General features: G+C 42.1%; 4 protein-coding genes across 7 annotated transcripts; 3 read left to right on the top strand and 1 right to left on the bottom strand.

Annotated features, from left to right (window-relative positions):
- The first annotated feature begins 7446 nt into the window (after positions 1-7446).
- Positions 7447-7764, top strand: LOC127049986 (histone H4-like). The gene has a single exon (XM_050951445.1). The coding sequence runs from the start codon at positions 7453-7455 to the stop codon at positions 7762-7764; it is 312 nt and encodes a 103-aa protein (XP_050807402.1). The 5' UTR covers positions 7447-7452.
- Positions 7765-19917: 12153 nt separating this feature from the next.
- Positions 19918-46864, top strand: NR2E1 (nuclear receptor subfamily 2 group E member 1). 2 transcript variants are annotated; one of them, XM_050951416.1, is made up of 9 exons: positions 19918-20527; positions 25460-25605; positions 29669-29756; positions 32159-32394; positions 34587-34733; positions 39905-40001; positions 40387-40536; positions 40794-40899; positions 45701-46864. In XM_050951416.1, the coding sequence occupies exons 1-9, from the start codon at positions 20503-20505 to the stop codon at positions 45861-45863; spliced, it is 1158 nt and encodes a 385-aa protein (XP_050807373.1). In that variant the 5' UTR covers positions 19918-20502; the 3' UTR covers positions 45864-46864. The 2 variants fall into 2 exon arrangements, with proteins under 2 accessions (XP_050807373.1, XP_050807372.1); XM_050951415.1 differs by lacking the exon at positions 19918-20527 and adding an exon at positions 20756-20816.
- Positions 46865-52024: 5160 nt separating this feature from the next.
- SNX3 (sorting nexin 3) lies at positions 52025-77502 on the bottom strand. Its single transcript, XM_050951442.1, has 4 exons — positions 77181-77502; positions 56373-56468; positions 55899-56023; positions 52025-52725 (listed from the first exon to the last, which is right to left on the bottom strand). Exons 1-4 carry the CDS (start codon positions 77340-77342, stop codon positions 52620-52622), a joined length of 489 nt encoding a protein of 162 aa, XP_050807399.1. The 5' UTR covers positions 77343-77502; the 3' UTR covers positions 52025-52619.
- An 18195-nt stretch (positions 77503-95697) lies between these two features.
- On the top strand, positions 95698-245775 carry AFG1L (AFG1 like ATPase). Of its 3 annotated transcripts, XM_050951406.1 has the most exons (14): positions 95698-95874; positions 108423-108646; positions 139094-139145; positions 140277-140378; positions 146848-146978; positions 171045-171144; positions 176679-176737; positions 206046-206128; positions 213604-213674; positions 213931-214031; positions 240235-240375; positions 242531-242644; positions 243771-243942; positions 244757-245775. In XM_050951406.1, exons 1-13 carry the CDS (start codon positions 95790-95792, stop codon positions 243897-243899), a joined length of 1392 nt encoding a protein of 463 aa, XP_050807363.1. In that variant the 5' UTR covers positions 95698-95789; the 3' UTR covers positions 243900-243942; positions 244757-245775. The 3 variants fall into 3 exon arrangements, with proteins under 3 accessions (XP_050807363.1, XP_050807362.1, XP_050807364.1); XM_050951405.1 differs by having other exon boundaries at positions 243771-245775; XM_050951407.1 differs by lacking the exons at positions 171045-171144; positions 176679-176737 and having other exon boundaries at positions 243771-245775.
- The last annotated feature ends 42583 nt before the right edge of the window (positions 245776-288358 follow it).

The following is a 288358-nucleotide window of genomic DNA, read 5'->3' as shown; positions in this document are numbered from 1 at the left end:
CAATTACAAATGTAGAAAATGTAGAAAAACATCCAAAATATTTAATGAATTTCAATTGGTAGTCTTTTGTGTAACAGTGCGATTAAAACTGCAATTAATCATGTTTAATTTTTTTAATCGCAATTAATTTTTGAGTTAATTGTGTGAGTTAACTGCAATTAATTGACAGCCTTAAATCTCATTATTAGACCTTAACTGCATGATTTTGCACTTTGCACTACTGAATTTCATCCCATTTCTGTAACTCCAGGCATTAAGACCATACAGATCTTCCTGTATAATATTCCAATCCTTTTCTGTACTGATGATGCCTCAACTTTGTATCAGCAAATTTTACTAGCACGCTCCTACTTTTTGTGCCAAGGTCATTAATAAAAATATGATTTGCTCCAAGACAGATCCTTGAGGGACTCCACTAGAGACCTCCCTCCAGTCCAATAACTCACCTTTCAGCACAATCCATTGCCTTTTCCTCTTTAGCCTCTTTCTTATCCACATCACAATTCTTGTGATTGGCAGTGACCTTGGGAGTTTTTCCACCTTCTTCTCCAGCACAGGGCTGCAGGTCATTGGCCAGGATTATCTCAATATATTTCATTTAATTCTTTCTCTGCCATCTCAGGTCTCTCCTATTCTCTACGTGTGGATCTCATTTACTTTGGTCTTACTTCCATTGCTTGGCTTAGGGTGCACGTGGTGGTCTGTGATATACAGAAAGTCAGACTAGTGATCTATTTGTTCCACTACATTTTTCTCCTCTCATCTCTTCAAGTGACTCATTTACTTCCATACTCTTTTATTTCTCTCTGATACTGTTCAATCTGGTTTTTAGCCACTTCACTCCACTGCAGCTGCTCTTGCTAAAGCCACCAATGACTGCCTTTTAGTCAGATTTAAATGCCCCATCTCCAGTCTTTTTCTCTTTAATTTTTCCACTATCTTTGAAAAAAACTGGTAATTCCTGTTCTTGGAGCTGGCCTGGCCTTCCTTGGTTTAGGTGCTCTCCTGAAAATATTTAGGTTTAGTTATTGGTAGCGAAATAGACAGAATCATGATATTATTGCTAAAGCCACCAATGACTGCCTTTTAGTCAGATTTAAATGCCCAATCTCCAGTCTTTTTCTCTTTAATTTTTCCACCACCTTTGAAAAAAACTGGTAATTCCTGTTCTTGGAGCTGGCCTGGCCTTCCTCGGTTTAGGTGCTCTCCTGAAAATATTTAGGTTTAGTTATTGGTAGCGAAATAGACAGAATCATGATATTAAAGGGGCAGAATGAATAAGACTAATTATTAAATTGCCTTCTGCCCGCTAAATGGGCTCCACATGAAGATTTTAAGAGCAAAATCCAGCTGTCAGGAAGATCCAGGTTGGGGAAGGCCAGGCCTACCAGTGAATAATCTTCTGTGATTATAATCTAATTGTCTACTGCCCCAGACTCATTATTATCTGAGCCTGAGAGTTCAGTTGTCAATAGCTACAACTAAACATGAAGCAATTCAGGACATATATTGGGGCGGGGCGGGGGGGCGCAGAGAATATAAAAGTAAGAGGATCAGACAGTGGGTGCAGTGCAGTCACCGTCACTCTCAGTAAAGGCTTTACTATCGAGTAAAAGCAGATCCTGCTACATAGCTGGGTTTAGAATAGAAGCTTCAAGAGATTTTCATTCCACCCTCTGATTCAGTGATGAAGCTACAGTAGTTACCTGCTCTCATTAGAAGGCTCTTTTCAAGTTGGAAAAGACTTACAGAGCTATTAGCTATACGCAACATTCAGCTCTAATTGTAACCATTTTCAGAACACCTTACTTCTGCTGCAGGAGTGTATGTAATAAAAGCTAGAGTCAATTACGTGGACTTTAAATTACAACTTCATGCCCAGAGCATATAAACACATAATACATGGAAATCATCTTAAGCTTCACATCAACCTGGGAAATCAAAATCACTGCACTTCATATTCTTCAGCCTTATTTCATGTTCTGTTTACCTACTGCATAATCAATTACAAAACTAATAATTTATTAGCATAGCAAATACATATTTTATCTTCAAAGTTAATATTTAGATTACTCATAATTATGTCTATAATATTATTTTAAAGACTCTGAAATGGACTCCTTCTAATTTTGTGCTGTAGTATGCCTATATGCCCCTACATGTCAGAGCAATGCACGCAAATAGGTGGAACATCAGATACTTAGGTCAAAGGGGGAGGAAAAAACCTAATTTCTGATTTTCCCTTAAAAGACAAAACTACATGAAAATGAACTGCAGGTAACTTTTTTGGTATTTGTGTGCATCTATCATGCCATTATACCACCCCAATGAGGAGAGCACCATCTGATAAGAGTCTCTCTTCTTCGTGTGTGGTATTATAAGGATCACCTTTTCTGAAAGAAGGACCAAATATGATGAAATGGTGTATCAAGTGTCATGAGATCATCACAACCATTAAAGTGATTAACTGCCCCCAAACTATGCCCAGATAACCTCAACCACGTAACAACTGCAGGAATCTGAAATGTCTAGTAAGATCTGTATGTAGCTTGATATTTGAAAAGGATACATCACCTCTCTCTCTTTTTATTTCTGACTGCTCCTTTATAAATTGCAAAGTATGGAACTTAACCTGCATTCCTTGTACATCCAAATCTCACCTTGAAGTCAGTGGGAGTTTGGGGTGAGCCAGAGAGACCACTGAAGTCAGACACAAAGTAATCAATGCTTATTGCCCATTTCCACATGGGAAAACCTCCATAATTAAAACAAAGAATGGTAGAAGTAGTAGTAGGCCATGATGTCCTCTATGAACATGTTAAAAGAACAGGAGCACTCGTGGCACCTTATGCTAAAATACATTTGTTATTCTCTAAGGTGCCACAAGTACTCCTGTTCTTTTTGCAGATACAGACTAACATGGCTGCTACTCTGAAACCTATGAGCATGTTATTATTCATGATTATCATACAGTGCCTTGCATCCAAGGAGCACAAAGCATTACAGAAAACTGCAGGAATGGCCTTATAATATATGGAGACGTTTATCACCATTAAACAAGAGCTCACGTTAAATCCCCCATGCACAAGTACACACACCTAGGACCCAGTTGGTTTGCTGGCATGCACACATACACCAGTATGGATGGTTTGTTTGTCCTTTCATTTGTTTTTTTTTCCTCACTCTTGTCTTAGGGGAGAAGCAACTTTAAAGCATGGGAGAGACAGACAGAGAGACCATGACGCCCTATAATCCAACAAGTCAACTTCCCGAGCTCAAACACGAACTGATTTTTTTTTCTTCCCCCGCCTTATAAAAAAGAAATTGACTTTTGTTTGGAGTTTGTGAGAAGTGGGACTCGGGGCCCAGTCAATGGGGCTCCCCGCGGCGCAGGCTGAGTGGAGCCATCTCGAACCAGTCAGCCGCGGCACCAATTAATCCGCTCTTTGTCACAGCCCCAGCCTCAGCAGCAGCAGCGGCAGTGGCGGCAGCAGCAGCAACACATTTGCCCATTGTTCAGCCCTTCATGCAATGGGATTTACCCTTTCAAAGAACCAGTTTTGTCCCAAAGAGTTCGAGCGGAAGTTTCTCACTGACAATTTGCCCCAAATAGATAGATTTGTCAGCAGCAACCTTTAAAAGCAAAAAGCCACACCAGAAAAAAAAAAAAAGGTGCATCCCTCTGTCTGTGGATCTGGCCTGGTGAGGTGAGCTAGGGATGCAGTCTGGCTCTGAGGTAGGGGAGAGCTAAGTGGCCTGGATGGGGCGCTTGTTTGCCTCAAGACAGATCAAGGGAAGGGTAAATGGCATGGATAGGGCTCTAATTCATCTCCTGACAGATATAACAGGGAAGCTAACATGCTCCCAAGGCTGCTGTATGGCTGCTGAGTTCTGAAAGCCTGCAGGGGAGGGTGTTCTTTTATATGCCGTTAGCATGCTTGCTCCATAGCATTGCATTAGGCCAAGCAGGCTTTACTGACTCCAGAAACACCGGTGGCAGGGTTGGAGCAACAGGCCAGGCCCAGTTCTCCACTGCCCAGCCCCTGGGCTCATCATTTACACCAGTGCCAACTGGATGTAAAATGCTACCACATTGGAAAGGGACCACTTCACACATGCAGTGCACTGGTGCGAATGACTGCCCAAGGGGCAGGGCCAGGGCAAAACAGCCTTGCAGTCTTTTTCAGGAGCAGGGCTGCTTCACTGTGCTGGGGCAGGTCTTCAGCTGCCGGTATAAATTGTCATAGCTCCCTTGTACTCAATTAATACCAGATGAGGATCTGCTCCCCCTAAGGCTGCAAAACATAGCTATTTGCACCTGACAAGGTGAGCAAAGGATTATCCTCATGCACACAGCCTAGCCCAGGAGTACAGGCCCACTGGAGGGTAGCCTTTAGGAGCTGTGCCACCCTATCCAGCATACAGAAATGCACATGCTAGAGGAAGTAGGGCTATCATCAAGGATAAAGTTTCAATAATCTCAGTTAAAGCAACAGTTTGAGAGAGAGTGAAACACATGATTGATCTCACCAATGACTCCACCTCCCTTCCCATAACACCCTTTCCTGTGCATAGAGAATCATAGAATATCAGGTTGGAAGGGACCTCAGGAGGTCATCAAGTCCAACCCCCTGCTCAAAGCAGGACCAGTCCCCATAGGACATGGGTGGATGTGACACTTATGTGAGCTTTGTGATGCTGGAAATTAAAGCCCTCTATTTATCCAGAAACTGCTGGGAGGGGTTCAATGACCTGACTCTTAGGATCAGCCTTGTACATGCCAAGGAACCGTATCAAACCCAGGATTTGGCAAATGTACATGGAATTTGCCCAATTCCAGGAGCCCATCCTTGGCAAAGATGCCCAATTCATTGAATAATAAGTAGTTCTTTTATAATAGGGGCTCTTATCCACAGCCCTTAAAGTGGACTGGGTCAGCAGGGCAGGCAAGGTGGGGGAGGGGCTCAGTGTCACAAACCAAGCCAAGAAAACCAGAGATCTCTGAGACAGACCCATGGCAGGCTGCCTACCAAAGAGGGGGCAGTTGAAATGTATCTAACCCAGCTATCCTGGCCCTACACTTTTGCAGGGAGCAAATGAAATTACATCATTGGGAGATAACAAGTCTGGCTCTTCTGCAGGACCACTTCAAATCTACTAGAGATAAGGCAAGACAATCTACTTCACTCAAGACCATCATCACTTGAGCATTGCTTGACTTACAGCTAGCTATTTTATAGCACTCAAAAGTTTACTAGGAACCTCACAGAAGACTGAAAAATATGGAACCAAGTTCAGAGTGACGTGTAAGATGGTGTCAACCCCTTTACACTCATTTAAGATCACGTAGCCCTGCTTTTGCCTGCTTTTTTGGTGATTAATAGAATGTCAGTGGGTGTAACATAAAATGAGGTGTTAAATGATGTTTTGGACGGCTTTAACTAACTCCTTCTTCTGGCTTCATAATGGGCAAGTTCCACTCCTTCAAAGCAGTCGTTCTCAACCAGGGGTACACGTACCCACGGGAGCACACAGAGGTCTTCCTGGGGGTACATCAACTCATCTAGATATTTGCCTAGTTTTACAACAGGCTACATTAAAAAGCACTAGCCAAGTCAGTACAAACTAAAATTTCATACAGACGATGACTTGTTTATACTGCTCTATATACTATACGCTGACATGTAAATACAATATTTATATTCCAATTGATTTATTTTATATTATGTGGTAAAAATGAGAAAGTCAGTAATTTTTCAGTAACAGTGGGCTGTGACACTTCTGTATTTTTATGTCTGGTTTTGTAGCAAGTAGTTTTTAAGTTAAGTGAAACTTAGGGGTACGCAAGACAAATCAGACTCCTGAAAGGGGCACAGTAGTCTGGAAAGGTGAAAAGCCACTGCTTTAAAGCCTCTTGCACCTCAGTAGGGCAGGTTTAAGTGAAAATATGGCTCTCAGAGTAAGCACGGGGGTGTGTCTAACTTAGACCGCCTTACGCCTGTGAATTGGTCACAGCACCTATCCCCAAAAGCGAACAGTCTAAATACTAGAGATGACAAAATGGGAGGATGACAAAAGGTAGGAAGGGGACAGGCTGAGGAAGGGCAAGCGTTACACAGCAGTGCAATCATGTGGTCAATCAATTTAGGCATAGCCACCTTGGGGTGGTGTTTTTCAGTTTCATCAGGGGCGGCTCTAGATATTTTGCCGCCCCAAGCATGGCAGGCAGGCTGCCTTTGGCGGCTTGCCTGTGGGAAGTCCCCGGTCCCGCAAATTGGGCAGCAGCCTGTGGGAGGTCCGCCGAAACTGCGGGAGCAGTGGACCCTCCGCAGGCAAGCCGCCAAAGGCAGCCTGCCTGCCGCCCTCATGGCGACCGACAGAGCACCCCCTGTGGCTTGCCGCCCCAGGCACACGCTTGGCATGCTGGTGCCTGGAGCCGCCCCTGAGTTTCACTGTTATTGTTTGGTTGGCATGGATGGGAGGGTGGATTTTTTTAAACCAGACTGCCCACACTGACCTCACTCGGGCTGAATCCGGTGAGCTGCTGAGCATTTCCTGAAAGGTAAGAAGTGGCCTCAACTCCCAGGGCACCAAGTATCTCCGAGGATCAGGACTTGAAAGTCTTCCCCCTCCCCTGCCCCAAAAATACTCTCTGGCTTCACTGTTAAAAGCAGATACTGACCCTTTTGAATTTAATAGCAAGTCCTGCATTTTCAGATATTGTTTTTGTTAAAATCATCAAGATATGGGGCTGTGTCTCCTGGAGAGACCTGGACTTTGGGCCTCTAGCCATGGAAAATCCACCTAAGGATAGGGTCCAGGGAGGTTGCAGTGGTCCAAAGCATCCGCAAGCTCAGCTGGTTGGCCTGGCACTGGCTAGCACAACTCCAAGTGTGGTCAGAACCCCCAGGAGAGATGCTTATTCCACATCTCTCGTAGGGAAGCTCCACTAGTGGGATTCCTTGGGAAGTCCAAAGATAAATTAAAGCTGCCTTCCTGTGGCAGAGCACTGGAAAACAGCCCCTGCATCCGTGAGGGGAAACCAAGCTCATGAAGTTAACATAAGCGGAGCAGTACATTGCTCATTGGGTGATGGCTTTGCTGATGATCTCTTACAGACCAGAAATACAAACAGTTGGTTTTACAATGTGCAATAATTCCACTGCAGAGCAGCAGTCGATTTCTTATTGTGACACTGGCAAACCAGGTGCCAGCTCATGCCAAGGGCCCCATGTCTCAAGTGAACACTGACAAATACAGAGCTAGAATTAGTCTGGCTCACCTGTGTGTTTGTATGGTCAAAACAGGTATTAGAGTTATAGAAACGTGCTTGGTCTTTAGTCTATATTGAATGCTTGTATGTCGCCACATGCATCAATCTCACTTAACATCTGTATCTCATACTGTAAGGTGAGCGTTTGCATTATCGGTTGTGTGTGACTTGATTTCACCATGTCCGGCCGCGGTAAGGGTGGTAAAGGCTTGGGCAAGGGAGCTGCCAAGCGCAATCGTAAAATGTTTCGGGATAATATCCAAGGTATTACCAAGCCAGCTATTTGTCGCTTGGCTCGACGCAGTGGGGTGAAGTGTATTTCGGGGCTGATCTACAAAGAGACCCGGGGATTGCTGAAGGTGTTCTTGGAGAACGTGATCCGCGATGTTGTCACTTACACTGAACATGCAAAGCGAAAGACTGTAATGGTTACGGATGTGGTTTATGCCCTGAAGAGCCAGGGTCATACTGTCTATGGTTTTGGTGGCTAAACAGGTCACTAAAGTCAACAGGATAAGCCTCTGTAACTGTGTAAATCACCAGACAGGTGACAAGCATGAATTAGTGTGAAACAATAGGCTCCAACAGAAGGTGTTAGGTCTTGCCCGATGAAAAAGGGCCTTCGACACCAGAGAAACTATTTTGGAACATGACAGGACAAAAGACTGTTGATTGCTCTCCCCACTCTCATCCCCCATGAAGAGGCAATGTGCCAGTATCTGCAACTTGGAGCAGAAGTGGGGGAAGGACTAAAAAGTCCTAACAAGGAGGAACTATATATTTATACCGCTTGGACTGTGAGAGGCAAGGATTACTAAATATAAGCAAAAGATCCCCAGTGCTTAGCCTGGGTTAGCCCTAAGGGACATATAGAGCTTGCTTATTATACAAGTTTCTATCATCTTTTGAAAATTAAGACTAATTCATTTGTGTGTACATGTTTACCTGTTTTAACCTTGTAAATAACTCTCATTTCCTTTTCCTAGTTAATAAAGTTTTAGAAAGTTTATTATAGGATTGGCTATACGGATTGTCTTTGGTGTAAGATATAGCATGCAACTGAGCTGGGTTAAGTGACTGGGCTTTTGGGACTGGGAGTAATCTGAATTTATCACAAAGGCAGGTTTACCTGGGTGGTGAGATGGATCAGAGTACCCAAGAGGATGGTCTGTGTCTCACTGTTAAAGTTGTTATAGTGCCTGAGGAGTTTACAGCTGGTAACATCTGAATATAGAACTTGCAACCAATTTGAGGTTTGTGCCTGAGACAGGTATGCAGAATCTTACGCCACTGCAGGATAGCTTGACATTCATGTGTAAGATGTGAAAGGTGAAAGGAAAGAACTTGTCTTTGCTCATCCATCAGGTGATTAGGTCCTTAACCTCAAAAAGGGAAAAACTCTAGGTGGTCTCTAACAAGACTTCAGCAGAACAAGACTTTTAGCCGCTACTTGCTGCAGATGACAATACAACAGTATTTAAACAAATGTACCCGACAACAGAAAACTGGTTAATTACCAAGCAGCGGTTTTGTAGTTAATTCTCCCTGTACATGTGCAGTATTTTGTCCATTATTAAAAGGGTTTTTATAAACCATTATTTAAAATTTAGGACAGTCCCCTCTGAACATCACCAAAGGCTCTTACTCAAAGTAAGCTGCCACGGGGTAAGAGGGAAGGTGCTCTCATGGATTGGTAACTGATTGAAAGATAGGAAACAAAGGATAGGTATAAACGGTCAGTTTTCAGAATGGAGAGACGTAAATAGTGGTGTCCCCCGGGATCTGTACTGGGACTAGTCCTATTCAACATGTTCATAAATGATCTGGAAAAAGGAGTAAACAGTGAGGTGGCAAAATTTGCAGATAATATAAAATTATTAAAGATAGTTAAAACCCAGGCAGACTGCGAAAAGCTACAGAAGGATCTCTCAAAACTGGGTGACTGGACAACAAAATGGCAGATGAAGTTTAATGTTGATAAATGTAAAGCAATGCACATTGGAAAATATAATCCCAACTATATATATAATAAGATTGGGACTTTTCAGCTTGGAAAAGAGACGGCTAAGGGAAGATATGATTGAGGTCTATAAAATCATGACTGGTGTAGAGAAAGTAGATAAGGAAGTGTTGATTATCCTTTCACATAACACAAGAACTAAGAGTCCTCCAATGAAATAATAGGCAACAGGTTTAAAACAAATAAAAGGAAGTATTTCTTCACACAACACACAGTTAACCTGTGGAACTCCTTGCCAGAGGATGTTATGAAGACCAAGAGCAGGAACAGGGTTCAAAAAAGAACTAGATAAATTCATGGAGGATAAGTCCATCAATGGCTATTAGCCAGGATATGCAGAAATGGTGTCCCTAGGCTTTGTTTGCCAGAAGCTGGGAATGAGCGACAGAGGAGGGATCACTTGATGATTACCTGTTCTGTTCATTCTCTCTGGGGCACCTGGCTCTGGCCACTGTCAGAAGACAGGATACTGGGGTAGATGGACCCTTGGTCTGACCCATTAGAGCCATTCTTATGTTAACCATCTTCTTAGTTGGAACAAAAAATATGTGTTAGAACAAAAAACATCATCTCCAATTTTGACTCTTTGTAACTAACTGAAAATTCATAGCTGTATATTATAGTGCCAGGCAACTGTGCTTTCACCCTGCTAGCACTACCCCAAAGCAGAATAAATACAAAAAATGGTTAACACTAAAAATATTAATATTAATATTTATAAAAATACTCTCTACGTGTATGTCACCATATTACATTAAACCATATTTATTGCCATTACACCATCCACACTAACCCTGAGAGAATGTTTAAATATACTGTATATTGCCACACACAGAATCATGACACAAGAGAAAGAACTATCCCATGATTCCCAGCACCGCTTACACTGATCTGTGTTTCACTAGGAGAAAGCTCTCCCCCAACAAAGATGTAAAATATTTGAAGGTTCTCAGCCTTTATCATGTGGGCCACATCTTGCTAAAGAGACTGTTTCATGCACCATCTTCCCATCCCATTCCCAATCTCTTAGAGCTCCTTTGTTTGTATTTGTTAATCACAAAATATCCCTGCAATAGCTACTTTTCCATGTGCACAGTTTTTTGTAATATTGGGAAAGTCTTTAATATATATCTGTAGCTTCTTTTAAAGCAATTTAGCAGGTGAAATCCTAGAACGTTAGCAGCATGCAATCAGTCAACTCTCTGCAGTCCACCAGCAAGTCCCCAGGAACCACAGTTTGAGAGTCCCTGAAACAGACCACAAATACAAAGAAGCAGTGCCCAAGACTTCAAAAGAAAGCAAACCCTGCGTGACCTCATAAAGCACCCAACCAATATGGCAATGCAGTACATGGTGCTATTTTCTCCCAGGCCATGCAGGTGATCACTTTACAGCCTGAAGTATGTGATTTGTGTTCTACGAAGCGAGTGATCACCTGTATTTTAGCCGGCATAGCTATAAACACTGCTAATGATCACACAATTTACACAATTGTAAAACCCTTTCTAAAATCCAGACACAGAAATTGACTTAATCAGTTCAAGCAGCCAAGAATGCCATACGCTGGCTCTGTGCTTCCTAAGGGAATATTTATTTGTGTGAGTTCTAAATTCACTGCCCTAACTAGACACTTTGGGCCATATCCTCAGTTACTGTAAATAGACACAGCTCTGTTGAAATCAATGGAGCTGCACCTATTTACAACAGCTAAGGATCCGGCCCTTTGGAAGGACCTGCTCTGTTGGCATTATACCGTGTATTCTATGATTGCCTAAGAGATCCAATTATTAATATGGTTCTGCAGCCAACTCTGTGAAAACAGTCCACAAGACAGAAGAATCCTAGGCTAACCTATATTAAACAGGGCCATATTTGACACAACCCCCACCCCTACCCATACCAAAAAAAAAAAAGAACTTAGGGCTTAACTATGGTTGTTGCTTTAATGCATTTGTACAATAATTTTTGGAAAGCTGAAGTGTGGTTGCAAACCACATGGACCACTTGTAGTTAGTTGTCTTTTCTTCACAGTCTAAAAGTATAGTATTTTAACTTTTCCCATATCAGAGTGCATTGGGCCTGATCCTGATCTCACACTAGTTTTACACCAGTATAACTCCATTGACTTCAGTTGAGTTATTCCTGATTTAGGTACCCAGTGCCAGATCAACATTAGGCCCATTCTCTCCAAAGTTAACGTAACTATTAGATTACTAAAATACTTGTATTTACTTCTAACACGTAAATCAAGATGCTAATTAGAACAGCTTTACTAGGGATTTTTGCTTCACGTTGTCCTGATGGGGTCAGGTACCAATGTGGGCGTACAAGTCAAGCCTACCATTTCCTTTTATAAAGGCATATGGGATTAATGGAGATTTTTCTTTGATGCAAGTGAATTTGGGCTGAATTGCCTGTACTGCTTCATCTATGAATAAAGAGAATGAGAGAATGTTCAATGACTAGAAAACTATGTTAGTGTGCCCAGTCTTTTCATAGATATCAAACCCCCACCCCCTTTATGCACATTATATTATATATCCTCACTCACTATAAACCTACACTTATAGGATATACATATAGTATATACAATGATCATACTTATATGATCATCTAATATAGTCATCAGTTGATTCAACTGAGCATGCACGGTAAAGAATGTTTAATTTTAATACCTTATCATTGGCACCTGCTGGAAATTGTCTCAAATACATATAACCTTGTGTTTTGTAGCTTATTACTTGATGGCTAACCAGAGTGAATGTGTTCACTGAAAACAAGTGAACGACCAAAAATATTGAAATATAGTCACTGGAACCCCTAAAATGAAAAAAGTCACCATAGAATCATAGAATATCAGGGTTGGAAGGGACCTCAGGAGGTCATCTACTCCAACCCCCTGCTCAAAGCAGGACCAATTCCCAACTAAATCATCACAGCCAGGCCTTTGTCAAGCCTGACCTTAAAAACCTTTAAGGAAGGAGATTCCACCACCTCCCTAGGTAACCCATTCCAGTGCTTCACCACTCTCTGAGTGAAAAAGTTTTTCCTAATATCCAACCCAAACGTCCCCCACTGCAAACTGAGACCATTACTCCTTGTTCTGTCATCAGGTACAACTGAGAACAGTCTAGATCCATCCTCTTTGGAACCCCCTTAACCCCCATCAACCACAGATTGAATCAGAGAGGTATCAACAAGAACTTTGTGCCAATTATACAAATGTAATAATAAATAAGATTAGATTTTGCATATTCCGTGGGCAGGGATAGTATTTATAGGTCAACCTTAAGCAGCATGTCCACTTACCATTTTTTCACTCAGAAACTTTTGTTTTTCCTCAACTGAAGAAAACACTTGGCTTGCATCAAAAGACTTTTGGTCAGATATTCTGAACATGCCCCAGGGGTGATTAACTAAATATGAAAAAATCAAGTTTTATTTAATTCATGATCATCTAATCTGATTTCCCACATAGAACAGATCATAGAATTTGACCTAGCAATTCTTGTTCACATTAATAACAGTTCACTTTAACTTGTTTTGATTTTGCCTAGAAGCATGATTACTGGTCAGCAAGGAATACAGGAAGTGATGGTCACTACCAGGCTCTGCTTGAGAGAATATTTAGTGGGAAGCAGCAGACAGCCAGCTTCCCTGCCCACCAAGAATGGAGAAAGCATGACCATAGTGAGGTGGCTGCTGATGGCCTTTTGTCCCATTAAGACTCACACACCTCCACTTCATGCTACTCCCCTGTGCATTGTCACACAGCAGAGACACCATTCTTCCCACATTAAACATCCCAACCCATAAGTATCCATCCCTCACATGCCTGTTTCTCGGACATACTCCAGCATGCACACTCCAGCATGGCTCCTTCCACTGCAAGGCATACATCCTCCCTGTGAAAAACACATCCTGTTGTACTGTCTAGCTATGTGGGCTTGAGTGGGCCCAAGATTGTAGAAGGAACTCCCACAGGAATTGAGGTCCATCCTTCTGCTCCAAGTGCAATGTTCAGCTCTTTGAATTTGCCTCCTCTAACATAAACATCCTGCAATGTGCGTATAAATTCCAAAACAGATCAGTCCATTGCACACCTTTCTCCCCCTGGAGAGAGGATGAGAGAACTAACACATGACAGATATCAGTTACATTGCTTAATGCATTACTGGAAAGCATACGGATACTATAGCCATAAGAACTGTATAAGAATTTATATAGAAAGGAATAAAATAACACTTTCACATCCCAATAGCTAATCCGTACAACCCACTCCAGCCTCTGCTCCATGAGATATCCAGCCCTCTCTTGCACTCCTCTCCCTCCATGAGACACGTGGACTTCATTTTGCCACCAACGTTCCATAATGCACCTAGTCCAGTGCCAGAGTAAGGCCCTGTCCCCCAGGCTCAGATTTCAGCTACAAAATTTGAGGTACCCTAAAAACTGATAAGAAAACCAGCAAAAATAGAAAGCAGGAAAGTAGGAGGAAGAAGTTTCCCCTGCACAACAGCACAAGCATTTTAAAATAATTTAAGAAATTCTGCAACACAAGGCACTAAGTATTTTGGGTTTTTTTTTAAACAAAAATCTGGCAACTTCAGGGCTCCAAGCTGGCCATTGCCTAAGAGAAGCCAAAGTTTCCTCAGTAACCCACCCATAGGAGAACTTCAAGAAGGCTGAACATGGTCATATAGGCATGTTGCTAGGCAACACCTTGACCTCCCTAGGTGGCAGCCATATTGGGTGAGATAATTTATGCTGAGTGTTAGGAAGATTAAGATAGTTATTGTTCAGTGTGAGTTACAGAGCTAGTGTATTACACTGAACATACAAAGTATAATCCTCCAAAATGAATATCTGTCATCATGGGGCAGGGGCTTTCAAAAAGAAGGGAGCAGAAAGAAGCTTTAAAACTATAACGAGGCTCATGAAAAGCATTGTTGCCACTCCACAACTAAAGCAAAATATGACTAAAGGACAGAAATTGAAGACTAAGAGGGACATCAGATTCAGCCAAGTACAGAACATAGGAAGTGAACTGAGCTACAGATGTTCTGGAGTACAATGAGGAAAAATGTTAAAGAAAGCATGTGCCTCCAAGTTGCAGAAGCTGAAGTTATAACCTCTACCAATACAACAAACAACACTCTGCTGTGTCCTGGAGGATCTGAACTTTGGCCTGCCATGATTGCTGAAGATATAAATGAACAGCCTGCTCACAAAACTCCTTATTCAGTCCAGGGTGACACTTTTGCAATGGTTACCATTCAAATCTCTACCAGCCCTTGCAAGAGCCATTTACTACAATTGGTAAGTGACAGTGTGGAATGTTGTTTCAGGGTTGCTGCATATTTTTCCTTTGGTCCAGACTTATATTGGGGTTTTCTCGTCATCATCCACTCACCTTTGGGAAATGCTTTGAAAGAAATGAATGATCAAATTCCTTTCCCAGGTAGTAAAATGAAAGGGGATTGTTGGTGGAGTAATTTAAGGTTGAGGTGTAAATGGAATGGGGGCTGGTGGGTGGAAGCAGCCACAACCTTCAGAGTGGACGTAGGAATCCAGGAGACCTTAATCTAATCCCTCTAGGTACCAGCTCTCCTTTACAGGCCACTTTCCCCGCATGCACAGATCTCAGTCCTATGGGAGATGTGGGTAGCCCTTTCCATCAGATACCCCCAAGGAAGAAGTGAATTGGGTGTGGCTTCCCATGGGCTAATCCACTGTTAAAGAAGTTTTGGGTTCCCCCAATGCAGAAAATGGCTCAGTCTTTTTCCTCATCACCTCCATAAAAAGGAGAAGGGATAGGTTATGTGTGCCTGATCCTGCCTATCTACCCCAGAAAGAGAAATGAGGGCCCGACTTTCTAGTCAAGTCCACCACATATAAACACAGCCACCCAGGAAGGCAGATTCTCACGGCCTAATCATGCCCTTCCTCAATGGAAATGAAAAGTAGAAAAACTACCTGTTGTAACCTGAACCTCTTTCCTCCATACTCCTCTCCTCAGCAATGGAACTTTTTTCACTCCAGGTGTTTAAAACTCATTTTAAGTTAATAGCTAATAAGGATAAGGTCAAGGGGGCTGGAAGAGAGCATTTGGTTTTAACATGAGTTGCTCTTAGACACCATCAGAGGAAATAATATTGCTGACAAATAACAGAGAGCCCTGTTATAGCTCAGCAGAGTTAGACATCACTTTTATAAGAACTATGTTATGCTGAAGGCCAATAAAAATTTTGATGAAAAGTTTATTAACATCAATTCCATACTATAATAGCTATTTCTTTATATTTCCTAAGCAGGAATTACAATATGGTACATATACATATAGTTCATTATTACCCATTATTAATGCCCATTACTGCAAATCTTTTCTCACAACATAAGACCATAAGAACGGCCATACTGGGTCAGACCAAAGGTCCATCTAGCCCAGTATCCTGTCTTCTGACAGTGGCCAATGCCAGGTGCCCCAGAGGGAATGAACAGAACAGATAATCATCAGGCGATCCATCTCCTGTCGCCCATTCCCAGTCCTATTCATTTCAAAGAGACTTGACCCAAAAGTTTGCAAAATTGGCCCCTCCTACAACAGCTTTTTGTGCCAAATAATATACTATATAATAATTGCACAAGAGGAATAGATTCAAGCAGTGACATGAGCATCCACAAGAATGACAATTTTATCTGATACTCAACTTTTCTTCAAATTTCTTCATGAGTTCCCCACCCCCTCCAAGAATTATGGGAAGTGATCTGAAAATGTACAGAACTTACTTATCAAAAGAGTGGTTTGCTATTAAAATATCATTCATTGTATTAATAATTCTGACCATAGATGGGGGAAAGGAATGTCACATGTTACAGAAAATTGTCTGATTCAATAAGATTTCCAGATTCTTTAATTAGCAAGTCTTTCTTCTGTGATTGCTCACAATTTTAGTGTAAGTGTCCAAGGATGCACAATTCTGCCTGTATGAATAACTAGAATTTTGGCACATTCTTCGTGTGGTTTAAAAGAGCTGTTACTCATTAGATTACATTATTTTAGATCAAGAGATTACACACACAATTTTTAAAATCTTAAATCAAGTATACAAGTTCTCTGCTAATAGAGCAATGTAATCAAATTGAATTTATACATTTTCACATATGCAGTTACAGCCATAAACTTGCTCTAGTGAATGCAGCTGTTTTCTATAGTAGTGACACACACATCTTCCACAGGTAACTTCAGCACTATCATATATAGGAAGGCAATGGAAGGAATGTAGACTATTTGTTGAATATTCCTACCTAGAGGGTTGCGAAGTAATCTCACTGTGGTCAGTTTTGTTTATCTTCCTCCTAAATAAAATATCCAGTTAAGAAGAAGGATGAAATATATTAGTGTTTTAAGGGTTAAAGATTTAAGTGCTTTAATCCATTCTCATCATAGTCAAAAATTCACACTATTGTCTGCAATCTTGGACAAGTCTCTTTGCCTCCTGTTGGTGCAGTCAAACCAACTTTGGAGGTAAACAGAGAAATTTCACCCAGGACTTCTATGAGGATAACTCCAATCCTGCTCTGGCTGAAATAATTGGAGTTTGGCCTAATTTGGAGTCAAAGCCAGCAGAATCACATCCTAAATCTTTCTGAGCACTACTCTGGAATGTAGAAGAGAAATAATAAATAGTCCTCAGAGAAACAATAGAAAAGTTAAATTATTTAATTGATATCAGCTATTGGAATTTCAGGTGACCATGACTGAAAGCATTGAGAAGCGATAGTACTTCACAGTATAACAAGGGGGCTCTCTCACCCGCCCGCAGTTAAGGTACAATGGCTTGTGCATATTTTTTAAAAGGGTTAACACTTTTTCTGCTCTTGTTACCTGAAATGTGTCCTACCTTCTCATGATCACAACACAATGATTAAGACACTGTCAGCCCCAAAAGGCTGGGTGCTGTGAACTTGGCGAAGATGAAAAAGTTGATTTTATTGTACCTGCCAAGCCCTACATAAATTGTAAGAAACCCCATTCCAAAAATGTAAATGTCTGTGAGTATGCATGATTTTGGATAGGCAAAACTAGGCAAAGGCCTTTGCCCATAGTGTCAATGTTTCCAATTTAAACAAACAATGTAAGTCTGCCTGAAATGCCTTGGGCTGCATTCTAAGGAACACGCACAATCAGTAAAGTGAAAATCCTGCTTTAATGTGCTTAACTAGGCAGGCAGAAGTGCTTATGGCCTGCTCATAATAGACCAGTATAGTGTAGGTGCCCTCTGCTATTGATGTCTGAGGGAGGAAGAGTTTTGAGCTATTCCACTTCATTTGTGTCTGACATCTGCAGCTACACCAACCTTTTATATTCCAATCTGTAACTCCTAGATTCTCTATCTACCCTGAACTACATTCTACCCTAGCTTGCAATGAGGTAACCCCCCTGGGGTCAAATGTGGGTAGAAGTGGTGCCCTGCATGTTCAGGCTATTTAGACACAACAGAGTGGCTGAAACGCCTACTGCATGGAATTAATAACTATGTGCAGTTGGAATGTAAGTCTTGCTCTAAATGACTTGATCGATCTATCTGTTGCTTTGGGTCTCTCCTAATACAATATGATTTAATTCACTTAACATTTCCATTTGGGTGTCTCTAAACAGTACAGTATCATTTTCAGTTCATCGCTGCTGGATGCCTCTCCCTGTTATTGACATATCAAGCACAAAAATAGAGAGCAGAAGGTGATGACTATGATTTCAGTATGCAAAACTAGGGAATAATTATTGCTAGACGTGAAGGGAGAAAATACAATGGTGTGTGTGCGTGTCCCATGTCAGGCATGAAAACAGAATACCTCATTAGGCTTTGGGACGATTTATTCAGCTATCACATCCTCAAGATAGTCTGCGGTCAACAAATGAAATATCAATAACGGTAAGAAAACCAGGGAAAGGTACATGAACAAGAAAACAGTGTGCTGCTCAGTAACACTGCATAGATTTCAAAGCTGCTTGGCGATTTCAGAATCTGGTCTTGGATTCTACCGCACATCAAACCTAAAATCAAAAGGATTTCCTATGCCTAAACACACACCGTCCTCCCAACTTTTCCGGCGGATCCTTCTGCCCATTTGGCGCTGTGGCGTATCTGCTTTGACCTTGATCAACAGTTTTCAGACACAGAAGGAAGGGCTATTAAGTCACAATTTGAATCTATATATATAGTTGCTAGGTTTAAACTCTGCTGCCTTGGTTTGCATTTCTCAGCTTCCTCCTTTTGTCCACACTAAATCTAGGTGCCTTTCCAGGTTCCTTATCCAGGGTTGGTGGGGTTTTGTGTGTCTTCCTCCCCCGCCTTCTTTAGTCTCCTTGCTAATCTGACTCGGTTTCACAACAATAAAGCTGTGGTCCCAAGTCAAATGCAAACTATTGACACTTTAACAAAAGTAGGTTTGATCATGCTGCAATCTGGGACTTTAGCTTGTGCTTTTCAGACTGCCCACTCAACCCCACATGTAAAATCGGGCTGCGATCCCCAGAACAGCAGGTTTAGTGACTCTTCTGTATGTGTGACAATGCCAGCAGGTCTCTGCTGGTTCCTTTCTACCCGTTTCTCGTGGGTTTCCCCAGACGGATCGGTACAGAAAGGCGTTGTGACGTGTTTGGTATAATATAGATACCCACCGATGAGGTAATGACCTGGGGTTTACATTCCTGCCACTAGAACCGGCAGAAATGAAGTAACCTGAATCACCTAAGGGGTTGATCACAAACAAAACTTTCCCCTTTCAAGAAAGGGATTTGCTCCAAAGCCTGGGGAATAAATAAGCCATGACCAATTTGATACAGCCAGCGACCCCTCTCGTTCTGTCGTTAGGAAACTGTCGCAGATTTAATTGAATTTGCCGACTGCTTATACACAGCCAGATCTGTGGCGCCCAGGGCTAAGAACATCCCCCTACAAGCATGTAAAACACTGTTAGGAGCCCTTTAAATCTCTCAGCGCCGATGGGATGATAGACCAGGAGAAGTAATAAACTAAACCTCCAAACAAAACCACACACCTGGCAGAGGTTAACAGGATCTTGCGCAACAAACAGCTGCGAAAGCCTCCGATTTTGATTTAAACCAATATTCTCGTAACAGCTCCTCCTTCTCGGGCCTGGCTCTTGCCCATACATAAGGCCCAGTGCATACCTGGCAAAGGATCGTCCGCTTACCTTGTGTTAGAGCCAACTTTTATCCCCAGGGACGGGCCTTCAATTGACACCTGTATATTCAGAACGTGATCACACCTCTGTCATCAGCGCGAGCCCCCCTCACCTGAACACACACTTCACACTCCAGCCACTGGGCGGGGGCAATAAGGGGAAATCGGATTTTGAGAAAAGCCCAATCTCACTTGTAAAAACCCGCTTTTATTACAGGAGAGGCACAATACACACACACCAAAGGGAAAATCAGCTTGGCAAACGCCTGCGTTTTCTATGGAAGCCGCTTGGGGGTTCATTAATATCATTAGCATTTAACCCAGTCCCTGCCCAGCGCAGGGCTGACGTCACAGCCGTCCAGGAGTTGGGAGGGGGAAGCCAAGGAGAAGCTACGTGGGCGAGGGGCGTCCTATTCCCCTCCCTACTGCTGCCTGTCAGAGCTTCTCGGGGGATATTACAGGGGCTTCAGCCTGGAGCTCAAAGCACAAAGTCATCCAGTGTAATGAACTTATGGAAACCTTTCCCTTTTTGTGCCATTCACTTTGTGAGAGCCAGAGACTGCCTCCTCTGACGCTTCTCCCCCCCCCCCTATTATTTTCCAGGCTGTGATCTCTCCTAGCTGCACTGAGGCACTTAGCACAGAATCCAGCTCACAAATCCTATCTTCTCCTTTCATTGCTGCTGGTATTATTTTTCTTCTGGGACAATAATAGCGAGCCTCTGTCTAAACCGTTTGAGTTCTCCTCGGCTCCGGGAAGGATTTTCTTGCAGCACCAACAAACCGCAGCAAACTTGTCTCTGTCTCAAGAAACCTTCCCAAGAAGCTGCCAGAGCTGGGAAGAGACGCGAGGATGTGTCGATTCCCAACGGGCAAGGACTTCTGACTGCTTGGGAAACACCTGTCACTGAGAGAGAAAACCGAGAAAGGGGAGAATAGAGATCTCCCCAAAGCAGCAAGACTTTAGCCAGAGTTAGCGATTTCCAAAGGGATTCAAGCATGAGCAAGCCGGCAGGATCAACAAGTGGGTAATATGTGGTGCAGGTTGCTAACTGCCTTTAGAAGAACTGCCCAGCCTGGGTGTTTTGCAAGAGCATGTTCTATTTCCATCTGTAGCTTCAGTTAATACACAGTCAGGCCCCAGATGGGATTTGGGGAGTTTGGGACAAGTTCTCGCAAAATGCTGGGTTTGTCATTTCCAACAGCTTGTTTTGATCGTACAGCTCTCTAATGAAATCTTGCTCCACTGTTGATGTCGAGCATGTTTGACATGCAGTTATACGTGCAGCGCGTTAGTTATATTCCACTTGGAGGTGAGCATTTGTATGGAGGTCTGCGTGATTTTGTGGGGGGGGGGTGTTTGGTTTTAAAACAGCATTAAAGAGCTGAAACGTGCTGCTTCTCTCATGGGATTCACTCAACCTTTTTCTGCAGGACAATATTTTTATTTTTAAAAAGGGGTTTAAAACTCAGATCATTAAATTACACCGAATCGCATAAGCAACTCTGTTGAAAGAGGATTTAAATGCAATACTTTGCACACCATTTCCAGTCATACCAAATAATCCTGCAAAGAGGAAAGCAGAAACAACTTAAAAGTCACATTTCCCTTAATCCTAAATCCGTGTACCTCATAACTGGGGAATGTAAAGTATGACTAACCGCTCTTGCGAAGAGCGGCTCAATCGGTCTAATCCCAGCTGGCACTTTTGGAGTTTATAATATGGATGAAGTCAGTAACAAAAGAAAAAAAATACGCAATCCAATTTAATGTGTGACAAGTGACTGACTGGACATTTATATGCCTTGCGATTTAATAGCATGTGTCGAGCGGGGTCATGGTGGTATGGTGCAATTTAAATAGGAGTCTGAGAAGTGGGTGTACACGTGAGTTTCTGACAATATGTACATAACTGCTACCTTCATGCTCCTGCGTGTACATCTAACTCACATATGATGCTTATCTTTGCCTCTAGCGTCTATTATTTTGCCCCCTGATTCTCCTTTGTCCCTTGGAGGTTTGAATCCATCCAGGGAGAAGCCGCTGTTTTTGCTAGCTGCCTAGCTATTCTTGTTCGGAGTTTTGCCGTTGTTGCTTCCATTAATACTGTCTTGAATGTAGGGGTTTCTTTTGGAAAAGCGAGCGGGTGAAGTTGATTTCTATGTACAGGGAGTTGCGTTAAGTATTTTCCTACGGATAAATTAAGGCTTTTTTTTTCTCCCTAAGGAACTTGATTTGTCACTAACAAAAGCCGAGCCAAAAAAAAAATGAAGATGTAAGGACTTGATCTTGCATTTCTCCCACACCCAAAACTCCCGCTGAAGTCCACATCCATGGGGAACTGGGTAGCAAAGGATGAGGGAGCGAAAGCAGCAAATTAAATAGTTTCCTGGCATATTTGTTTAAAGATAAGGATAAAATAAAACGGGGAGAGGGGTGCAGGAAGAAAAAGCCCCGTGTCCCTAAATACGTTTGAAGGGACAGAAAACATTTTGGGGGAGAGAAAACCCAACGCATCTAGAAGCTTAGTTCTGGACCGGCTGCCCCAGCGTTCTGTGCTTTTCACATTACTTTTCTCATTTCTGACACTGTGAAATCAATAGCGCTTTGACTTCTGGCTCCGATATTCCCTGGAGCCCATTCAAATAAAGCTTATTACTTACTGAGTTTTCCTCCCGCGAGAGCTGGCGGCACTGATGGCCGTTTGAAATAGATTTGTTCCCAGCTGCGTCCCTCCCCACCAGCTCCTTTCCCAAAATCGGGCCAGATATTCTGTTTCCTCTCTCCGTTTTGGGGAGCAGGGAAGCAAACTACATTTTAGTTAAAATATAGGGCTATTTCTGTGGCCTTGATTCGCTTCGTGAAGCGCGGGACCATTGCATGGGGAACGGGTGGCATGTCCTATATACGCACACGATGGTGGTTGTTGGTAAAGAAGGAAAAGGTGGGGAGAGAGCATCCCATGGTTTCAGGAAACCAACCATAATATTGTAACTGATGTGGTTAAAGGTTTGACAGGCGCCCACGCGGTTTCTTGGCCCTTTTTTTCCAGTTGGTCTAATTTATAAGATTTTATCCAAGGGACAAGTTATAATTTAGAGAGCTCGGGAGAGATAGTGAGACAGCTAAGGAGAAATCTGCTAACTGTCCCCGAAGGGATGGGTGTTACCGTCTGCTGGAGCCACTAAAGGACTACGGTCTGCGGCTGAAGACCTGAGGCAGGCTCAGACCGTGGTGACAGAATAGCCCGGGGAGCTGCAGGCACGAGGTTTGTTTTGGGGTTTTTTTGTTTTGTTTGTTTGTTGTTTTTGTTTTTTTGCCGTGGCTTTTCTTCTTGGCCTGAGTTTGCAGTGTGGATCTTGCTCTACTTCTCCTCCAGTGAGTGTATAGTTATGTCAAACGTGATCTCTGCCTGGGTGGCAACAAGATCCCATCCCGCAGTCCCTCAAACCCAGACTAACTTCTTTCAACAGCCTCTGATGGTAATTACAGTAATCGAAGCTGCCATATATCTTTAAGCAATTATGACACACAAAAAGCTGCAAAGGACCCCCTGTCGAGGGATGTTAAAAAACGGTTTCCCAGATCAACAAAATTCAATTTTCTTAACGCTGGACTTCAGAGACCAAGCTCTGCTTCGTCAAAAGAGGGCTCTTTTAAACAGGAGGAATCAGTTATCTCATGACCCCGTGTCAGGTTAACATTTCTCTCTCGCTCGCTATTTTTTTCTTTCATATTTGTTCTGCCTAAAAAATTTCTCATAACAACAGCCACGTCTACAATAGTCTGAGGGGCTCACACTCGCTAAAGATGCTGATTAGTCGGAGGAGAGTCAGAATAATTGCAAAAGTGATCAGATGAGACGGACACAGCTGGGATTGGGAGAAGAAGAAAGTTTAGTTAGGTCTTGAATGGAGGGTGGGGAAATCGACGGATAGAATTATATTTTACATGAATGACTATACATCTGGCTGCAATTTGCATCACCACACGCCTTTTTTATAATTTAGAGCGGCAAATGCTGAATCTAGCATTATTTTATTAGCTCTAGGTCTAGAGGAGTTAAAATATCATTTTATCTTCTCTAGATCTGGTGAAATAAAATACAAAATAGAAACCGCAACCTAGTAAAACTACCTTTCACACTAAATAAAAGTCCCTTTCTAATGTTATACATATACTGCTACCGATAAGAATTACTTATTTTCAAAAAAGAGAATAACCGCACTCCTTAATTTCACTGGTTCACTGCCTTGCTGTGGTTGAAAACAAAGTTAGGGTTTATTTGGAGCGGGAAGCGACGATTTATCTGCAAGCTCCAGCCGGGGGGAAGAAAGTCTGGGATCTGCATAGCTAAAATCAAACTCCAAAGTGCCTGTGCACTCTGCATTTCGTTTGGCCGTGACATTACATACAAGGAGATGGCACAGATGCATGTATAATTTCACTGTCTTTTCGTGTGTGTGTGTGTGTGTGTGTGTGAGAGAGAGAGAGAGAGAGAGAGAGAGAGTGTCTATCGGTGGATGCTGAAGCTGAAGGCGGTGGGGGTAGTCGAGTCCTCGCCCCTGTTGGCATTGTGTGATATCCGAATTCCCAGGCTACTCTTTTTGACGGGTCACTGGTGACCCAATAGGCAGGTGGCAAGGAGGGCTTGTAATTACACAATTCCAGAAATCATTCCTTGTCCCTAAACCCTCCTCCTACCTGCAGATTCAGAGGCACAATTTACGTTACAGGCTTTAGGGGGAGAGGTGCGGGGGGGGTGGCTTTCCTAGCTGGATTTATTAATTGCGTAAAAGTTTTCTCTTCTTTAACCCCTCTACCCTCCCTCCTTAGCCCCCTCCCTTCCCAGTCCCTAACCTAATCCCCATTCCTCTAGCAGTGTTGTATATAGCAGCTGTCGAGTTTCATTTAGGGGAGAAGCTGGCAGCTTGTGCTGATTGGAGGCAGTCAAACGAGTTTCAATGGGGAAAATCATTAAGTTAACACTTTATCTAATGTCCCTATTGTCTACCAGGAGGCATTGTTTCAGAGCCTCCGGATAAACATGTCTGAAAGCATCCCGGGCTCCTAAATTCTCTAGGGAGCAGAAGAGACTTCTCTGAATCCAGCTCCCAACCCCTTCCCCCATCCCTCTTCCACCCCAACCCCTCCACCATACTAAAGACACTCTTACTGAGCTAATTCAAAGCAAAGCAAATTGCTATAAACCAAATCGACCAGGTTTTTCATACCCAGGTTTTGTGAGAGAGCTGCACCTTTGGCTTGTGTTACTTCGGGGAGTGGGGGGAAGGAGACTGTTTGAACGGATGCTAACAAAAAGAAAAGAAAAGAGCTGCTCGGTTTTGTGGTGTGTTCATTGAAATGGGGTTTAATAAGCTCTATAAATTTTCTATGACTCGGTGCATTTGCAATTACAGTAAAAGTCGCTGAAAAGTAAACATAATTCAGACTGATATATAGATAGAAAGAAACAAACCAGGCATTTCAAATATGTTTGGCAGTACATAAACTGCATTTTCCCACAGTTAATGCAGAAAGTTTTGCTTAAATGTTAGGGTAATGGGAATCACATCCAAGTTAATGGCGGGAACAAACCCAGCTGGAAGCTATTTTTGCGACTTGGTTCTCTCCACTCCCTACCCACAGAACGTAGCTTTCTCCCTGTTTGGAGAACACTACGGATCCAGCAAAAACTTTTTTGCTATTGCTGCTGCTGTAATGTTTCGTTGCAAAAATGGGTCTTGGCCATTATAGAAGATTCAAATAAATGTAGCGGTGCATGAATAATTCTCATTGTAGAAAACTGACACTTGCTCAAGGAAAAGAAGGTTGCCTATAAAATCACTTCATTATTTGCTTTTATCGCAGCTCTGGTGCTAATCCCTTCAGAGGTCAGATTGCTTAGTTCTCTCTCTCCCTCTCCCCCTTCCCCCTCTGCCTCTGCTTTTTCAGGTCGTATATTAGACATCCCTTGTAAAGTGTGTGGGGACCGCAGCTCCGGCAAGCACTATGGGGTTTACGCTTGCGATGGATGCTCAGGATTTTTCAAACGGAGCATCAGGAGGAACAGGACGTACGTCTGCAAATCTGGAAATCAGGTACTAGTAACAGCACCGGCTCATTCCCCTTCCACTTCCAAAGAGTTATGTATTGTACTGTCGCTCTGGACTTCCCCTCTGTCATGCCGAAATATGGATCAAAATCTAATATGCTTCCTGCCAACTGGATGTCATCCCAGCCTAATACATTCTGGAAATGGGGGCGGGGGGAGATACTAGATTTTGTCTGTAATAGATTTAAGCAGCTCGGAACGTTTGCTAAACATTTTAAGGATATTCACATTTTAACAGAACGTTTAATGCAAGCTTCTTCCGGACACGTATTATAATGGAATAGGAGTCAGCTTCCTGGGGGGATTTAAACAGGAAATCAAAAATCAGAGCTCATGCTTCAGGACATGCTGTGGTCAGGAAGAAATGCCTTCCCCTATCGACTGCATTGTGGAGGAGTTTCGCCAGATATACTGGCCACCGAACGGTCTCTGAAGCATTAGGTATTGGATTGAGGTAGGATAACGGATTTCATGGACCAAGAATCTGATTCCACAGGTCAGATCTTTCCTCTCAAAGCAAGAGGATTTCAAAATTAGAGTAAATTGTTATGTGTCAATTAACATAATGTATATAAGCATTAGGTTGGGCAGTTTTCCAGGGCCAATGCCCCAGTCTCCACGTGTTCAGATTACTCTCTGGTTGTGCGCATATGATATGTGGAAGTGTCTAGGTACATAACAACTCCGTTCAGCAGCACAGAGACAAAATAGATTCAAACGATAAACCAATTTACCTTAACGACAGTGACATAAATTGGTGTGGCCTTCTCTTGCTACAGGTTCTGTTTGTCCTCGCTACATCACGGTGCGGGTCAGACCCACTCTGTGTACTCCTACCGAGCTTATTGAAGCAGAAGAGAGGGCAGAGACTGGCAAATATTTTAAGACAATGTTCTGACATAAACTTAGCTATTAAAACATAACCAAGTCGGAGAACACTCAACCCCCCAGCTTTTGATTTCTGTCTCTCCTACCGCTAGCCCCCCTTCATTAAAATAAAAGCGCAGTTATGGAGAGGGAGGGGGGTGAATGGAGGGTTGATGAGTTCAAGCCAAGCCAATACCATAGTTACAGGGAAGATTTCTTGAAAACAAAACTCCCCCTCCCCTGCGCCCACCCATCTCACTAGAAAAGACGTTTGTACAAACTTTTGAACAAGCTTCTCTCGCTAGAGTTTCTTTTCCAGGTCACTATGAAACTTAGGACGGTAACAATTGCAGCTCCCACCGACTATCTAATAAATGCCTATAATAATAAAAGAGACAAGGCGGGTGAAGTAGTATCTTTTACTGGACCGACTTCTGTTAGTGCAAGAGATAGGCTTTCAAGCTCCGCAGAGCTCTTCTTCAGAACAGTGCAGCTCCAAAGCTTGTCTTTTTCACCAACAGAAGTTGGCCTGATAAAAGATATGACCTCACCCACCTTGTGATCTCTAATTTCCTGGGACCAAAAGGCTACACCAACGCTGCAAATATATGATAATAAAGGCAATTAGTAGATTCAAGTAGAGGGTTAATTGCCTGTGTGGTAAATAGAATAAGGAGTGGTGGAAAATAATCTGACGGCATTTACTATCATACTTGAAGGATTAGCGCTAGGAAAATGAATCGAGGTTTCCCCTTTCCGGAGTATTTGAACTCTTCACTCACTGCAGAAAATAATTTTCACTTTACACCGTGCTCCTTGTCTCCTGTGTGTGTTTACAAACACGATCCTGCAGTCCTGTCTCAGGCGACTTCCCACCGATTTCACTGTGGGAAGAACAGCAGTGAATCAACATACAACTATATAGTGCACCCACAAGGGTGCTGTGTAACTTGTGGCACCTCCACTCACCCTCACACATTTAAAGATCGGCTAATATGTAACAGTAAAAAGGGGAAAGGCTGTCAAGTCAAAAGGCGGATGGCAAAGAGAATATTGAAATAAATTGGTCCGACAGTATCAGCTTTCTACTTCTACACAATAGAACCGTGCAGGGAGAGTAAATCGATTTTTCCGAAGCAGCTACAAGTCATCCTTACTCATATCGATATTGCCTTAGGTGTCCTCTGCTTCTGTTCAGTGGATAGTGTCGGAAGGTGTTTTAGGTGGGAAGCTCTTTTGTTTGAGTGCACTTTGAACAGCTAGAGAAGAGAGAGCGTCTATCCGGGGCCGAACCTGAAGTCTGTGGGTATTTCGCACCCTACTGCAGTGGACGCTGGAGACCCCCCATAAGAGTCCGGAATAAGTTTCGCTTTGCAACCTGACTTCTGTGAAAGGTATCAGAGGGGTAGCCGTGTTAGTCTGGATCTGTAAAAGCAGCAAAGAGTCCTGTGGCACCTTGTAGACTAACAGACGTTTTGGAGCATGAGCTTTCGTGGGTGAATACCCACTTCCTCAGATGCAAGGCGAGTTTCCATTGACCGACGAGGAATGTAAATTCTGCAGGGTCTCTGCAGGTGCGAACTGGTTTCCAGCTCATACCGCAAGTCAGAACTGCAGAGTTACAGCCAAATTGTTTCTGAACAATTAACACCAACAATTTATACCAGGCCCCCACCTCTCTGAGAAGGGGGTTTCCTTCATTGTCGTATCTCTCAGGGCACCGGAGGCGTGAGGGTATGGCAGTATAACCACACATGGTGTCTGGAGTTAGTACCACAGGATAAGGGGCAGACTGAAAAAATGACCATTAGCTTTTGCTTGCATAAGTCAAGTTATCTGAGGCTCCGGGGCTAAATGAACATAGCCGATGCTAGAGTATAAACACAGACACAGACAGACAGACAGACAGACACACACACACACACACAGTGTGTCGGGTTCAGGACCTCTTTTTTAGGATTCTGAAATCTGTCACCAGCATTTACATTTATTTACAAAATCCACCCACCCCCGTCTTGTCCCATCTTCTTAAGGTCTCCATGTACGCTACCTCAGTATCGGCTGAATTTTGACTCTGTGGCTGAATATTTCTGGCTTACTGAGCCGAGGGCTGCACGTGACTTTCTGGGACTGTGCTTGTCTCTAAGTCTATACTACTCCTCTTAGGACAGGGGCCTGGGGAGCTCTGTTGTTCCGGGGCGCAGCTGGAGCCTCTGGGGGTGGGGAGCTGTCTAAGGTGCTGAAACAGATTTGTCCATAACCACCTGCCCACTCATTTGTTAGGGGCCAAATCCTGTTCGTCTTACTCCAGTAGCTCCATTGGGTCAGATGCTAATCTTACTTACACCGGTGGAAATCCTTGGTAACTCCATTTGGAGTCACTGTAGAGTGACTCCGGTTTTCCCCTCTAAGTGACTGAGACCAGATTCTGCTTTATTGATTTCACCCGGGCTGCCTCCAGGAATGAGGCCAACAGGATTTGGTCCCTTACACCTCGTTACACCCTACATACACACCAGTATAACCCTCGATATAGTACCCCAGGAAGGAACCGCTCTGTGACTAGATCGGATTCATGGACTCGCACCCGCCAAAAGAGCCCTTTCTTTTGTTCCTCACCGGGACGCTTCGGCACATGTATAGTCTCCCCTTCATTTGTCTGTTTCTGTAGAAGTAACTCCTTTCTGAAGCGAATAAATCCTGCAAACCCAAACGATTCTACCTCCTAGCTAGCCTTGTCCTCTCCAACTACAGACTGCGCTGACCAAGGGTCCAAGTCTGAGCTGCTTGCTCAGGCCAAACTCCTATTTGGCGTAGCTGGGAGTTTCGCCCAAGTAAGGACCGTGCACACAGGTGACCCAGGGAAAGTTACGCAGTGTAAATACACAAGGCCATACGGTGGCATCCGGTTAAAAGCAGAACTCCTCACTGGTTTCGGGCTGCTGTTCCGCTTGGAAAATCGTTGGCACCATACATCCCTCCCTTCACAAATCCTTCCTAGGCGGACCACAGGCAGAAAGGGCACAAGCCACGTGCTAAGGGTGTGTGTGTGTGGGGGGGGGGGTAATCCCTAATGCTGTGATCACTGCAGGTTCTTAGCTGCCCCGCCTTTCGCTCGTCAGTTTCCCACCCCATACCTTGTGCAAGCCCATCTCTTAACGAAAGGAGTTTCTCTGTTTTAGGGAGGTTGCCCCGTGGATAAAACACACAGGAACCAATGCAGGGCGTGTCGACTGAAGAAATGCTTGGAAGTCAACATGAACAAAGACGGTATTTGCACATCCTTTTACCCTTCTCCTTTTGGCTGAGTAGTATGAACCATGCATCGCATGTATGGAAAAAACGCACCGTAATGCAACTACCTGGAACCCACGGCCCGTAATATTTCCTCCCAGCTGCCCTCTACCTGTCGGCAAAATTCCCTCTTTCCTTCCCCCGTGCCAGGCTCAGCTCAATGACCCCTTCCTGCCAATGAGCAATTAACGCCCAGCCCCGGCACCGACGCTTCCCGCCTGACCCAAAACAACACCGCCACTGCCTTTAGCCCTCCTGCCCCCACACCCAAAAGGAGCCGATTCCTTCCCATCGGAACAGTCTGTTATTTAACTATATACAATAGACCCAAAGCCAGTGCCGGGCAAATTGTTTGCTTTGATGACAAAAGCAACTAACACAGTGAAACAAGTGCAATGAAACCACCAATTAATTAATGTATTTCAGCCAAATCCAGCCCTTGGCGTGGATCCATTCGAGTTCGCGGAGCTATGCCAGGGATGGATTTGACCCATAGTGTCCAGATCCAACGTTTGGTAAGGAGCTGCAGGATTTTTGTGCGGGGAACAGAAATGTCATAGAGCTCCGAGTAATACTGACCCAGTTATTCCACACCCCTAAGCTTTGATCAGGTTAGACACAATCCAGTCCCTTGTTTTAATGTCTCAGATAAAATAATAGTAATTACTAATAATTAATAATAATAAAGGTCGTTCTATTGAACAATTGAACGAAGTGTAGGCAATGGGTGAATCCCTCAGCTTATTGAAGGCGAGGGGAGTTTTGCCACTGCCATCATTGGAGACAGGAATCCCTTGCTTTATTCAGAGAATTAAGACCCTTGCTGTTAAAATTAGCCCTTCGCCTTAGCTTTTCTGAAATGCAACTATTAATAATAGAATTAAGAATCACTTAAACTCTCAATTAAAGTCGTCACTTGGAAGCCGCGTGGTCTCGCACAGGTCAGCAAACTGTGAGCTGTAAAATTTCCCTATACAATAAACAATATGATGAGCCACAAACGTCTTTGTGGAGGAAACAGTAGCCAGAAACAATGACGATTTTTTCAAGTGATAATTCACCAGCAGTCAGCCTGGCTTGGCATTCATTCAATATACTCGTGTGCAACCGTCCACTGTCTTCTAGTGCCCAACACATCTTTTAACACATTTCGGTCCGAAACAAGGAAAGTGAAATCCTGGCTCCCGGGATGTCCCGGGCAAAGCTCCGCTTAACCTCGATGGGGTCAGGATTTCATACTTGTTTTATTAGCACGTGGCTGTACGTTGAAGATGCCGAGATAGAGAGATTTCCTGATGCACTTGCCACAGTTACTGACATAAATCTTCTCAACTTGAATCCGATTCCGATCCTATGGAGACCAGCAACAGAGTTTAACCGGGCAAACACTCCAAGTGACTCATTAGGCTGAAACTCTCATCGAGTCTTGACCATTTCCTATTATAATTCTGAATTAAACTTGTTTAATTTTTGGTGGTTTTTTGGTTTGTTTTTGTTTTTTTCTGTTGGACGGGTTCTAATGCCTGCCAGAGTTAGTCTGGAAAGTATTGTGTTGTCACTGCTGACTAGGGTTGCCAACCCTTCAGGATGGCCCTGGAGCCTCCAGGAATTAAAGATTAATCTTTAATTAAATATTATGTCATGTGATGAAACCTCCAGGAACACATCCAACCAAAATTGGCAAACCTATTGCTGATGGGACAGGCAAATATTTCCTTGCAGATTCACTAGAGCTAGCCCATAAAACCCCAGGCAATAAAATTTAGGCAAGGCTAATGCATCGCTGAGTCCAGATTACAAAACTGAACCTGTATTTCAGACACTTCCTGGGGAATAGCACAATCAAAGTTGTGGAATATTGTGACCTAGTAAAACAGGACTTTAGCGTCCTACTGATTTGCTCCTCAACATAATATGACCCAGTAACTACTTACTACGCTACCCCACAAAGAACCCCGCAGCAATCCTAAACTAGACGTCGCAGGAAAAGAAAATCAGGGCTATAAAATGCCTATTGCCACTAAATGAATAATATTGTCATGCTGAAGAGATGGCTACTACTTCTATAAATGAAATCCAGACAAACTTTCAGATAACTATTTTAATTGGTTTTTGGGAAAAAATCTGGATGTTCATGCTGCATTTTAAGGCCAACCATCTAATATTAGGCACTGAAAGTAATGATATGGTATGCAATATCATGCACTTAATTCTGCATGCACCATTAAATAACCGAGGACAATGAAGTATAGTAAGTCAGTGAGGCCCTGTTCCAAAGTCCTTTGCAGTTAATGGGAGTCTTTCCATTGATTTCAATGGGCTTTGGGATCAGACCGCAACCGGGTAATGCATTCACTCAATGAGCCCTTTATTCCTAGCTGTGCAACACGAAAGAGGTCCAAGGACATCCACAATAAGGAAGCAAGTCGCGCTGTATTTCAGAGGACACAAGGAAGAAAATGGAGCTACACCACACTTCCCTTCAGCAGCTTTACCTGCTCCTGCCTTCTTTACTGCTGTCACGCAGCTGGAACCCCACAATCTAGAGCTGGCTGCTGTATCTACGACCCCTGAGCGGCAGACGTTGGTGGGCCTGGCACAACCAACTCCAAAGGTCAGAGCTGCCTTCTGTGTTCTAATCGGGGCACTGTGAGAGTGTTCAGAGATTATGGCCAAAATATTAGAACCTGAAATCAGGGGTTGGCAAGTCTTGTTTTAGAGCTGGGGTTGTTACGTGTCTCCAGAGAGTGTGTTTGTGTGAGATCCAGTCATTTCTATAGCAGAATACAAATCTGGACCCGCTACTATGAAGTGTAAATGCTCCTGTTGATTTTAAGGAGAATTTTGTTTGAATAAGAACTTTATGATTGGCCCCCTCAATACTTAAAAAACTATTTTGGTGGCGAGTAAAAGAATACTTGTCTGTAAGTTAAAATAATTCTTGCTATATGGAGATAAATACACACCAATCCATTTTAGACAGAAGCACACACCATTTGTGAGCTGTTATAGTATATGTATACATGTGCATTCCCTGGAAAGACCTACATACAGGGGAACAGTTCATAGACACTGCCACCTGCAGACTACCCGCCAACCTACACGTTTCAATCATGGACACAGTACTATTAAAATAACCCAAGATTGGAGAATCATTGACTTTCTGAACAATAAAAGGCCCAGCTCCGTAATGATTGAGCCCATAATGCTCTGTAATGTACTAAGCAACTTATCGCAGCCTATTCAAATATCTAGTAATTTATATTTTTATTTCTGGACTTTGACATTTAATAAGCAGCATAGGAAATTGCTGTCATAAACTTGGTGGATGAGGCTTATCTATGAGTTATTTAAATTGATAACTTAAATATTTTCATGCTTTCCTTTCCAAAATATTCATAAGTACATTTGTATTTAGAGTAACAAATGACAGAAAAATTGTTGTAAATCAAACTGGTTTATTGCTTGGTGAAACCCACTTGCTTGTAACAATCATATTTCTATTTTTAAAAATGTAAATACAAAAATATTAAACCAGAAATTATTTAGAAGGAAAATGCATTTTACTCTGTGCTTTCTGGAAACCACTTAAGCAGATGTTTAAATCTAATTGAATTCAATGAGACTTAAGCATCTGACTAAGGCTAAGCATGTGCTTATGTGCTTTGAGGAATAGGAATAAACTGCTGAATCTGGGTGTGAATTAAGGGTAACAATATAAAATATTGATTCAAAAAATTATATTGCTCTAGAAAGCAGAGAACGCTGAATAAAGTAATGAGACAGGGACCTGGAATCAAGCTACATTTTTAATAGCTTTCTTCTATTGTTAGAATTCATGTCTGCCATACTGTGATCTTATGCTTATATGATCCCATTCATCCCCATGGATAGCAAAGCAAATAACCTGCTTTATAAAGGGCCCACAGAAGCCAACAGAAGTTTTGCTCTTAATTTCAGTGGGTGCAGGACGGGATTGCTTCAGTTATCTATATACAGGAATGACTAGTGAAGTGCAGGCATATCTGAGGTGAAGAATAAAGAGGGCAGGGCTTAGCAGCCAGCGGTCTCACTCCTGGTTTTTGTTTTATGTTTATGTCCCTGAAAGCTCATGTTTCAGAGTTTCAGCCAGCCACCTGCAGAGGATTCTCCCTCTTCCTTGCCCCAATGTATACTGTTGTTTGTTTGTTTGGGTGGTTTAGTTTTGTAGTTTATTTTATTTTTTGTTTTCATCTCCTTCCTCTGAAGCATCAGAGATGCTTATGGCTGGAGATGGGATATTGACGGGGTGGATCAGAACTCAGAAGTGGCAAAGAGCATTCTCTCTCTCAGGTTCTTGGCTGACTAGTTCTTGCTCACATGCTCAGGGGGCTGGTTCTTGTTCACATGCTCAGGGTCTAATGGGTCACCATATGCTGGGTTAGGAAGGAATTTTTATAAGTTGAGAAGGTTAGACTGGCAGTGATCTTGGGAGGGGTGGGTTACCTTCCTCTGCAACATGTGCATGTGGGTCACTTGCCAGGATTATCTGGGAATATCTCACTTAATCATTTCCCTACCCTTGCAGGGGCCTCAGGCACTGCTGCATCTCAGTCCCTCCTGTTCTCTGCCCGTGGCGCATAATAGTCTAGTCTTCTGGAGGCTGTGATATTTTGGTCTCATGTTAGTTGCTGGGTTTACTGCATGAGTGATGGCCTGGGATAAACAGGAGGTGAAAAGATGATCTGGTGGTTCCTTCTGACCTTAAACTCTATGGATATCTCAGTCACTTTTTATTATTATTCCTTGTTTTACTTTTTATATTAGTATCCACATGAAGTCAATGGTACACCTATGTACCTCTATGAAGTGGCCACTGAATCTGTTTGTGAATCTGCCGCCAGGCTTCTCTTTATGAGCATCAAATGGGCCAAGAGCGTTCCAGCCTTTTCCACTCTGTCCTTACAAGATCAGGTAAGACTTATATAATGAGTAATTGTCCTTAGCCTCACAACCATATTAAAGATGGTTCACAAAATTCAAATCTAGATCAGATTTTTCACCCCCCAAAGGAATTGGCCCCCGTAGTTTTTGATCTGGCCCATCTCTAAAATAATATATTGTTTTAACAGCAATTTTCATCAGTCTGAAATGGATATTTTATAGTGAAACTCAGATAGGAAATAGATATTGCTATAAGACAAATATTATGAGAGGCAGTATGTTGCAGAACACTGGGCTGGAAGTCAGGAGACCAGGGATGAAATCCTGGCCCCTCTGAAGTCAATGGCAAAGCTCGCACTGACTTAAATAGGGCTAAAAGTTCACCTTTAAGATCTATTCCTGGCTCTTCCCTTAACATTCTGTCTGAGCTTTTGCAACTAATTTAATGGCTGTGTGCCTCAGTTTCTCCAATTGCAAACTGAGTATACTGGTATTTATTCTCCTTTGTAAAGTGCTTTGAACTCTCTGGATGAAAAGTGCACTCTCAGTAAACATTTTTACTATTTAATCTCAACTAGTGTACACTGGCCAGATGGGTCTCTGTGTCACACTGACTTGAATGAAGTTATTCCACATTTACACTGATCTGACTCAGAGCAGAATTCAGCCTACTCTTTTTTTCCCTCCTAATTAAAATCCTCCTTAATTTGTCTTGTTTTCCTCTGTAACAACTTGCCTTTGCCTCAAGTGATTTGTGAGTGAACCATAGTAACTAAAGCAATTTTGTAATGACTTGATTTATTTAATATAATGCATTAATTCTGAAAAGTAATCAGACAATAATAAAAGGAAAAAACTACACAAAGCCCTAACCACAAAAATGTATCTAATATTTTGATATCAGTGTGTTTAATTTTGCAATACAATAACTAGAAAGAAAAAAGTCATATCTTAAATATTACAACTAATCATATTAGTCTGTGGTATGTTAGTGTAAGTACATAAACAAATGCATATTGTGAGCAAAAAAAGATTGTGAGGATGACAGAGTTTTCTACCTAAATACTTATCACATGTAGCACAAAAAGACATTTGCTTAGACAAACGGAACGGTCCTTTTTCTAGAGCTAGTCCCAAATTTTGAGAGCCCTTTTGTGAGGTTAGATATGTGGGGCCTCATTCACCTCCCTCTATGTATTGTCACCAGCAAATCAGGTATCTATAGAGTGACCAGATAGCAAGTGTGAAAAATCAGGACAGGGTGGAGGGTAATAGGCAACTATATAAGATAAAGTCCCAAATATCGGGATTGTCCCTATAAAACCGGGACATCTGGTCATCCTAGGTATATACATTCAGGGCCACTGGATGAGTGGGATCTTAAAGAGGCAGCAGAGCTGGCATAAGCCAAAGGCTTAACAGTCAACAGGAAACAACTGACAGGAAGATAACAGGAGTGGGCCCAGTTCATCAGTTACTCCTGTGGATCGGGAAGCTGGATCAGGCTTATGAAGGAGCTGCAGAATCAGACCTAGAGTGTACTTTATTACACAGACATCATGGGAAATGGCTTTGCTTTGAAAACTACTTTCATTTCAAAGAAAACAATCTCTGTCATAATGCCACAACCACCAAATTCAGCCATGGACTATTCACATCAACAGCAGTTGCATCCACCTAGGCCAGGGCTCAATTTGGTCTAATATGTAAAAATTCCCCAAGAGATCATCCCCCCAGGAGGAATGGGGTGAAGGGAGTGGGAAGGAGGAAACATTTTTCAAGAGAGAGGCCCATCAATACAGTAGAAATGGCTAATGCACATTCCATTTCATTGAACTTTTCCCATTAAACTCCTCACAGAAATCAGTTTATCCGGTCATCTTAAATGAGCCAACGGCGTAGCTTACATTTGAAATGAAAGGCAAGTGTTAGTGAATTGTGACATCAATTGAATCTGTTTTAAAGTTCTAACAACATCAACTTCACCATTCTTCCCTCCAGGTTGTAAAGATGGGTCTGAGCTGTAAAGTTTAGACCTGGATCCAAATTTCAGAGAGGTTCAGATATGGAACTATGGTTTGAACCTCTCTCTCTAGCATGATTCCTCAGCTTCCTCTCACATTCAGGAGAATCTCAAAGGAAATAACTCTTGTTTTAATAGCCTTATTCCATTGTTAGAGAATCAGACAGATGAGCCTTACAATAGTACTACTGTTCAATTTAATTTGATTGTAGTACAGATAAAAATGTCTGCATTTCCTCTGCATGTCTTTTGACATCTAGCTGAAGAGTCTAAATCTTTTCCTAGGATCTGCTTTTGTTTTGGGCACCTCTAGAAAAATTAAAACATTACAATTCTATGACTGTCACTTTTCCGTCTTGAAAAATGTGGAACCCCATCTGCTGACAAAACACAAGTAATCAATAGTAGGTTATCCTTATAGATTGTGCCTGATTCTGAAACAGAAGTAGGTTCTTTAGAAAACCTGGGATTTTCTAATTCTTTTGAAGAATGAAGGCTATTTATAAACCCTCACTAAGGTCAGCACGAGCTATTCCAACTGGAGGCTTTAAAGACGTATTAATAGGAATGAGGAGAGCCTTAGTGGTGTTGGAGGAGAAAGTTCCTTTAATTTCTAAAGTCTTCTGACTTTAACTGCATCTTGTTGATATAAATATAGGAATCATTGTTCATTGCTGTCTGCATAAACAAGTCACAAAAAGTTTTACAAAAGCCAATTAATGCTTAAGAATCAGTTTATTTATACCACACAGAAAGCCGCATATCTAAATGAAATATCAGTTCTCTATAAGGCACAAGGAATGGCTGGTTAGTAGTCTTCAGTGTAATGTAAGTTCTGTTTCTCTCACCAGAAATCTGAGATGGATATGGTACTTCAGATAATTTCATATCACTGAGCAGTTTCTGTTACTATAAAAGCCAATGCAATTAATTAAAACCCATATTATGTGCAGACACACACATTTACATTTCAGTCACAATTTCTTTATTAGAGTTGAATAAAAGTTCTGCAAAGTCTAAGCAGATGTGCAGAAAGGTAACTGTGATGTCATGATGGTCATAGTTCTGGAATGCAGTGGTGGTGTGGCCATGTTGGTCCCAGGATATTAAAGGGACAAAGTGAGTGAGGTAATATATTTTACTTGACCTAAAAAGGTATTACCTCATCTACAGTGCTTAATTTGTGCCAGGGCTGAGCCCTGGTACCTCTAGGCTTGGCAGGTCATAGCCCTGGCACCTCTGGGCTTGCGGCATCAGTTATGAATGTAAAAAAATTGATTGAGCCCCAGCATCTCTTTCAGTACAAATTAAGTACTGCTCACCCACCTTGTCTCTCTAGTAGCGCTGTAATGACTTTTGACTCTGGGAGAGCTCTCTCTGAATCTAATTAAAACAATATGGCTTAAAACACTGGGTATTAAAAATTAGAACTTAGATAAGAAATTTCCAATTGTTGGATGATTTCAGTGCAACTGAAATGCATCTCTTTAAATTCAGAGGTATAAGAATAACAAAATTCTATTGAAAGGATTCTATTTTATAAAGGGACATCATTATACTCAACAGTTCCAAAATGTATTCTTCCCTTGTTCCCAGTATACCCTACATCTCCAGAATCCATGTAGTGTTTTCTCAGCAAAATCTTTGACCAACACTATAAGTCTAAGTGTGTGTTATCCTGAGTCTTGAGAATGGGACCTCTTCTCTTTTCCTGCCAACTGCATAACACCATTAAAACTTCTTTGCAACTGCTACTGAAGTCTTAGGGTGACAGTAGCAGCCACAGGCCCTTGTGTGATGCCTCCCTTCTTTGTAGGGGTTTTGGGTAATGTATCATCATAATCATAAAGCCACCAGCCAATCCTTCCTGAGCCTAGTCCTGCTCTGCTCACAAACTCACCTCCACCTTGTTGTGGACCACAAAGAGGCATCGAGTCCCAACTGTGTGCGCTCTCTGTGGTGTGCCCCTCAAACCATGCCATGGAACTGATGAGATTCAGCTGGGTATAGGGCCCCTCTATGTCCATGCAAAGGAGGTAGGCTAAGCCAAAGCGTCACATGTGCACTTAAATTATTCTTTGCTGGCTTTGCCACTGTAAATCCTAAGGACCCTAATTTTCCTCTCATGCCTACCAGTGTATTTGTCCTTAAATCAATAGGATTGCCTCAGTGAAAACAGAAAAGGGAACTGGGCACAGAGTCCGCTACTCAGCCCTCACAAGGAAAAAAAATCTACAAAAACAAATGAGGGTGGAAAGATTATGGAGAGCAAACAATAGCACTGGTTGCAACATCTGGATCCAAATCAGAGAGGCGCCAACCTCCACAGGTGTTTGGCTGTGGAGTTGGGGTTCGTCCCTTGTTGAAGAGGGACAATCCAAGATGTTTGGACCCTGATTCGAACTTCCCTAAAGTTCAGTGACATTCTAGGGTTTGGATTTGTGACTCACTCTAAAGTAACCAGATTTCTGTGTCCAGCTTTCAAGGGCTCTTTTCAGCAAAAGTAGGAAAACAAATAAGATTTTAATATACCTTGATATTGTCTTTTAACCGACCATAGATTTGTTTAACCAACTGTGGATTCAATGTAAAGGAGAGCATGCCTGTCATTGTGTAGTAGTGCTTTGAATGGACACTCTATCCAAAGGTACCAGTTCAGGCCACCACTTAGTAATCCACTCATTTCACAAATCACATGTTTTCAGGGTAAAAAAGTCTAATAGTACAGAAATTATTAAAAGAACGATCTGGCATCCATTCTGCTCTCAATACACATGTCTATTGACACTGAGGAGGAGAAGAGAGCACTTATTGAGCAAGCCTGCTTTTGAAAAATATGAGTAGATATTTATGAAGAGTGTAAGCTCTTTGGGGCAGGGATTGTCTCTCTCCCTCTTTATGTTTGCACAGCACCTAGCACAATGGGCCGTGAGTGTGGGTGGGGACTTTAGGTTCTCAAGTAATACAAATAATTAATACTAGTAATATTTCTTCCAGGGATATTCTTATCCATATACACCTCATCAAAAAGATAAAGGAAGAGCTAAAATATTCAGAGGGGAAAATACAAAAGCGGACATTTAAAGCAGTTTTTAAAATAACAGAAATTTACATATTGAAAATGTTTATAATCTATAAATTATACACCATGTTATATTGTACATCTATTGTATGGCAGCTGATGCTTTTGGAAGATGCTTGGAGAGAACTGTTTGTTCTAGGAATAGCACAATGGGCCATTCCAGTTGATGCTAACACTCTACTGGCTGTATCTGGTAAGAATTGCACAATTTAATGACTTTGTTATAGAAATTACCATAAAAATACATTACTGAAAAAAGAACAACATGTAAAGAATAACAAATTCCCGCTGAACAATAGAGCGTACCTGTCATTTATAAATCTATATTTAAATGCAAATAATGTTGTTTTGTTGTATTCATGACTGCTTGCATTGTCATTTAAATGCAAATTACTGTGTTTGTTATCATCCAAGAGAAGATTTTATATTAACTTTCATACAATATAGTCAGTTTACATGGAATCGGATATCTAAGAGTGACAATTGAATAGATATTGATAGAGGATTGTGTCAGAAATCGATATACATTAATGCAAATGCCTTAATAAAGAGTATTTTTTCATATGTTTCTATTCTAGGCATGAATGGTGACAATACAGATTCTCAGAAGCTGAATAAAATTATTTCAGAAATACAGGCTTTACAGGAGGTTGTGGCTAGATTTAGACAACTTCGGCTAGATGCTACTGAATTTGCCTGTCTCAAATGCATTGTCACTTTTAAAGCTGGTAAGCAGAAATAATCTCTTGTTTTTCGATAGCTAGCCATTTCGCTGGTTAGCTACTTCAAAGTCTATACTGTCATTTTAAAACAGATGTGATAACATCAGCTAATTGGTTTTCTGCTGTTGAATTCTGATAGGCAGTGTTACACTTTAAATATTAAAAATTAAATGTTTAAAAATGCATTTTTATTTTTACATTAAATCTTAAATATTTTGACCTTCTTAAGAGTCCGCCTGACTAGTTACTGATCTGCTTTCCAGTACCTACACACAGTGGTTCTGAACTGAGAAGTTTTCGAAATGCTGCCGCCATTGCAGCTCTTCAAGATGAAGCTCAGCTCACTCTGAACAGTTACATCCACACCAGGTGATCAATATTTTCTTTGAATACTTTTTTCAAACACTCTGGGTGAAATCCTGACTTCGGTGAAGTCAATGGCAAAACGTCCATTGAGTTCAGTGGAGCCGGGATTTCATACCATCTTCACAGTGACTGTATGCCTATAGTAGAACTTGGGTTATCCAAACGGAATGGGGAACATGGAATGTATTCAAATAAGTGGGAAAATGAAAAAAAGGGAGTTTTTCATGGTATGACACACCTAAAAAGGAACATAATACATTTAGAAAACTGGAGATTTTGCATGTCTTTTACTGTATTTAATAGCAACAACAAACATCACATACAGTGCTTTAAATTTTAGAATCTCAAAATCTTTTATTGTATTATTCCCATTTTTCACATAAGGAAATGGAGGCAGTGACTTGTCCAAGACCATAGAGTGAGTCATGGCAGAGCTGGAAATAGAAAAACTCAGATCTTGTGACTCCTAGCTCAGTGCCATCTTACCCAGGATGATGAAAATAATAGTTTATATGGAAAACCTCATTTCAATCTTGTTCAGTATAAAATATATGAGATACAGAAACCTTTTGCACCAACTATAAAAGCTGTAGTCGCCACCTTGTGAAACTAACAAGGGTGAAACCGGGAATGTGTGAAATGTATTATGCAGAAAACCACTGTTATTCTCATTATGTGAGCAGTTGTCTTAATGTGACCACACTTTAGAGCACCATGCTTTGAATACTTTTTAAAACTATCCTCCAGCCCTGAACCACAAGGGTTAGGAGGACTACTGCCAAAGCAACTCACTAGGCAATTGGGTGGGGAAGAAAGGAGACAGAGAGGAAGGGTGTGCTTTGCATCTCATTCAATAGTGACTCCTCCAGTCATTTCAGGAGCTATGGGTGATGGAGCTCTGAAAGGCATGTTGTCCAGTCCTTAGCTAGAAATAAATTGGCTGTTATGCAAGGCCTGGAGCAGGGGGAACTTGAGTAGAGGCACCAGATTGGGGGAGAAGGGAGAATCCTCAGGGTTCCATCGTGGACATGGAGGTGAACCCAAAAAAAAAAAAAAAAAAAAAAAAGAGGTCTAACCTCCAGTCGGTGCATCTCCATTTACCCATTCTTTTGTCACCTACCCTCATCTGTCCCTTCCAAAATGTCAGCTTGAAATATTAATTGAACTTTTTAGCCAGATTCTATCTAGTGTCATAGATCAGATGTACTTCCCTCAATATCACCAAACTGCCTCTTCTTAAATGAGTATTCTGAAAAGGGACAACACTTAGACTCAATGCTTTCAACCTGGGCCTCCTCCCACTTTTGTAACCTTGAATTTTAAAGGTTGTCAATTAATGTTAAATCACTAAAGCTAAGAATATAATAAACCAAACTTAGTCTTCAGGTTCAAGCCTCAAGGTCACTTAGACAATTTAATTTAGTAGAGGACCCTAGATGACACTTTGAATTATAGAACCAAACTTTTTTAAAAGAGAAAAATGATTAGTTAAGCAAACAGGCATACAATTACCATTTACACAATACTACAATTATACTCACATTCAAAGATGGAATGGTGTATCAATAGACGATCAGTCCACTGACAACCAGATAAAGTACAGCCTTATCTTATAAACTAATAGTACCCTTTTGGTGTTAGCTGGAGCGTCATCCAATTTAAAAGGCTATTACTTACATAACCCATGATAATACTAATTAACATTAAACCTATCCATTACCTTAGTCACATTTCCTTCACCTCTACATTGGCTCTTCACATTACACATTATTTAAATTAACATTTGCACCAATGTTCTTTCCATGCTAATGGTGTTCATAGCATTTTAGTAAAACATTCCTAATTCTCAAAAATGCTAATTAAAAACCATTCCAAAACCAGTTCTAACCAAAACACAGCACAATATAACCCTAGGTCACGTCCTTGCTAACTTCAATTTTCCCATCTTACTGTCTAACTTTTACTCACACTAACAAACTCAATTTCCCATACTCCTCTATACTTAGCCTAATTAAAGCCAAAGCCTAATTTCTCTTTATTTCTTGACCTAACCCATTTTATAGGCTACAACTTCCACCAGCAACTTTTCTCCTATGGCACAATGAAACTCTGTACAATAAGGGTGAAGCCTGCCTGTGTGGGAGACAGGGCTCTCTCACGGGCCAACACAAGACCGTCGTACAAACTTTCCCAAAAACTAAGGACCATCACAAATCTCATCACCTTCCGCTCCATGCACTAGGCACATCTTTGACCTTGCCTTCTCTAACATAAACACATAGCAACATGTCTGTGTGTGTATATGTTATGTATCATTTAAATATAAAATCCAAAACAAAATACTCCATTGCACACACTTCTCCCCAGTGAGAAGATGAGAGAACACACACATACCATGACAAACATTAGTCATATTGCTTAACACACACAAATACTATGGTGATGAGCATGGTATAAGAACCTATATAGAATAAAATAAAATAAAATCTCCAGTAGAGGATGTAATTCAGTGATCTGAGAGTTACATGTGTGAAGCCAGATGACAATGTATTCCTAGGGAAACACCCCCGGCATCAGCACCAAATACTACTATAACTAGCCTTGAAAGGATTAGGTTTTTAATCAATAAATATCAGTAAATATCCATTTCACTGTACACACACAAACCGATGAAAAAATATTTCCATTGATAATAATCAACATTTACACATAGGCAAAAGTAAGAACAATGCTGCTTGAGAACTTATCAAAGTTTGACTTTCGGGATGTTTACTTTGTATGTTGACCCCAGCTCTCAGAATTCCATCCAACTGTGAAAATTTAAGTATATAAAAATAAAAAATGCTTACAAATAAACATTAATATAATCAATTGAAATTGTAGGGGAAAAATGAATCCTGCCAAGCCTAGCTATAACCTAAACTGAAGTTCCACCACCATCTGCATTTATTTTGCAAATCTAAGGACATTTAAAAAATTGCCTTCTCTTAAAAACTATGTTCACTGGCAGAAATCTTTGATGTCCTTTGTTTAGACTATAGATAGAATCCTTCACTGCAGATGTGAGCAAACAAAAATACCAGCCAGTTCTGTCCAGTACATACTAAAAAACGAAAAAGCAGCAGCTGTGTGGCATGCTCTTCCCACTCCCATTGAAGCCCCTTCACATGAATAATGTGCCATTGGAGCTCAATGGGAGATAGGGTTACATGGCCAGCTAGTGGGAGAAGCCAGGAAGCGGCTGCTTTACATGACATGGTCCTCTTTCCAAACTCAGCTTTCCCACTGGTAAACGCTCTGGAAGTCCTCTAACTTACACCAGTTTTACACCAGTATAACTATTTACATTAGTGATTTACACTGATGTGAAAGGAGAATACCGCCTTGTGAGAACCAACAAGTGGGTTGTGAGAACAGGCATGAACTGAGGATCTACAGTCTCATGGTTCCAGAGTGATCCATGTTTCTGAGGTAAACATAAGGCACAGAGCAGTGGAACAATAGAGAGAGGCTGCCTGTCAGCATAGATGCCAAAGCAATATGTACTACAGACTAGATAGATAGTACTTTTCCACTGGTATTTGTACAAAAATGGAATGCTGAGTTCTGCACCACAAGGGTAAAAAGCAGTGAATGACTATGCACTGTAAATAAATCTGGCAGTCTAAATAAAGGCAGCAATTAGGAACAGCATAATTCTCCACCACAAGTTTTAGGCATATCAAAGTCTTTGCTACTTTTCTGGAAAGGTGGACATGCAAAAAATATTGTTGGCCGTGTTTGATGGAGCTAGGACCCATCATATGAGGATATTTTCTTTTGTCTATGCAATAACCTTGGAATGTCTTAGAAGTTTCCATTGTACGTTGATATATTTTCATAAAAATGTTGGAAATTTTGTAGGTGAAAGCCTAGCTCCACTGACGTTAATGAGAAAACTCCATTGACTTGAGTCAGGATTTCATCCTGTATTTTTATTATGTGACATGTGAAGAAAGAGGCCTGATTTTGCTCTCATTCTAGTTTTACCCCAGTGCAAGTCCTTTGATTTCAATGGGGTGACTTCTGATTTACATTAGTGAAAGTGATAGAAGATCAGAGAATCAGGCTCCAAATGTTTCTGATAGTGGTCCTGATTCTCCTTTTACTTACAGCAGTGCAAAATCCAGAGTAATGCCTCCAAAGTCAGCCGAGTTACACTGGTGAAAAATCAGCACCAGCAAGATCAGAATCAGGCCCATATTGTTTTCATCTTTAAAAGCTGGGAAGAATTCTGTGGCTAACAAAGATGGAAGATAGCCTTTTATAGATGTATATTTTCAGGGGGAATGAAATGTTGCTTCTCACTCAGAATTTTGTATTCAAAATGTCAATTATTAAAAGTGACACTGCACTCAAACATCTGCAGCATACTGGGTAGATTGAATTCCCAATCCAATAAACCTGGTTTATTTAACATGGGCCAAATTCTTCTGAGTTACACTCAATTCAAGGTTATTGTTTGAGGTGTTAGTCAGGGCAGAGTTTGGCCTTCTATAAGTTATTCATCTGAGAGATCAAACAAAATGGCCAAACTACAAATGTGGAAACAGTGGCCCAAAGCCTGCTTACCTCACTCATGTCAGCATTCCCATTAAAGTCAACATATCTACTTTTGTGAGAAGGCAAATAGGATTTCACCCAGCCAGAACCAAACCCTACAATTTGCTTAATTTTGGTTTTGTTGCTCATTAAGGTAAGTGATTTTGCTGTTTGGAGAAACATATGACACCTCAGTAACATTCTTTGTCATTTTGTATTCTAGGTACCCCACACAACCCTGCCGTTTTGGAAAACTCTTATTGCTTTTGCCAGCTTTACGTTCAATTAGTCCATCTACAATAGAAGAAGTGTTTTTTAAAAAAACCATTGGGAATGTGCCAATTACAAGACTGCTTTCAGATATGTACAAATCCAGTGATATATAAACCACCTTAAAAATAAACAATCAGGATGGACAGTTTGATAAGAACTTATCTATGGAGAATAAGCCTCAACTAACAAAATCTACAGGAAGTATAAGCCTGGGAATGTTTAACTTTTAAATTCATTGAGAAATTTTTAAAAAGTCCCATTAGATATGATTTTGCTGCCTTGAACAGTGATTTAAAGCATGGAGAGAGTGTTTTGCTCTACAGAAAAAGTGAATTGGATGGAATTTGGCTGCTTCTCTTTGTACAGAGCGGTGGCAATTCATTTGTCAGTCATAGTTAAGAAAGACTACGATTCTATCACTTAGCTGGGAAATCTGAGCTAAAAAGAAAGTACTTTAGTTCTTTCATTTGGAACACTGGGTAACCAAACATTGCATCTGTTATAATGCGTCATGAGGTGGCCTTCAGATCTGTTGTTAAAGTAGCTTATATGGTGAATATGTTCATAATATTATAGACAACGTCTAAAACCAGGTTACCAAAACATTGCTTCTGTTGTAATACATCATAATGTGGCCTTCAGAACTGATTTTAAAAGTAGCTTATGCTGGCAGTTACATTTTGGATTCAACAGGACAGGCCTTCCTGTAAAATGAACTGATAAACTTTGATGCAAATCATCAGAATTTCAGTTTGGTTAACATCTCAAAGACAGAAGAGCTTTACACACAACAAAAAAGGAAAAATGAATACTAGTCAAGTAAGAAAGACTAAAACAGCAAAACCAAATAAAATGGAGATGATTGATTCAGTGAGCTGATCGCTGTCCCATTGGCATAGTGCTGAAACCAAAGGCAATGGTGGCCAAACTCTGTGTCAATGAGATGTGCAGAAAGGTGAAATAACTTACAATAGACAACGGAAAAAAACTTAATTATGAAGAAATAAAGATGGTCAATTGATACAATGCTAATAGTCTCCAAGACTCTCCAATGCCTTTTTAGAAAACTTCGGTTTCTAATTAAAGCTTTGATCTCTCTCTCTCTCACACACACACACACACACACACACACACACACACACGTTATAAGCTGCTTATTTGATATAAGACTATACCTATGAAAAATGTAGAAAAAACATTTAAAGATAGCTGCTGTACTTTTCAAATTTTGATTTGTTATTAGGAACTAGCACTGAGAAAAATCAGCACTTGAACTATCATAGAATGAGTAAAACTTTTCTTGTACAAAGTGGATTAACTGATTTGTGAAGTTAAAAAGTTGTACTCATTGTATTTACAAAGAATAAAAATATATTGAATTTAAATTATCTTTACTTTGTTTCTTTCACTTCTCTCCCTTGGGTCCTGGATTAGTTTTCTCAAAGTAAAACTGTACACTGCTTGCCAGAGAACAGAAACATTCTTCAAATATATATCTGCCTAATGCAAGGTTTCTTTAACCTCTCTCTAAAGCAGTGGCATAGACCTCTTCTGGAGTACTGGACTCAATGGACCATGAGTCTAAGCTAGCTGGACAATTCTTATGTTCCTATGTTAAAGTGATTGTTAATAACTAACCAACCAGACAGCTAAAAGGCACTGTTGATGGGATGGAGGAGAACACCACTTTTCCCCACCCCCACCCCAATTAAAATGACTTTTCTTTTAGGTGTGCAATTATATCAGCAATCCAAAGATCAGAGAATGTAACTCCCAGAGGTAAAGAAAGAAACTGGCAGTGGGAACAGAAAAGGCAACAATGAAGGAAAGGCACTGTGGCCATATGGTGATCAGTGAATGAACAGAATATACATTAGAAATGTGATAGAGGTTTACATAAACTAATATCAAGGAATAAAGACCATGGGTGAAATCCTGGCAAAAACACCCTTTGACTTCAGTAGGGCTAGGATTTTATCTGTTTCCCAGATGTTCAGTCTAAGTTTTTTGCATGGCAGCCTATCCAAGGCAGCTAAATCAAAGTATACAAGACTAATCCCTCTTCTGTTTGGGGATGTTGAGAGACTTTTCATCTCTGTAGTATTAGTTTTCTAGTCATTAGGGAGACACAGAGAAGCCAGTGTTCTTGATAGGATAAAAGGATCCAACATTTTGGAATTGCACTCTATGAATTTACAAAAATATTTTTTAAACATTCATTAAAGTTTCTCTCATCAATAAACTAAACCATAAAAATAGGAAATAAGTTAAGAATTAAAAGATGGCAAAGTCAAGCACTCTCAAATTTGGAAATGCCAGAATTAATGTTGCCCATTGAATTACCCAATGTTACATAGGAACTCCGAAGCAGAGGCAAGGATAGAATCCAAGTTTGTAGGGTGGTATGTAAGTGCCCTAACTTTGAAACCACCCTTTTTCTCCCTGCAGTCCCATCTCCTTCACTACAAATGTCTCAACTTCTACAATAAACTAGACAATCTTATATACACAATACAAAAATCTTGATTCATCCCCAGAGCAGATTGATCCCATGCACTGACTGAACCAGTGTTCCTTTGTAAAGATAATATTGGATCATTTAATTAAAGACTGTATGATAATGAATACAAAGGTGGTAGGGTGAGGGAGGAGAATTAAGGTTGCACATGCAACACTCATTCTGGCATTTCCTAACTTGAGCATGCTTGACTTTGCAAACTTTAAATCCTTGACTTCAAATTTCCTAATTTATGGTATAGTTTTACTGATCAGACCAACAATAACTAATGTTAAATGAAGTTTTGAAAAACTATAAGGAAATTTACAAAGTCTTTATGCGCTATTTAAATAATAAAGCACCCATACATTGGTTTACTGAGTTATGGTTTCATAGTGTTGGAGAAAATAGGTAAGATTTACCACAACTTCTAAATGATATTTTTAAATAGTTGTGCAATAGAAAACTGAGTAGGGTCATGCACACACTTCTTTTTCAAGTATTTAGAAAATTGTGCTCCTAATTTGTAAGCAGCACAAAAAGGAGCTGCAGTTCTATACCTTAATGTTCATTAAGGCTTTTAGAGGAAAGCTGTAAACAATTTCCTTTGAAAGGAAAAACTAACTTCCCCAGAGTCCAAACCCAAAAGGAGCACAGCAGCAGCTTACCCAAACCCAGTCTGCTTTCATTACAACTCCTGAGATTCTTCTCTGTAAAAATGTTATGGTCATCTGAGGAAAATCAGTTGAGATTCTCCCCAAGTATTGTGCATGTTTTAAGATAGCCATGGTCTCACACCTGCTAATTATGTTTATATCTGCACTGCAATATTCAAAAGGTGTTAGATGACAGGATGTTTGCTCTAACTCAGCAACTCACCAGGTTTGGTGTACACAAATATTTAAGGGACTAATTCCATTCTCACATCAATCAGTGCAATACTATTGACAATGCAATTGTAAAGGAGAGCTGAATTTGGTCCTTGCTTATTTTTGTACATAAAACCTGGTTAACTGAAGAGTTCTGGGGCACAGAGTGTCTTTCCTCCCACTCAAGGACTTTCCTTCTTCCTCATCCCCAAATCAGTCAGAGCTTCCCCCTCCTCTGTTGTGGCCCTGATGCTTCTCCTGGGGACCAGGAGGCCCTTGGCCAGGAGACACCCCATGGGAGGGCAGTGGGATCTTCACACACTGGCTTGGAAAAGTGGCAACAGCCCCAGAAGGAAGTGATTGCCTTGGGAATGATGCAGCTTCAGGCAGAGTAGATTGGAAGGTGAAGCAGTATGGGAGGCTGCAGGGGCCACAGCCAATTAAACTCAGCTCTTAGGGCAGCGCTCCTCTAAACAACTCAACTTGCAGGGCAGGTAGTTGCAGAGGCACTGCCTCCAGTCACCTCTAAGTCAGTAGGTTTAGCCAAAACTCAACCTCAGTCACCTTCCTTATTACTCCCTGCACCCTCTCAAGCAGTAGGCAAAGGGATTCAGCTACCATACTCTTAGGCAGAGTAAAGGTGTTTCCTCCACCCCAGAACTCATGTGCCAGGAGATGGGGAGACAAGGACTGGACTTTTCCCCAGGCTATATTTGGGATTATATAGCAGAGGGAAACCCCCATCCTTCTGGACATGAAGCATGGCCAGGCCCCTCATATATAGATAGGCTTTAGACAATAGGCATGGGATGGATAAAGGTCCTTCTGACTAGACCACCACCCCCATCCTTTGGATTGGAGGTCAGTGGCCTTGGCAGATCTCAGATATGACCATGCAGAGAGTTAAAGCACTCGGGGGCTGGGATAGAAAGGGTAGAGGTTCAATTAGCTTTTCAATAAGATCATTGGGTCACTTTTGCCTCTGCTCTTATTTCAGCTCAAGCCTCCAGCCCTTTCTTCTGGACTCAGACAAGCCACATGCATCAATTCCATCCCAGTTTCCTTCCACATGCAAGGCAGCCAGATCCCTAATAAAAGGGAATAAAGAGGCTCTGCTCTAACAGGCTGGCCCCCTAAACCTCTGGGAGAGAGCTGCAAAGCTTTAGGAAGACCTCTGTGCAGCAAGGTGAACAAGAGCTTTCAGCAGCTCCCTAAAGATCCCTTCGGTGGGCACAAGGGTGTGTTGAGGGGCTTTTAGACATTATCCATGAACAGCCCTCTTGGGCTGAGCAACACACACTAACAGTTTAAGGTGAGTAACACTGACATCTTTACTCTGCATCTGTCCTAAAGATGCATGTTATCATTTTACTACACTGAATAGGAGTTGAACTAAACTCCTTTGGGATCTCCCATGACCATACTTGAAAACAAGGTTTGACAGCTGCTAGTAACATGTATCCAATATTAAAGACTACTAGAATAGAATCCAGTGATCTACATGTACAAAACTTAAGCAAGGAGGCAATTGGTTTGAGTGACATTCTATGATTCAGCCTCTGAAGCTCCACAAAGTCTTGTGCAATATTGTAGAATGGTCCCCAGCATCTTGGAACGATGGGGAGGAGAATGTGAGACTAATGCAAACTTACACTATGGAGCCCCCTACTGGAATGATGTAATAGCTACTCAAACTGCTCAACTTATACAATGCTCTATAGACAGATGACTCTGCAGCTAAAAGAATGTCCAATAGCTTCAGAAGGGGAGCATAATGAACAGCAACCATGAAGATTTTAATTAATTTTTTTTTAAATTAAAGCCACCACACAAACCCATTGTGTTCTTAGAACGCTGGTATGTTTGACTCCAGGTGTTAGAATTTGGATTGATACTGAGTATTTTCAACACAGATTGCAATTTGATTGTATGTACACAAGTTGGATCTTTATACTAAAAAACCAACTATGTACAATTGTTTTAGTATTCTCATTCCCTTGCAACTGTCTAGAGAATTACTTGAAGCTCATGGCTGTTCTTGGACTTAATCTTCAGCAAACCAAGATTAATAATTCATTTACATTAAAACAGAAGTTGTGTAACACTAAAAAACAGAATGAGAACCACCAATGCTGTTCTGTCAAATGACTCACTAATAGGCAATTCTTAGTATATAAAATTGATTTATTCCTACATTTTAGGAACCAGCCCCTACTCTAGTCCAAGTTGCCAAGACAGGCAAGATATTTCAGTATTTTTGAGCTTGTCAAAGATTTGCAGGGTTTACAAACCCAAGCTGATACATAAAAAGATTTAACAGCATGTAGGCTGGTGTATCTGCAGTTATCCAGGTTTACAGTTCTGTTCATCTGAAACAGGTTCCTTTTCCACTGCTAAGGGAACTATTTTTTCTGGACAATTCAGTTTTCAGTACAAGGAGTAAGCATGCTAGTTGTATCCAACTATGAACTGGCTTCCATCTAGTTTGGTCACAACTCAGCCTCCTTTTTCAAGGAAAGATCAGTGATAGTGGAAAACCTTGTAGGAACATTGCTCCCTCCCACCTTCTTGTAAAGCAGTAGATGCAATGCAGTTAGCCCAGCTAGAGCCAGTGACCAACTCTGCAATTCAAGTTAACTGTTTTCTAGATGTGACCTTTTACTCACTTTCATGCAGCTGAAGCATTCTGAGCCACCACCTTGTTACAGGTGCACTACTATAAGGCAAGAACTTGTAACCTATTACTGGCTAACTGGATGGGATACTACCAGAAGTGAAGAGTCTCACATTTATACTGTATTAGAGCTGAGCTAATCATTTTGCTTGCTCAGGAGATGAATGAATCAATGTGAGGGAAGAAAACATCTCTCCCTCCTCCACTCAATGTCAGCGTCAACAAGAGACTCACTGGAAGTGCATTTTCATTTTTATTTCAAAACAACTTTTGACAAATGATTTTAGTATATAAATTTGATTTTTCTTTTTACAGAATATAAAGATAATTCCCTCATTTTTCAGTATAAAGTGTCTTACAAGCTTGAAGACAATTGCAGAAGTGTATCTTACACATGGGGATATTTGAAACAGAGTGCCTCAGGTCTCTACACAAAAGTTAGACAGATAATATAGCAGTTATTTTAACAAGTCAAGTGATTTAATCAAATGCAAGTGAACATGTGACACTGGGACAGTGCTAGTTCAAGTAAGGCCAACTCAGTAAACTCTGTGAGGGTCATTCCAGATAAGAGTGGAAAGAACTCCATCAGTAGTGTGGATGGACTCTAAATAGCTTTAATGCCAGTATAATCATGAGATTCACAGAGTGATTTAGCTAAAGCAAGTTAGTTCTTTACTGCCATAAAATTAATGCAAAGACTGAGCAGCGCACTCATGTTAGTATAGTGGAGGCTTATTGTGCCAGTATCTGCAGCATGCTTAACTATAAACTCTTAAACCAAGTGCATTAATCACTAACATTTATTTTGAGGTTGTATTTAGAGCATTCAGGCATGTCTTATTTTGGATGGCGTGTAGCTTTTGTCTATTACTTCATCTTGTAAAAACATGTGAAGACAGCGTTCATTCTGTGCTAGAGGGTGGCCAGCAACTCTAGGAAGAAAAGAAAAAAATTAGTTCCAGAAAAATAGTAAAATAAAAGCTTAATACGTTTTGCTAAAACCCCCTTCAGGTTCTAAATGTGAAGACATTTAAATTCCCAACCCCAGATAAGAAATGCATACACCTAACACACACCACATTATGTAAGAATGAGACTTCAAGTGTTTCCTCAATTTCCCATCCTGACCCCTGGGAGATTTGTGTTTATACCATATATTGGCAGCACATGACAGGATGTTCTCCAGTGAGCCAGGTGTCCTTAAACATGGAGGGAAAGCAGTTAGATTACAGAAGGCATGTTCATGTGTTCCTTTATTAATTATCTCCACAGGACAGTGGCTGCACACAGACTAGTTAGTTAATCTGGTCTAACAAGGCCAAATCCAAAGTTTGTAACAAGGACTGATTCACTGGGTCAGGCAAGTCCTCAGACATACTACAAATCAAAAAACCTTCCTACATCAGGGCAAGATGAAGTAAGTTCCAGCAGTGCATGTAGGTATTCTTCTAGTCCAGTAAGGATTAGAGTCCCTGATATAGCAACCAACACCAGTGTTAGTCTACACTGCAACAAAACACCCATGACTTGTCTGTGCCAGCAGACTTGGGCTTAGGGGCTATAAAGTTGCAGAGTAGACATTTGCGCTCAGGCTGGAGCCTGGGCCCCTGGGAGGGGAGAGGGTTGTAGGCCCTACTCTAGCCTACACCTGAATGATTATATTGCAATTCAATAGTCCCACAGCCCAACTCAGCAGACATGGGCCAGCTGTAGGTGCTTTATTGCAGGGTACACATCCTAAGATTTCAGCACTCTGTACTGGTGGAAGAGATGGATTCTTCAATACCATCCATAGTAGTGTCCTCCATCCCAATCATTCAGGTCAGGGAACTAGGCCACCATTACTGAGCAGCATTGACTCCAGACCAAGATTAGTAGTTCTACTGTACTGAAAACTGGAGAGTCATCCTGTGGTCAGAAGATGCAAGCAGGGATCAGAAGGTTCAGATTCCCCTTTTCTCTTGGAGAGGAATGAGTCCCCAGAATGACCATCTTTAACTTTTCTTTGAATTGATAGAAATTCCCAATATCCAGGATAAGACAGATGACCTATGGCATGACTAGGCTTGGCAGTTATTTCAATGTTTTAAATATTAATCTATTTACATTTTAACCACAACAAAATTATTGTTTTAAGCATCATTGATAAAGTTTTCACTGTGTGAGAAATTATGGGGAGGATCAGACTCTTTAATAAGAGGTTATAAAGCTAACTTTTTGAATCTAACACCACACGTCCAAATATACAAAGTAAATATTCTTATATCAAAGAAATAAGTCAGGCAGCATTTCTTACTTTGCTTATCTGTGAATTTTGATTATAGATGGATTTTTTGATCATTTGAGAGATTATAGAGGACTTAGTCTCACTTCCTGCAAAATGGCCTGTACTTGTTTTTGAACATGTTCTAGAATAAAATTTAGTCAGAGCTTCTTCTGGAACTGAATGGAAGAGAGACACTTGCCACCCCATGCAGCTAGGACGTAATTCTGATAACCAGCACTTTCCACTGCATGCAAGCAACTTGATGTCATGGGAGGTCAATGGCCTCAAGAGGCCTTCCACAGCTCTTGGCTCTGTAAAGATTCTCCACAAGAGCAATCCTTCCGCATTTTGAAGTGACCTTTGGCTATGTAGGTCAGCTAATCTACCAGCAAAAGCTGTTATCTTGGCAGCTTCAGTTTGGCCGCTGACCTTACCAGACAAATCCAAGCATCAAGCCTTACATTTCTGGTGCACAGTGCAAGGAATTTGACAATCCTTTCTTTGGCAATAGCAGTCACCCCGCTCTTATATGGAGGATGAGAAAGCCTTTCCACCAAGTGGGACAAGGAAGAGTTAAAAAGGTTTGACAGACAAACACCAAATCATCCAGAAGATGCAGCAACCTGGACCAGGCACTCTTCTTTCCCTTGAATTTGTGTAGATACTAAATCAGTACAGGCTGCATTATCAATGTTGATGTCTGCACTGTGCACACTGGTGAAACAAGAGACAGCTAATCCAACTGTGAGTACAGTATTGAGGCCCACAAACTTGCTGGAAAAATTAAATTCATCTTGAATAGTTTAAAATTGTAGAACAAGATAAAAGCAGATTTTTAATGCAGGTATTGATGCCTCTTGAGTACAGCTGAACTGACAGACCACATTTGAAAGTTCCTAGCCTGAGCTGTTAATTCTGAAGTGGTGTTCTAATCTACATACACACAGGGGAGAACACATTTTGCCTCTGAGCAAACCAAACCATTTAACCAATCTGCTATAAAGTGTCAGACATTTGTGCTAATCCCAAGCATTGAAAGTTTCATGCAGTTTAGGTCTCAATGACATTAAATGTCAATGTAATTGTTTGTCCTTTATAAATGCTCATCTTTCAGAATGATCACTTCCAGATTACCTTTTTTATTTTAGTCATCACTGGTTCTGAGAACAGATGAGGTACACTTTAATTTTACAGGTGGGAGTGCTGTGGGGCTTTTACACTTTTTTTTTTTTAAACACGGTGCCTTTGAAACTTTGTTTCACAGTAAATGGTATTAGAAAGCTTAGACTTTCTAAAGGCACAAGCCTTTAGGTTATTTTAGCTTTTAGACAACTGATTCAAACTAGTAGCTTCAAATTGATATTTTAAGTAATATAATGTACCAGACTGTTGATTGCAGACGTGAGGTGTTATCAGCTCGTGCCCTAGGGCACATTTTTCTTTTATGTTAAAATGTGGTCTTTTGAAGACGTAAAAACACTACTTGATTAAGACAAAGTGTCTGGAAGTCCATTGCAAGCTTAAATGTTTGTCTGATTGAGCGTACCTTTTTCCAAGAATCATAATACAAGTAGAACTTCTCTGAATGCTGTAGTTTGCATACATTAACTATGCAAAAAACAGAACTCTGGACAGCATACACCTGAATGGTTGAATGAGTAAGAGCTGAATATCTGACATGATACTCAAAAATGGATTTTAACATTTTATGTTTACAAACTTGTGGTTTGAGCTTGTTTATTGTTCTAAAACATGGTGTTGCCACCTTTTAACACTAAGATGAAAACAAGCTAATGAAACTCAGATGTTCATAAGACAAGAAATAAACCTCAAACTTACTTGTTTATAAACTGCTCAAGACCTTGCTTCCTTTCTTCTATAAACGAATCATCAAATATTCCATCATCTCCTCTAAAAGGAAGCTGACGGAAGAGAGCTTTTCCAGGTAAGGGTGGTACTACAACCTGAAACAATATTTCAAAAAGGTAACCATAACCTCAGCCTGCACAGAGATTAAACACACACACCAATCCCCCACCCCCTCAATAAGAAACACTACATTTAGGATGTGAAAAAGGAATGTTTGCCTACATTGAAGCAATGAAGAAAGTTAGCCCATATAGGAAAAGCAATTCTATACCTGAATGTCACACAGTAAGATTACTACATTTAAATTTGGAGTTAAAACCTGAAGACCCTTTACAGCTTTTATATGGTCTTCAGCACCCCAGTAGATAATTTCAAGCTTAATATGTTGTGATAATTAAGCTTTCCAAATAGATTTGTATATTTACTTTTTAGCATTTGACTCACCTTACTTTCTCTTTCGAGTTCACTCCTCAGCCATTCAAAGTCACTGTATCTTCTTCTGACTGTAGACTCTTTCAATTTAAAAATGGGAAGGTTTGTCTGAAATACAAGACAGATCAAGTGACTACACTTTCAAAGTGATTAACTGATCTAGTTGAGGGGAGGGAATGACAAAAATAGGTAGAAGTTTCTTGCTAAGTTCTGAGTCATGACATCCCCAATACCCTTCCTTAAAAACAAGGGGGAAAGGTGTCAATGTTTTCCCTCATCATTGCTCTTAAGTTAAAGAAAAAAGTTACTGATGTGCAATGTCAAAACATTCAAGTTAGAAAATGCCAGTATTAAATTAAATTTGGATGCACTGATACTGTCTATTACATGATCACATACTTTGTCACCTGCCACCCCTCAAAAACACAAAAAAGTTTTGTGCACAGGACAGACTAGCTCTGGGAAACAATCATGGTTGCGTTATTTGTATGACCTCTGCCTCAGAAAGTTGGAAGGTGTGTAGTGAACAAGACAGGGGACTGCAGGAACAGAGCAGAAGCTCTTGGCTACAGCAGCTGAATACCACTGTGGTAAACAGTATTCTATCTGTGCCTCTGAAAAAGAGCTGTAATGCAATACTAGGCAAGTCACCTCAACCAAAAGCCTCACAGGTGGGTTTGGTTTTTTGGGTGTTCAAATAGATACTGTGGACCATGAGACAATTAATAACTTTCTATTCTGCACATGTTGGATGGTGTATGGTAAATAGGACTGGGGCCACACACTGAATGACAATTAAAATATTGAATAGCTACCCATTCAGTGGGCAGTCAATCCTGTGCACTGAATGAGGCAATAGTCTCTGGTCAATTTTTTTCCACAGGACCATCATAATGCATACAAATTAAGATCGCAGAGGGAACCTTATGTCTAGCATGTCCTGAAATTTAAGTGCTTAACTTGGCAACATCAGTAGCATTCCTGAAAAAAAAAAAAAAAAAAAAAAAGGAACAGAAGAGTCTCCCTGCTCTATTCTGGTGTCTGGCAACACAATGGCTCTCAACAGCCAGATGCAGCAATTACAAGGAAAGTCCTGCTCAGCGGGGATAAAGCATTTGCAGACCAGTCACATGTGGGAGCAGTGGGAAGAATAAGCATGTTCAGTAAAGACTGAATCTTCAGAGAATTTAGCCACCAGCTTTTAACAAGCCCACAAGCACTCATTAGCTGATTTTTTAGAGGGTTATACTTTCAGTAAGTTAGAGACTTTACAGCAGGGGTTCAGACTTTTGTACAGGTGATCCCTTTCACACAGCAAGCCTCTGTGCAACCCCCCTTATAAATATATAAAAACATGTTTTTAATGTAATATCTTTATAAATGCTGGTGGCAAAATGGGGTTTTGGGTAGTGGCTGGCAGCTCATACCCCCCATGTAATAACTTTGTGGCCCCTGGAGGGGTCCTGGTCCCCAGTTTGAGAACCCCTGCTTTCCAGGGATGTGAAAAAGGTATCTGACTCCAGGGTGATGCCCCTGCCAAATCTGAAGTCCTTCCAGAGCATGGAGGCACTACAGCCTCCCAATGAAACAGATTTTTAGACATGGGTGTTTCCACCCATGCCATCCCCCAACCTAGTTATGTGACTGACACACACACAAAATCCAGCCTAAGGCAGACATACAACATAGGATGTTTCAGCCTGGTATAGCTTATAAGCTATTGATAAGGTCTTGTGATACTTTAGACAAGCTTGACTATAAGCAAAAACTACAAACTCCTCATGTAATAGGCTACATAATTATTTACTAGTTAGTATTAAAGACTGGTGTTTTACAGCAAATATCACTTAGGTCCCAACAAATTGTCTAGGGACCGAGAGAGAAGGCAGAAGACCATAAATAACCTGTGATTGTTAAGGTCAGTGAAATATGAAAGACCTAGCAATGGGTCCCCATCAGTTCACATTCAGCAATATTTAATCTTGACCCTCAGTGTCATTAGAAGTGCTCACTTCCTAGGTCAAGAACTGCAATATGTCATTAGTGACTAAGGACAGGTTCTCTGATTAGCTGTGGCATGCTCCTGAGAAGGCCTACAGAGCTGACTCATTAAATACTGGAATCCCCACAGATCTTTCAAAACTCAGACCCAATGCAAGATGTATTTGTTCATCAGGATTCCCACAACAGCTCTTAAGCAGAAGGGATAAGGAAGAGGTTTTCCTGTGTGCAGTTATTTTTAACCAGGAGGTGGCACTTGATTCTAAGGTGGCAATTGGACACTTTGCCTCCGGTACACACCACGAAAAAAAAAAGTCTTCACTCTACTTATAACCTTCCCCTTAGAACTTTCCATAGTTGGATCGTTGTAGAGATGTTAGTCCTTGACATTTCTTCAGAGGCAGTATCCATTTTATAGATGAGGAAACAAGACAGAGGTGTGTGACTGACTCATAGCACATAAGTGTCAAAGGATTAGACCTCAGGAAGAATTCTTGACTCCCACCACCACATTAAGGCCACTTGACAGAGTGGACATGGAGGAAAAGTTTGATAGTCACATCATGTACAAGACTAATCAGACAAACTTGCACTGAGCAACTTGCTCACAACTGACAAAGGGAAATATTAATGCTGGAGATCTACCAAGTCAGAGTAATTAACCTACTTTCATAGTTTGAGATTCTGTATGTTTTTATGCCGAGAACTTATAAACAAGAGCAGAGCCAACATTTAGATACACATGTTAAATTAGAGCTCTTTCTACTTCACTGAATCCTACTGGCATCTTATTGTCTAATAATAATCCTGGCTCATCTCATTGCTGAGAACAGCAGTGCCTAGATACTAAAGTTACATACACAATAGTAACAAGGAGTCTGGTGGTACCTTATAGATTAACAGATTTATTTGGGCATAAGCTTTCTGGGTTAAAAACCTCACTTCAGATGCATGGAGTGAAAAGTTACAGATGCAGGAAATACATAATGGCACATGGAGAAGGGAGTACCTCACAAGTGGAGTACCAGTGTTGACAGGGCCAATTCCATCAGGATGCCTGCATCTAACTCTCACTCCATGCATCTGAAGTGAGGTTTTACCCATGAAAGCTCATGCCCAAATAAATCTGTTAATCTTTAAGGTGCCACCAGACTCCTTGTTTTTGTGGATACAGGCCAACATGGCTACCCTCTGATACTTGATATACAATAGCAGATACTGGACAGCTACACTTGAGATTTTGGTCTCCCTTTTGCTGTTTCACATACACCCACCATCCTGGGGGAGTCACTGACTGATGAATGGGTTTAGCCAACCAAAGCTAGGCCCCTACACTCAACTGGATGGCAGCCTCTTTGCCTAACATGATAACTTTTCACTACAGCATTCAATCAATTCCAAAATTTCAAGGAATGGTCTAAGTACCAGTGGGCAGAATTCTGGTGAAAAGCTAGCAAATTGGAACACTCTGATTTTACTGGTGGGGTCCTATTTGGTGCTGTAGACAGAAGAATCTGGCATTCCCTGCTCCTGCCTACACTTAGCTTAATATGCTATTCCCTCATTGGGTATACAGTTCAGCCTACATAAGCAATACAGCATTTTCCATTTCAGAGTGGCAGAGAGGTTTGTACCAAGAGTTCAGAATTGCACTGGGGAAGCTGTTGCAGCACCCAAGTCCCTGCCCCAAGGGCTTTATGATCCATTGCAGATCCAGTCAGCAGGTCAGACCTACAGAGGATACACCACGAGATATGTGCAGGAACCTCAGATGCTCCAGTAGGGAGGAATATGAAGGACGAATTGAAATGTGACATATGGAAAGAGGGAGAGACACTGTTCCACACAGAAGGCAGGGGCATGAAAGGCAGCATAAAGGTGTTGGGTGAAAGAATATGAAGGCATAGTGGGAAGGGAAGCTTGGGCTGAACAAAGTGCAGGGGACCAGAAAGAACTGGGTAGGGCCTTACAGGTGAGAAGTCAGCCCTAGATGCAGAAAGCAAGGGGAGGGCTGTGCAGAGATCTGAAATAGTGAGTGACATGAGTAGAGGGGCAAATGGAGATGGAGCAAAGCCAGAGAGACAGTTACAAGAATCACAGGGAGAGATGACCAAGGCAAGGGACCAGGGTTTAGTGGTGATGGAAAATAGGATTCAATGGCAGTCTGGAGGTAGGGGAGTAAAAGGCAACATGGAGGTTGCAAGCCTGGGTGGTGGGAAGCTTGGGGCAGAGGAAACAGGAGGGGGATCAAGGAAGCAGGAACTGACTAATGAATCTGGTGTCTTTTTGGTCCAGGAGAGTGAAAGGGTAAATTCCCTCAGGCTCTGATATCCTCAGGTGGATAGTGCCCTAGTGGAGACGAGGGCAGGGCATTCCACCTGAGATGCCTTGAACTAAATGTTTGGGTAAGCTAAGGTATGATCTTTGCCTCATTAGCCTGCTGCACTCTAACTGTCCACATGCACCCTGCTAACACACATTAACAGTTTGTTAATGCCCTTCGATCTAGTCTGGCTTCTTTGCAAGCACATGAACTTGGCCTGACGGCTTTTTATGCAACAAGTCTGATCAATTCCCTATTGATGCCTAGAACACTCTGTTAAACTCTGGAAAGCCCTATGGGGGAAGGGAGAGAACACTGCTAGTGGTGGGGGAAGGGGAAGGAAGGAGAATTTAAAAATCAGGCCCAGGCCCATGGAGTGCCTATTCCATGCTGCAGGTAGAAGATCCTCTGGCAATCCCTTCTGCTGCCTACAGACAGCACCTTAATAATTTGCTCCAATTGTATGGTTAGTTCACACTACACAAGCAACTAAGTGTGTGAACCTCAGGTGTACTACACAGGAAGAGCTGTCATACACTGTTGTGAGCAACCTTAAAATTACAGATGAGCGGTGGGCTGATGAAACATTTTGGTTTTGAAATGTGTGTTGACAGTTACCAACTATATAAACTAGTAAGCTATGGTTAAATTTTGGGCCCAACTCAGACAGCTTCCATTTAAAGAGAGGAAGTGGGCAGTTAAGCTTGACGGCTACCCAAGAGATATTGAGGTTGAAGAGTTCAGCCACTCAGGACAAGTTTAATTGCCTATAATTGCACTACCTCTTCTGAAACGGCTTCTATATAGAAGAGAAATAGGCTATTTAGTGGTCACTGCACACACAGGTGTAACTGCCAGTCAAAGTGCTTGTATTATGCCTAATGTAGTAAAGCAATTCTGTTTATTATTAAGCTGAAATATTTGAACTTCTAGACTGCTACTTACAGCCTTGCAGCTTCTACAGATGCTTGTGTGGACAACACTGCACGTTTCATACACTAAATCTGAGCTCACTGACCTTTGAAAGCACTTGAGTTCTTTCCCAGGTAACCACAACATTGTTTATTGTACAAATGACTAAGAGCAAAAATGCAGCTAACAAGACTATTATACCAAAAGTCAGGCTTATATTTAAAGGTGCTGGCTTTCTGTATAGAACAGTATTCTTATCCCCAGCAGGGAATAAATTAGGTCCCCCAGAGTGCAGGATGAGGATTCCCAGAAATAAAGCACTGGATTATTTCTCTCTGATTTCACCTATTGGCTTTTTAACTGAGTTCAACCTTCCGCATTAAAATATTAAGTCTTTGTAAGTGTCTAAAGATAGAAAGGCCTTTACAATATTGAGTGTTTTCTGCAGGTGAGATTTCACATTTTAGATTCCCTCCTCTCAAGTTACTTAACAAAAGGGATTAGCTGCTCTTTTATTCAATGCTAAGATCAAGCCTATGAAAAGAGTTCCCTAAGATTTTTCATACTTCTGGGTACGGAAGTCTATAAAAGTTAATCTCTAAACAACATATCAGGCTTACAGGTACAATGTTGGGGTAAAAAAGGGCCAGTTCAGCTCATTTTACCTTCCACATTTTCCCTTTTGAACTTTTGACACAGCTGTGATTAAATCTGACTCATTAGTTTAATTATTTCAACACTTAGTTTGTTTCCTGTGCCTTCCAACTTCCATCCATTCCTCCAATTTTGAAATAAACTGCATCAATTAGCCACAGGGTCAGTGTTTGTGAAAGTGTCTACTGGTACTAGTTAAATCTACTGCTCAAAGACCTGAGAAACATAATGGGTTAGACATCCAGCAAGTATTTCATAACTGAAAATTGATGAGGATAAGTCATGTGGACTGGACAGACAGTGTACTAGCCAGGTGCACCTTTTACTATTCTTCAATCCATAACCTGAAGGAAGCTATGAAAAGGGACTAGCAATGTATTAACCCCTTTTTCATGTAACATTCCTTCTGAAGTAGAATCACAGCAGCAGCAACAGCCATTTAAATAGTGCTGATACAGCAGTACTCATTTCCCAGAAGTACACCTGTTTGATACATCCAAATGGATCTCCTTTCAAGCAAGTCTGCAGACTGAAAGCACTGTTTTGCATTCTTGTTTCTCACCCACCCAGCTCTCATTTTATGGCCTCTGTTAACCTGGCTTGTATTCCCAGTGGAAGTGGGCTATACATGCCTCTTTACAGGAGCTGCACAGAAGGGCTCGAGTGACCCCAAAGTCCCAAGATGCAAAAGGTATTTTACCCCTTCCAATAAGATGCATCCCTTTCAACCTTTGCTGAAGAAACAAGAGCAGGCATCAGATGATCTAGCCAGGCAGCTGCCTATTTTGTACCACAAGATTCATGTTAAAGTTGTAATTTCCAACAGGTGAGGGCTGGGATCCCAATTCCTCATGAAGAGGGATCCTGCTAAAAAACAGTGCAAGGAGGCATAATCTATGGCACCAGGTAACAATGCCAGCAAGAAAGACTCAAACCAAGTCTACCAGAGTCTCTGGCTAATATGAGCTGCAGCAGGGTTAACCTTTCATTCACTTACTCATTGTAACAGCCACAGGCCATCATGACCCATGAGATTAGGCAGAATTGCCATGGATTCCAGTAGCTATTGTTACAATTAACTGTTTCTGATGTACAGCACAAGTTTGCACTAGTCTTGTAAGAAAAATTCATTAAATTTGATGAAGGCTGGTGAGCCAACCTATCAAATTAAGCTAACCTTAGTCTAATAAAAGGTGAAAACAGAATGATGCAAAAAAGCTGTTCTGTCTAAGATAGTATTGCATAAGTGTGGCTGGCTATGGCTCATGTTAAAAAAGTGGGACCACAAAAGAGCTGAAGTACTTAAATCCCTGAAGTCTTTTTTTAAAAAAAAGACTATTTTATTCCCCCACCCCCCATCTATGACCAAAAGGGTCAACTAAATACTTATTGGGTCCCTTTACTGCTTACAAACTGCTATCCAATGCATAGTCAGATTGCATTCACCAGGCTGCTACAAGTGTGACCCACCTCACCACCCCTCCATCTGTTTTACAACTCCAGAGTCAGAACAAGGTTCATGCACTATGTGACACTGTACCCAAGGGGAATAACCTGCAGCCCCATGTTCATCCTTATATGATTGTGTGGCATCCAACGCAAAGTTTGTCATATATTAAGTGTCTTAGGAAGGCTCATGATGCACTGCGCATCGTTACAGTAATTTCATGTATTTAGTTTGAGGCTGAAAATGTGTACTCATGGCTTAAAACAAGCCCAGACAAAAAACTCTCCAGGAGCAAAGGGGCAGTTCACACCTCATCTGGACACATATGGAACAAAGCCAGCCCAGCCTCACAGGAACAAAGGACACTGGCCTAGGCAGTAAGAAAGGATCTGTTGGAGTCACTCCCCTTCCTTTGGGGGGTTTGGGGCTACCATAAGGTAATACTCACTTGACTCTGAAGTGGGGGGAAAGGGGATGCAAAGCCAAGAGGGAAGAACGATTATGAAAAGGGAGAGATGTTTGCCATGTTCTCTTCCACCTCCTTCTACAAACACCACCAAGAGACTGAAGCACTGATCAAAGGAGAGAGCCTGGCTGAAGAGCAACCAGCCAGCCTGTGGTGAGAAGCATCTAAGTTTGTAAGGGCACTAAAAGTTAAGATCAGCTTGGAATGTGTTTTGCTTTTATTTCATTTGATCAAATCAGACTACTTGTGCTTTGATTTATAATCCCTTAAAAAAATCTCTTTTGTAGTTAATTCATTGGTTTAGTTTACCTGAAGCAATGTGTTTGAAGCATGTCAGAGACTCCCCTTGGGAGAACAAGCCTGGTCCATATCAATTTCTTTGTTAAATTGATGAACTCATATGCCCGCTGGATGCTGCAAGCTTAACTGGACAATGCAAGATGGAGATTCCCAGGGTTGTGCCTGGGACTGGAGATATTGTTTAGCGTCATTTGGTTGCAGAATCCAAGCAGCGGCTGGCCAAAAGTGCTCACCCACATGCTGGGAGCAGCTTACATGCTAGAGGCTGAACATGAACAGCCCAGGAGCAGGGGTTCTCACAGCAGAGCAGGGTAAGGCTGGCTCCCAGAGTCAAGGATTGGTGACCTTGCAGATCACTGGCCCAGATAACACTATGGGAATGTCACACTGCCCTTTGCTTAAGGTCCCTAAGGACATGCTCAGGAGATAAGACTCCCCATCCAGCACTCCATCTTGAGAGTTTAGACCTCAGGGTCTAGTTGCCCAGCCCCTAGAATCAGTACTGACCCCCCAGACTCCTGCATAGCTTAAACATACTATTTCCCAGAACCCATCCACATGGGCATTCAGGGTCTACGGCTAACTTCAGGGAATGTGAGATGTCAGAGACTTTGTACAGGATTCTAGACCATCCTTGCTCTTCACTTAAGTATGAGAAATATATGAAGGGGGTATTTCTGTATAACAGAGTTTATTCACCACTCCGAAAAATTCTTTGGACTGCACTCAGGGCCCTCAATGGACTGTATAGGGTCCTGCTACAGCGCATGGCTTTTCTTAGTTATGGAACCCCTCTCTGCCAGTGTACTTTGACTTTGGTTGATCCCACAGCTAAACCAAGCTTCTACTGCTACAAAAAGCATTCCTGCCTCTGCCCTAAGCTTCCTTTGTGGCTTTGAGAGTCTCAAAAGGACTCAGCTGTTACTGGTGCAACTTTAGTCATGCTTCTGGTAATTTTCCATTCACCAAACTCCAGCCCTTTACAGGCAAGTTGGAGGAAATGGCTTCTCCCAGCTGTACCCAGCCTCCTTAGTATCACTATTAACCCAGAGTAGTCATTAGGGGTAACTCCTCTCCACTGTATCTAGTCTGGGAGAGACATGGTTACAAGCTTGTCAGCAATGGTGGATACATATAGGTATACACAGATATTCCATTATACAGCAATTTTCATACAGAAAAATCACAATATAAACCAGAATTCATGAATTCTACAGATTCCCCAAAGCATCACAGCTCTCTAAAAGAAACTAAATACTAGAAGTGCAATCAGATGCTTCTGAGATGATGATATAGATGCAAAGTGTCAGCCTCACAAACTCAGTTTAGAATCAGAGTCCAAATACATTCTTTCTGGGTCACTCAGATATTCTGCAATCTGGACTTTGAGTCAGTGAGGGAGAGACTAACCACAATCCATCTCACTCTTTTAGAGCAAGATTGGCTCTGCAAGACTAACAAGAACTAAAGGTGTGTCTAACCAGACAGATAAAAAACAAAGGCATCTTTGGACTCCAAGTTACTTCAGAAAGGAATTACATCAAGGAGTTATTCTGCTAAAGATTGTAACCCTCATGATTCCAAAGGAGTCCAGTTTACTTTGGATGGGTCCATCTACCTTGAGAAAGACCATCAGATGTTCATTGTAGTGTACACAGGATATGACTGTTCAAACCAGTGCTTTGTTTCCCCTTCATTAGAAGAGCAGTCTTGGTAAGAATTTATATTTCAACTCATGGAATGAGTTTTGTTAAAGAAACTATCACCAATAGTGTTTCAACTTGCATCCATGTGAATCTGCAGCACTTCTGGCCTCTGGATATCTTTCATAACCAGCTCCTTTGTAATCCATACTCCCTCCTCTAGCCCATGTTGCTCCAAGGGCAGAGTTTGACCTCAGGGCACAAGGACTCCCCACTCTTGGTAGGAGCTGGAAGCTAAGACAGCCATGTGATGGGGCAAAATGTAGAGGCACCTTTGAAACTGAGGAAAAAAGGTCCTGAAATTACCAGAGTATTCTCTTATTTGCTGATCAAATTGGTATGAACATCCAATCTCACAGCCCTGCTGAACTCTAGCTCCCCCTACCCTCTATATCCTTCACTCCTATTGATTCACTCCCTCCCACCTTTGTCTTCCACTAATGTACAAAGGACCAAAAACAAGTTAGATACCTGTATTAATCAAACTGCATTCCTTCCCAAACCCTTCATCTACCTTCTATTTAGGAGTAAACTCTTCAGGTCAAGGATTGTGGTGTGCATCCAAAACACTGGATGCCCAGTCCTGATTGGAGCATTTGGAATACAAATAAATATTTATTCTGCAGTTCTCTGAAGTAATAAGCCACTTACACACAATGGAAGGGCTATAAAATTCAAAGCCAAGCCTAAAAAGGCATAATATGTAGCAAGTCATACCTGCAGTATTTTGTTTCAACTTAAGTATGAAGAGTGCTTACATTTTTGTTGCAAGAAGTTTATGGAGAGCCAGTAAGTTATATTTGCACTACAAACAATCTGATGTTTGATATGGTTGAGCCAGTACACCAGAACTTCAAAGGAAATAAATTATAATCAAGAGTAGCTACCAGCTACCATCATTTAGTTTCATTCACTCAAGGGGTTTGTCAGATTTGCCATTGTTAGCACTTCAGTGGTCTCTTCCATTCCAATCCATTGTGCATCAGCTATAACTCATCTCCTGTTGCATTGCTCTGCTCCATTCTGCTAGCTTACAGTCAAATGGAATTTAGTAAAATCCTATTCTCTACTATATTAACAGATTAATTCTGCTAAGAAACATTTCCTTAGCAGCATATGGGAAGCAGGAGTATAGCTATGAACCTGATTATGTTTGCTTAGGCCAAGGACAGATTTGTGTACTTGAACAATCAATTTCCCCTCTCAAAAAGGCTACATAGTGGCATGTGCACTAATCAGTGACTTATGGGCCAACTCCTACAGAGTTCCAAGCACCTGCAACTTCAAGTTCAATGAGAGTTCCAGGTCTCATGCACATCTCAGAATTGGTTCTTGGTTATGAGGAGACAATACCAGAAGCCTGATTTTTCAAGATGCAATTAGTTTGGTTGTAAAAAGTCACCCAGGTTAACAGCTATGCCCAGCCTAGGATTTAAGCACTTTTTTAAAAAGAGCAGCACTTATGTTATGCAAATGAAAAGCTGAATACTAATTTAGAAAGGCTGATCATTGAACTGAAATTTGGCCAACTGTTGCCATTGAATATGGTCTAATCCCCTTCAGGCTTAAAAAAAGAACCAACCAATATTATACATATGGTAAATCAGGTAGGAGTTGAATTTAGAGGTTTAAAAATTTAGCCTGTAAACAGAAGTTTACATTATGGAAGTAAAAGTAATCAAGCTTTAGATGCTTTTTAGGAAGTGTTTAAGTAAGTACTCAATTGATCTAAAGCCCTTCCACAGCAGCCACCCTTGTTCCTACTACAAGTATGCATTTTGAAAACATTCGTGCAAAAGACATCAAGACAATCTGCATACTGTTTGGATTACTTCAGAGAGGAAGGAAAGCCGAAGTTGACATTCCATCTGTAAGTCATTCTGCATGCTCTGGCAGCTCACCACCACAATTGCATGAGTTAGATACTGAAGGAAATGCAAAATTCCTGTTTAGTCAAAAATAAAAATTATCTGCAAGTAGAATTCAAACATTGCAGTACTTGTCCCCCACCATACACTCTCCTCTTAACAGCCAGGAGCACTGAGCTGCTTTGTTGCCATAGCACCTCTTCGGATGTGGTCTTTTGAAGTAAGCTATGGTAGGTCTTGATAAAAATGGATTTAGTTCACTTTTGATGGCATAAGCTTATATGCCATTAACTTTCAAAGAAGTTTGAGTTTTATGGAAAAAACTGAAATGCTTTGAATTCAGACCCATAAAAAAAACTAACATTTTCTTCATCAACAAAAAGCCTCCCATCATCCCTCAACAAAAGGTGCATCATCCCAGGGGAGCTCTGACACTGTCAAGCAGGAACATTCAGGCCTGGAGTTGTGATCTTCCATTACCTTCTGCCAGCCAACTTCTGGAGAATTGAGGGCTTTAACATATAGCCCATTCATTGTTATGGCAAACATCCAGAGAAGATACTGACATTACCAGAGTTCTGAAGTAGGAAGGCAAAAGCTATCAAGTTATTAAATCAAAGTCAGAAGCTACAGTAAAAGATCTCCTAGGAAAATCTCAAGAATAGATGGATTGTTACTCAAAATCCAGGAGTTTTTCCACTGTCCAAGATGTTTAGACCTGCCTTTACACTTGAGTTACTTTACCAAATATACTCCCCAGAAAAGAGTCTTGCATTTGGATTCCAAAATCCAATTAGATATAAGTCCAGTAAGGTAATGCAAGACTAACTTTTTGGAACACTTGCTTGCTCGGAACATTCTGAACTAGTGTTATATACACCTGCGTCAATCTTCTTCTTCCCCTTGTTGCCACTTAATGGGATATAAAGAGAAGCGATGTCAGACAAGAACTTTACTGCGCTGTAGTCTTACAAAGACATTCCTATATTGAAAGCATTTTGCTTTAAGTTCAAATACAGAGTTCAACTTCATAAGAATATTGCTTGTGGATACACCCACTAATGTTGTTACTATTGAATTTCATACTTCAAGCTATGGCACATTAGACTAAGGCATTGGGTTCCCCCCCCCCCCCCCAAGCCTGCTTGTCAGGATAAGTTTTCAACTTGTCATTGATGAGTTAAGCTACTTACTATCAATTTCTGCAGAACTGAGACTCCCTTAAGATAAGCTTCTAGTCCACCTGGTTGCAGAGTAAGCCTTACAAATGCACTGTTGTCTTTAAGACTGTAGATTATTTCAGTGCTCATGGTGCTGCTCAGAGCTTTAAACACTAACTTCAGGCTAGTCTACACTAGCAACACTACAGTGCTACTGCAACAGCACTTTAACGTGGCTTTTTAGTCGCAGCACAGCACAGAGAGCTCTCCCAGCACTCTAAAGAAGTCCATCTTCACAAGGGGCATGGCTCTCAGCACTGGTGCACTGTCTATACTGATGCTTTACAGCGCTACAACCTTCTTGCCTGAGGTATGAAAAAACATGCCTTAGATCAGAACTTTGTTGAGAGCATATTCTGCTAAGAATTGTCAGTTTCAGTCTGCTGCTCCTAAATAAAGCTATCCGCAATAGCAGAGCCAGGCACTGACATTCATAGAGGTCAAAAAGGAGGCTCAGTGAAGTAGAGTCGAACTCTAGGGTGGCTGGTGCCAAAAGGCAGCAAACTGTTCTCCCAGGTGATTTTATCAAATAGCTTCTCCCCAGAAGCTGAGAGATAGAGCCAGAAGCCCACCTAAAAGGTGGAAGGCATAGTCCCATTAGAGGTCCTAGCACTTCCACTTGCTATAGGCTTGCACAGAATGCTGATCGGTCAGAGGGGTTTAGCTTGTGGAATGGAGTATCAAAAGTGTATAAGCTACATTGCTTCTGTAGCATAGTTCCACATGATACACCAAACCAAGAAGTCTCTCCATATCCAGCACCCACGGATTGCAGTCTCCCATCACAAGCTGCCTCTATTCCACATGAGAGTTAGCAACACTAACTTCAGAAGAGAAGACTTGAGTATCTAAAATATGAACTAGATTGGTATTATGTAGTTTGTCCTTTGCTTACATCAGCTCCCAAGTTTTAAAACAACAAGCTTTTATAGCAGCTACTTGTATATAGTTTGGTATGTTCTGGGAGTACCATTGTGTGCAGTGCTCCCAAAACATACTCTATAAATAGAGTGCTACTCTATTTTTCTGGTGTAAGTCAAACATCTGAGGGCAGAATTTAGTCCATTAACCTCTACATTTGATCTTACTGCCTCAAAGTTTGTTTTCCCACTAAAATACAAGATTGTCACCAATGCAGGATTACACAAGGCAAATATAAATTGAGATAGCAAGAGCTTTCAGGAGAACCAAAGACTGAAAGGACATCACTTATGTCACAAGGGAGCAGCAGTTTTGCATCTTCAGCAGTCTAAATCAAGACATGTTTTATTCTCAATAATGATCAAACAAACAAAGTGATTTTACACAGCTGTCCATTGCTATTAAATATAAAGCTAGAGTACATGGTTGCAGGTTATGAAGTACTACAGTGTTTTATACCAGTCAGACAGGCCAGAAGTTTTCATATGCCTTTACTGCATTCAGGATGAGCCTACAAACATAGGAATCTGAGTGTATGAAATGTTCAGCTAACTGGAGATAGAGAAACTATTAGTGTACAAAAGTTAGTTGGTATTCATAAATTCTTAAAAAACTAAGCAATTCCCTTCACATCTATGTAATTAGAAAAAATCTTAGCCAGCCAACTGACTGACTTGACAAAAATTGATTGCTCTAGAGTAAAGTGATAATCAGTTTGTTATTTCATAACTATCCTGGGATTTTACCTATTTTTGTATCAGCTATGGAATGAATTCTTTGGCACTGATTTGGTATCTTTTCCAGTAGGTTGTTCACTTAGGGCTTAAGTGCTGGGTACAGCTTGAGACCCAAAAAAGGACTTAGTTGTTTCCAATTCCTTGATCCTGGAGCCAGTTTTTCCATTATCTTTGTCACCAACATGGTTTAGAACAGTCTTGGGGCTGCTCTCCACTGTTCTACCTTGTAACTACACATTCCAGGTTATGTTGGACATTCATCTCTACATCAGAGGGTACAGAGATGGAAGTACTAATTATGCCATTTGAATATTCTCCCATGCTAGGCTAATCCTCCATTGTGCAGTTAGGATTGCGTTACAGGCACTCTGGGAGTTCCTCACACAACAGTTTAGGCACAAAGATTGATATCAAGGAGTAGTAATCATTGCAAGTCTTTCAAATGGCTAGACAGCAGAGGCACAAAGTTACTTCTTGCAAGTATAGGGCTTTCTGATGCTACAATGGTCACTTAGTTCAGAGAGAAAGTGCTTCCTTTACAATTAAGTTTTATTTCCCTTAAAATAAAGCAGTTGACAATATCAAGTCAAGTTTTCATAAGGTTGAGTAGGGATTCAGATCTGTCCTGGTATAAAAACCCACAAACATGAAAATCATGGAGCAGTCTAATAAATTTAATAACAGTTATGGGTTTTTGATAAAAGTGACAAATGAGACAGGGATGGGGGGGGGGAAGAGCAGAAAGGGGAAGGAGATGGAGAGTGAGCCTGCCCCCATACTCACTCCTTGGGGCAGCTCTTGTGTCTCCCATCCCATGAGGCAGGCCTGGCTCACTATTCTAGGAATTGTGACCTGGCACAAGTGGTTGCAGCACCACTCACTCAAAGTAGGCCTGGCTGGGGGATGGCCAGGCTGAATTTGTGTTAACAGTGCTGTGAACCCATGTGCCAGGTGACAATGCTCAGTGTGGTGAGCTAGCTCCAACCCCATGGGACGGGAGCTTCCTCTGCAAGTTGTGTTTTAAAATCATAGACACAAAGACAAGACATGGACAAACAGGAAAGTCATGGTATCCATGCCATTTCCCTCCCTGCATCATGACACTGCTGTATCCTAGCTAGGACATCTGATATTACAAGGCTTCTTTATTTTCTATTTGGGTGTTCTGAGTTTGGGGAAAGATAAATATGACAGTATGACATTCAGGCTGACAAGAATTTAGATGGCTTGCCAAAAACAATGTATATGAAATATTCTGGTATCACATGCCTACTCGCCCTAGCAAATGTAACAATGATTAATTTTACTAAGTTCTAATCAGTATAGGACAGAACATGAGTAGAAAACTGCATTTTACATACAAAGTAGAAGTATTTATATGAACACCATTAAGACCTGCATCAATTTGTGTAAACCAAATCGAAGTGTTCAGAATCAATATAATGATGGAGTAGATGAATTGCATTTCTTCAATGCTTCCGCTAACTAAAGATTTGGAGTTCCTGGATTTTATAGGATTCTGAATGTGGAGACAACACCGCAATATCCTGATTGTTAATGCAAGTAATTTTCCTAATGAAAACTTCATACTCAAATCATTCAGAAATGAATGGATGGGCATATTTTGTCCGCTTCCCATTGTCCTGAAATAGGTTACTACTTCATAAGTCTCCTTCCCTTTCAGAAGTTGAAATTCTAATCATTTCTCCTAAGCTAGCATCCTGTAATATATTTTCAATTTTGCACTTGCCTTTCAACAGTATGTTTTTAGCAAATCTAGGAGAGTTGTGAACGCAGTTTTATTGTAAGTAAAGTAGTAAAACTTCCAGCTAAGTAAAAAGCTATAGGAGACAGAAAATAAAAGGAAGTCACATACAATTTAAAAAAGCACCAAATTTGTTCCTCCTCCGATAATCAGTGTTTCTGAAAAGCCTATAAGGGTAAAACACAACACCACTACAGTGGATTGTGTTAATGTTTCTGCTTTCTCTTGTCCCCTCCAACACACACTAAAAGGCAGAACTGAACTAGAATTAAAGCCAACATTCTTATAGCATGGAACTTTTCTTGTACAATAAAACTACAACAGGAAGCATAGCTGAGTTCTTTATTTCTCTAAGACACACAATATCTTGCAAAGAATGTATAAAAGCTAGACAACACTACATGTTCACTGCCTAGTTATGAAAGAATGCAGTAATATTACAATACTATATTTCATACTGCAGAGCCCCACAAGTATTGTTCAAGCTGTTGGCAGATCACATACCCCAACATATTAATCCTCCTGGCATAAAATCTACAATGTAAACTCTTCTTGCCTAAGTCATCTGCAAAAACTGAAGTACTGGAAGCTGAAACATTGTCTCAAGTTTAGACCATGGTCAATTTCCATTAGGTGTATTTTTCTAAAAAAGCCTGTACATTTTTTTGAAGCATAGATTATCCACCTTCAGTGCTTAAGTCAACTGACAATGAGACCTATACCCTTTCAAATATTTCACCCAAAATCAAGTGGTACTGTTCAACAGGAGTCTGAACACACATAGCTTATGAAGAAACATCCTGAGCCATTGGTTAAGCATTCACAAATTCAAAGCTAAAGTGCTCACCTAGCTGTATGCATCATATCAGCACACCCATTAAAGACATGCACTTCAAGTATAGTCACTATTATTTTCCTGTCTGGATTTCAGAGGGGAAAAAAGATTGAAGTGCTGCAAGAATAGAACAAACATGAAATTCTACCACTTATTCACCTCCAATGTCATGGTCAGTGCAATCGAAATGTTAGAAGCGGAAAGACTACTATAGAGTTCTGTTTAGTCACAAAAAAGCATGACTGAGAACTTAGCTAACAGTTTTATTTGTGAGACGTGTTCCCAGAAACAGTTGCCTTTTTAATTTGTAGATGCTGGAAGAATATTCTATGCTTTAAGAAACACAAAGTTAATACTGGCAAGTGGGGTTATTAATGCATAGTGGCTTTTAAGTATCAGAAGTTTATGCTTGCTAGAAATAACTTGATCCTTCCAACTGAAATTCAGCCACCAACTTTTTAGCTGGTTAAGTGATAAGCATTTTAAAACAAGAGGTGGATAGGCTGTGAACTCAAAACTTGATTCTATACAACAGTCATATCAAACACTGCCAACCAAAGCTTCCAAGCTCTCAGATAAAGTGTAGTTTAGGAGTAATTCGAACCTTGGATTCCAAGCTCTAAGAGTGGCCTACTGTAGATAAGCTGTAAAAATTCATAAAAAGCCAACTACTGTATCAGGTCTCCTCTGCTGACTGGCAGCAAGCTCTCTTGTACATGTACAGAGAACTAAGCCAGCAGCTTCTGCATAATTAAAGCTTTCATTTAAAGTTAAAGTTTCTAGTCACTGTTTGTGAAGATAAGTTAGATTGTATCAGCAAAAACAACTATGAGTCCTTGTGGCACCTTAGAGACTAAAGTTCACATGCATTGTCAACTTTGCAAGGTTGACAATGTTATCTTCTTGTGTCTAGAGACTGGCAGCTCCAGTACCATCACTGCTGCTTACCCAGACAGCTGCAGAGTAAAACTGAGAGAAATGGTTAGTTTCATTTCTTCTAATTATAACCCTGTGGGTAGTAGTGAAGCCATCAAGAACAGCTTCAAGAGAGGATTTCTCTCCCACCCCTAGGAGGGGAGAAGAGAGTAGGGAGGAGTACAGTAGCACAGGTTTATTCCTCTACCTCCCCAACAGTAGACAAGAGGCTATGGAGGGGAGAGACTAGACAAGGTTCCTTTTACCATCCAGCATTTAGAAGAGGTAGAGCTTCACATGACACATACTAGCCATTTACTACTCAAAAAGAGTTATGAGCAACTAAGCCTCAAAACAGAGTCTTAGGACAATACTCCAGTAAAAATCCTAGCATTCTCCCTTTCCCTCTCCACCAAACCTGGCAGAAGGCTGGGTTTAGGAGAACACTGCCCCTTGCTGGTGGGACCCATATGGTCCACCCCCACCCCACCCCTCTCCACTTCCTGTAAATTTTAAGCAGCCAGCTAGTACTTTTTTTAAAAAGAAAGTCTTGCACTACATCAATATTGTAGGCAAAAATCCACCTCCCATCAACTTCACTAGGGCCATGATTTTACATGTGTCTGTTAGACAAGACAAGTGAGACCAATGTTTTAAGATAATAGTTCTGAATCAAAGGGAGTGAGGAGGGTATTCCATAGAAGAGTAAGTATATGAGACACATCCAAACTCACAGGCATTTCAGAATTTAGGTTCTAGTAACTTTAAAATCCAATTTAGAGTGTAACAGACATGCAGAATACACATTAGGTAACTGAAAAGTGTCAAATTCTACTTCTCCCCATCCTGTTTTATACATACCATTCATCAGTAAAGATGAATTTGAATTACAATTCAAGCTAAAGATTCAATATTTTGCTCATATGTCAAGGTGGGCACCATTTTCAGTTAGCATATTTGTGACAGTGGTTTATTAAGTAGTAATTCAGACTATTAGGAAGTTTACTTCAGCCCATTGTTTTGATAGTACAAGTATAGACACTTTTAGACATTTGGTTTGGTAAGATATTTCAGTTTGATATTAGCATTACATTGCTACTGTGCAATTCAACTGCCCCATTTACTAGAGCAACAACAAAAAAATTTAGTTAGCACCCACATACATTAACACTTTACAAGACAGCACTTTATTTGTAAGTTGTCTCTTCATTGTCTTAGTCAAGAGCAAAAAGCCAGTTGCAGTTTTATTTACAGCATTTTATTTCCATCAATAAGCCTGTATCCAGCTCAGACTCCCCTCACTCCCCCACCCCCCCAAAAAAATTAGCTCCTTTGCTCTGCATAAGGATGGGATCCATTACCACACAGCTCTCATACACTTCTCAGGAATAGCTTATCTAAAAGAAGTTCCCACGCTTCTTTCTATTAGCTAAGCCCCATTACACCAATAAGATATATTCAGCACTACTATCACCCCTGACAAACACACACCTACCAGACATCAGTAATCTTCCTGGCTAACATATGCCTACAGAAGGCCTGAGCTCCAGTAGCCTGACAAACTATTGACACCCAGACATAGGACAAGCTGCTTTTTTTTTTTAATTATAATTTTATGTTTTACGTATCTTCCTTAAAGTGAACCTGACCTGTCTCACTTAGAGACAAGGTGGGTGAAGTAATACTGTTTATTGGACTAACTTCTGTTGATGAGAAATACAAGCACTGAAGCTACACAGAGCTGAAGAAGAGTTCTAGGTAAGCCCAAGAGCTTGTCTCCCTCATCATCAGAAATTTGTCTAATAAAAGAATTTTTTCACACCTTGCTCATCTTGGCTCCCCCACCAGGTCTCTTGCATATCCCAGGACCACCACAGCTACACCACCACTACGAACTTGTCACTATCACAAATGAGATTCCTGCTAACTGGTGTGCCCTGCAGAGGAGAGTTAGATAACCTAAACCATACAAAGGCTATCATCAAGCTTTCCCCTAGTTCCATAAGGCAGACTGGCTCACACTGGATCCAAGCCCCACTCTGGCCTCTCAGTGCTAACCCCACAAAAGATGGAGTGGGAGGGAAGGAAGATTCAAATTTCCCCTGTTATGACATGTTTGTACTATGAGCGAGGTGGAGGTTTAACACAGAAGTTCTCAAACTGGGGGTCAGGACCCCTCAGGGGGTCACAAGGTTATTACATGGGGGGGGTCACAAGATGTCAACCTCCACCCCAAACTTCACTTTGCCGCCAGCATTAATAATGGTATTAAATATATAATAAATGTTTTTAATTTATGGGGGGGCTCACTCAGAGGCTTGCTGTGTGAAAAGGGCCACCAGGAGACAAGTTTGAGAGCCACTGGTTTAACACCTGGTGCGAACACAGTCTAACAGCGGAGGTTTGGTGCACCAAGCTAGGCAGCAGCACCTCAGCTGCTCACGCAGGGCTCGTAGCCCGGCCTCGGGCCCGCCCACCAGCCAGCACGGGCCCTCCCAGCCGCAAGACGGTGAATGAGACGCGGCGCCACCGCGGGGGATCCGCAGCCCCAGCACGGCGCGGGGGTGAAGTCCGACTTCAGCCCAGCGGCCGTGTCACGGTTACAGCCCCGAGGGGATGGGGACAAGGTCCAACTGGGAGTAGGCAGCGCAGACGTTACCCCACGCACACGGCGGGGGAAGGGAGACGCAACCCTGGGGGTCACTGGGCAGCAGCACAGACCCCCCCACCAGCAGCCCGACCGCCCCCCTCACCTTGACCCTGATCTCGTAGGTGGTGAAGCGGCCCCGGCCGACCCCCACGGTCTGCGGGTTGCTCACGTCGATCTCGAGGAAGTTGCTGGGCGGCCCGTAGGCGTCGTTCAGGTTCTGCGGTTTGCTCATGAGCCGCCTGGTGTCCGCGATTGTTTCAGCCATGTCTCTGCCCGCCCGCGCCGGGTCCCCGCCCCCCCTCACAGACAGCAGGGACGTAGCGAGCCAACCTCACTCCCCTCTCGCCCTTTTATTCTCCGGCAAACAGCTGACTCCCCAGCTACGCGCAGCGACCCGGCCACAGCCCGGCACGAGCGGATGCGCCCACCGCCCGAGCAGGGAATCCCGGGACTTGTAGTCCTTTCGCTGCCGCCGAACTCGCTCAGAGCAAGCACGGAAAGAGATGAGAAAACTACAACGCCCATGCTGCACCGGGAAAGGGCGCAACAGGCAGTACTCTGAAAAAAATTATCTTCATTGGCCCGTCCGCAGAGAGAAATGAAAAGCAACGGGGGCAGGGGTAGGAGGCCCAGATCAGTAGTTGGGGCCCAATAATAGTTATGGGAAAACTGCCAGGAACTTCACTAAGCCTAGGATTGAGTTCATAGTCTCTGCATTTGTGGGGAAGGGGGAGTTGCAGGCCCCTCAATCACTTCTCTTTTTTCATTTATAGGTAGGGTTGCAGGCGTCTGGTTTTGAACTGGAACACTGGGTCGAAAAGGGACCCGGATGGCTTTGGAGAGCACCGTTGACCAGGCTGCTAGAAGTCCAGTTGGCTGCAGGAGCCAGCTCTGTGTGACTCCCAGAAGCAGCCAGCACATCCCACCGGCTCTTAGGTGCAGGGGCCCAACATAAGAACTGCCCTACTAGGTCAGACCAAAGGTCCGTCTGTCCCTGTAGCCTGTTTTCCAACCGTGGCCAATGCCACATGCCCCAGAGGGAATGAACAAAACTGGGAATCATCAAGTGATTCGTCTCCTGCCACTCAGTCCCAGCTTCTGGCAAACAGAGGCTAGGTACACCATACTTGCCCATCCTGGCTAATAGCTATTGATGGACCTATCCTCCATGAATTTATCTAGTTCTTTTTTGAACCCTGTTATAGTCTTGGCCTTCACAACAGACTCTGGCAAGTAGTTCTGCAGGATGACTATGCGTTGTGTGAAGAAATACTTCCTTTTAAACCTGCTGCCTATTAATTTCATTTGGTGACCCCTAGTTCTTGGGTTATGAGAAGAAGTAAATAACACTTCCTTATTTACTTTCTCCACACCAGTCATGATTTTATAGACCTCAATCATATCCCCCCTTAGTCTTCTCTTTTCCAAGCTGAAAAGTCCCAGTTTTATTAATCTCTCCTCATACGAAATCTGTTCCATACCCCTAATAATTGTTGTTGCCCTTTTCTGAATCTTTTCCAATTCCAATATATCTTTTTTGAGATGGGATGACCACATCTGCATACAGTATTCAAGATGTGGGTGTACCATGGATTTATATAGAGGTAATATGATATTTTCTGCATTATTTTCTATCCCTTTCTTAATGATTCCCAACATTCTGTTCGCTTTTTTGACTGCCACTGCACATTGAGTGGATGTTTTCATCCACAATGACTCCAAGATCTCTTTCTTGATGGGTAACAGCTAATTTAGATCCCATCATTTTATGTGTATAGTTGGGATTGTTTTCCAATATGCATTACTTGGCATTTATCAACATTGAATTTCATCTGCCATTGTATTGGCCAGTCACCCAGTTTGGAAAGATCATTTTGTAGCTCTTTGCTATCTTGAATAGTTTTGTATCATCTGCAAATTTTGCCACCTCACTGTTTACCCCTTTTTCCAGATCATTTATGAATATGTTGAATAGGACTGGTCCCAGAACAGACCCCAGGGGCCACAACTATTTACCTTTCTCCAGTCTGAAAACTGACAAAATTTATTCTTATCCTTTGTTTCCTATCCATGAGAGGACCTTCCCTCTGATCCCATGACAGCTTACTTTGCTTAAGAACCTTTGGTGAGGAACCTTGTCAAAGGCTTTCTGAAAATCTAAGTACTCTATATCCACTGGATCCCCCTTGTCCACGTTCTTGTTGACGCCCTCAAAGAATTTGAGCAGATTGGTGAGGCATGATTTCCCTTTACAAAAACCATGTTGACTCTTTCTCAACAAATTATGTTAACCTGTGCATCTGACAATTTTGTTTTCACTATAGTTTCAACCCATTTGCCCAGTACTAAAGTCAAGCTTACCAGCCTGTAATTGCCAGGATCACCTCTGGAGCCCTTTTAAAAAATTGGCATCATATTAGCTATCCTCCAGTCATTTGGAACAGAAGCTGATGTAAATGATAGGTTACAGACTACAATTAGTAGTTCTGCAATTTCACATCTGAGTTCCTTCAGACCTCTTGGGTGAATACCATTTGGTCCCGGTGACTTATTACTTTGTAGTTTATCAGTTTGTTCCAAAACCACCTCAATCTGGGACAGTTCCTCAGATTTGTCACCTGAAAAGAAGGGCTCAGGTTTGGGAATCTCCCTCACATCCTCAGCCATGAAGACTGATGGAAATAATTCATTTAGTTTCTCTGCAATGGCCTTAGCATCCTTGTGTGCTCCTTTAGCATCTTAATCTTCCAATGGCCCCACTTGTTTAGCAGACTTCTTGCTTCCGATGTACTTAAAACATTTTTTGCTATTACTTTTTGAGTCTTTGGCTAGCTGTTCTTCAAATTCTTTTTTGGCCTTCCTAATTATATTTTGACACTTCATTTGCCAGAGGTTATGCTGCTCTCTAGTTTCCTCAGTAGCATTTAACTTCCGCTTTTTAAAGAATGAGTTTTTGCCTCTCACTACTTCTTTTACTTTGTTGTTTAGCCAGGGTGGCACTTTTTTGGTTCTCTTACTATGTTTTTTAATTTGGGGTATACATTTACGTTGAGCCTCTATTATGGTGCCTTTAAAAAGTTTCCATGCAGCTTGCAGGGATTTCTCTTTTGGCGCTGTACCTTTTAATTTCTGTTTAACTAACTTCCTCATTTTTGTGTAGTTCTCCTTTCTGAAATTAAATGCTAAGTGTTGGGATGCTGTGATGTTTTCCCCGCCTCAGGGATGCTAAATTTACCTCTTGGTAAAGCTATATTCACCTCTTGGACCAGATCCTGTGCTCCACTTAGGACTAAATCAAGAATTGCCTCTCCTCTTGTGGGTTCCAGGACTAGCTGCTCCAAGAAGCAGTCATTTAAGATGTCAAGAAATTTTATCTCTGCATCCTGTCCTGAGGTGACATAGGGGATTCTGTGTGCTGCCCCTGCCTGTGGCACAGGCACTGCCCCGAGCACCAGCTCTGCAGTTTCCATTGGCCAGGCCACCATGTCTCCCCTGCAGCAGTAGTGGGGGGCCTAAAACTGGACATAATACTCCAGATGTGGCCTCAACAGTGCCGAATAAAGGGGAATAATCACTTCCCTCAATCTGCTGGCAATGCTCCTACTAATGCAGCCCAAAATGCCATTAGCCTTCTTGGCAACAAGGATACACTGTTGACTCATATCCAGTTTCTTGTCCCCTGTAATCCCCAGGTCCTTTTCTGCAGAGCTGCCGCTTAGCTACTTGGTCTCCAGCCTCTAGCAGTGCATGAGATTCTTCTGTCCTAAGTGCAGGACTCTGCATTCTCCTTGTTGAACCTCATCAGATTTCTTTTGTCCCAATCCTCCAGTTTGTCTAGGTCACTCTGGACCCTATCCCTACCCTCCAGCATATCTACCTCCCCCCTGACCTTAGTGTCATCTATGAACTTGCTGAGGGTGCAATCCATCCCATCATCCAGATCGTTAATGAAGATATTGAACAAAACTGACCGCAGGACCAACCCCTGGGGCACTCCACTTGATACCAGCTGCCAACTAGACATCGAACCATTGATCACTACCCATTGAGCCTGATGATCTAGCCAGGTTTCTATCCATTTTATAGTCCATTCATCCAATCCACGCTAACTTGCTAACAAGAATATTGTGGGAGTCTGTATCAGAAGTTTTGCTAAAGTCAAGGTATATCCCGTCCACCACTTTTCCCATATCCACAAAGCCAGTTATCTCATCATAGAAGGCAATCAGGTTGGTCAGGCATGACTTGTCCTTGATGAATCCATGTTGACTGTTCCTGATCACCTTCCTCTCCTCCTTGAGGACCTGCTCCATAATTTTTCCAGGGACTGAGGTGAGGCTGACTGGTCTGTAGTTCCCTGGATTCTCCTTCTTCCCTTTTTTAAAGATCTGATTTCTCTCTCCATTCAATAAAAAAAAAGAAGTGGCATCTAATATTTTTGTGTATGATAAATCAGGAAAATAAACTGTCCCCTTTTACAACTGAATTCTGATAACAGATAAGAATTCAACAGCTTTCTTCTTTACACTCTGTCTTCTGACTGACACTCAAGTTTTCTTTTTTTCCTGCTTCTTCTGACACCGGTCTGTGGAGACAACTGGGAGGGAGTGAATGCTTCAGTACTAGTGTGTCAGTGCTTAGGGTAAGTGAGTGGTAAAAGTGATTTGCTAGGATTTCTAGTCTATAATTTTTCAGTGGATTGAATTTATCCACAAGGATGTTTTTGAATTTGATTAGGTCAATGAGCTTCTGAGGATGAACTATTTCTGGTTGCTTCTTCTTGTCTGGAAACTAGAAGGGTTCTCATATCACCTTGGAGAAGGTAGTGGTCATTCCAGGAAAAGAGAAATGTTTGTGTTCACAGTCTCCACATCTGGTCCACAATTCAGGTCTAGGGTATGATCAGCTGTGTTTGTAGGTACACCAGTTATCTGGGAGAAAAGAAGAGTTTAGCGTGGAATCATGAAACCCTGATTTACTACATTATTACTTACTTTACACAGAAACTAAGTTGCCTTGGCATACATACAGAGGAGACTTATACCATAATATCCCTAATATTATGTATTAATATATTATTCATCCCCTGAATGTGTTTTTACAGTAGTACTCTTTTAAAAAAAAAGTGTGTGGGGGGGAGAGAGAGACAATAATCCAGTCACATTTAATAAGAAAGGAAACCAAACTTCTTCATTAGCCACTCAGGATTCTCCAGCATTCTGACAGCTGCCCAAGATGACACATTTGGCTGAGGATTCTTCACAATCATGGAGAATGCTGACTCAGGGGAAGACAAAAAAAAAAGCATAATACACTGAATCGATTGCACAGAGTGTCATGGAAAAATGAGTTCCCAATCCCTGCACTAGACAGCTAATGCTCTGAGGCTTAAGGTTTGAATGCCCTTATCCTGTCCTCATCTTTCAAAGAAAAAAGAAAAATGAACTAACAGACACAGGGACTAAAAAATTAGAGAAAAAAATCACTGTATTTACTCAGCCTCATCCATTCCCACAGATAATTCCCAAATCTACCTCTCTGTCCCTTACTTCTGTCACTTGATCCATTCTCATATCTCCACCAGTCTTTCAGACATCTCCTCCAGGATGTGCTCTAGGTGCTACTTTCACCTTCCGACTCTTTGATGTCAAAATTACACCAAATTAGACTCTCTTGCACATTGATAAACTGGATTTAAGGAAGTCTAATTTGACTAGTCTATATATGTAACCCTTCTGTCAGGTGGAGCCAGCAGCAACTAGGACCGGGTTCAATATCTAGCAATTCCTTTTCAACAATAGAACATAGAACCAGCTCGAGCCCCCACCCAGTAACCTGGAAAAATTAAAACATCACCCCGGGTGTCTCTGAGAGACAATATTTCCCCACTCGCAAGCGGATTCTGAGTGTAGAAAAAAGAACAACCACTACCCCACAACTTTTAATGAAAGGAGAGAAGTCACCTGACATTAATTAGGGAAAATGCTGCAAGCAAGCTTCATAAACAAAACTGTGAGCAGGATACCAACCCCTGAGTGCATGGGGCAGAGTCTTCTGTCTCATATTCTTGAGTTCTACAACTAAAAGTTCCTTTACTGTGCCTCTCTCTGCTCCCTTAGCATACCCCACTCACCGTGGTTGTCCTTGGTTAGTGAGAACTCTGGGTTCAAAAGTGCATGTGTGTGAGTTCACCTCCCACTAGCAGAAGAAGGCGCCTGGCTTGCTCCACTATCTGAGCACTTGCTCTGGCTAGCTACCCCTCCAGCCACAATACCTTGCCACCCCACTGGCTGCTGTTCCTCACTGCCTGGCTGCCCTTCCAGCTGACTGCTTGCCACTTTTGCCGGCTGCCTGCAGTCACCTTCTGCTGCCACCTGTCTCTCTGCTGTGACCTCTGTAGGTCAGTCTTAATGATTTGTAGCTCTCAGCAGGCTAGGCAGAAACACACCCACCACAAATGATTTCAGCTCTTATTGAGTACTTAAAATAACAAAAGGCTCCTAATGAAGCCTATTGAGCTCTATCTTTGAGAAGTGGGGAGGAATAGACCAGGGACCCTTAGGGAGAGTCCACACCTTCTGGCTGGACCACCTGTCCCCAACCCTTTACTTTCACAGGGGGCTGGCATTTGAGTCTCTGGCTCAGTGAATTCCTTTCAGCTCAGAACAGTTCTGTTCACCTTTACTCATACAGTGAAGATAATATAGCTAACAATATTTCACTACCCCTGCAGTCAGTACTAAAGTGATTTGTAACTCAATACCAGCCAAAGCTGATCACTTAGAGCTACACAGCTCCTGTCTGCTAGATACATATGCAGAGTAGGTGTGGTTCATGTAAATACATTTTGCTTCTGAAATCACTCCCCCTTCCTAATTAACTGCCAGGGGAGAGTTCATTCAGACCCTGCTTACATCTAAAAGCATGACTATGAAGTGCTTCCTGTGCCCACATAAAACTTCTTCCAGCTATCCAGAGGCACTCATACCACTACTGTTAGGCACTGGCTTTGACTAAAGCTAAGCACCATTACATCCTTCACCTTTGCAGTGCCATTGTGGACAGGGCATCAAAGTGTTAACGCTGCAGTGGTTTACTTGTTCCTCCCAGGAAATACCACAAAGCTCCTGCTCACTGTTCAGGGACAGCTCTGACCAGTGTTACCATCCAAGCCGAGTGAAATGGAAGATGTAAACAAAACAGCCTAAATAGTGAAAAAAGTCAACTAGACTTGTAAAATTCTTACTAACCTGTGTTGCTTATGATACTTAGATTAATAATAATAATATTTGATTTATTTCTGTAATATATTTGGCTAAAATCAGCCCAGATTTACCCCAGATTCTGATGACATAAACATAGGCACAGGACCCTGCAACAGGATGTCCTCTGGAGGAAGCTGCAGTAGTGAAAAGCAACTATAAATTCTCTTCTGCCAATAGGCATACAGCACAGCCTGAAATGGGAGAAGTACTGGACAGAAAGGGGACATGGCCAGATCAGCTTCCATTGGTGAGGCTACCACAGAGCCTCAAGCACAAATATGATCATAGAATATCATGGTTGGAAGGGACCTCAGGAGGTCATCTAGTCCAACCCCTTGATCAAAGCAGGACCAATCCCCAGATTTTTACTCCAGTGCCCCAAATGGCCCCCTCAAGGATTGGATTGAACTCACAACCCTGGGTTTATCAGGCCAATGCTCAAACTACCAAGCTATCCCTCCCCCCTGCTCTCCTCTTGCAGAAACCCAGAAAAGGACACGTGGAGATTGTGCTGCCACACCACACTCAAACCAGTCCCCTTTGGGGGTCAGTGGATAAGGTTGGCACAGAGAGGTATAATTAATACCTCCATGGACAAGCAAGAGTGAATCTGTTCCATAATTTTAAACCTGGGAGTGGCCCCTTAATGATGACCTACATTTTGCCCACTTGAATCCTATTCTTTGAAATTGAATAGAGAGAGAGACAAGCAGTATGGCTGAGGTATACCACTGTGAAAGTAGAATGAATTATATTGTGAAAATAGAAAGGATTAAAGAAATGCTGTCTGTACCTTTTTAACAGAATTGTTGGAATGCTGCAATCCAGGTGTCAGGAATACAGACATTAGCATAGAACAATTGCACTGTTTAAGGGCAATTGGTGAAGTATTAGCCTTAGATCGATAAGAGTTAGTAAGGGAGTAGGATATGCATAGTTTGTGTCTTGCATGGTGCTCACATTATCTGGGTGTATTAGCAGAGCTCTGTGCTAATAAAACAGAGTGGTCTGACAAACTGTGAGTCCTGAGTCTAACTTTGACACCAAACTACTGCAGGTAAGAATGTACCTGTACTATTACCCCAAAATTTAAATCTCAGGCACTCCAATTATGGTTTGCCTAAGACTATGCAATTTGCTTTATCCAAAAGAGCTAATAAATAGTGGTCTTCCCTAGAGGAATTGCCAGGAGGGTTGTCTCTGGCCCACAAAGGGCTTCACAGAGCAAGCTAATCTTGCTAACCCTTGGAAGGATATGGATACAGCGTTCTGCTCAAAGATGGACACAGAAGCAGTAATTCTTAGAAAACAAAGTATTTATTTAGAAGAAATAAGTGGTTACAAGTGTATCTAATAAAGCAAGAAAGAATACATAAAACATAGTAAAACACAATAGAATTACATTTTAAAGTCATATAATAAAGCAGTGCAAACAAAAAACAAACTGAGAATATACAGGATACACAGACCATATAGCAGTTACACTGTAATAGGCATATAGAGACCCTTTATACACGAAAGCCTTAGAGTTAATATAATGTGGTATGCATGACCTTTACTAGCACATACAAGAGACTATTACAGTGTTATAGATTTAATTAAATCATTTGCTTAACACTGATATCCTGTGAGCAGTGATCAGCCAGTTGCAGGATAGGTGGGGTAGAGCTCACTTAAATACAGGCATTCAGCTTTATTAACAGGCACACCCAGATATCCTCTAACAGGAGATGATAAAGTCAGATTTACACTCTTTCTTAATTCCCTCTGACTCATCTCAGGGGTCCTTCTGTTCTGTCCGTTGGGTGGGGTTAGCACTAGAAATAATGGCTGGTAGTGTCGCCACAGAGTTGAGGTAGCTGCTTGTACTGAAGGAGCTGATGCTGTAGCAGTGGTGTAGTCAGGTTCTAAGTGTAGGGGAAGTTGGATCCCCCTCCAAATCCCCACCCCCAGCCCCGCCCCCTCACTGCCCCATTGGATCCCAAGCCGGGTCTGAGGAGGAGACGCCGCTGTGCAGCAGCCTGGGCGCACGGGCCATGGCCAGCGGGGGCCGGGAGTGCTGCAGTCCAGCACAGAGGCTGCTCCAGCCCTGCAGCCCATGGGGCAGCACGGTGGGTCTCAGGGCGGCACGGAGCGGGCAGGGCCCGGGTGGGCAGCACGGCCCGGGGGCATGGGCCACCCGCCGGAGACACATAGCGGAGAGGGGCTGCAGGAGCAAGATTTGTCCCAGGCAGGGCAGATGGCGGACAGGGGCGAGGAACCAGTCAGGGTCCTGTGAACCGATAAACTTCCACGGCGCTGCCGGGGAGCCCCGAACCTCTCCTGCTCAGCTGCACTCCAGTGGCTCCTTGCTGGCGGGGCAGCGGCCACCCGAGCGGGAAGGAGCCGCTGGAGCGCAGCCAAGCAGGAGAGGAACAGGGCTCCCTGCCGGTGGCAGGAAGTGCCACATGTGCCCAGGGTGGGCCAGGAGGCTCCGTGGGGAGGGAAGCACACGTGGCCGGGGCACTGTGTATGATCCTACGGTGTGGCTGGGGCCTGCTAATGGTGGTTGCAGTGATGTTGGAGTAGCGCCGAGTGTGGGGTGCGATGGCTGAGGAGCTGGCCCACTCACTCCTCCAGCCGTGCCTGCCACCCCACCCCATGGATCCTCCAGCCGTGCTGCCGCCAGCCTAGCAGGTGCCACTTTTGGAAAATGTACTGAGGGGAAGCGGCTGCTTCCCCTGCACCCCGCTAGCTACGCTACTGCGCTATAGTGGCAATTAAAGCTGCTGCTGCTGCTGCTGCCGCCACCACCACCACCATCTCCCGCAGGCTGTCTGCCTTAGAGGTTTCCGTAGCTACTATATTCTAAAGCTGCTGCTCTCTAGGAGGTTCTGCTGCTGCATCTGCAGGTAGCTGCTTTCCAGAATCTTCTTAAGATGTTATTGCACTTGTCTCAGCAGCAGTTGCTGCTGCTGCTTGTGGCTTTTGCTCATCACAGACCCCCACAACTAAGTCTGCTGGCTGTCAGCCTTATACACTGGTTACAGCCTCAAGGTTAGCTTATCTCAGCCAATCAGCTTCCAGATATTAGCATAGTTCTAGATCCTTCCTATTAATCATTCCTATTTTTAGACAGTAAAGCTCTCCCCATCCTCCGCCCCCATGCCATGTTGGGTAGAGCTCCTCCCTCTAACTTAGTTTAAGATAGCCAAGCTCCTCCCTGTGAGTTGCTGGAACGTTCCATACCCTAACCCTGTATCTTTCATATCGGATTATTGTGTCCACCATTTTGGATTTCTAATTTTAAACTATCACTAATTACTATTTATCTAAAGTCTTAATCTTAAAATTAACTGCTGTTTTATGCTAGTCAAAGTGTCCTGACATTATCACCACCTTAATTATATTAATGGGGAGAAGTGAGTTTTACAGTGTTTTTAAACCCCATCCTAGATTTTTCTGCAAGCCTCTATTAAGGTGCTGCACGGTATCTCAGAACATTCAAAGCAAAGTCTCTCGTTACAGTACCCATTACATGGTCTTAGCCAAGAGAATCCTCATGACCGTGAATGGCAAAATACTCTTACCTGAATGGAAAAATACTGTTTGGAAGGCATGCACCGGTGTAATTGCAGCACCTCAGGGTCACAATACAATATATTGATGTTTCACAACATGAAGGTGTCCTAGATTATGGTTCACAACAGAACAGTAAAGTACATGCCTTTAAGTTGACAATTTCAGAACACATCAAAATGTGCCTTTTTTTACATGCTGTCTTGGATAACAAGGTTAAACAGAGGATCATTAAGAAAAGCAGTGACAATTTAAATAAATCACATGTTTTTGCTGAAGATTATGCTGTGATTTGGTCCAATTATTCTTGACATTTCACCCATTCATATTGTGATCTGAGTTAATAATGGAGGGAAAAAAAGCTTGTCTCCTTTGTTCTCAAGGAGAGAAGCAGTTTATAAAGATAAGTTATTTGTTATTTAAATTACTTTTACTGAAGTTGTTTATTTCCTTGTTTGAGTTTCTAAATATATCGCTACAATTGTAGTGCTTCTTTGAGATGTCTGTTCAATTCACTGTGATTTATACTGAAATTCATTGCTAAATGGGCACAGGTGTTGATGTATATACCATGCTAGAATGAGTCAAGTCCAATCACTGCTCAATAAAGGCAGGGTAGAAAGGAAATACACTAAAATCAACTCTTTAAAGATGTGATAAAAATGGCATTTTAGATCACTACTAAACTAGGTATCTATAGCACAGAAAATGTGATTTGAGCAACCGTACGATTTAAAAATAGTATGTTAAAAAGTACACTTTAATCTTTATTAGTATTTTCAATATCATAATAATTATTTAAAAATTAATAATTGCATTAAGGACATATTTTGCTTTCTAGCAAAAATGCAAACTAAGGCACTAAAGTACAGTTTGTAAACAGTCTTATAAGAAGAAATTATTTATCAGTGCACGATGAAAATGACTTCTCTTTTCTATGAAATGCAGAAATTTACCTCAGAAGTAATTTATGGGAAATTGATGTCACAAACCTATATATCAATAAAAACAGTCTGATGTCTCTGTGATAATCAAAAGTATTTCCTACATGTTTCTAGGATGAGAAGACTGTGAAATTATCTCAGCTTTTTTCCGCATACGAAGTACTACGAGGGCAACACTCTTGAAGCCTGAATCTGCTTGTTGGGTGTGTTTCTGCTATGCTGGAAGGACAATCAGCAGAGCCTACACGAGGGCACTACAGACACTCTCCACACTTCAGCACAGAGAAAAGAGGGAAAGTCAGTTTTGCAATGAACCCACTGACCATTTCTCCTAAGCGTATGCACGTTGGGCCTCAGGTGGTATGGGACCAGGATTCATCACCGAATTGGGTCCGCAGGTTGGATCATTAGCTTCCCCAGCCTGGGCCAGGTACTGACGGGGAGTGTGATGTGAATGCTGATCCATGCCCCCCAAAAAGGAGGACAAGCAAGGGGCTAACAGCGAGCAATGCAAATAACCTAGAAGCACACGTTCTGGTTGATGATTCCTTCCTTGATTCCCACTGTCCTTTTATATCACATCATTTTATCTAGTTCTCTTTAATGTTGGAAACCAAATAGTTGGCTACTCTCAGTTGGGAGTCCCACTCCTGTACTGCTTTCTTGGTGATAAACTCCATCTCCTAGGAAGCATGGGGATGGAATCAGATAAATCACACCAAAAATGGTTGTTCCTGAGGTCAAACAAGACTCTTGCTCTAGAGTTCAGAGCTCTTGGAAAATTTAACATAGACTGAGAAAGACAGACCAGAGAAATATAAAAAGCAGAGTCTTGGAAAGGTGTAGAAATTGACAATGAGCGCAAGGATGGTTCAGTGGTTAAGGCGTTCACTGGGCAGACCTAGGTTCAATTCCCTGCTCTGCTACAAACTTTCTGTCTGACCTTGAGCAAATCACTTATTGTCTCTGCAGCCCAGTTCCCTGTCTATAAAATGGGGATAATAGCATTCTCCCTACCTCACAGGGTGTTCTGAGAATAAATATATTAAAGATTGTGACACACTCAGATACTATGATAAGGAGGCCATCTAAGATGGAAAGACAACACTTCTCTTTCCCCTTGCAGGTCTTCATTCTAGAGCCTCCTTATTGGCTCTCAGATTCACTGCAGCAGATTCAGAAGTTACATGTATGATAGTGTTAGACTTCTTCATAGACCCCCTTAGACCTAAATTTCTACAGATGCAGTAAGACTATCTTAAAACTACTTACACCTCAGCAAATTAGTGTAAGTAAATGTAAGGAAGCCTAAGCTGCTATTAATATTGTCCGTAGTTGGGTGACAAAGATGTAAGTTACCTCAACTTAGACTTTCTCTAGATTTACTTAGACTCGCCTCTGAACTTGACCCACCTTCTCTTTGCCTTTATAACATATTTAGGGGAATTTCTTTGACTGCTAAGCTTTTCTGGCTGGATGATATTACATTCCTCTTGCATTGGTAGAGGGCATGGAAGGAGAAGTGCATCTTCTCAGTGGCGCCTCAGTTGATTGAACCACCACAAGAAGTTTTACCCATTGGGGACTACTATTGCTAATGCTTTTCCTTCATTTGCAAAGGCTCCTTATGCGGCTCCATCAACTACAGCTCAGGTTTGATGAGCTGTATTCAGGGGATATTGTCAAGGGGAGAGTGTCTCCAACAAGCCCCCTTGTAGTATCCCACTTTATCTCACTCACCACTTCCTTGGGTTCTTTCAATAATTACCAGACTCGAGTTGGTTCAAAAACCTGAACCCCCTTTGTGGGGTTTGATTTACTAATTTTTTCTACAAAGATTGGCTTTCTTTGCTAGTTGTCCCAGTATTCCTCCTGGAGCTGGGTTATAATTTAGCCAACTTCTTCCTCAGCTAGCCCTTTTCCTCAGTTAATCGTCAGGTTTCTCCTGCTGGTATCTGCCCTACTATGAAGCAGAGGGCAGCGTTTATGCTGTTCCCTTCTCCCTGCTCAGTTGATTGAGGGGGAGAGGAATCAGTCTCTTGGCCCCAGGCCTTTAAAGATACAGTGTCAAGATTTTCTCCCAAGCACCACTTATTCCCAGGACTACTTTATCAATAACTCCAAGGTCCTTAAATTTCAAACCTTAAAGGACATTTCAAACCTTAAAGGGCCAAGCCACACAATGGGGTGAGCCGACCATTAGGCACCACTATCCTTAAGAGGGCAGACCAACCTGTCACAGTTATATTAAAGGTAGGCATGTGCTCTGATACTTGGACCATGGCCTTCACGCTAGTATAAATGGTAGTAAGGAAAAGCAGCAGGTGAGGTGCCATGTTGCTCATGTTTTTATGATGGTTATGTCTCATTGGTCTACACAGTTAAGTTGATGCAAGGCAGCTTACATCGAAATAGCTGTGTATGCATCTATATTTAAGTTTTGCTCCCGTTGACATAGCTGCCCCATTACACTGACTTAACACCGCCTCCCCGAGCAGTACAGAGTCAAGGGTAATGTAGTTAGGTTGAAACGCTGTGTTACTTATATTGAATGCTAGTGGCATCTGGGAGATGTTCCACAATACACCACCCTGACCACTCTGGTCATCATTGTGAACTCCACAGCCCAGCTACCATCTAGCATGGAACCACCCTTCCTCTATAAAGCCTCATGTATTTTTGAAATTCCATTTTCTGGTTGTGGTTGCCCATCTTGGAGTGCTCATCTAGCAACTGCTCAGCTGACCATGCCGGCTATATGCTGCAGCTACACTACTGCCTGGAGTACACAGGAGGTGCTGGATCTTCTGGGTCTGTGGGAGGTTGTGCAAACACAGCTCAGTTCCAGCCACATAAACATTGACATCTACAAGCAGGTTGCTTGGGGCGTGGAAGAAAAGATCTACAAGAGGGACCCGGCAGAAGTTCTGCATGAAAGCCAAAGGAGCTGCCGCAGGTGTACCAGAAGGCAAGGGAGGCTAACAATCATTCTGGTGTGGAACTGCAGACCTGCCACTTTTACAAAGAGCTGCATGTCATCCTCAGACAAGACCCCACTGCCACCCCCAAGAACCATGAGGATTCTTTGAAGGAGCCTGAGTTGGAGCCAGGGCCACGCAGAGGATTCAGGGGACCTGAGGGCCCCCCGCCGCTGAATTGCCACCGAAGACCCAGCACTTCGGCAGCGGGTCCCAGGTCCTGAAAAACTCTCATGGGGGCCCCTGCGGGGCCTGGGGCCTGGGGAAAATTGCCCCACTTCCTCTCCCCCTCTGGGCGGCCCTGGTCAGAGCCCCTCCAACACTTCTGTGAACAGCGAGGAGAAGGAATATGAGGAACAGGCAATTGGCGGTCTAGTTGCATGATGACCCAGGACATGTTTTTGACTCCAGCACAGTCCAGATAGTCCCTACAGTCCAGCATGGTCAAGCCTGATGCAGGGGAAGGAACCTCTGGTAAGTATGCTGTTTGCTTTAAAATTACAGGGAAGGAATCCCCAAAACAGTAGGTCACATCTCTTGATTTACTCTTTTTTTTTTTTACTTATGCTAGAAGTAGTGAAACAAACAACAGAAGTAGAGTTGCTATCTGCTTCTCACCCACGTCTAAAGTTAGGCAGAGGTGGCCCTGTGGAACAATTGGTTTATGTGCACTGGGATGTCCTGGGAATCCTCCGTAGAGATCTCAGTGAAACTTTCCTGCCAGTAGTCTGCAATCCTCTGCTGTAGGTTTCTGGGGAGGGCTGCCTTATTTTTTCTACCGCGGTAGGACGCTTTTTCACACTGCTCAGAGATTACTTCAGCAGGAACCATTCCAGCACATACGCTAGCAGCATATGATCTCAGGCAGCAGATAGATGCCTGCAGAAGCTGTTCAGAGGCACCAGCTCTGTGGGTGGTCAGGGGCTGGAGCACCCATGGGGAAAAATTAGTCTGCTTATGGAAACATAATTCATCTTTATTAGTTCACAACATATGCTGGCTGGGGCTGACATCATTTATAGACATTATTAAAATGTGCATTGGCAATGTTATATTATTATACACAAGCATTCACCAAAGGGTTCATACAGGGCTGCAAAAGACCAAGGACAGGTAGAGCAAACTACAGCAACACACTAATCTGGCTCACTATTAAAATGGTCTTTCAAAGCCTCCCTGAGCCATATTGATCTGCACTGAGTCCTTATGATAGTCCTGGTGTTCAGCTGCTCAAAATCACCAGAGAGCCACTCCACCTGTGTCCTCCACCCCAGCAGAAACTTTTCCCCCTTTGCATCACATATATTATGCAGGATACAGCAGGCAGCTATATCTATTGGAATATTTTTTTCACTGAGGTCTAATCTCTTGAGTAGACAGCACCAGCAACCCTTCAACCAACAAAAGACACATTCAACTGCTACTCTGCGCCTGCTGAGCCTATAGTTGAAGCACTTCTTGGTGCTGTCAAGGTGGCTGCTGTATGGCTTCATGAGCCATGGTAGCAAGGGGTAGGCTGGGTCTCCCAGCATCACATTGGCATTTCAACATTGCCAATGGTAATCCACCAGTTGGGAAAGAAAGTTCCTGTTTGCAACTTTCTGAACAGTCTTAAAGTTACATGCGTCATACACCTTCCCTGACCAGCCCACACTGATATCAGTAAAGCATTCCCAGTGATCCTACAAAGCTTCCACTACCATAGAAAAGTAGCCTTCTCTGTTGATGTACTCAGAGGCAAGGTGGTCTGGTGTCAAAATGGGGATTTGCATGCCATCTATTGCTCCACTGCAGTTTGGGAACCCTATTGCTGCAAAGCCATCCATTATGTCCTGCACATTGCCCAGAGTCACAGTCCTTCACAGCAGAAGGTGATTAATGGCCCTGCACATTTGCATCACAATAACCCCCACAGAGGATTTCCCAACTTCAGATTGCATTGCAAGCTTCCACAGAGCAATTGCCACTTGCTTCTCCATTGTCAGAGTGGGTCTCATTTTGATATGGCTGTGCAGGAAGGCTGGGGTGAGCTCTGCACACAGATTCAGGAATATGGCCTTGTCATCTGAAAGTTCTGCAGCTGCTGCTCATCATCCCAAACTTGCATCACAATGTGATCCCATCAATTAGTGCTTGTTTCTTAGGCCCAGAACTGGTGCTCCATCATCTGAAGTTCCTCCATGAACACCGCCAACAATCTTGGATAGTTTCTTTCTATGTCCGACAGCAATCAAGCCTTCAAGGAATCATCATGGTCCTCGTGCCTCCTCTTGTCACTCTGCAAATACTACAGGATCAGCCAGCCCATGCTCACAATGCTTATCACAGTAGTGGAGAGCTGTGCAGGATCCATACTTCTGTCATAGATAGTGGACAGCAAGGAGGGATGAGCAGGTTTGTGTGGGTGATTTTGAAAAGAGGAGTGAAACATTATGGGATGGAGAACACTGCATTATATAAAATTGAACCCATGCTCCCAGTCATCACTGTGCAACTCATTTCAGTACCATGAGGCATTGCAAACCTTCCCAAAACACCCCATGCTACATGGTGGCAAGTTGCACAGTTGGATAGCTACCCACAGTACACTGCTCTCAGCATTATACAAGCGCTCCTAGTGAGGACATGCACTGCTGACACAAGGACTGTAGTGTGGAGACACACAAGTGATGTAATATCTGCAGCGGCTTAACACCAAGATAACATAAGTCAACATAACATAAGTCAACATAATTCTACAGTGTAGACACGGTCACCTGGGCTGGGGATACTGTGTCAGCTGATCCCCATAGTCTCCAATCTACCTGGGCAGTACAGCAGACATGGCCCTGCTCACTAGCTCCTCTCCACTCCCTAGCACACCCAGCACTTGCTCCCCTCCCACCCTCCGCGCTTTTCTCGCAGCCCTGTTCGAGGTATCCAGTTTAAGACTCAGAAGTCCAGTAGAAAACGGGACCTGAGTGTCCAGTTAGCAGTGCTGACTGGAAACTACAAGTCCAGTTCAGGGGTGGCTCCAGGCACCAGCCCAGCAAGCAGGTGCTTGGGGCAGCCACGGGGAAGGGGCTGTACGTCCGGCTCTTCGGCGGCGTGAATTGCCGCTGAAGACTGAAGCGGCAGCGGTAGAGCTCCCACAGATTGTGATTGCGGCTTTTTTTTTTTTTTTTTTTGCTGTTTGGGATGGCAAAAACCCTGGAGCCGGCCCTGGTCCGGTTATAGGAGTAACCACATTAGCCTCTGCTCCTCCCACTCCCAACACCTACTCCAGAGGGATGGAAGATAATCAGCTCTGCTGCTGGAGGAGGGGCAGCTCAGTGCAAAGAGAGATAAAGAGAATGGGCTAAAACCAGGTAGGTACCTGCTCTATGCGGATGGTGGGGGGCAGAGGGGAGCCTGTTTACCCCCTCTGCAGCGCTCCTGCGCTTGCAGTTTACACCTGGCTTCTCCCTTGCTTCAGGGACTAACCCTAGCTCCTACCCCAATGTGCTTTTGACCCTGCCTCCTTTTACAATCATTCCCCAGAGGGACTCACAAAAAGTTAATCTGGCCCTGGTAGTAAGCGCCTATATAAGAAAAAGACCCCAAAATCAGGACTGTCTCCATAAAATCGGGACAGCTAGTCACCACAAGCTGAACCAGTCCCAGCCTTCTAGGGGTAACCAAGCAAATGAACGGGCGGGGGTCTGATAACTCCTAGGGATGCGATTCACCTTGGGCCCAGAGACCCACGCCGCTCCTCCCGCAGCCCAGAACAAACTACGTTTCCCAGCACGCATCGCTCCCCGTCGCTTGGCGGGCCGAGACGGCGTGTTGCATGCTGGGGCTTGTAGTCCCTGCTCGACGCGGCTCTGTCTCAAACGGAGGGCTCTTCCGCGCGCCCGGGGGGGCGGTGTCACGCACGGCGGCGGCGGCTCGGCCTCTGAGCGACGTTATTTTGAAGGGCGGGGGGACGACGGAGTCTGCCGGAAAGATGGCGGCGCCCGTGTCGCCCTTGGTTACCGCAGCCAGACACGCTGCCCGCCTGCTGCCGGCTCGGGCCGCGGCCCCGCGGAGAGGTCAGTGCCCGCCGCAGAGGGGGCGGGAAGCCCAGACTGGGCGCAGGCGGCGCCGCCTTGCCGCTGGGGGACCCCGGCCAGCGTTGGCTCTTGTCATATCGCTCCGCGGGGGGTCCTCGGGCACTGGGCAGCCCCACGCGGCCCTTCCCCGCCGGAGATTGAGGGGGAAGCGCTGCGGTGTGTCCCCGCTGCTCGCTCCCCTGGCTCTGGCGGGCTGTTGGGCTGCGGGCGCTCCCTTCCCTGCGGCTGGGAGTAAAGTGAGTGGCGCTGCCCTCTGCCCTCCCCGCGGCTGCTGGGACGGAAGCGCGGTCGGGGGCTTCTCCCTTGTCTGAGCAACAGGTAAGTTGCTCAGATTCGCATAAACTTCACGGAGCTACCCCCAGGCAGCAGCAGCAGAGTGGCGGGGAGGCTCAGCTCACTCCTTGGTGCAAGAAGGAAAGAGAGAGTCAGGAGCAAAGGACAGTGTCTCCTTCCCCCAGCAGTGGAAAGAATGAGTCTGTGTAACTGACACTTGGTGGGCAGCTGTAGCCCTGCTCACAAGGAACAAACCACTTTCTCATTCAGTGTCCCATTATGGCTTGGTGTACCTGCCCTCACCTGCTTGCCAGGGGAAGTTTTCGGGCATGTGGATGAGGACATTTTCCAAGCCCCAAACGTATAAGGAGATGAGGTCCCTGTTCCTAAACTCATACGTTCAGCATAAACACCAGTTGCTCCCTCTCGATTGAAATACACTTGTGTCCAAACACAAATGCTTCAGTTGATTATCGGGGCAGCTGCAATCATGGAGTTACCCCTGTAATTTGTAGTGGTAAAACCCTGATTGCATCTCAATCAACTAAGTGCTAGTATGGTCACCTCCCACTGACACAATCAATAGCTGTCAGAGTTAACAGTACACTGTCTTTGACATCTGTCAACCTGACAGCTCCCTTGGCAAACATCCTTAGTTCTCCGGCTGAGTCTCCTCTTTGCTCCTTGCCCTGTCATCTTTAACACCCCTCCCCAGAAATGGTTTAGCCATGGGCCTCCTTTGTCTTGATCCCCCTACTATACCTTTGCAAGTCTGGATCCAGTTATGGATCAGTAAGTGAGGCTGCATTCTCTGCCTGCTGCTGTTTTGTACCTTCCCCTCTCCCCCCCCATGCCAGTAAAGCCTCCATCTCTGTAACTCCTCAGCAGGTGATCACTCATAGCTTGCCAGCAGCAAGCTCAGGTCTAACAAACTGTGGGTAGGTTGTCAAAGTGACACTGTTGACCAGTGAGCCACAGATTGATCACCGGCTGAGGCTGCCGCAGGAGATGAGGAACTGCCCTCTTTATCACACCCTGTTAAGTTTGGAGAACAGAAGCTGGTAACTGTAAATAGCGGAGTAATAAATAAGAATAAGGATAGGTCAGTTTTACAGAGTAATCTGGATTGTTTGGTAAACGGGGCTCATATGAACAGCATATGTAGGTACACAGTCAAACATAACATCATATATGTAGGAACAAAGAAGATAGATCACATTTATGGGATAGGGGATTGTATTCTGGAAGGCACTGATTCTGAAAAGGACTTAGAAATCATGGTAGGCAAACCCAGTGAACGTGACTTCCCACAGTATTATGCTTCGGTTAAGGGGGGCAACATGGTCCTTGGATGTATAAGCAGGGGAAGATTGAGTAGAAGGGAGGTAGTATTACTTTTTCAAACAGCATTAGTGAGAGAATTCTTGGAATATTGTGTCCAGTGCTGGTGAAAAATTGGGAAGGGTTCAGAAAAGAGCTGTAAGAATTATTTGAGATCTGGAAAACATGATTTACAGTGAGAATCGTAAGAATTTCAACCCTGTTTAGCGTAACCAAGAGAAGCTTAAGAAATGATTTGATCGTGATTTGTGGATATCTTCATGGGGAGAAGGCTTCTTATAGTAGATACTTAAAGAAGTTGATTGCTGTGAATATGCAAATGAGCTGCTGTGTGTGCAGTATGACTTGTTCAATACGTTGCTTCCGTCAAACATGACTCTGTGTATTGCCATAAAGAAAATAGGACAGGCAGACTGGCTAAGTAATGATCAATGCACCGTGGGAAAGTAGACTCTTTGCACAACTGGTGTTATTACACCAGCAATTTCTGTCCACATTGCACAAGTGAAGACTGGCATAGTGGAAGACCATACAATGGTTAACCTTGCGAAAGGATGTCTAATGCAAACAGCATAATTGCATCATTATGAGCATTTTTTGTGCAGATATGTAATGGACAAAGTGGTGCTTTGTATGCCAGATTTCTGTAGTCTCCACAGTTGTTCTTCAAGCCTCTGTTTGTTCCTACAATCCATCCTATTTTAGCATTTTTTTTCTTTTCTCCTGCATCTGTGCTTTGACTTTTAATGTTTCTGCAACAGGGTCTGGGGGAAGCAGCAGTCAAGTGTAACTGACTATTCCTGTTAATTTCATTTTACTTCTTTTGTTTGGCCACAGGGGAAATATGTACCAGAAGCAGAGGTTTAATTATCTTTCTTCCTCTCATTTTTATTTGTACCTTTTTCCTATAGCAGCGGAGGAGATCACGCCTGAATTTCCTTTCAGAATGAAACAGAGGAAGATGATGTTGGGTTATGCTTTTTTATACCTACCAGTTTTCGCATGAGTGGAAAGGATTATGAGCAAGGCCCTATGTATTCTAACCCCTCTGCATGCTGCAGGCATCCCATCCTGTCTCTCTTGCATCCACTCTCCTCCCCTTCCTTGCTCTTCGCATTAACCTCCCACTTTCCTCTGGCTCTTTTCTGTCACAATACAAGCAAGCTTTAGTATTTCCCATCTTTAAAAAAAATAAATAAAATCCACAGCATTGCCCCTGCTTGCCTCTTTGACTACTGCCCTCTTCTCCCTTTCTCTCTTCTCCCTTTCTTCTCTGAGTTCACTGAATGCACTGTTTACAATCATTGTCTGGAGTTGCTCTCCTCCAATTTTATCTGAGACTGTTCTCCAGTCCTGGTTCTGTCCTTTTCACTGCCAAAGTCCCTAATGACCTCTTCCTAGCCAAAGCTCAGAACCCAGCACTCCATCATAATTGTCTTGATTTGTCAGTCATGTTAACACAGTCAGGCATGCTTTTCTTGGATTCTTGTCGTCTTTTGGCTTCTGTGACTGTCCTTTCCCCACTTCTCCTCCTGCCTCTGAAATCACTCCTTCAGTGTGTCCTTCAGAGGATCCTCCCCCCATCCCCCTACTTTGTCTGAGATTCCACAGGACTTTGTTCTTGGTTCCTTTCTCTGCATTCTTTACACTTTATTTCTGGGTAATCTTAGCCACAAATTCACCTACCATCTTTATGCAGCTAACTCACAGACCTACCTCTCTACTCTGGACCTTTCTCCATCTGCTCAACTAAAATCTCAGCCTGTCTCTCTGACATCTCCTCGTGGATATAGAATCATAGAATTGTAGGACTGGAAGGGACCTTGAAAGGTCCTCTATCCCAGTCCCATGCACTCATTGCAGGACTAAGTTTTATCTAGACAATTCCTGACAAGGAGTCTAACCTTCTCTTAAAAATCTCCAACGATGGAGATTCCACAACTTCCCTAGGCAAATTATATCAGTGCTTAACCACCCTGACAGTTAGGAAGTTTTTCCTAAGGTCCAACCTAAACCTCTCTTGCTGCCATTTAAACCCATTGTTTCTTGTCCTATCCTCTGTATCTAGCATCAGCTCAAGATCAGCATGACTAAAACAAGCTTTTAAATTTTCCCTACACCCAATATCCTCCCTGCAATCTCCTTTCTCAATTACAGCAGACTACACTACCTTCCTGCCTGCCACTGAGGCCCATAACCTGGGTGTCACCTTTGACTTTGATTTCTTTCTAGGTTCTAACATCCAGGTTATGTCTAAATCTTGCACAGTCTTTCTGCATAACAACTCTAAGGGCATGTCTAACTACAAAATTGTGTTGACCTAAGTACGTCGGCATATAGCTGCTGCAATAATTAAATTGATTTTGCATGTCTACGCTACGCTTCTTGTGTTGACCATGTGCGTCCTCACTAGCAGCGCTTGCATAGATGGGTAGCTATTTCACTATGGAACTCACCACTATCTAGTGCAGGGTGTTTTGGTATGGTTTTGCAGTGCCTCTTCGGGCCAAATGAGTCATCCAGGGATGACTGGGAACATGATTTCAACATCCTGTAATGCAGTGTTCTCCATTCCATAATTTCATCTGTATCCCATAATGTTTTGTACCTTTTTTTCAAATATCACTGCAAACCTGGATGTCCCTCCTTGCTGTGTGCCATCTGTGTCAGAAACATGGATCCTGCGCACCTCTGCACTATTATGTTGAGCGTTGTGAGCATGGGGCACCTGATCCTGCAGAGCCACAAGAGGAGCCGCAGGGAACATGACAATTCCTTGGAGTCTGGATTGTTAAGGGACATAGAAAAAACTATTCAAAGTTGTTGACAGCATTCACAGAGCAGCTGCAGATGGTGGAGCACTGGTTCTGGGCTGAAGAAACAAGCACTGACTGGATCGCATCATAATGCAGTTTTGGGATAACAAGCAGCATGTGCCAAACTTTTGGATGCACAAGGCCACGTTCCTGGATCTATGTGCAGAGCTTGTCCCAGCCTTCTTGCATAGCCACACCAAAATGAAATCTGCACTGATAGTGGAGAAGCGAGTGAGTGGTGATTGCTCTATGGAGACCTGCAATACTCAATTGCTACAGATCACTTTGGAGTTGGGAAATCCGCCATGGGGGTTATTGTGATGCAAGTGTGCAGGGCCATTAATCACCTCCTGCTATGAAGGACTGTGACTCTGGGCAATGTGCAGGATGTAGTGGATGCTTTTACAGCAGTGGGGTTCCCAAACTGCAGTGGGGCAATCGATGGCATGCATTTTCCCGTTTTGGCACCAGACCACCTTACTGCAGGGTACACCAACAGGAAGAGCTGATTCTTTATGTTGTTGTAAGCACTGGTGGATCACCATGGATGCTTTACCGACATTGGTGTGGGCTGGTCAGGGAAGGTGCATAACACATGTATCTTTAAGAACACAGGACTGTTCAGAATGCTGCAAACAGGGACTTTCTTTCGAGACTGGTGGATTACCAATGGGAATATTGAAATGCCAGTAGTGATTCTGGGAGACCCAGCCTACCCCTTACTCCTCTGACTCATGAAGCCACACACCAGCCACTTTGACAGCACCAAGGAGTGCATCAACTACAGACTCAGAAGATGCAAAATGACAGTTAAATGTGCTTTGGGTTATTTGAAAGGTCGCTGGCGCTGTCTACTCTTGAGATTAGAGCTTAGTGGAAAAAAATGTCCCAATGGTTATAGTTGCCCTCTGTGTCCTGCATAATATATGTGAAGCAAAGTTTCTGCTGGGATTTAGGGTGCAGGTGGAATGGCCATCTGGTGATTTTGAGCAGCTGGATACCAGGGCTATAACAGGAGCTCAATGGGGAGCTATTTGATTCAGGGAGGCTTTGAAAGACCACTTCATTAGTGAGTCATAGTTATGTGTGGTGTTGTGTGCTCTACCTGGCATTGTTCTTTTGCACCCTGGTATGAACATTGTAATGAGTGTAGTAATATAACATTCCAAATGCACCTATTACTATTATCTGTGAATGATATCAGACTCAGCCAGCATATGTTGTGAACTAATGAAGATGAACTAAGTTTCCATAAATAGACCTTTATTCCATCCCCATACAGACACATTTATAAATGAATACAAATTAATAAAGGGACTTTTGAAGGGGAAAGAACAGTCATAGCTAAAACACTCATCCAGGCTCTCATCTCAATTACTGGAACATTCTTTTTTCTCTGGCCTGGATAAATGCAGTCTTGCCTTACCATTCAGAATACTGTTGCAAAGATCATTCTCCTAGTTCATCTTTGACCATGTCATCCCTCTGTTTGCATCCCTCTGCTCGTTCCCCCTTCTCTATTACATCAAACATAAGCTATTTGGCTTCTCTTAGGCCCTTCACAGACTATCCCCAGCCTACCTATTGCCCCTCATTCACTGTCGCTCACTATTGAGATGTCAGCTCCTACCTCCAGTCAGCCCATGATGCCAGCCTCCATTGTCCACTCATTACACTTTCATAGTCATTCTTTGTCCTGTCCTGCCCTTCATGCTAGGGAGGCACGCGCTCTCCATAAACAGCTGCAAAACTAATTCCTCCTTAAAACTGTCGTGTCAAGGCTAATTCCCCACTTTGGCACATTAAGTGCAGAAGATGGGGGCCCGCAAGGATTCTAAAAGTTAATACTGGCCACTCTAGGCTTGTATTAAACTCCCAAGGTTGCATCTTTTCTCTGACCTTGGATTGGTAGATGCTGCCACCACCCAAGTGCAGAACCCCTTTGAGAACCCAGGAAGGTGCACTTGGGAGTTCCTTCCTGTGGGGTACCCTCAATCTCGTTCACACACACCCCAGGAAAGTTAATCAGCTATTGCCACCAGCTAATTAAACAACATGTATACAAATCTCTTAAGACGCAAAAGTCCAATTCTGTTCTTAAAAAGGATAATTTTATTAATAATAATAAAAAAAAGTACATCTGGGAACTCAGGCTATTGCTAGATTTTAAAAGAGCAAATACAAGGATTAAGCACCAAGAATAGCTTTCTTGAGGTCCTGTTTAAAGGTTACAAGCAAAACAAAAGCACCTGGGATTAGCACAGAGGAATCCACAAGCATAATGAAATAAAAGGGATAAATGTAATTGTGTCTTCCTAGACATTTCCTGATCTACTTACATATCTGGGTTTTTAAATGAGTAGTTTCTGGGTATGATACTGATGATTTTTTCATACGTGGCCCAAGCTCTTATAGCATAGCTCTGCTGTGTCTGCCTCTTCCCGGGAGAACAACAACAGACAGACAAAAGGGGCGTCTTATTTCAATTTTAATAGGTTCTAGCCTTCCCATTGGCACTTTTGGCCAGGTGTCCAGTCAATTCCTTTTACCTATGCATAGCAGTGAGACTTTTTAACTCTTTACATGTAGAGCAATTAGAGAACAGCTACTGAGAGAGATTTTATAGCTACTGGCTTGCTGGGTGTCCATAAAAGGGAGCTACCTCCCTCCCCCTTCATTTATCACAACTCTCCTTTTACTGATGCCTACAAAAAATAGCCACTGGCATACTTAGATCACTGCCTAGCATGCTGATCAATATTGTCTCAGAGTTTCCTTGTACATCCCCATCTGTTTGTATATATCTGCTGTCGCTTATCTTACCTTTAGATTGTAAGTGTTTGGGGACAGGTTTTTGTTCTGTTTGTACAGCACCTTATCTAGTGTGGTCCTGGTCCATGATTAGGGTTCCTAGGTGCTATAGTAGTCTTGGACGATGACTCAGCAGATGTTCATTTTAAGAATAGATTTGACAAAACACAAAGAAGGTACCAATGTGAGATTTCTAAAGATAGCTACAGCATTCCACCCAAGGTTTAAGAATCTAAAGTGACTTCCAAAATCTGAGAGGGATGAGATGTGGAGCATGCTTTCAGACGTCTTTAAAGAACGACACTCTGATACGGAAACTACAGAACCAAAACCACCAAAAAAGAAAATCAACCTTCTGCTGGTGGCATCTGACTCAAATAATGAAAATGAACATACGTTGGTCCGCACTGCTTTGGATTGTTATCGAGCAGAACCCATCATCAGCATAGATGCATGTTCTCTGGAATGGTGGCTGAAGCATGAAGGGGCATATGAATCTTTAGCACATCTGGCATGTAAATATCTTGCAGTGCTGGCTACAACAGTGCCACGAGAATACCTGTTCTCACTTTCAGGTGACATTGTCAACAAGAAGTGGGCAGCATTATCTCCTACAAATGTAAATAAACTTGTTTTTCTGAGCGATTGGCTGAACAAGAAATGAACAAGAAATAGGACTGGGTGGACTTGTAGGCACTAAAGTTTTACATTGTTTTATTTTTGAATGCAGTTATTTTTTGTACATAATTCTACATTTTAAAGTTCAACTTTCATGATAAAGAGATTGCACTACAGTACTCATTAGGTGAATTGAAAAATACTATTTTGTTTTTTACAGTGGAAATATTTGTAATAGAAAATAAATATAAAGTGAGCAGCACTGTACACTTTGTAGTAATTGAAATCAATGTATTTGAAAATGTAGAAAACACCCAAAAATATTTAAATACACGGTATTTTCATATTGTTTAACTGCGATTAATGACAATTTTTAAAATTGCTTTACAGCCCTAATCAAAACTGATTGATCATTTCGGTGCTGCTACAAGTTTCTGAATAGCAGCAGGAAAAACTGACAATGTTCTATTTAATTTAGTGAGTGGAGGTACCAGGAAAACAAAATCCCATGGACCCAATTATATGATCTCATCCATCTCACATGAAAGTGGTTATGAACTGAGTCCCAGAGTCCGGAAGAGATACTAGAGGTTCTGGTCATCGACCGATACATGAGGGGACTACCACAAGCCCTTCATGTCTGGGTAAGCCAGAATGAACCCTCAACCGACAACAAGGTTGTCACATTGGTAGAGAAGTGAAAGACGGCAAGGGAACTGACCCGACCACTTAGGGAGGAGGGACCCTGGTTAAACTAGCAGCACCAAGCCCCAGAACTCGGGCGACTGGGCCCCTAGGAGGGCCTATGTGGAAAAAGAGAGAGTCTGAAGGCCCCTCAGAGGCCACAAAGAGTCAGAGCACTGAGGAGGAAGAGGATAGTGTCATTAGACTGCCCAAACCAAGAGACTGGGAAATGCCTAGGGCCCCATACAGATGTTACTGTCTGCAGGGAGTCGGAACACATAGCTGCACAGTGTCCCAATGCCGTGGAGCTTATGCAGTGTAACCTGGGGAACTGGGCAGACACATGTTCCCTAACTCACCTGGTGGGGGTTGCACTAACCCCCCATATGTACACCAGACCAGTAAAACTAAATGGGGCAGAAACCATGGCACTGGTTGATTTGGGGAGTGCTATCATGCTTATTTCAGGGAAGCTTGTGAAGTGTAGTCAGCTGCTGCAGGCAAAGCGCACAGGGGTGACATGCGTCCATGGAACAGTTAGTTATTACCCCACCATCCCAGTAAAAATTGAAATCCAGGGTAACACTACTGCGGTAGCAGCAAATGTAGTCCCTAACCTTCCATACCTGCTGTTCATAGGGAGGGACTTTCCAGGGTTTGGAGACTTACTCTCGGTAGGGGGATTGGAGAAAGGGAGAAACTTTGAAGTTAGTGAGACATCCACAGTAGACTGTCAACCCCTAATCTTCTCTGAAATATCCCCAGATTTGTTCTCCACTCCCAGGCAGGGTAGAAAGACGAAAAGGAAAAGAAGGGCAGCTAAGGCCTTGGGAACCCAAATACTGACCCAAAGCCAGAGGGTAGCTCTTGTGGGTAGGTGGTCCTGAGCAGCTGAAAAGGAGGCCACCCAGGAGGGAGAAGCACCTGAGTCTGACCCCCACCCTAATGCCTCTGAACCAGGAGAGGTGACAGAGACTGGCCCCCTAGATCTTGGGCAGATTAGCCCCGAGAGAGAGAATATTGGACTGGACCAAGCTGAAGACCCAAGGTACATTAGGAAGGAGATGACCGAAATAGATGGGGTCCCCGTGGACCAGGACCCTATTTCAAAATGAAGAAGGATCTCTTATACCGGGTTGCGCCAGTACAGGGGCAGAAGGTACAGCTGATCCTAGTACCTCAAAAACACCAGAATGCTGTATTAAGTCTTGCCTACGACGGTTCTTCTGGCCCGGAGTACATGAAGAAGTGCGGAGGTACTGTGTGTCCTGCCCAGAGTGTCAGCTGCACAGTCCTCGTCCCCACTTGAGGGCACCTTTAGTATCCCTTCCCATCATAGAGGTCCCCTTTGAGCGAATAGCCATGGACCTAGTGGGACCTCTGGAGAAGATGGATCGGGGTCACCAATATATGCTGGTTGTTTTGGACTACGTTACGCGTTACCCAGAAGCCGTCTCACTGCAGAACACAGCCTCTGAAACAATAGCCAAAGAGCTGGTGAGGCAAGCAATCCGCCAGAAAGCGCAGAACCCACCAAGGCAGAGGAGGAACTTCATCACAAAAGATTAGATGCAGCAGAAGTTGCTCTTAGGTTCTTTGCTTGCCAGAAAATTTTTGTACTTGTAAATGGATGTTTCAAGCCCTACATTTATGTATTCTTGCTTGCTTCAGGTTTTTTTATTCTCTGTTAGTAAGAGGTTTCTTTCACTTTATTTCATTATCAATATCTTCTGGCATGTTGATCAGTAATATTTGAGTAGTAGACAGCCAGCAGGGCAGCAAAATTGGCTGCATGCAATAAAATGAGATTCAATTTGAATACATATATTTTAGGAATAGAAATAAAAATATTGATACAAACTGGAGGCAGCTCTCTAGAAAGCAGTAAATTTAAGAAGAGAGAGTGACACTGTGTGTAACAAAACAAACAAGCTTGGAATACAGCACTCTTGTGAAAAAAGCCAATTCTGTTTTTATATAAATATACAGATTTTATGTAAAATTTAGGGGAATATGATATGGTTTTGCACTCAGCTGTGACCATATCAGAAATATTACATGTAATCCTCACAGTTTAAGAAGGATACTTGTGAGTGTGGAGGGAAATAGAGAAAACACGCACAGAACTGTGATATATAATACAAGCATTAGAGGGTGAGACAGGAAGAGAAATGGACAGAGCCCAATTTCTACACTCTGGAAAATAAAAGCTTGCAGGGAAGTGATGTATATCATAAATGAAGAAAGCATTGTTGACATTGCCTCAAAATGATAGAATAAGTAGTGAGAAGCATAAGAATAAGGAAAGAAGAATATTCTGGTGTATATTTGCTATATGTTGCTCATAATAATGAAGAATCCCCTTCTCTGAATCTGTTCAAGAACAGATAACAGTAGAGAAGCAGTGTTAATGTTATGTGGATCAGTCCTGCAAAATGCAGAGTATTATACTAGATGAGTGAGAAGTCTATTCTGGCCCTGTGTATCAACTTATTGTAGTAGGGTGGATGATGCAGTGGAATGACATAGTTTGGCTCCTCACCTCTCTCCGAATCTGTTTCTAGTGGGATTACATCTTTTCTTGTAGATACTGGAAGCAGTCCCAACATCAGACATGTCACCCAAGTTTTGGGGCTTAGCCATGCCTCTTCTGTCACCCACCAGATCTTGTCCATCTGGTGGTGAAGATGTAGCAGTGCTCCTCTTTCATAAACCTCAGCTTTGAATGTTTATTTTGGGACAACCATGAGCGGTTTCTCCCACAGAACCCTCTATCAGCACTTACACATTCTCTCCATCTCCCATGTATGTAAATGAGGAAGCCTTTTCCTTTCCATCCCAAGAGACTGCCTGGGGATTTATTACATTCCACTTCTGCTGCTGTTTGGCAAGACAGAACAGGTGAAGTCCAAGGCACAGATGCCCCATCTTTAAGGAGAGCCTGTTGTGGTTTACTAAGGGAGAGCTCTACTACAGATGTCTTCAGCCCTGTGTTCAGGAATTGTACGGCACCAGATTACTTTCCCTTCCATAAATTTAGGTTTCATGCTGCTACTTGTTCTGTAATCTTGGGGTATCCAATAGGAACTGGGTCTCTGTGGGTTTGATGGGGGCATTGGTTTCCCTTTGAATCAAAACTCCCATAGCACCAACTCCCCCCACATAGTGTAGAGGGAAGATAGCTCTGATGAAACTTCACAGGATTCAAACTCACAGGTCCAATCTAGCCTCCAGTGATGGTGATTTCTAGTGGACCATCCAGACTGATCTGAGGATTGCCCTGATATAGAGACCTGTCTAGTTGTCAGTGTTTTGTTGGGGTGGAGCTGGTCAAAATTTTTCTGTCAGAAAATTTTCAGCAAAATCAAAACTTTCCACAGAAATATGTTGATCAACAAAATTTTGGTTTGAAAAAAGTATTTTGATAAGGTCAAAACGTTTGGTTTCTACATTTCTATTGTATTGGATCATATCGTTTTGATTTTTAGTTTAAATATAAAATTTTAAAAAGTCAATCAGAATGAAATGTTTCAATTTAATTGAATAATTTTTTAAAAATAATTCATTTTGTGGGAAGTTTTGAAATTTTTTGGTTTTGTTCCAATTTGGAACAAAGCCAGATTTCTGAATGATAGAATTTCCTGCAGAATGGAAATTGCAAGTTTTGACCAGCTCTAATTTTTTTTTTTAATTTTGTGTATTCAATTAATTTTATATAAATAAATAAATGTTTAACCCTTCCCCCCAGTACTAAGCAACTTCTAGTTTTGAACTAGATTTAAAAAAGCTTATTTAGAGAAATACAAAGAGATTGCATATAATATATTGGTGCATATTTAGCTAATCTATACTGTTCTGTTACAACTTATTTAAAGTAGCAGATAGCCCTTTTTAAACAAAATAGTTTGTGTATATTGTTTAAGAATATAATAAGACAACTTTCAGAACCTTTCTATTAACAGTTAATTATTTCTTATTTTACAGCATACACAATTCAGGCAGCTGAGAACATAGCCCCTAATACTCTGGCAGATGCTAACTCTAGGGCCTTGTTGGTTTGCAATGGACCTTTAGAACACTATGACTTTCTGATCAAAGCAGAAGAGCTGCGGAATGATGAACAACAACGAAGAGTTGTACAATGCTTACAGAAGTTACACGAGAACCTTAAAGGCTACAGTATCAGTCCGAACAATCTTCTGTTAAAGGTGAGGTTTATGGTGATAAGAGAAAACCACTTTAAATGTTTGTCCTCAGAACTTATATTTTTTTTTTATATAAATGTTCTGTCTACATGGGTATGTTTAAAGAGATACTGTCAAGTTTAAAAAAAATCTTTCTTTGTTACTAACTTTTGTCCCTAGTTCTGCAGTCAGACTCTTGTTCCTGCATGGAGCGCCGTTCTTTGCTTTCAGTTTATAAGAGGCTGTCCATAAATTATGTAACACATTAGGGGTGGGTGAGTGCTTAATTTTGCATGTTTTGCATGTTTGCAGTGTTACAAGGGGAGGAAATTGGGTCATGAAAAAAACTATGTAACACGTTTTGGTTAATGGACGGCCCCTACAAAGCCAACCACACCATAATAATAATCAAGTTATTAAAACTAAAAGAATTATAAAACTAAATCAGATGTCACTTTTTTTTTTTGTCACGTATGCTGTCTGCTTTTGAATTTCACTGAGCTTTGGCAAAAAGGCCTAGTCAGTTTCTCGTCCATGTGCACAGGCATAACGCTGGAGTGCTTGAGTTGTAAACACTGTAGGCAAACGTTTGTCATAACAAACTTTGTAATTAATATTTTTCAATTAATGCCAAGATTCTAATTAATTTTAAGCTTTGTAAAATTAAAATTTGTAAAATTTGTTATTTTTTTTAACAAAACTTAAATATTGGACCTACATCATTACTATTTACTAGATCATGGTTTCACCTTCTCCAGCTTGTGGACTAACCCATCACTTTCCAGGGCTTTTCTTTGAAAAATGCCAATTCTGGGATTTCTTAAAAATATAAAATAAATAAAATAATTAAAAAATGGAAGACTGTTTCCAAATTGAGAGGGACTACCTGAAAACGTACCTCTATTTTGAAACGTCTATTGCAATTCTAGGTATGTGGATGTGTACTTAGGTATCTAGATTTCCATAATACCTTTTTAATTCTGCTTCTGAGTCCAAAAGCAGACACTTGAAAATCAGTATTTGGGCTACCAGCAGAGGAAGGGATCCCCCCATCTAAAATTACCCTCAAAGAGTATCTCCTATATTCCATATCCAGAGAGCATGTGCTGTGGTACTTAGATCATGTTTTCACATAGATGCAGGGAAATGAATTAATGCACTTCCATTTCTAGTGTAGGTCAGGGAAAATCCTTTGTAGACATACTCCACGATGCCAAAGATCTATATCTGGAGGCCAGTTGATGTAGGAATAAACTGGGATTTTTTTTGCCTTCTCCATGAGGATTGTATGCAGGAGTTTTTAATTTAATGATCTATATGCATTTTTAATAAAGGTTGGGAATTGCTTGGTATTCTGTTGAACAAAATGAGATGTTCCATTGTATATATTAAATAGGTACAGTAATAAAAGAGCAACGAAATTTATTCTAGAATAATAATTTATACACCTGTGCCTATGTGAACTTTTAAAAGTTTAATATAACTTCTTTACTGGATGAGTTTGGCCTCCTATCTCACCTTGATTGATCGGTCCTTCAGCCCTCATATAGATTGCACCAATCACAACATACCTTCCATTCTTCTCTTATCCTGGCCTTTCTTCTCCATGTGCGGCCATGCCTTTTTATGATAAAATCTTCCCATCTCTTTGGAGGTCAGCCAAGTGGTTGTTTCAGTTCCCGTGGATGCCACTTGGCGACAGCTGCAGTCCATCAACTGGCAGTGAGCCTAGTTATATGCCCGGCTCATCACATTTTACTATACCTGCTTTCAACAACGATGTCCTGCACTCCACTCTGCTGTCTGATCACTTCATTGGGGATTTGGTTGCAGATTTAAATCCCCAAAATTCTTCTTTTGATTGCCCTCTCCATGACAGCCAGTTGTTGCTCCACTACCTTTGTCAGCACCCATGTTTTGCTGCTGTACTATATTGCTGGCATTACAGTTTAGTTGAAGAGGTTGGCTTGTGTTGCCATGTTGATTTTTTCTTGGAAGACATCCTTGATAGAATTGAATGCATGCCAAACAGCTTTCTTTCTTTGTGAGAGTTCGCCTTCCTGATTGTGGTGCATGTTAATTTCTTGGCCCAGATAAATATATGCTTGACTTCTTCAATTTGTTCTCCCTTAACTATTATTTGAGCTTTTGGCAAAGCATCAGGCTGTATAAATTTCATTTTAGAGCAGTTCATTTTTAGTCCAACTTGGCTGCTTTTTGTGTCAAGTTCTCGAAGCATTTTCTATAGTTTGATAGTGTTTTTGGCAATCAGTATGATATTGTCTGCAAATCTGAGGTGGTTTAACTGCTCTTCGTTGACGCTAATTCCACCCTTCCAGTTCGTCCACCTCGTTACCATTTTGAGGCAGACTGCGAAAAGTTTCGACGAAACCGTGTCTCCTTGCTTCATACCTTTTTTGATTGGGGTATGAAAGGGAGTGTCAAACAGAGTTATATCCATAGTGCAGTCAGAGTTTGCTTCCTTCAATAGTTTGATGTAGTTTGTGTCGATGCTCTGCTCTGCAAGAACTTTCAGCACTGCACTGATCTCTACGCTGTTGAATATTTTTTCATAGTCGACAAAGGCAATGCATAAAGGGAATTTATATTGTGTTGAGTGCTCCAATAGCTGGTTTATAGTGAAGATGTGGTCCATAGTGCTGAAATTCCTTCAAAAAGCTGCCTGATCTCTTAACTGCTGCTCATCCAGACTTTGTGAGAGTCAGTTTATTAGTTTGGTGAACAACTTATAAACATGTGAAAGCAGGCATATTGGACAGTAGTTCTTTAGGTCTTCATGATCACCCTTCTTATACAGCAAAATGGTGTTGAACTCTTTCCAGCTAAGCATTTCCAAGTAACAGATAAACCTCGTAGCAAGAATTTCCCAGAGGTCTTGGCCTCCAGTTCTTATTACTTCAGTCGTTAGTCTAGCTTTTCCTGGAGTTTTTCCTTCCTTTATTTGATAAACTGCATGTCAGACTTTGCTGATGAGGACTGGCAGTATATGGTCATTGGTCTGTTGAAGTGTTGGTAGTGTGACATTTTATTTGAAATCTTTACAGACTGTTTCCATCCCTGTTCTGTCAATTACTGCTTTTCCATCCTTGTTCTTCAACACCATTATTGTCAACCTGTACAGTGTCAATTCCCGTTGGAATTTTTTGAAGCTTCTGCGATCTTTTGCCATCTTTAAGAGCCTTTCATTTTGGTACTTCTTAAAGTCCTGCTTTAGTCTTCTTCATATCAGCTTGCAGAGGAGGGAGTACTCGAGTTTGTTGCCATTGTTTCTCTTCATATTCCTCTGTTTCTCTATCAAGTTCCTCATTTCCTCCGAGATTCTTAACCTTTGCATTTTTTGGTCTTTCTTTCTTGGCTAATTTCACACATTGCCTCAGTTTATCAGTGAAGTTTTTATAGTCCTCATCACAGCAGGGCCAGCGCAACCCATTAGGCGACCTAGGCCGTCGCCTAGGGCACTAACATTTTGGGGGTGGCGACTGCGGTGGCCAGATGTTCGGCCACCGCGGTCGTCATTGGTATTTCGGGGGCAGGACCTTCCACCACCTCTGTCGGGGGTGCCGTTTCGGGGGTGGGACTTTCCACTGCCTAGGGCACAAAAAAGGCTGCCAGTGCTCCTGCATAACAGTTATCTATGAGACTCCAGTCTTCCTTGGAAATGTTCGCTTTCAGGATTGCCTTGTAGAATATTTTCGGCCGCTGTCTCTGATTTGCCATCAGTAGCTCTTTCTTCTTCATCTTTTCGTTGAAGTTGAACCTGGCTCTAAGCAAGCGATGATCAGTGCCAGTGTTGAATGGTTGAACTACTGAGATGTTTTGTACGATGGACTATATTCTGATCGATAAGCAGCACATCTTGTTCTTGTTCTTCGCATTGGGTGTGATCCACCTCCTCCTGTCCTTCTTAAACCAGTGTTACCAATGAATATTTCTTTCATCTCCACCGTAGTTGCCACTCGCTCTCCTCGTGAAGTCTGTTTGCCAATGCCATACCTTCCAATGAACTTTTTACCTTCTTTCCCTCTTCTGACCTTGGCATTGATGTCTCCCTTCACAATCATATATGTGGATTTTTGAGCGAGGGTTTCCTCAAGCTCCTGGTAGAATTTTTCCACATCATCATCTTCATTTGTGCTTGTGGGAGCATAGATCTGGATAATCTTGAGGGTGCTGTTCTTGTTCAGTTGGAGGTGTAGCACTTTGATATGTGATGACTTGAACTTGCAGGAGATGATTTTTGAAGACCATTCCTTGTTGACGTTAAAACAGATTCCTCCAATTGTTCTCACACTTTCTCCTTTTCCTAACATGATGGTGCTTCCTTCTTCTTTCTTCATCCTGTTTCGCAGAGGCCAAGGATGTTGCAGGCTGGCATTGCCTTCTCCTCCATTAAATGGTTGATCAAGTCATCCCTCATCAGTGTCCTACAGTTGTAGATACACACTGAGAGGGCAATCCTTTTTCTGGCCCCTGAGATTCTTAGCAGCCTCTTGTTGATCAAACTTCACGCTGCTGCTGTAGAACAGATCAAGGGATGCGCAAGGAACTGGGGCCCGTTTATTTGTGTTGTTTTAGCCATTTCTTCAGCCACCCGCTGGCTATGCTGTCAGTGGCATGTTTGCCTCCTCAATTTAGCTAGCACCCATCTTCAAGAAGGAGGACAACTGTTCACTCCCTTGGTTGGCAGTCTGACATCTTAATAGCATGGTAGAACCTACTGGAGAATTCACTCCACTATCATCACTGTCAGATGTTTTTTTTCTTCTCTTCATAAGCACTTTTTGCATGTAAAGTCAGAGATGATTGATGCACTTGACCTTTGCTGTAAGGTTATATTTATGGTATGTCTACACTGCAATTAAAAGCCTGCGGCTTGTGGGGCCCAGGCTAAGGGGCTATTCAATTGTGGTATAAACGTTTGGGCTCCGGCTGGAGCCCAGGTTCTAGGACCCGGTGAGGGTCCCAAAGATCAGAGTGCAGCCCACGCCAGAATGAAACAGCCCCTTAGGTCAAGTCTGAGTCAGCTGGCACAGGCTAGCCATAGGTGTCTAATTGGAGTGTTGATGTACCCTTAGAAGGCTTAAGGTAGTATTTTGACTTACAACAATAAGCCTATTTACAGTGATTTTGATTTAATAATAATCATGGAATTGTTTGCAATTTTAAGGAGTTAATCTTGTAAAAATAACATCTTTAGCTGCTGGCCCACAAGAGCTTTGTAGCCCTAGTGTGTTCCACTGCTGGGTAGGCTAATCCTGGTTAGTTGGGAGAATATAGCCATGAAATATCAGATTATGCATTCTCTACCAGCAGCACACAGTGTCTGAGTCCTTACAGTCCAGTTGTCATGTATGGGACATGTTTTCTTGAGTGTATCTGGGGAGGAGAGCTAACAGAATATACACTCAACATGTTCTGAGAGTATCATAGGCATCCTGAGGTAGCCAGTAATCAGAGGAAAACTACTTCCTATTGGACCACAGCTGAAATTTCAGATTCTCTGTCTTCTTCCCTTGCTAACAAGCCTTCTTGATATTGGGTTGCCCACTTTTTTTATTGATTAGAATGAAGAGGCAAATGGCTCAGCCTTACAAAAGCAGACAGTCAACTGATAAACAACAGTGAAGGGATCATGCATGAACTGAAGATGTATCAAGTATCTTTTAATAAAATAAAAACCCTGGCCATGTGTGAGTGTCTATACATTCACCTTCCTTCACCTAAATTTTCAAGTTGTTTTTAAACTAAAGCAAACAAAATCACAGGCCTTTGTGAGGATGATCTTTGGAGTCAGTTTTCCTCAGTGTTTTCCAAACATACACCATTTCTAGTGTCATTAGACAGTTTGTCATTTCTAAAGCTGACATAATGCCCATTTGCAGAATGGTTGCATCTGTGAAGTTTAAAGGAGAAAGATCTGGTAAAACCAGAGGAGGTCAGCTCATTTCCAAGAGATCTTTATCTTCCAGTTAGTTCCTCAACATTTGGCCAGAGAACTATATATAAAAAAAGTCAGAACTGTCCAGAAGGGCAGACAGTTAGCTTCCCTCCTCTTGAGAATGCTTCCAGGCTATCTTCTGCTGTGGTCCTTTGGGAAAAAGGGTTGAATCTTAACAGTATAACCTGAGGTTAGGAAGGTTAGGACTCTGATCTCCATTGGGCAGTTGTTCCAAGGTTTTTGAACCTCTTGTCTTGTTGAAAGAGCTTTACCTCTGTCTCCTGGAGTTTATACCTAATTATGTTAATTAGACTGTACTTAATGATTGCAACTGTTAAGGTATATGTCTTTTAAGGGCTTCAGTACAAGAATCTTTAAGTGTGTCTGGTAGTGAATGGGGGAGCAGATATGTGTTGCTGAGAACAGAAGTGATATGCTGTATTTGGCTCATCCTGCTTAGTAGACTACACAGTTATAGTTTCTTTTTGAACATTTTATGAAGCTTTTGGTTGAGCTACAGTAGTCTAGCCTTGAGGTGACAGGTGCACGAAGTACTGTGGTAGAGCTATTGTATGAGAGGAATGATTGCAGTTGTCATTTAGTTGGAAATGGTGCCTGTGACAGCATCTGGTACTTTATTACTCAGTGACAATGCTGATTCCAGTAGGACGCCATGACTACACATTTTCTTAATCTGATCAGATGCCCCTGATGCAGAGTAAGACCATGGTGTTTACTGTTTCTTTAGAATTCTTTTACTTAGCCTCACTTCAGTCTTTCAGTTGAGCCACATGTTCCAATTTCAGGCTTCTATCTCCTTCATCCATTTCGGTATCTGGGAGGGAATGCTGTCTGCACTGGATGAAAAAAGGTAAATAGAGCTGTGTGTCACTGGCATATCATTTGTGTTGCAACTTGTTTCATCTCAAAATGTTTCTCTAATGTGGAATGGAAATATTAAATAAGAGCAGTGAGAAGACTCGGTGTGTGGAGCCTCACAGAGCTCAAACTCTTGGTCAGGAGCAGTAGCTGCCTATCTTAACTCCTTAGGATCTACTGGAAAATTATGAGTATAATGAGCTTAGTATGATTCTGTTGACTCTTGCCAGCACATGTACCTTGGCAGCAATATCTCATGATCCATGGCAGATGGCAGAGTAGATCACATAGTACCACCTTTTCTTCAGTGGTGGCAGAGGTGAAACAGTTATCCATCAGTGCAAATGATGCTGTTTCTGTTACATGACCTGGGTTTAAGCCAGGTTGAGTGGGGTTTGAATACCAAAACGGGTACTTTTCAATGGAGCTGCAAGCACTGGTGGATCACAGGGGATGTTTCACCAGCATCAACGTGGGATGACCACGAAAGGTACGTGACACTCGCGTCTTCAGGAACTCTGGTCTGTTTCAAAAGTTGCAGAAAGGGACTTTCTTCCCAGACCAGAAAATAACTGTTGGGGATGTTGAAATGCCTATGTTATCCTTGGGGACCCAGCCTACCCCTTAATACCATGGCTTATGAAGCCATACACAGGCAGCCTGGACAGTAGTTAGGAGCTGTTCAACTATAGGCTGAGCAAATGCAGAATGGTGGTAGAATGTGCATTTGGATGTTTAAAAGTGCGCTGGCGCAGTTTACTGTCTCGGATAGACCTCAGGGAAAGCAATATTCCCATTGTTATTACTGCTTGCTGTGTGCTCCACAATATCTGTGAGAGTAAGGGGGAGATGTTTATGGCGGGGTGGGAGGTTGAGGCAAATCGCCTGGCCACTGATTACGCGCAGCCAGACACAGGGGCAGTTAGAAGAGCACAGCAGGACGCATTGTGCATCAGAGAAGCTTTGAAAACCAGTTTCATGACTGGCCAGGCTACAGTGTGAAAGTTCTGTTTTTCTCCTTGATGACCCCCCCCCCCCGCACGTTGGTTCACTCTACTTCCCTGTAAGCTAAACACCCTCCCCTCCCCCCTTCGATCACCACTTGCAGAGGCAATAAAATCATTGTTACTTCACATTCATGCATTCTTTATTAATTCATCACACAAATAGGGGGATAACTGCCAAGATAGCCTGGGAGGAGTGGGAGCGGAGGGAAGGACAAGACCACACTGCACTTGAAAACTTAAAAACTTATTGAAGTCCAGCCTTCTGTTGCTTGGGCAATCCTCTGGGGTGGAGTGGCTAGGTGGCCGGAAGCCCCCCCATCGCATTCTTGGGCATCTGGGGGAGGAAGCTATGGAACTTGGGGAGGAGGGCGGTTGGTTACACAGGGGCTGTAGCGGCGGTCTGTGCTCCTGCTGCCTTTCCTGCAGCTCAGCTGTGCGCTGGAGCATATCAGTTTGATGCTCCAGCAGTCGGAGCATCGACTCTTGCCTTCTGTCAGCAAGCTGACATCACCTATCCTCTTCAGCATGCCACCTCTCTTCGTGTTCCTGTTGTGATTTCCTGCACTCTGACATTGTCTGCCTCCACTCATTCTAGTGTGCTCTGTCAGTGTGGGAGGACAGCAGTAGCTCTGAGAACATCTCATCCCAAGTGCGGTTTTTTCACCTTCTAATCTTTGCTAGCCTCTGTGAAGGAGAAGCATTTGCAGCTGGTGGGGGAAAAGGGGAGATTGGTAGTGAAAAAGACACATTTTAGAGAACAATGGGATCATTCTTTCCCGTTAAACCTAGCTGTTCACATTACACAGCACATGTGCTTTCGTTACAAGGTTGCATTTTGCCTTTATATTGAGGGCCTGCCAGTGTGGTGTGAGAGATCACTCACGCAGTGCCGGGCAACGGAATTCAGCTTGCAGACAGCCATGGTAAGCCACAGTCTTTTGGCTTCTTTAACCTTCATAACATGTGGGAATGGTTTCAAACAGCAGCGCCCTCATTTCCCATACCAAGCGGCCATTGGGTTGGCCATTTAAAATGGGTTTGCAATTTAAAAGGAGCGGCTGCAGTTTGCGGGTTAAAGTGCAGCACAAACCCAAATACCGCCCCCCCCACACACATGCAATTCTCTGGGATGATCACTTCACCCCTCCCCTCACCACGTGGCTAGCAGCAGGGAACGTTTCTGTTCAGCCACAGCCAAGCAGTAATGAGCACCTCTGAATGCCCCCTTAATAAAAGCACCCTATTTCAACCAGGTGACCATGAATGATATCACTCTCCTGAGGAGATAACAGAGAAATAAGGGACGGATGTTGTTTGAATGCCAGCAAACACCGGGACCATATGGTGCAATGCTTTGTTATGCAACGATTCAAGACTATGTGTTACTGGCCTGGCGTGGTAAAGTGTCCTACCATAGCGGACAGAATAAGGCAGCTCTCCCCAGAAACCTTTGCAAAGGCTTTGGAAGTACATCCAGGAGAGCTTTATGGAGAGGTCCCTGAAGGATTTCTGCTCCATCCCCAGACACGTTAACAGACTTTTCTGGTAGCTGTACTGGCCGCGAATGCCAGGGCAGATTAATCATTAAATATGCTTACTTTTGAACCATGTGTACTATTTACAAAGGTACACTCATCAGAGATCACTTGTCCGCCCTGAGAGTCTGGGAGCATGCTTTGGGTGGGTGCAGGGGTTACTGGCCCCAAGTCAGGGTGAAAAACGTTTCTTGGCTGTTGGGGAAACTGATTTCTCCACTTCCTTGCTGTGAGCTATCTTCAGTCTCTTCGTCACCATCTTCCTCGTCCCCAAAACCCGCTTCCGTGTTGTGTGATTCTCCGTTGACAGAGTCAAAGCACAGGGTTGGGGTAGTGGTGGCTGCACCCCCGAGCATGATATGCAGCTCAGCGTAGAAGCGGCATGTCTGCGGCTCTGCCCTGGACCTTCTGTTTGCCTCTCTGGTTTTTTGGTAGGCTTGCATTAGCTCCTTAATTTTCACGTGGCACTGCTGTACATCCCTGTTATGGCCTCTGTCCTTCATGCCCTTTGAGACTTTTTCTAATGTTTTGACATTTCATTTACTGCAACGGAGTTCAGCTAGCATGGATTCAGATTCCCATACGTCAAGCAGATTCCATACCTTCCGTTTGGTCCATGCTGGAGCTCTTTTGCGATCCTGGGACTCCATCATGGTTACCTGTGCTGATGAGCTCTGTGTGGTTACCTGTGCTCTCCACGTTGGGCAAACAGGAAATGAAATTCAAAAGTTCATGGGCCTTTTCCTGTCTACCGGGCCAGTGCATCTGAGTTGAAAGTGCTGTCCAGAACGATCACAATTGAGAACTCTGGGATAGCTCCCAGAAGCCAATACTGTCAAATTGCATCCACACTACCCCAAATTCGACCCGGCAAGGCCGATTTCAGCGCTATTCCCCTCGTCGGAGGTGGAGTTAGTTGGGTGTTCTGTCATGGTCATTCAGTCTGGGTTTATTATATAGTTTGAGTTAGAACAACTTGTCTGATTGGGATTGTTAGTGTATCATAACTCTGAAAAAACTCATGATTGGGTGGAGCCAGCTCTTGTGCCAGTAATTAACAAGTATAGGCGAGTCTCATCTTACGTGGGGGGTTCCGTTCCACAGTTAGTACGTAAAGCGAAAACTACATATAGTCAAAATTACATTGAGTTGAATGGCAGGCGGAATCGCCCGCAGTACAAGTACAGTATTAAAATTGTTATTTTTCTCTTTTTTGTTTTGTTTTTGCTGTCCGCGTAAAGCAGAAAACGCGCATGTTAAATGCGCGTAAGATGCGACAGACCTGTATGATCTTGTCTTCAAAGGTTCATCTTCACAAGGAACAAAGGTGTGTTCTTACCATCCATTAACTAACATGCAGTAACTAACATGAGGTAAAATCCTAGTGAAGAAGAGATCATTTGTAGTGTTGACATGTTTACAGATCAAGGTAAACCTAGGCAAGGGTATTCAGTTACTTTTATGCTAAAATCCGGACTTCTTTTTGTTTTATTTTATTGAGATACTTAAATTAGGATTGATTGTGGAATTAAATTGAACAGATTGGTGTATTTTAGATTACAGAGATGCTTTTTGCAAATTAGCTGAAGTATTTTTATATACAAAAGGATTTTTATTCAGCAAGAGTTGGAGGGTGCTAATATGTAGTTCAGGTTTCTAAGAACATCTTTAAGAACTAAAAAGCTGAAGTGATCTGCTTTTATCAAGAAATGCCTTCTGTTAAGAGCAATATAATACCAGGTCTTTTAAAAGAAGTAATAATATGCAGCAGTCCAGCTGGAATCATTGTCTTTGATTCTGTCATTTTTTGAGATAATGTATCTGGGGAATGGTGGTGAAGAGGATGAGGAGAGAAGCAGGCACAAATAGTTGATAGTACAATCCCATTTAGTCTGAGCAACATCACTTTATTTCCTGGTCTGACTGCTTCCCTCACTTCTAGCAGCAGAAATCTGGAGTAACTCTTGAAATCATGGACTTAGTCCAGGTTTAATACCACTAGAAATCAGGGAATAATCTGGCCCCATTTCTGCAGTGCAGATAACTTACGAACTTCTTGGAGACATGAGCCGTGCTAAACACAACACATTTGGGGGTTTTTGTTGTATATTTAATTTAATGGATGCCTGTGGTCCAAATAGCTTTATTCACTAAAATATGACAAACATAAGATGTTGAGTACAAACCTTATTATTATCTGTGATTGAAATAACATTTTGGCTGGGAAACTTGCATTAACTTTCAGTTTGTGAGCAATTCCTAAAAAAAGAGCGATTTTGAAAATATGTAAAGCCATTTCCATTATGAAAATATAGATATAAATTTGCTGGTCCTTAATATGCTTGTTTTGGATTAGTTCAAAATGAACGTGAGTTAAAAAGAAAAACTATTAAGTCTATTGATGCAAATAGAATAAATTCCTATTTTTCAAAATTAGCCTCAAGTTTTAAACAATGACTTTACTTTTATGAAGGAATGGCCCTGTGTATGTTCAATTCAGAGGATCTGAAAATATCTGAGGCTCAAGGCCACAAGAGTTTGTATAAGTGTTTCAGATCTCCAGGTTTTCAGAATAAACACCAACTGGGGCGTTTTAAGGGTTGTTGAGCTACTATATTAATGACTCGAAATAAGCTCAACGCTAAGTGAGGTCATGTTTTGAAATAGGGTATGAACAATAATAAATGTGATTCAGGACCTTGAAAATATCTTCATATATAGCTGCAACCAAAAGGAGTTCTGAAAAGAGGGAGAGAAAGAGACTGATCTGCTCTTAAATAAGGAATATTCTCTAATATGTTTTAACTTGATACTGCCTGTATTGATCTAATCTGCTAATATAGAGAATTGCATCTGAAATTTTGGATATTTACACTAATTTCATATTGGCAAATACATTATGATCCATATATGTTTAAAATTGGCAGTTAGGTATTTCTAAGGCACCTATCAAGTACTGTAGTATCCAAGACAGAAAAAATTGTCAGACTCTTTCAAAAATACTCAAGAAAGAATGGAGAGTTCTCAGACTGAAATGAAAGATTCTGACCATATTAGCACTTGGGAAAGAATAGTGATTAATCAGAGACATTAAAAAAGGAATAGAAAAAAATCCAGTCTGAACCAGCGTAGAACACACTGTGAGAGGCACAAATTACTTTTTAGAAAGGATCTCAGTAATAGAGAACAAAATTAACTTAATTTGGTATGGGAACATAGTTTGAAATTCTACCTCTTCTGTGGAAAAAATAATATTTTAAAGAATATAAAACAATTTTCAAAACTTTTTTAAAGCAACTTAAAAAAGGAAAAGAAAATATGTATCCCACACTATGTGCCTGTTCCAGTGATTCTATCCATTATGTGGTATCGTTAAGTATAATGTATTTTATGAATATTGCAGAGGAGTAGAAATTAGCAATCTGTCACAGGGCTGAATGTCACAGGGTCTAAAGAAGAAAATAGTTAAGACTGTAGGGTAATGTACTGACTGCATCTCTTGGGAAGGCTATTGGGAGCATATTGGTATAGTCTATTCGATTTTTGACCATTCCTTCTGCAAGTCAGCTTTTGTGGTATGCCTTAATCTCTTTGCTTTGAAAGTGTTAAGTGTTAGTTTTATAATTAGCTTTAAATGATGCCACTGCAAAAACAAAGCTGTCTAAGAATCGATCTTCTCTGAGAGAGAGGTGGACTTAAGTATCTTTACTAGACATCTGAGTGCAGTCACTGTTTTATCTTGTTGTCCCCCCTTTCTCTATGACTCAAAGCCCCATGAAGTGGTTAATATCCATAAAAGAGGACCAGAAGGACTCTACAGATCCATTCTAACTCAGTCCATATTCATCAGGAGATCTGGCTGCTGAGCAGTATAAAAAAAATCCTGCTACATGAACTGCCTTTTTGGTAAACGTATGGAGTGTACATGTAAAATTGAAGAATGGAATAAGCCAACTACAATTTTATACTGCTCTCCACAGTGTTTCTCTTTCATTTGCATCCCTTGGTCTGGATACTACTTTTTGGCTTACATCTGTTCACTCTATCAAAATTCAAGTTTCTTTTTTACTTTCTGTCATTTCTACTTTGAATTCAGACACTCTGCTGGCTTGCTGCAGCACTGCGCTATGATTCCAGTTCACTCTACTTCCACCTGACAGTTTATGGCCATGTCTACATTACAGTACAAAGTTTGGTCAACATAAGTTATGTTGCTGAATAGCTGCCAACTGTAGTATGTCGCTCATACACGTGCACACTTGGGCGCTTGCCTAAGCAGTGTGAGTCCTCACTGTGAATGGTTGCATTGACATAAAATGCAGTGCAAAACAGGTAGGTATCCTAGTGTGTGCAGAGCCATCATCCACCTTAATTCCTGGGATGCCTACAGTTCACCCAGGGATTTCTGGGAGTAGGGATTGAGTTTCTATCATTTCTCCATCCCATAATGCCTAGTGTGAATATCTTGAGCAAATCTTAAGTTAAATCTTATTGAATTGCATTTAATAACTTGGGGTCAATTGTATTAAAAATGCAATGTTAATGTACTGTTGTGGGATTGTATGGAATTTCCTTTTGCAGGAAGACAGGATTAATGCAATCTCTGGGAGATGTATGGAATTCCAAAGGACTTTTTGGGACAATGTGTGTGAAATGGATTTCCCAGGAATTACTTGGGGCGGGGGGAATGCAAATAACCCACATTGAATCCTTTCCTTCGAAGCTACACCCTGAGGAAGGAAACTGATTATCTGTTGATTACCTGCTTCTGAAATCTCCAGTTCAAAGATCTCCAAACTGTACAACAGAGGGATTAAATTTTCATGATGTCCTAGTTTTGAGCTAGAGCTGTTATGAACTAATGACCACAAATGAGACCCCTTTTGGGGATTTGAATAACTGCGCTGCCAGAGATAGTTGGAGTGATGGCTAGTAAGCTTATTACCATGCATGTAAGTTACTTTATTGTTAATATTTTGTCTGTAGCGCTTTTACCTTAATAATAAAATAAGCTTTCGTAGGCAGTGGTGTGGGGTAACTTATAAATGTTGGCAGTTACACCATGTGTCAACACTGAAGGGAAGAAGCAAAGCAGGCTTGCTTAGGCCAGTGCCAATGCTTAGGTCTTATGCTGGGCATAACACAATGAAGGCAGGGAACTGTTCAGCCTGGAAATGGCCCAGTTGGGAGGGAGAGAGACTTGAGTTTCCACCCAAGAAAGGCAACAGCTGGGGGGAGAGAAGCCTGAGCGTGGTTGCCCTTGCTGGACTACTAGGGAAATACAGATATCAGTAGTGTAGCTAGGGAGGCTGCTCCCCCATTGAGTACAATCGGCACCTTGTCAATTTCCTGGCGCCTTTGTTCTTACCCAGGGGAGCGATTTTTTTTTTTTAAAAAAAAGGGTGCCATCTGCTGCGGCGCTTTTATTTTACTCACCCGGTGGTGCTCTGGGTCTTCAGCGGCATTTCGGCAGCGGGACCTTCGAAGGCACCCAGAGCGAGTGAAGGGCTTGCCACCGAAGACCCGAGTGCCGCCGGGTGAGTAAAATTGCCGCAGCGGGTGGCGCCTTTTTATTGCTCCCCCTGTTCCCTCCACCTGGCTATGCCACTGACAGATGCAGTTGCTCTGAACTGTGATACCTATTCCATCCCATAGTACTGGAACAATTTTTTAAATCTCCCACAGTCCTGCATGCCATTTTAGGTTTCTCTTATCTCTCTGGCAGAAGCATGGATTTAATTCCGCTGAGCTGTGTAATCATGAGAGCTTCTAGTACAAGATGCATGATTCTCTTGTGTTTGCAGAGCTTGAATGAATACTGCTACAACTGGGAGTGTAATGAGGAAGTTGCGGAGATGTTTGGGCTCAATCTCTCCACACTGATTGGACACAGTCGGGGGGAAAATGCCTGGTTGCTTACAGAGCAGCTCCTCACGATGTATCACCACTTTGCCACCTAAGAAACAAGCACTGACTAGTGGGATTTCATCATATCACAGGTGTGGGATGATGAGTGATGGCTTCAGAAATTTTGGGTGCAAAAAGGTATGTGCTGAGCTTGCCCCGGCTATCTTGTGCTGGGATGCCAAAATGAGGGCTTCACTGACAGTAGAGAAGTGTGTGGCGATCACACTCTGGAAACTTGCAACACCAAATTGCCACTGGTCAGTGGACAAACATTTTGGGGTTGGAAAATTGACAGTGGGGCCATCATTACACAAATGTGAAAGGCCATTAATCTTCTCCTGCTACACAGGCTTGTGACTGTTGGCAACATGCATGAAATATTGGATAGTTTTGCAGCAGTGGGTTTCCCAAACTGCAGCAGCGCAATACACAGCACACATATCCCTATTCTGGCACCAACTCATGTCACCACTGAGTATATTAACAGAAAGGGTTACTTTTCGATGGTTATGCAAGGAGAGGTGGAGCAGCAGGATGCTTCACTGATATTGAGGAAGGTGCATGATGCTCGCATCTTTAAGAACGCAAGACTATTCAAAAAGTTGCAAACAGGGACATTCACCCTCAACTAGTGCATTCAAATTGGGGATGTTGAAATGCCAAGAGCGATTCTGGGTGCCCTAGCCTTCCCCTGGTTCATGAAGCCATACACTGTCCACCTCTACAGCACCAAGGAAAGATTCAGTGACTGGCTCAGCAGGAATGACAGTTGAATGTGGTTTTGGTAGATTTGGGAGTCGTTGGAGATGTTTGCCAACTACATTGGATTTCAGTGAGGCATTGTTATCGCTGCATGTTGTTTATTGCACAATATCTGTGAAGTGAAGGGAGAAAAGTTATCCTGTGGTGGAGGAGTGAGGTGGATTGGCTGTCTGCTGAATTTGAACAGCCAGACACATGAACCATTAGAAGAGCTCAGCACAGAGCTGCATCGCTGAAGGAGGCTTAAAGGACTATTGTAGCAGGGAGGCACAGTAGTGTTGTCTGATGAACATTTTATGAAACAGAGTTCAGGAATGGGTTACTATCTCTCCCATTGTGGAATCTGTAATGCCTAGTGTAAACTACTTAAAACGGAGAGGGTAGCATGGATTGTGTGTCACTATGAATTCAATGTACATTATTTAATATGAAGGGTTGTTGCCTTAAGCTGTAATATCTGTAATGCTTTGTTTAAACTTATGACTATGGGTTGTTTATTGCCTGTAATAATAAAGATATTCAGAGTTTTAAAAAATTGAACTCTATGGTTTGCAAACCAACAGCCTCCAAAAGTAATGTGGAAAAAACTCAGTAAAATCAATCTAGCAAAAGTGTAACAGGGTGAACCATATTTTAAAAACCCCAGTCCAATATGAAATGCAACAAGTATTGTCTGAGCCTGTGGTTTCCACAGGTCTGTGTATGTGTAACTGTGGTTCTCCTTGTTTTCCCCCAGTGTGACGTGGTAGGGGATGGGTGCACACCCTGATGCCATCTGTTGTGTTGTGGGGTGTAGGGACCACTGACCAAGTAGTTCTCCAGGGACTGGAAAGTCCATGGAGTCAGTATTCTGTGAGTCATGTAAGTCAACGGTGCTCTACAACTTTTGCATTTGTTACCTGAGCAGACCCATTATATCCTAGTGCATTTCCTCATGTGCCTCTCAGTTCTTTTCCCTCTCCTTCAGCAACTGATCTCACCATTCTTATACCTTCTGTGTGATCATGGCCCTACAAACCCTATTTTCATGGGTCGAGGCCACAGAGGATTGGAGGAGCTTGCCAATCATATCCTCCTGAATCCTCTTCTTTCTCCTCTAGATTAGAGTCAGATGTTTAGCAGGCGTGAGGCGGGACCTCTCAAAGCCACCATGCGGAAGGCTGATGATTACAACAAACAGACACCCTGTTAGATTTGCAGTCACAATAGAAAAGGGAAAGATAAGTCTCAAAACTCCCTTGCATTATTCCCATAAATATTTTTAACAAATGCTAATGGTCACTTTTGCTTTGTGGAGGCTGGGTACAGAACCACTCTGCAGCTTAAACCATTGTGAGCATGGGCTAGCCTTCTGGGGAGAAAAGGGTGGGCTTCTGTTGCACATAAGCTTTAAAAGCTAAGTGCCTGTGGGTGTGGGAGAAAAGCAGTGATTATTGGCAATATTTTCACAGGCAGAGGTCACTTTTGTTGATAACTTTTTCCTGAGGAAGATAAAGGCACAGAGAACCAGCTGCTACAGTCGTCCTGAAGCCGTCCAGGCATGTATACTGTTAGCCTATTTATTGTAGTGATGCCAGCTGAGTTCATCACAGAGTATCATGGGAAAGCCTCCTATGGTGGGAAAAGAAACAAGGCTGCCATCCCTAGCAATGTTCAGGAGAGGGTCACAGAGCGGGTCACAGAGCATCTCCATTAAAGTTTCATTGAGAACTCTCAACAGGACAAAAGAGACATCCCTATTCAGATGTAGTACTCTGCATGGCCTCTCAGCCTAACCCAACAAGCCAAAGTATTGAAAAGCAGATGTGGATAACTATTTTCTTCTCTCTACCTCCACCTGAGCACAGGACACTGATGTGGTGTGAATTGTGTGCCCTGAGTGCCATACTGTTTTTTAGAATGTATTGTTAAACACTATGTTTGCTAACATTTTATCAATAACCAGTCAAAAGTAAATGCCTTTGTTCTCTAAAATTCAGGATGGAATGGGTGCCATTTTTTAAAATGGCGAAGAAGGGCAGTGGGAAGCAGGAAGAAGGTGAGAGATCAGGTTTTGAGCAACAAGGGGGAAAATTTAATACAAGGAGTAATTCCTGTACAAATATATCCAAGGTTTCTTCCTTTTTATCACTGGGTTCCTGTGTGTTTGTGTGGTGGGACTGGCTTGACTCTGCGGGAGTTTCAAAGAGCTGGCTTGTGGCATGGTTTGAGTCCTCTGTCATGTCACATGCTCTTCCCTCCTCACTGTCCACCACAAGGATTTCTGCCTCAGCTTCCTATGAAGTGCCTGCAGTCATACACGGAGTGTTGCTGGGATCCCCACCAAGTAGTGCATGCAGTTTGTTGTAAAAGCGGCAGATCTACAGGGTAGCACCACATATCTTGTTGCCCACCCTCACCTTCTGGTGTCCCTGGTGAAGTTCCTTCACTTTCACACAGCACTGCTACTGATTCCCATTGTATCCCTTTGCCTGCAACTGCCATGCAATCTGCCCATTAGATGTACGTTTTCTACAGCTGGTCCATAGCTGTGCTTGTATAGCCTCTTCTCCTGCACAGGCCCAGGAGATCCAATATTTCTTTTCTGCTCCAGGGTGGAGAGTGTGTGGTTCCTCTCTGTTTGCATGGTCCTGGCCTGGTTGTTTCAGCAGTTGGATGCTGTGATGCTTTGGGGTTCATTCAGGCCAATAAAGTGTTCAGTCAACATATGTGTTGCATCTTTGGGTGCCTTAAATGTTATGCTGCTGTGGTTCACAGCCTGAAAACCAGCCACTGTGTCATGATTTTGGAGGCCTGACTCATGGTGTTTGAATGTTTAGGCTTGGCAATGCTGGAAATCTGTTAATCGAGTTATTCTTTTAATTTGGAGAAAATTGAATTTTTTTTTAAATCGACACTCTTAGCCCTAGTAAACCATATGCTAGAATTTAAAAGCATTTAAAAGTATAACTGGGTTCAAAAATAGTTAGATAAGTGATATCAGTGGCTATTAGCCAAGATGATCAGAGATGTAACCCTATGCTCTGGGTGTCCCTAAGCCTTCAACTGCCAGAAGCTGGGACTGGAAGACAGGCTGTATCATTCAAAATTGCCTTGTTCTGTTCATTCTCTCTGACGTGTCTGTCACTGGCCACTCTCAGAGACAAGATACTGGGCTAGATGGACCATTGGTCTGATCCAATGTGGCCATTCTTACATTCTTATAATTTTCGGCTGGTTATAAAATGAGCTGTCTTAAAGGTTACTACAGTGTCTTCTTTCCTGGAAACATCAAATAAAAGAGAACCTCATTTCACTTGGATTTGAAAAGATCCCCTAAACCACTAGAATTCCTCCAAGGATGTAGGCCCCTTTCCTGGAACTAAATATATCTTCAGAAGCTCTCACTGAACATCCATTCAGACCACTTCAGTAACAGAATTGATGTGATAGAGGGATACATCGTTCACTAGTCATAAATTTTTGTGAAGACAAGTTCTGCTTTTATCCCCAAAAGTCAGTCTTGGAATTTCCGAGAGTCCAAGCAATTATGCGTCCTTCCTTTGACCCAAAACAGTTTTTTTCCTTAGACTTTCCAGAGATGATAACTCCTGGAGTGAGAATCAAACAGAGGTAACTGCCCAAAAGGTTGAAATTTAAGGAAGTTACAAGCAACTGAGACAAACCATTTAGAATGGAAACATTTGTGCAACAGCACCCTCATTTTTGCGTTGACCTATTTGCATTTCCTGATTTTTATTTGTATGTGAGAGAGAGATTTAAAAAAAAAAAAAGATGTGGAACCTGAGGTTTTTTTAAAATGCAGACTTTTTCTATTCACTAATAAATATTATATCTTTTGCCTTGTAAAAAATGAAGAATGACCAGGAGTGTGGTCATTAATCCTAAATTTACTCTAAAGAAATCTCTTTATTTTCAAAAAGAAATTTGTAGATATATATTTTCATACAAATATCCTTGTTGTTGTTGTTGTTCCTTAGCTGTACCGTTCTGAGATTCAGCAACTATATTGAGAGAAAGCCCTTTTAAAAATATGCACAAATGTACACAGGAAAAAGTCATCAATTAAATTATCTTTCTATATGTTTAAAGCCCAAGCAAACAGTTGCAGACAATTCTATTACAGGTTTGGTTGATAAAGGTAATAGTGTTGATGTAATATACTTAGACTTTCATAAGGCATTTTACTTGGTACTTGATTAAAAAACTGTAAAGATAAAATTCATATGGCACATGCTAAATGGATTTAAAAACTGGCTAAATGATAGGTCTCAAAATGTAATTGTAAAGGGGGAATCATCATCAAATGAGTTTTCTGTTGGGGTATGACAGGGATTGGTTTTTGGCCCTACATCTATTTAACATTTTTACTAATGACCTGGAAGAAAACATCGCTGGAAAAGTTTGCAGAGGGAGTGGTAAATAATGAAGAGAACATGTCATTGATACAGAGCAATCTGGATCGCTTGGTAAACTGGGCGCAAGCTAACAATATGTTTTTTATTATGAATAAATGTTATTGTATAAATCTTGGAACAAAGAAATTAGACCATACTGTCACAACGGGGGACTCTATCCTGAGAAGCTGTGACTCCGAAAAAGATTTTGAGGTCATGGTGGATAATCAGCTGAATGTGAGTTCCTATACAATGCGGTAGACAAAAAGGCTAACACAATCCTTGGATTTATAAACAGGAGTAGAGAGGTTATTTTAGCTATGTATTGGGCACTGGTGCAACTGCTGTCGGAATACTGTGTCCAGTTCTGGTGTTCACAATTCAAGGAGATATTGGTAAATTCAAGAGAATTCAGAGAAGACCCAGGAAAATTATTGAAGGATTGAAAAACATGACCTGTGATGATAGACTCAAGGAACTCTATTTATTTAACATAACAAAGAGAAGGTTAAGGGATCCCTTAATTATTGTCTGTATCTACATGGGGAACAAACAGTCTATCAGAGAAAAGTATAACATGATCCAGTGGCTGGAAGATGAAGCTAGATAAACTCAGACTAGATAAATAAGGCATAATTTTTTAATAGTAGGAGAAATTAACCACCGGAACAACTTACCAAGGGTGGTGATGAATTCTCCATCACTGATCATTTTTAAATCAAAATTGGATGTTTTTCTAAAAGATGTGCTCTAGGAATTACTTTGGGGAAGTTCTATGGGCCTGTGTTATCCAAGAGGTCAAACTAGATCAGAGGTGGGCAAACTACAGTGCACAGGCCATATCCAATCAGCGGGACCCTCCTGCCTGAGCTCCTGGCCCGGGAAGCTAGCCCCCGGCCCCTTCCCTGCTGTCTCCTCTCCCCCGCAGCCTCAGCTCACTGCCGCCACTGGCGCAATGTTCTAGGCTGCAGGGCTGCGAGCTCTTGTTGAGCCACGGCTCTGCAGCTGCTCTGCCTGACCTGGTGCTCTGTTCTGCATAGTGGTGTGGCTGGTTCCAGCCAGGTGGCATGGCTGCCTGTCCTGGTGCTCTGGGCAGCACGGCTGTAGCGCCACCAGCCACCGGTGCTCCTGGAAGCGTGGTAAGGGGGCAGGGAGCATGGGGGGGGGGTTGGATAGAGGGCAGGGGAGTTCAGGGTGATGGTCAAGGGGTGGAGGTGTGGATAGGGGTCAGGGAGGTCAGTGAACAGGGGGGTTGAATGGGGGCAGGAGTTCTGAGGGGGCTGTCAGGAAGGAGAGCAGGGTTGAATGGGGCAGCAGGGGGCAGTCAGAGGTAGGGGTTCTGGGGGTGGTCAGGGAGAAGGGGTGGTTTAATGGGGCAGAAGTCCCGGGGGGGAGTCAGGGGCAGAAGGTCCAGGGGCTATCAGAGAACAGGGGAGTTGATGGAGCAGGAGTCCCGGGGGGCCGTCGGGGCGAGAAGCAGGGGGGGTTGGATTCGGGGGAGTGAGCCATGCCTGACTGTTTGAGGAGGCACAACTTCCCCAACCAGCCCTCCATACAATTTCAGAAACCCAATGTGGCTCTCAAGCCAAAAAGTTTGCCCGTCCCTGGACTGGATAATTACAGGAGTCCCTTCTGGCCTTGGAATCTATTAATCTTTTAGCAGAACTGTTCAGAACATCTGAAACCTTGTTGCAACTACAGATTAAATTAATAAAATTTGGGGGCATTCTATTAATATAGCTCTCTAAATTAAATCTATAAGTGGTTCCATTATAGTTAGACTTGCATATTTGTTGAAGATATTGGTACTAAAAGGGCATGTTATTCTGAGACATGCATCTTGCTGTTTTTGGTCATGTATTATGTTTTTGTATGCCCATTAATGAATGTTTTTGCTACAGAAGCTACTGTTTCTTCAATGTAGCACTGTGTTTTCAAATGTGCTCCAGATTCAAGTTGTTTAGCAATTACACAACTCCAAATGAGACCACAGGGTTGTAATTTTAATTTTCCTCTTTTCTTGCTTAGCTTTTATTGCTTTGTGAAATTGCAGCATTTAAAATAACCAAACAAGTACCCTTGCGAAATATTGTAGTGGATGTCAGTCCAGCCTCATAAGCTGATCAGACTTTTGTTCAGTTCTCTACTTTAGAAACTAATTTCTGTTTGAAATTATGTATACATTTGTAAATGTTTCTGCTTAGTTACTTGAAAAACTCAAGTGAATTGTGAATCTTAAGATAAATGCAAACTGCTTAGCAAAATCATCTGCATGGAAATATTTCCAAGTAGGAATGCCTTTATTGAGTGAAACTTAGAAAACAAACCTTCAAATACAACACAGTATGTCTCAAGTAACAGCCACTCAAGCTGAAAACACTTCAGCAACATTCGTTCAAGATAAATGCAACTTACTAGATAAACTGTGAGTTAGTAAAATACATGTTTTGAAGTGAAACACTTTTAGACATAAAAAGACAGACCTATACCTATTGTAACTCCATTGTCTTGAATGAAGCTTTAGGTAGAGAGAGGATGGAGATTAAGACTATCCTTCATGCAACCCTCCCTCCTTTTTAAAGCCAAGAAATTTCACATCCTAAACATTGCTGATAATCTACAGTATATATTTGCAAATATTGTGATACTGGTTTATATAACAAAATCTATTTTCCCAAGTTCTTGTTGGGCTATGTGGTCAAAGGGTTTAGTGGATGATGACAGAGTCTGTTTTGATGGTGGATTGGGAGAAGTTTAAGCATGGAGTTTGGAAGTGTGATGTTAAATAGGGTAAACATGGCTAGAGATGCAAAGAGTCCTGTGGCACCTTATAGACTAACAGGCGTTTTGGAGCATGAGCTTTCGTAGGTGAATACCCACTTCGTCAGATGCATGTAGTGGAAATTTCCAGGGGCAGGTGTAGATATATATGCAGGCAAGCTAGAGATAATGAGGTAGTTCAATCAGGGAGGATGGGGCCCTGTTCTAGCAGTTGAGGTGTGAAAACCAAGGGAAGAGAAACTGGTTCTGTAATTGGCAAGCCATTCACAGTCTTTGTTTAATCCTGAGCTGATGGTGTCAAATTTGCAGATGAACTGAAGCTCAGCAGTTTCTCTTTGAAGTCTATGGGCACACGCATGGCCCCACAATATGCCAATATTTTTATGGCCGACCTGGAACAACGCTTCCTCAGCTCTCGTCCACTCATGCCCCTTCTCTACCTACGCTACATTGATGACATCTTCATCATCTGGACCCATGGGAAGGAATCTCTGGAAAAATTCCACCATGATTTCAACAGCTTCCACCCCACAATCAACCTCAGCCTGGACCAATCTACACGGGAGGTCCACTCCCTAGACACTACGGTGCAAATAAGTGATGGTCACATTACCACCACCCTATACCGAAAACCTACCGACCGCTATGCCTACCTTCATGCCTCCAGCTTTCATCCCAGGCACATCACACGATCCATTGTCTACAGCCAAGCACTGAGGTACAACCGCATCTGCTCTAACCCCTCAGACAGAGACCAACACCTACAAAATCTCCACCAAGCATTCTCAAAACTACAATACCTGCATGAGGAAATAAGGAAACAGATCAACAGAGCCAGACGTGTACCCAGAAGCCTCCTACTGCAAGACAAACCCAAGAAAGAAACCAACAGGACTCCACTGGCCATCACATACAGTCCCCAGCTAAAACCTCTCCAACGCATCATCAGGGACCTACAACCCATCCTGGGCAATGATCCCACACTTTCACAGGTCTTGAGTGGCAGGCCAGTCCTCGCCCACAGGCAACCTGCCAACCTGAAACATATTCTCACCAGTAACTTCACACCGCACCATAGTAACTCTAGCTCAGGAACCAATCCATGCAACAAACCTCGATGCCAACTCTGCCCACATATCTACACCAGCGACACCATCACAGGACCTAACCAGATCAGCCACACCATCACCGGTTCATTCACCTCCTCGTCCACCAATGTAATATACGCCATCATATGCCAGCAATGCCCCTCTGCTATGTACATCGGCCAAAACTGGACAGTCGCTGCGGAGAAGGATAAATGGACACAAATCAGATATTAGGAATGGCAATATACAAAAACCTGTAGGAGAACACTTCAACCTCCCTGGCCACACTATAGCAGACTTTAAGGTGGCCATCCTGCTGCAAAAAAACTTCAGGACCAGACTTCAAAGAGAAACTGCTGAGCTTCAGTTCACCTGCAAATTTGACACCATCAGCTCAGGATTAAACAAAGACTGTGAATGGCTTGCCAATTACAGAACCAGTTTCTCCTCCCTTGGTTTTCACACCTCAACTGCTAGAACAGGGCCTCATCCTCCCTGATTGAACTACCTCATTATCTCTAGCTTGCCTGCATATATATACCTGCCCCTGGAAATTTCCACTACATGCATCTGACGAAGTGGGTATTCACCCACGAAAGCTCATGCTCCAAAACGTCTGTTAGTCTATAAGGTGCCACGGAACTCTTTGCTGCTTTTACAGATCCAGACTAACACGGCTACCCCTCTGATACATGGCTAGAGATATGGTTGTTTTAAATAGTTCTAAATAAAATTGTACATATTTTTCCTTTTTTCCCCTTTGCGCAACCCACATATTGTTGTAATATTAGATTGGTTACAAACTTTTGAGTTAGTAATTTATCAAGGTTCTTCTTCAAGTGATTGCACATGTCAATTTCACTGTAGATGTTTTTGCACAGCCGTGTGCAGATATGAGAGTTTTTACTCTTAGTGGTACCCATTGCAGCAGCCTGAGCGCCCTCTGCAGTCTCACACACATTGCACAGGCATAAAGAGCTGAGATGCCACTGATGCCCTCTTCTCCTAAGGTGTTTGAGGCTGCGAGAGAGTTGTTAAATCTCATAGTGCCACTGTCACCATCAGTTAAAGAGACTCATCCAGCACTGGTGCTGAAGGTACCACCTTGAACGCCTTCACCTCTGCTCCTGCATACCAATTGGGCCGGTACCATCTAGGGCAGGGGTGGGTAAACAACAGTTCGTGTGCCAAATCCAGCCCACCAGCTGTTTTAAACCAGCCTTCAAGCTCCCACTGGGGAGTGGGGTCTGGGGCTTGCCCCACTCCGTTGCTCCAGCTGGGGCATAGGGTTGAGGGCCATTCCACGCAGCTCCCAGAAGCAGCAGAATGGCCCCGCTCCAGCTCCTATGCATAGGTGCAACTGGGAGCTCTTCACGCTGCCCCCACCCCAAGCGCTGCTCCTGCAGCGCCCATTGGCTGGGAACCACATCCAATGGGAGCTGCAGGGATGGTGCTGCAGACGGGGCAGCATGCAGAGCTACCTGGCTGTGCCTCCACATAGGAGCTGGAGAAGGGACATGCCACTGCTACCGGGAGCTGCTTGAGGTAAGCGTCACCCAGAACCTGCACCGCTGATCCTCTCCCGGTGCCCCAACCCACTGCCTCAGCCCTGATCCCCCTCCCACTCTCCAACCCCCTTGAGCCCAGCCTGGAGCACTCTCCTGCACCCCAAACCTCTCATCCCCAGCCCCACCCCAGAGCCTGTACCCCCAGTCAGAGCCTGCATCTCTTCCCACACCCCAACCCCCTGCCCCCGCCCTGATCCCCCTCCTGCCCTCTGAACCCCTCAGTCCAGCCCAGAGCACCCTCCTGCACCCCAAACTCCTCATCCTCAGACCCACCCCAGAGCCCGCACCTCCAGCTGAAGTCCTCCCCGCCCCAGCCTGGAGCCCCTTCCCGCACCTCATTTCTGGCCCCACCCCAGGGCCCGCACCCCCAACCAGAGCCCTCACCCCCTCCCGCACCCAAACCCCCATTTTGTGAGGATTCATGGCCCGCCATGCAATTTCTATTGCCAGATGTGGCCCTTGGGCCAAAAGATTTGCCGACCTCTGATATAGGGGAAATCTACAAATGATCTCCTTGGCTCCCCTTTCTTCAGAGTTAGCCCTCTTCATTGGTACTGTTGCGTACAGTACCAACGTACTAACAAGAAGTGCTTCTTCGTCAAACTCTTAGTTGGTCCCATCCGAGGGGATATGTCACCTGCCTGCCCTGGTTTCAGTCTCAGTTCCAGCTGGACCCTTTGGGCTATGCATAATTGGGCTATGCTGCGCCAGTGGCCATTTTGGAACCATGGGGCTTCCTCTCTCAATCAAGAGTATCCCCATGGCCACCCCAGCTGGCTCCATCTTCTGGGCATCAGGAGCATTTACACCTCAAACACCACAGTGTTGATACCAAGCCCCGCACCAAGCAGTCAGGATCTCTCTCACAAACAGCTGCAAGAGGAGCAGGAACTGGATCAGCCCCTGGTACCATTGGCAGCCTTGTCCTCATCCCCTGATGAGCCAATTGTGGTAGAGCCTATTTCTTCATCCCCTGATGATTTGAAGACTCATCAGGAGTTGTTGAGGAGGATGGCTGTGACCCTAGATATCCACCCAGAGGACATCCAGGAAAAATCCCACAAACTGGTGGACATTCTGACATCTGCAGCTCTGGCTAGAATAGCGTCATATAGATATATCTAGTAGAGCTATCTTAGATCCTACCCAAGTGCTCTGGCAGACTCAGCTTCCCTGCCTCCAAGTGCAAAAAGAGTGGAGAGATGGTATTATGTCCCCTTCTAGGGGTTCACACACCTATATAACCATCCTTCTCCAGACTCCCTTGTAGTTGCAGCAGCTGATGTAAAAGAAAGATGGAGCACTAGACATCAATGCCAAAAAATAGAGAGGACAAGAAGGTGAATTACAGCTTTGTCCTGCAAACCAGCAAGCTTTGTTGAGGCACTATGATTTCATCCTGTGGTATACAGTTTGAATTTCAAAGACAAACTTCCAGATGAGGTGAAACAGGAGTTCCAGCCTCTCATAGAGGAGGGGAAGTTGGTTACCAGAAGAACTTTGCAGGTAGGTCTCTATGCAGCAAATTCTGCAGTGCACAGCCTGACCTCTGCTATCACAATGAAGCGCTCATCCTGGTTACACTGTTGTGGCCTCCTTCCGGAGGTGCAACAGATAGTCCAGGACTTACCTTTTGAAGTGCCATTGTGCTTCACAGAAAAGACGGATGAGACTATGCAAAGTTTACACCCCAACAAAGAAGTGGAAGGGGTTTCATCCTCCTCAGTCCCAGTATTTTCAGGGATTTGTCCCTTGACCCCAAGACCTACCAAGTGCAGAGGTTACAAATGATGCCCACCACTGCCTCTGTGTCCACAGCCACCGATTCATTGAGACAGACAGCATCTTCCAAGAGCTCATTTTTATGGGTGGATTTAGAGCAGTCCACCTCTTACAAGAGTACTATCTTTTCCTTTTCCAGCTTTTTCAAACTGCCTGTCCTACTTCTGTTGTGCTTTGGCCCATGTCTCAATAGATCGGTGAGTTCTAAGCCTGGTGGAAGTGGGATATACATTCCATTTTATTTCTATCTCTAACACCCTTCCCCATCTCTCTTCAGGAACTCCTCACAAGAGGCAGTATTACTGCAAGAGATATAATCACTTCACCTTGTAAAAGCTATAGAGGAGGTTCATCCTTTGTTCAGGGGAGAGGTGTTTTATTCCTAAAACTTGTTGATCCTGAAGGTAGAAGGGGGTCTCACTCATATTTTAGATCTAAGGCAGCTAAACAAGTTCCTAAAAATAACTGAAATTCTGGATGGTCAGTCTAGCTTCTATTATTTCTTCTCTGGAGCCAGAGGACTGGTACACTGCCTTTGACCTAAAGGATGCCTAATTTCACATGGCAATTCATCAGAGCCACAGAAAAATTCTGAGATTCTTTGTCAGCCGATGCCTTTATCAGTTCATAGTCCCCCCCTTTGGTCTCTTGGCTGCTCCAAAGTGTCTGATGGTGGTAGCACCATTTCTCCAGAGGTTAAGGGTCTAAATATTCCTTTCCCTGAACAACTAGTTGATAAGAAGTCGATCTAGGGCACAGGTGGTGCCTGGCATTCACATAATCTGATCCACCTTTGATGCGCGAGGTCTGCTGATCAACACAGACAAGTCAGTCCTGTTGTCAGTACAGAAAATAGAATTTATTGGAATGATCCTGGACTCAACAACAGCCAGGGCCTTACTACCACAGGCGAGGTTTCACGCAATGCAAAGCCTCATTCTGCACTAAAAGGCTTCTGCTCTCACCATGGTGAGAAACTACCTAAGGCTGCTGGGGCATATGGCAGCGTGCACTTATGTGATTCAGTGTGCCAGACTGCATCTGGGACTGCTTCAGGGCTGGATGGCCAAGGTGTATACTCTTCAAGAAGGCATCTCATAGATATGTTAGTGCATGTACCAAGTCACATGTTGTCCTTCCTGGATTGGTGAATAGAACCGACTAATATCTGCAAGTGAGTTCCTTTCACCTCACTTCAGCAATCTTTTACGTTAGTCATGGATGTCTTGGACCTGGGGTGCTGGCCTCACTTTGGACCCCTTCCAACGCTGTGTCTCTGGTCTCCACAGGATCTCGGTCTACACATAAATATGAGGGAATTGCTGGCTATCTGTTTAGCTTGCATGGCATTCCTTTCTCACATCCAAGTAGGAAGCACCATATTGTTGCTGACTGACGATATGACTGCCATGTTTTATGTAAACAAGCAGGAAGGAACCCGGTCCTCACTATTCTATCGAGATGTAATCTGGCTCTGGGACTTGTGTATCAGTAACTATACTTCTGAAAGTATCCCATGTCCCAGAGACTCAGAATATAATGGCAGATCGACTGAGCAGGTTGATCACCACGAGTGGTCCCTTTACCCAGAAATAGCAAGGTCAATTTTTTTGCTCTGGGGGGCAGGACACAACCCAGGTTTGTTGACAGATGCTTTTCTACTGCTGTGGTCAGAAGGTCTGCAGTATGCTTTTCTCCCCTATCCCTCTTTTGGGGTTGTCTGCCAGGTCATGCAGAACAAGGCCCATCTTATACTGTTTGCCCCAGCATGGCCCCATCAGTACTGGTTTTCACAGCTCTTGGACCTCTCAATCAGTCCCTCACTGTTACTCACACTTCATGCACACCTATTTTCAGAGAATCACAGCTGCCTCCTCCATCCCAACTTTCAAGCTCTTCACATGATAACCTGGAGACTTCATGCTTAACATTGGCAAAGGAGTCCAGCTCTGGAAAGGTGCAGAAGGTAGTGCTGACTAGTAGAAAACCATCAATGAGTCAACTTACCTTGAGAAAGAAAATTAAGTTTTCCACCCTGGGCAAGGCTGAAAGGGGTCTCCCCTAGTCCAGCACATTCTGAATAAAAGCAAGAATATCATTTGTGTTTGAATAATTGAGGATTGGCAGTTAGCTCGATCAAGGTACACCTAGCAGCTATATTGGCATTTCCCACTCCTGTGGATAATCGCTCCCTTTTTTCCAACCGGATACAAAACCGCTAAGCAATCTAGAGGTGATGCTAAATTTGGATGACTGGTCCTCCAGTCCCTGTTCAAATAGACTCCAAATCCACCTGCAGATGGGACTGCCTATGAGTCACCTACAATGGATTAGATGTGTAATCTCTTGAGGAAGAAGAAACAGTTACTAACTTTTGCTTGACTCTTTTTCAAGATCTGTGGCACATGTCCATTCCACAACCTACTCTCTTTCCCCTCTTTATTGGAGTTGTTCCAGTAGGAAGGAACTGCAGGGGAGGGAGGGCAGTGGCAGCTCAGCCCTTTATGCCTGCATGGTGTGTGCAAACTGCAGAGGGTGCTTTGGCTGCTGTGACAGTTACCACTAAAATTAAAAACTCTCCAACAATTATGCATTGGAGCACACAAACACCTACAGTGGAATGGACGTGTGCAATACATCTTGAACAGTAGTTATGGAAAGGTTAGTAACTGTTTTATTTATAATATTTTTATGGTAGCCCTACTTAATTATTTAAATCCAGCCACCTGATTTCATTCCCTCAGCAACAGACTTGCATTAATTACACACTGTGTTTGTGTAAAATGACCCTTCTCTTTTTTTGCAGCTCTTTGCAAAAAGCAAACCTCCGAAAGGTCTTTACATCTATGGAGATGTTGGTAAGTTTCAGTAAAGATTTCATTGGAAGTTTTGTCTAAATGAGGGTTTCACAGAGTTTCCATTTAAGAGGGAGCAGGGTCCAGTGCACCTGTGACTGATTGCCTGCTGCCCAGCTGGGTTTAAGGGAAGGAATCTAGGCCTTACAAAGGGGAAGATAGCAGCAAGGAAAGGACTGCTGCCCATGGATCGCTCTCAGCCCAGAAAGGCAGGGGAAAGGTACTAGAAGGGTTCCTGAAGAAAGTCGCTAGGGTAGCTGTTGAAAGCCCAGAAACATAACCCCCAAGAAAGGATGGGTTTGCCACCCCCTGGACCTGAGGGAAGAGAAAAAAGCTCAGGGAGACTTTATTTTGAATCTGGAAAAAAGAGACTTTATTTCAAGTTTATTTGGACTTAGTAAAGTAGAACCCCAGGATAGCTATTTTGTCTTATACCTTTTGGTCTGTGTGGAATTCTTAAGGGATGCTGAGAGTAGGGGAAACTGAGGCAGGGCCACACTCAGCCAGCAGAGGATGCTACAGGACAGGCATGCCCTTCTACAGAGGGCTTACTCAAGTTCTGATGTATCCTTTTATGTCAAAGGTTTTTTATTTTATTTTGTATAATAATTTACTTATTTTAATGAACTTTTCAGACTTGTTTCTTTTAGAATGTGAAATGGTATTAAGTATAGATCCAATTGCTCACAGATTTCTATTTGTATTAATGTATTTCTGTTTGTGGCATGCTATTTTCTAAATTACCCATATTGTTAAATATTGGTTAAGTAAGAGGAGGGGGAGGCAGAAAGATGAAGATTTGATTCTAGTCATGTCAGTATACCATGAAAATGTCTTGATTCAGAATAAGAAAATATTTGGAATATTTCAGATGGAGTCAATAGGGCCACTTATTGGCTCAAAATGTCATACTTTATTTTTTCAGAATTTGTCCTTTATAAAGTAAAATACAACTTTCCTTCTAGCTCTTTTAACATAAAATATAATCTCTCTTCCCAAACAAGCAAGCCTTTTATTGTTCAGCAGAAAAGCGTAGTTTCGTTAGTTCAAAGCTAATGAACAATCATTACTGTAATCAGTAGATACTGTTTTTAAATTAACTACCTGTTGGGTCTGTTTGTTTTTTATTTGAAGGCACAGGAAAGACAATGGTGATGGACATATTTTATTCTTATATAGAAGTAGAGAGGAAAAAGAGAGTCCATTTTCATGGTTTCATGCTAGATGTACACAAAAGTAAGTGCAAATATTCTGACATTTACACGAGTCGCATTGAGTGTATAATCTATAAAGCAACCCTGGTTTATTCTTCCAAGCATATGAACCTATTTAACTTTCTTTTGCAGAAGTAATCAAAAATACATTTATTAAAGCATTGTTAGAATCTTCTGTTATTCCAGTATAGCTATTAATAACCGTAGGAATATCCACTCAAAAGATAATGTAGTGTGTGGTATATGTGAAATGAGATGTATATTCAGGATTAATTTACCCCTTAACTAAACACCGATAATTTGTCAATTAACTTACACTCCATTTGGAAGAAAATAGATGCTAATAGTGAATTTTACATTGAATGACATAAATAATGTGATGGTGTCCCAAAAATATAGTTTGTGTAAAATCAGCAGTTAAATTATTTGATATTCATTTGGCATACTGTGTTCAGTTGAGGTACAACGATTCAAGAAAGACAGCAAACAAAATTAAGTTTGGAAAATAAGATTTATGAGGAAGGGTTAGGAGTTGGGACATCTTCCATCACCAGGAAACATAACTTTACACACATGAAAAGGAATGTTAGGAGAGAACAGGAATCAGTTATTCTCAATGAGGTTTAGTATGGGGTTGTGTCCCTGACCATCTTGGCTAATAGTCATTGATGGACCTATCTGCCACTAATGTATCTAATTCTTCTTCTTCGGGTGATTGCTTATGTCCATTCCATTGTAGGTGTGTGTGCTTGCCACATGCACCAGTGACGAAAGCTTTTTCCTCAGTGGTATCCACAGGGGACCAGCTCTGGAGTCTTCTGGACTGATCCAGATATGCTCCAGTATAAGGGGCGCTGCTGGCCCCCTTCATCCTTCAGTTCCTTCTTACTGCCAATGACAGTGCTGGAACGCTCCCCTTGCTCTAGCAAGGGGTTTCTCTTTCACTGGTTCTTTGAACTTTTATTGTGTAAACAGTTGTAGGTAGTTATCAGTTCCTAATAGTGTTAGTGTACTTTGTTATTCATAGTACCCCCAGGGACAGGGCATGCCCCACTCCCCAAGGTTTCAAGCCCAGCAATCCACATCTTAGAACTTGTCTACACTGGCACATTACGGCACTGCAACTTTCTGGTTCAGGGGTGTAAAAAACACCCCCTTAAGCGCTGCAAGTTTCAGTGCTGTTACGTGCCAGTGTAGTCAGTGCACAAGCACTGGGAGCTGTTCCCCTCATGGAGGTGGGTTTTTTATAGTGCTGGGAGAGCTCTCTCCCAGCGCTGGTGCCGCGGCTACACAAGCCACGTTAAAGCGCTGCCGTGGCAGCACTTTAACGTTGCTAGTGAAGACTTGCCCTTAGTTGTTTGAAGTGTCTGAGTGAGTCCCACATTTGTGAAAAGTGCCCTGTCAGCAAGGGATTCAAGCCCTGGACCAGAAAGGAGAGTCATCAGACATAGATGTCGCCAAGGCCAACTGCCTGCGGCAGGGGCTCATTCAGGCTTGAGCCATGCCCGTCCCCAAACCAGGCAATCATTTTGAGGGGACACTCGAGGACGACCTCCCAGCCTGCAACCAGGATCTGTCTCACACTTTATTTTCCCACCATTTGTTACTGCGGACTGCTCGGTCCTCAATACAGTGGCAGCAGGGTATACCCTCCAATTTTGTTCTATCCCCCCTTCCCACCCTCCCTTCTCTGTCCCTCTTCAAGGATCCTTCTCACAAGCAATTGCTTGCCCAGGAGGAGCAAGCCCTCCTGTGGCTGGGGCCGTGGAGGAAGTTCCCACAGGATGAAGAGGGAAAGATTTTTACTCAGAGTATTTTCTCATTCCAAAGGCCAAAGGGGGCCTATACCCCATCCTGGACTTGCAAGACCTCAACAAATATCTCAAGAACCTGAAGTTCTGCATGGTCTCCCTGGCCTCCAAAATCCCCTCACTGGATCCTGGAGACTGATATACCACCCTCAACCTAAGAGATGCTTTCTTTCGCATCTCAATATTTCCTGGATGCAAGAGATTTCTACGGTTTGTCGTCAGTCAGACACATTACCAGTTCACAGCGCTCCTGTTCAGCCTAACAATAAGGTCAAGAGTTATAAAGTGCATGGCAGTAGTTGCAGCTTACCTCAGGCGTCGGGGTTGTCCAAATCTATCCCTATCTGGATGATTGGCTCATCAAGGGCCCCTCTGAAGGGCAGGCACAGTGCAGTATCGAGGTGCTATGAGCCACTTGTCATGCCCTGAGCCTGACAAATGAACAAAAGTCAACATTGGTCTCTGTTCAGAGGATAGTGTTCATCGGAGCAGTCCTCGACCCTACCCAAGCCAAAGCATTCTTACCACAAGCCAGGTTCAGAGCAACGTCAGATCTGATTGCCCAAGTCACTGCACAGCTGCTCACCACTTCTCGGGTCTGTCTCAGACTCCTAGGGCACATGGCTGCGTGCATCTACATAGTCTGACACACAAGTTGTTGTCAGTTTATTCCCCAGCCAGACATTGCTTGGATAGGCTCCTCACGACACCGCCTCAGTTACTCACCTTCCTCTAATGGTGGTGCAATCCAAATCCAGCGATGGAAGGGGTTCTGTTTGTCACTCAACTGCCCACAGTGTGCTGGTGTCGGATGCATCCAACCTCAGCTGGGGAGTGCACCTCGGTTCCCTCATAACTCAAGGACTATGGTTGCAGGAGGAGCTGTCACTTCACGTAAGCATCAGAGAGCTCTCAGGGTCATTCGCCTGGCGTGCAGGGTGTTTCTTCCCCATCTATCTGGTCATGTGGTGCAGGTACTGACAGATAACACGGCCTCCATGTTCTACAACAACAGACAAGGGGGAGCCTGGTTGTTTTTACCGAAAGATTTGAATTCAATTATATTAAACCAATGATGTGCTCTAAGATGATGCCTTTAATTTAAAACCTTTTTTATTAACTAGTTAAACTGGTAACCAAGGTTTTAGCCCGCCCTAAAGGAATTGCCAGGGAAAGCTGCAGATAGCTTGCTTTCCCTTGAAAGGACAGGGATACAGCCCTCCGATCAAGAATAGACAGGTAAGCAGTAAATCTTTGAAAACAAAATAATAATTATTTAGAAATGAATGATTACAGTAAAAGAATAGAGATGGATATAAGTAGGAACAAATACGAAAAAGGTTACAGTTGCAGTTTCATCGATTAAGGTGCACTTGGTGGGCATATCAGCCTTTCGTCTGCACATATTCTCAGTATTCTCACATAAGATGATGGTCAGGTTCCTCGAGTGCCTCTAGAGGTATCTGGTTCCCCAATGGGATTTCAATCTAATCCTTTCCAGGTTTACCCATCCTCCTTTCGAGCCTCTAGCCACTTAGAGTCATAGAATCATAGACTTAAGGTCAGAAGGGACCAATATGATCGTCTAGTCTGACCTCCTGCACAGTGCAGGCCACAGACTCTCATCCACCCACTCCCGCAACAAACCCCTAACCTATGTCTGAGCCATTAAAGTCCTCAAATCATGGTTTAAAATGCTTCAAGGTACAGAGAATCCTCCAGCAAGTGACCCATGCCCCATGCTGCAGAGGAAGGCAAAAAAAACCCAGGGCTTCTGCGAATCTGCCCTGAAGAAAAATTCCTTCCTGACCCTAAATATGGCAATCAGCTAAACCCTGAGCATGTGGGCAAGACTTACCAGCCAGACACCCAAGAAAGAATTCTCTGTAGTAACTCAGATCCCATCCCATCTAACATCCCATCACAGGCCATTGGGCATATTTACCACTAATAGTCAAAGATGAATTAATTGCCAAAATTAGGCTATCCCATCATACCATCCCCTCCACAAACTTATCAAGCTTAGTCTTGAAGCCAGATATGTCTTATGCACCTACTGCTCCCCTTGGAAGACTGTTCCAGAACTTCATTCCTCTGACGGTCAGTTTATATCCATTTGTTCTTGTGTCCTCATTGGTACTGAGCTTAAATAATTCCTCTCCCTCCCTGGTATTTATCCGATATATTTATAGAGAGCAATCATATCTCCCCTCAGCCTTCTTTTGGGCAGGTTAAACAAGCCAAGCTCTTTGAGTCTTTTTTCATAAAACAGGTTTTCCATTCCTCGAATCATCCTAGTAGCCCTTCTCTATACCTGTTCCAGTTTGAATTCACTCTTCTTAAACATGGGAGACCAGAACTGTACACAATATTCCAGATGAGGTATCACCAGTGTCTTGTATAATGGTACTAACACCACCTTATCTCTTGCTGTCTCTTGCACCTGTCATGGAAGGTCGCATTCCTTGTAGCCATTACTTCGGCAAGGCAAGTCTCCGAGATTAAAGCCCTCACTTCAGAGCCCCTGTATATGGTGTTCTACAAGGACAAGGTTCAGCTGCAGCCCCATCCAGCCTTCCGGCCGAGGATGGTGTTGCACTTCCATATCAACCAGGATATCTTCCTCCCAGTGTTCTATCCAAAGGCACATGCAACCAATAAGGAGAGAAGCCTGCACACTCTAGGTGTCAGACGTGCCCTCGCTTTCTTCTTGGAGTGCACCAAGTCCTTTCGCAGACTAACTCAGCTCTTTACTGCAATTTCTGACAGGATGAAGGGCCTTCTGGTGTCCCCTCAGAGGATTTCAAACTTCATCCACACTTGTTACGAGTTGGCACAGGCTGTCCCTCCACCGATAGTGAAGGTTCACTCTACTAGGGCTCAGGCATCTTTGGCTGCCTTCCTGGTGCATGTCCCTATCCAGGACATCTGTAGGGTTGTGATGTGGTATTTGGTACACACGTTCACCACGCATTACGCCATTACCCAGCAGGCCAGAAATGCCACTAGATTTGGCAGAGCTGTGTTGTAATCGACACATCCATAAACTCCTGCCTGCCTCCAGAGGTATTGTTTGGGAGTCACCTACAATGGAATGGACATGAGCAAACACTTGAATAAGAAAAAATGGTTACTAACCTTTCGTAATGTGTTCTTCAAGATGTGTTGCTCATGTCCATTCCATGACTCACCCTCCTTCCCCTCTGTCAGAGTTCTGGCAAAAAGGAACTGAAGGAGGGAGAGGCCAGCAGAGCCCCTTTTACCGGTGCATACGCATGCTACTCCAGAGGGCACCAGAGCCAGTCCCCTATGGATACCACTAAGGAAAAATCTTCTGGCACCAGTGCATGTGGTGAGCACACACACCTATAACAGAATGGACATGAGCAGTGCATCTCAAAGAACAATAATTACAAAAGGTTAGTAACCTTTTTTTTAACTCAGTTATGTTTCTTTAGTCTCCTCTTTTCCAGTTAGAGTTTCCCTAAACTGTTTCTCAAAACTTAACTTCTTCAGATATAAAATATTAAGATCTGACATCTTTGGAACCCTATGCTACACCTACTCCAAGACAGCAATAACTTCTGTGATACATGACCAATTTTTCACTTAGTGGAGATCCATATTCTGGAAATTTTAATAAATTCATTCTGCAATGACAACAGGCCTACCAACAGCAATTCCAGGCTCCGGGGCCATCGTCTAGGAGAGTGCGGGGCCTGGGGCAGAAGTGACAAATATGTCACTTCAGGGACTGCCCGTCACTTCCAGGACTGACACGCTGGCCAGTCACACAAAGCATGGGGCCCAGAGCAGTCATGTGTGCCTAGGAGCTGTGCGGCCCACCCACGTGATTTAAAGGAGCCTGGGCTCCTGGGCAATTGCCCTGTTTGCCCCCCCTGTCGGCGGGCCTGAGTGACAATATCTCTTGTTATCTGTGTGTTCCTTTACATCTACTTTTAATAAAGCTAACCTCCCATCACAGGGCCTTTCTTTTCCAAATACTCACTTTATCTTAAATACATACATAGAGCACAATCTCTAACACCTTATAGTACACTTTTTTTTACTGTAATACTTGTTTTGTACAATCGTTGCCATCTTAGTCAATTTTCCTTTTTTTAAAACCACAGGGGTTGGTTTCTCTGATTTTTCCCCTACTATTTCTGAGCTTCACTACAGGTTGTAAACATGCTTTAGGGAAATGGAACGTGCAGTGTTTTGCAGTTGACTTCTAAATGTTTTAATGGTTCTGATGATTAGAACATAGACTAGAAGAGAGTAGGTACAATATCAAAGAAATGCAACTGAATCAAGGTAATAAATTTAACGCAAGACAAAATGATAGAGTACCAATTACAATATCAAAGTTTTTTGAAACAAAGATAGGATAAACACACCATTTAAAAAAAGTATATAACAGCAGGCATCCGTGCGGGGCTACAGGGCAGTACTTTACTTTATTTGTAAACAAGAAAGTGCAGGTTACTGAATCTGTGAGGTTTTAGCAATTTGGTTTAAAAGATTGAAAAATTACCCAGTGTGCCTTTTAAAATCATAATGCGTGTGGTTTTTGTATTTCTGTATCTAAACTACATATGTGTGTATTATTGCTTTATATGTTCCACAGAGTTAAATGCAGCACATCCACTGTTTATTTTTCTATTTTATTCACTTCAGGAATACATCGTCTTAAACAGAGCTTGCCTAAAAGGAAGCCAGGACTAATGGCCAAGTCATATGATCCAATAGCCCCTATAGCTGAGGAAATAAGCGAGGGGGCCTGTCTCTTGTGTTTTGATGAATTTCAAGTAAGTAATTACTTAGAGAGAATTTCCTGGCTTCAATAAAACATTTAAAGTATTGTTTGATCTTTTATCTTAAATATAATGCCCTTTGTTGTTAGTGTAGGATTCAAGTTACTAGCCCATGGTGAACTGTAGAAGATAAAAGTTCAGAAATAGAAATTGTTTCCAAGACTGTGAAAAAAAATATTTTTCAAAGAGGTGGAAGTTGACTGCTTCAGTCTACTTTGAGTCACTTTCAGTTATCTCCTCTAATCAACATCATTAAAGCTCATTGTAGAGGACAAATAGAATTTGATGACATTCTTATGAGCACTTTGGGACAGAGACTTTCTTTTTATGATGAGTTTGTACAGTGTCTAGCACAGTGGTACACCGGTCCATGTTTGGTATCCCCTCCCTCCACAGCATTCCTGCAATTGAAATAACAAAATAATAATTTGACTCACTGAGATCAAGGACATGGGAACAATATATCAAATTAAACCTAAATTCTGTGGCAATGTCAGATACATTTTAAAATTTAAACTTTTATTGAATTAATAAGAAAATGAATAATAAATTGATAACATATTCTTTGTTTAACTTACCTTGATTAATTCAGTTTATTCTGTACTGCCCCTGAATTCTTAATTTTCATTGTGCCTTACAAATTTATGTTGAAAACACACCAACTGGAAGCTGGAGGTTGTGGTAGCCTGAGATGATTGGGGCTGGTTGGCTTCTGAGAAGTTATAGGAGACAGACTGGGATAAAGATATTTGCTGGGTATTACTGCTAAAACAACCAGCAATTAGATAGTTATCCATGTTGACACTTAAATTGTCATTGTTAAATTTTTAAAGTTAATATCCTGTTGAGATGAATGGAGAAGCTTACACCTTTCAGCCATCATTTCAGGCAGTCTGCTGACCTGAGAAGACCACACTGCATCATAGAGTTGTAGTGATGTAGGACTGGAAGGGACCTCAAGAGCTCATCAAATCCAACCCCCCATGCTGAGGCAGGACCAAGTAGACCTAGATCATGCCTGACAGGTGTTTCTCCAGCATGTTCTTAAAAACCTCCAGTGATGGGGGTTCCACAACCTCCCTTGGAAGCCTATTCCAGAGTATAACTACAGTTAGAAAATTTTTCTGAATATCTAACCTAAATCTCCCTTCCTGCAGATTAATCCCATTGCTGCTTGTCCTACCTTCAGTGACTGCTGCGAATAATTGTTTATTTCCATCAGTTTATACTCAGTTCACATTGGAATGCTTTTTTACAACCATGAATGCTATAAAGCTAATTAAAAAAATTTAAATCTTCTGTTCTAGAGTATAATTCTGCAGCAAGAATGAATTCTTTAGTAAACTGTATGGCTGCAGAATGCACAAGGACATTGCTGTGGAGCAGTGTAATTCATGGGAATGTTTGTAATAATAAAGAAAATTCTATTTAAGAAAATATCTTGCATATCTTTGGATAGGTAAAAGCCAGTTCTGGTCTCTTATTAGAGTAGCACTTGTTTTTTGTTCTAGTGACTGAGGATGAAATGCACATTATTGAATTATGCAAATTAATGAGTAAGTAAACAACTCCAGTAAAGGATTCTGCATCACAGAATATCCTTTGCTCAATATTGTGTCAAATATTGTTTTAATTATATCACTTCGTACGCTAGTTATATACTGTAGTTGAATTTTTACAAATTCCTGGATATTATGATATGTCTCTGAGACATGGAGTGAGACTACTGTGTTTTATTTTGGCTTTTGTGTCAAAACTTGTTGTCTGGCTATACCAAAAGAAGGACAGGAGACACTTGATATGGTATTAATCAGGTCGCGACTTTATTATTAGATGTCTGGGACTATTCAGCAGATAAAAATGTACAGTGCAGGTAATTCCATGTTCATTCAATATCTACCTGAGGGGCTTCCGCCAACCCCTGTCTTTTTCCATCCTGGTCCCTCAGTCAACCCTTTGCTGAGACCTTACAATCCGCCCCCTTGAATGAGGGCTAAGGTTGACTATAAGTAAGGGGGTTGTCTCCCTGCTGTACCAGTCATTGGAGCCCCCCACCCCATTCTGCTCCTTTTTAAGCAGTGGTGACATGGGGGGGGCATGTGAGGTCATGTGAACCCCCAGATTTGCTACTTGGCTTGTATTTAGCATGCTCAGTAGCACTGCTGAAGCCGGCTGCCCTCATTCTGTCTCCCCCCCTCCTCCCCATCATGGGCAGACACAGGTCGTCTCTGTTTTTAAGTCCTTTACCAAGCTAGCTATTTGGTCACGCTGTTCCTTCCCTGTGGAGCCCTGCACTGGACATCTGCCCCATCCTTGCATAATGAGTTGTGACATCGTAGCCTAACTCCCTTCCCTATTCACGATAACAAACCCTTTCCTGAACCCACTGTGTGGAAGGTGAAAACACTCCCACTCCACCTACTCCAATCTGGTGGTGAGGGAAAAATTTCTTCTCAGCTCACCTAGAAAGAAGCAGCTAGCACGAAGCCCACAGCAGGTCGTGACCAAACCTGGTATTTTGCCCTCTCAAGGGGAGGCAGGGTGGGTGCTGCTCCACCTGGTCCAGGGAAAAGGGTCTTCTCCCGCCAGATTTACCCCTTTTGAATTTCCCAACCCTCTCGGTCCCTGGGGATGAGTCAGCGTCAGCACAATGACCCGCTCCCCCTTTTGCAGCAGCTTCTGAGGTTTGCTCCCCCTCCTGGCCTTAAAGAGCTATTTCCTCTTCCCCAGCAAGTCGGACAATAGCCTTCCCCCCACACACACACTGAGGGCTGGTCCAGACTGGGGGGGGGAATCGATCTTAGATACGCAACTTCAGCTACGTGAATAATGTAGCTGAAGTCGAATATCTAAGATCGGATTACTCACCCGTCCAGACGGCGCGGGATCGATGTTCACGGCTCTCCGTGTCGATTCCGGAACTCCGTTGGGGTTGATGGAGTTCCGGAATCGATATAAGCGCGCTCGGGGATCGATATATCGCGTCTAGATTAGATGCGATATATCGATCCCCGAGCAATCGATTTTAACCCGCTGATACGGCGGGTAGTCTGGACGTGGCCTTAAAGATGTAATGTGGTCAATTTTGCAAATTTATGAACTGACAAGGTGGCAGGCCTTTGTGTGTTTGTGGTGGTGGTGTGTTTTAAAAAATACTCAAGTATAATAATAAGGCAAATTGAGTAGAATACTGTTTCTCTAATCTGATCGAACTTTCTCAGAAGACTCTCAAATAATGGCTTTGTTGCCTACACAGTAGTATAAAATCCTTCAGCTTCTGCAAGCCTGAGATGTTCAGCCTTTGATTTGGGATTTTGTTTTGCTTCTAACTTTGGTTGCTCATTTATGAGTGGAGGTGACAACCTGGGCTATACTTGAGGACAACAAGGTGAAGTCAAGAAAAAGTTTCAGCTTTAGCTATGAATGGTCTGCCTTTTGTAAAGTTTTAAGGAAGATACCTCTGTCACAATCTTTTTATGTGTGTAGGTATTGTAAATAAAAAGACTTGTGGGGAGGTGTGCATGTGTATCACCATTGATGCAAAAGTGTCAAAAAATACTTGACGGCCGATTAGTCGGCTTATGCAAATACAAGTACACTCTGTAATAGACAAGTAACATTTTAGTTTAGTGAAAATGTGCCTTTTCCCTCTCTTGCAAAAGACTGGTTATGTTTTAAAGTTATTTCACAGGCAGAAGAGAGGCTGCATACTGATGAATAAGAAGGGACATGATAAAAGCATAGAAAATAATGAGTGGTATGGAGAAGGTAGACTAGGCACTTTTATTTATCCTTTCTCATAATACAATAACTATGGGACATTTTAAAGAGTATGAGACGTGGCAAATTGAGGAAACTCAATACTATCCTGAACACTGCTAAACTCTTGGCCTTAACATCACGTGGCAATGAAGTACACCATGACATTATATGCACAAGTTTTTGCCACTTATATGAATAACACTGATTTCCAGAGTTAGCAAAATATGTCTGGAGAGGATTTTTTTAACAAGAGTTTTGGAAAGGATCTAAACCCTCATGCTTCATTTAATAAACCGAACTGTTTTAACTAGTGAAGATTAGGAAGGAACTTTCTCTGAGGGTCAGTTATTCCATATTTGCCTTATGCAGGGTTTCTTGCACCTTTTAATGCAGCTGATACTGACTACAGCTGGAGACCTGATACTGCACCAAGTAGGAATTGCCATACTGGATCAGACCAATGCTCTGTGTTCCTAATGTAACTTGGTCTGCCGCAACTAGAGACCTAAACTAACAATACTTGAAAGAGAAATAGATTAATTAGTAACTCTACAATCTATTCAATGAATTAGATAGGGAAATAGGGTTGGGAGTAAGACACGCCTTTCCTATTACTTCCTAGTCTCTAATATGGATTCTGATTAAGCAGCACAGACTTGGAGTGGAATGTGGGCTATGGGGGGAGGGATAGCTCAGTGGTTTGAGCACTGGCCTTCTAAACCCAGGGCTGTGAGTTCAATCCTTGAGGGGACCATTTGGGGCAAAAATCTATCTGGGGATTGGTCCTGCTTTGAGCAGGGATTTGGACTAGCTGACCTCCTGAGGGCCCTTCCAATCCTGATATTCTATGATTCTAAGTCATGTTGCCAGATGGGAGAAGAGTTCATTTGTCTTATACATTATTCCCAATCTCCCTCTTCCACCTAGAAAACACTGCAAGTGCATTTCTACACTCCTTGTTAGGCACAAGGATTTCACCAGCACATTATGCCTCCTCACAGTTTGCTTTAGTTTTTGTACTGCATGCTTGCTTGCTTTTCCCTGTGTTCCTTTTGTAAAAGAAACTACTTGTACCAAGCTTACTCATATTTTTCCTCTTCTATGGTTTTTAACTCTTTGCTTTGAATGAAGTACTATTTCTGATTCTTAACCTAATTGTTTGCTGGTAATTTTATATTTGCTTCATCCAGTGAGTATGAACAGTATCGCAAAACAGAGCTCTGCAGAAACTGATACATAATGCAACTACACGCCATGTTGTATTTATGCTACTAATCAATGTGAAGTTTTTGAGTAAACATGATATGCCAGAGATATACATTTTAAACACTTGATAAAGGAACTTGTTTGCTAATTCCAGTATAGGATATGTTGATATAAATAACTCTTTTCCCGTATGGGTACCCACTGCTTGGTTACTCCAGTACTAAGGAGTTTTCTGTTTTTGTTCCACATTTCAAAGGTAGGCTCAGATCCTTCTGGAATTTTTTTTTAAGTTGATTAATACAAGAACAAGAGGCCACCAAATGAAATTAATAGGTTTAAAACAAACACCAGAAAGTATTTTTTCATGCAACACACTGTCAACCTCTGGAACTCCTTCCCAGAGGATGTTGTGAAGGCCAGTACTATAATTGGTTTCAAAGGGGAGCTAGATAGATTCATGGAGGATAGGTCCATCAATGGCTATTAGCCACGATGGGCAGGAATGGTGTTCCTAGCCTCTGTTTGCCAGAAGCTGGGATTGAGTGACAGGACATGGATAACTTGATGATAATCTGTCTGTTCATTCCCTTTGGGGCACCTGCCATTGGCCACGGTCAGAGGACAGGATACTGGGCTTGATGGACCTTTGGTCTGACCCAGTATAGCCGTTCTTATGATTGCCTCATCACCCTGTTGTCAAGAGAGAAGTGCTACAGTCATTTTACTGAATAAAATAACACTTCTTCTTCGAGTGATTGCTCACATCCATTCCAGTTAGGTGTGCGCGCCGTGCATGCACGTTCGTCGGAAACTTTTTTACCCTAGCAACTCCAGTGGGCCGGCAGGTCGCCCCCTGGAGTGGCGCCGCCATGGCGCTCGATATATACCCTTGCCGGCCCACCCGCTCCTCAGTTCCTTCTTACCGCCGTGTCGGTCGTTGGAACCGTGGAGCGCGGCATAGCTGTCCTCCACGTCCCTAGCTCTCCTTGTTAACTACCGTTATTATTACAGTTGTTAGTTAGGTCGTTAAGTATAGTTAGTTAATTAGTTGTAGTGTAAATAGTATTGTATATAGTGTTCGCCGGTCTGGGCTGTAGCCCTTCCCGGCACCGGGCTCATGCCTGGTTCGCCGGGCTTTAAGCAGTGTGCGGCCTGTAAAAAGCCTATGCCAACCAGCGACCCCCACAACGCGTGTCTGAAGTGCCTGGGGGAATCGCACAGGTCGGACAAGTGCCACATTTGCAAGGCTTTTAAGCCAAGGACAAAGAAGGAGAGAGACCAGAGACTCAGGACTCTCCTAATGGAGGCGGCACTTGACCCAACAGCTTCACAGGCCGTGATCTCGACGCCAGCACCGGATCGCACCGGCACCGGAAAGACTCCCCGGCACCGACCTTCCCTGGCACCGGGTGCAGAAGCGAGACCGTCTACGTCTGCTACTCCAGCTAGGCAGACCCGAGTGGAGCGCCCGGCATCGACATCGGCCGCGGCGCTACCGGCACCGTCGACTCCGGGCCCGGTGGCTCCGTCGAGTCCGGTACCGCCAAGCTCCCCCTTAAGATCTGGGGTTGAGCTATTGGTCCCATCCACTCCGGAGACCTTCGCCTCGGCACGGGACCTTATCACCCTGACTGAGTCTACTCAGCCGCCACCCCCGGTACCTCCGGTGCGGGTAGCATCTAGGGGCAAGCCAATGATGACGGCACCGTCTCGGGACTCGCGCTCGCGATCGAGGTCCCGACGCCACGGTCGCTCAAGATCCCGCCGCCGCTTGCAGTCCCGGCACCGCTCCCCTCGGCGGTACCGGTCGCACTCGCGGCACCGATCGACCTCCAGACGGTCGCGGTCTGACTCCAGCCGTCGTTACCGGCACCGTGACTCTAGGAACCAGTCTCGCCGTCACTCACCGCGCCGGTCGACCTCCCGGCACCGAGCTGGTGGCAGGTCCCGGTCCCGGTCAACCTCCCGGCACCACGCCGGTGGCAGGTCCCGGTCCCGATCCCGGCACCGAAGCAGCGGCCGGTACCGATCCAGATCCCGGCACCGAGACAGAACCCGGTCCCGATCCCGGCGCCGCTATGACTCCCGGTACCGATCCCCGGCACCGAGAAGATCTTCGGTGCCGAGCAGCGCAGACGCTTATCAGCCGCGGTCGGCCCCGACATGGCCTTCTAGACAGCCCTCGGTGTCGTCGCAAGCGGACAGCGTGTATGCGCTGGGCACCGACAGGCAGGCAGCATTGTTTCAAGACCCTCCGCAACAGGACCAGGGTCCGCAGCAGTGGGGGTTTTGGACACCCTGGGCATACCATCAAGCCTAGGGCCCCCAACAGCTTCCTGCTAGGCCTGCAACGGCGGAGCACAGGGTGCCAGAGGCTTCGTTGTCTCGCCCCCCTCCCTCCCCTGATGGAGAGGAAGGATCGAAGCAGCAAGACCCTGGTCTTGCTCCTGAGACAGAGGCGAGAGCCGAGGGGGACCCCCCACTGGACACTTTCTTGCCAGGGGTCTCCTCATCCTCCTCCCCCGACGAAGCGGTGGCTGGCACTTCCTCCAGTAGCCCTCCTCCGCTGGATCTCAGGGCGCACCAAGACCTCCTTAGGCGAGTAGCACAGAATCTGAGTGTCATAAACAGATAGCTAAGGGTTTGGGGGGCGTGTCATAAACAGATAGCTAAGGGTTAATGTCTCTTTCACCTGAAGCACCTGACCAGAGGACCAATCAGAAAACCGGATTTTTTCAACTCTGGGTGGAGGGAATTTAGTCTCTGAGTCTTTGTCTGTCTGCCTGCTTTCTCTGAGCTTTGGAGAAGTACTTTCTACTTTCTAGTCTTCTGTTTCTAAGTGTAAGGACAAAGAGATCAGATAGTAAGTTCTATGGTTTCTTTTCTTTGGTATTTGCATAAATATAAGTGCTGAAGTGCTTTGATTTGTATTCTTTTTGAATAAGGCTGTTTATTCAATATTCTTTTAAGCAATTGACCCTGTGTTGTATCATCTTAATACAGAGAGAACATTTGTATGTATTTTTCTTTCTTTTTATATAAAGCTTTCTTTTAAGACCTGTTGAAGTTTTTCTTTACTTCAGGGAAATTGAGTCTGTACTCACCAGGGAATTGGTGGGAGGAAGAAATCAAGGGGAGATCTGTGTGTTGGATTGCTAGCCTGATTTTGCATTCCCTCTGGGGGAATAGGAAAGTACTTTTGGTTTCCAGGACTGGAAACAGAGAGGGGAAGTCACTCTGTGTAGTTTCACAGAGCTTGTGTCTGTGTATCTCTCCCGGAGCACCTGGAGGGGGGAAGGGAAAAAGGATTATTTCCCTTTGTTGTGAGACTCAAGGGATTTGGGTCTTGGGGTCCCCAGGGAAGGTTTTTCAGAGGGACCAGAGTGCCCCAAAACACTCTAATTTTTTGGGTGGTGGCAGCAGGTACCAGGTCCAAGCTAGTAACTAAGCTTGGAGGTTTTCATGCTAACCCCCATATTTTGGACGCTAAGGTCCAAATCTGGGACTAAGGTTATAACATGGTGGCAGCGGTGGGATATAGACAGAATCCAGAAGCCAGTAGGAATATTATATTTTTCTCTTCTCTGCTAAGGGCTTTTTAGCAGAGAGAAACAGTTGGTTTTAAAAAGGAACCAGAGAGAATTTTTTTTTCTGCTCTCTCTGGCAGTTTGTGGCTTGCATGTTAAGCAAGAAGCCATTACCAAACTGTTAAGGGTCTTTTGTCATGCAATAGCCCTCCCATTAGGAGGCAAGTACCAGCACTTATATGCATGCAAATAAAGTGGTTTTTCTGGTTTACTTTCATTGAACATTAGCTAGAGAGAGAAAGGGAAACAAGCACTGTTGCTAGGCAGACTTCAGGAGGCAACAGAGAACCTGCAGTTCAAAAGATAAACACCGGAGGGCACCCCAACACAAGAAAACAGGAACCATGACTTCTAAGGCAAAAATTGAGGCCGAAGAACAAATCAAAGAAGCTGAACACAGGCGAGAGATGGAAAAACACAAACAGGAACTGGAAATAAAACAAAAAGAGATGGAGATGAAAGAAAGAGAAGAACAGATCAAAGAGGCAGCCTACCAAAGAGAACAGGAAGCCTACCAAAGAGAACAGGCAGCCAAAGAGGCAGCCAAGGAGGCAGCACACAAAAGAAAACTAGAAGAAGAAGAGGCGGCCCACCGCCGAGACATGGAAAAACAACAAAAAGAAATGGAAAAACAACAAAAAGAGAATGAAGAAAAGGAAAAACAGAGAAAACATGAACTGGACTTGGCAAAAGCTGGGCTGCCTGTGCCAGCCAACCCTAACAACCTGGCGCCAAATATTGCTCCACAGCACAGGAAATTTCCCACCTACAAGGCAGGTGATGACACCGAGGCCTTCTTGGAAAATTTTGAAAGAGCCTGTCTTGGGTACAACATCCCCGAAGACCAGTACATGGTAGAATTGAGGTCACAGCTCAGTGGACCTTTAGCAGAGGTGGCAGCTGAAATGCCTAAGCTGCAAATGAATGACTATAAACTTTTTCAAACCAAGGCCAGATACCGAATGGGGATAACCCCAGATCATGCCCGTCGGCGCTTCAGAACCCAAAAGTGAAAACCCGAGGTGTCATTTCCCAAACACGCCTACTACATTGCGAAAAACTATGAGGCCTGAATAACAGGAAACAACATTCAAACCTTGAAAGAACTGAACCTCCTCATACAAATGGAGCAGTTCTTGGATGGTGTTCCTGAAGACATCACACGGTACATACAAGATGGAAATCCCAAAGATATCGCTGAGGCGGGGGAGATTGGAGCCAAATGAATGGAACTGGCAGAAAGCAAGAAAGCTACTGTCAAGGGAAACGATTACCCCAGGGGGCACACAGACCATAAACCCTACAACCGAGGACAGCCAAAGACCCCACATACCACCCAAGTAAAGCCACAGATACCCTACCCTTCAACCTCACCAGTCTCCAGTAACTCACCTCGGCCCAGTGACCCATCAGATGGAAGATGCTTTAAGTGTAATGAACTGGGACATATCAAGGCCAACTGTCCAAAGAACACCATGCGAGTGCAATTCATTACACCACCATCACACCAAAGATCCCCAGGCCCGGATGCCTCTCAAATACCCTTGGAGCGAAGGGAAAATTTGAGAGTGGGCGGAAAGAAGGTTACTGCGTGGAGAGACACGGGGGCACAAGTGTCAGCTATCCACCAATCCTTCGTTGACCCCAAATTCATCAACCCGAAGGCCAAAGTTACAATTTACCCCTTCATGTCACAAGCTGTAGACTTGCCTACAGCTCAACTGCCTGTCCAGTACAAAGGCTGGTCAGGAATGTGGACTTTTGCAGTCTATGACAATTATCCTATCCCCATGCTACTGGGGGAAGACTTGGCCAACCAGGTGAGGCGGGCCAAGAGAGTGGGAATGGTTACACGTAGCCAAACCAGGCAAGCTTCCAGACCCATTCCTGTTCCTGAGCCGTCCACAGACGCCCCGTCTGTGTTACCAGAGACCCAGACAGAGGTAGTGGACCCAGATTCCATGCCAACCACTGAAACAGCCACAGCACCTCCAGTCCCAGGCCCGGAACTGGAACAGCAACCAGCACCAGCCATTGCAACCCCATCTTCAAACTCAACGCCAGAGGGCGCCAGCGAGCCACAACTGGCAGAAGCAACAGACAGCCATACCCAAAAGGCTCAGCCAGAGCCTGAAATACCCTCAGGTGCACCAGCGGAGAGCGGTTCACCAGCAACGGAAACAACCCCATCACCTACATCGCTTCCAGAGGGACCAAGCCCAAGTCCACAGTCTGAGGAAGAACTGGTGACCCCAGCCTCAAGGGAACAGTTCCAGACTGAGCAGGAAGCAGATACCAGCCTTCAGAAAGCTTGGGCGGCGGCACGGAGCACCCCACCGCCTCTCAGCTCTTCTAATCAATCCCGGTTTGTTATAAACCAAGGACTTTTATACAAGGAAATTCTTTCTGGTGGACACCGGGAACAATGGCAGCCGCAAAAACAGTTGGTGGTTCCAACTAAGTACCGGGGGAAGCTCTTAAGCTTAGCCCATGATCATCCCAGTGGCCATGCTGGGGTGAACAGAACCAAGGACCGGTTGGGGAAGTCCTTCCACTGGGAGGGGATGGGCAAGGACGTTGCCAAGTATGTCCGGTCTTGTGAGGTATGCCAAAGAGTGGGAAAGCCTCAAGACCAGGTCAAGGCCCCTCTCCAGCCACTCCCCATAATTGAGGTCCCATTTCAGCCAGTAGCTGTGGATATTCTGGGCCCTTTCCCAAAAAAGACGCCCAGAGGAAAGCAGTACGTACTGACTTTAGTGGACTTTGCTACCCGATGGCCGGAAGCAGTAGCTCTAGGTAACACCCGGGCTAACACTGTGTGCCTGGCCTTAACAGACATCTTTGCCAGGGTAGGTTGGCCCTCCGACATCCTTACAGATTCAGGGTCTAATTTCCTGGCAGGGACCATGGAAAAACTGTGGGAAACTCATGGGGTGAATCACTTGGTTGCCACCCCGTACCACCATCAAACCAATGGCCTGGTGGAAAGGTTCAATGGAACTTTGGGGGCCATGATACGAAAATTCATCAACGAATTCTCCAATAATTGGGACCTAGTGTTGCAGCAGTTGCTGTTTGCCTACAGGGCTGTACCACATCCCAGTTTAGGGTTTTCACCATTTGAACTTGTGTATGGTCACGAGGTTAAGGGGCCATTACAGTTGGTGAAGCAGCAATGGGAGAGGTTTACGCCTTCTCCAGGAACTAACATTCTGGACTTTGTAAGCAATCTGCAAAGCACCCTCCGACACTCTTTAGCCCTTGCTAGAGACAATCTAAAGGATGCTCAGGAAGAGCAAAAGGCCTGGTATGACAGACATGCCAGAGAACGTTCTTTCAAGGTAGGAGACCAGGTTATGGTCTTGAAGGCGCAACAGGCCCATAAGATGGAAGCATCATGGGAAGGGCCATTCACGGTCCAACAGCGCCTGGGAGCTGTAAACTACCTCATAGCATTTCCCAATTCCTCACTAAAGCCTAAAGTGTACCATGTTAATTCTCTCAAGCCTTTCTATTCCAGAGACTTACAGGTTTGTCAGTTTACAGTCCAGGGAGAGGATGCTGAGTGGCCTGACGGTGTCTACTACGACGGGAAAAAAGACGGTGGCGTGGAAGAGGTGAACCTCTCAACCACCCTGGAACGTCTGCAGCGGCAACAAATCAAGGAGTTGTGCACTAGCTTCGCCCCATTGTTCTCAGCCACCCCAGGACGGACTGAACGGGCATACCACTCCATTGATACAGGTAATGCTCACCCAATCAGAACCCCACCCTACCGGGTGTCTCCTCATGCCCAAGCTGCTATAGAACGGGAGATCCAGAACATGCTACAGATGGGTATAATCCGCCCATCTACCAGTGCATGGGCATCTCCAGTGGTTCTGGTACCCAAACCAGATGGGGAAATACGCTTTTGCGTGCACTACCGTAAGCTAAATGCTGTAACTCGTCCGGACAACTATCCAATGCCACGTACCGATGAGCTATTGGAAAAGTTGGAACGTGCCCAGTTCATCTCTACAATAGACTTAACCAAGGGGTACTGGCAAGTACCGCTAGATGAACCTGCCAAGGAGAGGTCAGCATTCGTCACCCATGCGGGGGTGTATGAATTCAATGTCCTTCCTTTCGGCCTTCGAAATGCACCCGCCACCTTCCAGAGGCTGGTAGATGGTCTACTAGCTGGACTGGGAGAATTTGCAGTTGCCTACCTCGATGATGTGGCCATTTTTTCAGACTCCTGGCCCGAACACCTACTACACCTGGAAAAGGTCTTTGAGCGCATCAGGCAGGCAGGACTAACTGTTAAGGCCAAAAAGTGTCAAATAGGCCAAAACAGAGTAACTTACCTGGGGCACCAGGTGGGTCGAGGAACCATAAACCCCCTACAGGCCAAGGTGGATGCTATCCAAAAGTGGCCTGTCCCACGGTCCAAGAAGCAGGTCCAATCCTTCTTAGGCTTGGCCGGATACTACAGGCGATTTGTACCACACTACAGCCAAATCGCTGCCCCATTGACCGACCTGACCAAAAAGACCCAGCCAAATGCCGTTCAGTGGACTAATGAGTGTCAAAAGGCCTTTACCCAGCTTAAGGCGATGCTCATGTCTGACCCTGTGCTCAGGGCCCCGGATTTTGACAAGCCATTCCTAGTAACCACAGATGCATCTGAGCGTGGTATAGGAGCGGTGCTCATGCAGGAAGCAACAGATCACAACTTCCATCCTGTCGTGTTTCTCAGCAAGAAACTGTCTGAGAGGGAAAGTCACTGGTCAGTCAGTGAAAAGGAATGCTATGCCATTGTGTACGCCCTGGAAAAGCTACACCCATATGTTTGGGGACGGCGGTTCCAACTACAAACTGACCATGCTGCACTAAAGTGGCTTCATACTGCCAAGGGGAACAACAAGAAACTTCTTCGTTGGAGTTTAGCTCTCCAAGATTTTGATTTTGAAATTCAACACATCACAGGAGCTTCTAACAAAGTAGCTGATGCACTCTCCCGTGAGAGTTTCCCAGAATTCAGTAGTTAAAAAGTGTTCTTAAAATGTAGAAGTCTGTTAGTTATATACTTAGGAGTATATGTAAAGGTGTATGTGTTGTATTAATCTGTTTATTTTAATGTTCTAGAAGGAAATCGCAGCCAGTGAGCTTCCCCACTGTCTGCAATTTGGGGGGCGTGTCATAAACAGATAGCTAAGGGTTTGGGGGGCGTGTCATAAACAGATAGCTAAGGGTTAATGTCTCTTTCACCTGAAGCACCTGACCAGAGGACCAATCAGAAAACCGGATTTTTTCAACTCTGGGTGGAGGGAATTTAGTCTCTGAGTCTTTGTCTGTCTGCCTGCTTTCTCTGAGCTTTGGAGAAGTACTTTCTACTTTCTAGTCTTCTGTTTCTAAGTGTAAGGACAAAGAGATCAGATAGTAAGTTCTATGGTTTCTTTTCTTTGGTATTTGCATAAATATAAGTGCTGAAGTGCTTTGATTTGTATTCTTTTTGAATAAGGCTGTTTATTCAATATTCTTTTAAGCAATTGACCCTGTGTTGTATCATCTTAATACAGAGAGAACATTTGTATGTATTTTTCTTTCTTTTTATATAAAGCTTTCTTTTAAGACCTGTTGAAGTTTTTCTTTACTTCAGTGAAATTGAGTCTGTACTCACCAGGGAATTGGTGGGAGGAAGAAATCAAGGGGAGATGTGTGTTTGGATTGCTAGCCTGATTTTGCATTCCCTCTGGGGGAATAGGAAAGTACTTTTGGTTTCCAGGACTGGGAACAGAGAGGGGAAGTCACTCTGTGTAGTTTCACAGAGCTTGTGTCTGTGTATCTCTCCCGGAGCACCTGGAGGGGGGAAGGGAAAAAGGATTATTTCCCTTTGTTGTGAGACTCAAGGGATTTGGGTCTTGGGGTCCCCAGGGAAGGTTTTTCAGAGGGACCAGAGTGCCCCAAAACACTCTAATTTTTTGGGTGGTGGCAGCAGGTACCAGGTCCAAGCTAGTAACTAAGCTTGGAGGTTTTCATGCTAACCCCCATATTTTGGACGCTAAGGTCCAAATCTGGGACTAAGGTTATAACACTGAGCTTGCAAGCCGAGGAGGTCTCTGAGATCGAGGACCCCATCGTCACCATCCTCTCATCTGATGCTCCCACCAGGGTCGCCCTACCCTTCATTCGGACGATCCAGGCCAACGCCAATACAATCTGGCAGTCACCGGCCTCCATCCCCCCTACGGCGAGGGGCTTCGAGAGGAAGTACATGGCCCCCTCCAAGGGCTACGAGTACCTCCACGTCCACCCGACACCGTGTTCCCTGGTGGTGCAGTCGGTGAACGAGAGGGAGCGCCACGGACAGGAAGCTCCAGCCCCCAAATCCAAGGAGGCCAGGCGTATGGACCTCCTCGGCCGCAAGGTCTATTCAGCTGGGGCCCTTCAGCTCAGGGTTTCAAACCAGCAAGCCCTGCTCAGCAGATATGCCTTTAACTCGTGGGTGGCAGCGGACAAATTCAAAGAGCTGCTGCCAGAGGAGGCCCGCCAAGAGTTTGCGGCCATTCTGGACGAGGGCAAGAAGGTTGCACGAACCTCGTTGCAGGCTTCTTTGGACGCTGCAGACTCGGCTGCCCGCACCCTCGCCTCGGGGGTAACGATGCGCCGTATCTCCTGGCTTCAGGTCTCTGGCCTTCCACCGGAGCTCCAATACACCATCCAGGACCTCCCGTTCAAAGGCCAGGACCTGTTTTCAGAAAAGACAGACCCCAGACTCAAAAGTCTCAAAGATAATCGGGTCATTATGCGCTCCCTCGGGATGCACATGCCGGGAACGCAGCGCAGACCCTTCCGGCCACAGCAGCAACAGCAGCGCAGGCCATACCCCCAGTTCCGCCAACGGCAGGACCTCAATAGGCGCCGTGGCAGGAATGGAAGGCGTAGACATTCGGGGAACCAGGGGGGGCAGAATCAAAGCTCCTCTAAGCCCCCGCCTGGGCCCAAGCCTTCATTTTGAAGGTGCGCCCGAGGGCGTAGTAACAGTTTTCCCCACGGATCCTTCCCCCCCGTTTTCCAACCGCCTTTCGTTTTTCCTCCCAGCGTGGACCCAAATAACATCGGACCGCTGGGTCTTACGCACGGTGCAGACGGGATACCGCCTGCAGTTTATATCACTTCCTCCTTCCCGCCCCCGTTCCTCGTCCCTCTTCAGGGACCCTTCTCACGAGCAATTCCTTCGACAGGAGGTACAGGCGCTCCTCAACAAAGGAGCTATAGAGGCTGTTCCGGAAAACGAGAAAGGCAAGGGGTTTTATTCCCGCTACTTTCTGATCCCCAAGGCCAAGGGAGGCCTCAGGCCTATCCTCGACCTGCGAGAGCTCAACAAATACCTAGTGAAGTTGAAGTTCCGCATGGTATCCCTGGGGACCATTATCCCATCCCTGGATCCGGGAGACTGGTACGCCGCCCTCGACATGCAGGACGCTTATTTTCACATTGCCATTTGGCCACACCACAGACGTTTCCTTCAATTCGTGGTGGGCCGCCTTCACTACCAATTTGCAGTCCTCCCATTTGGCCTTTCTACGGCCCCGAGGGTATTCACAAAATGCATGGCCGTCGTTGTGGCACATCTTCGGCGCAGTCGTATCCACGTGTTCCCTTACCTAGACAATTGGTTAATTCGGGGCACGTCAGAACTACAGGTTTGCAGCCACGTCCGCAGGATCACCGGCCTGTTTGCTACCTTGGGCCTCATGATCAATATAGACAAGTCCACCCTGCTCCCCACGCAGAGGGTGGAGTTCATCGGGGCCGTCCTGGACTCCACCGTGGCCAGGGCTCTTCTGCCGTTACCGAGGTTCCAGGCGTTGTCGGCGATCGTTCAGCGATTGCGGGCAGCCCCCTTAACATCAATACGGACATGTCTAACCCTGTTAGGTCACATGGCAGCATGCACATTTGTGACCGGTTACGCTCGGCTCCGCATGAGGCCCCTCCAGTTGTGGCTTATCGCACATTACCGGCCGGCAAGGCAACCACTAGACATGCTGATCACAATCCCCCAGGGGATGTTAGATTCTCTCGGCTGGTGGCTAGACCAGTCCGTAGTGTGTGCGGGGCTCCCTTTCCACCCACCCCAGCCTTCGGTGTCCCTAACGACGGATGCCTCAGATCTCGGCTGGGGGGCCCACCTGGGATCCCTGAGAACACAGGGCCTGTGGTCCCCGCAGGAGGTGAAGCTACACATCAACATGCGGGAGTTGAGAGCGGTCCGCCTTGCTTGTCAAACGTTCTGTCACCAGCTTCGGGGTCGTTGTGTCGCGGTGTTTACCGACAACACGACGACCATGTACTATATCAACAAGCAGGGCGGCACCAGATCCTCTCCCCTATGTCACGAGGCGATGCGACTCTGGGACTTTTGTGTAGCCCACTCCATTCACCTCACGGCTTCCTTCCTCCCCGGAATACGGAACACGCTGGCGGACCGCCTGAGCAGATCCTTCCTCTCACACGAGTGGTCCCTTCGCCCAGACGTCGCCCTCTCAATCTTCCAGAGGTGGGGTTATCCCCGTGTGGACCTCTTCGCGTCCGAGGGGAACAGGAAATGCCAGGCGTTCTGCTCCTTTCAGGGCAGGGAGCCCGGGTCTATAGCAGATGCCTTCCTTATCCCGTGGATGACCCACTTGTACTACGCGTTTCCCCCGTTCCCACTGGTCCACAGGGTCCTTCTGAAGGTGCGCAGGGACAGGGCTCGCGTGATCATGGTAGCCCCGGCGTGGCCCAGGCAACATTGGTACCCCATGTTGCTGGACCTGGCCATAGCCGACCCAGTTCCCCTGCCCCTTCACCCGGACCTGATCACCCAGGAACACGGGACTCTCTGTCACCCGGACCTGCAGTCGCTGCACCTAGCGGCGTGGTTCCTGCGTGGCTGACCAGTTCTGAACTGCGCTGCTCCACCCCGGTACGGGAGGTACTCTTGGGCAGCAGGAAGCCTTCCACTAGAGCGACATACTCGGCCAAGTGGAAGCGTTTCTCCTGTTGGTGCGTGGAGAAAGGTTTCCGCCCTACGGAAGTTTCGGTGGCCAATATTTTAGACTATATTTGGTCCCTCAAACAACAGGGCCTGGCGATATCATCTTTGCGGGTCCACCTGGCAGCTATCTCCACCTTTCACCCGGGTGGGGATGGCCGCTCCGTTTTTTCTCACCCGACGGTGACTAGATTCCTGAAGGGGCTGGAACGTTTGTACCCTAACGTCCGACTCCCTGCTCCAACCTGGGATCTTAACCTGGTGTTGTCTCGGCTCATGGGGCCTCCCTTTGAGCCGTTAGCTACTTGCTCCCTACTCTCTCTCTCTTGGAAGACTGCCTTTCTAGTAGCTATCACCTCAGCTAGACGGGTGTCGGAACTCCGGGCTCTAGTGGTAGACCCCCCGTATACAGTCTTCCATAAAGATAAGGTGCAGCTGAGGCCACACCCTGCCTTTCTCCCCAAGGTGGTCTCAGCCTTCCACATCAACCAAGATATATTCCTCCCAGTTTTTTTCCCGAAACCTCACTCTTCAGGCAGGGAGCAACAGCTCCACTCGCTTGATGTCCGTAGGGCTCTCGCGTTCTATGTGGAGAGGACCAAGCCGTTCCGCAAATCCCCCCAGCTTTTCGTGGCAGTAGCGGACCGCATGAAGGGGCTTCCCATCTCCTCGCAGAGGTTATCCTCATGGGTAACGTCCTGTATCAGGACCTGCTATGAGCTGGCCCACGTTCCTACGGGCCGTGTGACTGCGCATTCTACCAGGGCGCAGGCGTCGTCGCTGGCTTTCCTCGCCCGTGTGCCCATCCAGGAAATCTGTTGGGCAGCGACCTGGTCATCGGTCCACACCTTTGCTTCCCACTACGCCCTGGTCCAGCAGTCCAGAGAGGACGCGGCCTTCGGATCTGCAGTGCTCCATGCCGCTACTTCTCACTCCGACCCCACCGCCTAGGTATGGCTTGGGATTCACCTAACTGGAATGGATGTGAGCAATCACTCGAAGAAGAAAAGACGGTTACTCACCTTTGTAACTGTTGTTCTTCGAGATGTGTTGCTCACATCCATTCCACACCCGCCCTCCTTCCCCACTGTCGGAGTAGCCGGCAAGAAGGAACTGAGGAGCGGGTGGGCCGGCAAGGGTATATATCGAGCGCCATGGCGGCGCCACTCCAGGGGGCGACCTGCCGGCCCACTGGAGTTGCTAGGGTAAAAAAGTTTCCGACGAACGTGCACGCGCGGCGCGCACACCTAACTGGAATGGATGTGAGCAACACATCTCGTAGAACAACAGTTACAAAGGTGAGTAACCGTCTTTTTCCTTTTTCTATCTCCAAGGTGCGGATGGGAGGGAAATACAACACATTTAGTATTCCCAGGACATTGAATACTTATGTCAATTTTAGAAATGTATTTATTAATTTGGTACTACTCCTGAATTCAGAGATTTCAAAATGATCAAACAAACAGTAGATTGCTGATCATTTGCAGCAAGTCATATAATGTGTGAGCCATGTGCTACTGTATAGGCTTGAATTACTGAGAGTGAGTCCCGATTTTCAGAAATTTGCTATGACCTCTCATTCTGAATATGTCGTCTTCCTGCCTAAATAGTCACAAAGTGATGTGATGTCTAGGAGAGCTGTTCAGATGGGGGGAACAAACTCTTAAAGAAAGACACACATTATCCTTCATTTCCCTAGTTGGTTTCCCCAGCAGAGATTCTAATTGGCAGTCTTCACACAAGACTTGATTTACTCAAATTTAAGCAAACACTAGATTTACAAATACAACTGGAAGAAAAACAAAAGAGGCAGAACAAATATTAACTGTGACATGCAGACAAAATTGCTGTCCACAATGACAGCTGAAAATCCTTTTACTTGAGAACAGACAATGACAATGGAAGCAAGTCGTTACTCCTACTGTAGAACCATGATCATGCATTGTGAAAATGGACAGACGTACCAGAGAAGTTGTTGAGATTTACTTGAAATATTGAAGGTTTCCTTTAGATACCTTTTACATATAGGAGAAAAGATGAAGCTGTTGTTCTTTGTAGTATAGAGGAGATGAGATTCTGTGACACTGACAGCAGAAAACAATGAAGATGCTTACTTTTCAAAGACCACCAAATGCAGAGTTGTTAAAGACAACAGTGTTGCTGAAGTTGCTGAGTTCCATTTAACACCTGGCTGAAGCCACGTCATAGTCACCCTGGAGTAAATCATATTAGAGCCTGTAGGAGTGGGGGTGAGAAACAGCCACAGACAAATACACAATTAAAATAACGTATTGATTAGGTGACTTAGAAAAGTATTTCAGAATCTACTGACTTAGTCTACTTTTTATTTCTTAAAGTTCTTACTGAAAGAATTCAGATATCTTAAAGTAGAGATGTAATAGGTATCATGTTGCAAGTACTGTATGGGTGCCACTATACAAATGCCAATGTTAAGCCTCTGAGCATGCCTTATGAACTAGATATTTCTGAAAGCTTGATCAGTCTTAATATAATCTGCTTGTTCACGGATTAATAAATAGTATTCTTTCTTCCCAATCTTTTGTCATTAGTGCTTATGATAAATAAAACAACCCATCTTTTTTGCATCCACATAAATAGTATATTCCTTTAATAGATGGCCCTAAATATAAAAACCTGAGATTCATGCCATTTGTAATTACAATTTTGGTGCTTTTCAATATCCTAATGGGTGGTTTATAAAATCTGGATTTTATTTTATTTTGTTGAGTGCTGAAATAACTCTATATAAAAGTAATTAGGCTTCTAATTTTGTAATACCTGTGGTAGGTAGCAATGGTAATGAAAATAGAATCCCTACTTTTTGGTAAGCAGAATGATCATGCAGAGATAATATTTAAATACTATTCAGTATCACTTGGGTTTGAAAAAGAACTACAGTTTAAACAGTTTTTATAAGCCAGCAAAGCTATTAAAAGCCTCTAATAAAAAAGTAGGCTCTTATTTTTGTGCTAATACTAATTACTGATAATACATGCTTATATTTGTCATTCATTATATGGAGCAGTACCAATCAGTGGATGACTGAGTCTCAAGCACTTACACATGTAAATTAACTATTCGATTTTTTTTTCTTTTTTTACTTAAGTGAGTCATAATGGAAAGCAGCACTAGGTCATAAAAATCTTTTCTCTTAAATGCTAATGAAATTTCTCCATTCTCTCCATTAGCAGACTCCCCTTATTGGTAATTTGTAGCCTTCTCTTTTGTTCCTGGTTGTAATGAATGCTGGGTACAGAAAAAAACCTGAGCTATGAGAATGCTTCAGTTATTGTCTTCTGCTTGCTTACACTGTAAAATTATCTTTCCCTTCCAAAGCTGTACAAGATCAAAAGAAAATAAATTGGCACCTCAGTACACAAAATGACTCTTGCTTTATTAATTATATAGCTTTCAAAAGTTAATTTATTCTGGTAAGGCAAAAACACTAAAATTCTATAACATCAAATAATAACTCAAGTAACAGGCTTTATTCATTGCTTTCTTTTACTTCATTGTAAACATTTGCACTGGAGTGTACATAAATGTTATAATTCTTTTCAATCCTCCATTCTGTACTCTGCTCCTAGAAAAGTATATTTTGCCTCATGTGTGTAATTAAAAAAAATATGAAGTTTGTAGTAAAATAATGTATATCATCATTTTAAAAATCCAATTCCTGAGATTTTTTTCTGACACAATAAAAAAAGTCCAAATTCTTTTTAGATTTGAAATTATGTTCTGATTTCTTATCAGAAATAACACTGGCTTTCAAGCAGTTGAAAAGAAGCTTCTGTTTGAGTGTGCAGAAACTAAATTTAACAGTGATCTTAACTTTCAGATTAAATAATGTAAGCACCACTTTCCTTTACATGTCTTGAGTTTTGAAGACAACTTTGGAAGTTTCTGACTTTTTAATAATTCAGAAGAGCCTTCAGGAAAACATCAGGAGCTGGCATGTAAGCAGCTACACTCAACAGGTTGTGTGTTCCTCAGCCAATACATGCATACCTTGATAGAAGTATAATAACTGTCCTGAACACACCAGAGGGTTGCTGGATGATACATGCACTCCATGGAGTGTGTTACTGAACATATTGTTGAGAAAGAAAAGAAAATGTAATAAAAAACCGCTAAATATTAGTCCTCCCACAAGAACTAGGTGAATGGTTGCTGAAGGATGGATCACAGGGAAGGAGGAAACTGCTTCTATTAAAGCTTTCCCTCATTGTCTCCAAACTAGCTGTCAGGAGCAGAGTCTAAGGCTATGTCTACACTATGGACCTTACAGTGGCACAGCTGTACCGCTGCAGCTGCGCCGCTGTAAGGTCTCCTGTGTAGCTGTTCTATGCTGGCAGGAGAGCGCTCTCTTGCCAGTATAGTTAAACTACCCCCAGCGAATGGCAGTAGCTATGTCAGCGTGAGAGCATCTCCTACTGACATAGCCCGGTCCACACCGGCACTTTTGTCAGTGAAACTTATGTTGGTCATGGTGTGGTGTTTTTTCACACCCCTGACCAACAAAAGTTTTGGTGACAAAAGTGCTAGTGTAGACAAAGCCTGAATCTTTCCTCCTTTCCCCCTTTTTGCCTTGGTTCACCACAAATTGGTGGATTAGGTGGAGTCCACAGTGGCTTCAACTACTTAACCCTCAAACCCCCAAAAGTTTAAAGCCAGATATACACATAAAACTTTTGCCAGTATAGTAATGTTGGTTAAGGGTGTGGGGTTTTTTTGTATGATGTTTTATACCAGCAAAAACCCTATTGTAGGCACAGTTATATTGGTAAAGAAGTGCTTTTGTTTGGGGAACTGCATGAGCTATATCAGCAAAAGCACTCTTGCCGGTATAAGGTACATCTACACTAGGAGGCTATACTGGCAAACATTTTCTAATGTAGACTAAGGCCTGGTCTGCACTAGGAATTTAAAAATCAACACCTCTGAGAGATGTGGCTATACTGGCTTAAGCCCTGGTATAGATAGCACTAAGTCAATGGGAGAATTCTCCTGTTGACCTAGCTATCGCCTCTCAGGGAGGTGGATTATCTATGCCAGCAGAAGAAACCCTCCTGTCAATGTAGGTAGTGTCTTCACTGAAGCGCTACACCAGCACCACCACGGCAGTACAGCTCTGCATTTTATGCGAGGACATGTCTCTAGCTACCGCTTCTCAGGGAAGTAGATTACTTGTGCCAACAGGAGCATTTTTAGTGTAGACATATCCTAGGCCTAAGGCTCCAATCCTTTAATTGATAACACATAGCTGGACTGTTTGGCCTGTGAAAAGCATGGTTTTATGTGAGTATAGCAGGCCACCCGCGTGTTATCTATTGCAGGATTGGAGCCTGCAGCTCCAGACCTACAATCCAGATAGGCAGAAACCCCTTTGTGGGATCAGGGCCTAAATTAAGACAAAGCGTAACAAGTTGATGTAATGAACAATAGGAGGGAAAGTGTGAGGGAAACATAGATAACAGTAGTTAAGATGGTTTAGTTATTGGGTACACTGATTTTTTTCATTAGCCTGTGAGATTCTGTAACCCCTATAGTATACTGTCATATCTAATTTTTCTTCTGTTCAGAAAAGTTTATTACATTTTTCTCCATTCTGACACATAACATTACATATACTGCAAGTCCATAGTATCAGTTTCTAGATACCATACAGTTAGGTAAAACTGGCCTTAGTAAATAGTTTGTCTAAGAATTTTCACTTTGCTGCTTGTTGTTAATTTTTTTCAGTATTAATTGTAGCGCCCAATTTTTTTCATGTTTTTTTAAGTGAATGTTTTGTCTGAAGGTTAGAAGAGGCTGACTATGCTGGAAGTGACTGCAGTGCCTTTTGATTATTCATGGACAGTAATAGAAGGCACTTAAAAAGAACAATGAAATTGCTTATTTTTGTGATGGGCCATCTGTTGAATTGTTTTGTACAACAATCACACAATAGTATCTATGTCATATCATTCTATTTTCTACAGCAGCTGATTATGTATAGTTGGCTACTTGTCCTTATTTCTGAAGTCCCATGACCATTTAAAGTCACCTCTACCAACCTTTACTAGAAAGGTAATAGAAATGTAAAACAGCTGGTGTGTATTTTCTTTATCTTCTGTTTTTCATGTTGGTTCTAATTAATTAGGCCTCTTTTAAATGTGTAGGTCTGTTTTCTGTGTCTCCCACCTGTAGTTTTATAATAGAAGTTAAAGTGGAATCATTTAGCAATTGGTAAAGAAATGATGGGACTCTGTAAGAAAGAGCAGGCAAGTTTTAAAAGATTGCCATGCGTTCCCTGCTTATTTATTATCTCCTTTATTTCCCCCGCCCCCACAAGCAATAATTAGAATCTTTCTACAGGATTTTACTAACAAGCCAGTTTTTTTCTGACTATGAAACCATTTGCAGATCTATTATGGCAGAAGTTGAAAGCAAGAAAAACAATTGTGTTGTCTCTCACAGGTCACTGACATTGCTGATGCCATGATTCTGAAACAGCTTTTTGAAAATCTGTTCCAAAACGGGATTGTCGTCGTGGCAACATCCAATAGGCCACCTGAAGGTAAAAACAAACATGCTACCAGTATGATACAAGTACAGCGAAATTAACACATTTCTTATTAAAGCCACTTTACATTTATTCAAATTTAGTGGTGATAAAATCTCTAGTTTTAAAGATCTGTGGTATTCTTTCCCTGCCATGCAGACCCCTCCTAGTTTTCTCTTATATATGGAAGAAAGGGTCCATCCTGGGTCCTACCCTCTCTTCTCTCCCCACCCCAAATAATTTTTTTCTCCACTTCTACAGCTTCTTTAAGTGATGTTTCTAACCCTTCCTATCTCTACAATGGAGAGAAAAGCTGATAAACTGCCTCAGGATTGGGTGGGCTCAGGGACACAGGCAGAGCCTGGCCAGCAGAAGGGAGAGGGAATGAGTAACTGTTTCTTCTCTCCCCATTCTTAGGTTATGGGCTTGTCTTCCCTACTGTGCTACATCAGTGCCGCTGCAGCTACATCGATGGGAGAGCATCTCCCGCTGACATAGTGTGGTGTAGACACCACTTTAAGTCAGTGTAACTTACGTCACTCACAGAGGTGACTTTTCCACACCCCTGAGTAAGTGACATAAGTTACATTGATTTAATCAGTGATATAGACAAGCCCTATGTCTACGCTATGAGCTTAGGGTGTGATTTCCCCTTCTTGTGAACACATACTCACACTAGCTCTCATTGTGCTAGCACATGTATAAATAAGGAAGCTGCGGTAGCATGAGTAGCCACCCGCAGCGGAAGCATGGCTGAGCTGTGCCAAATACAAACCTGCCTGAAACTGATGTGTAAATACTTGATACGGCTCAGCCACGCCTCCGGTGCCACTACCGTGGCTACACTTGTGCTAGCTCGATGTGATCCACCAAGAACCTCTGTCCCCGACTGCTTTGACATCACACACAAGAACTTGCAATATATTGGTTTAGAGACCTCTTTTTAAAAAATTCTTCACAATAATATTTAATAAATAAAAGGAAGGCTTGATATGAACATTTCATGGAGCTCTTAACTATACAAGGCTTTAGCCAAAGAGGGTCAATAAATTAATCTTATAATTTTTTGGTAGCCAGATAACACTTCTAAGAGACAATTAATGCAATGGTATTAATTAGCATAATATTTGGGTTTTTTTTATTTATATGAAGTTTCATCCAAGAGCGAAAGGCTTTCAAGTTGCACTAATTTTCTTTTTTAGAAGAGAATCACTTAAGCTTTAAAATACAGATTTTTTTCTCTATTTTAATAGTCATAGAGAGGAGGAAATGTTATGTCTTTCAACCTTCAGTTATTGTTGTACTTTTATCCTTCTTTGAGCAATTGTAATTAAGTCAAGATATAATTAACACAGCTAAGTGAAAGAGAAAAAGGCAAATTGGATGGGTGCATAGTGTGGTTGGAAGCCATCTCTAAAAAGGATAGCTTCAAACACCCCGAAGTTCTGCTTGTAGATCATGAGTTTGGGCTTGGGCCTACCTGTTTACTTCAAAATGTTAGTCTGTGAACAATTGGCTAGATTCTGGTGCTCGCCCCAATAGCGTATGTTGCTCCCGTGGTGTATAGGGACCATAAAGGGACTGCAATAGCCCGAGGGAGAATTCACCTAGCCAGAGGCAACATGTAACTCTGGATAGTGGGGGGCACAGTTGAAAGGTTCTGTGGGATCATGTGACCACCCCACATATCGCTTCTGCCTCCGTCCCTTGAAACTTGATATGTATGTAGACAACATACACTGGCAACTACCTCTTCCTCCTCCTGCTCTCTGTCCCTCTGACTGCCCAGCCCCTTGCAGAGCTTGCAAGCATCCCTCTCTGCCTGAGTTATCCTCAATCAAGTTAGCAATTGTTCAAAACAAGACCAACAAAAGTGGCAACACTGTTGGAATGCGCAGTCCCCTATGTGCCATTAGGATGGATGGTGCCAGGGTGGGATGGTGCTTGGGGCAATTAACAAGAATTTGGAGACTTACCAATCACTTTTTGTTGGAGGGGTAAATATGACACCCCCAAATCACCTTCTCCTTGAGAGGCACATTGAGTGCCGCTGCAGCTCCTCTTCCCAATCTCAAAGATGCCCCCGACTCACCTCAGTGGGCAGTCTGCAAAGAGGCAGTAAGAAGCACTGGGATTCCAGCAGCAGGGAAGGAGAAGCAGCTCCATGTCGTGTGTGTGTGGGGGAAGCTCGGTCAGCCACCCAGCAGCTTCCTCACCCCCCCTGTGCTGCTGGGCAGCCTGGCGAGAGGCTTCCTGAGAAATCGGAGGGGGAGAGGGGGCATGTGATTCTGTGTCCCCACCACATGGCACCTCTGCCCCAGTGCAGGAGCTGCATAGGGCTGGCCCAAAGGGGATATCAGGAGGAACATTCATAGCATTATGGTGCCATGGGTTAGGGCAGCCACCCCACCCTCCTCTGTCTGTGCACACCGAATGTATTCCAGCATCTAAAGATGAGTGTCTGAAATGAAATTCTCTCACCTGGCACCCCTTTTGGATACCTTAATAAGAACAAATGTAGTGTATTAACCCAATGCCCCAGTAAAGGGCATTGGGTTAATACACTACATTTGTTCTTATTAAGGTATCCAAAAGGGGTGCCAGGTGTCTGGTTTTCAACCAGAACACCCAGTCGAAAAGGAGCCTGGCCGCTGCTGTCAGCACACCTGACCAGGCCGTCCGGTTGGTCAAAGTGGAAGGCTCCATGCCCAGCTCTGCGCAGCTTCCGGGAAGCAGCTGGCATGTCCCTCCAGCTTCTAGGTGGAGGGGCAGTCAGGGGGGCTCCATGTGCTATCCCCACCAACAAGTGCCACCCCAAGTGCTGGCTTTGTAGCTCCCATTGTCTAGGAGCCCTGGGATACCAAATACCAGGGCTGCCTGAGGTCATTGCTGCCTGAGGTCATGCCTACCTGGAGCCTGCACCCTGAAACTGCTCCTGCACCTCTGCCTTGAGCCCCCTCCCACACACTGAACCCCTCAGCCCCAGCCCGGAGCCCTCTCACGCACTCCAAACACCTCATCCCTGGCCCCACCCCACAACCTGCACCCTCAGCCGGAGCCCTCAACCCCTCCCACACTCTGAACCCATGTCCCAGCCCAGAGCTCCCACCCACACTCCGAACCTCTCATCCCTGGCCCAACCCCAGATCCCCACCCAGAGCGCTCACCCCTTCCCACACACCAACCCTCTCCCCCAGCCTGGAGCCCCCTCCTACATGCTGAACCCCTCAGCCCCATCCCCAAGCCCAGAGCTCCCTCCTGCATCCTAAACCCCTCATCCCCAGCCCCACCCCAGAGCTCGCATCCCCAGCTGGAGCTCTCACCCTCTCCCACATCCCAACTCCCTGCCCCAGCCCTGTGAAAATGAGCAAGAGTTGGGGAGAGCGAGCAACGGGGTGGAGGGGAGGAGGAAGGGGCAGGGCCTCAGGGAAGGGGCAGGGCAAGGATGTTCGGTTTTCTGCAGTTAGAAAGTTGGCAACCCTAGTATCCAAACTCAGGATTGACTTAAGGATTTTTTCCCCTCTCTTTCTGGATACAAAGAGGCAAGATAGCAGTCTGGTTAGAGAAAACACTGGCCAAGACACTAGTGCCACACTTAGTAATGTTACATTTACTGCTTTCCCACTGGAACATGAGTGAAATGTCAAGGTGTGATTTCTGGAATCCCAGCTTCACTCCTCTGCCAAAATCCACTTACCACATTTTCCTTGTGCTCTCCAAAAGGAAACATGATGCAATAAAAATAAGGCCTCTGCAGCTGTTCTTAATTCATAGATGAGTTAATTTAAATAACTTCATTATTTGTATTACAGCATGTTTTTAAAATATTTCCAGGCAAAAAAATAATTTTTAATGATCACTGTTTCTACCTGTAAACTTGCATTCATTTAAATGTATTGCTTATTTAAAAAATTGTGTTTTGCCATAAATGTTAGAGAACTGTGTGAAAAGTGGCACATGACTGTGTACAACTTTGTTAGTAATTAGGTTTCAGAATCTAATTCACTAGTATTCAGATTTCCTACAAGGATCATCTTACTATTATGGTTCCTGTGAATCACTTCGTCAGTACTCTTTTGATTTGTCACGCATAGTGCATCCTCCATCCACCATTGTGTTCATACTGCACCTAGTACAATGAGACCCAGCCTAATTATGGCTTTCAGGCATTACTGCACTTGAAATGTTTTATATAGGCATGGCAGAATTCAATTTTTGTGTTGTTTGTTTTTTTAATCATTTCAACTGATAATATTGGTGTTTATGTTTAAGCATTTTTTCAAATTTTATTAAATTAAATTTTCACAGTTGCAGGAAATTATGGGATAGTTTGACAATGGGGAGGGGGATCAGACAGTAATTATTTCATGACAGTGGTAATGCATACATGTTAAGGCTTTATGACCATTAAAACACAAATTGTCAACGTTGCATGTAAAAATATACAATGTAAATATCCTTAAATAAAACCCTAATACTTTCTCAAGCAGCATTTTTCTTACTTTGCCGATCTATACATTTAAATGTTTATAGATTTAATTTTTTGTTGGTTTGCCTGTGCGTACGGTGAAATCAACATATACCAACATTTAATGATAAAAATCTAATCCTTATATAATAATAATCTGATATTTTCTGTGTCAGAAGCCAGGGAATTTAGGTGGGCAGTTGTAACAGTGTCTACATTCTTCTGTTGACCTGCCCTGTAATAAAGTGTTACGACCTTGCAGTCAGATGGAGACTTGTATTAATGAAGTGAAGTAGCACATCATAACTATGATATGATGATGAAGCTGTAATGGAACTATTTATCCTGTCCCTACAGTTAACATAGTTTCCAGAAAAGAGAACTTTTAACTATAGATATAAAATTCTGTTTTACCAGTTATATTTATTAAGGTATATTTTCTTTCATAAATGTCAAATATGCATTTAATTATAAAATATTTTAATAAATTAAACTTTTTTAAAAGTTATGTATTTATTTGTAATATTTTATTGTTTGCCTACAAATCAAATTGTATTTTCCTGCCTTGAAAAAAATGGTATATGTGATGGGAATTATTAGAAAACCAAGGGAGTAACCTTAATCAACCAAATAAAGACATTACCAACTCTGGCAATTGACATTATTTCTTCGTAGTTCAAATCTTTTTACAAAAAAAAAAAAAATCCATAGGATTAAGCCTATGCTTATTTTGGTCTTATATTTGCACTGATTGATACATAACATTTCCAATTCTTTTATGAGCTTATTTTAATACAAAGGTTTTGTATCTCTTCTGCTAAAATAACTTAGTTCTCATTAGAGATTTAAATCTAATTTCACTGAATCCCTTTTGAGATTTTCTTGAGCTGTTCTGCCTCCCCCCCCATTAAGAATGTAATGAATTTCATGCAGCAAAAGAATAGAAATCAATTTCAATTCCCTTTCATTCCTTTATCCCTCTAACAGCATAGAGCTTCATTTGCCAGATTAAAAGACAAGCTGGCATTATTATTAAGGGGCAAAGCTAAGTAGCAAAACTAGTACCAGTTTTCTCTTTCAGACCTCTATAAAAATGGGCTTCAGAGAGCTAACTTTGTACCATTCATCACTGTGCTGAAGGTAAGGAAAGTCACTTGTTGAATGCTTTCTTTCTTCGCCTGTCCTATTGATGATCAAGGTTTTGTACAGGATTGCTTCAATCTTACTTTCAGAAAAAATGTTTAATTATTATAGGATTGAAGCAAATTGTAATAGAGGGGGGAACAACTTTTCATCTATAACATTAATATCTGTATTTAATGGAAAAGCTGAACATGTAACAGGGCAAAATGTTAACTTCTATAAGTAACACAGTAGGAAATATTTGTTCGGACAGAATTTTATTATAGCTGTGTATGTGCAAGTTGAGACTGTAATATTTCTGTAATTATTATACAAATGTTGCTGCAATATTTTTTGACTTTTTAGATTTATCATGCTAGCATACTTTTCCCAAGCCAGTGGCATTTTCTTTAAAGATGTTATCTTAAAATGTAATCACTCCATCAATGTAGGCTTTGCAACTGAAAAACTACACTAAGTAAAGGAATAGTTACTCCTATATTTTCAATTATACAATAACTAATGTTTTGAAGTTATCACATTGTCTACTTTTGCTTTTTATTTAATCTCTCATTTCTGCTCCCATACACACGCTTCTTTCTTGGCTTGTCTCACCCTTTCCTCCCCTCTCCCCCCACCTCATATGCTTTCCTTGTCACTTAATCCAGCTGATCAGGGGAGAAGAGCAACCTACTACCAATCTGCTTCATTCTTTCCTCCCTGCTTGTGGACATTTTTATTTTGCTTGTGGCTAGTGTATGGCTGGATTCAACGCCTTATTGCCAAGCTTTCTTTTACTGTGATGTCCATGGACACCTATACAAGCACTATAAGAATTAGCACCATGTGATCATTCAGCTTTCTGCAGGCAACCAGCAATTGTTCCATACAGCACAGTTTGGGAACCATTCTGCTACACCACCACTTTAATAGCTGGGTCTCATTGTTTCTCACTCAGAAAAAGAATTGTTTCTCTGGAATTTGACTGTCCCTCACTTTTTCAAAATTCAAGTCCATCTTATGTGTAAATACATTTTCTTCTATGTAAATGGCTTTCTGAGCGGGGATATAGCCAAGACTCCAGTACTACATGGCAAGGGGAATTTAAATTCTGTAGGAAGTTCCCTAACGTCTGCATACTCTGGTGTGACAAATTGGAAATTCTGCAACAGCTTCATTTAAATTCAAAATGGAGGTTTTCATTGGGGTAAATATGAATAATGCAGTCAGTTGAGTAACCACTGGGGTTGGTTTGTTTTGATAATAAATAAAATGAAGGTATGCAGTATCGACACTTTCAGGTTTTGGTATGGCACAGATTTTTTAATTCACAAGAGGTAATTGTATTGCAGAAGTTAAGGGAAGGAAAGTTGGAGCTTTTGGTATCTACAGATCAGTGAGAAACAGTTTGGGATTGTGGGATAAATATATTAATTGGATATTTCTGCTAAAGTGATCAGCAGTGAAATAGTTAACAGTGCCTGGGATTTTTCAATGAGGCCTAAGGGAGTTAGACACTCAATTCCTGTTGAAGTTTAATGGTAATAGGAACCATAATTGCTTTAGGCCCCTTTGAAAATCCCATTCAGTGTTGACATTTAAACTTATCAGGCTTCAAAATTAACATCTCATTGAGATGAATGTGGCAGTTCACATGTCTCTGAATTACTGTTTCATGCTGTTAGGAAAGCAATGTTGAAAGGTTTTCTTCATAACCATAAAAGTTATAAATTTAAATAAAAATTAAAAGTATAGGCCACATCTACACTGCAGCTGCTGCAGCAGCATAGCTACAGTGCTGCAACTTATGCCACTGTAGCACCATAGTGTAGAGCAGTTGTCTCAAACTAGGGCCTCCACTTGTTCTGGGAAAGCCTCTGGCGGGCCAGGCCAGTTTGTTTACCTGCCACATTCGCAGGTTTGGCCGATCGCGGCTCCCACTGGCCGCAGTTCACCGCTCCAGGCCAATGGGGGCTGCAGGAAGGGTGGCCAGCACGTCCCTCAGCACGCACTGCTTCCTGCAGCCCCCATTGGCCTGGAGCAGTGAACCGTGGCCAGTGGGCGCCGCAATCGGCTGAACCTGCGGACACGACAGGTAAACAAACCGGCCCAGCCCACCAGGGGCTTTCCCGGAACAAGTGGCAGCCCTGGTTTGAGAACCACCGGTGCAGAGGCTTCTTACATCTACAGAAGGGGTTTTCCATCAGTGTAGTTAATCCAGCTCTCTGAGAGGTGGTAGCTAGGTCGACGGAAGAATTCTTCTGTTGAACTAGCGACACCTATACTGGGGGTTAGGTTAACCTAACTACAGTGCTCAGGATGTGAAATTTTTTACAGCTCTGAGCAATAGAACTAGGTCAATCTAATTTTTAAGTGTGAACCAGGCCTGAGGTTCTCAAACACAATTCTGCAGCCAAGGGCATATTCTGCAGCAAATTCTTTGCTCCTAGAACGTGCAGGGCCCTAATTCTTAGGAGTAGTTGTAACTTAATTAATTATTTCCTGAACTGCAACACTGTGTTCAGCTTGCATCACTGGAACCTTCCCTTTATCTTGCCATTAATCAGTCTTTTCTTCTTGGCCTTCTTCATTCCTTACTGAGAGTATGTGTGTGTGTATATATATATATATATTGCTGTAACTGCTGGGTTTATGGAAACTTTATCTTGCATACTTATTTGAGATTTATCTTTTCTTTTTGCTAGCAAAAAAAGTAATGACTACATGCTTTTAAACCAGATTGCTGCCTTGACTGTTAAAGGTATTTCAAGATTTTAGGCAGGACTTTACATATGGAATATTAAGAGATACCTTCTTGCTCATGAGCTTAGTTATTGGGGTAATCTTTGTGTTTTCTATATTCTGTGTTCTTTGTCTGTTTTATGTTACTTTGTTTTTAAATACTTCTGTAATTAAATCCATCTTTAACATTACTTTAGTAATAACTGTACTTGTAAATAATTTGGATCCCCCTTAAAACTTTCAAAGCAAATCATAGGAGGCAGGCAACACGATTCTGTCCTCAATAACAAACACTGAACAATGGTGACAATGTATATAAAATAATGACCTTCAAAACTCATATTTTTAATATGGCACTTGTGGGAGCATGGCAGTCATTTTTTTAAATTGAATAAATTTAAAAATAAGACACAAAAATTGTCTTAAGTGGTGGAATACAGTTCAGAAGGTGTGGACATAAACTAATTTTTGGGCTGCCATAGGCATTTACCATAATTTATTCCTCCCAAAAGCATGACGCTTGTATGTGAACTATATCATTGCATTCACCTACCTTGTCTCATTATAACTACCCTTTCTTGTTCATGTTCACAATTCTGCTATTTGAGCTTTTAAAAAACATACACACGCACAAATTAAACTGAAGGTCTTCCCTGAAATTTTCCATGACAATCTAACTTGAGGAGAAAATATTAAATTGGTTGCTTATGAATGGTCTTCATCCTGACGCCATCTTCAACTGAGTCCACAGACCATGAGTTAGTTCATCCTCAGCCCCTCCCTAGGGTGTGGCTTTATGGACAATTAAAAAACAATAAAACATAAATCATCTGCCCTAACTGCATCTAGGATTTCTCTCTGGGGTCTCTTCTGTTCTCAATTCCCTTTACACACATAGATTGTCTCCCAGTCTCATATATCCTGCTTGGAGCTAATTGGACACGCCTGCCGCCATAACTCAGCAGTAATTACCCTGAATCATAATGTAGGTTTTAGCACCCGAATCCAGAGTGACTCAGCAGAAGAGGCTTTAATTTCCTATACCAGGTTTTAGGGAGTGCTCTTTAGTGGAAGGACAAGTACCATGGCGTATTTCTGAAAAGAGCTGCTTCTTTCCAAACAGTGTCAATTTCAAACTGCCTGCTTTAAACCTCAATATGTTCAAGAGGGACCTGTGACTGGTGGGACAGGGGAGGCATTTTGAATAATTGGAAGGAACTAGCTTCTCACCCTTTGAGAGTATCTGCCACCGTGTTGTCAATGTGGTGCACAATTTAGGAGTTGTAATGTATTAGACACTGCTGCTCCTAGACACACTGATAGTAGTAGTGGCCAGAAACCTCTTTCCCCATCTTTTGCTCATCAGCAAATTACCCTTTATTTTCAGATACAGACTTAACCCACATTCATCCTTTCTTTCATTGTCTCCAAGTTGTATTATTGCAAGACCTATGTTTTTTCATTCCTGAATCAGTTTTTGTGGGGTGAGCAAGAAGGAATATCAGTTCAACATTAGTGATGCAGATTGGTTGGGCCCCTAAGTCAGGGGACACGGGAGGCAGATGTGGGTCAGGGGAAAACATATTTTTAAAGTAATTCACAAGATTGATACCTTTGGCATTTTGTTTATATGCTAGTCTATCTTGCCTTTTTATATTGTAAACTCATCAGGGCATGGATTGCATCTTCCATTTGTTTGTACAACACTTAGCACAATAGGGCCCTAATCCCGCTTAGGGTCTTCGGGAGCTATTGCAATAAAAATAATAAATAATATCTGGGCTTGTTTGCAAAGACTATATATAGATTCCAGTTAGTTCAATTTATGGGAGCCTGCTTCCCAAGTGGGATTCACCAATGAGATCACACTGGCAGTTCTTCACGGAGTACACTTGGCTCCCTATCCAATTCTAGATCCATTCTGAAGTCCGGGTTCAATTCTTTAAAGCTGTCAGTAGGTTAAGACTTAGCTATTTCAGAGAATGCAGAGTGAATGGCAACTATCAGCTGTAGCTGTGTTGTCCAAGGGTGCCGTGGCTGAAACTCTGCAGGGTAGAGTATTCATTATAAAAGGGCTTGGTTTTCTACCACTGGACATCAGGTTGAAACCAAATCTTGATGCTTTTAGAGTTTAATGTAAAGCCAAATTCTCTGAGCAAACCAAAAGATGGCTTCAGAAAACCTCAGCAACAAGAAACAAGAGTCTTACTTTAAAATGTGATGTAAACAAGGAATGAGTGGGGAGCATCATCTGTTGGGACAGAATTCCTTGTCTGAATTATGTGTCTGGCCTGTGGTGGTTAGAAATGAAAGCATTAGAAATATGTCAGCATTGCTTAAATTGAAGTATCTATTTTCATGACAGATTTTTACACAGTCCTAAAACGAAACAAATATGAAGTTGGGGAGGGGACATTTTTGCCCAGCATTGCCTCCTCCATAATCCTGCCCCTCTTGTAGGTGTATGGATTTCAGAGAAAAAACTGTTGCTAAATATTCATATAGATTTGTAATCTTCCATCAATCAGGTTGCTTCTTCAGTCCATACTATTTTTTAAATATAATATACCACAGATATGAAATATTTTGGTGAAAATCCCTTAATTCCATAATTGCATACATACTTTTCTGAGGTGCTGTTAGTTTTGGGGCCTTTCAAAGTAAGCAGGTATGGGACAAAGTTTTTTCGCATTCACAAAAATTTCTCAACAGCACAGCTTACTTGGTTCTCACAAACAAGTGCTCAGCTTCAGTTTGCCAAATGTTTTGAGAATGCAAGTACTCCACAAATTGTTCAGGAGCCTAAGTACCCAATGATTTATTCTGAAAAATTTCCAGACATTTTTACAGAGATAATTTGCATGTAGAGTTGTAACCAGTACTTTAAAAACTTGATGACATAAGATCTAAAGTGAGTTCTTGTTTTATTAGCAGGAGGGGTGAAGTGATTCTTTAATACATGGTTTGGCAGTAGTTCACCAACTTTTTTCATTCTGCAGGCCACTTAGTAAAAGACTATTGCCCTTTCCAACAACCTAATCCCCCACTGTTTGGTTCAACATTGAATTCTTTGGACCAGCAGGAAGGGTTCCTCAGACCATTGGTGTTCTACGAACCGTACTTTGATGTGCAAAAATACTATCAATAAATAGTGATTCTCAAACATCCAAAGATTTCTTATAAAATGCTATGTAAATTACAATCACATAGTGCAATTCATCATATAGCTAAAATATTTTCTCTATCAAGTTTGTTATTACACACAATAAAGCCACCATTAATACTAAAAATAAGCAATTCTGAAGCATTGGTATATCATTAACAGGTACAATTTTAAAATAATATCTTGAACTTTGGCTGAGCATATCTTTTAAACTGAAATAAACAAAATATAAACCAGAAATCCATAATTGGTGGGATTTATAAGATATTAAACCACTATAAATTTTCTTTCAATTAAATCATTTTTTTTCATTTCCTTGTTTGGGGTCAAAATAAATCAATATTTCACTTTTAAAAAAATTATTTTTGAATAATTCAATGCTAACCACAATAACCTGCTTTCACAATGACTGGAGCAGTACTGTTCAGTATTACTTTTTGCATCATTGGTTGGTGGTGATATAGTGATAACAACTTAAGTTGCTTCAGTTATTCTATACGGTTTTCTTATTAAAATGTACATCTGTTCTTACAAAACCATCTTCAGAGCAATTTTAAAATATTTATCAGCTTACTGTATTTTTTTTCGTTTTGGATCAGAGAAATGTAGGTGTTTAAAAGTTGACCAATTTAGAACTCTTAGAGAGATTTGTAGGCTTTAAATTTCATATAAAGGAATTGCTAGATATAACATTTCTTTTATTGTGTGCTGTGCTTTGTCCAACCACCTGTGATAGGAACACACACATTTGTTGATTAGCTGATCTGCCAATTTGTTTTTAAAAAAAGTCATTTAGCTGATTAAATTGATTTGTCAGTTTGTTCCATTCTAATGCTGTGATAGCCCAGGAGCTTTCAGTATATTGAATAGTTAAAACCTGCTTTTGAGGTCAGTGTCAGCCACTCTGACCTCTGCTGAACTGTCACCTGAGTCAGAATTGGTGGGATTAATCCTTTGATATTGTGATGGCTTGGTTTATCAATTGACTTCTTCATTACTGAAGATGTTAGGCCTTTTGTTTCCCTTCTTATTATGTAACCAAGCAAACGCTTAAATAGAAGGCCCTTTTTTTGCAAGCTGTGGAGGTGCTTATTTTATTTTTGTGAGATATCTAGTAATGAAATGGATAAAAATAACTTCATCATCTACAATGCAGTTATGAATTACAGTGCTTAATATCAGCATTGTTTGAGGACAGTTTTTGTTTGACACAGATTAGTTTTCAAAGAACAGTTTAACAAGTAAAACACATTGCATCAAGATTACTGTGTGCCTGATTAGAGGTTTACAGTTTTGTTCTAAATACTTTCAATAAGCCTATGTGTGCTTGTGAGAGAGATGTGAGATATATATAGATATAGATATATATATATATATAGATATATATATATATGTAACGAGAGAGAGAGATAAATATTTACAGGCAAGGACTGATTAATTGTATTTATGTACTTCAAAGACTTTTTAGGGATTATAATCTTGTGATCTATTCACTGTGTTGTAGATACTATTAACTACATAATATTACAAGCCTTTTTTCAAGTCATATCTGACATTCTACCCTCCCCTGGCAGTTTGTTCAAATACAGACTCCTAGGTTTTATCACCCAAGAGTAAATATAATTGCTACTGTAGCTGAGTCTTGTGTTGTTTTTCTTTTTTCCCCTTAAATCATAATGGCTTTCCTCAGTTCTGTTTCAGCGAATGAATTCTTTGATTAAAATGGGCAAATCAAAGTATATTACAGATATGTTATAGTTAGTTCTTGATGTAACAGGATAAATTAGTTTAATTACACGTGGCAGTTTTCTTTGCTTGTGATGTAATGTGAAATAAGGTCCTCCCTCTCCCCAAAAAAAGCCCGAGCCAATTAATAAAGCTTTTAAGCTCTTTGTCACAGGCCACCGTGGAGGTCTGCAGAGAAGAACTTTAATCCAATAAACATTTCATTTAGATCATGAAAAGAAAGCTTGAGGAGAAGCTCCTACAAGAGAGGGTGTTACCAGTGATTCTAACCATGAAGAGATGTGAGAAATTTGTCAAATTAACCAAGAGACCTTCATATTTAACACATAAACATGTCAAAACTAATAATAGAATAATTTAATTTGAATTGAACCTTATATTGTGAAAATTGTAAAAAGCCACAACTGTTTTCTTCAAAGACTTCACTGTTGAGCTGGATGGACAGGGCAAGGGGAGGTTGTGAGAAACCCAGATAGCAAATAACACTGGCCGAAGTTCTTGGGGAAAAAAAGGAATAGATAATTAGGTGTAATTAGTGTGTATGAATTGTTGTCTGCCTGCCCTTGGCTTGAATAAATTTGGAAGAAAAAACCCTAGTGGTGAAAATGCTTTGATGTAAGAAGAGTCATTGTGGTTTGGCAGCATAAAGGCAGTGTTTTATACTTCTTACATAATGGTTGTGATACAGAAAGAGTGAATGGACTCTGCACCCCCCAGTCTGCTTTACAGCAAAGACTTTTGGATTCTCTTGAAACAAAATGCATCAGAAGTTTTCAGTTGTGGGTAATGAGGTAGTGGACCTCATCAGAGCTAAGCGTAAGCCATCTTTAGCCTTTGTTTAGATCTTAATCGCATTTTTTTTATTCTGGGAAATCTAGTTTCTTAAATCAACACTCCTTTTTTCCCCTCCGTGCTAGCAGCTCTTGCAACAGCAAAGGCTAATACTAGGGGAAAAAATAAAATCAGAATTTAAAAAAGGAAAAAAATCATAACATGGTGAGCCAACTTTATCCTTGGTGTAACTCTGTTAAAGTATACAGAATTATATCAGGGATTAATTTGTAAATATTACACTTCTAATCCAGTATGAGATATTGCCAGGGTTCTGTCTTTCAGCAAACCACTACTTATTATTTAAAGACTATTAAGAACCATTATTAATAACAATAGTCGGGGTGGTGTATGTATGCACATACACCAAATATATATAGGTTTAAAGCAACATGTAAGATTTATGATGTATACTTGGAGACAAGGTGACCTTCAAAAGAGTGAGGTGAAATAGAGCTGTTTAATTTAGTGTTGTTTCTGTTGCACACACCTTGTTCTTTATCCTTCTTCCCCCGCTTTCAAAAGGCTGGAAAAAGAAAGATACTTTTTGCCCAGCCACTTATCCCATTCTCTCCCCCAACAAATAAAAAACATTTTCTTGAAACTAAAGATCTGAAATATTATACATCCTAGTGAACTTTAGAATCTTTTATGTTACACTCATTACCCATTGTTTGAAATTTAATTATTTACTAGATACTGTATTTGTAGACATTTATAGACAGGGTTTAAACTAAGTTGAAGCAAGATTCTAAAATGAATTGTGTATTCTCCTGCAGTAGCTAGAAGTGTTTATTTTTAATCACTAAAATTATAGGGCCAGATCCTAAACTGATGTAAATCTGTGTAATTCCATAGACTTAATTCTGCATCTCAATGATTTTCCTGTTAAACCACTCGGATTAAAGCTGAAAATGTTTCTATCACAAATGTAAGAAGACCCATATTACAAATTCTGTTTGTCAGCACTTCGCTGCCTAGATTTTTGCTGTCTGTTTAGAATAACAATTTAAAAATATCATAAATAAGAATTGCATTTGTCATACATGATCAGTCTTAACTATAACAACTAAATCTAATTGTTTTTGTATTTAAAATGCAAAATCTGACCGCAGTAACATTTTGAAAATTGTCCACAACATTTATTTTTTCTAGTGTTTTTTTAAAGTTGTATTAGGAATGATGCTTCTAGCACTGTAGTAATCTGCAATGTTTTATCATTCCATAGTTATTGAAAAATAAGAGGAAAAAACCTGTAAAAAGAAAGTAGCATTTCATTTAACCCTTTTGAAGCATTGTGCCATTATACAGAACAAGTAGTCTTTTGTACTTGAAGTTGATTTGAGCTGTGAAAGGCAACACCTGAATATCTCATAAGACTAAATAATTATGGCTGATTGTGTTTTTCAGGTATAGGTCACAGGAAATTCACTTAGGGTAGAATATATACAAAGCTAAGAAATATGCAGATTTTCTGTTGTAGGATTGTGTAAAAATTATTTACAGTTAATACTTGCATAAAGGTTAGAAAGGTTGATGAAGTGATATTTAGTTTTGCTTTACTATTCACTGCATGTCAGAATGTAATTATGACTGATTCATGAAACTGTCTTCGAAACGAACCATCTTTATTAAAATGCTGATCAAGATAAGAGCTGACAGTAATAAAGAATAGAACATTTTAGTCTTGTTGCTTTTGAATGATTGCTAATTACCCCAGAGGTCATGTATAGTGCTTGGGAGGATTCATTGACATTATTTCTTTTAAGTCTACTGTTTCAACAACATCTGAACATGAAGACGAAAACTGAGTGCATATCAAACAAGACTTTGACCAAGTTTTTTATGCCACTAAATACCTGACGATTCCTCTTTCCTGCTTTTGTTGTTGTAAATTGAAGTTCTTAGGAGTCTAGACAGCAGAGTATTAAGAGTGCTGCAAATGTGGTATATTCATTTAACAGGGCTAACCTTAAGCATAAGCAAAGCAAGCAACCATTGCTTCTCAGGGTCCTGCATCCCATACATGTTGTGTAACTCATGGCTTGGTTCTAGCTCCTTCTTCAGAAGCTGTCCGGGAAAGAAACCAACATACTGCCAGCATTCATTCTCTCTCTCTCTCTCTCTCTCTCTCTCTCTCTCTCTCTCTCTCTCTCAACAGGACAAGGAATGGAGTTAGCTTATGGTCCAGTTTTCCTCACCTAACTTCAAACAGCTGGAGGGGAGGGGGTCTTATAAATCATGAATCCTGCTTTACTAACTTTAAATCCTGAAATAAGACGGTGATTGGCATTACCTGAAAATTTCAAGACCATCCATTGTAACTAGTCTAATGTTAATCATATATGATGGCTCAGAAAACAAATGTGTTCATTAAACATACTATCAGCCTACTTAAGAAAGAATTATTGTTTTACTATAGTTATGAACCATTTGGAATGATTTCCATTACAGTGTTGTTTTTCAGAAGGAAAAGGGTCTGTTAGCCTTCTCCTGATATCCCAGTTAAGAATTTTAAAACCCCCAAATAAAACTCTTGTTTCTAATTAGACACTATCTATGGGTCAATTAATGAAAATACTAAGGAAACCAGAAAAGATAACATTGTCCAAGAAAAGTAAAGCTACCATATTCTGTAATAGTGATGGAAGAAACTCACAATATGTTTATGCATTCCATCATAAGGGAGAGTGTTTTTTATCCATTGGTGGGGGTGGGTGGGGAGGAGAATGATTACTAATGAAAAACCTTATTGTTGCATAATTTGATAGGAGGAAGGATTTTCAGTCCTCATGAATAGCCAGGGAAGTCTAAATCAGTTGTGCAGTCTTGTTGTTGTTGGATACTTGTTTGGATGTCATGTAATGTAAAGGAGTTAGCTAGAGAGGATGTGCTTGAAAAGGGAAGATTGATGTCTAAAACAGTAGTTGTTGATCCTGTCATTCAGAAAGTTCTGTTGGAATTGCACTTCTCAGGTTCAGCCTTGCCCTTGGTTATAAATAATAAGTGTTCATATAGATTTCTTTTTAAAATTCATTAGTGGTGTATGTATGTGTAAGTGTAATGGCTGATTATATAGCATTATGAATCTGAGAATAGGAGTAAGATCTTAATCTTAGCTCACTTCAGTAGTATGAAGCAGTTCTTGCCATCAGATGTATTTGTCAAAGCAGGTTCTGCAAAGTTAGTTGACAGAAGCAACTGATTGCATGGAATATTGTCCTCTAATGGTGCTGTAAAAGAGAGTGCACTCTATCCATACAACCACATCCTAGTGGAATAGTAGCTTGTAGTGGTACAGAAAAACAATAGGAGGAACAGTACCAGGTTCTTTAAAACATTTCTTTTTTTTTATTTCCAATTTCTTACGATGTTCCATTCCTAGTATACTCACAATTTAGGGCATATTGCAGTAGTTCAGAACAGTGATGGTAACTTATACTCTTTAGCCCTTGTGCTGCAAACACATATACATGTGCTTCACTTTATACATGTAAATAGTCCAGCTGAAGCTTAAAATTAAGTATGTGCATAAATTTTGCAGGATTGGGACCTTAGGGTATGTACTTTGCCATCCTTGCTGGTTAATAGTAATAATAAAAAATATATATCTCCGATATAGGGCTTTTCATCAGTAGATCTCAAAAAGCTTTACAAAGATGGTGTCATTATTACTGTAATCTCTTATTTAAAACCACCCTTACAGTTTTATTTTTTCGCATAGGTTCGTCAAAGTGTGTTTTTCTATAAAGCTAATAGTTGTGTGCACATGTGCATATGTATATATTGTCTCAATATTTAAAAATCCCTTCATCTGTCACATATTTCACTACATGTAGGTAAAAATAAAAACAAAAAAGCAGAGCTTTGGAGCTGTGCTCCAGCTCCGCTCCAGCTCCAGACAAAAACCTGCAGCTGAACTGCTCTGCGCTCCAGCTCCGGGCTCCACTCCAAAGCCCTGCAAAAAAGCATCTTCAGCTCTGGCAATCTCATATTGCCATACACACGCATTATTTAATAAAATATTAAATCACAGATTACAGTTCACTAAATATTCTATACAAAATATTTCATCTACATCTACACAATTAATTCTCCACAATTTATACAAGATAGCAATGTAATTTCTTCTCTATCTATACTTCACAGGTGCTTTTATTTGAGTTTTTAGAAAATAAAATAGCCACCTGTATTGGATGGTTTAGACACAACAAATCCTGCATCTTGGTAGGGGATTAGACTAGATTACCTTTGCGGTCCCTTCTAACCCGCCTGTTCTATGATTCTAAGAAGAATTATGTAGAACAGATAGATTGTGCACCACAAGATCCTGAATACACAGTCAATTTATGTATGTACGTATTTTTGCTCTTAAAAAGTTATCAAGTGGCTTTGAGAGAGAATGTTGATTGGATTACTGTAGGAATTGGAGATAGGATTGGTCTACAACAGTGGTTCTCAAACTAGGGCTGCCATGTGTTCAGGGAAAGCCCCTGGCAGGCCGGGCCAGTTTGTTTACCTGCCACCAGGGCCGGCTCCAGGCACCAGCTGAGCAAGCTGGTGCTTGGGGCAGCAGATTCCAAGGGGTGGCATTCAGTCCAATCTTTTCTTTTTTGCTCTTCGCCGCTTCCACTGCCCCTGCAGGTTTTTTCTTTTTGGTTTGGTGCTCCTGCCACCCTGTAGGGGGCGGTGGCGCAGAGCTGCTGGGAGCGGTGCCAGGTCTGCAGCAAGCCTGGCACGGCAGCCCGCCTCCTTCCCTACCTGCCCACCAGAGCGGTGTGGAGCCCTCCCAGCAGGAGGCGCGGTGGGAGGGCCGCATGGCGAGCGCCCTGTGTAAGGAAGCCCTGGCCACCCCCCTTCTCTCTCCCCCCCCCTTACCCTCCCCTCCACTAGCTGGGGTGTGCACTCCACTGCCCGGGGTCTGCAGGGCTGGGAGTCCCCCTGCACCCGTGCTCCCGCCGCCCCGCAGGTATTTTTTTCTTTTTGTTTTTTTGTTTTTTTGTTTTTTCTTCCCTTCGCACCCCCCCCCCTTTGTTGCTCCGGCCGTCAGGTTTGTGTCACGCCCCCCCCCTCCTTGCTGCTCTGGCCAGGAGGTTTGTTTCCTGCCTCCCCTCCTTCGTTGCTCCAACCGGCCAGCAGGTTTCCCCTCCCCCCCTTGCTGCTCCTGCCAGTTGGTTTCCTGCCTCCCCCCAACTTTGCTGTTCAGGCTGGCTGGCAGGTTTGTTCCCCCCCCCCCCGCAGCCCTTTGCTGCTCCGGCCCCCACACAGGTGTTTTTTTTTTTTTTGGTTGGGGTGGCAAAAAAGCCAGAGCCGGCCCTGCCTGCCACGTCCACAGGTTCGGCCAACTGCAGCTCCCAGTGGCTGCGGTCACCTCTCCAAGCCAATGGGGGCAGCAGGAAGCAGGGGCCAGTACATCCCTCGGCCCGCACCGCTTCCTGCAGCTCCCATTGGCCTGGAGCGGTGAACCGCAGCCACTGGGAGCTGCGACTGGCCGAACCTGCAGACGTGGCAACTAAATGAACCAGCCCGGTCTGCCAGGGACTTTCCCTGAACAAGCGGTGGCCCTAATTTGAGAACCACTGGTCTACAAGACATTAATAGCTGATGCATTGCAATATTTAAACAACTTGATGCTATGTAATTTAAGAAACACTGTAGCATTCAAAAATTTTCATAGAAAACATACAATGCAGCATATCCATTCATGTTGGGTTGGGGGGTTTTGTGCTTAAGTATGTAGCTGAGGTTTTCATTAATCATTCTTTAGTTCATTTAAAATGTCACAGTGACTAGATATCTGTAATCCATAGCTGGAAACATATTCTTATGTTAGTGTTTTAACATATAACTGCATGTCTGCCAAACAATAGATTATCTTTCTCATAAACAATGTACTAATCTAATAATTTCTGTCTTGCGTTGTTTTAAAAGTGACATTTTAAAACTCATTTTCTTCCCTACAGGCATATGTATGCTATACAATAACTTGCCCATATGAATCTGTTTTGATAATAAGTGCAACATACAACACTTTCGTGAACGTGGTCAGAGTTAAAAGTTGCTATGCTTTGTTTTTTAAATTGTGAGTATTTATTGAAGTTACTCTTAAATTTTGAAAGAGAACCTAAACTCAGGCGTTCCTTATTTTTAATGGTTGTGTTTTTATGAATGGAGTCCAGGAACCTTAACAACACATTAATGCCATTATTTGTTTCGCTTTCTCTCTGTTTTGAAAAAAAAATGATTTTGTTAATTTTGCTTGAAATGTGCATAATATTTTTAAAAAATGTTAACACTTTATTGTGAGGTGTTTTAGTGGTAATGGCTGATGTAAAACTGTCAGTATGTGTATGGTGCTGCTATACTGGTATAAGAGACGAGATCTGAAACCAGTTGTATGTAGATCAGTGATGGGAGAGTTTGTGAAACCAGCTGTGTATATATAGTCCATGTATTCCATGTGCAGCCAGCTACAGTTGTATAGTCTTGGCATTTTAATAAGGAGAGAGTTGATGTAAAACCGGTTCTGTGGACATAGGCCGTATGTAATGGTAAAGGGAGAGTGAACCTGAATCCTGCTGCACATGTGTAAACTCGATATTACAGTAAGGGGAGATTTGACCTGAAACCTGGTGCACATGTATATTTTGGCATTGTGGTAATATAGGATAGCTGACAGTATTTAAATAATTCCTTTATTGTGTATGAAGTCTCTTGCAGTTCATCCTACTTGATATGGTAGACATTAAGATGTGTAAGTATGGATAGTTGAGTGATTTAAGTTTTAACAATTCTAAAGTAGAATAAAAGTTAAAATCTAGAGAAATTTTTTTTAAAAGTAACTTTTAAATGCTTCTAGATTTTGGCTTGTTCAATGGAATGTACTTAATAATAAGAACATAGCAGTAGGGATATAATACCGACCACCTGACCAGGATGGTGATAGTGACTATGAAATACTCAGGGAGATTAGGGAGGCTATAAACATAACTCAATAATAATGGGAGATTTCAACTATCCCCATATTGACTATGTACATGTCACCTCAGGATGGGATGCAGAGATAAAGTTTCTTGACACCTTAAATGACTGCTTCTTGGAGCAGTTAGTCCTAGAACCCACGAGAGGCAATTCTTGATTTAGTTCTTAGTGGAGCACAGAATCTCATTCAAGTGATGAATATAGCTGAACTGCTTGGTAATAGTGACCATAATATAATTAAATTTAGCATCCCTGTGGCGGGGAAAACACCACAGCAGTCCAACACTGTAGCATTTAATTTCAGAAAGGAAGACCACACAAAAATGAGGAAGTTAGTTAAACAGAAATTAAAAGGTACAGCACCAAAAGTGAAATCCCTGCAAGCTGCATGGAAACTTTTTAAAGACACCATAATAGAGGCTCAAGTTAAATGTATACCCCAAATTAAAAAACATAATAAGAGAACCAAAAAAGTGCCACCATGGCTAAACAACAAAGTAAAAGAAGCAGTGAGAGACAAAAAGGCATCCTTTAAAAAGTGGAGGTTAAATCCTAGTGAGGAAACTAGAAAGGAGCATAAACCCTGGCAAGTGAAATTTAAAAATATAATTAGGAAGGCCAAAAAAGAATTTGAAGAACAGCTAGCCGAAGACTCAAAAAGTAATGGAAAAAATGTTTTAAGCACATCAGAAGCAGGAAACCTATTAAACAACTAGTGGGGCCACTGGAAGATTGAGATGCTAAAGGAGCACTCAAGGACAATAAGGCCATTGCAGAGAAACTAAATGAATTCTTTGCATAGGTCTTCATGACTGAGGATGTGAGGGAGATTCCGAGCCATTCTTTTTAGGTGACAAATCTGAGGAACTGTCCCAGATTGAGGTGACATTGGAGGAGTATTGGAACAAATTGGTAAACTAAATAGTAATAAGTCACCAGGACCAGATGATATTCACCCAAGAGTTCTGAAGGAACTCAAATGTGAAATTGCAGAGCTACTAACTAGTTTGTAACCTGTCATTTAAATCAGCTTCTGTACCAAATTACTGGAGGATAGCTAATGTGACACCAATTTTTAAAAGGGACTCCAGAGGAGACCCTGGCAATTGCAGGCCGGTAAGCCTGATTTCAGTAACAGGCAAACTGGTTGAAACTATAATGAAGAAAAAAATTGTCAGACACATAGATGAACAAAAAGTTTTGGGGGAAGAGTCAACATGGTTATTGTAAAGGGAAATCTTGCCTCACCAATCTATTAGAATTCTTTGAGGGGTCAACAGGCATGTGGACAAGGGGGATCCACTGGATACAGTAACTCCTCACTTAAAGTCTTCCCGGTTAACGTTGTTTCGTTGTTACATTGCTGATCAGTTGGGGAACATGCTCATTTAAAGTTGTGCAATGCTCCCTTCTAACATCATTTGACAGCTGCCTGCTTTGTCCACTGCTTGCAGGGAGAGCATCCCATTGAAGGTAGCTGATGGGGGCTTGTAACCAGGGTGGACCGGCAGCCCCGCATCAGCTGCCCCGTCAGATCCCCGCTCCCCTAAGTTCCCTGTGCTGCAGCTGCGCAGCAGGCTATCAATTGCAGGCTATCAATTGCCAGGAGTTCAGCTGTCCCTCCCCTCCCTGCCATGTGCTGCTCCTGCCCTCTACCTTTTAGCTGCTCCCAGAGATTACTGCTTGCTGTGCAGGGGAGGAAGAGGGGGGCTAATGTCAGGGTGTCCTCCTCTCCCCTGCGCCTGGACCCCGCTTACCACTTCTCCATATAGAGCAGGGAGGGGACACAGACAGAGAGAGACATAGAGAGCTTGGGGCAGCAGCTGCTATCTCAACTTTCTGATCCACTTAAAAAGACAGTGCACTTAAGAATGGGTCAGCTTACTTAAAGGGGCAATGTGCATCTCTCTCTCTCCCCGACACACAAGGTTTGTGTCTGTCTGTCTGCTAAGCTGTCTCCCCATCCTCGTGTTTGTGCTGCCTTGTGTGAGAGGCTACATTAACAACAATGTGTTAACCCTTGAGGGCTCAGCCGAGTGCTAGTTCATCATTTAGCATTGTCATTCCCTGGGAAATATCCCTCCCTCTTCCACCCTCTAACTTCACCACCTCAACCAAGCTTCACAATCATCATAACTGTGAACAGTATTAAATTGTTTGTTTAAAACGTATACCGTGTGTACATCTCTATAATATATAGTTTTTTGTCTGGTGAAAAAAAATTCCCTGGAACCTAACCCCCCCCCATTTACATTAATTCTTATGGGGAAATTGGATTCACTTAACATCATTTCGCTTAAAGTTGCATTTTTCAGGAACATAACTACAGCGTTAAGCAAGGAGTTACTGTATAGTGTACTTAGATTTTCAGAAAGCCTTTTACAAGATCCCTCACCAAAGGTTCTTAAGCAAAGTAAGCTGTGATGGGATAAGAGGAAAGGTACTCTCATGGATAGGTAACTGGTTAAAACAGGGGTTCTCAAACTGGGGGTCGTGAGGTTATTGCATGGGGGGTCACAGGCTGTCAGCCTCCACCCTAAACCCTGCTTGTCTCCAGCATTTATAATTGTGTTAAATATATTTTAAAATGTGTTTAATTTACCAGCGGAGTCGCACTCAGAGGTTTGCTGTGTGAAAGGGGCCACCAGTAAAAAAGTATGAGACCCACTGGGTTAAAAGATAGGAAACAAAGGGTAGAAATAAATGGTCAGTTTTCAGAATGGAGAGAGATAAATAGTGGTGTCCCCCAGGGATCTGTAATGGGACCAGTCCTATTCAACATGTTCATAAATGATCTGGAAAAAGGGGTAAACAGTGAGTTGACAAAATTTGCAGGTGATAGAAAACTACTCAAGATAGTTAAGTCCCAAGCAGACTGCAAAGAGCTACAAACGGATCTCACAACACTGAGTGACTGGGCAGAAAAATGGCAGATGAAATTCAGTGTTGATAAATGCAAAGTAATGCACATTGGAAGACATAATCCCAACTATACATATAAAATTATGGAGTCCAAATTAGGTTTTATCACTCAAGAAAGAGATCTTGGCGTCATTGTGGATAGTTCTCTGAAAACATCCACTCAATGTGCAGTGGCAGTCAAAAAAGCGAACAGAATGTTGAGAATCATTAAGAAAGGGATAGAAAATAAGAGAGAAAATATATTGCCTCTGTATAAATCCATGCTGCGCCCACATCTTGAATATTGCATGCAGATGTGGTCGCCTCATCTCAAAAAAGATGTATTGAAATTGGAAAAGTTTCAGAAAAGGGCAACAAAAATGATTAGGGATATGGAACAGCTTCCATATGAGGAGTGATTAATAAGACTGGGACTTTTCAGCTTGGAAAAGAGACAACTAAGAGGGGACATGATAAAGGTCTATAAAATCATGACTGGTGTGGAGAAAGTAAATAAGGAAGTGTTATTTACTCCTTCTCATAACACAAGAACTAGGAGTCACCAAATGAATTTAATAGGTTTAAAATGAACAAAAGGAAGTATTTTTTCACACAATGCACAGTCAACCTGTGGAACTCCTTGCAAGAGTCTGTTGTGAAGGCCAAGACTATAACAGGGTTCAAAAAAGAACTAGATAAATTCATGGAGGATAGGTCCATCAATGACTATTAGCTAGGATGGGCAGGGATGGTGTCCCTAGCCTCTATTTGCCAGAAGCTGGGAATGGGCAACAGGGGATGGGTCACTTGATGATTACCTGTTCTGTTCATTCCCTCCAGGGCACCTGGCATTGGCCATCTTCAGAAGACAAGATACTGGGCTGGATAGACCTTTGATCTGACCCACTATGGCCATTCTTATGTTCTTAATACCTGTGCAAAATTTAATCTGGATCCCTTCAATAAGTAGATAAAGCAGGGATAAGTCCCCAGTATGACTAGTTTTCTGCATGGTCTTACTATGACTAAGTCTTGCCATGCCCTCCCCCTCACCATCAACAGCGAGTCTGTTGATCAGACCAGTAGGACTGAGGCATAGTGCCTGAAGACAAGTGGGGATGCAGGAACTGGTCACTTATTCTCGGGTCCTGCACCTCCTGTTAGCCAGGCTTTGGAGACTGGATGTGCTGATTGGCCCTTATCCTCTCCTCCAGCCTCCCCAGCATATTTAAACTCTGCCTGGGCTTTTGAAGAGCCTCTAGTCCCATTTAGTTGCCCCTGTCTTCCCTTTAGTTGTTGTGTAAGAGTTGTGTTTTTCAGGATTTGGCTGGCCTGTTTTAGGATCAAGAAGTAGGTTTTCCCATTGGATCAGACTGTCCGAGATCTGGTGGAGATTTTCGCCTATCTCACATTGTTGTGGAGGCATGATTGGGTTGAATGGAATAGATTTTGAATGTTTAATATTAGGAATAGTAAAACTGTTTAGCTTGTTGCAACTTGTGGTTGGTGTCCAGTGTGGATAAAAGCTAAAAAAAACCTAACTCCCAGAAGCAAATGACTAAGGATTTCACTGGTGGACCTACAGAAGAAGAGAAGACCTGAAGTCTTCATGGCTTGAGATCTCTCCTTGATATCCCCCTCCCACCTCCCATGTGGATGGAGGGCGAGAGGATTGAGAAGTGATCTGAGTCTTAAAAGTTCTGTAACCATGCACTGGACTAGTTAAATGTCTGATACATGAGAACAGAGGTGGACATGTAGCACCTCTCCCCTGTGTTAATTTACTAAAGTTGCAGCCTGCTGCTTAAATCCATCCCTGTGTCTGTAGTTTGTTTGCCTGCGTATCCTGATCAATCTGGGCTTTCCTGTCTATCTGCTCAGTCAAAAGTCTTGTTCTCATGAGTCCTCATTTTATGTTGTGATGCTACCACTTCCTCCTTTCTGATCTTGACTAAGGCAACCTCATTCTCCTCAAATGTAGACAAATGTGTCTGTTAAAATAAATTTTCTGGCTTGTCATTCTGACCACATCATCTCAGCTGCTATCTGAGTTAGTAACTTCTCATGATTTTGACTCTTGGCTTTACTATCGATTAATCAGCTGCTCAAACACCTCCATGCTTTCTCTCATGGTGACCCTTGTACATGGGGAAAACTCTCTAATAAAATCCATACAACTACTATTACATCATCATCCTTCAAGTCCAAGCTTAAGACTCTCCTCTGCTGTGGAGCCTACAAAACCTTACCTGCTGACAATGGCTAGGCAGACAATGAACTACAATTGCCCCTCTGTTCTTCTTTCTTTTCCCTGCTGCTTTACTCCCTTCTGCACCCCCATATAAATAAAAGCAGCAATACATGTAACTAACGATGCTGAGCCAGTTCTTCAAACTCATTTGTTTGTATATTCTGTACCCATCCTCTATTCTTTGTCTGTTTGTATCTTTAGAGGATACATCATCCAGGACAGAATTTTCTCTTCTGTTTGTATGCTACCCAGTACAATTGAGTCCCAATCCCAAATAGGGCCTTCGGGTACAAGCATAATATAAATATTTCTACTAATAATATACCTGTTTTGGTTTCATATATGTTACTGTGACTTAGGGGAATTGTACTTGGGAGACTGCCAGGTTAATGCATAAACTTTATTTGACCTTCATTTGAGCTTCTTACAAATCTTTGTCTCTCTATTTACCAGGCTCTTGTGCTATATATTAGTATCATGACAACATTTAAAAACTGTCTTGTACCAAACTTGAATGCAAAAGCTAATAACTAATACAAGTGTTTAAAGGAAGGAATATTTATTTTATAAGATTTATTTAACAAAACATTTTACAATGAGGAAGACTAAGGACAGGGTAGGCCCATTACTCAATCAAGCAGGGAAAGACAATAACAGAAAACACAGCTGTGGCCAAAATATTAAGCCTTTTTTGTTTATTTTCACCAAAAATGTTAGCAGTGATTGGAGGTTAATATAGTGAACATAAATGTAGATGGGGTAGGATCTGAAGCTAAAATAAAGAAAGAAAAAGTTGAGAATTACTTAGACAAGTTAGATGTCTTCAAGTTGGCAGGGCCTGATGAAATACATCCTAGAATACTTAAGGAACTGGTTGAAAAGATCTTTGAGCCAATAGTGATTATCACTGAGAACTTGTGGAGGACTGGACTGATCCCAGGTGACTGGAAAAGGGCAAATATAGTACCTATTTATGAAAAGGAGAATAAGGATAACACAGGGAATTATAGATCTGTTGGCTTAACTTTGGTATCCGGAAAGAGAATGGAGCAATTAATCAATCAGTTTGTAAGCACCTAGAAGAAAATAATGTGATAAGTAATAGTTAACATAGATTTGTCAAGAACAAATCATGTGAAACCAACCTAATATTGTTCTTTGACAGGATAATAAGCCTTGTGGATAGGAGGGAAGAAGTCGATGTGGTATATCTTGACTTAGTATCAAAAACCTTACTATCTGACATGACCTGCTCAGAATCAAACTGGGGAAATATAGCCTTGAGGAGCCTACTATAAGGAGAGTTCACAACTGGTGGGAAAAGTGTACTCCAAGAGTAGTTATCAGTGGTTCACAGTCAAGCTTGAAGGGCATATCAAATGGAGTCCCGGAGGAGTCTATCTTGTGTACATTTCTATTCAGTGTCTTCATAAATGATTTGGATAATGGCGTAGAGAGTACATTATGAAGTTTACAGATAATACAAAGCTGGGCGGGGTTGCCAGGGCTTTGGAGGACATGATTAGAATTCAAAATTCTGGAGAAATGGTCTGAAATAAATAGGATGAAATCCAATAAGGACAAATACAAAGTACTCCACTTAGGAAGGAAGAATCAATTGCACGAATACAAAATGGTAGATGACTGCATGAGAAGGAGTACTGCAGAAAAGGATTTGAGGATTATAGTGCACTACAAACACTAGTAACTTGAGTAAAAAATGTAATGCTGTTGCAAAAAAAGAGAACGTCATTCTGGGATGTATTTGCAGGAGTGTTGTAAGCAAGACAGGAGAGGTAATTCTTCCATTCTACTCAGCACTTATAAGGTCTTAACTGGAGTACTGTGTCCAGTTCTGGGCACACCACTTCAGGAAAGATGTGGACAACCTGAAGAAAGTCCAGGGGAGAGTAACAAAAAATATTAAGTCTATAAAATATAACCTATGAGGAAAGATTGGGGGAGGGAGGGATTGGATTGTTTTGCAAGAAGAAGAGTAAACTGAGAGGGACATAAAAGGCTGTTATAAAGAGGAAGGTGACGAATTGTTCTCCTTAACCACTGAGGACAGATAAGAAGTAATGGGCTTAAATTACAGCAAGGGAGATTGAGGTTAGACATTAGGAAAAACTTCCTAACTGTAAGGGTAGTTAAGCATTGGAACAGATTACCTAGAGAGGTTGTGGAATCTCCATCATAGAACAGGTTAGACAAACAGCTGTTGGACAAGCTCTAGACTATAATTAGTCCTTGCTCATTGCAGGGGACTGGACTCCATGACTTACCAAGGTCCCTTCCAGTCCTACATTTCTGTGATGACTTATACAGCCATTGTGCATTTAATAACTTTTAACAGTAGCATTAGAGCTATTCAAAGTGTAAAATCCACCCTATTGGCAGTTGTAAGTTTTATGGCCTCTTCTTTAGTGCTGTCTACCCCCACTTGAGCTTTGAAGCTTCACATTTTTTCCTTCCAGAATCAGAAGCTTTTACTCCCACTTATATGGTAATGAGTACATGATAACTCTCTATTTTTAACTTACTAATTGCATTTTCAGACTATAATTGTATTTGTCCTTTGTATACATAAGTACATAAACAAGTTCAAAATAAATTGTAAGGCTGATTAATGTTATCCATTTGAATTGAATGGGGTAAGAAGTCACAGTCCTTAAATACCTTCATTGCACAGAGGAATTACTGGAAACCCTAGGTAGCAGCCCAAGGCCTGAGTAGGCTAACTTTAGGTTTGACCCTAAGTTTTTATTTAGGGACAAAGATAAGAGAAATCTAGCACAAGTAGATGAAATCTGAAAGTTTAAAGCTCCATTTTAAAAATGTAAACCAATAGTCAGGCTTGTGGCTTTAACAATTAAGGACTAACAATCTGAGGACTCCAGTTAAAGTTCTTTTGCTGCTGATTAGGATTTCTTGGTAGTGATTAGTGAGTATGAGAATGCAATCACATTTGTAGGGTTTAATCAGTCCGAAGATGGAGAAGTTAGTTATCCAAAGAGAGAGAAATTAAAACCTATAGTTCATATTAGTCTTTTTTTAAATGCTAATAAAATATTAAGTTTAAAAGGCTGGGAAGTCTGTGACAATGCATCAAAAAACATGTAGAGCAGGGGTCGGCAACCTTTCAGAAGTGTGCCGAATCTTCATTTATTCACTCTAATTTAAGGTTTCGCATGCCAGTAATACGTTTTAACGTTTTTAGAAGGTCTCTTTCTATAAGTCTATAATATATAACTAAACTATTGTTGTATGTAAAGTAAATAAGATTTTTAAAATGTTTAAGAAGCTTCATTTAAAATTAAATTAAAATGCAGAGCCCCCCCGGACCAGTGGCCCGGACCCGGGCAGTGTGAGTGCCACTGAAAATCAGCTCGCATGCTGCCTTCGGCACACGTGCCATAGGTTGCCTACCCCTGATGTAGAGTTTGTAAAATTTTACTATCATTTTTTTCCAGTTCCCAAATTTATAAATAAAGCTTTACAGGCATCTATAAGGGGGAGAAAAGGACATTTTTCTAGACCGGCCACAATACATTTATATACATTTTATAATGTTCACTATTTGTACTTGTGAACAGTACACATCTTTTCATTTTCATACAATCACATACTTGTAGCCCTTCCGTAATTTTTATCTTTTTTATATGTCAATCTTCATCTTTTATAAATCTCAAAAGTTGAAAACCCTCTATTCTGAATTAATACAATATTTATAGTGCATATTTTTATTCTTTTTATAATGCATACCAGTTACATTTCCTAATACTTAACACTTACATCATTTCCCCCTAACAGAGCTCTTTGCAAACATTAACTGTAACCTCACAAACACTCTTGTCAGGTGGGTAAGTTAATGTTATTCCTAATTTACAAATATGGAAACAAAACTTGGAATTTGTTAAATTTCTCCAACAATGGCCGTGTCTACATTAGAGAAACCTAGAATGAAAATCTCTTTAGTATCCTTTGCATATCTTGGGGGAGGGGAGGAAATAGCTCTCCTCCCGTCCCCCCACGCCCCATCAGTGCATGGCTTTCCACCACCATTGGAATTTGTCTTGCTTTGAGGTAAGTTAACCACCTTGTGGTCCCCCACTATACTATCTCCATCAGTACAGTGCTAGTGTGGATGGGAAGCACTGGTATAATAGCCCAGTTGTGTGAGCAGTCTTACTGCTACCAACACACAGGGCATCAGTCACTGCTTTAAGTGTTCTGTCTCATCTGTATTCTGCACTCTACTGGACAGGGGGCAAGTTTGTGCAAAAATACAGAACACGCCAGAGCTCATTTGTGTGCTACTTTTGCCAGCATCAGTTTCTTCCATATTTACTATCCAATGATCCACTCCTTTTTTATTATTTATTATTTGTATTATTAACTTGTTTGGTGGTAGCACCTCGATGCCCCACTGTGCTAGGTTGGTACTATACACACACACATGAGGAAAAAATGGTTTCTGCCCTAAAGATCTTACAATCTAATTAACAGCAATCCTGTTTCAGAGAAAGCTTTCCTATGAGCATGTTGCCAGCTAGATTGTAAACTCTTTAGTGCAAGGGCCATCTTTTTGTTATTTGTATACAATGCCTAGCAAAATGGGCCTTGGGGCCTCCTTAAGCTTCCTCAGTTTTAAAAAGAAGAGGATAAGTCAGTGGCAGACATGCAGACACTGGGGACCACAGAGAAAGATAAGGCGATTTTGTTGCAGCTGAACTCTTTTGGGAACGCGATCATCTACGACCAGCTGTTGAAGCACCTCGCTGAGTATAGCATCACTCTGGCAAGCAGTGGCAGCGCGAGACTGACTTTAAGGTCCAATTCAATTAATTTTGGGACAATAATAAGCATGCCTGGGCCAGGGATACAAAGAGCACTATGAAACAGGACTATGATTGAATGTTCTAGTTACTCTGCTTTGAAGATGAAAAAACCAGGACTGTTAGAAAGGCAGAGTAGATTTAAGCAGGACAACAAAGAACTTATGATGAACTATATCTGCCATGACAGGGAAACAAGGTGTGAGCACCAGCCATTACAAAGAGAAGTATTTAATAAATACCAAAAGGCTTCTAAAGAGGAAGACATTATGTCTGTTCCAGTAACTGATCCTTAGACCTGTGTTTGTACCAATTGCTCAGTATAACACAATGCTCCATATCGGACTGCTCCTGCGCTCCAATCTCCCTAAATCCGTTCTGTGGTTCTTCACCCCTGCACAAAAACAGGACAAAGAAAAAGGAAACCCACAAGATGTATATTTCCTATCCCTGAAATATACATATTCTGTTGCCCTTCTGGTTAAAGTTACCCTAGTTCAATATTGCAGCTAGTCTGCATGTTTGTGTTTCTAATACAGATATTTTTCAGAACAGATTTTGTGTGATCCTATACCAATCATTTTATATTTGCTATCAATATAGCAATTCACTTCTCCAACTTTTTCACTTCTAAAAAGATTTCTAACCTATGAACAAAAGGAGGCGATGCAGACATACAGCAAAAGAGTTAACCAACCACAAATAGAGCACAACAAAGGTACTTCCTAGCTGTTGTTGATAATATTTATATTCACAATTCTCAGTTCCATAAACTCCTTCACTGTACAGATTAAATCATTGGGACTCATGTCTTCTTCACAATGGTAAACTCCCTATCAGCCAAACAAGCTATGAATTATAGTAGCAACAAATGCTAACATACTTCTGCCAACCTCAGTAGTGTTGCCCCTTTTTGACCCGTGCAGTATTCAAATTTTGGGGCCCTGTGGGTGTTCCAGATGGGAATAGAAGTAGGTGGTAGGTATTTTTATAATGCAGGGTTTTTTATTTACAAAGAATGTACAAAGTCCTGTGTCTCTGAATGCAGAAGGAATCTCATAGCAGGAAGCAGCTTCTTTTATTCAAGAACATTCTTTTCAGCCTGCACCCCGACACAAAAAACACTTCCTAAGTCAGCCATCGTGTTTTCAGCTCCTCCTTCAGGCTGTCTTTTAGTTTTCTGGGTGTTCTCTCCCCACCTCTGCCACTCACCTGCACATATCTGATCATAATACCCAGCCAAACCTAGTGCTAGTTTCTGGACAGACTCTGTTAGGCTTTGTTTTAGATGTGGGCCCTTATCTGCCTTCAATGGGGAATTCATTCACACATCAGTTTGAAGGAGGTTTAAACGCAGCCCATAAGGTTTCACCCTGCTCATAATAGTAGTCTCCGTAATCGGTCCCCATTCCTCACCAGCAAAGTGAAAGTATGCAGAGCATCTTCCTTAGCGAATAGAACCATTGGTAGTTGAACTAGTGAGATACACCATTGTAAGTACCTACAGTGCAGTGTTACCAAACTAGCTGTGGTGTTTCAGGTGCACTTTGCCTCTTAGCCATACTGCAACTATTCTGTACCATTGCAGTTGCGCTACCCTCTGGGTACCTATCCCACAACTCCCTGAAGTAGTGGAGGATTTTGAAAAGCCTAAAAGCCCAAAGGGATTGTGGGAAATGAGATCAAACTCCCACAGTCTCCTGCAGAATTCCAAGAAACCCACATAATTTCCAGAGAAAAGAAACCAGTGAAAAGCATTATCAGAGACCCAAAACTGATCTAGGTGACCTCAGAGCACTGATAACTCTTGCCAAAATTTGTTTCTCTGGCTGACAAAGAAAATTACATTCTGTTTGATCCATTTCTGTTAAACTAGAAAGCTCTAGTGAGTGAAATGCTGAGTAGGCCTTCCTGACAAAGAAAAGCAGAATACACCAGCCTTGCTGTTAAATTCTGGGGCTCTGCTACTTTGCCTTACCTACTAGTAGATACAGATGATGCTAAGGGGAAGTTCAAACATCCCTTACTTGCTTGTTCATGCTGCTGCCTATCTCCGAAGCATATTTTTTGCAATTACAATGTTACTCTGTTTTTTATTTTTGTGGCCATTTAATCTGTTAGGTTTGTTGCTGTTTTGGTTTTGGGGAGTGGGGTTGTTTTTGTTTTCCTTCCCAGGCATTTTTAATAATTCTCTTTCCTAGCATTTTGTGCTTTTAAGGTGGCCTTTTCACTTTTTTCCTTTACTCTAATGCCTTCTAAAAGGAGGAAGAAGACTAAATCAAAATATACAGCTGATCCATTTAGATCAGGGGTAGGCAACCTATGGCACACGTGCCGAAGACGGCACGTGAGCTGATTTTTAGTGGCACTTATACTGCCCAGGTCCTGACCACTGGTCTGGGGGGCTCTGCATTTTAATTTAATTTTAAATAAAGCTTCTTAAACATTTAAAAAACCTTATTTACTTTACATACAACAATAGTTTAGTTATATATTGTAGACTTCTAGAAAGAGACCTTCTAAAAACATTCAAATGTATTACTGGCACACGAAACCTTAAATTAGAGTGAATAAACGAAGACTCGGCTCACCACTTGTGAAAGGTTGCCGACCGCTGGTTTAGATCTACAGAATCTTCAGCAATATCCAAGGAAAAATTTAAGTGATATCAAGACTCCCTATCATCACATTCCCCTCCTGTGAACTTTTTTTTAAAATCAGTAATTCCTAGGAAAGCAGCACAGAAAGAGACCATGTTCCTAGATTAATAGTGAAGGTAGTTCTAAGGTTTCCTTAACCTATTCTTTCTGCAATCTAGTCATTATAGACTAGATTTGACACTTGTGAATTGTATTAGTTAACTGCTTAAAGTAAAATAATTTTGATCAATGGTCAGACCTAGTTGAACAGTCATAGACAAACTTTGATGAAAAGATTCTCAAAAACAAAGTATGAAATCTTTAACAAAAGTGTTAAAGATAATCTGTTAATACAGAGGAAAGCTGAGATCCACTACAATTCCATGGAGTTTGGTACTGTATGGATCTGTGGAATTCAGGGTGATATTAATAGTGTTCCGCTTCCTGAAAAAAAATTCTGCTTTATTGTTTCAATTATCTTGTTGATTCAGGTTTATCTGTCCAGATGTTTCCCTTGAAGACCTTTCTTCTCTTGAGGCTCCTGTTGTTGTGGTTGCAGGTTGTACAGTGCCCAAATGTGTTTTAGGCACTTAGCAAAAAACTCAAAAAACTCAATCCCCTCATCCCCAGAAACCTGGTCCCTGCCAAAGGGTGAAATGCTGGCCTCGCTGAAGTTAATGGGGTGGGGGTGGTGGGTTGCTATTGAATTCTATGGAGCCAGGATTTCACCAAAAGTGAAACCTGGTACTGTTGGTTCTGTGCTTTCTGCCTGAACAGTTATTATGACAATAGATTCAGTGAGCGATCATGAATACATTATGGTTCAAGTATGGAAATGGAAAGGTTATAATAGTTTATTAAAAATAAAAATATATGTTCCTTATTATGAGTTACATCAGTTGGGCATGAAGAAAATAATTGGTCTAGGGAGAGCATTTTAATCTTTGTGTTCTGTGCTTCAGTCTTTTTCCCAACAAAACTTAAATTAGTTGATGATTTTAAAAACTTTATTTCTTCTACAGTCAAGTTAAAGAATTTTTATAATCTTGGTTGCACTAAAAAAATATAAAGATTGCTACAAATTAGAAGTAGTTGTAGGGTACGTCTTTGTTTCCAGAGTATGATTGACTGTGTTGTGTTTGTATGGTTTTAGTATTTTAGGTTTATTTTTATAACCTGCATTCCCTAATGCCAGAACTGAGGAAAGTAATCATGCTATCTTTTGTTTCTGTAGAAATACTGCAACACAATCCGACTTGATTCTGGAATAGATTATAGGAAACGGGTTCTTCCTGCAGCAGGGAAACTTTACTACCTGTAAGTTGATCTATTGTGGGATTTTTGCTCCCTCCCCCCGTTTTTTTTCTTTATAGCCAATAACTTCTCACTCAGTGGGAGAGGGAAAATGTATAATACAATTAGCAGAGTGTGACTTTTTTTTTTTCTTTTTTTGCCTTCTGATCCATTTTGTATTGCGGACTGCCTTCCATTATGCCATAATGTTAACTTCATTAGACTACATTTTCAGTTTCCACACTAGCTTCATTTATAATGTGCAACTGAATCAAAACTAATTAGATTTTTGGGGAGGTGTGGTGTTTGGAGAACTGAAGTGACAGATGGTTAGAAAGTAATGAATATCCTCTTGTAGGAGAGTGTACAATTCACTTATAATAGAAGAACATCCGTATTGTATTAAAGTAATTAAGTATTTATAGAAATCTTCTGACAAGGATTCATTTAATGTTGGGTATTCCTATTTGTGGGTATAAAAAAAGTCTTATTTTGACAGATGATCTGTTTGTATTTACCATGATGAATTTACTTTAGCATTTGCTCTGTATTTGAACATGATAAAAATATTTAAATGATACACAATACAGCCATAAGTACAAGTGGATGCGTCTGCCTGACAGAAACATCTTCTCTGTGAGTTAAAATGTTGGATCACCTTTGCATCATAGACTTTTGTCTTAGCCAACTTTCTTTTAAGGCAAGTCTATCATTAGGTCAATGGCAGCCAGAGTGGTACAGACAAATTTATTTGTAATATCTTCTTGCCTGTGGTGTAATTACAATGTAGCAGCAAAGTATGTTTCCAGTAACAAAGGTTTATGAGAACCTTCAGGGGCTTCAACCTGGGAGACAGACATCTTGAAATTAAATATCCCTGTACCACATAATAAAATTAAAGAGTTACAGTTGTTCCTCTAGATATAGAAAGAACTAGTTAGTAAATTACAACAGTGAAATTACTCTTGAGTATTAATTTTATTTAAAAAACATTGTAGTGGAAGAGAATTTAAATACTAGTATGTTTTTCCTTTTTTTCTAAATACATGGAGTTGGACTGCTTTTCTTTATTACTGGAATTATTAAGTCAAAATTGTACTTATTTAAGCCTCAATCCTTCAAAGATTTAGGCACCTCTTAACTTTATCCCTGTGAGTAGTCTCACAGACGTCGTGCGTGTGTAAATCTTTGCAGGATCTGGGCTTTATACTTAATGAACAAACATTTGATGAATCCGTAATGGTGCTGTGCTGTACCCTATTGGAGCCCAGAAGTCAAAATCCAGCTTTTATTCAAAGGCTGTGACTGTGGATCTGGCATACTTAGCCTCTGTGGGAAGGAGTTTGGAAGCAAGTTGCCAAATACCACCTGGAGAAAGTGAAATCATGCTCCAGACAACTGTCCAGTTCCAGTTCTTTTACTCAGGGCTTTTCTATATTCCCTTAGAAATACAGACTGTAAACAGTCATAATCACCCAGCAGAGTTTCATTCTTGTCCCCAGGTCTTCACAGCCTCTCCCCACCCCCTCTCCATATGATCCTTGCTTCCTGCACCTATTTCCTTCTCAAGTCTTTTGTCCAAGAGGCACGCGAGGCCCTGACACTGAATCTGTCTTGTTTGCTTCCGCACCTAAGAGGCAGAAAGGTTTATGTGGTTTGCTGTAAGCCAAATGTTTAAGACCAAGCATGTGACCTGCAATTACAGCTCCCAGTTTAAAGGACCATAACTGGGACATACACATCTGCCCCAAAGCTTAATGCCCCATACATTGTGCTTCATGATACTAGTTTCAGAACTTATGACCAGTGAAGTGATAGTGATGGAGACTGAAGGTAGTCCCATCCAGCTCTCTGTCACTAAAACAATGCTGGTTGCCTCCTAAGTGCACAAGATGGTGCAGTGGTTTTAAAATTGTGGATTGCGATCCAGTACTATTGTGGGTCGCAGAATGTAAGGCACTGGTTGGCTCTGGTCAGCACCATCGACCAGGCCATTAAAAGTCCTGTTGATGGTGCTGCCAGGCTAAGGCAGGCTAGTCCCTACCTGTTCAGACACTGCGCTGCACCCCGGAAGCAGCCACCAGCAGGTCCGGCTCCTAGGCGGAGGGGCGGGGGTGCCCACTGGACTCCGTGCGCTGCCCCTGCCCTGAGCACTGGCTTCACACTCCCATTGGCCAGGAAATGGCCAATAGGAGCTGGGGGACAGTGCCTGCAGGCAAGAGCTGCACGGGAACTGCTAGCACACCTCTGCCTAGGAGCTGGACCTGCTGCTGGTCGGTTCTGGGGCAAAACATGGTCCATGGTGCTAGGATAGGCAGGAAGCCTGCCTCTGCACCACTGACCGGGAGCTGCCCGAGGTAAGCCTGTGCTCCAACCCCATGCCCCAATCCTCTGCCCCAGCCCTGAGCCCCTCCAAACCCAGAGCCCTTTCCTGCACCTCAAACCCCTCTGCCCCAGTCCAGATCCTGCACCCAGAGCCCTGACCCCCTCCCACAAACCAGGCCCCTGTCTCAGCCCAGAGCCCCCTCTCACACCCTGAACCCCTCATTCCTGGCCCCACCCTGCAGCCCTCACCCCTGCACTCCAACCCTCTGCCCCAGCCTTGAGCCTCTCCTACACCCCAAGCCCCTCATCCCCAGCTCCATTGAGTCGCAGGCATCAACAATTTTCTTCAGCTTGGATCACCAGAAAAAAAGTTTGAAAACCACTGAGATAGTGTAATGTGAAGCAAAAAAAAATAGTAGAATCCTTGCAACTCCAACAGAGGGATGCCTCCCTTTCCCACCATCTCCATAGGATACACCTTTCCATTTCATGCACGAGGACCTTCAGTCTGTGTAGAGCCAGCATCGACATTTTTTGTCAGATCTCTGAAATATTTTGCTGCCAACTCTCCCATGCTCCTCCTTCTGCCCACCACCCATCCCCCCCATTGACTGATTCTTGTCCACCATGCTCGCACCCTGCTGTCTATTAATAAGTATGATTAGCATAACTTTAATTTTGATAAATAAACAGGGTATGTGTGTGTCCTGAAAAATGGAAATGTCTTGTGCTTAGAATGGAGGTCAGATTTTTGTGGGGGGAGCAGGAGGAAACGTAGTAGTAATCTTCCAAGCTCTTCCTACAAAATAAGTACCACTCATTTGAAATACCAGAATAAGACACCACCCTCAGTAATAGTATCATCCTACTGAATACTAGAAGCTTCCTTTTTTTTTTAATGAGGGGAGTGGCTGTGTCTTCTAATTATTAATGGGGAGCGGCTGTGTCTTCTAATGGTACAGACATTTGGAGTTGAGGGACCTTCTTTTGCAAGAAGAGGGATACTATAAAGAAAGATCAGGTTTATCGTTCTGTAATTTACAAAACATGCAGAGCTGCAATTCCTTTTCAAGGTTTCATATAGAAAAATGTGACTTAAGTGCTACCTGAAAACGTTTTAAAAGTTAAATAGTGACGAGTATACCACTGAAAGCTTCATACATCACATAGATGATGAATATTGATTTAATAATTTTATACCAACCATAGAAACAATTTAGTATTAAAATATTTGCTATAGTTTAGGGCTGTTGATTAATCACAGTTAACTCACACAATTAACTCAAAAAAAGTAATTGCGATTAAAAAAATTAATCACGATTAATTGCAGTTTTAATCACACTGTTAAATAGTTTCTCCTCCCTTGGTTTTCACACCTCAACTGCTAGAACAGGGCCTCATCCTCCCTGATTGAACTAACCTCGTTATCTCTAGCTTGCTTCTTGCTTGCACATATATACCTGCCCCTGGAAATTTCCACTACATGCATCCGACAAAGTGGGTATTCACCCATGAAAGCTCATGCTCCAAAACGTCTGTTAGTCTATAAGGTGCCACAGAATTCTTTGCTGCTTTTACAGATCCAGACTAACACAGCTACCCCTCTGATACTGTTAAACAATAGAATACAAATTGAAATTTATTAAGTATTTTGGATATTTTTCTACATTTTCATATAGTATTCTTTGTTGTAATTGAAATCAGTGTATATTATTTTTATTACAAATATTTGCACTGTAAAAATTATAAACTAAAGAAATAGTATTTTTCAGCTCACCTCATACAAGTACTGTAGTGCAGTCTCTTTATCATGAAAATGCAATGTTCAAATGTAGATTTCTTTTTGTTACATAACTGCACTCAAAAACAAAACAATGTAAAACTTCAGAGCCTACTAGTCCACTCAGTCACTACTTCTTGATCAGCCAATCGCTAAGACAAACAAGTTTGTTTACATTTACAGGAGATAACACTGCCCGCTTCTTTTTTACAATGTCACCAAAAAGTGAGAACAAGCATTTGCATGACACTTTTGTAGCTGGCATTGGATGATATTTACATGCCAGATATGCTAAACATTCATATACCCCTTCATGCTTCGGCCACCATTCCAGAGGACATGCTTCCATGCTGATGAAGCTCATTAAAAAAAATGCATTAATTAAATTTATGACTGAACTCGTTGGGGGAGAATTGTATGTCCCCTACTCTGTTTTCCCTGCTTTCTGCCATATATTTCATGTTATAGCAGTCTCAGGTGATGACCCAGCACATGTTCATTTTAAGAACGCTAACTGCAGAATTGACAAAATGCAACGAAGGTACCAATGTGAGATTTCTAAAGATAGCTACAGCACTCTACCCCAGGTTTAAGAATCTGAAGTGCCTTCCAAAATTTGAGAGGGACGAGATGTGGAGCATGCTTTCAGGAAAGTCTTAAAAAAACAAAACTCCAGTGTGGAAACTACAGAACCCAAACCACCAAAAAAGAAAATCAACCTTCTGCTGGTGGCATCTGACTCAGATAATGAAAATGAACATATGTGGGTCCGCAGTGCGTTGGATTGTTATCAAGCAGAACCCATCATCAGCATGGACCCATGTCCTCTGGAATGGTGGTTGAAACATCAAGGGATATATGAACCTTTAGTGCATCTGGCATATAAATATCTTGGGATGCCAGCTACAACAGTACCATGAGAAAACCTGTTCTCACTTTCAGGTGACATTATAAACCAGAAGCGGGCAGCATTATATCCTTCAAATGTAAACAAATTTGTTTGTCTGTGTGATTGGCTGAACAAGAAGTAGGACTGAGTGGACTTGCAGGCGCTAAAATTTTACATTGTTTAATATTTGAGTGCAGGGTATTTTTAACATAATTCTACATTTTAAGTTCAACTTTCATGATACAGAGATTGCAATAGAGTACTTGTATTAGGTGAATTGAAAAATACTATTTCTTTTTTTTTACAGTGCAAATATTTGTAATAAAAAATAAATATAAAGTGAGCACTGTACACTTTGTATTCTGTGTTGTAATTGAAATCAATATATTTGAAAATGTAGAAAACATCCAAAAATATTTAAGTAATGGTATTCTATTATTGTTTAACAGTGCAATTAATCGCACAATTAATCACAAGCATTTTTTAATCATGCGACTAATTGTGATTAATTTTTTTTAATCACTTGACATCCCTACTACAATTACATTTCTATTGGTTCAAGCAGGGTTTACCCATGACCAACTACTGCAATGTTAAACGCAGCTAGTCCCTGTCTACAGTGGCTGCAAAACTGTGTTTAACATGAAACATGACTCCTCTAGGTGTGCTCTGACACAATTCAATTTTCTAGTAAAGGCAATCATTAGGACTCCTACATAATATGCATATAGTGTTATCACTTAGAATTATTTTATAAAACACAATCCTCTTCTTCCTTCATAATCTACGTAGTCTATTATTTTAAATATGTAAAGAAATGTGGCTAAAACTGTTTTCCACTCCTCTTCTAACAGACTCTGCATATAATAATCAAAGTGATGAGAGTGATGATTGAAGTAAACTTGCTTGGTCTCACTCTCAGCTTCCAAAACAAATCTTCTCAGGACTTGTATGGAATTTTAGGGATGAAATATCCACCTAAAAAAACTGTAGTCATGCACTTCCTGCTGATTGTAGCCCTCAAGTCAAATATTTGTCATAATTTTTAATATTCTTAACCCTTTTCTGGTTTGTTTCTGATAGAACTGCTTCCTTCCTAATGTCATTTCATTGCAAAAAAGTGCCACAGAAATAATACTATTAATGAGAGATTCTAATATGAATTAAAGAAAGTTATACTGATGCGCCAACACAACTTTCCATTTAGAAGATTTGGTTTTTAAAAGCGTTACTCTTTGAAATGGCACTTGCAGAAGGTGTCACTGAAAAATAATATAACATTCCTAGCACTTCAGACTGACTTTTTACTTCATGGTGCAGTTTTGTTTCCCCCCAACCACCCACCTCTGCCCCAGAAATGCTGGACAACTTTGTGTTGTAAACCTACAAGATTATTTGTAGTTAAATTTCCTCTTGGAAATTAACTCAGTTGATTTTAATTAGTTTCAATGTTAATCGTAGTTAAAGTGTTTATGGCATAGTAAACGAGAGAATAATAGTATGACATGATAGATCATCATTTGTCAATTAAGAAAGGCCTACAACTATGCTACCAATGAAACTTAATTGCGTCTTATACCTTCTTAAAGGTGAACTGCCACACCAATAGTAAATTCACTGACACATCAATGAATTTGGATGAAGTATTGTATGCTTAAGTTTTGCTTGATGATATACAATAGTTTTTTGTTACTGTTACCAGTTTTCATACTCTGTTTTTCAAGGAGAAGTGTCAATAATATGCTCACTCAAGTGAGAAAAAAGGCCACAGAAACTATGACACTTATAAATTTGGACTCTGTAAACCATATAGTGTCTTCTAATTAGAACAGAAAATATTCTATGATTGTACAGATTTCTTAATACTCGTGGTGGCCACCAGATAATCAAAAAGTTTATTTGTGTGCTCCACAAGGAAATTTTGTGTGAAGTTTTGCTGTTTATAGCTGATCTTTCCCGAATAATGGAAGAAATCTGATACATTTATTGATATGTTGATTGATCAGATTGGTATTTCAAAGGTGATACTTTAACTCGAAAATGTTTGATGAGCACAGTCAGTTTGACTTGATTTTTTTTAAAAAGTCATTTCAATATTTAATTTCAGAATGTCTCAGAGATTTCAAAGGATACATCTTCAGATGCTTGACTGCTTTGCCTTGCCTTGTCTATTTGCTCTTATTTTGCATGCAGGATAGAGCCGGAAGCCTTTCTTTCTCATTGTGTACACATAGTGTTAATGGATTTGCTTTGCCAGTATTGCCTCATTACTGGAAACAGCTCAAAACACAGAAGTCTTTCAGTGTATGCAAATAAGGTAGAATCATCTACCTGAGAGTTAATATTCTCTGCTTTTAAGTGTATTCTAAATCTAATGTTTGTATTTAGAGCATAACATCCTGTTCTCTGTTTTTTATGGGCAAAAAGCTAAGCAGGCTCAGGCAGCTGTTTGATGTTGGCTTCAAGTGTTATTAATTTCATATTCTATTATTCTTTTCACTGTAGCACAAGTGAAGCTGATGTGGAGGCTGTCATGGATAAGTTGTTTGATGAGCTGGCTCAGAAACAAAATGATTGTACGTAAGTTAATTTCTCTTGAAAGAGAATACATTTAGAACACAATGCCCAATCTCCACTGACCAATTAATAAGTTCCATTGCTGTATATGGGTTGATGCCACACTCAAGTGGCAGTCATTGTATCAGCATTTTGTCTAATTTATGTGTTGAATCATGTGCTATTATTCATCAAGCTATGCATTTCCTATCTGTAAGAGATGAATTTTATAGTAATTATCCAGACAAGATTGAGTCTTTGTTCATGTTCCCATAGTAACTAGACCAAGGATTCTAAAAGTGCAAGGCAGAGAGCTGAAGCTGAATAAAGCTTGTGGAACCATTGCAGACTTCACATTTGAAGAGCTATGTGACAGAGTGAGTACCCAGTCAAATCTAGATCAGTTTAACACTGAGTCTTTTCACAGTTGTTGGGTGGTTTTTTTTTAAAGTTGGTATTTTCCCAACCCCAGGTAGCCCAAAGACGGTTTTTAAAACTTACAAAAAAAGATGTGAATTCAAAAGAAAAAAAGAGTGAACTCCTATGAAGAGCAGTAAATGTTTCCTTATGGATAATGGTGCAATAATAATCTCTTGAAGGCAATCTAGAATATAATTAAAAATCTAAATAGAATTATGTGGCTGGGATAATTAGTTTTATTGCTTGAATATTAAAACTCAAAACACGTCCACGTGTAAACAAAATTATAATGTTGTTTTTAAAATTTTGAGTAAACTTGATGCTCATTCAAGTGAGGGTTTGATGACACTGCAAAGCATAAGACAGGTGCTGTGCAAGCTTCTCCACACAACTATCAGTGCACATTTCTATCATTGCCTGCTATTCAGTTCTGCACCTCTTCTGAGCAAAGATTTCCAGTGATGATGAATAGTGCCAAGTTTTCTGCTAGTTATGTGATGTAGTCTTAAGTTAAATATGTTCCATGAAGCCCTTGTTCAGACATGACCTAACACAGGTTTGACAATAGGTCTCCAGAGGTAAAAGTCTAGTGCAGTGATAATTTGTCAGCTGGCCTCTAAAATTATAACATTAGCCAGTTACATAACTGTGATAGCACTGCCTATTATTAGTGATACCAAACACTTGTTGTTATAAGACCCTGTTTTCAGGTGTTTATAACTATGGCAAACTTTAACCATTTGGGTTGAAATTTCCCATGTTGGGTGTTTGCTTCAAGCTGAACTAGAACATTTCAGACAAAATGGTTCAGTCGTTTCTGAGAACAAGGCCAGGGAAAAATGGGTTATTTTGCCCATATTGAAAATGGAGACCTTTTCTGTTAAATGCTGTTGTGCCCCCAGGCTGTGGAGCAGGAACATGACATTTGGCAGGGGGGTTGTCTTTATGTCAGGGATGTACTTTTTGCTAACCCGGTGAAAATCCACCTGAATTTGACCAAGTTATAAACCTTTGAAAAATCACAGTTCACACATGCTCAGTAGAGACTTGCTAGAGCTTAACAACTGAAATCTCTGAACTTCCTTACTGAGCATGCTCCATCCCCTCATAGCGCTGACTAGACTGTATGTGAGCCATCCCCACAGAGCAACTGAGCACACTCCTGCCCAGAGAGGCCCAGAGGCTCAGAAGGACCTTCCCTGTAAGAGTTGCTCCCAGCTGCTCTAAGCCTGAGTGGGAACAGGCATTGGAAGTGAGAGCAGGGAACCTGTATCTCCTGTGCTCTCAATCGCTCCCCTGCTGGCACCCAGGCAGCCAGGTGGAGGAAGCCATCTGATTTGAATACATGGGGGGGAAAGCCAGACCAGTATGGGAGGGAAAGGCGTAGATTGAGACAAGGAGTCTGGGATTGGAGAAGAGGAGAGAAACTGACTGGAAGTTGGAATTGGGAAAGCTGGAGCTGGCTGGACAAGAAGGCTCAGACCCAGGAGAAAGGAGGCTGGGACTAGGAGCCAGTGAAGGAAATCAGAGGAGGAGAGACTGAGAGCAGTTGGCTGGGGTGCAGAACACAAAGATTGGACAAGGAACTGGGGGAGGAGCAACAAGAAGACTGAGATTGGCTGGGCAAGGAGACTGGAACTAGGAACTAGTTCCAGGAATTGGGCAGTGGGGGAGGAGAGACAGATTTGGCAAGGAGCTGGGGTGTGATGGGAAAACTGGGACTGGCTAGACAAGGAGATTGGGACAAGGAGCAAGATGGATCAGATGAGGAATGGTATGGAGGTGGGAACTGGTTGGGTAAGGAGACTGGGACTGAGGAGAGAAATTGACACTCAGTGAGCGTGAAGGAGGAGATTTGAATGGCTGGGCAAGGAATTGCAGAATACAGAATTGGATATCCCACAAGCATCCTTGCTCAGAGATGGAATCTGTCTCCCTTCCCCCCAATCACCATATGACTACCTGAGTCTTAATGAGCCTGCTTCTAAACTATTTTTAAGTCCTAGATGGGACTGACTGGGAAAAGAAATTTAAAGGGGTTGTGGCTCTTTCTGGGTGACTGCTTCATACAGGAACTGAACCAGCAAGAACAAAGGGACCAGGTATCCCAAAACCAAACCCTCTCACATTAAAAAAAAAAGGCTAAAGGAGGAGCTGGGGAGCAGGGAGGGTGGTGGCAACTCATGAACTCTTCTAATAGTATCGGTAGGAGAGATCTCCCAAGGCAGTGATGAGTTGTTAGAGAACCATCGTTACAAATAAAAATGGGTGATGTGTTATGTAATTGTCTGCTTTTGGGATAGAGGAGGTGCAGAAGAATTTCTGGAACTCTTGTGCTTTACTCAAAAGACTTTCACTCACTGACCTGATGCTTTCGGCACTCCCAACCAAGGGAAAAATAATGCCTGGCCTAGACTTACATAACTTCTCACTGACGCTGTGCAGTCTTTCCCAGAGTGAAACATTTTGGGGGCTGAAGGAAAACGGGGAGTTGTGCAACAAATTGACCTTCAGCCTAAAAAGATTGGCCTGCCCAGAGCCAGCATTCATGGTCTTCTGGGATTTCTACATTCCAGAAGTTGTAGATAGATGTGACACATTCTCAGGGACTCAGAGTCACCTTGTTACCTCCCTGCCTCTGGTGAGAGGAAGATTTGCATGTGCTTGACTGGATGTCAGCTCCCTGACCCCACCAGCCCATTAACCACCCAAACAATCTCCACAGGGTCCTGCCAGCCCTTTCTTTGTCTTGCAGGTTAGCAACAGGCGCACCCCAGCCCCTGGCCCCCTCTGAAAGCACTCCCTTTTAGTATCCAGCCCCTGTCACTCGATACCCACAGGAATTACCAGTTTTCTTGTCCCCAAGAGAACAATATACATATAACTTGGCTGGTACAACTCCAGATCAAGTCCTTTATAACATCACAGCACTGAGATATAGTTATAGTGAAAACAATCGCAAGGTTATTATCAAAGGCTAATATTTAAAAGATAGTGAACAAGGATAATGGAAAGAGAAATGGTTACATATAAAGCAAAAGTAAAACATGCTTCTTCGAAACTAAACTTAGCTTAGCAGTCTGACCTTTTGTCTAAATAAGTTTATTGCACCCTTAAGCCTTTTTCAATGCATTCAGCCAAATCTTTATTGAGATCCTGTTTTCATGAGTGTAAACACACTGTCCATTTACTTCCTCAGTGCAAGATAACAAAATGTCCTTGCTTCTCCTTACATTACCCAGAACTCATTGTTTCTTCTCCAGAGTCAGGATGAGTCCTGGGGTTCCTTTCTTGGTGTGCTGGCTCCAAGTTGTTTTCACATACTGGTGTTGACTCCACATGCAAAACAGACTTCCATCGTGGTGGTTTACGATGCTTAATCTACATGTGAATCTAGGCAACAGGTGAATGTACATCCCTTTGTCTGACAAAACCTGTTTGTCAACCATGCCTGGGACACAGACTGTAAAACATATTTTCAGTACATATACACAACTCCTTAAATATCCTTACAATCATCTTGCAATGATTGAGGATCTACATGACTTACACTTGTAATAGACACTTCACATGGCCTATTTATTACACACCTCACATGACCTAAATACTATGGAAGCAGTGTGTTAGGTGTAGTCAGTTTGTCAAGCTGATAGGAGTTGCTGTTATAGAACATTGAACCCTTTGCCAGCTGGTACCAAAGGGTCCTTGTGTCACAATATACTGTGCTGGACCCAACCCTGTTTCTTCTCTAATTTTGTAGTATGAACTAATTATATTTTTTAAAAATCAAATTGCCCTCTTGATATTTTTATATAACCAAACTTCCCTATCTTTCTTCTGTGTCAGGATGACACAGCTTACTCAAATATATGAAAAGTAACATGTCATCATACTACTGTTTAATTATTCAGGTTGTTTGTGTTATGACACAAATTATTGGATGAAACATAGTAATAAGATTTGCAAAACCTGCCAGCTCTGGTTTGATCCATCCCAGCAAACCAAAAGCATTAGATTTCAGAGACTGTGATTCACTCCTATCTGACAAAACCAGAATCAAAATGTGAAGCCAGACAACTTTACCTTAAATCCACTGGTTTCAATCCCAGAAGGATCTCTTATGATTATCTAGTCTGGCCTCCTGAATTACACAGCCCATAAACTTCACTCAGAACTCCTGAATCTAGTCCAACAATTTGTGGTTGAAGTAGAGCGACTGTGTAGCTCAAAAGCTTGTCTCTTGGTCCAGTAAAAGATGTTACCTCACCTACTTTTCCTTTTTAGAAAGTCAGCCAATTCTGATTTAAAAACTCCAAGTGATGGAGAATGTTATTACATCCTTTGGAAATCTGTGCCAGTGGTGGTTTATCCTGTTAAAATTTTGTGCCTTGTTTCTAATTTGAACTTTGCTGACTTCAGCTCCAGCCACTGGCTTTTGTTACATCCATCTGCTAGTTTAAAGAGTCCTCTAGTGTGCTGATGCCTAAAGACTGATCAAGCCACCTCTTGACCTTCTCTTCAATAGGCTAGTTAGATTGATTTCCTTTAGTCTCTTAAGGTAAGGCAAGTTTTCCAGACCTCAGATCTTGACAATTTTCAACGTGTTTTTTACATACCTCCAGAAAGACACAAACTTTTCCTTTTTGTGTGAAATAAAAAACCTTTTCTCTTTTGAGATGAGAATCTGAGCAACATACCAAACAGCTTTCTTACTCCTAGAGCAATGAAGTAGGGATGACATGAAAATACTTCTAATAAGACATACATTTCAGTAAAATAATATCTTTGAACTCTGTTGTTTATTAGAGAGCCACGGTAGCAAACTCCATATACCTTGTTTGGTTAGTTTTTTTACATACGTTTTCCTGAAGAACAAAACACAAAAATAATGCCTTTCTGTTCAGTTTCCTGAGAGAGGATAATATTCTGAGGAAGTATGTGATTAATTGCACAAAGTGCTTCAGACATAGGAATTAAAAAGAGAGGGGTTTTAATTTTCAGAAAAGGTCTAACATTTTTAATGTAATATCTTAAAAACTATTTGGTTTATAAACTCCAGATTTTTTTTTTATTCACTGATCCCCAATCAAGGCCAGTGCCTTTGAGTTTTCTGTGGAAAGTTTGATGGTTGATTTTTGAGTTAACCAAGGCTCCACTGAGTTTTTTGTGGTTCCCTGTGTACTGTGGGACCTCCATTATTGGGGGCTGAGTTGGGAAAGAGCAGGATGAGTTATGCAGCCTAGAAACCATAGGGTAATGGATAGGGAAACCCTGAGTTCATGCCAAAGGTACTGGCCTCCTGTCCATCTCCCTAAGATGCATGTGGATCTCAGGAGGGCCTAAAAATTCTGGTGTGGAACCTCTTTTTTGTTTCTCCAAGGTTCAAACTTCTTCTTCCCATAGAGTGATTTAAGGGAAATGCCACCAGGTCTCTTCCCTAGGACCTTTCTTCTATGACTTTTTTTTACAGTGAATGGACAAAGGCAGGCCTACTGGTAGACATTTGTTTAATAAAAGCAAAAGTGAACTTAGGAAACTTTCCATATAAAAATGATCTTACAGTCATAAGTCCCTGTATAGTAATTTAAAACAACAGTAACAAGAAAAGTTACACATTTAAAATTCAGAGGATTGAGAGTTAATTTTTACAATAAATATGTGAAAAATCAGTTAATGAGGTTGTTTTTTAAAAAAAAAAAACCTGAACAGTGGATACTGACAATGCTCAGGGAAAGTTCCAATTCCGACTTTAATTTTAACTTTTGTTCCCACTTCTCCTCTTAACAATAAGTGAAACTGCTCAGAGAATCCACTTCGTCTCATTGCCATTATGAATTACAATGGAGCAGGTGGTGTTGGGATCTGGGAAGTGGAGCTTATGGGTAAGGAACAGGGAAGTGGAGGTGGCGGAAGACTGGGATGAGCATTACTTTTGGCATTTCCTAATTTTTGAGTGCTTGATATTGCAACCTTAATAATCTTCTTTTGACCAAGTTATTTTCATATGTAATTTCCTAGGTTTTTTTAAAAAGCAAACTGAAAACACAGATGTTCCATTATGTGGAACCATATTGATCCCCCACCTCGGTCATCAGTGGGTTGGGACCTTTAGATCTGCAGCAAAAACCTCTACCACTTGACCTAATGGCTGTTGTCCTCCCTGTGCCACTAGAGGGGTAAGAGAGACATTCTGCCATTCAGTTTTACAGCTGTTTGCTAGACTGCAGGAGCATACTGAGACTCAGGAATCCTGGGCTCCTCTCCTCTGATCACCTCTGTCCCTATTACCACTTCTGCACCAGTTCTTGCCCTTGTTTCTCACATCACGTCTCTCCCACCTCCCTCATTACACTGCTCCTCACCCTTCACATTCAAGTTAGGCTGCTTTCTCCTCCGGCCTGCGCACCAGGACAATGAGCACTAAGAACATGCAGGTGAATAAGAGTGGTAAACAGGAGTTTTTGAGGGAGGATCTGTAGATCCTGTGCTTGGAGGAAATTGGACGTAGTGGGTTGTGTGTGTGGTCTGTTTGTCTTAGTAAGGACTGTGAGGCTGGGGTTTGGAGCCCCTGAATTGGCCAGAGAGATCTATTTGGTTTGGCCCTGTGAGGACTGTGTGGCTGGGATCATGGGTCTTTAAATCCAACTCAGTATTTGAAGTCTGTGTGGTTAATCCCTCCCTGTCAGTGAGGGGATGGAGCTAAGCAGCGAAACAAAAGGTCAGTTGCTAGGCGAACAGAGGAGTTTCAGAGAGAGTTCACAGGACAGAGTGTGGTTCCTTTTGTTTAGGTATGGCTCTACACCAGATGGTGAATATGGACAGTGAGGAAATACCTGTTGTTACTTGCCTTGGATGTGCTCTTTTCCTTTTGCTGGTAGATGGAAGAAATTTCTGGTTTATGAAGTGCAAATTGATAGCCATACTGGAGGAGAAGATATGTGTTTGGAGTGAGATAGTGAAGACTTATTAGACAACCAGATCTAGAAATCATTACCATAGACACCACAAGAAGAAGGCTCAGTGATAAGGGAGCCGAAGAGAGCAGAAACCAAACCGGACTGGCAATTTATGACCAAGAGGGGAAAGAGAACTAAGAGGCAATCATCCCAACTGGAAGCATTGAATCTTTGTGAAATCTCAGGGAGTCAACTACTGAGGAACAGAATAGAAAGTCACAGGGGACATATGTACTGTATGAAACAAACTACCGAGAGAGGTTCTTTAGCCATCCTAAGAAGGCAAGTGATCATTGCCAGCAACACCATATTAACAAGAATGTACAGAAAATTCAGCAAGGGACGCTAGGACAGCAGGACAATACACTGTCTTCCCAGAGCAAAAATAAAAGATTAATGGAAGGATGAGACCGGATTATGAAGTTGTCTGGCAAGTGTCCACTGGTGGTGATGCACATTGGGACCAGTTACATGAAATCATAAAATCATAGGAGTGAAGGACTGGAAGGGAACACAGTAGGTCATCTAGTCCAGTCCCCTGCACTCAAGGCAGGATAAGTAATAACTAGACCATCCCTGGCAGGTGTTTGTCTAACATGTTCTTAAAAACCTCGAATAATGGAGATTTCACAACCTCTCTAGGCAATTTGTTCCAGTGCTTAACGACCATGGCAGTTAAGAAGTTTTTCCTAATGTTCAACCTAAAGCTCCCTTGCTGCAATTTAAGCTCATTGCTTCTTGTCCTATCCTCAGAGGTTAAGGAGAACAATTTTTCACTGTCCTCCTTGTAACAACCTTTTATGTACTTGAAAACTCATGTCACTCCTCAGTCTTCTCTTCTCCACACTAAGCAAACCCAAGTTTTTTCAATCTTTCCTCATAGGTCAGGCTTTCTAGACCTTTATTCATTTTTGTTACTCTGCTCTGGACTTTCTCCAATTTGTCCACATACACCTCTACCTCAATATAACGCTGTCCTCAGGAGCCAAAAAATCTTACCGCATTATAGGTAAAACCTTGTTATATTGAACTTGCTTTGATCCACCAGAGTGCACAGCCCTGCCCCCCCGGAGCACTGCTTTATCGCGTTATATCCAAATTTGTTTTATATCGGGTCGTGTTATATTGAGGTAGAGGTGTATTTCCTGAAATGTGGTGCCCAAAACTGGATGTAATACTCCAGTTGTGGCCTAATCAGCGTGGTGTAAAGTGGAAGAATTATTTCTTGTGTCTTACAACGCTCCTGCTGATACATCCCAGAATGCTGTTTGCTTTTTTTACAACAGTGTTTCACTGTTGACTCATATTTAGCTTGGCTGTGTGGAACTACACAGATTATAGAAGCCTTCAGGGACCTTGGAATAGAGCTGAACAAGCTGAAAGTCCAAATGAGCTTCTCAGAGATCCTTCCTTCTGCTGAGAGAAGGCAGAAAACAGAAAATATTGGGGGGTGAACCATTGGCTGTGTGACTGGAGTGAAGCTGAAAGTTTGGGTTTTGTGGAACATCAGGCCACATTCTTGCTGGAGAAGGGGCTGAACAAAGAAGACAACTTGCATCACACAGTAACTATTTTGAGCCTCAATATGATGGAATCATATATTCCAAGACCAGAAGGGATCACTGTGATCATTTTGCTCTGAGCTCCTGTATAACACCAGGCCATGGAACTTTTCCAAAATAATTCCTGGATCATATCTTTTAGAAAAAGATTAATTAATGACTGGCCTGAATGTTGGTGGTTGCCTAGGGATCAAAGATTCTGACTTAATATATTCAATATGGGCAAACCGGGGACAGTCCCAACTAATCGTATGTATACCTGGTGCTTAAAGAATGAAATGGTGCAATAAAGAATGAGTATAATTAATGCCAGTCAGCATGGTATCATGGAAACTAGATCTTGTCAAACAAACATGATTTCATTTTTCGATGAGATTATAAATGTGGTTGATAAAGGTAACGGTAGATGTAATTGATTTTTGTAAGGCGGTTTGACTTAGTACTGCATGACATTCTGAATAAAAAATTAGCACTGTATACTATCAGTAAAGCACATGCTAAGTGGGTTAAGAACTGTCTAAATGACATATCTCAAAAGTAGTTGTCAATGAGGTGGGTGTTTTCAGTGAGATTCCACAGGGATTGGTACCAGGCCTGATGCTATTCAACGTTTTCATCAATGATCTGGAAGTAAATATAAAATCAGTCATGATAAAATGTGCAGGTGACACAAAGATTGGCAGAGTGGAAAATAATGAAGACAGGACAGTCGGAAAGGGTATATCTAAACTGTGATGAACCACCCACAGCACAGTCGTGGCTGGCCCAGGTCTGAATCAGGCTTGCCAGGCTCGAGCTGTGGAGCTGTAGAATTGCAGTCTCGATGTTAGAGCTCAGGCTGGGGCTTGGGCTCGGGGGCCCTCCTCCCTTGCAGGGTCCCTGAGCCTGGGCTCCAGTCCAAGCTCTAACGACTACACTGCAGTTTTATAGCCCTGCAGTCCAAGGCTGGCAAGACTGAGTCAGCTGACCTGGGCCAGCTGCGGGTCTTTTACTGCAATGTAGACATATCCATAGAGTGATCTGTGTCACTGCATTCCGCTTTCCTAGAAATACAACTTTGCATTTGACTATATTCAAATACATTCAAATAAACTGTTTTAATACATCCAAATACAAAGTTATACATCTAAGAACGAGGAATACAGAACATATCTGTAGACTGGGCGACTGTATTCTGGAAAGCAGTGACTCTGAAAAGGATCTGGGGGTCATAGTGGACAAGGAACTCAACAAGAGAGCCCAGTGTCATGCTGTGGCAAAAGGGACTAATGTGATCCTGGGCTGCATAGGGAAGTTATTTTATCTCTGCATATGGCACTAGTGAGACAGACATGGGAATACTGCATCCAGTTCTGGTGTCCAGCTGCCCCTGGACTCTCAGCTCCACAGTGCCAGAAGACCAGCTGTCCCCTCAGGCTCTTGGCTACCTGCTGCCGGGAGCCCAGCTGCCCCACCCCACCCCAGGCTCTCAGCTTCCTGCCAAAGCCAAGCTCCCAGCTGTGAGCTCCTTTCATCAACCTAACTCTGTAGTGTAGACCAAGCCTAAAACTTAGGTCAACATAGCCACCATGCTCAGGAGAGTGACAAATCCACATCCCAGAGCTGTAGTTGTGCCAGCCTAACCCTTGTGTCAGTGCAGCTTGGTCCATGGAAGAATGCTTCTGTCAACCGAGCTATTGTCACTCAAGGAGGCAGAGTCCCTACAGCAATGGAAAAAAACCTTCCATCATTGTAGGCTGCATATTCACTATGGGGTTATGCCAGCATAACGTAGCCCTGTGGATATACCGCTAGAGTCCCCTTAGTGTAGACATGGCCAGAGAGTCTCCCTACTCTCTATTCTGGTGCCTCTCACCACAGTAGTGCTCTGCAGTCAGGAGAAGCAAATACAAGAAAAGTCTTGTTCTGTTCCTGCAGTCCTAGGGTGGAGCATGCTCAGTCACTCTGACAGTGTGCTCAGTCCAGTCACACAAGCAAGTTGTGTGAGGATGGAAGTATGCTCAGTGTATATGGCTCTGCTGAGCATGTATGAACTGTTATCTTCAGAGACGTATCATTTAATCAAATTTGGTCAGATTTTCACAGGAACAGTGCAAGACATATGGACATGTCGTCACTGTTCCAAAGCATGGCGGCACTAGAACTTCTCAATGAAACAGTTATAAACATTTAACATGGGCAGAACAATATTTTTTTTTCTTAGCTTCATTCTCAAACAGCAGAATAGTTTTAGGCTGAAACTTTCCAAAAAAATTCAGCCTAAGGCAGCCATACGGTATGGAAAATTTATAGAGCACATCACCGGCCACCGCCAATACCAAGAGTGAGCCGGCGTGGCTCTGTGCACCAACGGGGGGAGGAGGCCTATAAACCCCCCCTACTGAACCATATCCCTAAGCCCTAAAGCCACCGAACTAGATTCCACCATGCGAGGGTCATCCTGTCCCCATTACCCGGCCTGCTTACTTATACCCATGACTGCATGTAACCCACTGTATGAGCGATGTACCCTCACTGCTTCCTTACTGCTTCTTGATCCCACCCACCATACACCCCGCATTGGGGGACCTTGCAGACTGTATATGTTATGTGCTAACCAATTCCCACATACCAGCGTCCCCCTATACTCTGTATGTTGCCCCCAATGACCAACAACTGACGCTTTGAACTCTTTGTATCATTTTTATTTAAACATTCTCTAATATACTTATAAGCAATTGAAAACATGGTTTTATAACAGAAAGTAGCTACCATTGCTACTGATAATTTTCTATCTAATCTATCTCTGATGTTGTCTTACCTAAAATAAAATATTGTGGGGTAGACATCTTTGCATCTATAGCACCTTCCCCCTGAGGTCCTCAAAGCATTAAACAGAATGTTAATCAATTAAGTCTTTTTCTCATTTATCCTTGGTTTATCATGTCCAACAACATAACATAATTTAGGACAGGAAAAATAAGTGAGAGTAGCAGAGAGTATCAGTTGTCCTTGGAAATTCTTATTGATTGCACTGTAATGTTGCTGCTCAGAAGATATCGGGTGGAGTTTTCCCATACAAGAATATGCCAGCCGATATGGTCTGATACGTGACCATCTCCTTGGCACAAAAGCACAGCAATGAACTTAACACATTACAGATTTTTCTCAAACCTACTAGAGCCCTTGCATGTTCCAGAGTGCCAGAACTCTTTAATGGGTCTATGCTGGAGAGGATGTGTGAGAGGACAAACTCTCTTGCATAAGTTGTAGAAACAAGTTATTATTTACCGCCTGAGCACAAAGTCAGACTTGTTCTCCATAGCAGTATGTCATAAATTTGAGTCTTAGGTAAACTCAGGGACAATTCAATCTGTAATGATACAAGTACTGAAATAGGTAGAATTCTCAGTTATGATCAACTAACATAGGATCATGAAAGCAGAAAGATAAGACAAACATATACAATTAATTATTTGGTTTATTGGTTCATGTGACAGAATTCAAGAACATAATTTATAACAAAGCAGGATGAAAGAGGTTTAACCTATTTGGATGCTTTAAAAAAATCATGATGTGTAACAACCTTTCTGTACTTCAGACCCACCAAAGATTCGTGCTGGTAGTTCAGAACCGGCCATGACCTGCACATAAACTTCTACCATTTGGAACTGATACCATAATTTCATTTTTCTTTGTTCCAAGACATTTCTCAGTGTCCTCTGACGTTACAGAATATAGCTGTCTGTTTTTATAAAACATCTATTCTTCAACATCCTCTTCTGTTCCAGGCTCTGGATAAACAAACAGACTTAATTAGTTTGAGGTACCTGAGAGAAGTGGTGAGCATGAGTTCTAAAGGTGACATTGACTCCCTTACATGCTCTGTGCCCTTGGATAGGTCACTTAATCTCCCTCCCTTTCTCTCTCTCTCTCTCTCTCTCTGTCTCTCTCAGTCACTACACCTCTATGTGAAGAATAAACTTAGCTACATGACAAGAGTGTTACAAAGTTTAGTTATGTCAGGTACTATATACCAGTGGTTCTCAAACTTGGGCCGCCGCTTGTTCTGGGAAAGCCCCTAGCGGGCCAGGCCAGTTTGTTTACCTGCCGCATCCACAGGTTTAGCCAATCACAGCTTCCACTGGCCGTGGTTCTCCGCCCCAGGCCTCTGGGGGCTGCAGGAAGCGGCGCAGTCCTAGGGAATTGCTGGCCGTGGCTTTCTGCCACCCCCATTGGCCTGGAGCAGCGAACTGCAGCCAGTGGGAGCCACGATAGGCCAAACCTGCAGACGTGGCAGGTAAACAAACCAGCCCAGCCCACCAGGGGCTTTCCCTGAACAAGCAGCGGCCCAAATTTGAGAACCACTGCTATATATCACACAAAGTGCTATATTATACACAAAATGTTTGCAAAGTGCTATAAATCACACAGCTAGTATGTAAAGAGAAAGGTTGCAATTAAAATGGAGTCCAAGGAACAGGATCCTGTCAATTAAATATCCCCTATAATTATCACTAATTACCAGATTTTAGAAGACTTTCAGCTGGATTAGACCAGATGCCTTGAACTTAACAAAACGTTAATAAACAACATCTTTCCTTCCTTACACATTTGGTCAATCAAAGAGCTATGATAATGTAAATATATAGAGAGGTCAAATAAACATTTCTCCCTCATTTATTTTAAAAGCACAGATACTAATTGGATGTAAAATTCTCAAATTTGCCAACTGAAAATTATGAAAGTGCAAATAAAATATCTCCTGAGACTGAAGACACATGAAGTTTTTCATGACTGTGTGGAAAGTCTGTCTTTGCCTCTGCTTTTTCTTCCATTCTATTTTAGTTACATTTGACCTTGCTTTAAAATTGATAACTGCAACAACTGTGACTCTTCAGTCTTAGTCTAGTATAAATTAAATAGATAGAGGTATACATTCTAGATACAGGAAAGTTCTCCTCATTCGTAAGGATTAGAACATATTCTAGCTGCTCTCAATATTGCCTGATGCACCTTTTAAAGATGCTCTCACCTATGCATAGCAAATGCTGCCCTCTGCTGGCACTGTTAACTTATATAATGTATCCAGCACATCTTAGCCTTGGTTTACACTATAGTTATGTCGACGTAAGGCAGTTTATGTCGACCTAAGACCTTGTCTACACTACAAAGTGTCAACACTCCACCCCTGAGCAAACGTTTCCCCCTTAGCTTCACAAAGATTATGCAACATACAACATGCGGCTTAGACCATGGGAGTATTAGCCCCATTGAGGATAATCACCAAAGCACCTTTAATCTGCCAAAGGCACATTCTACTGTCATCCAGCACCTACTCAGCCTGTTGTTGAACTGCTTCCTACTGCTGTCCAGGTTTCCCATATAAGGTTTCATGAGCCACATCTGTAAGGGATACACTGGCTCTCCCAAAATCTCTATGGGTTTTTCAATATCCCCCACTGTAATCTTCTGGTCTGGAAAGAAAGTTCCCGCTTGTAGCTTTCTGTACAGGCCAGTGTACCTGAAAATGCTTGCATCATGCACCTTCCGGACTACCCCACATTGATGTCAGTGAAACGCCCACAGTGATCCACAAGCACCTGCAACACCATGGAGAATATACCTTCTGACTGATGTACTCTGTCACAAGGTGGGCTGATGTCAAAATTGGAATGTGTGTGTCATCTATTGCCCCTCCACAGTTAGGGAAACCCGCTTCTGCAAAGCCGTCCACTATTTCAAGCACGTTTCCCAGAGTTACGGTCCTTCATAGCATTATGCAATTAATTGCCCTGCACACTTGCATTAACGCAGCCCCAACGCTTGACTTTCTGACTCCAAATTGATTTGCGAGCAACCGGTAGCAGTCTGGACTCACCAGCTTCCACACAGCAATTGCCACACACTTCTCCACCAATAGGGCAGCTCTCATGTGATTAACTGCACTGCCATCTGTGACATCTTCATGACAGTTATCAGTGCACAGGAGAGCTGTGCAAGAGCCATCTCTTTTTACAAAGATGCCGGGATGCACAACAAACAAGGACCGTTGAAATATGGTGTGAAAAAAAGCTGGAAGCCCATGGAATGCTTGGACAGAAAGCGATGCATCATGGGACATTGAGCCCAGTCCCAAGATGCGTCGTGATCCACTCTGTCCTCTCACAAGACCTAGCAGCAGAAGGCGTCGAGCTGGACTGTGGGATAGGTACTCACAGTGCACTGCTCACACTGTTGATGCTAGTGCCCCAAGTGTGGACGCGCTCTTCTGACAGAGAGAGGGGGTGTGAACATGCCATACCGATTTTATTGTTATTGAGCTTCGACATAACTTTTGTCAACAAAACTCTGTAGTGTAGACAAGGCCTAACTCTGTCAGTGTACACGTTACAGCCTTGCTCCCGCTGATGTAAGTGCCCTACTACACCAACATAATAACTCAAGCCCTATGCCTCTCGTGGAGGTGATGTCGATGTAGTTAGGGCACTGCGTTACTTACATCTGCTGTTGGCTGTTTCTTTTGTCCATTTCACGCCTCCATGCTAGAGCCATGAAATAGACAAGAAAGTCCTCCCTGATCTCAGCTGGGCTGTTGCCATTGCCCAGGCTCCCCACTCTGAGCTGGTCTGCCCCCATGCTTCCGTTTCTCCACTCCCAGCCAGTCTGCTGCCCAAGCTCCTCACTCAGAGCCAGGCTGCTCCCGGGGTCCCAGCTCCCTGTTCCAGACCAGGAGCCCAGGTGCAAACTGGGGTCCTGGCTCCATACTCCCTACTGGGAGCCTGGCTACACCAAAGCTCCCGACTCCCCACTGGGAGCCCAGGCGACTCCCTCACTCCCGGAGGGAAGGGGGAGGCAAGATTCTGCGTGGCTGCCCCGCTCCCGATGGGGAGCAGGGAACTGAGAGCAGGGGAGGGGGTAGCCGGGCTCCCAGTGGGGAGCAGGGAATGGAGAGCGGGGGGTGAGTGAAGCAGCTTGTGGGGAGCAGGGAGCCAGGAGCCCATGGGGCAGCTGGGCTCCTGGCAGGGATCTGTAAGTAGAACTAAGAGACCCCGGACTCTCAGCTCCCTACATTGCTCCTCTTAGCTTGATGTTAGTGCTCCTGGTCAGGACACACAACACCGACCAAAGAAGGGGAGTGTGGTGGTTCATGTCCACAGTAATTACTGCCATGGCTGTAAGTCAACCTAATATAGTTCGACTTAAGTTTTCAGTGTAGACATGCCCTTACCCTATTTTTACATTGATAATCTAACTTTATGCTCTGATGTGCTATATATATACTGCATTTTCATTATTATCCTAAGTAGTTAAACAGCTCCTTCCATCCAAGAATCTCAAATGTTAATTAGCTTGTCCTATCAACATCAGAGTAAAGTATTTTTATAATACCCATTTTGTTGATGGACAAACTGAAGAACAAAGATTAAGTGAATTGACCAACATAACTTATACTGGTGGAGAACCAAGGATTCCTACCAGTCCTGGCCTCTCACCACTAGATCACATACTATTCTATAGCAAAGTAAAATAAAAAAAAAAGTGATCAATATCTTTTAAAGTGTTTCCACCGTGTTTTTAGTTTGAAAATTGTTTTGCCTCCTTGTAACCTGCAAACTGTAATTTACATTATATTTATTGTTTGTAGCGCAGCAGTGCTCAAAGGCTTCAGTCAGGATTGCCCCACTGTGCTAGGGGCTGTACGTATTTATAAGAAGACCCAGTCTCTAGTTTGAATAGATTATACTTTAATATGAAAGCAGATGCAACAAGCAAATGTTAAAATAGAGAGACCCTACTCACTCATTCTGTATCCAGAAACAACTCTCAATTTCTTTGGGTTTCATTTCAAATTGGCAACCTTCAGCTTATCCCAGACCATTTGTGAATGTTTTTAAAGCACATCTGGATATCATGTAAGTATAGCACACAGGCTGAGAGGGGATGCCATGTAATACTCTCTCCATTAGCCTCTCAAATATAATTGATTCACTGCACAAGCCAAAAGCTATCACTTCAAACTCCCATAAGCCTTGACCTGCTATGGAAAGCAGTTTTTTCCTTAGCTTTTCGATTCAATTCCACTTGCCAATACCCACTTTGAAGATCCATTATGGAAAACCAAATTGAACCTGCTAGGATATCATCTATTTGTGCTTATGGATAAGAATCCTTTAAAGTGACTTCATTTCATTTTCTGTAGTCAACACAAAATCTGGAGCTGCTATCCTTTTTCCTAACCAATACAAGGGCCCAAGGACTGGTTGCAAGTTGATTATTTATGCCTTCCCTATACATTTCCGCAATGGCCTATAATGCCTTGTCCCTTTGCTACTGTTAAACCGGGAGGGGGTGCTTTAATGGGTTGGTTTCCTCTCAGTACCAACCATGTGCTGGATCAGTACAGTACAACCTATTTCTTTGCTGGATTCAGAGAACAGCTGAATCCTAACCAGAAAGTCTTTTAGACTCCCTGTTGTTCCTCATTTAACTGTATAACACTGCACTGGAACAGGTCCAATAGAAACTCTCGAGAGCTCACCTTCACCCTTTTCTCCCTTGTACTTTTACTTTGTACCAACTTTTACCAGATCTACTGGTTCACACTTTGCAACCATGGTTCGCTTTTTCAGTTTGCTGTTTCACGTGTCAAACATTAAGTAAACAAACGGATCAGTTCTTGTTTCAGGTCCACAAGAGCTTTAGCAGCTCAGATTCCGGGTAGAGACTCTTCCCCCCTTCCTGCTCCCCAAGTCTCAAAACAGGGTTCAGCTACTCCCCATCCTTGCCTTTGTTGGAAAACTACCGCAGCATGTAGCTGTTATAATGGTTTCTGCTCCTGGAAGCACAACTCCTCTTTCAATGCAAACCAATTGCCTACAAACCATGTGTATAACCTGGGCCATATCTTTAAACCACCATACCAGATCAGATCATTAGTCTGTCTAGTGCAGGATCATGTCTCTGGAAGCAGCCAATATCAGAGGTTTCAGTGGAAGGTGCAAGAAACCCCACTGTGGATCTTTTAAAGAGCAGTCAGCCCATATAGCCCATGTCAGTAGGTCAGCATGAAAATTTCTTAGAGTAAATCTTCAGACTGTAACTATAGGTAAAATGTAATCGCTGTCTTTTACCTTTAAATTCACAAAGCTGTCCGGTACACTTAAGCTGTCAACCATGCCTTGAGTTTTAAACTTTGTATACCATACTCCTCACCATGGTATCAGAGTGTTTAGCTATCTATGTACTTCATCTTCAACCTCAGACATGTAACTGAATCACAGCTCATGCCCCAAGTGCAATTATTTCTCTTTTGAATCATAATTGTAAGGGTATTGTCTTGATTCTGTGCATCATCAGCCTAACTGCTTACAGAAGAATGATTTCCCTGGAATCTGTAGAAATGGCTTTATAGATTTATGTTGTTCAATATGTAAATTCACAAGCATCTAGATTTTGAACCGTTTTTGACCTTTAGTAAATGTATCTATTCTAAATTTGTATTGTTGTGTACATGATTTTTAGCACTCAGTATTCTTAATTATCAACCACTAGTCTTATGTATTTCATTAAGGCTGGACCTGTAATCTATTTCAGCATCAATCAATATAATATTTTCCCTTTGTTTAGAAAAGGACATTTCATCCTAACTTATGTAAGGCATCTTTTATCTACAAAAAACAAGTTTTCTATAGGACATACTGTGTTGTCATTGCTGAGCGGAATGTTTTATACTCTTGCTAAATGAAGAGCTAGCTATCCATGTATCACTACCAGGAATATATAATGAAAATAGAAGAGTAACCCTGAAAACAGAACAATCTACAGAGAACACTACATAATAAACGTCCTACTTGAACATACATGATGATAGAAGAACACACATTAACTAGACAGAGAAACAAAAAAGTATAAAGTTAACAGCTCAGTCAGGCAAACTGAAGTGGACTAGCTTCTTGATCAGGAGGTAGCCCGTGTTAGTGCTAATGCATTTTGCATTAGTGTGTTGTTGATAAAATCTTGAGGCCTGACATCAGAGTTAATTACAGAAATCTACATGATTCTATCTCACCTGCATGTTTTACACAGGAGCAATGAGATCCACGGCAAATAAGACCCTTATCTGTGAAAGTTTATTACAGAAGGTCTGCTTAGCATATGAGATGGCTGACTGAAAATGACAAATGTTTCCTGAAGACTCCTGATCAATTTAAACTTCTTTGAGTCTTGATCAGCATTTTACAAAAACAAAAGGTATTCAGACAATACCAAAGAATGCACAACCAATCAAAAAGTAGATTTTAGTTGTTCCTATTTGGAAAATTATTCAGATACATCCAAGAGAGTTGAACTTTTTAATTGCTTAGATAGGGGGATGAGGAATATCATCATTACCTTGTGAAGGATTGGTATGAAGTAATCCTGTCTGAAACTTAAAAGATGGAGTAATATACTCAAAGATTTACTAACTAAAGTGCCATTCAGTAATCAATAAATCAGTCAACTTCTGTTATTTATGGAACAGGCTATATCAGTTCAGAATACTAATTATGGCTTGAAAAGTCCATTATATTAAGGCTTATGAAATGAAACAAAATAAAATACAACCTGTCAGACTTATAAAGTTTAGAAAGCCATCATTTCTCTATCAGTTGCCACCAATCTTTGAGTCTTGCAGGTGTAGATTAATGGTAGTCAGAACCTAATCAGTGTTGAGTGATTAGGAGCCTTTCAGAATGTGCAAAACTTCAAAAGTGATGTATTGCAGAAGGGCTCAGTATAATGCCAGCAGGGTCTCAGGTTTAACTAGACTTTTGAAGTTGAATGACAGGTTTCAGAGTAGCAGCCGTGTTAATCTGTATCCGCAAAAAGAACAGGAGTACTTGTGGCACCTTAGAGACTAACAAATTTATTTGAGCATAAGCTTTTGTGGGCTACAGTTCATGTTCTCTGTATGTGTATATATATATATATATATCCTCACTATGCGTTCCATTCTATGCATCCGATGAAGTGGGCTGTAGCCCTCAAAAGCTTATGCTCAAATAAATTTGTTAGTCTCTGAGATGCTGCAAGTACTCCTGTTCTTGTTAAGTTGAATGTATTTTTGCTTTATAAAAATAATACCCAGTTCTTTTACAAAACTTTTCATCCATAGATCTCAAATTTTGAAAGGCATTTAGGTGCCTAAAGATACAGGTAGACACTAGTGGGATTTGAATATGCACTTTTGGAAATCCCACTAACCACCTACCTGCATCTTTAGGCACCTAAATACCTTTCAAAATCTGGCCCAAAGTGCATTACAGAGTTAACAGGTGGGAACATGAGGCACAGAGAAGTGAAGTGATTTTCCCCAAGTCACGTAGCAGGCCAGTGGCAGAGCCAGGAATAGAACCGAGGTCTCCTTCTATTAGGCGACACTGCCTCCTTAGTAGCAAGTAGTACTTGGGTTTCTGTAATATTTACTAGTTTATACTTGTATGGGCTCATTCATATTTTGAAAGAAGAAAAGAAGTTGTTTTTGCCAGACTTAGTCTTCCATCATGAATCATGACAGAAGGAAGTGTAATTGTCTGTGATAGTGCATGGGCTCCATTGCCAGTGATATGCTGGCCACATCCAGATTTATATTTCTTCAACAGGTATGTCCAACACTATCACAGTGCCTGCCAGAGAGCAGCAGCTGGATGAGGACCAGCTGGCAATATGGGAGGGGAAGAAGCTTTTGAGGTGTTCTGAAGGGTTGGAGCCATGTTTTCTTGTGTTTGTACAATGACTAACAAAATGGGTCCCCAGTCCTGACTGGAGCCTCAGAATATTACTACAGTAGAAAAGCCAGAACCTCCAGTGCAGGTGTAATCTGGCCATAAAGCTTGTTTAACTGGCCCAGAGATCCTTCAGTGGGATGGCACCAATGTAGGGGTGCTTACGCCATGCACCCTCTATGCTGCCCATGTAGCAGGGACATGAGAATGGGGAAGGGGGTATCATCAGGATGCCCTCTGTCACATTAACCCACAGCTGCATTTTTGGCCTCTTCTGATATTACCTAATTTAAATTCAAACTGTTTAAACACAGCAGAGAGGGAGCTGCCTACCCAGAACAGCAGTACATTGGGGAGTGCAAAGATAAGCTTTAAAGTACCATAAAAGCATTTATAAATTGGGTAATTATTCTTATGCCTGGTTTACAGATGGGGAAAGTAAGGCCCAAAGTCATTAAGTGATTCATCCAAGATAACAAAACAAGCCACTGTTGGAATTAGGATTAAAATCCATTTTGCTTGTTTGCTAGGTCCATGCCCTTCTACACAAATTTGGAAAAGAAAAGGTCATAGAGTTCTTATGTGGAGAAAACTATCGCTCTTAGAAAGCCTGTCCAGGTCTGTCTTTCATATGACACTAATGTGATTAGTTTTTCCTGTTGCCAAGTGATATTACTGTCTACATCTCAGTTATAGCTAGGCAGGCATGCAGCTTGGGAGTGATGTCAAAGCTCATTCCAGTCAAGATAGAACAGGTATGGATGCCAGGTCTCTCTGTTCAGGAGATTTGCATAGCAGTTCCCATGGTGCTCTCTGTACATATTTACCAAGCACTATTGCTTAGATTTGGCTTCTAAACAAGAATATGAGTTTAGCTTATCAATCATATAGAACCTATTTCCAAACTTGGAGTGCCCAAGCTCATCTAGCCTTAGCTTTATTTGGTTTGGGATATTTCTTTGTTTAAATTGCCCACCTTTTGCATTGCTGAAGTACCTCAAGGTCTTTTTGCAATTGTTAGGAGGTATATTTTCGCTCTCTATAAACTGTGTGTGTGTATATATATTAGATCTTGATATACATAAAAACTAACCCTAGTTTATAAAAAACCTTGTTGCTCTTTACAGATTTGAAACACATTAGCCTTATTTTTGTCTGTTCTTCAACTATTTCAGTCTTCTGTTAAAGTTTAATTTGCATTATCATGCTTTTTAGTCTCCAAGGATGGGAGTCCACTGAGATAATTAATTGTAATTTTTATTGTCAAAGATATACATCTCAGTGAATGGTGACAGGATGGATGAAAATTTATGATTTTTTTAAAAAAATAAAAAAATCTGATGTTAAATACATTTTTCTTTTAAAAAATACACCTATTTAAAATTAATTGTGAGATTATGACAACCTATCTTAAATCACAAACTTAGTATAATGGATTAAAATAATTTACATTAAAAATATACAAGAAGAACATTTTCTGCCAAATTGCTAAAGAAAGTCCAACACGATGGAAGTTGTTCGCTAAGCACCTGGAAGCAAAATTTGTTGATGTGCTATACAGCAGTAGCAGGTTCAGAGAGAATATTTTCTTAATTTCAATGTATTCAACTAGTTCAATTCAATTACTAGTTCATTCAAAGTTTAGAAACTAACTGGGTGTTGAAAAGCAGGAAAGCTTGTTTTCGTCTTCTAATATATGAATAAAAATAGGGTGTGTGAGGATGAGAGCTACCAGTTCTACAGTCTTGAAGGACATGGTGACCAGAAACAATTAGTTCAATTCACTAACCATTTCCTTTATTTAATAAATCACAGAATCATAGAACTGGAAAGGACCTTCAGGCGACATCTAGTCCAGTACCCTGCACTCAAGGCAGGACTAAGAATTATCTAGACCTGAGGTGGGCAAACATCTGGCCTGCGGGACCATCCTGCCCAGCCCTTGAGCTCTCGGCCAGGGAGGCTAGCCCCCAGCCCCTCCCGTGCTGTTCCCCCTCCCCTGCAGCTACGCTGCCACGCAGGCAGTGCTCTGGGTGTCGGAGTGGCGTGCTCCTGCCGAGCAGAGCAGCAGCGTGTCTGGCTCCAGCCAAGCGGCGCAGCAGCCAGACATGATGCTCTGAGTGGCATGGTAAGGAGGCTGGGGGGTTGGATAAGGGGAGGGAAGTCCCAGGGGACAGTCAGGGGACAGGGAGCAGCAGGGGGTGGATAAGAGGCAGGGAGCAGGTGGCGGTTGGATGGAGCAGAGGTTCTGGGGGGGCGGTCAGGGGATGGGGAATGTGGGGGGTTGGATAGGCATGGGATCCCAGGGGGCCTGTCAGGGGGTGAGGGTGTGGATAGGGATCAGGGTAGTCAGGGGACTGGGAGGAGGGGGGTTGGATATGGGGTGGGGTCCCAGGGCGGTTAGGGGCAGGGGTTCCCAGGAGGAGGCAGTTAGGGGACAAAGAGCAGCAGGGGGTTGGATCGGCTGGGAGTTCTGAGGGGGCAGTCACGGGGCAAGAAGTGGGAGGGGGTGGATAAGGGGTGGGGGCCAGGCTGTTTGGGGAGGCACAGCCTTTCCTACCTGGCCCTCCATACAGTTTTGCAACCCCGTGTGGCCCTCCAGCCAAAAAGTTTGCCCACCTCTGATCTAGACCATCCCTGACAGGTGTTTGTCCAACCTGCTCTTAAAAATCCCCAGCCTCCCTAGGCAATTTATTCCAGTGCTTAACCACTCTGACAGTTAAGAAGTTTTTCCTAATGTCCAACCTAAAATCAGTTAATTTTAAATGCAAAACATGTTTTGATAAACTTACATAAGAAAAAAAGTATCTATCATGTTTAAAGTAGTTTTATTTAACAAGTAAAAATACAATTTTTAAATGCTGCTTCATGCATTTTTAATTGAATTCCAATTTCCATCCAAATGCAAGATGACACAAATCACAAGTAAAAAATTATCATCTATTTAAAAAGTCATTCACTATTTTCTAACAATTAAAAAAGAACAGAATCTGAATAATTGTATGTTAAGCTTTATAATTTCTTAAATAAAAATGTATGGATATAGTGTGTCATCCTCATTAACAAAAAGATGTATCAATTTTTACTAAACAGTGAGAACCAACCTTTCTTTAGGAAAATAAGAAATACAAATACAAAACACAATTAAAATAGATTATTTAAATCAAGAGTTTCTGCTTGCTCATTTAAATCACTTTGATTTAAATCAATTCACCTTGGTGGATGGGTGTTTGGTTTGGAGTTATGTCATATTTTGTACTTTTTTCTTTCCTTTTATTAATTGGCTTTTAGTTTGGGAGATTTGCCTCCATCTTTGAAAGGATTGTCCATGGAATGACAGGGCAGCCCAAATTACTACTTGAGAAGTAGAGTGCAAAACCACCCTATATGGGTTACTAATGCCTTAGAACTTGGAGCTGCAGTAGAAGAATGCTTAGTCTGGTCATGTGCTAGAATGGACCTGAGTGGTTACTCACCTATATGTTTCTTCAGAATTATAGATATGTGCTTATTATTATTCTCAAATACCACCAGGACACTTCCTAGTGTCCCTTACATGCATTCTGGAATGCAGAAGTATTTAGTCTTCTCTGCATATTCCAGGAGCTCTTCAGTCCTAGACGTGGAATAGGAGTTATCACTAGCTGAATCATTTGGTTATGGCCAACTCACTAATCCTTGGATGCATCATGGTATACATTGTCCATCATCTGCTCTGGCATACAATATGATTGATGTCCAGTTTGCTGGTATTTCAGTCAGATTGATCTGGTGTTAAACTGGAATGTTTCAGCTTGATAACTTCTGCAGAATTTCCATCCACAAATTCTTCCACAACTTCCTTAAACTTTTCCTGCTCTATCTGATACAGATGATGCAGCTGTTCTTTGTCCACATTCCAGCTGAGAAATACATCACTCATGGAAGGGGGAGGTGAAATGAAGTGAAAAATAAACTGTGCTTAATTTTTGAGTGAATATCTAATATATAACACACTAAAAACAGCTAAAGTACATATATACATTATTACTTTTCCATTATGTAGGTAATTGCTGTAGTTGCCATAGGAACGTTGCATGATTATGAATGGGAGGGGAAGGAATTCATTGCAACCCTTGAGATATTAGAGAAGTTTTAGGAACATCCATGCCCTCCTCTGCTCTGAAGGAGCTCGAAACTGGTTGCCTCAGCTTCAGTATTTCTTGAGAAGATCTTTCTGGAATGTCTTTCAGAACTTCACCCTCCCTTGTTTGTATAGCTTATATAGAAAACCTCTTCTCTACAAGATCGTAATTCTTGTGGCTCTCTTCCATTTGACTGATGCTTTGGATGTAGGGAGAGAGACTTGAAACCAAGGTTCTGGTCACTTCTAGTAATTAAAGATCTCCTACAATTTCTTGCAAGAGGAGAGGTGTGTGCCCTGAGGTCCAGGTGAAATTCCAGTTGGGTAATTGCATTTGGCCTACAAAAAACTTCCGCGGTAGTCTCAGTTGGATAACATTTTTTTACTTCCTGTTCTAAGATGATGTTTAGAGTTGCTGCTATGCACTGTCACCAATTTAATTGTAGAGGTAGATGCATTTTATTAACGGATGAAGGGATTTCTGTGTTTATAGAGAAAAATCCTGCATGTTCCATTCAAGGCACTGAACTACCTCTGTGAGTAAAGCAAATAGGATTTGGCCCATAAGTTGTAAATCAGTGTGCAAGACTTTTTCTTCTAAGCACAGTTACATACAAATAGCTCAATATAAAATATTCCCTGCAGTAAAATAGGGGTTAACTGTATTGGGGACATCATTGGCTACTGCAGGAAAAATTTACAACTGTGAACTTAGGTCTTGAGAGACACAAGATGGATGAGGTAATTATCGGTTATTGGATCACCTTGTGTGGGTGGAAGGGTCAGTCTTTCAACCTTCACAGAGCTCCTCCATAGACCTGAGGAAGAGCTCTGTGAAGCTTGAAAGCTTGTCCCCTTCACCCACAGAAGGTGGTCCAATGAAAGATATTACCTCACTCACCTTGTGTGTCTCATATCCTGGGACCAACGTGGCTACAAAAACATTGCAAACAGCTTAGGTCTTGATGTATAAATAATGCAGAAAATCATTTTAAACAAATTTGCTTGTGTGTTCTTACACACTGAGATAAATATCACATGCATCTACAGTTAATAATTACAGATCTTTAAATGAACATATAAATTTTTCATTAAAGCTTTTAATTCAGTATTAATGGTAGATCAAGTTTTGAACTGTATGTAATATCTTGACATCTCTTTTAAATATAGTTTTGCCAGAAATTTTGCTATAACTAAAGGTTTTTGTCTGCTTCCCCCGACTTTCAGAATCTGGAAAGTTAGACAATTGCTCTTAGTTCTGTCAAATACAATTCTAATTAAAATTTAGTATCTAAACTATGGATTTGTGTTTTGACTACTGATTTTGCTACTGAAAAGCATCAATAATGGATATTCCTAGTAGCAGTTCAAATTATTCATAATTTGCATTGACTTTGTAGCTAAACAATATGTTCAGTCTATTCCTCTGCAGATTTTGGCTTACTGCTATTATTATGTTTAAGATTGTCATGGGCTCATAATGTGTTGTCAAGAAGCAGATGAGAAGTTTTCAAATGAGCCAAATTCTAAACAATCAAGCACTATTAGGTTGAGACATCCGCAACAGGAATGGGCAATCAGAAATGGAAGACACTGAAACCGAAGCTTCTCTGAGACAAACGATATAAGGAGAAAAATAAGAAATATTTTGGAGTAGTTTTCATCCACCATGCTGTAACTGGATTTTGAAATGTAGGGTTAATGCCTCATTCTCTCTGTAGTGGGTGTTCCAATGATCACCTTTTTTTTTTTTTTTTTTTTTTTAATTTCAGCCAATTGGAGCTAGTGACTATTTGGAAATATCTAAGAATTTTGACACAGTCTTTGTTCGTAACATACCACTACTTACCATAGCAAAAAGGACCCAAGCTCGCCGCTTCATTACTCTTATTGATACATTTTATGATCATAAGGTGAGAACTAAGTGTTTCAGTTATGCATGTGTTATAATGTTATTTGGCCATTTTATAAATTAATCCTGTCTTCCATCGGGTAACAAGTAAGACCATCTTATTTTAGATAACATTGTCAGCTATAGTAGAATCTCACTTTTAGTTCAGTCACATGCATAGTTGGCACACACAAAAATGGCAGTTGCTCTGCATTTTTTGGCAAAGACTTAACAACAGAGGTAATATATTACTGAGATGAATAATTCTACAAAATTTGCTATGACCATGTCCAGTCAAGACTCACTGGGTGTCTTTACAATAATTCAAATACACAATAAATGTTGCAACATTCATTTTAAAAAATCAAGTCAAATAGACTGCTATCACCTGTTATCACTTGTAGTGCACAATTGTTTGCTCACCCATCCAGGACAGAGCTCCGTGGGGGCTGACCCCAGAGCCCACACAGAACCCCAGTGAAGCTATTGGAGGTCCATGCTGGTGGAGGGGTCTGCTCACAGGCAGCTCAGTGCAGGATCGGAGCTTTATTTTTCCACTAGGTTCAGTAATTGGCCAGGGGTCTCCCAGGCATTAGCGTGAACTAGCAGGGTCCTGCTATATTTTAATTTCTTCCTTTACCCTTAGTAAGAGTGGCTTGGGTATTGAGAGAGGAAAGAGGTCACTTAAATTTTTCATATTGAAATAGGAAGTAATGACCATGTCCAGAAAATTGTCTATGACTATTTAATAATGTTAAATATTATTCTTTGAAGACCTACTCCTATAAGACTCTCACTCTTGGGTTTGTGCTTCTTGGCACAATGCCACAAAACTGCCAGCTAATTCCAGGATTGAGAATCCTATGCGATGTCTTCAGAAAAGCAGAATTTCAGGCAATTAGTTTTCCTTTATTTTCATTTTTCAAAAACATAACTTACTTTGGCTTTTTTCCATATCTGAAATGTACATATTTTTCCTTATTAAAGGTACCTTCTCTTTAGAGTAAAATCTGGCCATTTCTAGACATTTGTAATCTATCAAATTTTTTTTTAAAAGTTAAAAATTATTATTAACGATTTGTAAACTGTGAGCTTAGCATAATACAACCATGTTTTAAAACAAACATCATTTCAGAATCCTTTCCTATAAAGTCCTCAATTCAGGAAAGCAAATAAGCACTTGTTTTAAGTCCCACAGATTTCAATGGGACTTAAGCATGTGCTTAAATTTAGGTATCTCCTTATTTCTCCTTCCTGAATAGGGATGTTTTACTGAATCAGGATATAAACAATTAAATGGGTGGTGTCATTCTAGTAACTAAAGAATGTGCCACTGAGTATTCTGGAGCTAAACTCATGCTAGATTTTAATCTGGAAGGCACCATTGGCATGTTAGCACAGCCAGTCAGGACTAATAATGAAGAGAATATTAAAGTGTTAATATATTTGTTAAAATGTGATATTAATTTTAGAAGAAACATTGATTGTAGATTTTAAATCAGGTTGCAGAACTGCTAATGGAATAGTAATGATAAATGCACCACTTAACTTGGATTTACAAAGGTTTCAATCATGGGGGAAGCAAAATCAGCACTATTAAAACAACAAAAAAGGCATTTCATATTTAAGCTGATCATTTTAAAAGAGTAATGAAAATATTAAGTTCCATCCTGTGTGTGATTATATATGCACAGACTTAAATATGTATGCAATCAGGAAATATCAGTTGAGATATCAGTCTTTTTCAAGATGATCATAAAGGCCCTGATTCACCAAGAAACTTAAGTACCTGCCTAACTTTAAGCACGTGAGTAGTCTTACTGAAGTCAGTTGGACTACTCTTGTGATTAAAGTTAGGAACCTGCTTAAATACCATGCTGAACTGGGACTGAATGCAGTGTCTTAGAAAATATGTATGCATGTATGGCATATGAATAAAAAGTCTGCACACTGTTATTCAGAAAAAGACCTGGTTAATTAAAGTTAATATCATTATTTATTTACTGGTCTCTCACAAGAGACTACATAATAAATCCACATAGCTGCAGTACTAGTGGGTGGGTGAAACTTCTGAAAGATATTTGGAAAAACAAACTGAAGTACTTTTAAGCTTTTTCCATAAAAGATGTGTGTAAAACACAAGCAATGGTGCCAATACACATTTCCCCCTATTTCAGGTACGTATTATTTGTTCTGCATTGACACCTCTCCAAAGCTTGTTTCTGCTAGAACATCATGACAGTGGCCTGGAGGAAAGCAGAATACTGATGGATGATTTGGGGTTGAGCCAGGTGAGTGATACCAACATCATCTCCTTTTGTTACAAAAGAGCATAATTGGCTTTGGTCTGAAATCATGGCACCATTGCAGGAGAAAGAATGAAGTAAACATTTAACAGATGGCTTGCTGCTGTGTAGTAGAATCCGTGCAGCACAGCTGTTACTTTTATCATTACATATTTTACTGTACCTGTATGGTCAAGGAATAGATCAATAGATATGGATCCATTTTGCATAAATCTATGAATCATTTTATATCTTAATATTCTATGTATTTACTCAACAATTTATGAAAATACTGACCCAAGCTTCACTCTGATGTAATTTCAGTGAGTTCAGTGGAGTTGCACCAGGCATCAGTTTAGCTCACGTTTAACAAGTGGAAATGACAAATAAATTGTCAGTTGTATCTCTTTGTAGAGATGCAGGGCTACCTTACAAATCTGTCCACTGGATCCTGGTCTGAGTGGCTCCTAATAAGTTTGTTTGGTACAAGGGAATCTACCTAGTTGTTTTATTACAATTGCTAATAACTTTTAAAATAATTTTTACTAGATCGCTCCATATAGGGCATTTTTCTGCAATTTTTGCATTTTTTGGATGACTCGAATGAAGCTTTTGGCCACGTGCATTACTGTGTACACAATGCAAGCAATACTGGCCCCCAAAAGTATTGCTTGTCTTCTGATTTGTTTAAATTCATCCGTTTTGGATTACTTAACATTTGTTATAATTTATTATTTAATTTTAAGGAAAGAATAAAACCGTATTTTACCAGTGATGGGTAATCAGCCATTAAACTGTAACAACTGTATGTTAAAACAATCAAGAAAATGTAGCTCTGTATTGAGTCAGTCAACAAAAAAGTGGAAGTAGGCGCCAACATCATCATTTTCCTTTTAGCCCACATATATTGCTTAGTCATATTTCAACAGAGAATTGAGTAGCTAAAACAGGGATTTCCTTTAACATTACTTTGAGGGTTTTTACATTTTATTTCCCTTTTGGTACCCTATACTGTCCACTGTCTTGTGTTATTTAGCTCTCTAAAGCATTCAGAGGTATAGTTTGGATGGGATGGTGATCAAAATAGATCTATGCCTCACAGTTCTGTGTTGTTTTTTATATATCAATCTAGGATTCAGCTGGAAGACTTTCCATGTTTACAGGAGAGGAGGAAATCTTTGCATTTCAACGAACTATCTCACGACTTACAGAAATGCAGACTGAACAGTATTGGAAAGATGGGGACAGAAGCAAAAAATAATTGTAGCTCAAAGATGAACAAAACCTCTCAGGACACAGAAAAAGTATATAAAGAAAAAAGATTCTAATAGAATTGGAAGCATTTTTAATATAAATGAATTGATTATTATTGCACTTGTCCTCTGGACCATAACTTTCCTTCTGCAATGTTTACATTTAAAATGTAAGAGCTTAGTAAGTTGTGGTTTTGGTTTTGTTAGGTTTCTTTGACACCTCCAGCTTGTGGATCTGTTATTATGCCTTTTATATTTGTTTTTTTTTCTCTAGTACAGCATGACTTCAGTATTCAACATGGTTAACTGTGTCCAGCAGCGGCTCCAGGCACCAGCACTCCAAGCATGTGCCTGGGGCAGCAAGTCGCAAGGGGTGCCCTTCCGGTCCCTGTGAGGGCGGCAGTCAGGCAGCCTTCGGTGGCTTGCCTGCAGGAGGTCCGCCAGTCCCGCGGATTCAGCGGCAATTTGGCGGTGGGTACACTGAAGCCATGGAACTGGTGGACCTCCCACAGGCAAGCCGCCGAATCCGCAGGACAGGGAATCTCCCGCAGGTAAGTCGCCGAAGGCAGCCCGCCTGCCATGCTTGGGGCGGCAAAAAAGCTAGAGTGTCCCCTGACTGGGTCAAGATCCTTCTTAGGCTGCAGCACAAGTCAACTATATAGGCAGGGGTCATAGTAAATCGGGGCTGCACATCTTAGTTTTTTATGCAGTATTTTTGTCATATTTATGACAGCTTGCACAAAAGAAAGATCAAAGCCACACAAATCAAATTTACTTGTATTTTATACTCTGCTCCCTCTAGAGTCAGTCTGTAAGATTCTAGAACTCCTGTGTCCTATCTTTTTTTTTTCCTAACTCTTACTAGGAGCCATCTGCTGAACTTCAAATTTCTTCTCTTCTACTGAAAAGATACGCATCATTCTCTGATAGTTTCCTGAGGTACATATACTTGATCATAAGCTGGTTCGTTTATAAACCGACCTCCCCCAAGATGGATAAGTAAAAATGAAAAATGTTTATAACCCGTTCATAAACCGACCCTATAATTCATGAGGTCAGCAAACTTTGGCTCCCCGGCCATCAAGATAAGCCCCTGAGGTCCGAGATGGTCTGTTACCTCAAGCAGCCACAGGCATGGAGGTAAACCTAAGTAAACAAAGCGACAGAGTGTCCCGGCTTGCCAGCTGCTTACCCTGATGGGCCGGGACAGCAACTGGTGGGGAAATTTTTTGAGGGAGAGAAGCTGGGAGTCAGGGGAGTAACCCCTGTGACCACCCCCCCACATGACCCCACCCCTTGCCCAGGACCCCCACACTCTCCCGTCTCTTTCCACCTTATCTGGAGAGGATGTCTGTGGGCAGTGCAGCCTGCATGTTCCAGCAAGCTGGGCCGGGTGGCACAGCTGCGGCATGCTCCAGCAGTGCAGCCACAGCCTGCTCTGGGGGCCAGGGCCAAGCGGCACAGCTACAGCCTGCCAGCCCCGGAGCTGCAGCTGCTTTGGAGGTTGGGGGGAGAGCAGCGTGGCCAGAAGCGGAGAGACTCTGGCCCTGCCTCTTCCTTTCTGGCTCTGCTGGCTGTGCTGCCTCTCCTTGCTCTCTCTGTTGCGGGGAGGGGCTGTGTCCCACCTCTCCCCCTCTATACCCGTTCATAAGCCGACCCCCTTCTCTGGTGCTTCCCTTTTTTACTAAAAAAAAAAAAATTTGGCTTATGAGCAAGTATATACGGTATTGCCTGCTGTCATTCTAATGAGGCTGCTGCTGCTTCATCTTACAGCCTGAAAGCCAAGGGCCTGATCCTGGGGACGGGATGAGCCTTAGCAGGAGGTGAGGGTGCTTGTCACCTTAAAGGGGCGAGGTCCAAGTAAAGAAGGGTGATTAAAAAAAAGAAACTATGCAAGGGAGAGAGTAAAATGTAATAGAAAAGGGAAAACTAATATTTTTTGAAGACTTTCCATCAAAGCACAAGAAAGAAGAGTCCATCTCTACTGCCAGCTGGGTGTTCCTGCCAGAAGGGGGGAAGTGGGGATGGGACTCCTTGGACCCTTGGTGCTTTCCAGCCTGAAAGTTCTAAGGCCTGGGCCCCACTACAGTTTCTCTTCTGTTTCTATTAACACCCATGTACTGGCCAGCGTCGACTTGGGCATGACTTGGTCACACTCTATAGTACAATTGAGTCATGAGACAAGATTACAACTAGAACTCTGCAAATCCATGGGTATCTGCTTTATATCCATGGACCATTTCTGCGGAGAGCAGTGCAGATGCGGATACAAATTTTGTATCCATCCAAGGCTCTGACGTAAGAGCCGAGCAGGCAGCTGTGAAGAGACGCAGCACGGATCCTCCACATGCCCTGGGCAGGGAGCCGGGGGGGAGGCAGGCAGGGACACTGGGCAGGGAGCTGCTCAGGCCCCCTGCTCAGGGCAGGTTGAGGATCTGCCGCAGCTCCCCACAGCTCTCCCCAACGCAGCTCTAGCTGGGGAGGAGAGCTGCTTGAAGCCGCAGCCCAGCCATGATAGAACCGGGCTGGGACAGCCGGGGCAGACCCTCTACTTGCCCTGGGCAAGGGGCCCAAACAGCCCCTGGGCAGCTCCACAGGTCTCCCCTCTCCCCCCCCCACCGGCCAGGCCAGTGTGGAGCCCAGTCGGGGAGCCACAGCGGACCCTCCATCTGCCCACAGTAAGGGGCAGAGGCTGAAAACAGCCCCCGGCCGTGGCCCCACCCCCCAGACTCCCTGCCCGGCTGAGGGCAGGTGGGGAAGGGTCTGCAACTCCGCACGGGTTCCCCACAGCTGTCCGCAGCTCTCCCCGACTAGACTACGGTTGGTGGGATGCCTCTGAGCCTCAGCCCAGCCCCCAGTGTAGAGCCCTGCAAATCCACAGATAATTTTTCCAGATAGCGGATCGAATGCAGATAGACATTTATGTATCTGCGCAGGGCCCTAATTACAACATGGTTACATTTTACAGTGGAGATGAAACCTTAACTGTGGTGTGTAACCATGTCCCCTCTAGTTGTACCATGAACTTGCCTTTTGTTAAAATTGCGTTGGATATTTTTTAAGCCTGGTTTTAATAAAGCTATGTACCGTCCTTTTTGACGAGTACATTATTTCTATGAGAAACCATCTTTAAAAGCATGTTTCGAAATAGTTTCCTTGGATAGGGAAGAAGGTTGCAGACAGAGCATAAAAGGATCATCCCCAAATCTGCACATTTTGTTTGAATTTTCATCTCACCGTTGGTTCTTCTGATGAGGTACATGGATTCTTCTGCGTCTCATAATTATTGTTTTTCTTTTTCCATTAATTAGCAACCTGATTAAACTGCTGCTATAACAGCCACCACCATGAAACAGTCTAAAGGGAACTAGTCCTTTGGGCTTCGTGGCCTTATACTTTAGGTGGTGGAGCCATATACTTAGATGTATTATACCATCATGACCTGGTTTTCTTTGGAGCCATATGCTGGGTGTATTAATCTTACAAGGTTTCCCACTCTAATCATCTCTGGGCACTGAAAAGCACCCATGTTTGCTACACCTGTACTTCAAATAACTTTAGAAGTCTATATGTATATACATTTATAAATACAAGATTTTTCATTCGTCCAAATGGGTGATGAGAGAATTGTAAAGTATGAAAAAAAACATTCGTAGTGATGTAATGTTTGAATGGGAACTCCCAAAGAAAAGCAGTAGTATAATCTGAACAACAGTAGAGATGCTATAAACAGGACTGCAAAAGCATTTTTCATTGCATGTTGTTCAGCAGGTGCATTTTTGAACTTGGGTGAAGCATCTCCATTATTTTTAAGACTTGTCACAGGTGCAGCCCATGTGCTCTCCCGCTTTGTGTGGCAGGGAGTAGAACGGCCAAAATCTTGGAGAGAGAATGCTGCTTTGCTGGTTTCCCCTGCTACTAAATAGCTTGTATCCAAGCTAAAAAATGGAACTGTGTCTCAGTGATCTGGTGTGGTTGGAGATTGAACTGGTTTAATCACACTCAGTTCAATTTGCCCCCAGAGCCATTTTTATTCATGTTAGCTGCCACAGTTTTGCTCTGCACCTCACTAGTGCTGTTCTACACTTTTCCCCAATGCATTGCATTCTGGGTATCTATCCTAAAATCTCTGGCATTGCCCCTAGAAGAAGTTGGCTCTGGGAAATTTCAAAAAGGCCTTCTGGGATATATTGGTGAGCCCTGGAGAATTATGGGAGAAGAGATCCAATTCCCATAAATCCTCTGGAGCCAGTGTCACTTCCAAGACATTGTCACAAAATAGTGGTTAGGATCAGTATTCAGCTTGCATTCCATGCTCAGCAAGAAAATGTTCTGCTGGAGCTTTTGGAAGGCATCTGCAATTGTCAGGGAAAGGCAGTGGAGGGCATTCCAGAAGTACTTAGAGTCCTACTAGTGTCTAAGGTCAGATGGAACTGCCAGGTGATCTAGTCTGACCTCCTGTATATCATAGACCATCATTACCATCCAACACCCACATACTAAACCCAACAACCAAAATTAGACCAATGTATTATAGCCCACAAGAAATTATTATGTGCCACTGGCAGAGAACAGGAGGGATGGAGGTACACCATAGCTTGAGGCCACACAACAGCAGGGAATTGATTAACAGAAATATACCCAGATAATCCCAGAAAGTGACCCACACCCATGCTCTGCAGTAACAGGCAAACCGCAAGAAAAAAACAGCCCATCAGGGTCACTTGTGGAGAGCCTGAGACAAAGAGGAGCAGCTTACAGCTTTGTGTTGTACTTGTGGACAAATAACACATGGTGGACTGCCACTTCTGGGTCTGGACAACAGCCACAGTCTGATGGGGCCAAGTAGTTTCAACATGTGGGATGCCTGGCTGTGGTAATTGCAGTGACTACACACACAAATTACCTGATTTCTTTACAACTGAGGCCTAACACATTTATTTACAATACTTCTCTTCCCCTCAAAGGGTTCACACTGCACTAACCTTCCTTCCAGCTGAGGACTGGCTGGGGTGCCTCTAAGGCCAAACACTGGCACTGGCCAGAGAGTGTTACTTGAGAATGATTAAATTATTCCATATGTCCCCCACCCTCAAATAACAGAACATATTAGCTCCACAGTGCATCCAGCCCATGACATTCCTAAGTTACTTGAACTCCAGTCCCTGTGGTGCACTGCAACTAGATTATAGGTCCAGCCAATCAATGCTGATTTCCTTTTTTTATTTCTACATTTAAATATTTTACTTGCAAAAGATAGGAAAATGCCAGCCATGTAATGACAAGCAGCAAAATACCTATAGTTAAATTGTGCACACTCTTCAGTGGCCTTAAAACTGCGTGCATATTCTGTATATTTCTGACAGTCACTAAATGAAATGCAAGTGATGGTTTTTTCCCATGCAGTCTGGACATGAGATAGATGTGCACATTAAGCAAACAATGACTAGTAAGTAAAAACATTGCTATGAAGTTATTCTAAGATGTCCGCTAGGAATAATCTGATAGCTCTTGTATTTTTATTAACATAATAGGCTTAAGTAAAATCTTTACAGTGGAGTTTGATATATACAGTTTTTTCCTATATTCCATTATAAATCTATAATAATCCTAGTGAAATAGCTGTCAGATAATTTAATTGTTTCAAGCACTTAATTGAAACAAGTATTTCTATTGCCCCAAACATTAAAGTAGAACTTTCTTCAATTAGGTTCCAAATAAGCTGTAGAAGGGTGGGACCGGGGCTTAACCCTCCCTGAGGGGCGGAGGCGAGCCACACCAGCTCGCCACACACTGTCGGCCCGGTCCCTTGGCTTCAGGGTTGAGGCAACAACGCCGAGTCACTGGGGAGTTCGGGCCTTCCTCTGCAAGGCTGAACAGCAATAGTCGGGCTTCCTCGGGTTAATAGGCTCAGGCCCTCAGGCAGGGCTGAATAGCAATAGTCTGGCTTCCCAGAGTTAATAAGCTCACTCCCTCAGGCAGGGCTGAGCAGCAATCAGTGACTTTATAAGCCGGGCCCTGGAGCGGGGCAGGACCCCAAGCAGTTCAAGCTCAGGCCTCTTAGTGGCGGCTTCTACAGCCCAAGCCCGGGCTCAGGGCGGGGCAACAAACACAGCTACAAGTCAGGCCCCCGAGCAGGGGCTGAACAGCAAAGTAACTGGTACAAAAAGTCTCCTCAGCCTAGGGGGGAGGGGGAGTCTGCCACCCTTGGAAGGGTGGCAGGGGGAACGCAGGCCCTCCCACTCCACTGCATCCCAGCCCGGGGCCCTAGCAGCGGCAAGGATCCGCTGCAGTCAGTGGGGGTCCTGGCCGCAACACACTGACATAGGCTCAGGTATATCTACAGCCTGACTGGGGTCGGCTACCCCCGGGCCACTTCCAATCTCCCGCTTACTGGGTACCTGCCATCTGCCAGTGCCGTCCAGGGGGTCCCAGACCATGGGTTCCTCAGGGTACCGGGCGTCAGGAAGTCCAGGCCACTCCTCTGTGTACCAGGGGTGGGGAAGCTCAGGCAGCTCCTCTAGATGCCAGATGTCGGGAAGCTCAGGCAGCTCCTCCGGGTACCGAGCACGGGGCGGGGCAGGTCAGGCCAGCGCTCCTCCAGGCACAGGGCAGGCTGGGCCCGGTGGTAGCTCAGGCACCAGCATCTGTCCTCTCCGATAGCCTCCCGCCAACTGAGCGCCGGGACTGGGCTTTTATACTTCCTGTCCCGCCCCTTGACTTCTGGAGGGCGGGGACAGGCGGTGGTGGCTCCTCCCACTGCTGTGCCTGTTTTGGCTTGTCCCTCTTAGGCGCTGCAGGGAGTGAGGCCTCCTCGCTACATAAGCATAGAAACTTTACTTATAAGTGTGTAATCACTTCATTTAGGTCCATCAATGGCTATGTAGATCCATCAGTGGCTATTAGCCAAGATGGGCAGAGCTAGTGTCCCTCTCCTCTGTTTGCCAGAAGCTTGGAATGGATGACAGGGGATGGATCATGTGATGATTACCTGTTCTGGTCATTCCCACTGGGGCACCTGGCACTGGCCATTGTTGGAAGAAAGGATAGTGGGCTAGATGGACCTTTGGTCTGACCCAGTACAGCTGTTCTTATGGTCTTATCCTTTATGTGCACCAGAACTTTTAAGCCTTTTTTTCCTCCTCTTTCTGTACTAATAGTAGTTTTCATTTCTAGTTTCATGCAAATAAAGGAATCAGTTAGGTATTTTTGGTATAAAGAGATGGTCTTCTAAAGGTCTGTGGAGAGAATGAAGAAGGCATTTTAAAAAATTCCTTTGAATAAAAAGGAGGATCACTTGTTAAAGCCAGAAGTGGCTTTTTGAATGCATTTGACCATAATGAAAAGCAACAATTGACTGGGTGTGCTCATCACCAGCAAATGTCATTTTCAGCAACTAACTATATAAAACAGCCACCTTTTCAAAAGAGATAAGAATAGTGGCCAAGCATCTACTGAGAAGGCAGGATGATCTTGTGAGCAAGACATGGATCTGAGAGGCTGGAGATGTGAGAGTTTTATTCCTGAATTTGCCACAGAATGACCTGTCTATACCTCAGTTTTCTCCATCTGTGAAATGGGGATAATATTACTTCCAGTTTACTAACACTCAAAAAGCTGTTATCAGACTTTATTTATTAATGTTTTGAGGACAGATGTTGTAATAAAAAGTGCATTAGAAATTACTATAAATAGTGCAAAATTAAGACAGCCTCTTAAAGTAAATCTTAGGTCTTTTTTAATTTAAATAAGGAAGAAGGTTAAAGAATAAATGCCATCAATTAAATTCTAGGTCGCTGCTGAGCTGTGCCAGCCACATCCCTCATTGTAGCAGTGCTTTTCCTCTGAACAATTTATATATATGTAAAAAGAAACTTCTTAGGTTTGTGATCAATTCCAACCAATTCTTTTACAGTTTTTCATCTTCCTGCAATGACTGAGTTACTTTAACTCAATTCTTTACCTTTGCTGGATGTGACCTATTAATTAATAAAAAATTTAAATTAATAATTGGAGATATACCAATCTCCTAGAACTGGAAGGGACCTTGAAAGGTTGTTGAGTCCAGCCACCTGCCTTCACTAGGCAGGACCAAGTACTGATATTTGCACCAGATCCCTAAGTGGCCCTCTCAAGGATTGAGCTCACAAGCCTGGGTTTAGCAGGCCAATGCTCAAACCACTGAGCTATCCCTCCCACCTTACTGTATCCCTGATCTGTTGTCAGCTGCAGTATCTGCACTAACTTTGTTTGGATTGTCATTTTACTGTATGTTGAGAGTTTTATAAATTCTAATTTCAGTCTAATGTATAAAGGGTTAAACAATTTTAAGTCCTTCAATTATATGAAAACAATGTATGCTGTAGTAACAAAGTCTGAAACCAATAGCACAGTCCAGATTTGTAGAAGTGTTTTAATTGATGTGCTATGTATATGACTGTGATGGTCCTCTGTACCAGATATGGACTGTTCACAGAGCTTACTTATAGACACCAAATGTGTTCATCATAAGATCCTTTAATGCTCCACCATGTATAATACAGTTTAGCACAGGGGTTCTCAAACTAGGGATCGGGACCCCTCAAGGGGTCGTAAGGCTCTTACATGGGGGGTTGTGAGCTGTCAACCTCCACCCCACACCCTGCTTTGCCTCCAGCATTTATAATCATGTTAAATATATTTTAAAACATTTTTAATTGATGAGGTGGTCACACTCAGAGGCTTGCTATGTGAAAGGGATCACCAGTAAAAAAGTTTGAGAATCACTGGTTTAACGTTCCATTACATCTCCCCCTTTAAGTTCTCCATAACTACCATTTCCATTTACAATATCTAAACTCTCCTGCTATCTTTGAAGGTTAGTATGTTAAGTGTCTTTGAATCTTACAAGTTTTCTAATTATGCAACCCAAATGCATAATAACTTGGTCATCTGGCTGTCCATTACTTGCAATGACTAGCTGTGGTTGGTTTGGAATCCCTGTGTCATCTTCTTGTTCTGCATCTGCTATTTGTAGAGATTTTCCTCTGTTGATTGTTTTTTCTGAGGAACAAACTGTAGATATTTATGTTTTCTGTCAAACTCTCCACCGTTGGTCTTGATCATATCTGATCTGGGAACTGAATTATTTTTTTTCCTAACAGCAGGAGTTGTCCATCCTTTTTCTCCATCCAGTTTAACGTGAACACAGTCACCAGGTTCTAGACCGAGCAATTCTCTAAGTGAGTGACGTCTGTTGTAAAAGGATTCATAAACTCTTTTAGCCTGCCACTCTCTTCATGTCTGGCCTCTTTGGAAATGGGATCTTTTCTAAAGTTGGAACAGTAGTTCTGAGTTGTCTTCCCATTTAGGAGTTGTCCTGAACTATATCCAGTAGCTGCTGTTGGTGTTGATCTGTAATTCAGAAAAGGAATGGATCTTCCTGCTGCAAGATTTTATGGGTTGTCTGTACAGCTCTGTCAGCCTCTCCAATCTCTCTCATGGGCAATGTGGGTTGCTAGTAATATGGTCAAAATCATATTTTGTTCAAAATGACAAATTTTGCTACAGTGATCTGTAGTCCATTGTCCATCGCTGGTTGTTCTAGAATACCAAAGTGAGAAAAAGTGCACTTCAGTTTCTCGATAACACTGTGACATGTTATGTCTTTCAAGTAAATTATTTCTATATATCTGGAAAAAAAAACCCAGTCCACTATGACCATGCAAATGCAATGATGTCCTCTGAATTCGCATACATCTGCAGCTAATCTCTTCCAAGGTCTGTCTGGTAGAAGTGTTTGTATACTGTATTATTCAGCATTATGATTTGTACTGGATCTCCTATCAAAAGTCCAGTATCACCAAATTCTCCGCCAAAGTTCTTCCACCTTTCTTACTAGGTCCATCATGGCTGCCATGCTGCAGCTGAGAAATTTGTTGGTCAATTGATATTGACATGGTCTTTGACATGGGGACTCTGAATGCAAAGCTTTTGTCTTTTCAAGTTGTTTCTGTGGTGAACTGGCCCATGCAGTTCAAAATTCCTTCAGGGCTAGGCAGAGCTGTGTAGGTGACTTTAGCTCTGGGAGAAGTTAAAGGTGATTGTAAGTGCCTTCTGAGAAGACTGTGACATCAGTTCCTGAGTCCAAGGCTAGGCAGAGCTGTGTAGGTGACTTCAGCTCTGGGAGAAGTTAAAGGTGATTGTAAGTGCCTTCTGAGAAGACTGTGACATCAGTTCCTGAGTCCAGTCTGCTATGAATATTCAATTTCACTCTCCAGGCAGGTTCTGTGTCATCACAAGTGATAGATCCCAGAAACAATGGCTTTTGATTGTCTGTCATATCAGTCAATTCCCTGACCATTTCGATGCAGCAAACAGCTGCAAAAGGTCCATATTTCATGCATTTATTAAACCATATGCTTCTGGCTGGACATGCATCCTCTTGGGATATGACTTTTTCCCACACCTTATGTATGTAGAATTTGGAATTCTGGAATGTGTCCCTCATAGCCTGGGTGTTCTCTCTCCTTGTCTATGGGTCTTATGATAATGACTTTTAAACACTCAAGTGTCTGTTTACAGTTTCTAAGCTATTTTCAGGTTTTTCAAGTTGTTCCTGACATTTGTTCTGTTTGCTTTATTCAGACTGCTTTGCTCTTTTTATAGCTGTGGCTCGGATTAAATCTCTTCAATTGTCCCTGTTCTGAAAGGTTAACCCAATAAACAGCCTGTCACATTTTCATATTTTGCATTCTCAGAAACCAGAGTTTTCAGCCAACGTATGCAGAGATCTTATAAAACATTCCATATTTTCCCTTGGTTCCTGAATTTGCTGGTGAAAACATGGTCTTTCATAAACCACATTTCTCTGGGGTATAAAGTATGCATCAAACATAGCCAGAACCCTTTCATAGTCATCTTTGTGACTATCTTCTGTAAAGTCAAAGGATTAAAGATATACTCTGCTTGCTTCCCCATACCTGTATATTCTTTAATTTATGCTATATCAGTTTCCTTGCAGAGCTTGGTAGCAATGCAAAAAACTTGCTTCTAGTCCATGCTGAAGATTTGTCAAAGCTGAAGTTCTCTGGGGCATTGAAGAGTGGCACATTGATAAGATCCTGCAACCTTTGTTGCTTTGGTCCTTCTGTTTCTGTTCTTAATCCCATTCGTACCACCATGTCATGTTCCTCTGTACCAGATATGGACTGGTCACAGAGCTTGCTTATACACACTGGATGTGTTCATCATAAGATCCTTTATGACTCTGTCAGGTATGGCTGAGGTTTGTTTAAATAAGGTATTTAAAATGGGCTTAAACTCTGAAGCATGAAGTTTAATATCTCCTCCAAAATGAACATTAGCCTTAACTATTCTAACTCTAGAAATTATTCACATAAATGTCTGGTTCTTTTGCAAACCTTGCTAATTTTTTTGCTTCAGTGGCATCCTGTACCAATGATTTCCATTATGTGATTGTGTGAAAAAGTATTTCCTTGCATCATTTTGAATTAGCCACCTTTCCATTTCATTCAACGTCCCCTGGTTCCTGTGTTTATGAGACAGGGTGAACAGAAGTTTCCAATTTACCTTCTCTGTGCCATTCAGTATTTTATATACTTGTTTTCTCTTAGCTGTCTCCTTTCTAAAATAAATAATCCCAGTCTTTTCAATCTCTCTTCCTATGAGACCTTTCCCTTGCCCTTGATCATTTTTACTGCCCTTCTTTGAACCCTCTCTAATTATGCAATATCCTTGTTTGAGACAGGGTGAACATGAGCAGTACCCCACACTCTATCCGAGATGAGGCCATATCGTTGTATAACCAATGTAATATTTTCTGTATTGTTCCTAATTTTATTCCTTTTACATCTTGTTTGTGTTTATTGTTTGTTTTGCTTTTTTATTGTAGCTGCCCACGATGATGACCAGGTTCTGTTTTTGAGCTGATACTATTCATGTGGAACCCTGTGAGCTGAAAGAGTAGTTTTAAATTTTTCCCTCTAAATGTGCATTTTGTAGTATTTATCGACACTGAACTTAATTTGCAATCATGTTGCCTTATATTCAGCCACGATAGAAGAGAAAATCCCTGTTGCTGACTTCTTCCCACCGAGGGGTGAGGAAGGCTACTTGAGTTAAAGTATTCTCTGCCAACAGATACTAGGCTCCCCTTACCGTCTGTCATTTTCTGGGATGAGGGTAGCTGACCATCCTATTAGCCCCGTGTTAACCCTATGTCTTTAATGAATGGCTGGCAAGACCTTTCCCAGGCTCTATAAGGCAGCCAGCAATGTAGCCAGGCCTCAGTAACACAAATCTATCAGAGAAGCATCTTCAAAGACAGGGTGCTTTGTCCACCTCACTATGAGCTGGCAGAGGACCAGGAAAGGTGTGCCTTCAAATGCCACTTTTGCCCTGGCTTAGAGAGACACCCCAGAGTATTCCACATTAATAAGGAACCAGTAGGGATTCATTTTCATAACGAAAGGTTTGCAGAGCTCTACAGCATAAATCTCTCTCAGGAATATAACTGTCTAAAGAACTTTCTTTCTCTGGAATGTACCCTTATTCTTCTGGAAATGCACCACTTCCCTTAACAGCTGGAATGAAATAGCATGATAAAGCTGGAACATCCATGCTGCCTTTGAGATGGAATATTTTTCCTACCTTTTGGTTAGGAAAATGGACGCATTCCCATTTCCTCCTGCTGAGAAAAAGCATTCATAGCAGCAATCCACTGTGTAAGAGAACAGGAAAGGAACACCAGATAACAGCATGCAAGCGATTTATTTCCTTTCCTTTCCAGCTTTCCGCATTCTCCACATATTTGCAAGACTACTTTTGTTTTAAAAATGAATCTAATTCTCTTTGAGTGCCATCACAATACAGAAATGTTTCTTTCTGACCTATCACTCTGCATTCATGCTAGTAAAATTTTGGCTGAGTTTCTAATATTTTACCATCCAGTTTTTTGTCAGGGTGAAGGGTTTGGTTGACTCTGATACTTCACTTGCTAGCTGAAATTGTTCATCTAAATCATCATAAAATCAAGTCCTTTCCAAGGAGTGTCCTGTATTCCAAAATTCCATTCCCACTTCTAATAGAGAGATTCCAAATTCTTCTTTGAATGCAATCAGGGTCTCGACCTGTCCAAAGCAAGTTCACAAACAGCTGTCCTGAATGCCCCCTGTTCAGCTTCCAATCAGCAAGCTCATCCATAAAAGCATAGGAAAGAATAATTAGGAGATCAAGTGATAACAGTTATCTGTTTATCAGTTCCCTCAACAATGATAACATTGCTTTGTCATGTTGTTCAACTTCAAAAAGATTATTCCACACAGTTGAGCTCCATGATTTGTACAATACACGTTTGTTCTATGTGAACTGTAGTGCAAAAAACTCATTAGGGTTACTGTGCATAACAGAACTATAGAGTCTCATCATTTCTCCAACTGTTTGCTATTAAGACACTAAAAGGGTGAAGAGATATGGTTTGACTGTAATTTGAAATAAGATGGTCAGATACAGGAAGGCTTTTGCAGATGGCGGGAGCTGTAGAGGAAGCAGCACTGTAACAGTAATGGCTAGGAAATGTAAGGAACGATGTTCCTCGCCATGAAGTTGGGTCACCTTTCTATCCGGATAGAGTTGCAGTGCATGTAGCTTGTAGAGTACTCCATCTCCTTGGTGACAGCAACTCTGCTGGGTACAAGCCTTATCCCACCTTCCCTCACCCTTTTTATTGGTCGGTTTCAAAAGACACCATGTTCTAGTATCTAAAACCAAGAGAAGGAAGCAGAAACAAAGTGGCAGAAGGTTATAAAACACAAGAATAATTATAGCTTCCTTACTTCAGGCTTAACTTATACTTGTAACACTGAATTCCCAAAGCCTCCATGGGATACTTTAGCCTTTCAGAAACTAAATGTCTATGTACATAGGGTGCCTAGCACAACAGGGCCTTTGTCTTAATTAGGGCCCTTAGGGGCCACTAAAAATAAAGCAAATAACTATGTATCTATTGTTTTAAGCAGAAGCTAACCAAGCTGGGAAAAGCAAAGGATTACCTCTGCCTCAGGAAAAAAGTCTTTAAGTCTCTGTTGTATCTAAGAATTGCTAAAGCCAAAAAAAAAAAAAAAATCTTCACACAGTCAGCACAGAGTTAATTCTGTTTATAATTTCTAATGATGTTGAGATAGTGTATGCTATGAATAGATTGAAATGTCTTTCATTTGCTAGCTCCACTTAGAATGAAGATTGGGTTTTGGTTGTTTTCTTTCATTTTCTCCACCAACTATGTTCTGACCATTACTGGCTCTCAAATCTTTTTGATCTGGCTGATGTGTTGAGTACGTTCAGTGTTTCCCTGTAGAAATAAGATTTTAAATATTCTGCAAATGACTGACAAAGTTGTTGTATTTGGGAGAAACTTGAGGTTAAATGCTTCGATACTCTGGGGGCGATCACTATAGAATATCCTAGCAAAGAGAGAGATTTTCCAGCATTGTAAAGTTGGACTGAGTGTGAAGCCCATTTAATGAGACAGCTGCCAGTTGTGCCTGTTTGCCAAGTAAATTGTTGGAAAATGCTGATTGAACTGTCCATTGAATGCACAACACAAATGAAATTTCAGTTACAGACTCCTGGCCAGTTTTGGTTTCATGCATCCGAAGAGTACATGGACTCAGGCAATGAAGCATTAAAAGTGTTCCTCCTCTTCACATTAATATATATATATATCTCTTAGGAAAGCTGCCATTTGCAATGTTTAAGATCAAGAGAAAGCATAAAAACATTGTGCAAATTAACAGCATCAATAGATCCTTAGACATCTAGTTACCATTTATTCAATGCTCCAAGTACTCTGGTCTGCAAAAAGAAAATTGCATTTGGCAAATGTTTTGAATACGAATAAGTGTAATCAACTTGTTGCACATTGTTAATCTGAGTAAAGATAACTGTCTTTCAGCGTAAGAAAAAAATCCACACAAACATGTCCTGCATGTCCCGATGAGGTTCATACTTTAACAGAAAAGCTTTAAGACAGTATATAATATTTCTCCACAAAAGAGTGACACATTCCTTTTAGTGGTGGTTAATATTAAATGTAAGTGAAATCATACAAAAAATTCATGGTTTACCTACATTTCCTAAATAAATAGTGATGTTTAATATAAGAGCATAAGAACGGCAATACTAGGTCAGACCAATGGTCCATCTAGCCCAATATCCTGTCTGACAGTGGCCAGTGCCAGATGCTTCAGAGGGAAGGAACAGAAATGGGCAACTTTGAGTGATCCATCCCGTTTCATCGAGTCCCAGCTTCTGGCAGTTAGAGGCTTAGGGATACCTGGTGCATGGGGTTGCATCTCTGACCATCTGGGCCAATAGCCATTGATGAATCTATCCTACATTAAATTATCTAGTTCTTTTTTGAACCCAGTTGTATTTTTGACCTTCACCACCTCCCTTGACAATGAGTTCCACAGGTTCACTGTAGCTTGTGTGAAGAAGTACTTTTGTTTATTTTAAACCTGCTACCTCTGCTTTTTGCGTCACGTGAATGGGTAAACAACACTTCCCTATTCACTTTCTCCACACCATTGTGGATTTTATAGATCTCTATCATATTCCCCCTTGGGTGTCTCTTTTCTAAGATGAACAACCCCAATCTTTTTAATCTTTCCTCATATGGAAGCTGTTCTGTACCCCTCACCATTTTTGTTGCCCTTCTTTGCACCTTTTCCAATTCTGATAATTTTTTTTGAGATGGGGTGACTAGATCTGCATGCAGTATTCAAAATGTGGGCATACCATGGATTTATATAGTGGCATTATAATATTTTCTATTTTATTATCTATCCCTTTCCCAATGTTTCCTAATATTGTTAGCTTTTTTGACTGCCACTGAACATTGAGCAGATGTTTTCTGAGAACTATCCATCATAACTAGTGAATTATTGATAAAACAATAATAAAACAGGATGCAGTGTACGAGCACTGAACCAACAATACAGAAACTGATATTTTCTAAGCAAGCTCAAGTGTCATGTTAGAAAACGTGACTGTTCTTTATGTTTATCGCATAATATAATTAGGTATCAAAGTGAAATGTCTCCAATTCCCTTCTGCTCTGTATAAGGGTACTAGTGTTCCTTGGTGCCATCTGCTCCCCATTGCCTTTCATTCTCAACCTCTCCCTACCATCTAGGGTCAAAACCTACCTTGTCGCTCTTAGTGATTTTTCCTGTTAGATTAAAGGAAAATAAATCAAATAGAAACTCTGGTATGACATCTGCTATTCAAGCGCATCTAGAGTGGAAGCCAGCTTTCATTTCATAGGAATACTGCACATCTTCTATGTTGGACTTCTTTAGATCTTTCAGTAGCTATTTTTACAGCAACATTTTTTCTTATTTCAGGATGTCTTCTCTTGGGGGAGAGGAAGGGGAGTTCCATTTCTGTGAGTTCAAAACACTGCTTATCCCAATGCCTTCCATGGTCACTGCTGTTCTTACACTTTGGGATGTTTTATATTTATTAATTCTCACCACCAGTGGGCACCACCAAAGTCTACCGCTCAGCACTCTAATGCTGCCTTATTCTGTTGCCAGCTGGAGCTGTAGAACTTGACTGAAGGATAAACATGACTAGAATGTGTTGCAAGGGTTTTCCTCCATTCTGCTATGAAACCAAACCAGCTGCTTTTTGCCTTATGCTGCGTAAAGGGCTCAGTCAACACTCTGTCTGTACAGCTCCCCTTTATACAGCCACTTTTGAAATCTGCACTAAAGCACATCCTCTGCTGATAGTCTTCTGGTCTTGCAGTGATTACTAAGAATTGTACTGTAAGTTAGTAATTTTGTGTTACAGTAACAGCTAGAAACCCCAGTCAGGATTGTGACTCCTTTGTACTAGGCATGGTCAAACACTTCTGTGGTTCCAACAGTTGGATGTAACGGCACTGTAATATTCCCTCAAGATTACACTGCAAACTAAGTGAAGAGAAAGGGTGAGCTAGTGGTAAGGGGGCAAAACCTGGGACTTGAGAGACCTGGGTTCAATCTCTGCTGTGCCTCAGCCTTCCCATGTGACCTTGGGCAACTCACCCGGTGCCTTAGTTCCCCATGCACAAAATGGGGAGAACAGCACTCCCCTACCTCCCTTGGGTGTTTGAGGATAAGTATGTTATCGACTGTAGGGGACTCACATCCTACTGTACCAAGGCCAGATAGCAACCTGAGCCTCATAGAAGTAACACTGAAATTATGGCTGTAACCCCGTAACCAAAGAAATCTAGGCTTGGAGCTGAAATTCTTTTCTTAATATGCCCTGCCCTGCCCACAGGTGTTTGACTTTAGTCATATATTTAATGCATGTAAATTAAAGGAAATACAGAAAAATTCTCGGTGGAGGTATGCAAGACACTAAATTGCACTACATTCATCCTCTGACATCAGTGAAGTTACAAGTGAACTGACTGTGCTTATGACACTGTCACTGTATATGCAGGCTCTTTCACATGCATTGATGACTTGATTTACTAACGGCTAATACAGAGCTGTTATAGCATACTATGTGTGTATACTCTGAGACCTTTTAATGGGTTTTGGTGTCCTCATGGACAGTAATTGCTTCCATAGGCTTGAGTTACAGTTTCATTAAGGGACTCTGTCGATTCTTGACTTCTTAGGACATTGGTTATTGACACAGCAAAGTGATTTGAGTGCAACATGCCAGCCCACACTTGGGGACATCTTAGTCAGGTAAGCCTGACCCTAATAATTAATAGCCTTGCATGGTGCACTGTAGGTGCTTTATAAGGCACAAGGTTAAATACCTTCTGTGCCTAGGACATCCTCATTATACTAGTGTGTGTTATAATCATTTCCTTTAAGCCACAGTGTAATTGATTGGTCCCGTTTTAAAATATTTTCTTCAGTCTGTATAATTCTTTGGAGTTCTACTCTGGTTCTTTTCAGTTCCTATTTCCAGGGCTGGATCCAGGGTTCTGCCGCCCAAACTGGCAAAGAGAAAAAAAAAAAGCTGATCGGCAGCACTTTGGCGGCAGCTCAATCGCACTGCTCCATTCTTCGGCAGCACTTTGGTGGCGGGTCCTTCGCTCCCTCTCTTCCTCTTTAGTGGCACATCGGTGGCAGCTCAAAGAGCAATAGGATGGCTCTGCTGCTCCTCCCCTACATGGCAAAGCAGGAACTCTGCTGCAGGCCTGGGGAGGGAGATGAAGAATTTCAGAAGCGGCAGGAGGAGAAGTGAGGTTGAGAGGTGCTGAATTGATAAGAAGACTTGAAGGGACCAAATTGATGCAAGAGTATAATAAGAAAAGCCAAAGAGGAGTTTGAAGAATGGCTAACTAAAAACTGCAAAGGTAATAACAAAATGTTTTTTAAATACATCCGAAGCAGGAAGCCTACTAAACAACCAGTGGGGCCCCTTGATGATTGAGATACAAAAGGAGCGTTTAAAGATGATACAGTCATTGCGGAGAAACTAAATGGATTCTTTGCTTCAGTCTTCACGGCTGAGGAGGGTAGGGAGATTCCCAAACCTGAGCTGGCTTTTGTAGGTGACGAATCTGAGGAACTGTCACAGACTAAAGTGTCACTAGAGGAGGTTTTGGAATTAATTGATAAACTCAACATTAACAAGTCACTGGGACCAGATGGCATTCACCCAAGAGTTCTGAAAGAACTCAAATGTGAAGTTGCAAAACTATTAACTAAGATTTGTAACCTATCCTTTAAATTGGCTTCAGTACCCAATGACTGGAAGATAGCTAATGTAATGTCAATATTTAAAAAGGGCTCTAGAGGTGATCCTGGCAATTACAGACCGGTAAGTGTAACGTCAGTACCAGGCAAATTAGTCGAAACAATAGTTAAGAATAAAATTGTCAGACACAAAGAAAAACAAACTGTTGAGCAATAGTCAACATGGTTTCTGTAAAGGGATCATGTCTTACTAATCTATTAGAGTTCTTTGAAGGGGTCAACAAACGTGGACAAGGGGGATCCAGTGGACATGGTATACTTAGATTTCCAGAAAGCCTTTGCTAAGGTCCCTCACCAAAGGCTGTTACATAAATTAAGCTGTCATGGGATAAAAGGGAAGGTCCATTCATGGATTGAGAACTGGTTAAAAGACAGGGAACAAAGGGTAGGAATTAACGGTAAATTCTCAGAATGGAGAGGGGTAACTAGTGGTGTTCCCCAAGGGTCAGTCCTAGGACCAATCCTATTCAATTTATTCATAAATGATCTGGAGAAAGGGGTGAACAGTGAGGTGGCAAAGTTTGCAGATGATACTAAACTGCTCAAGATAGTTAAGACCAAAGCAGACTGTGAAGAACTTCAAAAAGATCTCACAAAACTAAGTGATTGGGCAACAAAATGGCAAATGAAATTTAATGTGGATAAATGTAAAGTAATGCACATTGGAAAAAATAACCCCAATTATACATACAATCTGTTGGGGGCTAATTTAGCTACAAGAAGTCAGGAAAAGGATCTTGGAGTCATCGTGGACAGTTCTCTGAAGATGTCCATGCAGTGTCCAGAGGCAGTCAAAAAAGCAAACAGGATGTTAGGAATCATTAAAAAGGGGATAGAGAATAAGACTGAGAATATATTATTGCCCTTATATAAATCCATGGTATGCCCACATCTCGAATACTGTGTACAGATGTGGTCTCCTCACCTCAAAAAAGATATACTGGCACTAGAAAAGGTTCAGAAAAGGGCAACTAAAATGATTAGGGGTTTGGAGAGGGTCCCATATGAGGAAAGATTAAAGAGGCTAGGACTCTTCAGCTTGGAAAAGAGGAGACTAAGGGGGGATATGATAGAGGTATATAAAATCATGAGTGTTGTGGAGAAAGTGGATAAGGAAAAGTTATTTACATATTCCTATAATACAAGAACTAGGGGTCACCAAATGAAATTAATAGGCAGCAGGTTTAAAACAAATAAAAGGAAGTTCTTCTTCACACAGCGCACAGTCAACTTGTGGAATTCCTTGCCTGAGGCGATTGTGAAGACTAGGACTATAACAGTGTTTAAAAGAGAACTGGATAAATTCATGGTGGTTAAGTCCATAAATGGCTATTCGCCAGGATGGGGTAAGGAATAGTGTCCCTAGCCTCTGTTTGTCAGAGGATGGAGATGGATGGCAGGAGAGAGATCACTTGATCATTGTCTGTTAGGTTCACTCCCTCTGGGGCACCTGGCATTGGCCACTGTCGGTAGACAGATACTAGGCTAGATGACCTTTGGTCTGACCCGGTACGGCCATTATTATGTTCTTTTGGGAGGGAGGAATTGATTTGAAGATTAGGGGTAGAATTAATTACCAGGCAAGGGAATGGGCAGATTGTGGGGGTGACAAGCCCTCCCCTTTGTTCAGACCACTTTAAGCACTAATATTACTGACTCACAATCATACAGGAATTCTTTAACCACACAGTGTGCAAATTCCTGCTCACCCATTTTCTCCTGCCTTTAGAATCGCTCTCCTTACAGCCACAACTATGCTGACCGCCTCAACTTTTATCTTGCCCAGCTGACAAGAAAAATGTCAGCTTTTCCTACCGTTAAAAGTAAACACTTTAAACCTGACTCTCTCTTATTTAATAAAAAAGGGGTACAGTTTTATATCTAGCAATAGCCTCATGGTGCTTCGACCTCAACATTTACTTAGTATACAGCTATTAGGTAAAATTTTCAAAAGCAGCTAAATGGCTTGAGTCATTTTCAAAAGTGACTTGGGCTGCTAAGTCGTATTGACTTTCAATGAGATTTACATTCCTTAGGGCCTAAGTGACTTATGAAAATAGGACTCTGGCTCTTAAGTCTCTTAGTTGCTTTTTAAAAGGTAATGGGTAAAATTTTCAAGAGGAAGCTCATTTAATGTAACATGTCTAGGTCTGTGTGAATGTGTGATATGGGGTTAAAGTAAGGAAGAGAGGAGTGGAGCCTCACTTCCCCCTTCTCTGCTAAAATCAGAAGAGAGCTCTCCCCTCCCCGTTCTTCCTGGCATTTGTCGGAGAAAAACTCAGTTCTCGCTTTTTGTTTGGGTGCAGCAGAGTCAGATACTTTATTCTGTTTAGCAGCTACAACAGGGAGAGAGTGCACTAGGACATAGGGTCTCCCCTTCCTAGACAGGTCTCTCAACAGGTAAACAATTACAGCAAGCATTTATACTTTTGTTATAGACAATAATAAGCAACAGCTGCATTTTGTTTATACATAGGTCATCCTGATATCTTGTTTTTCTCACTTAAGAGATGCCAGTCTACATATTGTATTATCTACACAAGGTCGAAAAACAACTTCTCACACAGTTCTTTTCCACTCGCCTCACACAATCCTTGCTTTTACAAATCTCGCATTATTAGGGTTACAGCTGGCCTAACTCTGGCTAACAGAGACTGTCATGCATTAAGATCCCCTACAAATCCATGTCAGTTCTTTCTGTACTTCCACACATTGGTTATTCACTGCTCCCCTCCCCCTGATGCAGTGAGATCACCTCTCCTGGTTCAAGCTGTTTGAACCACACGGTGCAAATATTGAACCATATAAAGTACGGTGGAAATATTTACATGTGCTATTGTACCTGATTTAACAAACATGCATATTTAGCTTGGGCTATAACATTCACAACTTATTAAAGAAAGAGGTTTGAACCATGGTATGGGGAATCAGAAGGTGAGGGTCTTATTTGTGGCTCCTTCACATTGAATCAGTGTGTGACCCTCAACAAATTACTTCAGCATCATGCCAAGATTGTGCTTTCACAGAGAGATGTAAAAGGTTAATTAATTAAAATCCATAGTAAACCTGATAGTTTCAGATGAAAGATGCTACAGAAATTCAAAGTAATAGAAGCTGGATAGCAGTAGGGGCTTCTGTACATAAACTTTGCTATTAGTTTTATTTTTCACAACTTTCACTTAAGGAAAATTGACTTCTGAAAAAAATAAATGTATGTCAGTTGGGGTGTTTTCTTTACTTTTTTGACCTTTTCACTGACATGTCAGATCAGGAAAGGTATTCTAGATTGTATTTAAAAATTTAAATAGTATCATTCAATAATCCAGTTAAAATGTAGGATTAAACATTTCAAGATAAAATAGTGCATGTGGTATGCTATCATATAAGACTGAAAGCCATGACTAGGTAATTAGTCCCTCGTGGTTGTAAGAAATATTTTTACTTTGGGTATATATGTTATGTTTTTCATGTCATCATCTAGCTCCACCAAGTGTTGAGATCAATCTTTCTGCAGTGGGGGAGGAGAAGATACTTTTTTTTCTAACCTCATTACATACCAACTGGCCCATAATAGTATACTTTTTAAACCTCTAAATATTTTAGTATACTCAATATACATAAATCAAATGCATCATCCAGTGTGCTTCCTTAACACTTCAGAGAGAAATGTACTCTCTGCAATTGGATCTTATCCTCTCGTCTTCCACTGACATTCTGTAGGAATATGCACCTGAAAAAACAGGCCCATTCCTGCTGCACTAATGGCAGGAAAATAGTGAGCTAGGATGCTGGTTTCTGGTTGTGTTTGGACTTTGAGGGAGCCATGTTTTTAGAAGTAAGGATACCAGACTTCTGTAAGAACTTGTCATATACAAAGTTTACATCACTGGGCTTTGTTGCTTCTTCCCCTTCAAACTTTGGGGCCTGATTCACTCCCACATCCACCCACAGAGATGCTTGGGGTATTCCCTTTGTGCCCATAGAAACTTCAATGCAATTCACAGCACCCCGCAGAGACTACCTGAACTTCCCTTCAGTTATTTTCAATGCACTTTGTCCACCATCCAAGGGAGCATGTAATTTTAAACTTAAGAAACACCTTTAAAAATCACTTCTTTCTGAAAATCTTCTACTGGCTATTGTTACAAGTAACACCTAACATTTCCTATGGCTAGTAGAGAAAAGAGAACAAAACATTTCTCTCTTCCCATTTCCCCAACCCCTGATTTTTTGTGCACTTGGTGGCACTTTGTATATAATCAGAACTGTCCCAAAGTTCAATTGTATGGAGCAGGAGTTTGGTACTGACTCATCTCTATATGCATGTGACATTTTGGAAAGCTTGGGGTACCTACGAGGGAGGCCATGCTACCCACAATTGATGACTATGGGAACTGCAGGTGCTGACTATCAGGCCCAAGGCAACTGAGACTAGGCACCCAAAAGTTGAAGAGCCACCACTTGTGAAAATTTTGTCCCAGGTATTTGCTTTTTTTCCCAGAAAACCTTTTTTTAAATGTATTTCCCCCATTTCCAACATTTTGATATTATTTAAATGTGTAATTTATAAATGAAGAGGAAGAGACTGACTACATTTTGCCAATAACAATAAAACGTTTATCTTAAAGAACGGAGAAGAAATTTTGTTGATTATGTTGACCGATTGCAAAAGGAACCATGGTTAAATCCAAAACACAATTGTATTTTAATGAATTTTAGGAGTACAAAAATAAAATCACCTTTTTATTTCAATCCCTAGAGCCCTTGTTATTTATAGGTATTTGATAACTGATTAAAAAACTCTAGCCTATAGAGGTTCTTATACAGCCCTCCTCACGGTAACTTTCCAGCAGTGCATTAAGCAACGTGACAACCATATCTCATGTATGTAGTTTGAGCTCTCACTCTCATAGTTTCTGCATGGGAAGAACTGTATGCAGTGGAGAGTATTGTTTTGGCAGTGTTTTATTGGTTTTTAAAAGTACACATTGCTCTGTGTTTGTTAGAGAAGGCAGGTAAAAGAAGTACCCTTCACTTGGAGTGCAGGGTGGTGAGGTTTGTGCTGGTGCTTAGTTCCTGTGGGAGTTACCTTCCACCATATATAGGGTAATCAGATAGCAACTGTGAAAACACAGGACAGGAGGTGGGGAATAGGCGACTATATAAGAAAAAGTCCCCCAAAATGGGACTGTCCCCATAAAAACGGAACATCTGGTCACCCTAACCATATAGGACAACATTTTCAAAAGCAGCCACCTATTTTGGGTACTCCAGTTAGTGTCTTTCCTGACTTTTACCAGATGAGGCCTGATTTTCAGAAGTACTACATACCCATAATTCTAAGTACAGTCAGTGAGAGTTACAGGTGCGCTGAAAAATTTTGTTTATCCTTTAATTACACATTTATCACTTATGGAAGGGCTGTGTATATTGTGATGGTGCCGGTGGCCTCTTCCTTCTCTTATTTTCAAATAAGTTCTTTTCCAAAAGTAATTTAAAAGAACCAGTAAGAAACTTATGGAAAAGGAGGATTATATTACATTCCATGCTGTCAATTTTTAATTGGAATTTGCCTGCAAGTATGATTAAGACCACAAGATGGCATAATCAGATCACTGAATATAGGGTATTAATATTTCTGATTTTGAACAGCTGGGAAGGAAGTGACTTCCTTCACTAGCCTGCAAACTTAATGTAAGATATTTTTTCTTATTCCTAACGAGTGAGAAAAAGCACGGTGGGACCTTCCCTCTACTTCAGACTGCAAATAAAGGAAAACAAATGTATTGCATAATCATATTCCATTCTTTCCTGTATATACGAATTCTGTCTAGTGAGCACTACTGATGTGGTGACTGTATCAGTATTATTGCAACACTGGAATGTGTTTGTAAACAGACAGTATCGAGGGATGTGTGATATTGGCAGAGTTTACAGGTGAAGTAAAGGGGTATATTCCCATTGTTCCAAAAATAGACACTGCAACATGGACATCAGCATTGTTTCTTGTTGCTGTGTACGGATATATGAAACAAGAGGTGAAGCCAAATGACGAACTATATTTTAAATCCTGAATTTTAGCATCTATAACACTTTGCAAAGTAATTATCATACGCATCCTTCTTCCAAGGTAGATAAATAGTATTAGGTTTCTCATTTGTAAAATGGGATAGTAGAGTGGTTAGATAGCTTGACCAAAGGAGGGCATCACTGTCAGAGCCAGGATTGGAATACAGCAGTCCTTGCTCCCAGACCTGTGCTTAAATCCACTAGACCATGCTGACTCTCATAACCGTGACCTCTCTCTCCTTCTGACTTGGATGTCAGCACAGGAGATGACCCAGCTACAGAACGTGCAGCACAGTGTCATCAGCTGCAACAAGCTGACACTGCTGCAAGTTGGTGTGAGCTTCTCTTGAAAATTGAGGTATCTTTGGCCATGGGTTTAACAGACTCCAAAATCCAATCCAAGCCGGTGGTCTTTAGGAATAAGGTCAGTGACAAACTTTCAACCATAGTGATTAGTTTATATTTTCAATGTTATCTTTGCCAGGAAAAGGACTACAAATTTATTTTTAAAACTGAGATTTGCCCTGACTGCATTATACTCAGTCCCAGAATTCCAGGGATCTACAGCTCTGGGCGAGGAGGGAAGAGATGAACAGTTAGGAACAGTTTGGGCCTATATGTATGAATTATTTGAATAGAGCCAATGGTGTGCTAGGCATTTTACAGTCAGATGTTAAAACAAGGATTAAGCTTTCCAAAGCCAACTTGGGTATTTAACTACACAGCCCCAATGTCATTAATGGGAGCGAAGTAGCTAAATCCCTTAGTCAGCTTTGAAAACCTCAACAAAGGTCCTTATCCTATTCTGGGTACAATCTAAATCAGGCTGATCCAGGTAGGAAGTGTTTCAGGTGACCACAAAGGAACCACTCAACCTGCTGAAAGGATAATGCAAACTCCAGGGAAAAGTTAATACTAGGAGATACATGTAGGAAAGGGAGAGTGAAAGCAGGCATGTGAGGGAAGTCTACATAGAAGTCCTTACAGAGAAATGAAAATAGCTGAAATAAGTACATAAGTGAACAGGGAAACATGACTTTGGGTATACTTTGTGTAAACAAAATTACACCAATAATATACTTGACTTATATACTCAATATCTGTTTCTAATGGAAATGACCCTGCAAGGACCTGAGTATTGGCAAATTGCTCAGGCCAAAGGGGGAAACAAAAACAAATAGTTAGTACACACATAGAAAGAAAGAAAAAAAAAAGCTTTTAGACCTAACTTACAGGAAAACAAAACCAAGTGAAAATACTATATTCTCAAACTGGTCCCTTTTGCCCCTCTGGTAGCTTGCCCACAAAGAAAAGTACCTCTGAGAGTTTTTCAAACCATAACAATTCTGTAAAGATTCTCCACAATTCAGAAATAAACACACACAAAACATATTTAAGGGCCATGTAGTGAAAGGAATGTTGCTCAAAATCCTCACTGCTAGGAAGAATGTACTCTAAAACCAAGGAAAACTTAAAAAAAAAAAGAGGGTAGAAGCTGCAATATTTTGGCAGGCAAGAAAGATCATCAGTCAAGCTAAATCAAAGGGGAAATAAAGAAAAAACATAATCAAAAATGTGAAGCCATAACGCTCTTTGTAGGAAAACAAGGATTCCAATCCTGCGAAAGAGCCTGAGAATGAACATCAGACAATCCTAAATTCTATTAAAATAGAAAAGAGGCACATTAACATAACAAGTCAATGAATTTTGAGAGAACTGATTTCCACAGATAATTAGCTGCATTGCTCAGGTAACCAGATTGGAAATGCCAAGGAACACAAATCAGCTCACCGGAGGATGCAGAGAACTGCTACAAACTTGTATGGACACCAAAAAAACAGAAGACAAACTGGCTGTCCCAGAAAACAGGTTTCACTTTAACAATGTCTGTTTGCTGGACTTTGGAATCATGGAAGTATTTCTGCAAGAACTGATTACTAGTGCTACTGTTCCAAGACCTGGAGGGCTTTCCACATCACTCAAAATAGAAAGGGACCTCACAGTGCTGGCCCAAGAACTGGATCTAAGCCAGATGGGCCGAGCTATCATTTTCAATGATAAATCAATTCCTCATGATATATTATTATAAGAGTGACTGAAACCTGTGACCACCATGCAGGAAAAAAAAAAACTATTGAGAAACCAACCACTTATTTTACCTCAGCTTTAACACTGAAGTACAAAAGAGAGAGAGAAAGAGATCAGCCAAGAGGAAACAGAAGGAATGAAACAGTATGCTAAATTCCAGCTTAGACAGCAGGGGGAAAGGAATATTTTAACACCCAGAGGAATCATTACCCACCTGGAAACTAGAGATGGGCTCAACCTACAAGGCTGAGTTCCAAATTAAAGATTTCTCACTACTTGGGCAGATTTCAGATTCATGGTTTTGGTTTGATTCAAAATCTAGAAATAGGGACCTAGTCACAAAGCTACAGATCTGAATGTCCCCTAAAGACTAGAAAATTCAAGTCTGGTTTGGATCACTCTGCTGAAGACTCATGCAAGCCAACATATAAGAATGGCAGTAACCCTATGCAGGACTTTGTCAGGAGTGTAATAAATCCATTTCTTTCCACCTATTCACAAGTCCTACTCCCAGGGTGATCTGTTTCCCCAGTTTGGAGGCTTATGCTCCCTCAAACATTGTCTTGCCACTCTCCAGTGCTAGGATCTTATATACTACTAAAATACCATGTCTTTAACAGACCCAGGCCACAATACATTTGTAGGAGGGAGAACTGATGCATTTTGTCAAACAAATTATGAGAAAGAAACTGAGCCTGCTCCCAGAATTTGCTCTGGGAAACATCTAAGGCTTCCTGTGCCAGAGATTCTCGATAGACGGGACATAGAGAGCCTTTTTTATCTGGGGGAGGGCTAGAGTTAAACATAATAGCTGCTGAATATCACTGGACTAATTTTGTACCATAACTAAATCGGTTCCCTTTTAATAAGTGAGATGAATGAGCTTCAGAACCAAACTCATTGTTTCCTTTATTCATTACAATTCCTAATTATTTTGGAGGGGCAAGGGGAGCTAAAGCTCCAAATTGTTTATGCCCATGAATAATACAGTATATTCAGCTTGACAGCAGAAGTAAAGGAGGAATACACCAGTTCCTAGGGAAATTAGGAAGTCTAGAGTACAGGCTGTTCCAAGTCTCTGGGAGATGAAATAAGAACAATCCAAAAAGGGGAACTCATGTATCTGAGACAAAGGTTATATTAGAAAACAGATAAGGCTAGTGACAAGGAAGTAGCATGGGGCTACCAGATGGGCTGCTAAGCATGGTGCCTTTTACTCTCAATCTACTAAAATGAAAGAAGCTGAAGCCAAGTGGCACAGGGTTTGTGGACTGGGGAAGAACTCTGTGCTCTGCATATATTATAAGGCACTGAACAAGTAGGTGTAAAGGATACTTAGAAACTTTGGACACAATTTGTGTGTCAGTGTTTGGCCTTCATATTGACTGATCTCTTTCACTTTCTTCTAAGTGCAGCTCTTCGATAGAGTTTAAGACCAGAAGGGACCATTGGATCATGTACTTGTATATTATAGGCTCTTACATGCATCCAGTTGCCCCTATCCTGGGTGCAATAACTTGTATTGAGTAAATCATTACTTGTGTTTGGCTAAAGTATATCTTCTATTCTTAATTTGGTAGTTCATTCCTTTGATTTTTAATCACTCCCTTGCTAAAAATGTGTTTCTAAGTTGAATTTGTCTGGCTTCAGCTTCTGGCCATTGGTTCTTGTTAGGCATTTCTCTGCTACATTAGAGAGCCCTTTAGTACCTGCTATTTTCTTCCTGTGACGATACTTGTATATAGCCCTGACAGAATTCAGGTTCTGTAACTTCTCTTAAGAGTGTCTTGTATGCTACTGAAAGGAACACATTTTCCTGTGAATACATCTTCCTATGATATTACTTTCATAGCTAGTTGTCTTTCTGTCTCTCTATGGCATATCTCCTCTTTAAGAGACTAAGCACCTCACATGCATATGCCCAGGACTGGTTGCTTGTCTCTGTGTACCACCACAAACTCTTATTTTATCACTTTCCATTTGTAGTTAAGTGTCAGTGTGTATTCTCCGAACAATGGAATTGTTCCTCCATTAGAGTCTTTCACAGACACTTTTGACACTTTCTGGCCCCAACTCTTCAGCTGGGTCACTAAAAAAGTTCAGTCCCCTTCTGGGGTGTATCAAAGTTCAGGCCACTTTCCCAGTGGCTGGGGTAGGCGGGGAGGACCCAGGACAGGACCTGGGCCCACTCTCTACTCCAGGTCCCAGCCCAGGGACCCTATAGATAGCTGTCCACTACATCCCTTTAAATAAACTGCATTGCTGCTACAATTCCCTGGACCACTTCCCTGTGGCCCCAGCACATTCTTCACCTTTACTTCAGAGCCTTGTCCTGTTTTGAGTTCCAGCAGTCAGCCCAGAGCTCCTTCATGTGCCTCCTGGCCTCTACCAGCACTGCTCTGTCCAAGGTTCTGTAGCTCCCTCAGCCAGCCAGGTGCACTATCCACTCTCCTCCAGCTCTAGCAAGGAACTGATGATCTCTGCTCTGCACTGCAGCTTCTTTTATACGGGCCTGCTGGGCCCAGACTGGCTGCTGCCTGCAGCCCCTTCTGATTGGCTACATCCCACACAGCCAGTATAGGCAGCTTGGAGGACCTTCTCCACTGCCCTTTTCTGGGATGGAGTGTGGTAGAGTCACAGGGCCTCCCACAGAGGGGCCTCAGAGCCTAGTCTACCCTGTCAAAGACACACAAGAGTACAGCCAACAAGCTAGCTGTCTATGAAAATACACAAATGGCAGTGAGTAGTTCATCCACAGACATGACGCTGTGATGAAGTGTAAAACAGAAGTTGTGCATTTGTCCTGAGGTGAGGTATCCAGCTAAAGGGATATAATAACTCTCATCTGCCCTCCTTTTAATGTGTGGGAAATACAAAGAGTCTCCCATTTGTGTAAGTTATGTAGGAGATGCTTTCCTTCTTGAATGGAGCACAACATAACACTGAAAATGTAGCAGTTTGCTGTTAGCCATAGATGGCAATACAGTGACAATAAGGTGTGACCATCATGAGCTAGAAATACCTGTTAACAGAACTTTGGCAAACACTAACAGCAAACCTTGTATCCTTTCCTTTTAAGAGCCACTAATTCAGGGTTTCTCTGCTTGAAGTGCAAGAAGTTGACTCCTCTGTATAAATCCTTTAATAAAGTAGATCAGTTTTCTATTCCTTCGTATACCTCACAATATGGACCAATATGGCACTTCCTGTCTGAGTTTACTACCTACCTCTAATCTAGTTTTAACCACTACAGTAAGTCAGCAAAAGCTAGAATTGGGTGCATGCAGCTTACTTTGCTTATCCAGTTACATCCAGTTATTGGGTAGGTTATTTGTTTTAGACCCAAATATATCTGTGTCTCATGGGTAAGGTTGGGCCTGCACAACACAATACAATTCAAGTTTCTAATCCCAAAAAATTTGCAGAGTTTTCAAATCCATTGTAGACAGTGGAGACATCTGAGAAATCCAAAATTGAGTTCAAATGCCAGAGCCTCAATTGCTTCTAATTTCAGGAATATTCAGAAGAGGGGATAAGAGGAGAGTGTTTTGAGACAAGATATCCCCCACTCATTTCACCATTAATTACTGGATTGGGGTTTTTTTTTAAATCAGTCTTTGATTTTTACTATCTTATAAAAAGATATTTACATGTGGTCCAAGCCTCTCTCCATTCCCACAGGTCTGTTTTATTTTCTTGACGTATTATTAATTTCTCTGAAAATTAGTGACATAAAAATGCTGAATCACAAACCCGAAGCTCAAAAAAAAAAGCAGTTCATACACTGAAGACATGTATCTTACCTCACTTCAGGCTTCCCTGTCTGCTCTTTGGTGTCATGTTCCCCATTATGGGCCTTTGTTGAAAGGTCATTTAATAGAACCGCTCATTGACAAGTAATGAGAAAGATGCTACATGGTAGTTTAAATATCTTTTCTCATATGAGAGAGCCCAACAGCAATGCAAGTGGAACTGTTTCCAAAACCAGTCCTGCAGCAAAAATTAAGTCATAGTAATATTTTTCAACCCATTCTCAAAATCAATATTCACCATCATACCAGGATTCCATAGGCTGGGAACTACTGCAACAATGAAATGTTACTGCCACCTATAGGTAAGTAGTAGCATTAACATTCATATTTTATAATACAAAGTAGAAACACATATTGAACTGGTCACATTCTGACTGGTCAGGAAAGTTTTAAGGGATTTTTAATAATTTTTTAAAATACCTTATAACGTCTAAGCTATATAATTTGAGGGGAAATAAATTAATTGCAGTAATTACTTCTCAAAACATTTGTTATAACATTAATTAAGTATTCACTTGGATGGCCTACTTTTGGCTGAACAACTATATGATGATGCTCGCATGTCAACAATCTAGAGAAGTCTCATTATAAAGTCTAGAAAGACCAAACAAAAATAATAAAGTATGCACACGATACGGTGTTTTCTTGTGTTACTGAATTAGCACCAAATTCGTACTTAAAGGCAAATATAAATGAAAAAGTGGTGTTTAAAAAGCATTTTTATATTTGAAGCAATAGACCAGAACAAATTTTTGAACGTACTTTTTGAAGTTACTCAGGTCCATTTTTGTTGTGATGTTTTAAGATGATTGAAAGACACAAAACACTGACAAACATTCCTCTGTCTTACAGTGAACCTGAAAACAAAAGAGTTTTCTAACATGATATAGTAAATTTAACTTTTTTTCTAAAAATTGCAGTAGGAACAGAGGATGCTATCCTGGTAGAAGAGCCAATCAACTGGTTTATTGGTTGATGTGAAAACAAATTCATATCCCTTCCCCACTCCCCCCCCTCAAAAAAAATTGTTCTGGTCTATTGCTTCAAATGTAAAAATGCTTTTTAAACACCACTTTTTCATTTATATTTGCCTTTAAGTACGAATTTGGTGCTAATTCAGTAACTAGGTGGGTTGCATATGAATTACCTATCATTTTCTTCACTGAAATCTTTTAAAGAGAATTTTCTTAGAAGTATAATTTCTGTAAGATATACAAAACAAAACTGAAGGCTCACGCTCACTGAGAGACCGTAGAGGGTGACATTGCAAAAGAAGTCAAACTAACTCTACCATCAACAAACCAAAAATAAAACATGCTTTATGTTAAAATCTAACTAGTCAGGCATCTACACTGCACTCATGTCCATGCTATCTGATAATAAGGACTGGATAAGGCCACCCAACTGGTAAAGTTCTCTGCTGACACATTAGAGACTTGGGGCCATTTTTCGGTCCAAGCTATTGCTTTTCACCCTGGCAGAAACCGTGAAAGTTGTGCAGGGAAAATGCTCTGATCCTGAAGGCAAAGATTGCCCTGTGTCCTTTCACTCCACAGTGATCCAAGTGGCTGAGACATCAGAGTGTTGACATGTCTGAAGGGAGACCTATCCGGGCTTATTTGGACAAAGAAGGTTTCTGTAACACAGAACCGGGAGGGAAGAGCAGTAGAAATTGTGTGTTAAGGACTGAAGAAAAATATTCCTTCATTGAGGTCAAAATCAAAGCTGACCTCTCTGGACAGCACTTCATAAAAAGGGAAGCAGAGGTAATTAAAAAATAGCATAAAATGAGCACTTGAAATTACCACAAAATCGTAAGCAAAAGACACCTATTTGCTCATACAAATACCTTATTTTCATGCTTGGCTACAGTGACTGTACAAGTGGGCCTCTACCATTTGAAAACATAACCCTTGAAAGTTAAGGCATCTTAAATTCAAACCCATCAGGCCAAGTACTGTATCATTATCACTGAATCTGTTTGTGTCACAACCTTCACATTATTTAAATATAGTTTGTTTCATACTAGTATATGTTGCATGGAATGTTTTTGTTGATATATATACCATGTTTCCAAAGTTTTCCCACTTTATGGGCTTTTGTGCGTTGTCACAGTTTCATTGGTTCAGGGATGTCCCCTTCTTTTGAACTGGTGGATACAGGCAGTAATCGTAAACAGATCTGGTGACCCTGTACCATTAAATCATGCTTTGTGGCGCTTTATTCCTGCTTCAGAAGACGTTATGCATTAGTGGGTACATAAAATTGCACCAGAGAGATTGAATACACACTGAAAAGTAATACATGACTCCATATCATCTTAATGTTTAAAAGTGATGTGCTACCGTTTTAAAGCAATTTGTGTTTAATTTTCCAATTAAAAGGCTTTAAATAGATTTTCTGACACTTGGACATGGACACACACACACTTCAGGAGTTCTCCCCAGCTGAGAGATTGGGTGAATTAACAGCTTTCATAGTCAAATGCTGTCCTTGGTCAGCTAGCTAGCAAGGATGCCATTAGCCTAGACAATTAATTTCTTCCTCCTTTTGCTCAAAAACTGCTTGTGTCATCATTACTGCGAAGACACAGGACATAAAGCTTCTGCAAGCAAATTGAAGAGCATACATTCCTCCTTAAGCCTCTTGTACTTGAACATATGTCAGCCTGAACTACACTCCCACCCCAGTTTTCCACTCTACTTTGCCAGGAAAAAAATCCATTTTGAAAAAGCAAGTCTTTGCAATAATTCATCACTCATATATTTTAGGTTTAATGTGTATTTATATTATGAAATGTGACTCTTTAGAAATGGCACTTTCTTTCTTGAAGAGACCTGTTCCCTGTGTAGTTAGTTATGTGCTTACCTCAATGACCAAAAACAAAAAACAGGAACAAGTAGTTGCCAGATTTTACTGTTTTTTATTGCTGTTAGCCCTTCAGCTAAAACAGCTGAGAGTGAGCTGGATTATAGTTCTTTTTTGTGCATGGACTATTGCAGGGGTCGGCAACCTTTGGCATGCTGCTTGCCAGGGTAAGACCCCTGACAGGGCGGGCCAGTTTGTTTACCTGCCATGTCTGCAGGTTCGGCCAATCGCGGCTCCTGCTGGCCACGGTTCACAGTCCCAAGCCAATGGGGACTGTGGGAAGCAGCACGGGCCGAGGGATGTGCTGGCCACCGCTTCCTACAGGCCCCATTGGCCTGGGACAGCGAACTGCAACCAGTGGGAGCTGCGATCAGCCAAATCTGCAGCTGCGGTAAGTAAACAAACTGGCCCAGCCTGCCACGGTGCTTACCCTGGTGAGCTGGGTGCCAAAGGTTGCCGACCCCTGGACTATTGTTTGCTAAATTGAAGGCAATAAGATTGCAGAGGTATCAATGAGGGCATAATGTGTTCAGCAGAACCTTTATTATTAATCCACAAGAAGGGGAAAATTCAAGTTAATTTGCCAGATCCAAGGAAGAGTATGTAGGGCTGGCAGTTAGACACACGTACAAACGTATCCACTTCTAAATTAAGCACATTTAAAGTGGAAGTCGTGAGGCACATAGAATAGATTCATAGATTCCAAGGCTACAAGGGCCACTCTGATCATCTTGTCTCACCTCCTGTGTAACACAGGCCACAGCCTGTCCCCAAAATAATTCCTACAGCAGATCTCTTAGAACAACATCCAATTGTGATTTTAAAAATGTCAGTAATGGAGAATTCACTATCATCTTTGGTAAATTGTTCTAATGATTAATTACTCTCACCATTAAAAAAAAATCACCTTATTTCCAGTCTGAATTTTCCTAGCACAGTGGTTTTCAATCTTTTTTTCATTTACGGACCCCTACAAAACTTTGAAGGGAGGCATAGACCACTTTGGAAATCTTAGACATAGTTTGCAGACCCCCACGGATCTGTGTACCACATTTTGAAAACCACTGGTCTAGCTTCAGCTTCCAGGCATTGAATCATATTATACCGTTTTCGATAGATTGAAGGATCCACTATTAAATATTTGTTCCCCATGTAGATACTTCTAGACTGTAATCAAATCACTACTTAACCTTATCTTTATTAAGCTAAATAGATTAAGTTCTTTGAGTCATGTTTTCTAATCATTTAATCATTCTTGCGGTTCTTTTCTGAACTATCTCCAATTTATCAACATCCTTCTTGAATTGTGAGCACCAGAACTGGACATGGTATTCCAGCACTTGTTGCACCACTGTCAAATGTAGACAAAATATAAGTTCTCTACTTCTACTCAAGACTCCTGTTCATGCATCCCAGGATCATATTTATTATTTTGGCCACAACGTCACCCTGGAAGCTCAGGTTCAGCTGATTATCCCACACAACCCCCAAGTCTTTTTCAGTCATTCTAACAAGGATAGAGTCCTCCATCCTATAAGTATGGCCTACATTCTTTGTTCCTAGATGAATACATTTACATTTAGATGTATTAAAATGCATACTGCTTGCTTGCACCCAGTTTACCAAGTGATCCAGATCGCTCTGAATCAGTGACTTTTCCTCTTCATTATTTACCATTCCTCAAATTTTTGTGTCATCTGCAAACTTCATTAGTGATGATTTTGTTTTTTCTTCCCGGTTAGGAATCCCACTGGAAACACACCTTACTCAATGACTATTCCCTGTTTACAATTACATTTTGAGACCTATCAGCCAGTTTTTAACCCATTTAATGTGTGCCACTCTAGTATTACATTCTTTTAATCAAAATGTCATGAGGGACCAACTCAAACATCTTACAGAAGTCTAAGTATATTATAGCAACATTACCTTTATCAGCCAAACTTGTAATCTCATCCAAAAATATAAAATTAGTTCAACAGCATTTATTTTCTACAAATGCATTTTATTTGCATTAATTACATTACTCTGCTTTAATTTTGTATTAATCAAGTCCTGTACCAGTTGCTCCATTATCTTTCACAGGATCCAGTTGAAGTTGATAGGCGTTATTAAAGCACCAAGTATACAACTGGTCTGGACTTTATTCTGTTATCACATTACAAATGTGATCAAATCACATCACATTACAAATGTGATCAAGTCATGATCATTTCTACCTAACCATTACTTTTTAATTCTGTGATCAGTTCCTGTTTATCTATTATGACAGGATCCAATAAAGAATTTCCCATGTTGGGAATCTCACACTCATTTTTACAGTCATTTTTCACAGGAAGAATGCATTTTAAGTGGAAAGCCACTGCTTCTTCCAAAAAAACAACAGATCTGTATTTCAGTTGAAAAGATCAAGATATATTAATATCTATGAGATTGATCATGCTTCCATTATTTCAGAAAAGACTCCCATTGACTTCAATGGGAGCTCAGCCAGGACCTATAAGAATGACAGATTCTCTGTATGTTCAGAGCCCTAAATCCTCTCTCCATATTTCAGTGATGAGACATTAAAGTTTTAACTTTTCCCCTCATTAAATATAATTATCCTTTCAACGTATATCAGAAAAATTACAATTGTTTTAATAACACAGCATCTAATACTGTAATTTCAAAACAAATCTCAACCATAACTAAATGAAAGATACAATATACAGTGAAGCGTGTTTTAAGCAACTACACAAGGGACAAGCAAGCAAAGGGTAGTCTCCCAGGGATCTGTACTGGGACCAGTGCTATTCAACATATTCATAAATGATCTGGAAAAGGGAGTTAATAGTGAGGTGGCAAAGTCTGCAGATCATACAAAATTATTTAAGATAGTTAAGTCCAAAGCACACTGAGAAGTGTTATAAAGGGATCTCACAAAACTAGGTGACTGGGCAACAAATGGCAGATGAAATTCAATGTTGATAAAGTAATGCACACTGGAAAACATAATCCTAATTATACATAGAAAATAATGGGGTATAAATTAGCTGTAATCACCCAAGAAAGAGATCTTGGCATCATTATAGATAGCTCTCTGAAAAGATCTGCTCGATATGCAGCAGCAGTCCAAAACAGTGCTTCTCAAACTAGGGCCGCCGCTTGTTCTGGGAAAGCCCCTGGCGAGCCGGGCCAATTTGTTTACCTGCCACGTCTGCAGGTTTGGCCTATCATGGCCCCCACCGGCCGCAGTTCGCCGCTCCAGGCCAATGGGGGCTGCAGGAATGGCGGCCAGCATGTCCCTCAGCCCGCGCTACTTCCTGCAGTCCTATTGGCCCGGAGCTGCGAACCAGCCCGCCAGGGGCTTTCACTAAACAAGCGGCAACCCTAGTTTGAGAACCACTGGTCTAAAGAATATTAGGAACCATTAAGAAAGGGAGAGATAAGACAGAAATATCATGCCACTATATAAATCCATGGTATGCCTATCCCTTGAATACTGTGTGCAGTTCTGGTCACCCTACCTCAAAAAATATATTAGAAATGGAAAAAGTACAGAGAAGGGGAATACAAATGATTATGGATGTGGAACAACTTCCATATGAGGAGAAATTAAAAAGACTGAGGCTGCTTATCTTAGAAAAGAGAAGACTAAGTAGGAATATGACAAAAGTCTATAAAATCATGAATGGTATGGAGAAAGTGAATAAGGAAGTGTTGGTTATCCTTTCACATAACACAAGAACTAAGGGTCATCCAATGAAATTAATAGGCAGCAGGCTTAAAACAAACATAAGGAACACCTCTTCACACAACGCACAGCCAATCTGTGGAATTTATTGACATAGGGGTATTGTGAAGGCCAAAAGTATAAGTGGATTTAAAAATGAATTAGCTACGTTCATGGATGATAGGTCTATCAGTGATTATCAGCCAAGATGGTCAGGTATGCAACCTCATGTTCTGGATGTTCCTAAACCTTTAACTATCAGGCATTAGGAATGGACAACAGGAGATGGCTCACTCTAACTTTCCCTGTTGTTTATTCCCTCTAAAATCTCTGGCACAAGCCACTTCAGAACACAGAATACAATAGAATCTAGCATTACAACCACCTCAGGAATGAAGGTTGTTCGTAACTTTGAAAAGTTCACAATTCTCAAGAACAAAATGTTATGGTTCTTTCAAAGTTTACAACTGAACATTTGACTTAATACAGCTTTGAAACTTTACTATGCAGAATAAAAATGCTTTTTTTAAAAAAATAATTTACATTTAACATGGTACTGTACTGTATTTGCTTTTTTTTTTTTTTTTTTAAATTTAGTCTCTCTTGCTGCCTGTACTTCTGGTTCCAAATGAGGTGTGTGGTTGATGGGTCAGTTCCTAACTCAGGCGTTGGTAACTCTGAGATTCTACTGTACTGGGCTAAACAGCCCATTGGTTTGACCCAATATTGCCATTCGTATGTTCTTTATAAGAATTAGGCATGCGTGTAAGGATGCACAAGTTGACTTGCAACAGCAGACGACCAGAGGCACATCTGACAGGTGTGTGCATCCCACCAGGTTAACTGAGAATGCATTATACCTCTTACCCTAGTTAGGCCCCTTCTAGGATACCCCCACCCCCACCCCCGCCATAGGGTTACTAACTTTCTAATCGCACAAACTGAACATCCTTGCCCTGCCCCCACTCACTCCATCCCCCTCCCTCTGTCGCTCGCTCTTCCCCACCCTCACTCACTCATTTTCACTGGACTGGGGCAAAGGGTTGGGGTGCAGGAGGGTATGAGGGCTCCGGATAGGGGTGCAGGCTCCAGAGTGGGCCAGAAATGAGGGGTTCAGAGTGCAGGAGGGGGCTCTAAGCAGGGACTGAAGGGTTTGGAGTATAGGCGGGAGCTCTGGGCTAAGGCAGGGGATTGGGGTGTGGGAGGGGGTACAGGTTCTGGGCTGGGGGGTGCAAGCTCTAGAGTTGGGCCAGAAATGAGGAAGAAGAGCAGCAGAATATAGACCCTGGATTTCAGAAAAACAGACTTTGATCCCCTGGGAGGCTAATATGAGGGGGAAAGGAGTCCAGGAGAGCTGGCTGTATTTGAAAGAAGCTTTTCTGAAGGTGCAGGAACAAACCAACCTGATGTGTAGAAAGAATAGCAAATATGGCAGGTGACCAGCTTGGGTTAATAGAGAAATCTTCGGTGATCTTGTAAGCTTTCTTTTTGTGTTTAAGAAGTGGAAATTTGGACACATGATTAGGGAGGAGTATAAAAATACTGCTCGACCATGCAAGGGTAATCAGGAAGGCCAAAGCACAATTAGAATTGCAGCTAGCAAGGGATATGAAGGTAACAAGAAGGGTTTCCACAGGTATGTTAGCAACAAGGTCAGGGAAAGTGTATGACCCTTACTGAATGGGATAGGCAATCAAGTGACAGATGATGTCGAAAAAGGTGACTGCTCAATGCTTTTTTGCCTTGGTCTTCACAGATAAGGCAAGCTCCAGTGGGAGCTGCAGAGTCAGCTCTCGCCTGCCTGCACCTCAGCCTAGGAGCCAGAGACATGGCAGCCGCTTCCTGATTGCTACACGGAGCCTCCCAGCCCTGCACCAATTGGACTTTTAACAGCCTGGTCAGCACCAGGGTCCCTTTTTGACCTGGTAACCCTACTCCCCAGTCACAAGCCTGTCACACATGCCAGACATCTCCTCCTCTTAAACACAGGCTGCCAAGGCAGCTCAGTCCTACGGTTTCTACCTGCCCCTTCTTTCCACCCCGCCTGGAGCAAGCGTGCCCCCACCCCCAAGTTCTCACAGGCACCGAGCTCCGCCCCGACCCCGCCTCAGGCGGGGGGGGGCGCTGTACAGCCCCCTCAAAACCTGGGCCACTCACCCCCCCGCAGCGCTCAGACACAGCGCAGGGCCCCCGCGCCCGCCCAAGGACCCTCCCCCGGGGCCCTGCCTGCCACGTGCCCCAGCCCGGCCTAACTGCCGCAGGGCCCTCGGCCCGCTCTGCCCGGAGTCCCGCCCGCGGGTGGCCGCCCGATCCCAGGTCGGGTTCGGGCCCCGGTCACAGCAGTGTCCCGGGCGGCAGCACTACACGCTGAAGCAACCAGCCCGCTCCTCTCGCCTAATGTTACTAGCTTGTTTATTATTTTGTAATGGGCGGGGGAGAGTGCGCCCCGCTAGACCAATCAGGAACGCCGTTGCCTGGAAGGACGGCAGCGTCCGGCCAGTGCTGGGAGAGGGAGGGTCCGTGTGGTCACGCGCTTATTTATAGCATGACATCATCTGTTTGCACGCCGCAGCCTAGCTTGGTGGGGAGAGGAGGGAAGGGGCGGAGCTGGTGGGCGGGGCAGGGCCGGTAGTGGGAGGGGATGGTGTAGCTTGTTGAAGTTCGGGTACCTGGTGGCTACTGCAAAGCCCAGAACAGACTGCGGAAAGAGTTGCCCTGCATTGCATACAGCTCCCACTCCATGCACTGCTAATGCATCTATGCTGGTACAGCATGTTGTATACATCCCCCAGGCAAGTGTCCATGGACCTTGCTACTCGGGGGTCAGGAGAGGCTCTCTGTGCTTGCCAGTGGCTTTTAACTCATTGCCTTGTACTCTGACATCCTGCTCAGTCCTTTGCAAATAATTCTGCTGCATAGGGGAAAGGAAAGGAGGGGGTAAAGGGTTCCTGAATGTACTTTTGAGCCTCTCAGGTGAAAGGAGCTTTATTTATGCTAATAATAATAGGTGTGTTGTGATATTTGTTCTATCTTTCTTGGTACCTTTCTTGGAAGCCTCTCAAAACACTTTACAAACATTTATAAATAATACCTTACAACAGGCCTCTGAGGCAGAATGACTGTATGTGCCTAGGGCAGAGATTATGTCTTCAAATATCTAGGTAAAGGGCCATGTTAAATTATACTAATATGGTAATTAAGTAATAAACCAGTATTAACCCTATATGGGGTAACTGAGGCATAAACAAGTTAAGTTACTTTCTGAAGATAACACCAATCAGTGTCAGTGCAAAGAGCAGAACAACATTTCCAGTCTCATTTGAGGAGTCCTGGTGAAATGAATAAAACATCCAAGCAAGTGATCAGAGCTGTTGACCTGCGAAATATTGAATGAAAAAATTGAGATTTTTAAATGCCTCATTGAATGACATACACAGAGCAAAATCTTCCATCACAGAGGTGAAATACTTCAGATAGTGCCTAAAAAATAGTGCAAGAAAGAAGGACTCTCCTTTTTAAAGTCTTAGCAGCTTAGATTAATTCCACTATACAAACTGAACTATTGCAATATTGCAAACCCCCAAGTATTACAAATCCATAAAACAGCCCCCTCAATCATGAGCTATTAAAAAAAAACTACTTGTCGTTTTCTTTCTATTTGACTTTGAGTTTTTGAACCCTTAGAATACACACATCACATTTTCAAACTTTTCTCTGGAACCATGAGTTCTAGGAGTGTATGGTTGTTTTAAATTAAAGGTGAGATTTCATCATAGGGCTTTGGGGTCTGGGTCTTCAAGGAAAAACACCAACTATTGCAAGACTCACAATTAAATTGTGAAAGCTGGCAACACAGCTGTTGCTTAAATTATATACACGTTGGGGTTCTTGTTTTAAATAAAATAAATGGTTAAAAATCTACTTCTCCCACCTAGTGGATGGTCCTTTTCTTGCGGTCCTTGCTCAGTCCAGACACTAATTGAATTCAGTGAGAGTTTTTCTTGAGTAAAGACTACAAGACTGAGAGCTGTGGTAAAGTCTGGCAGTTCATCCCCAGCAGATGGGAAGCAGACTGGACTGTAACTGGGAATTGTAGAGTAGAAGAGATCTTCTCATTTCTCCAGTCTGCTTTATAATTCCCTGCTGAGATTTATATTTTTTGGGCCTTCTGCAGTAGATTGCTTTCCCTTAGATTGGTCTGGCTGTCTACTGGAGCCAGCATCTGCAGTCTCTGGGGCCTGCAGAGTGTGGAAGGCGGCACATACTTTTTACTGGATGCAGGCATATTTGAGTTTAAAACTTCCCAGTTTTAGGGCCCATTTCTCAACCCTGAGCCAAGCCCTCTTGGTAAAAGAGGTTTCCGTAGTGATAAGGGGAAGGAATTCTCCTTGCTTTTCCACAGTAATGCAACCATTTCATCTGTCGCTGCACTGTATCTCCCTTCCCCCTCCCCCCATAAGGATATTTAGTGAGTTAATAATCCACAGTCAAAACCCACCCTTAGTCTTCCAAATCACAGTCTTCATTGTTCAGAGAGAAAGTTTGTGGGGCACAGCTCTTGTAACCTTCTCTGGCAAACCCTGGATTCATTCACTGCAAAATTGGACCTCGGCTTTATTCAGAGTGCATATTTGATGTATGGTGTGCAATGAACGAGGCAGGTTGACACATATTAAAAATGAGGACAAAATAAAAATTTAAGAGCTGCCTCATTGTATAACTGTATTGTACTACATAGGAGCATAGGAGCAGCCATCCTAGGTCAGACCTGACATCCAGCTAGACCAGTATCCTATCTCTGACAGCCAATACCAGATGTTTCAAAGGAAAGTGCAAGAAACTCTGCAGTAGACAGCTATGGAACAATCTGCCCGCAGGGACATTTTCTTCCTAATCCCCTCAATTAGAGGTTGTCTTATGCCCTGAAACATGAGCATTTATAATCCTTCCAAAAATATCTGAGTGTTTCTTTTTTCCAAACCTTACTATTATAACTCTGGACAGATATTCTAGTTATATATGAAGGTGTCCAATCCTTTTTTGAATCATGATGAGTTCTTGGCCTCAGTTAAAGCTTGTGGTAATGAGTTCCACATTCTAATTCTGCATTGTGTGAAAAAACATTTATTTTTATCTTTTTATATCCTTTTAAAATTGCTGCCTTTAGTTTCACTTACTGTTCCATTGTTCTTGTATATAAGACAGGATGGTGAACTGAAGTTTCTGATCTACCTTACCATTCGTTATTTTATATACCTTCATCCTAATCCCTTGTATTGGTTTCCTCTTGAAGGTAAAAACTGCTACTCTTTCCAATTTTGTCTCATAAGGAAGTTTTTCTTTGTCTTTTGTCATTCTTGTGACTTGTCAGCCATCTTTGAATCCCCTCTATTTCTGCGTATTTTTTTGAGTTGAGGTGCTCAGAACTGAACACAGTATCACAGTATGCAGGTGAGAGTGCACCATTGATTTAAATATATATGTACATTTAAAGAGTTCCCCATGCTGCATAGGAGCAGCCATCCTAGGTCAAACATGACATGTAGCTAGACCAGTATCCTATCTCTGACAGCCAATACCAGAGCACAAAAATAGGTAATATAACAAAGAAGGTAATATAACATCAGGCTAAATTTCTTTAGTAAGTTCTGCTGGATGGAGACACATTGCAGCCCTCCCAGCTCTTCCCCCAGCCAGTCCACTCCTCCCTTGCTCACTCACTGTACTCCCTCACCCATGCCAACCTCTGGATTTGTAGTTAGCCTTCCCCACAATTCAGGAGAGGTGATGTTTCCACAGAAGCTGCTGAATCCCACCTTCCACGTGGGAAGAGCGGCATCACATACCTCTGTGTAGAAGCATGACCCACCACAATAAGTAGTTAACTAGAGTGTGTGGAAAACATAGCACTCTGCCTTGGAGAGTTTTCAATCTGACTAGACAAAATACATGGGTGAATTCTCAAAAGGTGTCAGTGCTGGCCTAATTCTGCTCGTCCACTGAAGGCAATGATAAAACTCCTGTAAACTGAGCCGTTTTGAAAATCCTACCAATGGAGCTGAGGGAATGGATGCAACATGTGAGCAAAGTGAGTGAGTAGTTTTGTTTGGCATGTGGCATGTTAATTCCAAAGGATGTGTGGTTGTGTGTGTGGGTGTTTATGTTTGTAATGAGAGATCAATTAAGGATTTTGAGATGAGATATGGAAGAAGTGGTGAAGAAGTGAGTTTTAGGGAGGGACTTGAAGGAAGAGAGTGAGGAGATCATGAAGACTTTGGGCTAAATTCTGCTCAGTTTACATGCTTAATTCAGTGAGGCTACTCCTGGCATTGTAATAAGCAGCATTTAGCCCATTTACCCCTTTTTCATATGGAGTTTTGTGCAGGTAAAAACTGTAGGTGTTATTAATTGAATTTTTCATTCTTCGTCTATACCAGGAGTTCTCAAACTGGGGGTTGGGACCCCTCAGGGGGTTGTGAGGTTATTATATAGGGGGTTGTGAGCTGTCAGTCTCCACCCCAAACTCCGCTTTGCCTCCAGAATTTGTAATGATGTTAAATATATAAAGAAGTGTTTTTAATTTATAAAATGGGTCACACTCAGATGCTTCCTAAGTGAAAAGGGTCATCAGTACAAAAGTTTGAGAACTACTGCTCTACACAGCAACAATGAAGACACTAAATTCTATGTGGAGCTATGAAGAACTGGTGAGTTGTTGTAACTCCCTTTGATAAAGACTATATGGCTGACATGTCAGTGGACTTTTAAAATGAAGGATGATCTTGTTGTTAAGGCCCTGGATTGGGACTCAGGAAAATTAGCTTTAATTCCCAGCTCTGCCATAGACTTCCTGTGTGTCTTCAGAAAAATCACTTAATCTCTCTGTCCACCAATTCTCCATCTATATAATAGTGATAATGCTACTTCTTGTCTCCTATACTTTGTCTATCTTGCCTGCTTGGATGGTAAACTATTTGGGACATAATCTGGCTCTTACCATCTATACATATAGCACACATACATAGTATATACAGCATCTAGCAAGAGGCCAATCTCTTTTGGGGTGCCCAGCATGCCTGCATAACTATGCTTCCAAATACATTGGTGGGGCAGAGTCAAAGTTATGTCTGCTCTCTACCCTC

The sequence above is a fragment of the Gopherus flavomarginatus genome, chromosome 4 (genome assembly GCF_025201925.1).
Source record: "Gopherus flavomarginatus isolate rGopFla2 chromosome 4, rGopFla2.mat.asm, whole genome shotgun sequence".
Classification (NCBI taxonomy): domain Eukaryota; kingdom Metazoa; phylum Chordata; order Testudines; family Testudinidae; genus Gopherus; species Gopherus flavomarginatus.
Note: the sequence above shows the minus strand (reverse complement) of the source record. Positions and strands in the feature narration are given on the sequence as shown.

Bases quoted from the DNA above. Each gene is read 5' to 3' on its own strand.
- LOC127049986 (XM_050951445.1), top strand. From the start codon at position 7,453: ATGTCCGGCCGCGGTAAGGGTGGTAAAGGCTTGGGCAAGGGAGCTGCC.
- SNX3 (XM_050951442.1), bottom strand. From the start codon at position 77,342: ATGGCTGAAACAATCGCGGACACCAGGCGGCTCATGAGCAAACCGCAG. The intron at 56,024-56,372 runs GTGAGTCAAATG...ATATTGTTTCAG, and splicing joins AACTCGAAAGAGAAAGTAAG to GTTGTAGTACCACCCTTACC. The intron at 52,726-55,898 runs GTAAGTTTGAGG...TTTTCTTCCTAG, and splicing joins CTTGAGCAGTTTATAAACAA to AGTTGCTGGCCACCCTCTAG.
- AFG1L (XM_050951406.1), top strand. From the start codon at position 95,790: ATGGCGGCGCCCGTGTCGCCCTTGGTTACCGCAGCCAGACACGCTGCC. The intron at 140,379-146,847 runs GTAAGTGCAAAT...TATTCACTTCAG, and splicing joins CATGCTAGATGTACACAAAA to GAATACATCGTCTTAAACAG. The intron at 206,129-213,603 runs GTAAGTTGATCT...TTTTCACTGTAG, and splicing joins GCAGGGAAACTTTACTACCT to CACAAGTGAAGCTGATGTGG.
- NR2E1 (XM_050951415.1), top strand. From the start codon at position 20,756: ATGTCGAGCATGTTTGACATGCAGTTATACGTGCAGCGCGTTAGTTAT. The intron at 20,817-25,459 runs GTGAGCATTTGT...CTGCTTTTTCAG, and splicing joins TAGTTATATTCCACTTGGAG to GTCGTATATTAGACATCCCT. The intron at 29,757-32,158 runs GTATTTGCACAT...CTTTATTCCTAG, and splicing joins AGTCAACATGAACAAAGACG to CTGTGCAACACGAAAGAGGT.